The 255077-nt window shown below is 29.6% G+C and overlaps 12 protein-coding genes, 1 long non-coding RNA gene and 3 pseudogenes across 17 annotated transcripts; 8 read left to right on the top strand and 8 right to left on the bottom strand.

The window, feature by feature from the left end:
- Positions 1–353: 353 nt before the first annotated feature.
- Positions 354–22293, top strand: LOC132949471 (pickpocket protein 28-like). Of its 2 annotated transcripts, none has more exons than XM_061020381.1 (10): positions 354–571; positions 14883–15098; positions 15172–15274; positions 16016–16182; positions 16654–16867; positions 20747–21017; positions 21235–21300; positions 21387–21531; positions 21614–21714; positions 22026–22293. In XM_061020381.1, the coding sequence occupies exons 2-10, from the start codon at positions 14902–14904 to the stop codon at positions 22178–22180; spliced, it is 1419 nt and encodes a 472-aa protein (XP_060876364.1). In that variant the 5' UTR covers positions 354–571; positions 14883–14901; the 3' UTR covers positions 22181–22293. The 2 variants fall into 2 exon arrangements, with proteins under 2 accessions (XP_060876364.1, XP_060876363.1); XM_061020380.1 differs by lacking the exon at positions 354–571 and adding an exon at positions 13372–13549.
- LOC132948788 (gamma-interferon-inducible lysosomal thiol reductase-like) lies at positions 7144–10037 on the bottom strand. The gene is made up of 5 exons (XM_061019433.1): positions 9723–10037; positions 9493–9627; positions 9138–9311; positions 7606–7764; positions 7144–7459 (listed from the first exon to the last, which is right to left on the bottom strand). Exons 1-5 carry the CDS (start codon positions 9864–9866, stop codon positions 7367–7369), a joined length of 705 nt encoding a protein of 234 aa, XP_060875416.1. The 5' UTR covers positions 9867–10037; the 3' UTR covers positions 7144–7366.
- Positions 22294–27996: 5703 nt separating the features above from the next.
- Positions 27997–31611, top strand: LOC132948831 (ring canal kelch homolog). Its single transcript, XM_061019490.1, has 10 exons — positions 27997–28032; positions 28091–28319; positions 28386–28561; positions 28637–28733; positions 28845–29001; positions 29071–29192; positions 29253–29549; positions 29628–29768; positions 31087–31342; positions 31433–31611. The coding sequence occupies exons 2-10, from the start codon at positions 28191–28193 to the stop codon at positions 31609–31611; spliced, it is 1554 nt and encodes a 517-aa protein (XP_060875473.1). The 5' UTR covers positions 27997–28032; positions 28091–28190.
- Positions 31612–32302: 691 nt separating this feature from the next.
- Positions 32303–54763, top strand: LOC132949177 (kelch-like protein 2; annotated as a pseudogene).
- Positions 36284–36994, top strand: LOC132949205 (52 kDa repressor of the inhibitor of the protein kinase-like). Its single transcript, XM_061019969.1, has 2 exons — positions 36284–36717; positions 36800–36994. Exons 1-2 carry the CDS (start codon positions 36418–36420, stop codon positions 36911–36913), a joined length of 414 nt encoding a protein of 137 aa, XP_060875952.1. The 5' UTR covers positions 36284–36417; the 3' UTR covers positions 36914–36994.
- Positions 38735–43065, bottom strand: LOC132949206 (uncharacterized). The gene is made up of 3 exons (XR_009665069.1): positions 42260–43065; positions 40102–41458; positions 38735–39224 (listed from the first exon to the last, which is right to left on the bottom strand). It is a non-coding gene; the product is annotated as an uncharacterized LOC132949206 (long non-coding RNA).
- Positions 54764–58519: 3756 nt separating the features above from the next.
- LOC132949091 (uncharacterized) lies at positions 58520–64230 on the top strand. The gene is made up of 6 exons (XM_061019869.1): positions 58520–58580; positions 59516–59562; positions 59772–59954; positions 61986–62085; positions 62672–62821; positions 64155–64230. Exons 1-6 carry the CDS (start codon positions 58550–58552, stop codon positions 64163–64165), a joined length of 522 nt encoding a protein of 173 aa, XP_060875852.1. The 5' UTR covers positions 58520–58549; the 3' UTR covers positions 64166–64230.
- Positions 64231–64340: 110 nt separating this feature from the next.
- Positions 64341–70522, bottom strand: LOC132949089 (TRAF3-interacting protein 1). The gene is made up of 9 exons (XM_061019866.1): positions 70220–70522; positions 69306–69423; positions 68729–68841; positions 67398–67708; positions 67136–67336; positions 66941–67064; positions 66784–66870; positions 65405–65616; positions 64341–65339 (listed from the first exon to the last, which is right to left on the bottom strand). The coding sequence occupies exons 1-9, from the start codon at positions 70352–70354 to the stop codon at positions 65177–65179; spliced, it is 1464 nt and encodes a 487-aa protein (XP_060875849.1). The 5' UTR covers positions 70355–70522; the 3' UTR covers positions 64341–65176.
- A 203-nt stretch (positions 70523–70725) lies between these two features.
- LOC132949090 (uncharacterized) lies at positions 70726–72183 on the bottom strand. Of its 2 annotated transcripts, XM_061019868.1 has the most exons (3): positions 72040–72183; positions 71763–71868; positions 70726–71607 (listed from the first exon to the last, which is right to left on the bottom strand). In XM_061019868.1, exons 2-3 carry the CDS (start codon positions 71786–71788, stop codon positions 70860–70862), a joined length of 774 nt encoding a protein of 257 aa, XP_060875851.1. In that variant the 5' UTR covers positions 71789–71868; positions 72040–72183; the 3' UTR covers positions 70726–70859. The 2 variants fall into 2 exon arrangements, with proteins under 2 accessions (XP_060875851.1, XP_060875850.1); XM_061019867.1 differs by having other exon boundaries at positions 71763–72183.
- A 171-nt stretch (positions 72184–72354) lies between these two features.
- On the top strand, positions 72355–183024 carry LOC132949757 (segmentation protein cap'n'collar-like). Of its 2 annotated transcripts, none has more exons than XM_061020815.1 (15): positions 72355–72709; positions 83528–84013; positions 122764–123003; positions 123205–123283; positions 139216–139355; positions 142997–143113; positions 176173–176566; positions 178244–178371; positions 179035–179134; positions 179207–179450; positions 180453–180562; positions 180676–180816; positions 181070–181362; positions 181472–181645; positions 181735–183024. In XM_061020815.1, exons 2-15 carry the CDS (start codon positions 83546–83548, stop codon positions 181879–181881), a joined length of 2775 nt encoding a protein of 924 aa, XP_060876798.1. In that variant the 5' UTR covers positions 72355–72709; positions 83528–83545; the 3' UTR covers positions 181882–183024. The 2 variants fall into 2 exon arrangements, with proteins under 2 accessions (XP_060876798.1, XP_060876797.1); XM_061020814.1 differs by lacking the exon at positions 72355–72709 and adding an exon at positions 82450–82616.
- A 4284-nt stretch (positions 183025–187308) lies between these two features.
- On the top strand, positions 187309–191888 carry LOC132949178 (uncharacterized; annotated as a pseudogene).
- A 231-nt stretch (positions 191889–192119) lies between these two features.
- LOC132949179 (uncharacterized) lies at positions 192120–193080 on the bottom strand (annotated as a pseudogene).
- Positions 193081–201352: 8272 nt separating this feature from the next.
- On the bottom strand, positions 201353–213486 carry LOC132949410 (uncharacterized). Its single transcript, XM_061020285.1, has 8 exons — positions 213317–213486; positions 211662–211838; positions 209067–209269; positions 204318–204450; positions 203998–204134; positions 203804–203935; positions 201693–201761; positions 201353–201627 (listed from the first exon to the last, which is right to left on the bottom strand). The coding sequence occupies exons 1-8, from the start codon at positions 213396–213398 to the stop codon at positions 201463–201465; spliced, it is 1098 nt and encodes a 365-aa protein (XP_060876268.1). The 5' UTR covers positions 213399–213486; the 3' UTR covers positions 201353–201462.
- A 17698-nt stretch (positions 213487–231184) lies between these two features.
- Positions 231185–232118, bottom strand: LOC132949031 (cuticle protein 7-like). The gene is made up of 2 exons (XM_061019782.1): positions 231990–232118; positions 231185–231749 (listed from the first exon to the last, which is right to left on the bottom strand). The coding sequence occupies exons 1-2, from the start codon at positions 231999–232001 to the stop codon at positions 231348–231350; spliced, it is 414 nt and encodes a 137-aa protein (XP_060875765.1). The 5' UTR covers positions 232002–232118; the 3' UTR covers positions 231185–231347.
- An 8659-nt stretch (positions 232119–240777) lies between these two features.
- LOC132948260 (polycomb group protein Psc-like) lies at positions 240778–246477 on the bottom strand. 2 transcript variants are annotated; one of them, XM_061018664.1, is made up of 6 exons: positions 246180–246477; positions 245953–246111; positions 244962–245114; positions 244729–244889; positions 244477–244668; positions 240778–244413 (listed from the first exon to the last, which is right to left on the bottom strand). In XM_061018664.1, exons 2-6 carry the CDS (start codon positions 246059–246061, stop codon positions 243205–243207), a joined length of 1824 nt encoding a protein of 607 aa, XP_060874647.1. In that variant the 5' UTR covers positions 246062–246111; positions 246180–246477; the 3' UTR covers positions 240778–243204. The 2 variants fall into 2 exon arrangements, with proteins under 2 accessions (XP_060874647.1, XP_060874646.1); XM_061018663.1 differs by having other exon boundaries at positions 240779–244413; positions 245953–246115.
- A 3012-nt stretch (positions 246478–249489) lies between these two features.
- Positions 249490–253204, top strand: LOC132948259 (chondroitin sulfate synthase 2). Its single transcript, XM_061018662.1, has 9 exons — positions 249490–249859; positions 249945–250594; positions 250664–250815; positions 250880–251278; positions 251361–251527; positions 251682–251862; positions 251940–252218; positions 252301–252478; positions 252560–253204. Exons 2-9 carry the CDS (start codon positions 249952–249954, stop codon positions 252901–252903), a joined length of 2343 nt encoding a protein of 780 aa, XP_060874645.1. The 5' UTR covers positions 249490–249859; positions 249945–249951; the 3' UTR covers positions 252904–253204.
- The last annotated feature ends 1873 nt before the right edge of the window (positions 253205–255077 follow it).

Here is a 255077-nt window from a genome sequence, read left to right on the forward strand (position 1 = left end):
GATGATTACGTAAACTGACATTCGAAATAGGGTTTAAAAAACACGTTTGGAAATAGTTAGAAATGTTTGGGCGAATAGAAATCAGAGTATCAGCGATTGCGAACACGCACTCGACTAAAATAATAATCGTGGGCGAATGTGAAATAATCGCATTATATTATATTAAATAAAATATTCACAGTATTAACAAAGTTCTAATAATATAGTTTTCGGACAGATAGTCAAACTGTCACCTATTGTATTATATGAAATATTTTAAATGAGTTATAGACTTCTAACTGGCTCTATGACAAACTCTACAACGAACGTCTTTATAGTTATTTTCCTCGTGTAGATCACTATATCAGCCTTCGATATTTAAAATGTAAAAGGTTAATTATAATCATTATAATCAAGCTTTATTAGAAAATTAAAAGAAAATTAAATTAAATATTTAAAAATAATTAAACTTGTGATATCGAGTTCAGACTGGATAGGTCCAGTGGAGAAATTTCGACGATAGCGGACCGAAAAATATACAAATTATCAAGACTGGGCCAGTTAATGATATTTTTTAGCTCAGCCAAGTTAAGTAGGTATTTGTTCAATTAAATTAAAAGTTAAGTTAATACTTAATATATATTTTTAATACACCAATTAAGTTTAAATTAAGTTAACAAATAGGTATGTATAATTTAAAACCTGTGGGGCTGTATCATTTTAGAATTCTATTCATATTTCACCGCTGGGTTCATTTAAAAATAATTAATATTGTGTGTAAATGTGTTATGTATTGTTTAACACATTTTATAGTTAAAAAAATAAATAACTCAACAGTTTATAACTTATAAAAAAATACTATATTATTTCTACTTACAAGTGGTGAATATTATATTTACTAATATAATAAATATATAATAATATATATGTATATACTACATTTGTATTTTACAACTATAGGTTATTCTAAATATCTATTAAATTTTAATAGCGGCACTAACTGTATGAATTATGGTGTTTATGTATATAATACACAATTTTTTTTTTATATTAACACCAGTATTAGATAGGTAGGTATTTTTGAAATAAAACTATAATATAATGTATAAATCAAAATGGTCACAATTCACGATTATCGTATAATACTAATTCGTAATAATGTAGGTATTAAATATTAATAAATAATAAGTAATAACTAATGAGTATCTACTTAATAATAGTAGACGTATTATGAATTGGGGCTTCGTTGGCTCGTTTCCGTTGATATTTTTATACAGGCGACTAAATTAATATTATGTTACCCCTATATTATTATTAATTACTACCGAATTAATACAACATTAGTTTTTATTTATAAAAATATGTAGGCCATTTTTCGTAAGCCTATCTTTTTTTTCTAATAATATTTTCTATATTTTACGTACTTATAACTTATATAAATGGTATTTGGATAATATGAAAATTCAAAACTAACTTAATTGTGAATATTATAAATAATATAAGTTGATTTTAAGTTAACGTAAGTACAAATGAGTTAAGTTAAAGTCAAGTTAATGAAAACAGCGAACTGGTAAGTTGAGTTGTTAATGAGTTCAAAATAACATAACTTTTAATTTATCAACTCGTTAATGCCCAGCCTTGCGAATTATTACTCACCCTGCTCACAGTAATCATATTATTCTTTTACTAAATTGTACGATTTTCCTAATTCTCTTTTTAAGTGACTTCCACTTGAATTATTCAAAGAACATAATATTCCATCATCAATTCAACCCTCAAAATAGCTATTTTTAATGCGCATTCCTGCTACAGTGTGAATATTATAATTTATCTTGGTGGGTTTTAACTTTTAAGCGCAATCAAGAAATATAAATATACTGATTAGGTTTTAAAGTAATTCGGCGTAGGTACTCGACTTCTCGCCGCGGTGTGACTATTCTTACACATATTATTACTTATAATCAATAAAAATGTTTAGTAATTAAATCAACTCGGTAGTAAATAATGACAATACAATGTACCAACTACCAATACCTATACACTTTTGATGCATCACAAAATCCTATGTCATTTTTACCATATCCTTTACAGTCCCAGCACTGGCATCACCATTGGGGAGTAGATTTCCCCGGTAACATTTAGGCACAAGTTATAATGATAATGTAGGCGGCGAGAGTGCATTCAATAAAAATAATTTAGGCTACATAGTTACGCAGGAACGCGAAAACAAACTGGCGGACACCCTGCACCGGACTGTATGCCTGCCTATATTATTATGATACAATTCTCTGTGATACATATAGGTGTCTATATATCGTAATGATGAGGTCAAGAATTTTTTTAGCAAACAGTTGTTTTATTTAATTATTATATTCTAATCTACATTGTGATCTCCACAGTGATCTCATGAAATCGCCAACAATTCACAATACTCTTGCAGAGCCCGCAATAGTTGCAAAATATAATAATATACTATAGGTATATAAATATATTTTATATATTATGTTATTATCTAACAATAGTGATGTAAGCTTCACGGAAAAAGCGCTTTTTATTTTTCGTTACCGTATAAAGGTACCCATTACCACGGAAACGCATGTGACCGGTGCGTGTACCTATAATATACTATGCGAAGTGATAATTTTATTATTTTGGATAGGTACACACACTTTTTTTCTCAAAAAGTTCTCGGAAATTTTTTTTCACATAGGTACTTAAAAAAATTCATTAAAAACAAAATCTTCAAAAATAAATGACATTTTAAAATATTTTTATCGTTTAAGTTTTTTTTTTTTTTGCAAATGGCAGCATAATATATTATTAGGTACCTATACACGAGAACGGTAGGATATTTTTCTGAGAATTTTTTTTGAATGAGTAATAAGTTATTACCTAGTTATAACTTTATAGCTAGATGTATATTCGTTTAGTGTTGATGGTTAATAATGACAAGGGTAGGTTTCAACTTCTAGAATTATCCTCAGTATACCTACATAAAGTAGAATAACTCAGAAAAGTTAGTGGAATTTTGATTTTATTACTTACCTGTCCATCATTAAAAAAAATAATATGGTTTAACCTCAATACAGTTTCTATATGTCGTAATCAAATTGGGTGAGTATGCTAAAAAAACAACTGTACGCCGGCAACACATATTCAATACCTACATGATAAGTTCTTAAATTATATATTTTTCAAAACCTATATAGCAGTATAACTTCGTGATTATAGGGTGCGTCATAGACATGACATTTAGGTAACCAAAAAACATCCGTAAATTGATATTATAATTTATAATAATATTGATATTTGGTACATGCGGTAATTCATTTTTTAAACAATTAGTTTTGTGCAAGTTTCCTCACCACCTGAGTAAATAATACGACTTCATTCTGAATAATATAAATAATGAATTTCAATGATTTTGATTATTTTGAGTTAGAAATTCATAAAAAGTTTTCTATTTAAATCTAAGATTTGAAATTTTACCACAAGACAAGATTGCTCATAAGTTTGTCTACCTATATCAAAAAATATGTCTACATAAGAAAGTCAAGTTAAGTTTTTATAAGCATTTGAAGTTCATATTTTTACAAAATTGAATATTCACTTGATTTTTCGTGTAGCGATTTTGTTATTTTGCTGTAATTCAAAAACGAATGACTGTAGATACATTTTCTATACACCATACAATTTTGAAAATATTTTTGAGCTGCTTACAGACATTGTCAGTTTTCAATTTTTTCAGTTTTTTTTCTATAAATATCAATAAAATGTTATTTTTTGGGTAAAAATGCGTGAACATTTAATACAAGGCTCCTGATATATTGTTACAATAGCAGTTGAAAAATATTAAAAATACATTGGCACAATTATTTTTTATAAGCGTTTAAAGTTTGAATTTTGACAAAATTTATCAAATTTAAAATTTAATAATTATTTTGTAGTTAAAAATTTATAAAATGTTCAAATTTTATATCTAAGGATTGAAAATTTAAAACAAGGTTCCACGTAAATAGATTATATATAAATTACTTTATTATATCATTGAATTAAAGTTCAATATAATCCATTATACATTGTCCCACTTGTATTTTACTGTACAGCAGAACGACATCCACTTACCTGCTTTTTTAATTTAATAGTTTAAGAATGTACTCAACCACTGGTTTTTAGAATTTTGAAATATAGGTACCTACTTAAATAGTACGTTTTCAAACTCTCGAGATTTCTGCAGACTGAGGTATCTAGATCAGTCATGAATTATTGATGATTACTTTACATTTAAATAAGTATATATGCGTTTTTGTGAAGAATGCGTAAGTATTCACTTAATATACTTATCTACCCGAAAGTCCATAATATTATAGCTTTTATAGTATTATATCTCAAATAATTTCAATCATGCGTATTGCGTATAGTTCATATACTTATAAATTAATTAAGTTGTGTTCTTTATATAAGACGATTTTGTGGTCTTTCCAGTTTCCACAAACATCAAAGTTTGATGATATTAATAACCTTGACAAATGTAACATTATTTAGTTATTTATTAATATACGTCGCATATACCACTTATACGTCAACGATGACCGCATTATTTAGGTGCATCTAACCCTTTTTTAATTTGTTAAATTTTTAAAAACTTCGTCTACTGTTTAAGAGTGTAGGCCAACCGTTAATAATACACAAATGCCTAGGTGCTGTAAAAATGTATAGTTAAAATTGTAGTTGCATGATTATTATTATGTTATGCTTATGTACACGACATGGGTAACACTGAGAATCCAAGGTAAAATGACACAGGATAGTTTAAATATATAATATAATGCCATGACAATAATTATTTGAAAATTTTAAATATTTATCCATCATGCATAAATAAGTCGAGGATATACACCAATAAATAAATTATGTGTTTTCTATTGGTTCCTCATAGTTCATTAAGTACAAACGACGGAACACTCGGCACTCAAACGAACGACGCGCAAGTTTACACAGTTTACACTTACCGATCTCTGTACATATTTCACGTTTCTCTCATAAAACTTCAATATATATTTTAGGCTCTGAGTGGAACGATGAATGTATTGATTTTACAATGATCTGTGTTTTTTTTTTTTTGAATTGTTTTTTGTGTCTGTGTACACGATAAGTAGTAACAACAATACGAGTAATAACCATATAAATATAATATATTTACAAAATATATCCACACTAACTAACCGTTTCCGCTCAGAATCGTTTATCGGGCGGGACCCGTTTCGCCCAGATAGTAGTTTGGGCCAATTTAAAACTAAGTTGGCAATGATTATAAATAACAATATTTTAATATTTGAGTATCAATTAGCGTTATCCAGTAAACACCACGAGAAGGCGTTACTCTTTGTTCTCCAAAGATTTTTGTTTTTTGCAAAAGAAATAAATTTAACAAATTTAAAATTTAGTCCAAAATATTTATAAAAACGTATTATTAAAAAATCAAACTTACCCCATAATAGAAATCTACACATACAATAAAATCGATTTTTATCGGTCAAAATATATTTATTAATACTTATACACTTTACTTTTAAAATTATTACACATATACTTTTGTGTACTTGTCTAGTTGTCTGTAGATCGCGTATAATTAGCACCATATCTTCTTGGCGTTCGCTAAAATATAATATTTGACTGAACTCTGAACTATTAACAACTTAATTTTAAATTGGTCTAAACTGCAGCTCTGGGTGAAACGGGAATCATATAAAAACAAAATTTGGGCGAAACGGGCTACGCCCAGTTTTTCCGTTTTTGTACACATTGGTATCATATCATTGAATTAAAATTTAATACCATCCATTTCATAGTGACTCACTTGTAAGCTACTGTACAGCAAAGCGACATCCACTTATGTCTCACCCACCTTTTTGTTTTTAGTTTTTTTTCTACGAATATCAAAAATATTTTATTTGTTGCGTAAAAAAGCTCGACAATTTAACTACAACTTAATACAAGGCTCCTAATATATTGTTGCAATGGCATTTGAAAAATATTAAAAATCCATAGTCACAGTTCGTATTTATTAGCATTAAATGTTCAAATCTTGACAAAATACGTAAGAAATTATTTTAAGTTAAAAATTCATAAAAAATTTTTTTTTTAAATCTAAGATTTGAAATTTTACTACAAGATTGCTTATAAGTTTGTCTACCTATATCAAAAAAATATGTCTACAAGAAAGTCAAGTTAACTTTTTATGAGTTTTTGAAGTTCATATTTTTACAACATTGGATATTAACTCGATTTAATTTTCTTTACATCACCATACAATTTTGAAAACATTGCGACTCGTTTTGATCTGTTTACGGACAAATTCAAATTTCAATTTTTTAGTTTCTTTTCCTTTCAATATCAATACAATTTTATATGTTCGGGTCAAGAAGTGTGAAAATTTAATACAAGGCGCCTAACCTAACCTGATATATTGTTACAATAGCAGATGAAAATGATTAAAAACACATAGGCACGATTTTTTATAATAATTTAAAGTTAGAATTTTGACAACATTTATCAAATTGAAAATGTACAAATTATTTAGTAGTTAAAAATGTATAAAATGTTTAACTTTTATAGTTAAGGATTGAAAATTTAAAACAAGGCTTCACGTAAATAGGTTATATATAAATTACTTTATTCACAATAATATCATCAAATATACTTGGTAATATCATAGGCTGACTGACCGTTTTCGCTCAGAATCGTTTTTCTTATACAATGATATTTTATCATTGAATTCAAATTTAACACAATCCATTACAGTGACCCGCTTGTAACCTACTGTACAGCAGAGCGACACACACTTGCCTACCTTTTTTATGTATGATTTTTACACTGCTTATTAATAATACAAATGTTTATAGATTTCAGTTCAAATGTTGATAATCTAACGACATATTATTATAAGATTTATAAGTAAATAATTGTAATCATTGTAATAATAATTGTTATCGCGAAAAAATATTTCACTGATTAAAATTATCGAATGTTATAATATAGTAATATTAAAAGTTACGGAACTCAAAATGTATTTTCAAGATAAGGACAAGGTTATTATAACATAATATAATATGATATTATATACATAGTTATAATCATATTTTATTGTAAATGCACATAAAATAATATTATAACGTAAAAATTGTATTTTGAAATGATGATACACCAAATTATAATATACATTTTACAAAGTAGGTAGTAGTACAATGTAAGTATTAATATTTTAACCATAAACTATGAGTTAAAAAAAAAAAGTTAAAATAACGCTTAATATAGTGTTATTTTATTATTTTTTTTTTATACTGGACGGGTATTAAATTGTTTAAAGTAGTTTTTCTTCAATTAGTTAGCACAATCCAACGGGCTTAGGGTGTATATATTTGCATATAACGTTCCGCAAATTATTTTTTGCTTCATCTTGTTCCATTTCGTTGTACACCTGAAATGGAAAACAGTTTTAAGTTATAATTATATTTCGGCTTACGGACACGGTCAAGCACTGTGATTCATAATATTAATAGGTTGATTGTGGTTGACATGTGATTATTGTACAGTGAAACTCTGAAATATGTGTCATAAACTCACCCCGTTAATGACAATAGAAGGAATCTGAGCCGATTGTGGTAAAACAGTCTGTGTTCGATTGCTGTACTGAACCATTAACAAATCGCTAAATTCTCTGTTCATAAAACATTTCTTTATCTTGCCGTAGTAGTCATCGTACAAGCCCATATTTCTCGTACACTGAAATTATTACGAAATTTAGAAAAAACACATTTAATAAAAAACATTGTATAGTCGTAAAAATGTTATTTATATTATTAAAACTGGAATAGGTACATAATATGCTTATACTACGCTGCAAATGACCTTTTTTGTTCTATAATATTATTTCTATAGTAAAAATGCAGCAGGTTATCTATCACGAAGTGTTATTGAATTTAATGGTTTGAACTCTAATACATAATGATTTCATCTACTTAAAAATTGAAATCATTATTGTATTAAACTCTCTATCAATTTTCCAGTTGGACATGTCAAACTCCTCAAGTGGAAATGCTCACGAAAACAATAACAATATCGTATTTTAACGTAATTATATACCAATAATAAATGGATCGTAAAGTACGAATCATAAACGAATAATTTTACCAGAAAAAAACTAAACAGTATAACACATAACTAAATATTTGAAATAAAAATATCAGAAGACTTTTATTGTTCGAAAGATTTTCATTTTAATAGATTCAAAGCTAAGTGAGAAATGTTTTTTCGTTTTATAATAATATGTTTCATTTTCAAGCAGCAATTTGTTTATTGAAACAGTAAATTTCCGTGTTAGCTCGGTGGTTTTCTCGATCACGAGCAAATAATAACTACTGTTATTCTACGAAAAATATAAATTTCAACAAGCAGGGTTATCGTTAAGCCCGACTCATCATTTTTAGAGGCGGGGATATGCTGTCAAATAGATGAAATGGGTTAATTATGCCTAGGTATGTGTGATTTGAATATTATTATTCGAATTTTTTTTTACATTTATTTCTGGTCAAATAGGTAGGTACTTACTAAATTATAGGTACATTTCACTATAAGCGATAATGTTAATCGTAAGACATGTTGATTTTCATGCACTTTATAATATTATTATGTAATTTTATCCATGTTTTTAAAACGCAATATTTTATAATGGTTAATAATATGCAAGCCAGAAGGTTTCATAAATTTGGCAATTTGAATGGTATATACGGTATCTCAACAGTTATAATACCTATATAATACCTAATAGATATAATATACCTATAATTCTAAAAAGTATAACTGTTATTCAAATAATTATTCAATTCCAAAATCCTTGCTTTTTAATTATAGATTATAATATTTAATAAAAAGAGTTCGGTTGAGAAATGCGAAATTTTAATATGAAAATCGTTTTACTGCATGTTTTGGATCGTAACTGGTTTCGACGATTTTCACCAGATGTGGTTATAAGTTTATAACTGCCTATACTTAATATAATAACACATAAATAGGTATGCGTACAAACACTTCACTGACCAACCAAAATAAATAAATATTTCAGTTTGTCATATTAAAAGTGTGAAAGCGATTCTTACTTGATATCCCGAATGCGTTTCAACTTTAGAACTCATGTAACAGACCAAATAATTAGCCAATAATTGCAGTTTGGACGGTAGTACATGAATGCTACATGCTTGCCATTTAGTTTTCATGCATTCAGTTAGTCCGTTTTGACATTTAAAAAACCATCTTCCTTCGAATATTTTTTTCTGTAACGTTCATAATATATTAAATATACATAAATGGATACGTTTTGTGCAATACATATTATTTATAGTTGCAAATATATAAAAACAAAACATGATATATAATTATTACCGCACAATGATCTCTAAAAAGTACTGGGATAATTTTTAAATTAAAATATCAAGTTTATATAAGTACACTCACGTCAGATTTTCCGAAAGGCACGAAATCAAAGTTGACATATTTTTGAAATTTTGACAAGTTTGGTCCTATTTGATTTTGGAACAAGTCTACGGAATCCGAGCACAAGCTTCCGTAGTATATCGACACGGTTATTTTCTGGAAAAAAAATCGCGATAATATCCGTAAATTTGTTTGTCTTCCGAAAACAGCAGTGTAATATCAGTAATGAGTTTATTTATTTTTTCACTCACGGGCACGGAGTTTTGATTGTCGGCGTGAGGCGCGTCGTACAAAGGCTTTGCCAACACTTTTTTGGCGGTAGCTAAATCCATCGAACTAGTCTTAGTAACTATTACCAATAAAAATATGACGGAAAATGCGGTACTAGCGATCATTTCTGAGGACAGCTTATTGCGATTTACGACCTACACAACTATACAGTCGTACTCGGTAAAATTATATTAAATGATTGTAAGTCCGTTTTGGTCGTGCCTATATAACCGCACCACACGTCCCCGTCCGTTTATCCACAATACGCGTGTGTATGGGTACGGGTGCTCGAGACATTGTACTTTATATACTGCAATATTATGCATATTATGATAGTATAATAGACCGTGTGTGTGTGTGTGTGTGTGTGTGTGTGTGTGTGTGTGTGTGTGTGTGTGTGTGTGTGTGTGCGTGTGTGTGTGTAGAACGAAAACATACCTATACTCCCGTAAAATCGGATGTTATTTTATCTCAAATGGTTATATCTATATAGGTATTTAATTAATAAAAACCGTTGTGCGTTAGATTACGCATCCGTCATTATAAAGGCCATAATAATATATCGCCGCTACATATAATATAATATTATATTGGTAATAATATTAACACGATCTCGAAATTAATTGATTCTTTTTCTACGGTTTTCTGTTCGATATGAATCGGATTTAGGACTACAGAAACGCAACCATAGGTACTAGGGTATGCATTTTTTAGAGTGCCTATAATATTAAAATATGTTGTAGTTGTACACTGTGGTATTATGGAGGGGGAGGAGGGATTCCTTTATCCTTTGTCGACCAAATCAATATAAGCCAGAGCGTATGCAGGATATTAGTTTGGTTAGAATCTTACCTAAGGTTAATTACCGCAGATCCACGGGGGGGGGGGGGATTTATCCCCATTTACACTATTTTTTGCTAAACAGTTTATATATAATTGGTCAAAACAAATTATAGAATTAGTTTCAAATTTAGTCTAGGTTTAGAGTATTTAACCAGGTCATCTGTAGAGCCTCTTACCAGGCCCTAATAATAACCGTGGTAATAACCGACGATACAATTATGGCAGACGTTTAGAAATGTTCTTAATAATAAGCCAAAAAAAAAAACCGAAACTATATGATTCTTGATGTTATTGCTATTTTACAATTTATTTTAGATCTATTAAAAATGACTAACAATTAATCTGTGTATCGGCGATTAAGATGGTAAATACATTTTTTTTTGTATACGGAAGACATTTCACCATTTCAGTTGGGGTTAGAAGTTAGAACCCTAGAACCATACCCTGCGTACGCCACTGAATATTGTAAATATTAAACAACTCGTTAATAAATTATTAATATAAATAAATTCATTATTATATTATACTAGTTGATCCCACGCACTTCGAGGCCCGTAAAAATGACAACTGTTAAATAAATTGTGATTGTTCAATTCCTTTTGGGTGTAACTCGCTGCAGTAAGTACAACTCAGCCACCCAGCAGGTAGACAATGTGTGAAAATTCGATTTGATGCATGTTTGTACCTGATCAGCCCGATCAGGGGAAGATCTGAAGCTTGTTTAAGGGGGTGGCGAATAGGAATATTTTTGTGTGATAAATAAAGTGCAATGAAAATGTTATTTCTATATTAATTAAAAATTTACTTATATGAGTTCATATGAGAATCCGAGTTCAGTTTAAATACTCTGAACAAACATTGATTATAACAATTATTATTGTAATTAATATGATTAATTAAAATATATTCTTAGTTACAGTTTATAAATCTGACTTTTCTGAGTAAGTTCACAAAAATATAAAACTTTAAGTTTGGTATAAATGTAGTTCAACATTTTTTTTCAAAATACGTGTTTTTCATGCTTAATTTGATGGTGCTTCCAAATAAAAACGCTCAAACTTAATTTGTAGTTATGGTCAAAAAATGAGTTAATTTCACGATGTAGATAATACTTCCGATCTATGATTAAGACATTTTTAAGTCTTTATTTTATAGCATTTAATGCGGGCACTGGCCGCCAGAGGCGCTAAGGAAGCCGATTGTAGCTTACTTCCCAAGCGACTTTTTGGTATATTTTATTTTGGAAATGTTAGTATTATTATATGCTCAATCTGTTGGTGAAATCTGTATTTTCTACACCGTATTATCTACATCGTGAAAATATTAACTAATTAAATCAATTTTTTAAAAAAAAACTCTAAAGGGGGCGGTAATCACCCCGTCGCCCTCCCCCGTTAATCCGCCCCTGTGCTAAATACTTTTTCTATTAATTAATTCTCCTTTAACCAATAGGCCATAGCAACCATTTATAAACAAACATTTCCATCGTGGGTCTCAAAATCTCTGTTTGAGCACCTCCCCGAGCTCCTATTGGTCGTAACGTGATGTTATAATATAGGCATATAGCCTATAGCCATCCTCGATAAATGAACTTCCAACACAAAAATAATTTTCAGTTCGAACCTGTATAGTTTCTATGATTCGTTCAAACAAACAAAACTCTTCAGCTTTATATATTATATAGGTATAGGGAATAGGCATCATTTTTTACTACCCATACATTTTTTTGAGAAACAATGTCGTTATCACGGTTTTGAAACCCCTAAAAAATACCATATTAGAAAAAAACTATGAAATTGAAATAAATAGCCAAATTACAAATATTAAGTTCGGTATATTTGGTAACTACTAACAGATTGGATTATTTTTAATAAGAGTGCAATAAGTATATTTTATACAGTTAGTACAGTTAAGCTATACACATAATGTAAAGTTTTATTATTTAAAATTTTAAAATTTGAGTTATTATTTTATATTTTTAATGTTTGTGCGCAGAGTCTTACATTACATTAATTATTTTAAAAAAACAGTGAATCTGAAATTATTTATTGAATTAAATTGAATTTGTGTATAGGTACCTACCTAGTTTATATTTATCTATTATATTGAATTGTTTCTAAGTCTATATATATTAGAAAATCTAACTAAACACAAGATTGAAAAAAATTTGTGAAAGCTTGATTTTTAAACTAGGCTCGCGTTATAAAAGGACACCTCATAACCTAATGCCTCCTCTCTCACAATACAGGCAAGTAAATTCTTAAACTGTTAAGACTATATTTTGTGTTATACTGCTAAAGAGAATTTATACTTTATATAGCCTATATTATATAAGTACATACTATTTACAATGTTGTATACCTACAATTTACATTAATGACACATCGCTATATATGTTTAATAATTGTGGCATGTAAAACGTTTTTCGTTGCTGTCTACTGGTACTTTCAGCGGAAAATATGACTTTAAGTACCTACTCGACATTCGAATACTTCCGTTGACCACTCGACTTTAAAAGAATCTCTTTGAATTAAATGCGTGTGACAACTATTTGACCATTGAAGTAATAATAATATTATGTAAATATAAATACGAGTTTTTCAGTAATGATGTTGATATAAAATAAATGAACTATTTTTGTGACATTATTGGTTCTACGTAAATAAATTGACGAGTACCCAATAATTATGAATTGTAGTTTTAAACATCGAATAATACGATGAACACTGTAAAGCACAGTTATAAGACAGTCTTCTAGCTGTTAGGGTGTCTATTTAAAAAAAAAAATGTTCAACAACCATAGGGAAATCGTAATTCAAAGGCACCGCCGTAAGTCTAATACGAAAAGTTCAAAAATTAAATCTTTATTAATACCTAATAGTAATTACTTACGTGAATTTTCGTCGATCACAAGCTTACATGGCATAATGTATTTGGGTGAACCCCGAAGGCCTCTATTGGAAAGGTGAGTATAAATAACCAATAACCAAATTAATGTCAAAAAATTAAGGTTAATCGAAAAAAAATTAAACCATACACACCACCTTCCCAACCCCTTGTCTGGTATTATATCATTTGTACTTAAAATAGTGTAGTTGTAATAGTGTATGTGATAATTATTATTAAAGCATCATCACAAAAAATGTCAAAAATAAATATTATTATTATTGTCTAATGTCTATATACCTAACAATATAATAATATTAATTATTAAATAAATAAAATACACTTTACAGTAAATTATAACATTCATATCATTTTAATGACTTTGGAGCTCAAAAAATTAACCACCACTGAAACCTATTGAGAATATGGCCTATGGGTTGATATGATTTGAAAATTTGAAAATACTTTTGGAATAGTATAGAATACCTAGAAAAGAATAGTATAGAATAGGAATTCATTATGCTTCATCACGCGGTGCTATTAAAATCAAAACTATATCTGTGGTGGACAAATTTTACATAGATTTTTGTAGGAATTATTTAAAATATGGTTCAGGTTTAATAATTATAACAATTTAAAATTGTTGGTAAAAAATAATTATGAATTTATAGTATGTTCATCATATTATTTTATAATATGTTTAGTCAAAATGTTCAAGATTACATTTTCCTGGTAATATTTCTAATGCCAACTGTTTCAGGTTAATATTGCAAGTCACCACATAATATATAATATAGTAGTATAATATAATATAACAAATAACCTATTCCTTGTGCGTTTATGATTAATTTATCTGTATTAATTGTATTTTTAGATATTATATTTAAATACAATCATGTGATTTGCAATAATTATTTTCTTATCACTTTTTAAAAAAAAAAGTTATTTCAACTCGGAATATTATTGTTCAGTATTTATTTTTATTATATAGGTACTTTATTATTATATACTTTATGAGCTAACCTTATAAGTCAAGTTGCACCAATAAGTCAAAACCACGTCCAAACCGAGAAAATAATTAGTATTGTTTTTATTGAAATATAGTGTTATATTACCTAGATACATTTTTTAATATACAATAATTAATCAAGCTCTTGTTGAAAAAACAAATCCTTTAACAAATTAGTTGAATATTGAAAATGAATATTGAGCTACCTAATCGTATCGGAGTCGGATAAAATTGGTTTTTTTTAACAAACAGAGAGATTGAGTAAAAAACTAAGCTTTAATTTGTAGTTTTTATTTATTTATTTTTATAAATATGGGTGGGTTTTTATGAAATTTATATCATTATATTAGTTAACTGTACAGATACAAGATGTAAATGTTTTAAAATGTCGTCAATTCTCTAGGGTTTTTTGGTTTGGTGTTATGTCTTTGGTGATGTCTTTATGTGGCTTGCAAATTTATCAATTATACAGCAATTGGTTGAGTAGTAGAACGATATTGACGTTGGATAACAATAAGTACGGCATATGGGACCTACCGTTTCCGGCAATTACATTCTGTAGTGATATTCAGCTTCAACATATCGACAATAGGACACTTGGAGACGATGTTTTTAATAAGTAATAATAATAATAATAATAATTAAGATAATAATCGCCTTTAACATTGTAAGTGTAACATTTTTGATTTTAGAGAAACCGAAGACGTAATAAATTTATTGTGCAATAAGTTTGAACTTTATAAAAACGTGACATTAAAAATTATTGATTCAAAAAATTGGGAGCACGTGATTAAGGTTAGACAAATTTTAGATTTAATTTATTATTTTTTTATTATTTACTCAGTTTCTATAAAAATATATTAATAGAAACATTTTTTTAAAGATGTTTTAATTTAAATATAGCATTTTGATGTATCAATATTTTCTTGGTGAAATAAACGTTACTCTGTTATAAGTGAAAAATATGTTGTATTGGTAATACTTGAGCTATTTAAAATATATTTGTAATACATTTTTTAAAGTTTTTTTTTTTGGTGTTTTAGGGAAATTTTAATTTTTATTGTAAGTATTAAATTCTTACACACGATTTGAACTTGTCTCTATTTATTAAAAAATATTTATGAAAAATACATAAGTACTATTATGATGCTGAATTTATAGAATTTATTGCAAAAAATAAAATTTTATGAAATATTTTAGAAACGTACATGACTCTTCTATTTGCTTAAAAATATATTTATATGTATTCTACTTATATAGTAATACAACAATCACGTAGTGAAGTATACAAAATAAAATATGTTAAGTAATATTTAATTTATAACAATTTTAACACATACATAATAATTAATATAGAAAATAATCATATTGTAAATGCATTTCTATACCCAAGGCTATATATTATGTGCAGCTATTGTGCGGATTTTAAACACATTAAATTTAAACTGCTACAATTATTGCTAATACAATATCAAACCTATTGTTTTCAAATGAGAAGAGCAGGATAATACTTATGCGTTTTATTTCGATTTCAAGTACCACAAGACTGCCTGTAAACATTTGATTCCAATGTTATTTTGGATTCAAGACGAAATCTACTCGCCTTGTGATTATATCCAACCGATTATAACGTCATACGGTCTGTGTTATTCAATAAATATGATTCCTCACCATCAGTTGTTGCACGATAACTATCTCCAATCGTAAGTATTACAATCGCATACATCCTGCATCCGGCATCGTCATTCCATAACTATATACTTGATTCAGGATAAGTATTCCCAAATTCACGGATGAATACTGAGCCACTGGAAGTGAATAGTGATCTTAGGTAAGGTTAGCCAATACCTATACATATACTAGTATTTGCTCATAGTTTCATAACAATACCATAGAACAAAGATAACTGCCAGTGGCTCGGTAATCAGTATTCATGCATGGATTTGGAGATTCTTATCCCGAATAGAGTATATTATATCAGGGGCTGTATTTATGATCAATGTGTACCGTATTTGTGTTATAACAAAATATTGTTGCCTCCGCCCACTGTGCTCTGGATATGTGCCTGGCCTATCATAATATTATACTTAGGTATAATAGATCGATCGCACACAATCTCATTCCAATATTGAATTCTATGTTGTGTACAATATATTATTGCATGTCCGGTGTAGAACGTCTTTTTTGAACTCGACACAAGCCGATATCATAGCGAAGAAGAACCAAACCACCTGGACGCCTGAAACTGGTTACAGCCGGAACGCTACCCCGTTTGACGTGCCGTGGAGAGTGACCGGCGACACCGTCGACAATGCGGTTCGGTTGATCTTCGATTTGACGAACGAGAATTTAGGAGACCACTGTCCGAAAAGAGAATCCGGACTGACGGTAAACCTATGCCTATCGTTTAGTTGTTTTGATTTAGTGCAATAGTATCTATATTTACTATTATTATATTTTTCCTACGTAATACAATTTATTAATACAGTAATAACGACATACGAGCTTCATAGGCGTGCGCAGGATTTGGTGTCTGTTATAGCACACATTATTAAACAACCCGGGTAAACAATATGTTTACCTGAAGGAAACTTTCTGTAAACTTTCCCTAATTGTTTTAAATGTTATTGCTACACTATGAATTACCTGTGGGCTTCAAGCCTTCAGCACCATCATCAACCTCAAAAACAATAAACGCTAGTGAAGATTTTGAAACTGAAGTGTACATAGAGCAAAGTTACAATAAACAAAATAAGATAAGTAAAAACTCTCATAACAAAAATAAAAAATAAATTATATCATAAAAAATAATAGACTATAAAGAATTAAAGACCAACAAATAGATATTATCTATATTAGTATATCATCATAAATACCTATTAAATTTAAATATTGTATAGTATTTTTACTATAATATTATAGAACAGAGCAACTACAGCTAGGCATTGATTTTTATTATTATTATTATTATTATATATAATTGACTTTTTAGATTCTGAGTGGAACGATGAATGTATTGATTTAACAATGATGTGTGTGTTGTTTTTTTTTTATTTTTGTTTTGTGTCTGTCATCACGGTTTGGGGCAGTAAAACTGCTTCGATTTTCTTCAACAGTATCTTGCTCAATGGGAAAGTGAAAATTTAGTTGGCGCATTCGGGAGTTCAAATTTTAAAATTCCCAATAGTTTTCAAAAGCGCCGGGAAAAGCAACATAAAAATTAAGGAAAAACGGGAATTTTTACGCAAAACCAGTTTTCCACAAGATCGATTTTGGTTTTTGGTGTAACTCTAAAACAAATGAACGTATACACATGAGATTTTCACTGGTCGTTTATATTTGCATTTTTTATACACGATAAAATTTTCAAAATATCTTGATTTGTTTTGAACTGTTGAGGAACATTTTCAGTTTCCAATTTTATTAGTATTTTTTCTATGAATGTCAATAAAACTTTGTTTGTTGAGTAAAAAAACTTGAAAATTTAATACAATGCTCCTACTATATTGTTACAATGACATTTGAAAAATATTAAAAATCCTTAGTCAGAGTTTTTTTTTATAAGCATTTAAAGTTCGAATTTCGATAAAATTTATCAAATTTAAAATTTAATAGTTATTTTTTTTTTTAAATGTATAGAATGTTCAACTTTTATAGCTAAGGATTGAAAATTTAAAAACTAGGTTCCACGTAAATAGGTTATTTATAAATTACTTTATTCACAATAATATCATCAAATATACTTGGTAATATCATAGACTGACTGACCGTTTTCGCTCAGAATCGTTTTTCTTATACAATGATATTATATCATTGAATTCAAATTTAACACCATCCATTTCAGTGACCCACTTGTAACTTACTGTACAGCAGAGCAACACCAACTTGCCCACTTTTTTTAAATTAAATTATAATTTATATTCGATTTATTTTATTTGTATTTTGACTATAATTATTATATCCCACAACAACTGAAGGCATTGATTATTATTATTATATAATTCCCTTTTTTTAAATTAAATTTAGTTTACTGAAGTAGACCCAGGAAGTTTACAGGTCATTAAAATCGAGAGAGTTTACAATCGCCCCTCGTACCGTAGCTTAGTACCGTACATCATTCAATTATATGATAGAGTTAGGGACGGATCCAGGGGGGCCACCCCCACCCCCCAGACATTTTTTTTTATAAATATAAATAGTATAGGTATATTAAATAACAAATTAACAAAATCTAAACTTCTTTTCACATTGTCGCTTTATATTAAATAATCAATAATTTATTTATCACATTCATTACCTATACCTACTATTATGACAACATTTTTAGTAAAGTATCATATTTTATTATAACTGTATTTGTGTTGTAAACAAATTGTTGGCCTCCCCCCCCCCCAGATCTTTGCTCTGGATCCGTGCCTGGATAGTGTACCTAAAACATCGTATTGTGTAACCAATAGTCCATAGCTATATACCAGGGGTGGCTACACTATTTATGTTTAAGATCTATTGAGAATATATTTTTCCTTTGAAGGAAAATATTATTTTATTTTTAAGTCTTTATCACTAATATTAACTATTAATAATAACCATACTTTAATTCTTATATCAATAATACAATATTAAAGTGTAAAGTTATTTAAAAATTAGTGTTTCACATTAGGTTTCTAAATAACCCATTTGGTATTTGTGTATAGGTACTATATAAAAAAAAGGGTTATGGACATCTAATAGATTAGGATAATATAATATGGTTATTATGTTTATATTTGTACGTCGAACTACCCGTGCGAATAAGTCCGTCAGTATAAAACCCAGACTTATCGCATTGATAAATAATTTTATCATTTTCCATTTGATCAACCATCAACGAAAAATGTAAAATATAAAATTAGTGAGGTGTTATGGGATTTATTACGACTCGCGAGGGTATCCTCCCAATTCCCATCACATTCCGACCACTGCTACTAATTCAGTGGCATAATTAACAGCATAGACGTGCGCAGACTTTGTCCGCAGGCGGGGGGGGGGGGGGGGGCTTAAAAATGTCTGAACCAAAGATTCGTGTACTAATGGCTACCGTAAAAGGGGGGTGACGACTTCGGACATGTGGAATGAATTCGGACAACACCATGTTTTTTTAGTTATCTTATAATTTTAGAATACACGTTTAATATAAAAGTTGAAAACTGATACTTTACGTTAATATCTATTATAACATAAAGGTGTCATAGACAATTAGTCATAGTACATGTTATGGAGGTAAATACAAAATACTATATTTTTGTATTTATAAATTACAGAACTACATTGATTACTGTAGCACAACAACAAATAGAAATATTTGATTGTGGTTTTCGGTAACCTATACTCGTTAACTTGTCTGTGTTAATTGGTATATGTGCAAATTGTTAAGTTACTTGATCTCACACTGTAGTGTTAAATCGTCTTAATTATTACCAAACGTGGGGTGACTTCGGACAACACATTAACTATGCCCAGATCATATGTCAACAATGTAGGAGGTCGTCCATACATAAGAATTATAATCTTTATTGTCCGAAGTCAAGCATTGTAATTATAACATCGGTTTTTAATAAAATCTAATAAGTTTACGGGTCACTCCGGACCAAAATTCAACTTTTAAAAAAAGTGTGATCTTTAATGACCTTAATGATTATTCTTCAGCTATATCATCTTTTTTTTACTCATTATAACAGTAGTTAGGTATAATATGTAAAAGTTTAATGTGGATAATTAGAATATTCTGTTTTTTTAGGTTTAAAATATTCGTTATATTTTGTAATTACTATTTTAACTAACCTATGCGTGGTATATAATATTACCTACAAGTTACAACCGTGAAATTACGTAAATATATAAATAAAGTACCTAGTTGATAGATACGCTGTGATAAAAAAAATAGTCCACTAGCTAATATAGTGGATAGTAGAGTATTCTGTGATAATAATAAATCATTTGGTCGGTGATAACTGATTAATTAATAACTTTATTACATTTATTCACACATATCTATACTATGAGATTGAAAATGGCTTCACTTTCTGCATGTAAAATGTAAAAACTGTTCGCTATCCAGTATAAAGAGATATTTATGTATTTATTAAAGAAAAAATCCAGGGGCCGGGGGCCGCCCCCCCCCCCCCCGTAATTAACACGCCTATGATTAACAGGGCTTCATCTCTTTGGTTCCCATAGGTACCTATGAACATATAGATGTCTAATAATAATAATAAAAATAAATTTCAGTTGATTGTGCATAGCCCAGCGGATGTTCCAGTCGGAATCCAACCTACAGCTTACGTTACCGGTAGTAGTATGCTGTCTGTCGCATTGTCACTGAATATTATACGTACTTCACATAAAATCAAAAAGTGGACTCCAAAACTTCGAAATTGTTACTATCAACACGAAAAAAAATTGAAGTTTTTTAAGATCTACACACTTCACAATTGCGAAATGGAGTGTAGAGCCAATAACACGTTTAACGTATGTGGTTGCAATGCTTATTTCCAACCAAGTGAGTACCTATGCAATATGCATTCATATCTATACTATGTTCAACTATTATAGTTTATATATTATATTATAGAAATGGGTAATAAGTAATAAATTAATAACAATTTACCTAACTTCCATATAAAAAAAAAAAAATAAATTTAATTGAAAATGATTATATGATATAATATTGTAATACTTGTAAGCTATGATGTTATAACATTTAAGTTATTTTACAGGAGACCCGGGAGTTTCGGTTTGTGGTACTGAAAGTTTAGAATGTATTAGAGAGTCCTCGACTATCGGTGAATTTTGATTTAATTTTATTACACCTTCAACCTTCTAATAATATAATATTATAGGTAAGTTCATTATAATATGCGTGTTTCAGGTTATTCGATTTTCAAGAAAACACTAAACATGTCAAATAACATCAAAGGTTGTAATTGTTTGCCATCATGTACAAGTATTCAGTATGAGTATGAAACTGTGGAATTTTTTAGGAACTGGACAACAAATTCTACAAAACCGAAACTGTAATAAATAATTAAATAGGTAATCACTGACAATTTAATGAAAACTAATTGTTGTTGTTGTTGTGGTTTTGATTTGACGTAGAGTTCTCACTGAAAAATCAGCCGTAGTATTGATTTACTTCAAACGAAAATCTGTGATCGATATACAAAAAACTCCATTGATGCCTTTCAACGAACTATTAGGTAGGTACAATTATTTTTGAACATAATACTTTTGTTTTCTATTATTTTAATTATTGTTTCCGCGGGTGGCATTTTTCTCCGGGCAAGTCACGGTGTCCGGAGAGAAGTGCCGCCATCCCCCGCTCCCGGGCATGGCAGATACCTACGGATGCCCACTAAAAAATCCTCGAAAAATCTGCCAAACCAAAAACACACGTGTTTAAACTTACAGTACCCTCCCCCACAGTAAAAAAAAACCACCCAATGGCCTAAGTTGCAGCGGGTTAATTAATAAAAAAAAAAAATTATTGTTTGTTAATGATTTTTTTCAGGTAACATAGGCGGCTTGTTCGGATTATTTCTTGGTTGCAGCATAATCAGTTTCTTTGAAATCTTATATTTTTTCGTGATACGATTATATTTTGACCATCGGAATCGTAAAAAGGCCAAATCAAAAATAACGCCGAGTTTTATCATCGAATCATAAAAAAAAGATACTGGAATACTAGTATTAAATATACAACCATATACAATATATTATATTATATACTATATAAACATAATAATATTAGAATATTATAATAGTGTGATTTTTTTTGACGTAAGAAACTCGTTATTATAATTTCAGAAAATATTTTTTACCTAACTTAAAAATTAAATTAAAGAAATACCTACTATTTGTTATCGCATTATTTTTAAGTTTTTTACTTTTTTCAATGAATATATACATTTTTAATTTCAAATTCCTATGTAGAATATTGAACTAATAGTTAGTTAAGTACTTAGGTATTTTAAGTATTTTAAGTTTAGATAAACAGTGTATAGCGAAATTCCCATAAAATGTTATAAAATTGTATTTATGCCTATATAGGCTATATTATTGTAATTTAAAATAGAAAAAAACGTTAAAAGTAAATAATATATAAAAACTTAAAAATATTTTTTTCTAGCAATTTAAAATCATTTACAACATTTATTTAAAAAAAAGTTTAGTTTCCTAAATGTTGAGTGTCTTAAGTTTTAAAAAAATCATCCTGTATAAAGTATAATAGGTTACTATATAAGTATTACCATTTATTTATCTAAAATAAAACTCAACATTATACCCGCACTGCACAATATCCATTAATCTGTTTTATTTTGTTTATTATTACCTACATTTAAAAATCACGGAATTTAATGTTTTTAAAATTTAAATACCTATATGATATTAAAAAGTAAAATAATATATTTTGTTGGTCATAATATCTAAGTATAATTATTTTTTATCAATAATAATTATATATTTATTAAAATAAACTAGAAGTGGAGTAGAGGTACTAACTGTAAATTTGTGTAGAATTTTAAGTTTAAAACCATGGTTTGTATCGAAATTAGAAGCAATCATTATGTGCACAGTCGCGTATCTAGCTTAAATGTATTGATTCTACAATAACGTGCAGTTTTCCATTATTATTTTTTATTTCTGTAAACACAGTTGATTTTAAACTTTGAGGGTAGTTAGGTAGCAATTTTTTTTATACTCTGGAGGTTCAAAAATATAAAGCATCCAGTATTTTTTTAAATAACCAGGGAAAATTTGTCGAATGTTCTGAATTACAACGTGCGTGCGTAATATTACGTAGGTAATATCTATATTTAAAAGTATAAATAATTTAATATTTCAATAATTTATGATATTTATCTTTGAAAATTATGTAATATAGGTATTGTTATAACAAATGCTTAAAATTAGAATGATAGGTAATATTCTAAAATTAGTATAAATGTGCAGTATTATCATTTTTAGTTCAGGAACATACACCAATCTATACTTAATCTATATCAATTAAAAATTATATTACATCAAATCTAAGCATCATACTTATAGCACATGATTCAAAATGATTTTCAAGATAAAAAAATATGATAATATAAAAAATCATTATTTTTAAATAATAAAGGACGATAAGTTTGTGTAGTTAATTAATAATAGTGCACATGTATTATGCATACTTGACGAAAATATGAGTAACTCTAGTAGGTTCGGATAATATTGTATATTATATAGTAGGTAGGTTACTCTATTAAAAATTATAGTTAAATCTACATAATAATGAGTAAAATGTGTAATTTGTATAATACTAATGTATTAAATCGTATTTTAATACATAATAAATAATAATACCTATACAGTATACATTTTGTCTATTTTATGATTTCCTATTCTATTATAGTGAATATTGCTATTTTAATTGAAAAAATATATTATAATTCTTCTTGTTTGAAAAAGTACTATATTAAATTAATATATTAAGTATATGATGCTGTGATGCAGAATGGCAGTACAGTGTACACGGTTTATTTGTCTCCCGTAATTGCGTAATTATTGTGCAACGTTCTTACTGTAATATAGGTACTTACCTGTACACAATATTATACTTAACTATATAGTGAACACTAAAAACTTTTTATATTTATCAACCCGTAGCTCTGTCGTTCTAGGGTTGCAACTTGCCACTTACAAGATATCCAGTATATAGTTCAGCCATAGGACAACAATATTAGCTTAATCGGGACGCCAACTTTTATTTTTTTCGCAAAAACGAAAATAATAATATTCCTTTTTTGGTATACATTTATAACAGACACTATACAAACAGATATTATAATTAAGGCCAACCCTGCATCCTCACCCTAATGTGTTTATTTTTTTGAAAATATACCTATCTCAAAAGTATTTGTATGATAATAATAATATTATATTCTGTAGTATCATTAATATAAAAACTGATGGTCATTGTTAATGAGCAAGCAAGGTCACATACACATTAATACGATACATTTTATTATATTAATATATATCAGCAATATAATATAACTGATTTAGTTTTGTCGACCTGAGTTGTTAATAATAATAGTGATATTTATTCAAATAAATAAATAATAAACGGGCCCAAGGCTCAGTGGTAATTGTTATAATATAAACGATAATATTAGTTTTTTTCAAGTCTATTTATGTTAATATGTGCGCTTAGTGTTGGTAGCAAACATATTTTAAGTTTTTATTGATAAATTAATATAAGAACTGCAAGGTCAATAAAGGGTCAATCAACAAACTCACTGCAGAGTAAGTAATAAGTATTCCATTTTTTTAAATACAATAATATAAACACAATATTTAAAAGATGAAAACATAGAAATCATAAACAATATATGTTTACATAACAATTAAACACTTACTTGTATGGATTTGTTTGCACAAGACAAATCGATTAGAAATAAGAATAATAATAATGACATACTGATTACCGAATGATATTCGGCAAAATTGAGTGTGGGAATTGGGAGTCCTCCTAGAGCTATATCAGAAGATTTCATTTTGAATGAATATTAAAAATTTACCAACAGTCACCGGTGAATGTCAACATTCACAACGATTATCGGTTAGGTTAGGTTAACTATATTATAATTATTATTGTAAATGTTTTTGACCTCCCCAATGCATCACTCGCTCCGCTCGGAATACTCAGCCAACCTCCACGTGGTGTCTCTTGAATAATATTATTCAGCATTTTTAATAGGCTGAAGGGACTCGAACAACCTAACAAATATTGGTCGGACTCAACTCTGATAATCCAAAAATATTTTTGGGACTCAATTCAATATCACCGGCCATACTCATCCTTCAGGCCCTCTAAACATTTTATATTTGAGCCTATAAAGCTGCATATTTTGTTATATTTAATGCTTTTTCGAATACCACACCATAATCGTTAAAAATAGCTGAAAACGAAAGAAACCACACAATTTACAAAAATAAAACAACTGCAGGGACTCCATCCACGATAACTATGAAAATTATTATTATATTAATTTTAGGAATTTTGTTATGACGTAATGATACCCATCATGGCATTCATAAATCTTATTCTTATCTATATTTTATTTTCATGTATGATGCATATATAGTACCACGAACTAAGATATACTTCGTCTACGAAAGTTCCACTAAATTATCGTAAATTATGAGTATTTTCCAAATTCTTTGTATTTACTTTTTACTACTGTAAAGTTTATTAGGTACCTACTATTCCGAATTTCGATCATTTGTTCATGACGCGTTGGTGAGTTTGGTGATTGTATACTCAAAAGTCTACAGGTAAATACTAAATTTATTATTTGTATCTTTGTAAGAATATATTTTTTTTTCTTAAGTCTTGAAAATGTAGGCATAATGTTTTAAATTATAATGTAAGTAGTTTACTAAGTCTTGTAGTTATACTAATACCACGGTTATATAGAGATGACCGTGAATAATACCAACAAACACACTTCACCAAAGTCCGTATAAAAAAACGCTAAGTATAAAAAAAACCATCTATAAAAGTTGTGGTATAATTGTATAGCTAAGTCTTTGAACTATAATAAAACTATATATATAATTTATCAAATTGATGTTAAAACAGTCTGCTAATAATTTAACTTATCTTGGTGATTTTAAATACTTGATTAGTTACAGAATACCTACACAAAATGACATCATAACTTATAGAACTAGTTTTTTTTATACTTATTGTTTTTTTACTCGGAGTTTGGTGGTTTTCGTATACGACATGTTGTATTATTATTAACAATTGAATATTTGGAAACCAACTGATCTGGTTTTTAAAATAATTTGGACTTAAGTATTTGTTAAATTAAAAACATATTTATTTTTGAAATTATATTATTTGTGTTAAAAAATGTTAAAAGAGTAATATTGAAGTACCTAGCTGGTTTTATTTTATTATATTGAACTTAGTTAGATCAGAGAAATTTTTTCGATTTTGTTGCAATTTTCTTATAAAAATTGTAACATGAGTTGCAAATAGTTCAGTTTAAAGCCTCCTATACACTTAATCAACCGGTCCTTCAGGGTCTCAGTCCGTCCCTGGTATGAACAATCAATTATCAATGATAAACGGAAAAAATCCACAGAAAATAAGTACCTAATTTATTTAAGATATTTTATAGTTGTTACTAATTTTGTTAAAACTATTATTATCATTTTTATAAGTTTTTAATGAATGTTTTCATAAAAGATTTAAAAATGTTATATCAGGTTCCTCGTAAATTGTTATTACAAAAATATCTATAGCCATGGTTACGAATTACTACAGTTACAGTCGCAGTTACCAACAGTGGTGTACTTGAGGGGGGACAACAAAGACATCTCTCCTTGAATAAGTTTTTTTTGCCCAATTCATATTTCTCTTCGATAGCTTATATTAGTCTATATAGTAAATACTATAAAATATTTTTTTTAGAATTTCTTCGGTGAATATCAATAAAACAATTATCGCTTAATCAAAAAACTTGAAAATGTTACATAGTTTCCTTATCAGTTATAATAGAAAGTAAAAACATACTGAATATATACACAAATTAGATTTTTGTTTGAAGCATTTAAAGTTCAAGTTTTGACAGATTTCATTAAAATCCCGCAAGTTTGGATATTATTTTATTCTTTAAAATTTATAAAATCTTCAAATTGGAAATTTAAACAAGGTTTATCATAAGTAATTCATACCATATTACCATCAATCACCAAAATCTCTAAAAAATATATATAAACACCGTTTATTTTCATAGATATTTTAAAGTAGATATACCTACAGTTTGGTCGAAATTATAATATATTTAAACAAAGAATAACAATTTAGGTTATTTCGATGTGATTTAAAAATATTATTCGTGGGTACAGGGTATTTGATACATTTAAAGTATATATTATTACTATTATTATTATTATTAGTACATTTTATACACACAATTACATTTTAAAACGCAATTTTTTTGGCAAAAGTTAATTCAACCTTTTGTATTACTTATATTAAAATAAATTGCTCAAATATCGTAAAAAAATACTTAGTAGGATGACAGTTGGAACTCGTTCAGAATCGTTTTTTGTATAGGTACAATGATTTATTATAATCGAATTCAAATTTAACACATCTATCAGAGTGATCCACGTGACATCTAATGCATCTACCGCAACATTTTACTAAAAACAGATTATACATACCAACTCAAAATAATATCATCATAGTAACGATGTACAAAAACTGTTCCAAAATATTTTAGAATCCAACAATTTTTTATCAATTATATTGTGTTTATTTGTTTTGTATTTTTAACAACATAAAAATAATATAATAGTAATAATAAATATAATTATTATAATGTATTTTTTACTGCAAGGCTTGAAATTGAAATGGATTGCAATTTTAAACGCAAGGCTATTTTGAAACCAAGTAATTATAAGTATAAAAAATCGTCTTATGCACAGATATTCAAAGTATTACATTCCTTACACAAGTAAGTGGAAAGTGATTTAAACTGCTAGAAAAAATTAGTAACAAATTTTTGTTTATAGAAATGAGGTGTTTTGTGATATTAAACTAAAAACAGATGATGGCAAAATTATATTAGGTCATAAAGTGGTTTTGGCATCGGCTAGTCCATACTTCTATGCAATGTTTACGAGTTTTTCAGATAGGAATAAAGGTCTTGTTGTTATGAGACAAATAGATTCTACCACCTTACAGCTCTTAGTAGACTTTATTTATTGCGGGAAAATTATGGTCACTGAAAAAAATGTACAGGTAATATTAGATAAGGTTTGATTTTGCTATGGACAACAATTTTATTAAACATGTTTATTTCTCAAGGTTTTGTTACCAGCTGCCAATTTCTTGCTGTTAACAGAAGTAATAGAGGCATGTTATGATTTTTTACAGAAACAACTGCATCCTACAAATTGCCTTGGCATACACTCGATATTTGATTTACATAACCGTACGGAATTATTAACAAGTTCAGAACTATATATTCAACGACACTTTACGTATAAAATATTATTTATCATTATAACGCTATAAGAAAATTTTATTGATTATTGTTATAATACTATGATTCTTAGAGAAGTTGTCGAGGGAGCCGAATTCCTATCCTTATCATCCGAACAAGTAGTTAAGTTGATATCCAATGATAAAATTACAGTTCCATCTGAAGAAAAAGTAGGCAAACTAAAATTGATTATTGTTATATTTTAGTATTCAAGAAGGAAAAATTAAATTACTTTTGTTTATGACCGATTTTATTTATAAGTATATTAATTATTGTCGTAGGTATTTGAATGTGTTATTCGATGGGTAAAACATGAATTGGGTTCCAGAAAATGTATTTTGCCCCAATTAATGGAACATGTACGTTTACCACTAACATCGAAAAATTTCATATTAAAAAAAGTAGCTAAGGAACCTCTTCTTAATAATTGTCCTAAATGTAAGTTTTTTCTATAAATACGAATCTATTGTGAATGAAATCATATTTTCTATATTTATAATTTTTAAGGTAAAGATTACATAATTGAGGCATTAGATTTTCATTTACATAAGTCAAATAAGTCAGATCAGCTTATCGCTGTTCCGCATAACGTCCGTGCTAAACCTCGGCTGTCCGGTGGCTTACATAAAGTATGATTCAGTTATAATTTATTTATCTTTCTAATATATTTAACGATTTAATTATAACAGGTTATTTTAGTTGTCGGTGGATTTGGGAATAAAGCAAATAGTAGTACAGAATGGTATGACCCAAAAATCAACCGATGGCAGTTTGGACCAAAAATGATTACCCGCCGTTGTAGAGGTGGTCTAGCTGTAGTGAAAGATAATTTTGTGTTTGCTATGGGCGGTTCTCCAGAATCATTATATCAGTCTGTTGATGTGCTAGATTTATCTTTAGAATCACCTTGTTGGAAGTCATCTGTTGATATGTTAGTGAACAGAGAAGATTTAGGGGTTGGTGTCATAAATAATTATCTATATGCTGTAAGTGAAATATCATTTTTTAGTTTATTAGTTATTCCTGTTATGAAGGAGGTACATTTAAATTATGTATATCTTAAGGTTGGTGGGTGTAATGAGACTGGTAGTCTAAAAAGTGCAGAAGTGTTTGACTGCAGTAGACAAGAATGGCATATGGTATGTAATATGTCTACTAGACGAGATGATTTTGGTGTCGGAGTACTCAACAATATTTTATATGCGGTAAGCTAATACTTTATTTTGTAATTTAAAATTTGTCATACATTTGTTGTATAAATTGTGAACTGAAAAAAAAATTTCCCCGAGAATGTATCACGAAATATATCCTCAAAATAAAACATTTTGATGAATTAATATTTTGAATTAACAAATACATATTGTGGCCTGGTATGGCGCAGTGTTTGGCTTCAGTCATAAATACGTGTTCAAACCTACCGTATTATATTCCCCAACAGTAACGTCAAGCTAATGACCTCATTGGTCGAAACCTATTAGCGGTGAATAGGCAAAGTCGGGTTTTACTACAAGACTGGGCAAGTTAATGATTTTTTTTTAGTTAAGTTAATATGCACCAATAACAAAATGTTAAAACTTAAAACTTAATTTACCTATAGGTTAACTCAGTTAAGTTAAAAGTTAATACACACTTTTTGTTAACTTTTTATTAAGTTGAAAAAAGTTAATTTGTCTATACAACGCTAGCGTACTTAATTTTTTGTCCAACCCAAAACTAAATTATAGACTATAGTGTTTATACTTTATACAGTATTTCCATATAAGTTAGATTCGAATGATATCACGGTAAATATTTTTTTTGACATGAAAACAAAATAGACTAAAATAGTGAAATATAATAAAACTAAAAACAAAATAAATTTACTAAACTTACTTCTTAAAACGAAAAATTAATTCGTTAATTAAAAAAGAAATGTAGTAAGTTAACAGTTAAGTTAATGAAAAGCCAAAAGTAACTAGTTAAGTTAAAAAGTTAAAATTAAATTAACTTTTTAACTCGTTAATGCTCAGCCTTGGGTTTTAGGATAATAACCGCGGACCTAAAAAGCTAACGGCCTATTTTTCAGTAAGACATAATGTAAGTATATTATTTATTAGTTTATTACCTACTATTAATATTTCATTGTTCAGAGTTCGGGATAGTCAAATATTTTCGGCTATACCTATATTACTAAACCAGCCAAAATTGGGCCAAATGTTACGCGACCCATCTAGGTTCAACTAGGTAACTCGCAGGGTCTATCCGGGCCTCATGGATACCTATTTAAAAGTAAATTAAATTTGGTTTAATGTTCATCTACAACATTAAATATAACTTAATTTTTATAATTTTCATTAGGTAAATAATGATTTTATAGTACTTTATCAACCTAATGTCCAATTTTGAATAGTATAACGTTTAACGTTTCATAAATATGTATTTAATCGCTTTTTTTTATGCTACGTAATAATAATGTATTTCGGAGATATTATTTTCCAGTTCAAGGGATTTACATTCCTCAATTTGTTTTAAAAATGTCTTTAGGTAGGAGGTCATGATTTCTCAGTAAGTCAGAGGTTAAGGTCTGTTGAATGTTATAATCCCAGTATTGATACATGGAGTTCAGTCGCAGATATGCGTGTAAGTCGCAGTGGTGTGGGTGTTGGAGTTTTAGATGGTGTACTGTATGCCGCGGGTGGTCACGATGGATTTAAACTTCTTAGAAGTGTGGAAACATACAGACCAAGTACGGGAGTTTGGACTACTATTGCAGATATGCATTTGTGTCGAAATAATGCAGGTAACTAGGTACTCGTTTATTAATTCTAAAATATTTTATTGAAAAATTTTTTTTAAAATTTATTTAATTTATGTTAAAATTTAAATATAGGAGTAGTTGCATTAGATGGTTTATTGTACGTTGTGGGTGGAGATATCATAACTTCTATTATAGATAGTGTAGAATTTTACAACCCCAACACCAATTCCTGGACTATGGTCACACCTTCAATGAATGTAGCACGAACTCTTGCAGGAGTAGTAACCATTAATAGGCCACCATATTTTTAAACACCATAGAATACTATCCATGGATTCTTTTTTATATACAAATATTTTTTTTATTCAATGATAATATATTTATTGTTATTCTATTATTTTACGGTTTATGAATGTTTTGTTTAATGGTTTTTGTTTTGTATAAATTGATTAAACATTTCATAGGTAAATTAAGTTTAAAATTAATTAAATTGTATACCTATACGTCTTATATAATATACATACAATTGTAAAAGTGTAAGTTACAAAATACATACTTGTTTTTTTTTCATTAGATTTTTTACTTAGGTAACTTAGGTTACTTAGGACTAACATTCAGGAATACATTTCTGAATTAGGTAATGTTTTTATTTTTGCATGTTTTTACTAAAATATAATAGTATATTATTATTACTGTTTTGTTGAATAAATCTAACAACTTTTTTTAGTTAATATGTTTTTATTTTCAAGTTGTTAATGATTGATTTGTAAAAAATTTGAAAATTTAATGCATCAAGCTTATTCATAAGTTGTTATTGCTGGAATATCTATAGATAACCATGGCCTATGGTTACTAGTAGGTATATATAGTAGATATTATAGTTATAGTCCCAGAATGATTTGATTTCTTCCCGTATGTGGGTTACTCGGTTACGCCAGTCAACCGGTCAGCTACACCGGACCCTAACGCCAGAGGATCCTGCATAAATCTCATTCAGGTCGTATGCCATATTATTGTCCTGTGGTCAGGGGTAAGAGGCCTACAGCGTCAGTGCATTCTCGTAGTCTCGTGTACTTATTTATTGTATCCATTTATTATCATATTGAGTTATTATTACACGTTATTATTTGTATTATCATGTGTGGAGGGCCACACACCACCCATATTATCATTGACTGTATTGTTTTATTAGGCAAACTAAAATTGATTATTGTTATATTTTAGTATTCAAGAAGGAAAAATTAAATTACTTTTGTTTATGACCGATTTTATTTATAAGTATATTAATTATTGTTGTAGGTATTTGAAAGCGTTATTCGTTGGGAAAAAAATGAATTAGATTCCAGAAAATTTATTTTGCCCCAATTAATGGAACATGTAGGTACATTTACCATTAACGTCGAAAAATTACATAATAGAAAATGTAGTTAAGGAACCTCTTCTTAATAATTGTCCTAAATGTATGTTTTGTTTTAAATATGTTTCTACCTATTGTAAATTAATTAATATTTTTATGTATTTTAATTTTATGAAAGTAAAGATTACATAATCGAGGCATTACAATTTCATTTACTTAAGTCTCCAGGGGATCTTATCAGCATTCCACAAAACATCCGGACTAAACCTCGACATGCTCGTAGTTCACATTCCAATAATTGCATTGATTTAATAATTATAACAGGTTAGGTATTTTTGTGGTTGGAGGGCAAGGGGCTAAATCAATTGGTAGTACAGAATGGTACGACCCACAAATCAACCGATGGCAGATTGGACCAGAAATGATTACTCGGCGTTGTAGGGCTGGACGGTGTAGCTGTATTAAAAGATAATTTTGTGTTTGCTGTTGGTGGTGGTATTTATAAAACGTCTGTTGATGTACTTGATTTAACTTTAGAATCACCTTATTGGAAACCAACAGCTGACATGTTAGTTAAAAGAACAGAATTAGGAATTGCCATAATAAAGGATTATTTATATGCCGTAGGTTATGTTGAAATAAAACTTATTACTATTTTAGTTATTTCTGTTAATTGTTATGAAGTACCAATAAATTGTAATAAATTCAAGGTTGGCGGGTTTGATGGTACTAGTTGTTTGAATAGTACAGAAGTTTTTGACTGCAAAACTCAAAAATGGCGTATGGTATACAGTATGTCTACTAGAAGATCTGGCTTTGGTGTTGGAGTACTGAATAATGTTTTATATGTGATAAACTAATTTTTATTTTTATTTTACATTTTAAAGGTACCTAATTGGAATGAAACTCCAAAAGAAATAAATTCTGCTAATCAAGAAACAAATACCCCGAAATAAATATTTTGATAAATTAAAATTATAATTTAACAAATTATTTTAAAATATATTATCTATATAACTATATTGTACATTAATAAATATATATATATATTATACTCACTTCAATAATTTAATAAATATAACAAAAATGTTTTCTAAGAGTGACAAACCTATAAGAGCCACAAAACTCAATTTAAATTTTATCTTACAGATTTATACATATTTTAGTAAAATATATTAATAATGTTTAAGATAGGTATTACTTATTAATATTGTTAATGTTTGAAAATTTTGGGAATTTTTTTTTCATATGACCAAGAATTTTTATTTTGTAATTTGTTTTAATTCAATTGTATAGGTAGGAGGTTATGATTCATCATCAAGACTAAGTTTAAACACGGTTGAATGTTATCATCCCAGTATTGAAACATGGACTTCAGTCACAGATTTGTGTGTACGTCACAGTGGTGTGGGTGTTGGAGTTTTAGACGGTGTACTGTATGCAGTAGGTGGTTTTGATGGATTAGAAGTTCGGAGTAGTGTTGAAGCATACATACCTGCAAGTACAAGAGTTTGGACTACTATTGCGGACATGAATTTGTGTCGAAGAAATGCAGGTAACTTCTCGTATATAATAGTTTAAAGTTATTTAATGAAACATTATTTTTATAATAATTCGCAGTGGCGTAGTTACGGGGGGGGGTGTAAGGGGTTTCCACCCCCCCCTACACCAAAAAAAAAAACAAATCTTTTTTATATTGGTTAGAATTTTAAATAATAGATAGGTAAATAATACTAGTACAAATTAACATGTGTAATATTATTATTACTATATATTATATTAATATAGTTATAGAAATTATTCGAGTGTTTACACTTCTGAGTTTTATTTTAAGAAAATCAATTATAAAATCGACGAAAACAGCGATAACGACCTCCATAAAAATGATCTAAATATTAAGACTCTTGAAACCTGTATACCTTCTTCATCTTTTACTTCGGTTGATATAAGAATTAATGACATAACATATTTTGTTAACCATGTATTGTCTCATAGTGAAATTCATACAGTTATAAATAGTATATGGACACCAGATATAACGTTTAATTTTCCTATACATAAAAACTTCGATAAAAATAAAAAAGGGCAAACGAGCAAATTTCAATTCAATTGGTTATTAAGATGGCGATGGTTAGCATACTCAGAAAAAGAAGATGGTGCATTTTGTAGACTTTGTGTTGCTTTTTCAAAATCTGAAGGTGGAATAAATGGCCAGAAACTTGGTGCTTTGGTATTAAACAAATTTGATAATTGGAAACACGCTATAGAAACATTTACTAAACATGATAAACTAAATTATCATATTAAAAGTGTAATAGACACCGATAACTTTTTAAAAATGAGAAATAATCCAAGTATATCCATTGAAAATCAATTAGATACAGCCCGTAGTAAACAAGTAAATGAAAACAGAATAAATATTTTACCTATAATTGAAGTTATTATTTTATGTGGTCGTCAAGAGCTTGCAATACGAGGACATAGAGATTTTGGTAAAATCAATGTAGAAACAATGCAAACTACAAATGAAGGAAACTTTAGGGAACTATTGCGGTATAGAGCTCGTGGTGATCTAAAGCTTAAAACATTTCTCTAAGGTCCAGGTGAACGAAATAAATATATTAGTCCTACTAGCCAAAATGCTATTATTGATTGTTGCAACACGGTAATACTTAATAAAATTGTAGCTAAAATAAATAAAGCAAAGTGTTTCACTGTCCTTGCTGACGAAACCGCCGATGTATCTGGTATAGAGCAAGTGTCTTTATGTGCTAAATATGTTGATATAGATGAATTAGTTGTCAGAGAAGATTTTTTGCAATTTGTTCCTACAAACGATTTAACTGGCAAAGGCTTAGCAACTCTTATTATTGAAAATTTAAAGGCGTTCGGGATAGAACTTAAGTATTTACGTGGACAGGGGTACGATGGGGCTGCAGCTATGTCTGGACAATTTAATGGTGTTAGGTCACATATTTCTCAATTGTATCCGATGGCAACTTATGTTCACTGTACAGCACACACCCTTAACTTGGCAGTATCTAAATCTTGTACAATACAACCAATTAGAAACTGCTTGGGTACGATTGGAAAATCACGAGATTTCTTTGTATACCCCAAACGAAAAAATATACTTTTACAAGCAATCGAAGACTTTAATGGAACAATTAATGCAAAAACATTAAAACGCAACTGTGCTACAAGATGGATCGAACGTTTTCATTCAGTTCACGATTTTATCGAACTTTTGGAATGTGTCGTTGATTCCTTAGACACTATTAGTAGTTGGGCCGATGGTGATACCTCAAGTCAAGCAAATAATTTAAAAAATTCAATCTTACAAGGAGAGTTTATCATATCACTTTTGGTTTTATCGAAAATATTTGCAGTTGGATTGCCACTATCTAAACAATTCCAAAGCGTTGCCATTGATTTAAGAGAAGCTATGATATTAGCTAATGCGACACTGTCTGAATTAAAAACAATTCGAAGTAACATTGATGAATATTTTCATGAAATCTATACAAAAGCATCTGTTCTAGCTCAGGAGTTGTGTTTTTCAATATCATTACCTCGAATTGCACGTAAACAAAAAAACAGAGATTCAGTGAACTATTCAGTGAACACGCCTGAAGAATATTTTAAAATAACAATATTCATACCTTATTTAGAATTGTTTATTAACGAAATTGAATCGAGATTTATTGAACATCAGAAAACATTAAAAGGATTTCAAAACTTATTTCCAAAAACGTCAGAAATGACAACACTTGAAAAAGATGAATTTATTAGTTTGATAGATTTTTATAATGATGATTTGGCAGATAACAATAAAGATATTTTGGTATCTGAGTTAAAACTTTGGCGACGTAAAATACTTGCACTAGATAAACAACCTACAAATGCTATGGATGCTTTAGTTATCTGCAATAACATGTATCCAAATATATACAAATTACTACAAATTTTAGCAACACTACCTGTTTCAACAGCTTCATCCGAAAGATCTTTTTCATCATTAAAGAGAATTAAGACGTACCTAAGGAATACAATGTCAGAGGTATTTATAAAATTGTATAATATAATATATAAGAACTAATTAAATAAAAATAATAAATATGAATGATATTTTACATTTTTAGAAAAGATTAAATGGTTTGGCAATGCTCTCCATTCATCGTTCAATATCAGTAGATGCAAAGGAAGTGTTGGACGAATTATCTATTAACAAACGTCGAGTGGATTTTATTTTATGAATTATTATAATAAACTAATATAAAACTATAAAAACTATTTATAATTAATACAAATTTGAAACAAAATAAAAATAACGTACGTAAAAAACTAATAACTTGTAATTTGTATCATAAATATATTTTAAAACCCCCCCCAGAAAAAAATCGTATCTACGCCACTGATAATTCGATATAGGTGTAGTTGCATTAGATGGTTTATTGTATGTTGTTGGTGGAAGATACTGTATTTCCAATTTGGATTCTGTAGAATTTTACAACCCCATCACCTCCTTACCTGGTCTATGCAAGAAGCGTCTATGCATGTAGCATGATATTTTGAAACAGATGAACAAAGTGGCTTATTAATAGCTACTGCCTATTACTCCTGGATAATTTTGTGCAACATTCATTGACGCTGTAATCATGGTCCAGGTATTGATGGTGGGACTATACAATTCTACAGAATCCAATTTATTAGTTCAGTTTCTTCCACCCACGACACACAAGACACCATACATTGCAACTGCTCCTATATTAAAATTTTAACTTAAATTCAATACATTTAAAAAAAATTGTTTCATAAAATAATTTAGAATTATTATATGAATAATTGTCTGCATTTAGTCGACACAAATGCATGTCTGGAATAGTAGTCCAAATTCCTGTACTAGCAACACTTTTCTTAACTTCAAATCCATTGTGACCACCCACAGCATATGATACACCATCTATTATATTATACATAGATTTAAATATTACTTTAGTATTAATATTAAAAAAAAAAAAAATTATAACAAAAGCAACAAAAAAAACAAAGAATATTATAATATTCACAGTGAACCAACTATTTTATCTGAATCAAGATTTTGAAGAATTTGTGTAATATGTAATTTATTAACTTAGATTAGTTAACCTTCTTGTTATCTTAAGTAAAGTCTACCAGAATTTGACTTTTTAACCATGTTTTTGAAATGTCTTTTGCCAATCAGAATAATCATTAGGACCGTTCTTACAATGTCCGGTAAAGTGTCGGTTAACACTAACCGACTGATAGCAGATTTTATTACCTGCGAAATTCGGACGGTTAAGTGTCGGTTAACTTTAACCGGACATTATAAGAACGGCCTTTAGTTTTTCTTTGTAAGTTGGTAATGATCATTGATAAATATTTTATCATGAAAGTTAGCAGTTAAAGAATTTTTATTCTTATACCGTTATGTTATTAACTATATAATAGTCTTTTAAAATAATGGAACTTAATTTAGCTATTATTTTATTTTACCATCAATATTTTTATATGGTTTCAACTTTCAATCTGTAAGTATTGGCAATACCTTCATTTTTATTAGTTAATACTGAAATGTAATATAGAAGCAATGAATGTAATTATAATGGTATATTTTTAATGGCAGTATTTGGAAAACCAATAATTTCAACGTTAAAAAAGTTTGTTCTTAGTTATTCAGTATATTTATAAATAAATATTTTTAATTTCTATTTAATAATAAATATATTGATTTGTAACTTCCAATTCTACTAATTTTAAAGTAGTATCAAGCTGGAGAGTATAAAACCAATATAAATCATTAACAAATTATTTCTCATGGCTTTTCTTTGCGTTTATCATTTATATATATATACAATATGCATTTACTTTTTAAATCAGAACAAACTTTTTTAATATATGAAGTAGTATGCATTAAGAAGTACCGGAGAAGTAATGCTCACGCGGTTCCTCCTCCGGTCCTCGATTTAACCGAAAAAAAAAAGTATGCATTAAGAACATATATGCATATTAAATAATATAAAAACAATAATTCAGAAAAGTACTTCTGGATAAAATATTAGGTATTATAAAATATCTATAATTAAATAAAATGGGTACACGACACATTGTGCCAACATATTGTTTAAGATCTTGAAAACAAAGAAAAACAAATATTTTGTGTTTTACACTTTTATACATAAAAATATACTATTTTAATACATTTTGAACTTTGTTTATTTTTGTGTTAGTCAATTTAAATTGTACAATTACATTTTAATAAAACATTCAAAAACTTTAAATGAATAGGAAAACAATAAATATATTAACAATTATAAGGTATTATAACTACAGAAAAAAAAATTAAGTATGGTAACACCTTTTAAAACGAAGTGGCTTATTAATGGCTACTGCCTACTACTCCTGGATAATTTTGTGCAACATTCATTGACGCTGTAATCATGGTCCAGGTATTGATGGTGGGACTATACAATTCTACAGAATCCAATTTATTAGTTCAGTTTCTTCCACCCACGACACACAAGACACCAAACATTGCAACTGCTCCTATATTAAAAATTTAACTTAAATTCAATACATTTAAAAAAAATTGTTTCATAAAATAATTTAGAATTATTATATGAATAATTGTCTGCATTTAGTCGACACAAATGCATGTCTGGAATAGTAGTCCAAATTCCTGTACTAGCAACACTTTTCTTAACTTCAAATCCATTGTGACCACCCACAGCATATGATACACCATCTATTATATTATACATAGATTTAAATATTACTTTAGTATACTTGTAAGTTGGTAATGATCATTGATAAATATTTTATCATGAAAGTTAGCAGTTAAAGAATTTTTATTCTTATACTGTTATGTTATTAACCATATAATAGTCTTTTAAAATAATGGAACTTAATTTAGCTATTATTTTATTTTACCATCAATATTTTTATATGGTTTCAACTTTCAATCTGTAAGTATTGGCAATACTTTCATTTTTATAAGTTAATACTTAAGTTTAATATAGAAGCAATGAATGTAATTATATTGGGTATATTTATATTGGCAGTGTTTGGAAAACCAATAATTTCAACGTTAAAAAAGTTTGTTCTTTGTTATTCAGCATGATTTTTAGGTAATTAATTTCTTTTTCAAGTTTAAAGGATCTAATTTCTGTCTGAATTACTCTATTTTCCATGACATTATATGGAGCATCTAAAAGATTCTTTCCAAGCTTAAAATGTGTCTCAATAAAAAAAAAATATATATTTTAATAATAATTATCTAAATAAAGTTTTGTGTATAATTGTAAATTATATATTTTTATAGTATTAGTCTAATAGTCTTTACTTTTGTGAAACAATCAATCACATCATCTGGATCGATTTCAATTTGTCTATGTACCGACTGTGTAAACTCAAAAGAACTAACTTTTTTTTTTAAGTGGTATTGAGGACCAAGAAAGGAGCTGCTGCTTTTAGCATTGTTTCTTCTCCGGCCACCAACGTTTATTGATGCAAACAAAAACAAAACGTTAACGTCACAACAATATGCAACCGGTAGACGCACCCTAAAATATTGATTTATCACATAATATAAGACATTATTCAATACTCCAACTGTTATGACAAGCACAACGACCAGGCACTTCTACTAGTAGACATATAGACATACTTCTAGTAGATATTCCTCTTTCCTATATTTTTATCGAATTAATTCTATCAGGTTATTTTAGCGGTATGTGGACTAAAGCAAATGTTAATAGAGAATGGTATGACTCAAAATCAACCGATAGCAGCATGAACCAGAAATTATCACACGTCATAATAATTTTGTGTTTTCTGTAGCTGCTGGTTGGTGTTTTTAAAGCAACTCTGAAGTCTGTTGGACGTACTAGACTTATCTTCGGAATCTCCTAGCTGGAAAACATATGTTGGCATGTTAATCAAAAGAAAAGATTTAGGAGTTGGTGTAATAAATAATTTTCTATACGTCGTAAGTTGAATGTTGAAACTAAGGTTGGCAGCATTTGTGGTATTAAAAGTACCTAGAATTTATATAGTGCAGAAGTTTTTGACCGCAGTACTGAGGAACGGCGTATGGATACCAGACGCCATTCTTCAGTACCTACCAACTAGCTACGGTCAAAAACTCCTGCACTATTTTAATACAAAGTACTTTTAATACCCCACCAATATCGCCAATCTTAGTTTCAACATATACCTTACGGCGTATAGAATATTTTTTAATATACAAACTTCTAAGTCTTTTCATTTAATTAACATGTCAACATATGATTTCCAACAAGTTGATTCTAAAAATAAATCAAGCACGTCCAAGAGGTTCTTTAAACTTACTACTTCTGATTCTGAGCGGAACGAGGAATTATATATTATAATTTAATATAATATTTTATATTTCAGCATCTTTTTAGATGAAAAACTTAATCTAGTTGGTACTTTTGAGAGGTTTCACAATAGGTTTTAAAAGCGTTGGGGAAAAAAATAAAGGATAACGGAGTTTTATGCAATACCAGTTCTTGACAAAATCGATTAAATTTGTTGATGTAACTAAAAAAATTAATAACCGAAGATACTTAAAATTTTCACTGGATGTATATATTGACATTTTCTTTTACGTTTGCATGCAAAGTCGGGGGCGGCATGAAATTGGCCATCCAGTTTTATTATGCCGATTTTGGTTACACGTTGGTTGCCAAAAGTTGCTAAAAGGTTGCTGAATATTGGCACTAGTTGAGAGTATATGGAAAAGTCTGGGGGCCAACTTCCTGGAAGTAGAACATTTTGTTTTTTATTTGTTTTTATTAATTATTATAAATAAAAAATGTTTGGTTGTTAGGTCAAAATACTTGAAAATGTAATGCAAGGTTGCTCATGAGTTGTTGTTGTTGGAAATTAAAAAAAAAGTTTTGCATTAATCTACAATAATTGTTGATGAGCTTTTAAAGTATAAATTATTTTGACAATGGATTTTCTACCTTAATTCTCATAAACATAATATTTTTATTCTGTTGTAATTCAAAAGCAAATAACCGTTGGTCTTTGAAATTTTCACCAAATATAAAGTCATGTCTTTTTATGATGAATTCAAGTGTTTGAAAAATATTCCAGAAACTTACCGTTCAAAAGTTATGCCAATTCAAAGTCGTCGACATTTCCTACAATGTTATCTACGCTGTACAATGACCCAGCATCATGATTACATTTTTTTTCATGAACATATATTTTGCCAGGTACCCTCCGTAGAATTCTTTTTTTCTTTTGTAATTAGGTAATTTTACTTTAGCAAGGCGCCGATACAAGCGTAATCACTGCAACTTTGAATTTCCATAACTTTTGAATGGACGATCGAGTGACCATGGTGGCAATAAATGTACTTAGACACAATATTGAAGAAAACCGAGGTTCGCCTGAGGTGGTTTTACAGAACAAGTCGAGGGATATTTTCGATTTGCAGAGCGTATCGACGAGTGCCGATACACGCGTAGTCACTGCAACTTTGAATTTCCATAACTTTTGAACAATAAGTGACTTAAAATTCTATTAAAAAAGTCCAAAAAATATCTTACCTTCTGTCGTGTCCACGTAAAAACCACGTTTTCGAAAAAAAAAAAAAATGAAACAAAACGTTGTGTCTAACTGTCTACAACTGTCTATATAGTGTGTAGGTGCCCGGCAAATGCCCTACAGGGTTGCAAACGTGAAAAAAATCGTATATCATTTACAGTGATGCCCGCTTGGCCAGTCGCTCGCTGCGCTGCGCTCGGACAAAAAAAATTCGAAAATATCCCCCGACTAAAACGCCACCACAAGTTGTTGATAACCGTCGTATATCCCACCACTTTTACCATTTTCTCTTATCACTCACGGGCACCCGGGTTTCTAGAAAAGTTGCGTCTAAAGCTGCAGTAATTTCTTGAACGGTTCTAGAACAGTAAAAAAAAAAAATGTGTCCAGTAAAGTAGATTTGTTCCCAAGTGGTAAAATAATATACCAATAGGGCATAGGCAATAACTCATCTGTGGAAAAATAAAAAACTGGTAAATATAGCTACCAGAGACCTATAAAGGGTAAGTCCAAGCTTGGAGGTCCTAACACAACTACAGTATTCCAATATGCTACCTATTAATATACGTACAAATATTAAAATCATATAAAAAAACGAATTGTTTAACACCGTAGGAACGAGTAAAAAATTACAATATTATAATATTAATTCTTCTTAAAGGCTATAATAAATAATAAAAATTAAAAAAATCCTGACTGATAAACCGGCCGTCTCCGCTCAGAATCGTTTTCCTTATACAATGATATTATTATATTAATATATTATATCATTGAATTCAAGTTTAATACAAACCATTATACATTGTCCCACTTGTAACCTACTGTACAGTAGAGCGAAATACACTTACCCGTTTTTTTATATGTATTTATTTTTATAATACAACATAGGCAATTGACCGCTTTATACGTATTATAAATTATCGATTTTTAAATATTTAATTATTACACTGGGTACAACGTTTATTATGATATTAATATTATTATTCGATTCGGGAAAAAAGATTTAGGTAAATGGTAAAATACCGGTAACCGCAGATCAGTGATAGTAGCGGTATTAAAATTAACCTTATTATTCAATTAAGATTCGGCATTAACACAATATTAAAAATCGAAATTTTATTCAATATAATAATTTAACACATACCTAATTTAAATAATAAAATATCTAGATTTAATGTATGATTGAGCTCCGTTGTGCTAAAAAGTAAAATTGAGTGATACAGACCAACCGCTTAAGATTGTGTATATGTATAGGTATTCGGTACGATATAATATATTATGTTATCTACATACACATAGTCAATATTACTAGATTACACAAATAAATAGAATATATATTATATAAGGTGATTCACCGATCATGCTCACAATTATATTCTTTCATTTAACAATGAATTTACTCAAATTAAAATTTTTGGAATTTTTAAATATACTTAAAAACCATATTTAAAAGTCCATTGAAAAAAAGTCCAATCCCTTTTGAATCTTCTGTTATTCTTATATTGATTTATAAACATTTATTAATAAGAACTTAAAAATATGTTTGGTTAATATTTACTAAGCTCGCGTCATAACATAAATGACTGGCACAACATATAGGTACACAATATTAAAATTATCGTGTGTACTGACAGTCAACAGATCAAGTCAATAAAACTTAATCAGTACCTAATATTATTAGTATTATATTATACTTATATATTATTTATATTATAATTATGTGTATGTGTATGTGACCTTGCATGATCATTAACAATGACCTCTGATTATTATATTAGCAACTTACCTATTAATATCATATACTTTTGAGAAATATTTTAAAACAAATGATTATCATTTATATTTTTTCGACGGTAAATAAAATATACAATATATATAGCCTCTTTAACACGGCTTTTCTAAATGTTAATAATTATTAGTACCTACATAGATATAATATTTGAAACGCATTGTTAAATTCAATTTTCATACAATACGATAAAGTTGAGATTAAATCATAAATCACAAATTATTATAACTTTCATGGGTACACAATTGAATATTGCCGTATACAGGGTGATTCGCCAAGTATGCTCACTCGTTTTTTCCATTTATATATTTAATTCTAAATTCGATCGATTAGTTTTTCAGTTACTAATATGTTTATATTGTGGATAATACTATAATGCCCTTAAAATTGGTAAACTAATGAATGTATATAATAACATATTGACAGATAAATATAATAGCAAAACTATGAAACACAGTTTAAAATATTAACAGGTAACACATAGATATAGTCACATAGATATAGTCATATCGAATTGGTAATCTTGGATTATTATAATGTATAGTAGGTAGCAATTATAGGCACTATATTGAGTACATAGATTAATAGTACCTACTTTTGAGTATTTGATATTACGTTTATACTTTATATTATATATCTTGGCATCTTTCTAATGTCGATGTATTTTATCTCCAAAACATATGTGATATGTCGTAATACTCAGTTCAGTAATATTTTGTAAATGTCAACCAATATAAATATTACACACCGTATTCAACAAAATTGTTAAAGTGTTAAAATGTAAGTTAAGTCTCTAGGTAGCACAATTATTTTTGAAGTTGCAACTAAATAGTAAATAATTAAAATCAATTTCAAACAAGTTAAACAAATTATTTACTATTTTTTGGTAGTTTATCCCAAATTTTGGAAAAACTATTGAGAATTTCGGAAAATGACCTCTAGAGAACCTAACCAACCTCAAATAAGCTCAAATTATTCAATCAAAGATTCAGTTTTTATAAATTCACTGTGCCTTAGTAGGTACTCTGAAACTTGAAAATTGAAATTACTTTTCTAATTGTGGTTTTAAAAATTAAGTACCTATTATGTTTTTTTTATTATTTTATATTACATCATATTTTGTTTATAAATATTTTTTAAAAACACTTTTACTGTTACCTAGGTGGTAACTAAAAACATTTACTACATTTTTCGTAATCTTAGTACTATACTTGATAAAATACAATTGAGAATAATTTATATTTCACTGATTCAATGAATTATTACTTATGGTATTGAGAGTTGGGGGTTTGCTTATGATGTTCACTTAACATAACTAAAAGTAACTATAAATTAATTAATTTAATTTCTATTAAAGTTACTAAACTGTGCAAGTATTCTGATATTATGTGTATAATTTTGAAAAGCTATTTAAATAATGTTTATTATTACTTGTATCTAAACATAAAAATATTGTTAATACTAGATTTAGAAAAATATAAATATAAGTATCATTTAAAATATGCCTAGATGTTGTAAATCTTTTGGTCTCAAAAACTTGTTAAATAGGAAATACTGCTGAGGTATCACTGCATTGAACCTCGGAGATTTCAAGACGATACGATCAATATTGAAGTTTTTAGGTTTTCTTGATATATTACGATTTTGAAAAAACCAAATTCTTCAATAAAAGTCCTATCTTTATGAAACCTTCAAGGTTCGAAGCAGAAACGACCTTAGACCAGTTTCCAGTTTCTAAAAGGTTATTAACTCAATTATTAAGGGGGTGAATTACGTGTTCAACATTTGAATTATTCAAAAATGAAATTGGCGGGAAATTTTCTTTTGTTAATTTTTCAAACTTAAGGTCGGTACGCGACTTTTTTGAGAATAGAAATTTGATCTCGAAGGTTGACTGCTTCGATCCTTGAAGGTTTCATAACGATAGCACTTATATTGAATGATTTAGGTTTTCAATAAAATACGAATTTGAAAAACCTATCTAAAAACCTAAATCCTTCAATAAAAGTCCTATCTTAATGAAACCTTCGAGGATCGAAGCAGAAGCGTGCGTAGATCATTTGTCATCTGGTAAAAGTTTTTTTAACTCAAATATTAAGGGGGTAAATTAAGGTTCAAAATTTTGAATTGTTCAAAAAAAAAATTGGCGCGAAATTTTCTTTTGTCAATTATCCAGCCTTAAGGTCGATACGTGATTTTTTTAAGAACAGATATTGGATCTAGAGGGGTCACTGCATTGAACCTCGAAGATTTCAAGACGATACGATCAATATTGTAGGTTTTAGGTTTTCTCAATAAATTACGATTTTGAAAAAACCAAATCCTTCAAAAAAAGTACTATCTTTTTGAAACTTTCGAGGATCGAAGCAGAAACGTCTCTAGACCAGTTACCAGTTTTTAAAAGTTTATTAACTTTACTATTAAGGGAGTAAATGTTGTGATCAAAATTTGAATTTTTAAAAAAAAAAAATTAGCGGGAAATTAGTTTTACCAATTTCTCAAACTTAAATACGAGACGCGGCTTTTTCGAGAACAGAAATTTGATCTAGAGGTGTCACTGCATTGAACCTCAAAGATTTTAAAACGATACGACCCATATTAAAGGAGCTAATCTTTGAAAATGTACATACAGTTTTGTGTTGTTACTTGTTAGCTCAAATATTATAATAGAGTTAATTGACCTATTATTTTATAGGTTTTAATATTTTATTCTTATATGCCTATCGATTTACATTAATAAATAATAAGCAACACGCCTAATAGAATAAGTGTGAAAAAAAAATTCAAAACAATTATTACTTAAAACGTCATACATACGTATACCATAAGGAAACGTTATACGAATAATCACATATTGCGTTTTTCAACTTTTTGCTACTCCGATTACGGGCGAAATAATGGTCGCACGTACTTCAACCATAGAGCCTTTTTAAATCCTCGTACACCAAAAGACAGGAATCTCGAGTTTCGTACTGATGAAACGAAAACCTAAAATCCAAAATACACATAACTACGTAATTTTTTAAGTACAAAAAACACTTGAAAAATCATAACTCCCGAACCAAAAGTGGGATAACCTCGATCTTGGTATCCATCGATACGGCGCAAAGTCTTCTATAACATCCGACTACAAAAAACGGCTCGCCGCTCCCAAAATCTAAGTGACAAGTGTCCGTACCGGAAACCCCGAAAAACGCAAATTTTAAATTTCCGAAACCCCAAAAGACAGAGAAAAACGGCTCCTATAGTCTCGACACTTGACACCGAATTTGATCACCGACCTCCAAACTATACAAATCTCGAGTTTCAGAAACGTCGTACAAAAACTAAATATTTTCCAAAATACAACTAGGAGGGGGGGGGCGACTCCGGGATTACGTTTTAGAAGGGCCTAAACCGAAACGTTTGGGATCTTAAAAGTATAATATTATCTTATGAAAACGTCATTAGCTACAAATTATAGATTTATTGAACTTTAAAAACTATTATATATTTATACGTTAGTTCGCATTTGGTAATTACGCCAGTAACATACAACTTTCTATGTCAGAAGTTTTCCTAGAAGTAGTTACCTATTCATATAATCACATCGATAATAAATCTATTTAGTGTTAAACATGAACAATTGTTTATATAATTGATGAACTCAATCATCAAAGTTTATGACGTATTATACGTCTCGAAAATGATTATAACTAAATATATTTTGTCATAAATTATAATACTGTAATATGACATGTCCTGAAATTTACTAACGCTGGACAATAGGTATAAACGTATTGTGAATTAGTAAATGACAGATATATAATATAATATTAGCCATTAGGTATTCAGAACTATTGTGGTCGTCTGTTTGTGGATGAGATTAATCCCACATAGGAGAACGAGAAATGGTGAAATCTAAAGTTTGTCGATGGAGAATATTATAGAGATTCCATTTAAATGGTCGGTGTAACGAATTTTCCAGTTGTTAAATAGAAAGCTTACAAAAACCATAAAAAAAAACCAAAAAACCATATAAAATTTGCTTTATCAAATAATCATAGATTTTAAATTATGATAATGAATTATTAACATGTGTAACCACTGTTCAGGTTGTAGATAGTTACCACTTCAAATGTCAGCAAACAATAATTGAAGTTATGTTCAATTCAAATTTCAAATGTAAATAATAATTATTCGTTAATATTTTGTTAATTTTTATTTAATTTATTAATTATTTAATTTTTTAAATTTTTTTAAATTTTTTTACCTTTTATACAACTGTATTATTTCTAGGTCAAATGTATCTACAAAGAATTAAAATCATTGCAAATCCAAGTTAAACTTAATATGCCATTTACAAGTTACAACAATCACATTCAAACCTTCATAACTCAAATCATGTATGTTCTGTATAGTATTAAAATTCCTATAATGTATTACTTATTGGTTGTGATACATCTGAAACAACTTAACAGATACATTAAAACGATAATTATTTATCTTACAAAGTTGCAGTCAGATGTGGATTTAATATCTGATATTTTGTAAATGTTTAGGGCCATTATCATAGCTGATGCTTAAAAATAAGTATTGCTTAAGCTATACCTACTTATGACTCAAACGAGATTCATACACGAGACTTTAGCCTAAGAAAAGAAATAGTGTTACTTAAACTAAGGATCGTCGAGACCTACATCAAGTATTGCTTTTAGTTACTATCACAATTTTTTTAGTTTTTAAATTACCAAAATTTACTTAAGCAATACTTATTCCTAAGCATTGACTATGGTCCTTAGTGTTAAATTTTATAGTAATGGTTAATGATGATAGAGTTACTAATTATTCATAATATTAAAAAGTTTACATGTTTACCTATATTGTTATTTTTTATTTTTCTCCATAAGGCATAGATAATAATAAATAATACAAGTATACGCTATAGATTCACAACTATAACACAAGGATGTTTGCTATATTATATATTGGGATAAGCTATGTGTTGGTACTATGAATAATGTTGATTGGTTACTATTTTACTTTCATTGATTTTTTATATGATATTGAGCCATTAAATGAATACAATTTTCAAAATTATTTAATTAATATAGTTGTTTTTTTTTCCAATTTTAGTAAGCAAGATACAGTAACTGGTGTATGCATGTACCCAAGCCATGTAGGAGATTATTCTGTTTGGAAAAACTTCTTCTGAAAAAACTGTTTCCACTAACAGTTCCACATGGCAGTTTACGAGTAATGACCAAAATAGGCATCTAGCTTCAACTTCTGTGTTCACCCTTGAAAGAATGTCATTAAGCTATACCACATAGAGTTGTAAATACCGTTTTCGGATATATGCCGGTGTATTTATTTAAATATAATAATATTATGTTATTCTGTAATCCGTGTCAAGTGCCATACTGTGCCACTGTGGTTAAGGCACAACTAAATAAATTGGGTGCCATGAGTAGGGATTTAAATTCTGCCTTATTAATATTAACACCTTATTAATAATTAATGACATTAAAACGTTGCACCTACCTATACTCAAGGACAAGGCCCTAATATTATATATTATATATATAAAAAATGAAAAATAGATTATAATAGAATATATGTAGATTCTAGATGTCTCGTTCACAAAAATCCACGCTATTTCTGACACTTGATATACAAAAAATTCCTATATTATAAAACTAAATAACAAATTACTCAAAATTATTATGAACTCTGTGTTACAAAGATTCACTAGATGTGTCATGAACAAACTATTTTAAGTTTTTGAGCATTCAAGGTTTAATCATTTGTAACTGGTGGGTAATGGGTAGCTCACGATTTAAGATACTATCTTAAATCGTGGGGTAGCTCCAATATTTGTTTTTTTAAATTTGGATATTGATAACCTGTAGTTATAATAGATAAGTGGTAGTTAGGTTTTTAGCTATTTTAAATTAAGATTTTTGTATTTTTATGTTGGAAATGCTGGTTAGGTAAAACTAAAAATATTTTTATGCGGGAAATTTATGCTTCAAAGGCTGGCATAACCGATCTCCCGAAATTTGATTCTGATGATATCTCGCTGTTGTTAAAATCGGGAAATCTGTCCCGATACGCAACCTGTATATCTTAAATCGTGCCCACCGCCGTAATCGGGGGATATTTTCGAATGGTATTTTCTCCAAAAGTCCGTAATACCATTTACCTAAATCTTTTTTCCCGAATCGAATAATAATATTAATATCATAATAAACGTTGTACCCAGTGTAATAATTAAATATTTAAAAATCGATAATTTATAATACGTATAAAGCGGTCAATTGCCTATGTTGTATTATAAAAATAAATACATATAAAAAAACGGGTAAGTGTATTTCGCTCTACTGTACAGTAGGTTACAAGTGGGACAATGTATAATGGTTTGTATTAAACTTGAATTCAATGATATAATATATTAATATAATAATATCATTGTATAAGGAAAACGATTCTGAGCGGAGACGGCCGGTTTATCAGTCAGGATTTTTTTAATTTTTATTATTTATTATAGCCTTTAAGAAGAATTAATATTATAATATTGTAATTTTTTACTCGTTCCTACGGTGTTAAACAATTCGTTTTTTTATATGATTTTAATATTTGTACGTATATTAATAGGTAGCATATTGGAATACTGTAGTTGTGTTAGGACCTCCAAGCTTGGACTTACCCTTTATAGGTCTCTGGTAGCTATATTTACCAGTTTTTTATTTTTCCACAGATGAGTTATTGCCTATGCCCTATTGGTATATTATTTTACCACTTGGGAACAAATCTACTTTACTGGACACATTTTTTTTTTTTACTGTTCTAGAACCGTTCAAGAAATTACTGCAGCTTTAGACGCAACTTTTCTAGAAACCCGGGTGCCCGTGAGTGATAAGAGAAAATGGTAAAAGTGGTGGGATATACGACGGTTATCAACAACTTGTGGTGGCGTTTTAGTCGGGGGATATTTTCGAATTTTTTTTGTCCGAGCGCAGCGCAGCGAGCGACTGGCCAAGCGGGCATCACTGTAAATGATATACGATTTTTTTCACGTTTGCAACCCTGTAGGGCATTTGCCGGGCACCTACACACTATATAGACAGTTGTAGACAGTTAGACACAACGTTTTGTTTCATTTTTTTTTTTTTTCGAAAACGTGGTTTTTACGTGGACACGACAGAAGGTAAGATATTTTTTGGACTTTTTTAATAGAATTTTAAGTCACTTATTGTTCAAAAGTTATGGAAATTCAAAGTTGCAGTGACTACGCGTGTATCGGCACTCGTCGATACGCTCTGCAAATCGAAAATATCCCTCGACTTGTTCTGTAAAACCACCTCAGGCGAACCTCGGTTTTCTTCAATATTGTGTCTAAGTACATTTATTGCCACCATGGTCACTCGATCGTCCATTCAAAAGTTATGGAAATTCAAAGTTGCAGTGATTACGCTTGTATCGGCGCCTTGCTAAAGTAAAATTACCTAATTACAAAAGAAAAAAAGAATTCTACGGAGGGTACCTGGCAAAATATATGTTCATGAAAAAAAATGTAATCATGATGCTGGGTCATTGTACAGCGTAGATAACATTGTAGGAAATGTCGACGACTTTGAATTGGCATAACTTTTGAACGGTAAGTTTCTGGAATATTTTTCAAACACTTGAATTCATCATAAAAAGACATGACTTTATATTTGGTGAAAATTTCAAAGACCAACGGTTATTTGCTTTTGAATTACAACAGAATAAAAATATTATGTTTATGAGAATTAAGGTAGAAAATCCATTGTCAAAATAATTTATACTTTAAAAGCTCATCAACAATTATTGTAGATTAATGCAAAACTTTTTTTTTAATTTCCAACAACAACAACAACTCATGAGCAACCTTGCATTACATTTTCAAGTATTTTGACCTAACAACCAAACATTTTTTATTTATAATAATTAATAAAAACAAATAAAAAACAAAATGTTCTACTTCCAGGAAGTTGGCCCCCAGACTTTTCCATATACTCTCAACTAGTGCCAATATTCAGCAACCTTTTAGCAACTTTTGGCAACCAACGTGTAACCAAAATCGGCATAATAAAACTGGATGGCCAATTTCATGCCGCCCCCGACTTTGCATGCAAACGTAAAAGAAAATGTCAATATATACATCCAGTGAAAATTTTAAGTATCTTCGGTTATTAATTTTTTTAGTTACATCAACAAATTTAATCGATTTTGTCAAGAACTGGTATTGCATAAAACTCCGTTATCCTTTATTTTTTTCCCCAACGCTTTTAAAACCTATTGTGAAACCTCTCAAAAGTACCAACTAGATTAAGTTTTTCATCTAAAAAGATGCTGAAATATAAAATATTATATTAAATTATAATATATAATTCCTCGTTCCGCTCAGAATCAGAAGTAGTAAGTTTAAAGAACCTCTTGGACGTGCTTGATTTATTTTTAGAATCAACTTGTTGGAAATCATATGTTGACATGTTAATTAAATGAAAAGACTTAGAAGTTTGTATATTAAAAAATATTCTATACGCCGTAAGGTATATGTTGAAACTAAGATTGGCGATATTGGTGGGGTATTAAAAGTACTTTGTATTAAAATAGTGCAGGAGTTTTTGACCGTAGCTAGTTGGTAGGTACTGAAGAATGGCGTCTGGTATCCATACGCCGTTCCTCAGTACTGCGGTCAAAAACTTCTGCACTATATAAATTCTAGGTACTTTTAATACCACAAATGCTGCCAACCTTAGTTTCAACATTCAACTTACGACGTATAGAAAATTATTTATTACACCAACTCCTAAATCTTTTCTTTTGATTAACATGCCAACATATGTTTTCCAGCTAGGAGATTCCGAAGATAAGTCTAGTACGTCCAACAGACTTCAGAGTTGCTTTAAAAACACCAACCAGCAGCTACAGAAAACACAAAATTATTATGACGTGTGATAATTTCTGGTTCATGCTGCTATCGGTTGATTTTGAGTCATACCATTCTCTATTAACATTTGCTTTAGTCCACATACCGCTAAAATAACCTGATAGAATTAATTCGATAAAAATATAGGAAAGAGGAATATCTACTAGAAGTATGTCTATATGTCTACTAGTAGAAGTGCCTGGTCGTTGTGCTTGTCATAACAGTTGGAGTATTGAATAATGTCTTATATTATGTGATAAATCAATATTTTAGGGTGCGTCTACCGGTTGCATATTGTTGTGACGTTAACGTTTTGTTTTTGTTTGCATCAATAAACGTTGGTGGCCGGAGAAGAAACAATGCTAAAAGCAGCAGCTCCTTTCTTGGTCCTCAATACCACTTAAAAAAAAAAGTTAGTTCTTTTGAGTTTACACAGTCGGTACATAGACAAATTGAAATCGATCCAGATGATGTGATTGATTGTTTCACAAAAGTAAAGACTATTAGACTAATACTATAAAAATATATAATTTACAATTATACACAAAACTTTATTTAGATAATTATTATTAAAATATATATTTTTTTTTTATTGAGACACATTTTAAGCTTGGAAAGAATCTTTTAGATGCTCCATATAATGTCATGGAAAATAGAGTAATTCAGACAGAAATTAGATCCTTTAAACTTGAAAAAGAAATTAATTACCTAAAAATCATGCTGAATAACAAAGAACAAACTTTTTTAACGTTGAAATTATTGGTTTTCCAAACACTGCCAATATAAATATACCCAATATAATTACATTCATTGCTTCTATATTAAACTTAAGTATTAACTTATAAAAATGAAAGTATTGCCAATACTTACAGATTGAAAGTTGAAACCATATAAAAATATTGATGGTAAAATAAAATAATAGCTAAATTAAGTTCCATTATTTTAAAAGACTATTATATGGTTAATAACATAACAGTATATGAATAAAAATTCTTTAACTGCTAACTTTCATGATAAAATATTTATCAATGATCATTACCAACTTACAAGTATACTAAAGTAATATTTAAATCTATGTATAATATAATAGATGGTGTATCATATGCTGTGGGTGGTCACAATGGATTTGAAGTTAAGAAAAGTGTTGCTAGTACAGGAATTTGGACTACTATTCCAGACATGCATTTGTGTCGACTAAATGCAGACAATTATTCATATAATAATTCTAAATTATTTTATGAAACAATTTTTTTTAAATGTATTGAATTTAAGTTAAATTTTTAATATAGGAGCAGTTGCAATGTTTGGTGTCTTGTGTGTCGTGGGTGGAAGAAACTGAACTAATAAATTGGATTCTGTAGAATTGTATAGTCCCACCATCAATACCTGGACCATGATTACAGCGTCAATGAATGTTGCACAAAATTATCCAGGAGTAGTAGGCAGTAGCCATTAATAAGCCACTTCGTTTTAAAAGGTGTTACCATACTTAATTTTTTTTTCTGTAGTTATAATACCTTATAATTGTTAATATATTTATTGTTTTCCTATTCATTTAAAGTTTTTGAATGTTTTATTAAAATGTAATTGTACAATTTAAATTGACTAACACAAAAATAAACAAAGTTCAAAATGTATTAAAATAGTATATTTTTATGTATAAAAGTGTAAAACACAAAATATTTGTTTTTCTTTGTTTTCAAGATCTTAAACAATATGTTGGCACAATGTGTCGTGTACCCATTTTATTTAATTATAGATATTTTATAATACCTAATATTTTATCCAGAAGTACTTTTCTGAATTATTGTTTTTATATTATTTAATATGCATATATGTTCTTAATGCATACTTTTTTTTTTCGGTTAAATCGAGGACCGGAGGAGGAACCGCGTGAGCATTACTTCTCCGGAACTTCTTAATGCATACTACTTCATATATTAAACAAGTTTGTTCTGATTTAAAAAGTAAATGCATATTGTATATATATATAAATGATAAACGCAAAGAAAAGCCATGAGAAATAATTTGTTAATGATTTATATTGGTTTTATACTCTCCAGCTTGATACTACTTTAAAATTAGTAGAATTGGAAGTTACAAATCAATTTATTTATTATTAAATAGAAATTAAAAATATTTATTTATAAATATAATTCAATAAATAAAAAAAATGTAACAAAAAAAACACTTGGGGCTCTGGGGCATATGAAAAACAAATTTATATAAAGAAATTAGGTATTTAAAATGCTTTTAGTTATTTTGTTGCAATTCAAAAATTTTTACGTTTATTATTATATTTTATATACACAATGTAATTTTCAAAACATTTAGATTAAATAATATGCAAGTAGTTATGATAATCATTTTATTTTTAAATTTTTAATTAAGAATATTATACAAAAATTGGTACCTATGTCCTCACAATAAAACAAATAGTTGCAACATATAATAAATATTTTATGAGCGGTTCGGTTCCGTAAAAAAGTAATACATAGAATACTTCCTTGGGAAAATTTGGTCCAAACACATGAAAATTCGATCATCGTGATTTTTAATTATTGTAACTTGTTTGAAATAATGAAATCATAATTTGTTAACTTTCTAACTGTAGTTATACAGTATGACAATTATGTTTATTATTAAAAAAAATTGACTTAGGTATTCGATTAGATACCTAGTTTTTTTTTAAATTTTATAGCATTTATTTTTTCTTGTTCAATTACTAGAGGGCAGGGGCGTCCCCAAGTAGGGTTTTCGGGTCCGACCCCCCCTACTACTCTGTCCAGCGAGAGAACGCGATGCTTCTGCTCATCCTCCCGCGTTACCCTGCTATCGAAACCGGTTAATCCATGGCAGGGAGTCACGTTGGGATCCGCAGAAAACCCGATTTTGGTTGGACCGCGGCGTGTTCTCTCGCTTAACAGAGTATTATAAGTGTGTTGATTAAATAAGCTATGCATTCAATATGAAAATGGGTTTGTTCGAAAATTAGGGCTATGTTAGGAGCACCTAGTCAATTAAATAAATTTAAAAAAAGGTAGAAAAGCTGGTACCGCCCTGCTGTATAGTAGGCAGTTGTCGAACATGCCTTTGTAATGGATGTCTTGTATTTGAATTCAATGAAAAATTATTACAGACGAAAACGATTTTGAGCGTAGACGTTGTGTTATCCTATACTTGAATAAACAATTAAATTTAATAGGTAGTTAAAAAAAATTGATGAAATTCAATAATATCTCATGACTAAGCCTATAGGTATATAGCATAACTTTCCGGACAAACTTTTTTTTGTTTGTTATAGGTAGAAAAACTTGTGTGGAATCTTCTATTAAAATATGTAATCTTAGCTATGAAAAGAAAAACGTTTATACATTTTTAACTGAAATGTAATTTACAACATTTTCAAAAATGTTGATGGCTATAAAAAAAATAGCTCAAAAAAAGTCAAAATAGTTTGAATATTTTGTCATATGTGGAAAATACTAATATGTATATTTGGTGAAAATATCAAGTGTATGCTTATTATTTTTTGAGTTACACCAAAAAAATAAAATTAATTTTTTCAAAAATTGGTTTTACATAAAAATAACCATTTTTTTCCACTTTTTTTGTTGTTCCTGACGCTTTCTAAAACTACTACGAATTTTACCTCTCAAAAATACGAACTAGATCCTCTTTTCTATCAAAAAAAGATGCTGATGTCGAAAATCTGAGCATTTTTACTGCCACAAATGTTGATGACAGACAGATTGGTATATATCATTGCGTAAATACAATACATTCTTTCGCTCCGCTCAGAATCTAAAATAGTAAAATGTATCAACTATTATAAAATTATATAGGTATTTATAATAAAGTATATACCATAATACCTTATAGTGGTCAATCAACAATTTGCTATATTCAAAGTTCATCCGAAGAGAATTATCATCAATTAATTGTTGAACATTGTAGGTAGGTCGTAGGTATACGTTATTATTATTACGTATATTTTTATCGAAACCTGGACGGCGCGGCGCAATGCGAGACTATATTGATTGGTGTTGAATGCTAATGAACAAATCGTTGCGCGTATTAATATCCTCAGATTATAAGTTTGTAAATTCGTATAAATTTAATTTACAGCAAAATTTTTGTTTTTGAAATACCTACATTTTAATCGAGATTTTAATGTAAAATGTATTCTAGGTATACAATCACAATTATGATGATTATTGGGCATTTTATAATTTTATATTTGTAAGGACTATGAGCGCTAATACCCCTAACATTTTGGGGGGCTTAGGCCCCTCGAGCCACCGAGTGTCGATTTCCGTTAGTACGCATTAGCCGTATCGCTCCGTTTGTATAATAGTACTGCTCAACGAATAAATATCTACAATAATAATAAAAATAACAAGGGGGGGATGATCCATCATTTGACATAATAATGATGCATAATCTCTCTCCCCCCCTATATAATTACGTCGCTGGTATATGTTTGTACAAAACAATAGTTTTGTAATATTATTTTAGATATTGCATGTAATCAATTTAATGTCAATACAAAACAATACAATATATTATTATAAATTCCTACATATCAGCTTTTATATATTGAACATTAGCCGGATTGACCATTTGGCATTTAATATGTGTTTATTAAAGACAATGGTACCTCAGAAGTGTAGGTTAAAAAACATCGTCTATGATATTACCCATAGTAATATCGGTTTAAAAACAATTACCGGTATTATTGGTAACCACTAAGGCACTACAATAATAGGTACCACTAATGGCCACACACAATTAGGATGGACGAAAAACTTTAAACTGGCCTATCATAATAATATAATATTATATATTATTGTTTATCGAGTACCTACCTACCTATATAATATATTATAATGACCATTAGGTAAATTATAAGCTTGTATAGTGACCACAATATGTACAAGTGTTTAATGTACAACCCGACTACAATACAATACAATACGATACTATTTTTATAATTTTATTATTAAATTGGTGTTAATTTTTTTTCATATGTAAATTGTAAATATAAAATATATTATATTTTTGATTCGTAATTATTATAATATTATAGTATACGTACCTCTGGGTACTTAGATATTATATATTAAAATTTGCAGCGTAGGTATACTTATACTTTTTGAGACATATTCCCTGTTTATAGTAAGTGTAAACTATTTATTTTATTTTATCTAAACCATCCAAAATGATATATCTGAATACCTACATTATACCAATTGAGCACATAAGAAAAACCTAAAAAGCGATATTTAATGTGTTTGATAGATTTTTTTAGTATCCTGGCACTTGGAAGTATTATTTATTTATTTTTGATTGTTTGTCACTGAAGCTTACCTCATAATACCTAGTACCTATATTAACATTTAGATTTTAGACATTAAGTTTATTAATCGCAAATATTGTGCTGCTGTTTGGCTGCGTATTACACCTAGGTACTAAAATATTTTATTGGATTAGAAAACGATAATATATATATATGTACCTACCGATTCAATTAATTTCACTAATTCAGTCATTTCAGTTTACACGATGTCTACAAACGGAAAGTATCTAAATATAAGTAAGTGTAATTTAAAATCTAACATGTTAAGCATTTATTTTACACATATGATGTACTAACCTAACCTAACCTAACCTAACCAAGTACCAATAGGTGTATATTCAAACAAATGTAATCAATTATTAAATATTTAAATTATTTATTTACCAAATAATAATTATGTAATAGGAATATTCTGTAATACCGAATACTATCGTACATGGTACATTATAGGTACCTATGTCCTGACTAGTATTCATGAATATAAATCAAAATTTAAACTTTTAGTTTGAGATCTATTTATTACAGTTACTAGTTAGGTACCTTTGTAAAATATTATTTTTAATGTAATTATTCATGTATAGTTTATACTTCCATATTTATTATATTTTTCAAAACATTCCATTTAGGTTTTAGGTTGTTAAAAAAAACCTGTTGAATTTATACTATAAACCTATTTATGTAGGTACCTAAATCCATCATTATATTATATTATATTTTAGTTATACGTGTAATGTACGCCTATATCGGGCTATATGTGTAATATTATATAGGTACCTACTAGCTGCCCCGCCTGGCGTTGCTCATGCCAAAAATATTATTATTATAGTAGTAACTGTAGAGTGTAGACTGTAACTAGTGCCCACTGGCAACCCTATAAATAACAGATTTTTTCATTTTTTCTTGGACCGAAAAAAATGTATGTGTGAGCTACCTCTTTGCTACATAATATGGGGGTTGTCAGGTTGAAACAGGCTTACAATCTTCTCCACGATATACTCAATTATTTTTAAAAAAACTTAATGACTATCGGATGAGTGGGTCCCGAGATCATTGGCATCAAAGATTCTCATTTTCACATATTTTATAGATATTGTATTGGTATAGACGTACCTCAACGTATATTACTATGGTGTATTGTATACAGTATACCTATTACTTTATTCATTTTTTAGGTATTCAACCGTCGAAACTTCCACGGACTTCTAAAGCCATATTTGAGGTACGTATTAAACATGAACTTAATTGTGTTACATAATAATATATTATGTATATATTTATTTAAATACGTTACAACAATACACGCATGACAAGCCAAAACTAGGTACCTATAGGTACTATAGGCACTGACTTCAGAAAAAAGTTCCATGCACGTCCTTATATTCTTAACGTTTTATTGACATTTGGAATATAATAGCGTGTTTATGATAGTTGCCCAGAGAAAACTTGAGTGATGCTGAACTCTGTGGAAAATCAACTTCCGATAGAACCAAACGCCGTGTGGCCCACGATGCGTGGTTTCCTCTGCCGGTAATCCCTAGGCTTGCAGTAGCTCCGGTACAGGTGGTTCATCAGCCGAATCCGATACAAAAGCACGTCCTAAAGAAGGAAGACGTATGTACCTAAATTACCTATTATAAATAATAATGTATCCAAGTTATAATGCATACGATTTACTACACATATTTTATCTATATTTATACCTATTACATAATACGTTTAATGACCATAGATTAAGAATATAATATTATTACTACGTATATAGGTAGGTACTTGCTTTATATTATAGCTAGTATATAATATTAATATGTTATGTGTAATATTGTACATTGTACTTGCGATGATTGTTTTTTTTGAGAACAATAACATCAAAATATTACATATTTATCACTCGGCTCAGAATCTATAGTAGGTATTAATTTTATATTGTAATAATAATGATATGTTGGCAGTTGGCATGTATTGCAATCGTAATATATAGGTAGGTACCTAATACAGTAATATTGTTTGTTGTGAAATCTGAATTTTGGTGTTTATACTTACCTAGCTACCTACAATGTACCGATTTGTTATAAAAATTAACAAATGTACCCAAGTAATATAATAGTATCAAATATACCTCTACCCCCATTTATCAATATGAGATTTAACTTTTACTCTCCAATCTATGGGATTTTTTAATAAAACAGCTGAGCAGTCTGCGGTGAGACACTGTCTCATTTCACGGTGGCTATTCAATTAATTGATATTATTATTCCAGTAAACCTATTCAGCATTAATATTCAATTTTATTCAGTATTTTTGTAATATTAATATAATATCCCTACATTATACTCAGCTCTGGCCTTAAGTGTTTAAAGTTTATAGGTAGGTACAGGTAAATTGCTATACCTATTATATACGATGATGCAAGAACATTAGGTAAATAGTATAACATTATCAGGGGCGTAGGTATAGATTATTAATGGGGGTTCGACTTAAACTACATTTTTATTTGAAACGGTAAACGTATAAAATACGTGTGTCGCGAGTAAACTCAAAAAAAAAAAAAACGTAGAAGTGACGGCCGTAAAAATGTAACATAAACCCGACGTACCATTATAATCTACAGATGATAAGGAATAATTTTATATCAATATCATAGGAATACAAAAAAACCAAAACACAATGAATACGTAAACGCGGATAGATCATACAATTTATGGATACGATGGTAACGTCAAAAACGTGCTGTGCTGACGTCGGTCACCGTGGCGCAAGATCGCGAACGTCAACTATGTGTGGACATCGGCGATCGGCAGTGAACGTTTTAAAATATTATATAAATGACAAGACAAAAAAAAAATTTCAAATAAATAATTCTGATTGTATATTTTATAATATAATATGAATTATAAAAACTAATAAATTACCTACTTTGGCTAGAAAATAATATTTAGTTACGCGCCAACTGAGGTCTGAGACAGTATTGCAATGCGCAACAGCTCCGGGATAAATGACCTTATGTAAATCGGTGATAAATTCTTAAAAGTTGCTGTTAATAAACTACATTATTAGCAGTATTTCTGGTACGGCCGTATGCGTCGTGGGTATAAATAAGATACGGGGCGTCGTCGGGTACGCAATTTTGTAGTTAATATTTTACAGAATCTATAATAAGGTACCTATTACAATATCGAATATAAGATATCTATAATATTAGATATCTATTTAGATGATCATTATTTTTTGTAACAAACGCGTACTTGTAAAACTGTATTACAAAAATATTGATCTCGCTCTTGATTATAATTTAACAATATATTTATTGTTTTCTTATGTTTAACGTAAAAGTAATTGTTTTTGTTTGTAGTATCTGCATGCAATATTTTCCTGATTATTATTATTATATATTAACCGATTGGGAATTTTTAATGGAGGGGAAGGCTCCCCCCCTTTTTCTACGCTCCTGAACATTATATATTAGTATATTACTATAATAGCTAATATTATGTTTTAGGTATGTAGCTTAATGTGTGGTATAAATATGTATAGTATGTATAATAAAACAAATATTCGAGAAGTGACCAATAAATAATAATAAACTAGATTTAGGTAGCTATATGGTTTTTAATGAGAAATAAATTTTTTTTTTTTAATTTTTAGAGTTTCTCGAATGTAAAGCCCTGCGATGTAAGACAACGAGACATTAACGAGACGGTTGATTTCGATTCAAAAGCCCAACATAGCAAGTCGACAAGTTCTGGTATATAATAGTAGCAATAATACATTAATACGTATTTTAGTATTTAATTAAAAATGATAAAAATTAAAGAAACTGGGGAAGTCTAAAATCGCTCAGTTGTTTTCGATTGTCGAGTGTCTACATACTACCTAGGACCTAAATAGGTACCTATCTACCATGATAAAATAGCATTGTTAATTTATCATGATGGTAGCAGGTAGGTAGCTTGAAAGTATAAATCATAAATGTATATACCTATATATATATTTATTACTATTATTACCTATATATATATATATAAAAGTATAAATGTGTTAAAATTGAATTCAATGATAAATCATATACTTATAGGAGGTAGCCGGTAGGCACCTATGTAATATGGATAAGAAAAAAAATATTTTTAAGTGAGAAATTCTGTAAGCCTCTATTTCTAAGGAGTAAGGACAAAACTGATATAATATTACACATTATACGCGTATGTATGATTATAATACATAATGGCTAATACCTACATAGTATACCAACTGGAAATAATATATCTTGACACAACTTTGTAATTGGTACCTACCAATAATTTTTAAGTGTTTTTGTAATATCTATTTTCTAGGAGTTGATGACAGGGTTAAGGCTAACAAGAGAAAGTTAGGAGACTTAGAGTTTGACGAAAAAAGAACGAAAAAGAAGCAAAAAAAAGGCAATGTTGACAAGTCAAAATATAAAGACGTAAAACAATGGAAAAAAGCACGCCCACGTAAAGGTATATCAAAATATTTGTTCCGAACTTCGCATTTTACATCTCATTCCCCGCAAAAACAATTTTCCCCTTGTGCATGTGTCATCGTCCAAAGTGTAATTCCGAATATTGTATTATCTTTCAAATAAATGATTATTCTTTGCTGAATTTATTGGGGTAAAAAATATCATTGGAATTTCACATTATTTCAATTTGATGTTAAAGGCTAAAACATTCGCTAAATCGAAAATTTATATTTGTGGTTAAGAAAATGATCATCAACATGCACATTGCAAATTTCGGGAATAATTAGACGCTAAATATTGGAATGAAAAAAAAATTTCGAACATAGAATTATTTAACTTTTTTTTTTTGGGAGGGGGGGAACTAGACATTTTGAAACAAATTCTTGATATGCAAACATAGGTAAACCACATTTTGTATTTAGTAATTTTTTGAATCAAGTTTGTATCTCACTAATTTTTAATTCAGAGATAAAATTTATAGATATATAAAATCATTAAAATCACAACTCTGCCTATAATGAATAGTTTTTAAGTATATTATTAATTATTACTATTATTTATTATCTACCAGGGGCGTATTTACGTATTTTATACTTATTTATTACCGAGTATAAACCTCTCTTACTAATTAAAAGTTATGTTTCTATCAAACACATATATTTTGGTTATTTGGTTTTAAATTATGACATAATTTTGAGATGGAAAATATGAGTTATAACTTATAACTTATAACTACAAATAATTTTAATTTTTTTGTTTGTGTTCCAACTAAAAGTTAGTAATTAACTAACTATAAGTAGCTTATCAATATAAATAGTTTGTAAAAATAATCCAAGTTTAATATAAATACATCTAATATCACTTAAAGTTTTTATTTTTGTAATACCATTTTTGAGGATTATTATCCTTATTAGTATGAACATTTTTATAGATACCTAACTCAGAAACTACTCATCAGAATTTTTATTTAGATGCATCAAAATTTTCAAGGAAACCATCCGCTAAATAATTTGAAATAAAAAAGGGGGGTTTTTATTTGAAAAATCGAAGTTTGTAACGCACATTACATAAAGCATATACATTTCATTTAAATTATACTTAGGAAGCTCCTTAGAAACATGCTCCAAAACATATGCAGGCAGTTGATTTAAAAAAAAAAATTAAATATTTAAAATTAAATTTAAGTTAAGGTCAAATATATTGTCAAATATTTGTTATAGGTTTAATAATATGCATAGGTCTTTAAAGCTTTTTTAAAGTATTTATGCCATTGCCAGTATTTCATTATGTACATACCTATATTATGTGAAATATAATATATGTTCTTTTAGGTTTAGCCTAATGTGGACACAAAAAGAAATTTGTTGGCCCAAAGGTATCAACAAACCATACAATCAGGCATTAAGCCATATGACAATATTGTCTCATCAGATTTAAGTTTCAGTTGAAAATCACTGTATGTTTATGCAAATAAAGTAAAAATTGTTAACTAAAATAAAAATGTATATTCTGTATATTTGTACATATTATGCTATTCTGCCGTGCACATTTAGATAAATATATTTTTTTAATTAACAGTGTGGTAGAGCTAAACCGTCAGTACTAAATATTACCATATATTATATGAAAAACAAATTTAAATATCTGACTTAAGAGCTATTGACTAGTTACAGTGACAAGAAAAATACAATTATTTAATCTATTTTTAGTATTATAATAATTCATTTTTATTGAGATAGTGTAAGAAAAAAAATAATTAATATTTTTAAAAAATAATTCTAAATATACAGATACATCAATTCAAAATTGAACGTTCAAGAGAACAGCACACATGTGCGATATCCCAGTGATACGTATCAGACTCAGACCTTGATACTAGTTTGTAGATAATCTTGTTTTGGTACATATCAAATTTGTATTTTTTAGAAACCATTTAATGTGAGATCAAAATATTTCAGTGATTTACTAAGTACAGCAGAACTCCGATTATCCAAATGTCAATCAACTGGACGAGAAAAAAAAGTTTGGTCTTTTAATAACTCGTAAATTGCAATCGTATTTTGTCATTCCTCATATTCGTAATCGTAGATTTCATAAAGAATAGGTATTCTTAGTAAGTCAGTTGTTGTCTAATCTTTCGTACAGTTTAGTCTGTCAATCGTTATAACGTCATATAAATATATAATATGTCAATATCAATCATCCGAATATTTGCTTATATAGAGCACTCTTGACATTTATTAGTCCGGATAATCAGAGTTCTACTGTAGTACATATTTTTTAGCTAGATAATAAATAACAATAAAAATTATAAAATTAATATTCCCTAGTTTCCAAAAAACAATTGATTAAATTAATTTTTTGACATAAACCTTTCTGAAACTAAGTAGTTAATATGAGATTTGTTTTTCATAATGTTTGCTTTACAGTAATCCATCATTTCCAATTCGTCTTTAACTTCAACTGTCAGTTTTTCCAATAACATAACCATTGGCTTAATTTGTTCTTCAACTACCCTGTAAAGTTATATTCAAACAGTTAATAATAAAATAGATTTTAAAGTTTATAATTTATAGTCTACCGCTGTTGTAAACCAAGCTTTTCATTAGTTTTTTCAGTAAAATTTTTCCAGTAGTTCAACTCTCGATTCATCTGATCGATATTTTCTTGCATATTGTTGATAAGTTTACTTAATGGATTTGCAGACTTTGTTATGCCTTGAATGAATTGCCTGATTGTATCCATTTCTTTAGTCAACATCTCTTGATCTTTAACATTTTTTCCTTCCCATTCCTAAAATAAAAAATTTAAGATATATAATAATTTTTCTAATCTTTCATAGCTGGTAATTCACTATAGTTTTGGAGGCGGCTAATATTTAAAAAATATTTTATAGCATACATAGGCTTGCACAGGATTTTGTGTCTAATACAGCACATATTTTTAACTAGCCTGACAGAACAATCAGCTGCTCACATTGCTCAATAATTTTCCTAACTATGGCATAGCCAGAAGGTGCGCGAGGTAATAATTTAATTATAATATGATAGAGTATTAAGGGCATCTACTAATGTGTACCAGGGGCGGACTGGCCCAATGGTCTACTGTCCTAGAGGATAGTCAGCCGCTGTCTGTAAGTGGTACAATTATATCCTATAATACATCAATAAATAAACATAATAGGACTGTACATTTATATGAAACAGAGGTACCATCAAAGTTTAATAGTTACATGGTTCTAGTTTCTATAACGAATAAATCATGAATGACTCTCTTTAATTTTCCATTATATTATGTGGGGAAAAAAAAATATTTTGGTGGCTAAGCCCCGTTTAGCTCAAAACTAGTTACGCCTACTGTCTTTGGTCAAAGCAGGGCCACTGTTAGATGATGGGCGTTTTTTCGTTTGATCAACATTGAACATTCATATTTTAATTTAATTTTAAATTCAATATTTTTTAAATGATTTATTCTATTTGAGCTTTTTAAATAAATTGTCAGGTGCAGCAAAAACACTATTTGCTGTGCCCGTCCGCACGCCACGAATGAACATCAAAGTCGTTCTCTATGCTAGCAAAAATCATCTCACTTTAAACAACATGAAAAATCTAGCTGTGATTTATTTTAAACATCTTCTATCATACACATATGAGTGTGTAATATGTATGTGTTTTAAATTAGCATTTGTGAGCTATAACTTCAAAGAGATAAAAAAGATAGGTAGATGAAAGTTTTACATTTTAACTGATTTTTTTGTAATACTGTACTTATTTTTATTTGCGCTCCAGCATATTTTAATTTAAGTTATTATATATTTATTATTTATAGTAGTGATCAGTTGGTATATTTGAGGTGGTTAATTTTTCTGTTTATACATTTATGGGGGCTTAGTCCCTTCAAGCTCCGCCACCCAATTTTTGTCTATGGTACCAATATAATTCAAATTCTATTTGTACATACTATTTTTGAAGAGTCTGTTTTATTTTTAATATTAAATTCCATTTGTGTTTGAAGTATTTGTGATACAAGATGACCTTGTCCATCTTCCTAAAGATAATATAAATTCAAGTATTATTAGAAAATTAATTAACCATAATTATAAAAATAGTAACGTTACCTGGGTATAAGAATCATAAGTTGACTTATTGTCATTTAATACTTCAATTGTAACAATATTGTCATCAATATCATTTATTTTGTCATTGTTTTTTGAAAAAAAACTGTCTGAATGTTTGGGAATCCTAAAATTGTAACAAATTAAATTTAATAAAACGAGACATATAATCTAATTAATCAATATTTTATTATTTACTCTGTAAATGTATTTGATTGAGGACGACGATTAGGCGCTGGTGGTCTTGAACTTTTTGGCCTTAATGGTTTACTAATATTATGCGTTTCGCTTAATTTCCGTAGTGGATTCTCTTCTGGATTAGTTTTTTCTATTGATTCAGAAGCTTTTTTTTCTGTTTTGGATTTGTTTGCTGATTGTAGTTTATTTTCAATTAGTTCTCTAAATCATATAGTAATATTTTAATAACTATGTAAATATACAGAAAAGGTTTCTAAATTACTCAGTTTTAACAGAACTATCCACAGTATTCTTTATTTCTTCATCAACTGGTTTTACACTGAATTCTCCATTAGATTTTGTTGTTGTATCCATCTCCATACTAACGGGTTCATCGTTTTTAACCACTGACGATTCCACACTATCAGATTTTTGTATTTTTTTTTGGGAATCATGATCAATATTTTCTTTTACTTTTTTTTCTAGTGATTTGGTTTTTTCCAACAGTTTTGACTTATTTTGATTATTAATTTTTGTAGTTTCTGGTTTTTTAGTTTTTGTATTAGGTGAAATTTGTTCTTTAACTTCTTTATTCTATATATAAAAGTATGTTATGGTAATAATTAATATCATATATAATAATAGGCACAACTAGAAGGGGAAGGAGCTAAGAAGAAGATAAGTACCACCGAACGTTTAAGATTCTAGTTTCTGTTTTTTCATTGGTTAGTGATTAATAATCAAATGTCCACAATAGCATAAATCTGAAATTTTTTTGTCTAGTTGCCTCTATGACTATAGGGTATGTTACAGTCACATTTGTTGTCTCTGACTTACTAGTGCATAACATAGCACATGTTCAACACAGTAGATCACATTTATCTCTGTTAGTTTAAAAATGTGAGTAAATTTACCTCTTATAAAATTTAAAGGTAAGATTATTATCTAGGCAATGACATAGGCTTTTTATTATATTTTAATTTTAACACAAGTTATGAGTATTTTAAGATGGAGACAACAAATACCACTGTAACGTCTCCTTAAGAGGATGTCAGTGCATTATTTGTTTTCTCTCTCTAACCCACGCTCAATATATCAAATTTAAGTTTAGCAGTACCAACTCTTTGTTGTTACTTTTTATATTACAGTGAATTCATCTACAATCAAACAAGTTAAGAATGTTACATGTGTCGCTATATTGGCTATTTTACGATGTTTGAATTTTTATGTAAGTTATGAGCATGTAAAATACTACAATTTAAAAATTGTTATAAATTGCATAGAAATTAAAATATTGTAAAAAGCAAATGTAGGGACACAGTTAATGTTCTTAACTTAAAGTTTGGTTCTGCCAAATGTAAATTTGCTATTTTACGCGTGTCAGAGAGATAAATCAATTGGTACACTCAGAGCCGTGTTAAGGGGGGGGCAAAGGGGGCAATTGCCCCCGGGCGCCATAGTTTTGTAAAAGTAAGGGGGCGCCTTTATTTGCGCCTAATATGCTACCTGTGGCCCAAATTGTAGGGAAGGGGCATGAATTGCCCCGGGGCGCTGAATTGCTTGACACCGCTCTGGGTACACTAATATCCTCTTTAATAATAAAATATATTTTACTTTTGTTTCTATTCCAAAAACAATCGCTATAAGCAACTCCAAAGTCTTTGTTACTTCAAGTCCTGCAACAATTTTAGAGGGTCTTGCTGATATTGTTTTATTTGTTGTTGATTCTGGAATTAAAATATTGTTATTTAAAATATAACATTATGTAATTAAGGAAGCAAAGTACCAGTGGCGTATTTAGTATTTTTTGCAGGGGGTGGATTACTTGAATTTTAGCTTACAGATTACGATGTAATAATTATAATATAATAATACACATGTATTTAAAGAGCCATGGGGTGGATTTGTTCTCATATCCTCCCCCGTAAATACGTCACTGCAAAGTACCTATTATATACATATTAGTTATTTGAAAATGCAGTATGGTAATAATTAAAATAAGAGTAGAGTAAATTTTTGTCCCACTATGTTTTCTCATATGGAGAGGTGCTCAGAAGCATTTTTAAAATATTTAGTAGTTATACATTGAATACACAACTACTGTAGTTTTCTACATTTCTGATAAAATATATTCGTTGATTCTTAATTTTAATGAAAATATATTTATTTTAATTCTTTTTATACAACTTACGAATGGCAGTTATAAGCTTTTCTAAAAATTTGATTTTAGATTCTTTTGTAGTAACATTTGTAGATATAATTTCTTCATCAGTGAAAACATCTGTTAAATAACCAGTACTTTGGATAACCTGAAAAGTTAAAATAATCTATTAAAATACTTTAAAATCCTCAACAATGGGTATTACATTATTCAATATTTCCTTAAAATTATATTTTGTTGTTTAGTGCTTTTTGTGCATTGTTCTATTAATAAAGAATACATACTTTGTATATTATGTATTGTTTAATGTAACTCCCTATCACCACCCAAGCAATGTTTAAAGGTAGTAAGTATTAATACATTTTAATAAAATAAATAAAAAAAAATACCTCAAGTTTGAATACCTACCACAAATTTATTACGAAAATAATGATCATAGTATATAACTTGTATTATATAAGTATATTTAAGTATATATAGTATATTACAGTGGCGCCAAGTACAAAATTAAATGTATGGCAAGGACCTCCGACAACCACCTACCCCACCCCCCAAAACCACTAAAAAAATTTTAAACCCTCTCGCAGTCTCACAAACAATTTACCATCTACTTTTCTTTTATTTTTGATCAGATTTCTCTTCTTTTTTCAACCAATACGTATGTAATAATATTAAAATAATAATTAATTACCTGCAACGATAGTACAAAAACAAAAATATAAACAAAATGCAACCTTTTATATTATATTATAATATTATGTATACAATATTAATACTGTTATTACTCTCGATGGGCAATATTACTTAATAATTTGTGATCATATTCCTATTAATTTTCATAATTTTATTCTCCTATAATATTTTGAATATCAGACATTTGTTGAATCAAGTATATAAATGTTGATCGTTTTGTTTTTTGTTACATTTAAATAATTAATACTTACATTCGTTACAATATCATGAAGAAATTTGAATGGTGGTTTATTTAGTAGTTTCTCTGTTAGCTGTGGCTTATTTATATATTTTGATAGAGTTAATTGTACTCGTTTTACAAGTTCTTTATTCACAGAATCAGTCATAACTACTAATAGGTATATATCTATTAAATTGGCAGACTACTGTTCAATTTAGTCACTAGTTTTACATACAATATTCTAACTTATAAACAAAACTACTTTTATATTTATTATTTAAAACCTTTTATTAAACTAAACTTAATTAATAAAAAGTAACTTGAGTTAATAATTTATATTTTAAAATGATTTTACAATGATAATATACTAAAACATTTGATAAGAACATAGTAGTAAGTTTTTTTGATATAACTGTTATGACAGGGGATGTGATAAAATTAAAAATAAAACTACCTATGAAGTGGCAAGTTCATCAAGGTGGATATGTGGATACGTATTTAATAAATTATAAATCCACCTTGGTCTTTGATACGTCTTGATGAGAATCATACTATATAATAAATAATAATCAATGATAGAAGTATAGAACATGAATATAATATATTGATTTTTATATGCAGTATTAGATTCTGTGATTAAAAATGATAAACAATTATTGTTTATTATAAAATTAACATTGCATTTTTATTCTTTCCTTTTTAAATTCTCTTAACATTTTACTGAACATATCTCTTGCAGATTTTTGATTTGAAACAAATGATTCCTTTCTATCAATCTGGTTCTTGTCTTTGTTATTCATTTGACGAATAAATATTTTTACTGTATTTTTCGATTTAACAATAGCATTATCCAAATTCTCATCACATTCATCTTCAAAATTGTCTGTTACCAAAGTTTTTGAAGTACTGTTATGGTCTATACTTTTACGATCATTATTATTACATTTTTTCTTTCTCTTACGTTTTTTCCTAGATTTTTTTGGCATTTCAGTTAAATTATTATTATTTTCTTGTTCTTCATTGAGATAATATTCATGTACTGCAACTAACTCTCCATTTTGCTGGTTGATATTTTCTGATGTATTTATAATACATTTTTGTACCTGATAAGTTAGTTCTTCAGAATGTTTATCAATTACCAATGGTTTATTTATTTTAACGTTATCTGTTAAATTATGTGTCTTTAATGCTTTACAAAAATTCATTAATGAACATGGTTTATAATCCGTGTAAGACGGATCATACTGGTTAGTTATTTCTGAGGTTATTTTCAATTGGTGTGCATCATATTCTTCATTGGTAATAAAGTTGTGATTAAGGGCATATTTTAAATGGTTAAGTCGTAGTTGAATTGCATGGCGATCAATAATACCTTGGTCGTATACATTTTTCCAGTATTCAAAGCTTTTGCCCACAATGCTGTAAATATAATTGAAAATTATAAAACTACAATTTGGATAAAATTCCATAAACGTATTTATAAAAAATATAATACCTATCAATATATGTATGTATTATAAGTACTAAATTACATTATTTAAATATAATATTATAATATATTGTATGTATGCTACCTTTCGCTATGAGCTAATTTGTCCATAGTGATATAACTATAGTTGGTATAAAATTATAACAATTATTTTTAAAAACAGTCTCCATAGTAAATATTAATAGCATACCCTAAGGGCAAAAGGACAAAAAAATAGTTGTGAATTATAAACATTTTAAAATTTAAAACAATTTAAATAATTTAATGAAGATTGCAGAAATAGAATGGCTATGATCTATAATCAATAACAATAATAATAATAACAATAATTATGCCGAATTATGACGAAGATCGGTATTTACCATTTAACATTTTAAAATTAAAATCATAAACCATAATAGTTCTTTTTATTCGTCTGTAACGTAAATTTGTAAAATTTAATTAATTGCAATGTGTAAAAACGAAAATTCTAGGGACTTGCATTTAAACCACATACAGAAATAATAGTGTAGAGCCGCTGAATAATAATATATTATAATATGATAAGATTTGATTATATTATCACAGAATAAAGATTATTCTGTGATAATATTTTGTACAACGGTCTTTATCATTTGATAACCCTTCTCCTTTTCCTTATTTTCTTTTTTTTTTTTTACGAAATTGCATTTTTTGCGTTATCTGTTGTGGTCATTTTTTACTTGGGATCTATTAGGTGTGACGATTTTTTAAATATTTTTTGCGGTATCGAGCTCGTTACCGTTTATCTGCTTGTTTCTCGTAATTCTTTCCCATTACTTTTGCCATTTCGTGTGTTGGACTTAACGTTGACTGTAATCGTGTTGAAACAAAAGATGTTTGTGTGAACTATACGTCTATACCGTTGTAATGGATTTGTTTTCCGCCGAAGTTAACGCTGTTGTTGTTGTGCGTAATCGTCTTCGACGTAGTGCCTCAAATTAAAAGTACTACCTACTCACTTGTTGTCATGAAGCTTTATTTTGTGGGACAATTTTAACTTTCATATCAAAGGTATTGCACAAGATTCATTAATTATACATGTGTAATGTTATTATTAGATTTAATTTAAAACAAAATATTCATCAACTGGTTGAATAATAATAATAATCAAATAGATATTTTATTGATGTTGCATGATACTTTTCTGTAAATAATTTTTAATGTAGGTAGCATATTATTTATAATTGATGATATTATTTTACCAACTAGATACTGATCAGTTAGAACATCAATAATTTTATTGTCTTATTTTTGCAATTAGTTTAAAAATACATATTCTTGAGAAAATATATTACAATTTTTTAGTTGTTTTATTATAGGTCAAGTAGCATTGTTCCACAGACTGAATTGTCATTCCTCTAATACTTGTATAACGCATATTTCATATTTGTTCTTAGTTGGTAATTATTGACTTGCAAAGTTTTAGTTTTCTTTTTTTATTGAATAGGTAAATTGTAAATATCATATATTTCATTAAATAAAAAAACTACATATTTCCTTAAAAATAATTCTCGTGCTATTCATTTTTATAATATCTATATTAAATTTAGTAATATTTGTTATAATCACGAGACATCATAGAAGTTGAAACATACTATTTTAAAATATTATATTTAGTTACTATTTAAAGAATGATTTTTAAGTCCTCAACATATTGATGCTATTTGATCACCGGCGTTCACGCAGTATCAGAATATTAAAGTATTTTTACAGATACCGTTGGTTGCACCTTGCTATTATATCCATACACCATATGGACCGTCATAATTATATTTATTTGTATATGTGAATATTTTCTTGGAGTTGGAATGGTATTTTTGAATGATGATGAAAATTTCACATCTAAAAAAGTATTGAATTAATATATGGAAATATGGAATGACATCGAAAATAGAAAGTGGCTCTGTAGGATAAACAGTAATGCGACTGACGATAGTAAATGTGTTGATGGCTTACAGGGAAAACTAAAATTTTATTTGGTAGGTACCTATCAAACCTATTATGTAGGTATCTACTTCAATTAAGTTGGGTTTTGACTTATATTTTCCATCTAGATGCATTTTATTTAAAGTACATCTAAAAGATAATGTAATTTTACATAGACTTATTAGAAATTATGAAATATCTCAATTCAATAAAATATTAATATTGACTTAGAATATTATTTAATATAAATTCAAATCAATAAATGCGCAAATGACTAGTTTCAATGTGAAAATGTAATTCATTTTTAATTTGTAGCCAACGCTACACATTTCCTGCTTAATAAATACAATGACCTGTTAAATTAGGTTACAGAATACTCAAAACACATTTGTTGTTTTGTTACCATGTTAATATTATTATTTTAGTATTAATTTATCTGAACATTGTACATTTTTGAAAATTTTATTTTATCAACATAGGTATCAATAAATACAACACTGTAGGTATTATCAATAAAATATAAATTCTAATATTCTCAATAATTTAGTAGGTACCTTAGATGCTTAAGAGAATATCTAAATCCTTAGTTTAAATTATAGATACAGGTGTTAAATATTTTTATACTTATTTGCATATTAAAATAAAATTAGATACCTAAAAGTATAAAGTATTTTTATTATTATGAATTAAAAATATTAATAGTAATCAAAAAAGTATGCAATCAATTAAATACTTAATGACTAAAAATTAATTAATTTTACTTTGTTAAATTATAATTTCAGCAGTTAGGTTCCATAGCAGTAACTTTTAAGACAATATTTAAATTGTTTTTATATTTTAGTAGCCTATTAATTTCTGCTATGCATCAACTAGTTTATAGTCTCTTAACTTCCCTAGCTGTAATCTGTATCTACCTATACCTAAATGCATTACTTAATTATTTTATATAATTAAATTTCAGTTTAAAAAAAAAAATTAAGTTTTACCTTTTTTAGTTTTTATATCAATAGATAAATGTGGGGATTCAAACTTAGATAAATATAGGTTTAATAAATATTTATTTTTGTAAATGATTCAATCAAATCAAACAATTGCCCAGGTATCTATTATATGTTAAGTAGGTACTTAAAATAGGTATTTAATTCTGATATATACTGTTCAAAATAAGAAAACATTTGGCAGCTGCTAAAAATTAATCTTAGTTTATGCATTCCACTAAATGCTACTCATAGTTAACTGAATGTTTTCGAGACAACTGACAATAAATGTTACGACACAGTTAGAAATTGGCTATTACGGTGACTCATTTTAGAACAACCTGTTTGTACTAGGGGATTTGATATGGCTTCACAAATCTTTCAAAATATTCTGCCAAGTTACTTTTTTTGGTTTATTTGGAAATACATTTAAGAACTGATATACCTGCATAAAAATATTCAATGTAGGTACGAATAATAGGTATGACCATTCCTCAAAAATCATAAAACATATTTGTTAATTTAATTTGACTGTTTAAATGATTTGTTTAATATAATTGTCTTGAAATAGGTACCCATTATATTATATAATTAAAAAAAAATGAATTAGGTATATTATATTAATAATGCATTTTAGGGTTTTTTTCTGGTAGGTTTGTGAACAGATAAAATAAAATAATAAACCTATTATTTTTAATTTTAATCGTTTTAAGAGTACATCATACACGTAGGCATGTGTTGTCTCCATCTTAGTAATGTAATCATATCAACAGTTCCAATTTTGTGTTGTTAACTAAAATATGTGATTAGTGGACTGTACTCTTATCAAACTTAAATGTAAGGTTTTAACATAAGTTTTTTTTATGATATTTTTTATTTTTAAGTGAGTTATGAGTAGGTATGTACAATATTAATATTTAAAAATACTTATAAACTGTTTAAAAAATAAAATATTGTAAAAAAAAAATGAGGGAGTACAGATAATGGTCTTAACTTGAATTTTAAAACTTAAAACACAAAATTTGATTTACTGAACACAAATTTGGTACCTACCTATATTGTCCATTTATAAGACATGCGGGTGTGTCACCCAGGATATTTTTAAAACAATTCTAATTTGTTTATAAACATAGAACTGAGGAAAAGTCTTTGTTACTAATACATTAGTAGGTTTTTTAATCTGTTTATAACTAATATTACCTAACTATTAACTAGTTTAACTGATATTTACTATAAAATCTTATTATATTCTAGTTGAAGTCGGTAAACAAATTTAATTTGTTTGTAGAAATTATGATTAATTAGGTAATTCAATTTTTTTTAAATCTTAGGAATGATGTAACTGTTTAAAACATGAATATTAATTTTAATTACCTTTATAAATTTATATTATGTTTTTTATTAAGATATTTATTACTTTTTAATAATTTTTATTTGGTAGGTAGCTAAATAATTTTTAAGCTCAGACTAATTTATTCTATCTGAATTTTAATAAATTCCAAACCAAGTAATTTTGATGTTTTATTGAATGAAGACACAATTACCATTGAATACGAGATTAAATAGTAATTTATGTCAATTTTTATTAGTACTCATATACTTGATTTATTTATTCATGTTTAAAACTAACAACTCATTATTAAAAGTACTTTATTTATTATATTAACTGAATCTACTAATATTATTAAATTTAAATATGTTTCCAACTTTTTGTGTATATTATTTTTACCTCAATTTTTATTATCCTCCTACATTTTTAAATAATAATTTTTTTTTTCAAAACTTAACTCGTCACAATAAAACACTCATAATAATAGAACAATCTTATGATAATCAAAGATACAATTTTTGGTTAAATGGATGATCATCTTAACTAGGTACTTAGATTTAAAGATTTGTGTAATAAAAATGTAAAATATTTTTTTTTTAAATAAGTTCTTAGAGTACCATAAGACATGTGTTGCATTTATACTTTATAGCTCAACTGAATATATAAATTCAAAATGCGTGTGGTTGTAGAACCTTAGAGATTTTTTTTACTCATTTTAAAATCTACATAGGAACCAATTTTAAGATTATTAAATTTTTTTTTTAAACCAAGACTAAATGCTATAAGTATAACTGGTTCTAGAAACATGAGAATAAAATAATATTAAGTATATAAATGGGTAAGTATACTTTTTTTTTTGAATATTTTATTATAACACAATTGTCAACCTTTGAATTCTGAAAAAATAACTTATAACTCAAGCTAACTAACTAAATTAGCTAACTAAATTTCTATCAGAAAGAGTGCTTTGTTTTTAACAAAATATAGTATCTTATCTTTTTTAGTGTGATAAAAGTACTGCATAAAAATAATATTTACACATGCCATGATACATTCACCAAAGTTTTAGACGTTGTAGTTAAGTTTAGTAGGTGGTTTTCTTGTATAAGAAATTCAGAGCTTTTACATAATACAAATTAGAAAATTAATATAATGAAACACAAATAAACAAATATTGTAATTTAGACTTTGTTAATATACTATAAGTTACCTAGTGAATTTAATATTTGTGACATTAATTTATTATATTAAATTTTTGAATTGTATTGGACATTATTTTATGTAATTGTTTCTCCTTCCATATTGTAGGTAGATATACACAACCAATATTTCTAAATTGTTGAGTGTTAACATACTTTATTACAATTTACAACAATCTATGTAGACTATGGTCTATGACTTTTAAAAATAATACATACTTAACAATAAAATATTAATATTTATTCCTATGATACAGCATAAAATATTTTATAATAGTTATTTTAAACTTACAAAACCAGGAAGGTATCTGTTGTATAATGGATTTTAAATTAACTTAGTACTCACCATTGATTAGATCACTGTTATGAAAGAGTTAAATTTGATTTCAATTTAACATTTTTGTAATATTTTAAGCAGAGATGGTTGTCAGCCTCTATTTATTTTATAATATTTTATAATTTACCAATTTATATTACTATAAGTTTATGTTAATACAGTTGTACTAAAACTACAAGATATTTGATGAAATATTTTTTAAAAATGTTATCTATATAAATAAAAAAAGGTGCGTTAGTGGATGTCGCTCTGCTATACAGTAGGTTACAAGTGGGTCACTGTAATGGATGATGTTAAATTTGAATTCAATGATATAATATCATTGTATAAGAAAAACGATTCTGAGCGAAAACAGTCAGTCAGCCTATGATGTTACGAAGTATATTTGATGATATTATTGTATATATAATAAAGTAATTTATATATAACCTATTTACATGGAACCTTGTTATAAATTTTCAATCCTTAGCTTTAAAAGTTGAACATTTTGTAAATTTTTAACTACAAAATAATTATTAAATTTTAAATTTGATAAATTTTGTCAAAATTTGAACTTTAAATGCTTATAAAAAAAAATCGTGCTTATATATTTTTAATATTTTTTAACATCTATTGTAATAATATATCAGGAGCCTTGCATTAAATTTTCACGAGTTTTTACCCAACAAATAAAATTTTATTGACAATCATGAAAAAAAAAACTAAAAAAATAAATATTTGAAATGTTTCATAAAAAGCTCAGAAAGAGTCAAATTATTTTCAAAATTGTATGGTGTATAGAAACATTCAGTGAAATTTTCAAGTATCTATAGTCATTCGTTTTTAATTACAACAAAATAAGAAAATCGTTACATGAGAAATCGAGTGAATATCAAATTTTGTAAAAATATGAATTTAAAACGCTCATAAAAATTTAATTTGACTTCTTGTAGACATTTTTTTTTTTTGAGAAAGGTAGACAAACTTATGAGGAATCTCGTATTACATTTTAAAATCTTAGATTTAAAAAGAAAATTTTTCATGAATTTCTAACCCAAAATAATTTGCAAATTTTCGTCATTTTTACGTATTTTGTCAATATTTGAACTTTAGATGCTTAAAAAAAAAAATTGTGACTGGTTTTTTTTTTTTTTTTCATTTGTCTTTGAAACAATATACTAGAGCCTTCTATTAAATTTTTAAGCATTTTTAACCAATAAATAACATTTGATTGATATTTATAGAAAAAAAAACTAAAAAATGGAAACTGAAAATGTCCGTAAACAGCTCAAAATAAGTCAAAATATTTTCAAAATTTTATGGTGTATAGAAAATGCTAATATAAACATTCAGTCAAAATTTCATGTCCCTACGGTCATTTGTTTTAGAGTTACACCAAAAACCAAAATCGATTTTTTTAAAAACAGATTTTGCGTAAAAATTCCCGTTTTTCCTTAATTTTTCTTTTGTTTTTCACGTCGATTTTGAAAACTACTAGGAAATTACTTTTAACCCCCCAAAGTACCAACTAGATTCACTTTTCTATCAGAAAAGATACTGATGAAGAAAATCTAAGCAATCGTGTTTTGCGTAAATACAATTTTCCGCTATTTTTAGTTTTAGTTATTCCCGATTATTTAGAAAAATACGTGGATATTTTTACTCTAGACTAAAATTTTTCATACATATTGTAAGACATTTTATATAAATGATAATAAAAAAAAACTAAAAAAAGGTGGGCAAGTGGATGTCGCTCTGCTGTACTGTAGGTTACAAGTGGGTCACTGTATAATGGATGGTATTAAATTTGAATTCAATGATATATCATTGTATAAGAAAAACGATTCTGAGTGGAGACGATATGTCAGTCTAGGTATAAGACATATTATACACTTATCTATGGTATTAAAAAAAAAATTGACCTATAATAAATTCCAAATTAATCATATCACAATATCCATTAGGTACATATAACGCGTTATACATCAACAACAAACCGTGATACTATCATCATAATATATCGATGAAAATATTACAAATTAGAAGTTTCAAGTGCCCACGAATAATATTATACAATCACAACAAAATAACTAAAATAGTTATTCTAGGTTTTTATGTAATTTCGTCCAAATTTGAACTTAAAATGACTATACAAATAAACTGTGCTTGTGTATTTTTTAGATTTTTTGGTAACCGAATTATCTATTTACATGGAATCTTGTTTTAAATTTTCAATCCTTAGCTATAAAAACTGAACATTTTATAATTTATTAATTACAATGGTTGATAATTTTCGAGATTTTGATAAATTCTGTCCAAATTTGATCTTTAAATGCTTATAAAAAAAAACTGTGCCTATGTATTTTCAATATTTTTCAACTGCTATTGTAAAAATATATCAGGAGTCTTGTATTAAATTTTTACACTTTTTGGCCCAACAGATAAAACTTTATTGATATTTATAGAAAAAAAAACTAAAAAAATTGAAAACTGAAAATGCCCGTAAACAGCTCAAAAAGTGTCAAAATATTTTCAAAATTGTATGGTGTATAGGAAATGCTAATATAAACATTCAGTGAAATTTTCATGTATCTACAGTTATTCGTTTTTGAATTACAAGAAAATAAGGAAATCGGTACATGAGAAATCGAGTGAATATCTAATGTTGTAAAAATATGAATTTAAAACGCTCATAAAAATTTAATTTGACTTTCTTGTAGAAATTTTTTTTTTGATAAAGTTAGACAAACTTATGAGGAATCTTGTATTAGATTTTAAAATCTTAGATTTAAAAAGAAAATTTTTTATGAATTTCTAACTCAAAATAATTTGCAAATTTTCGTGATTTTTCCGTATTTTTTCAAGATTTGAACTTTAAACGTGTATAAAAAAAAACTGTGACTAAGGATTTTTAATTTTTTTCATCTGCCTTTGAAACAATAACCTAGGAGCCTTCTATTAAATTTTCAAGCTTTTTTACCCAACAAATAAAATTTTATTGATATTTATAGAAAAAAAATTTAAAAAAACTGAAAACTGACAATGTCCGTAAACAGTTCAAAAAAAGTCAAATTATTTTCAAAATTGTATTGTGTATAGAAAATGCAAATATAAACAACCAGTGAAAATTTCATGCATCTACGGTCATTTGTTTTAGAGTTACACCAATAACCAAAATCGATTTTGCGTAAAAATTCCCGTTTTTCCTTAATTTTTCTTTTGTTTTTCACATCGCTTTTGAAAACTACTGGGAAATTAAAATTTTGACCTCCCCAATGCACCAACGATATTCACTTTCCCATCGAACAAGATACTGAAGTCGAAAATCGAAGCATTATTTCGACTACTTATCGTGTACACAGACACAAAAATAAAAAAATAAAAAAAAAAATAAAAAAAAAAACACACATCATTGTAAAATCAATACATTCATCGTTTCACTCAGAATCTAAAATATAGACGCATAATACTCTTTTTATTAATATATTATTAAGATTCGACCGGGAAAAATAATGGGGGTTACCAGAAATACAATGTAGTCCACAATAGCATACATCTATTTAGTGCTTTTGATGTGACCTATTGGCTAATAATAGCTCATAAGCAATACATTTTTCCGTAATATGTATCGTCTTTATTATAAGAGTATGTAAAAAATTATAATGAATTAGTTAATATTATAATGGCCAAATTTGATAAACAATTTTTTCAGTAAATATTTCATAAATTAAAAACATAAAATGTATACCTAGTAGGTATTTCACTATAATAATAATGGTTAGACCTCTAAAAAAACGAGGGGCGCTAAATAAGATTTTGCTGGTGCTAAAGAGCGTTTTGCGCTAATGACTATGATAATTTGGGAACCCCCGAGGTCACTTTATTGTTATAATATGTACCTTTACGGTGTACCTACTTATTTTATTTATTATATAAGACTATAAATATAATGTAATATGTTTTATTTTGTACTGATGATACATTTATATTTGCCGTTCCTTACAATGTTAGTATAATCAACAAAGTAGATAAGTGCACAAACATATACAAATATACAATAATATTGATGATATCTTCAAGCAATTACAAATTTTACAATAATTTTAGTTATAAATTTATAGAATATAAATTCTCATTTTGAAAAATTCTATATTTTTCATTTATAGTTATTTTATTTTTACAAATCTCAAAAAGAAAATATAAATTGTTAAAAATATATAGGTTTACATATAATATTATCTATGTATACGGTTTTAGCTTTATTGAAGATTTTTAATATTTATAAATTAAATTGAATTAAACTAATATTTTATCATTTAGTTAAAATAATTATTTTACTATTTTTGTTTTCGTTTTCATTATTAACTGTTATTTGTTAGTTATTTGTCTTAATTTAAATATTTTAAGTACCGTAAAAATAAAAGAACTTTGTTTATACATATTTGCACATTTACTCTTGAGCTTGGATCCTAAATTTCTAATACGTAAAGTGTTTTACAATTATTTATTCATTTAAATAGATATTTTTAAAATATAATATAATTAGTCAAGGTATATTTAAACGAAATATTTGTCTATTTTTAAATTATTTTAGTATATTCGTCATTTATTTCCGCACTACCGTACAAATATTGAACAATGTGATTTTATTTTTAAACAAATTCATAAAATCATAATAAATACAAAATATAATAAATATAATACATTATCATAAATTTGTTGGCACAGTAAGTTATAACAGTTCTTTCAAAGAATTGACAAAATTTCCTATAAATACATTGCCCATGACCCGAAAATTTCCAAATTTTATATTGTTTTGTCTTTTCTAGATCAACGAACTCGCGATCATCACTAAAGTTAAATTTTTCTCACGCAATTAATAACACACACACTTATGGGACTTTTGCCAAAATTGTGTACGTCGTACTCTTAAAATGTACTTTGTTGCAACGGCTAATTTGAAAACAATCGTCGTTAGACTTCTTACCGTTACACTTTCTTTTTGTTCAATAAAAAAAAACTCCTTATTTGTCGGTTTACTATTTTATGTTTGTATATTTTCACAACGTTCCAGCTACTATAGAACACCGATACTTTATAATAGTGTTGTACTATTAAGGTATACAATTTTACGAAGGACATCTGTGTTGTTAAACCTGATTTCAAAATGGTTAGTGTGAATAACTTTTTAAATTAAGTATATTATACATAACACGATTTACATTAAAATGGTTTGTTCTATATTTTTTGATTTTAAGTATTAGGTAATGAAATTGTAAAATTAATTATAATTTTTTTAATTATATTAATTAGGTTATAGGCAATAACTGTTTTATCTGCACACTTAAATTCTTTTACGTCGGAGATAAATTAAATAAAATAAGAATATATTGAGTAATTTTTGCAGCGTATTATATTTTTAAAGAAAACAATTAGTAATTTATTTATTGGCTATTTCTTATGCTTAAAAAATATTTTACTTGTATACCAGAGACAACACGAATTATTTCATATTTTATAAAGTTATTGAATCAGATGACGAAATAATAACTAACTAATAACCCTCAAATATGTCTCACGAGCACGGAGCAATTCCAGCTTCATAAGGAGTGAAACACAACCGGTTGAGTCATTGAAGGTTTATTCAACTTTCAAGGTGCATGAGCATATCATTCTAAATTGCCTTTTATGTTTTCTTTTATTTAATTAATTATATTAATATTTTTCTTTTCTTTTCTTGTAATATTATCAAATAGTTTGGTGGTACCCATATAGCTATGTTAAAATTAATTATTAATTTATCCTTTGAATGTTATCTTTTGTTAAATCATTAAGTTGATGTCACGAAACTAGATATTACATATGTTGTTTACTATGATTTTAAGTAAATATAAATGACCAATTTTATATATATGTATAAGTACACCAATATTTATAGATATATAATTGTGTGTATACTGTATATCTATATAGTATCATGTGTACATATTATATTTATTTTGTAATAATTTGTAAACATTATTTATTTTAGCCTATGTTATATTGTTCCTTTTTAACTTTTTAATTTTAATCTGTTGGCAGAGACACAAAAAAAAAATCATGTTGCGAATTAAAAAAGGCTTTTCGGAGCAATTGCTCCAGATGGCATTGCTGTTGAGTCTTATAGGCTGCGACCGTCTATGGCCAACATTTGGGATATGGCCTTCGGCACCTTCGGCCGAAGTAGAAGTAGGACCTTTTGGTCGATGGGATGACGATAGCTATTCAAACGGCTTTGGTCCATTAACGCAGATTCACCCCAAAAGTGTTGATCGATATTTGGATCGACAATGGCTGTTAAACGAATTACTATCGTTGGGGAGATATGGTGATCGATATCCATCGAATATTGAGGCATATCTACTTAATGTGGACGGCAACGAGAACGGCCAAGACGATCAGCAACAGCCAGGCCCCGGCGGTCATGTTGTTAAAACGGAACCTAAAGAAAATGATGATGAAGACAACGACGACGTGGAAGTATTTGACACAGATATTGTTGAAGATGTTTTCATGTTTGCGCCAGAGGTAAGTTTTTTTATTTGTTCAATATTTATTTGTGAAATGTAAATGTAATGTGCAGTCGGTGCATAGTCTGTATAGGTACATCCAAATTAGGTGTGTAGGTACAGGTACAACTCTTTACCTGTGACTCCTTGTGTTTACATTATATTATTCTTACGCGGTTACGTTTTACTTCTCTCTTTTTATATTTCAGTGTAAGTATATTATGTAATATACCTATATTGTGTACTATATTTGAAAGCAAAATTTAAATCACGGTTATACCTACCTAATATTTATTTCTTTATACTTTATATTTCATGTTTGAATTATACGAGGAATTATACTATTTTTTTTAAAATTCTGATTTTTGAAATTTTGAATATACCTACTTTAAAGCCATATTTTTAGGTACTTAAATATTTTACCATTAAAGGAGTGTCATTTTGCGATACAAATTTTTTTGTTCAAATGTGAACAATAATTTTTCCCTTTTTACAGAAAACTTTTGCACCTGTAGATTTTTTTTAAAAATAGTGATGCTGATGCATCGCTAAATCAAAAATTGAAGAGTTAGTTTCTGTGTTATTAAACATTATGTAGGTACAAAGATTAAATATAAAATATATGTTATATAAATTCAATGTAGTAATTATTACTATGATAACTTTTACAAACATAAAATGCTAATATATTAATATAAATGTCTATGTAACAATTTAGATTGGGTAAGTCGTAGGTATATATAACAGTTTATACATCACCTCAGCGTAAGATTAGTGATATATTATTTATTTTAAATTAAAATCAAAGATCATGATCATTAAACTAAAAAAAAAAAACTGAACTAAGTTTCTACTCGATTAATATAAAAAACATTTTTTTTTTTAAATTTCATAATGTAATATTGTAATTATTATATAAATTATGTATAATTTATGAATACTTATCTTAAAAGTGTATTGAATTTAACAATGAAAATAGGTAATCTAAGCAACCTTGTATTAAATTGGCAAGTCTTTATATACTTAAAACTATAGATTCTATTAAAAGAAATCTAAAAATATGATTGTCATATATAAAAAAATTCTCCGTAATTCATATTCAAAATCTTTGTAAGATAATTTTATTGGTTGTTTTAATTTATACATAATATTATGTGAATCTTTGTGACAAAATTATATAGGTAACTTATTTGACACACAACTGATACATCTGTTTCTGACAGATTAATCAAATGTTTTGTAGTTGGTATTCATTATCTATAACTAAGTTATAACAAAAAATATTCTAAATGTTGAAGATTGAAAAAATATTTTACATGATCGGTTTTAGATATATACCTTAATACCTATTACCTATATACATTATAATTATTTCAAACTGAACCAGTGTAGATTTATAAAATAATTGCATTAGGCATTTTTCTTACTGTTCTTTTCTATTAAGTTTAGAAGAAAAGTTTCTATTATTTCTATTATATGCTCTCAGACAAAACTATTTACTAAAATAAATGGTAAAGCCTATAAGGCTAAAATATTACTTACTATATAGGAGAGGGGCACTTTGTAGAAATTCATTTTCACGAAGGAAGACATTTCTTGGGTGTCACGGCAACCTTCCCCCATGTTTGCGCAAATGCAGGCTACACATATTGCATACACGTGTTATTTACTTAATATAAAAGAATAGGTACAAAAAGTTTTGTTTAAAAACCATACATATTAAATTATAATCTTGCCTATTTTTTTTTTTTAATACGAGTTAAGCGCACGTATCAGTTGTACATAGCAGTTACTTGCATACCTTATATTTTCAGCCTACAGGTGCATTACATATAAATTATAGCTCATATAGCTAGGGTGTGTTAGTAAATTACCTAAAAACAAGGCAAATGCGTTTTAAAAATACGACTAACTAAATATATTTCAAAACTTTAATAAATGCCCTTAAATATGGTTTTTTAACATAAACTAATAAAAATGATTATACAAAAATCCATTTGCATTAAATAATAATAATAATAATATTTTAATATACGCGTAATTTGATGTTCTCACGAACGATTGATGTAAATCGTAAATGATGGGGTAAACTCTACCAGGTCTATATTATAATGTTTATCTGAACAAAATATGTAAACTCTCACGGGTCAACATTATGTTTACCTGAAGGAAATGTGTAAACTATACCGAATTCTTATAAATATTATTGCTGCACTATGAATCGGCTATATTTCTCTCTCGATTTCTCTAGACATCTAGTCTTCATCAATTAATAATTATATTTATTAATGCCCTAACAGATTTTTAAACTGAAGTGTACATAAAAATTCAAAGTTACAATAAACAAAATAAAATAATTTTAATAACCTTTAGCTTTTTTGAAATCTGTATGTTCGTACTATCATAAAAATTAAATTACAATGTTTAGTATTATACCTACTAATATTATAGCTCATAACAGGCAAAGGCGTTGATTTTTATGCGGGAGATCCGGGAGAGTTTACAATATTATGCTCCCATCACGTAGTACCGAAGTAGACCCGTGAGAGATTACATGTTTTCGTCTTGGTAGTACTGGAATTTACCATCGGGAGAATTTACAGATCATTAAAATAAATATATGAAATATACAAAAAATGTAGCCAACTTAAAAAATGACCAAAAAATTCAAAAAAAATACTCTTTAAAAAAAAATAGTTATTAAATTTAAAATTATTTTAATATTTATTTGTTGAGATTGGAATACATATTATGCTGCTTGAATAACATTAAGCCATAATTCGTCGTAGTTATAAAATCTACTACAAAGTCTACTTTTATTTAAAATGTGATAAAATTACCAAAAGATACATTGTACTACTTTAAACATTCATTGTACTAAACAATTGCATTTATTAAGTTACGTGTAACATACTATTAGCCAAGTATTGACCAATCTGTTATTCACATAATAATATAATTTAATGATGTATCTATAAATTCTAAATAATATGTAGCTGTATAATAAATAATTTTCATTATGTTAAAATGTGAAATAATTAAATTATAATGAAAACTATTGTAAATTACTAGACGGTCTTAACTATTGATTGAAATACCGAAAACTATAAGTTAAACATTTTTAATAAATGATATACAAGGAGAATGATCTCATGCTTGGTGAATTGGTGAATTACTTTGTGAATAAATAAATAATTATTTAATATTTTATTAATTAATTGTACAGTAAATTATAGCTCTGAAATTATTTTTATTTATTTTATGAATTAATCCAAATTAATATTGAGTTGGTGATTTATTTCTAGATTTATTTCAACAGATTTAATCTTCCTATCGTCTTCTTGTGCTAAAATTCTCAAACCTATCATGGTAATTCATTTTTTTTATTCTAGACTCCGAGCGGTGTTGATTTTACTGTGATGAGACTTTTTTTTATGTCTGTCATCATCTATTGGAACAGTAAAAATGCTTCGATTTTCTTCAACAGCATCTTTTCTGGTAGGAAAGTGAATCTAGTTGGTACTTTGGACAAAATGTATTTATTATTTTTATTGTAACTTTAAAAAAATTACCGCATAAATATGATTTTTTCGTTGAATTATATTAGCTATGCGTCATAACATTTTCGAAATTTTGCGATTCTTTTTTAAGCTATTTAGGCTTATGAAAATTTCGAGTCTTATTGAATTTGAAAATCTAATACATGGTTCTAATACATAAGTTGTTTAGTTTTAAAAAAAAAAAGTTGAGTGTAAAACCACAAAAATTTTTATGAACGTCTGAAGTTAAAATTTTAACAAAATTCATCAAAATTATGAAAATTTGCAAATTATTTCGGGGTAGAAATTCATAAAATTATCTTTATATATATCCGAGATTTGAAATTTTTATACAAGATTCCTACACTTAACAAAAAAAAAAAAATTAACCGGAAGTTCATCCTTAAATCAACAAATTCTTATACAATGATTTTATTATTATGTTATTATTCAAAAACTAGCTATTAACCGTAAGTATCTATACGTGAAATTTTCATCAAATGTTTATTTTCTACATTTCTATACATTTTACCATTTTCTAAATATTTTGACTAGTTTTCAGTTATTTATAGACATTTAAAATTTGATATTTTTAGTTTTTTTTTCTATTAATTTTTTCGTTGGGCCAAAATGATTATTTTGTAGTTATCAAATTATAAAATGTTCAATTTTAGATTCTGAGCAAAGCGATGAATGTATTGATTCTACAATGATGTGTGTTTTTTTTTTATTTTTTTATTTTTTTTTTTTTGTGTCTGTCATCACCTTTTAGGACAGTAAAAGTGCTTGGATTTTCTTCAATAGTAACTTTTCTGATAGGAAATCTAGTTGGTACTTTGGGGGGTCAAAAGTAAAAATTTCCCAGTAGTTTTCACAAGCGACGTGAAAAACGAAAGAAAAATTAAGGAAAAACGGGAATTTTTACGCAAAATCTGTTTTCGAGAAAATCGATTTTGGTTTTTGGTGTAACTCTAAAACAAATGACCGTAGGGACATGAAATTTTGACTGAATGTTTATATTAGCATTTTCTATACACGATAAAATTTTGAAAATATTTTGACTCTTTTTGAGCTGTTTACGGCCATTGTCAGTTTTCAATTTTTTTAGTTTTTTTTTCTATAAATATCAATAAAATTTTATCTGTTGAGTAAAAAAGCTTGAAAATTTAATAGAAGGCTCCTAGGTTATTGATTCAAAGGCAGATGAAAAAAATTAAAAATCCTTAGTCACAGTTTTTAATTATAAGCATTTAAAGTTCAAATTTTGACAAAATACGGAAAAATCACGAAAAATAGCAAATTATTTTGATGAGAATTCATAAAAATTTTTCTTTTTAAATCTAAGATTTGAAAATGTAATATAAGATTACTCATAAGTTTGTCTACCTTTATCAAAAAAAAAATGTCTAGAAGAAACTTAAATTAAATTTTTATGAGCGTCTGAAATTTATATTTTTACAACATTTGATATTTACTCGATTTCTCATGTAACAATTTTCTTATTTTATTGTAATTAAAAAACGAATGACTGTAGATACTTGAAAATTTCACTGAATGTTTATATTAGCATTTTCTATACACCATAAAATGTTGAAAATATTTTGACTCTTTTTGAGCTGTTTACGGACATTGTCAGTTTTCAATTTGTTTAGTTTTTTTTCTATAAATATCAATAAATTTTTATTTGTTGGGTAAAAAAGCGTGAAAATTTAATATAAGGCTCCTGATATATCGTTCTAATAGCAGTTGAAAAATATTAAAAATACATTGGCACAATTTTTTTTATAAGCATTTAAAGTTCAAATTTTGACAACATTTATCAAATTTATAATTTATTAATTATTTTGTAGTTAAAAATTTATAAATTTTTAACTTTTATGGCTAAGGATTGAAAATTTAAAACAAGGCTCCACGTAAATAGGTTATATATAAATTACTTTATTCACAATAATATCATCAAATATACTTGGTAAAATCATAGGCTGACTGACCGTTTTCGCTCAGAATCGTTTTTCTTATACAATGATATTATACATAGGCGTGCGCACGGGGCGAGCCGGTTGAGCCCCGGCTCGACCGGAATCTTTTAGGGGCATAGTAAAATGATTGTATCTATTTATTATAATAATATGTTTGAAAATTTTACTTGTAGTGAAAATGAAATAAAATAACAATTATTTGTGTGTACCTCTTTATTCATATAACAAAAACATTGTGTACAAAATATTATGTACTATGATTAAATACATTAATAGGTTGGTTATAAATAGTATACATAAACATCGTGTTTATTTAATATTAAGATAAGCCGAGTGCAGACCGTCGGTAGATGCACTGCTCCAAAAAAAAACCTATACAATTATAATAATAATAGTCGCTTTCAAATAGAAGACCGTAAACAAACTGACCTCTCATTTCTCAATAATCTATTCAGTTTGTTAACTCTTTACTGTTGTCACTCAGTCACTGCACACTGGTAATGTGTTTTGTTTTTATACATAGCTGTATTTATATCGTTTTAATTTTAACATTAAAAATATATGTCTAGAAATTAGCACATATAATATGATGTGTACATATTTAACTTGATTATATTTATACATATTATAAATATTACACTTTTTATATTACACAAAATTTACATTTTACAATAACAATGTATGTTAGGTAATGTGTAAAAAAAATAAAAATAGGGGCACTGTCAAAGTATTGGGGCACTAATTCTACCAGGCTCGACCGGACATTGAAGTCTGCGCACGCCTATGATATTATATCATTGAATTCAAATTTAACACCATCCATTACAGTGACCCACTTGTAACCTACTGTACAGCAGAGCGACATCCACTTATCCACCTTTTTTATAGTTAAGGATTGAGAATTCAATCAAGGATTCTCATAATTAGTTCATACTGTAGCCAGAAAATCAGAAAAATATGTGAACAGTTATTTTTTATTACATATTTTAAATTCACATTTTGATAAAATTACATACTATCTAAAACCAAGAATAACGATTTTAGTGATTTTGTTGTAATTTATATTTAGGTATAATTCGTGGGTACTTGAGACTTTTAGTGTACACTTTTAGACAGTATATTGTTTCAGTATACACACAATTACATTTTCAATTGCAATTAATTTAACCTACTATAGCTGTAGTCCTATAATAGTAAAACAAATTACTTTTATCACAATAATCTCATACAATTTATTTAGTAATATTGTAGGCTGAGGGGCTGAGGGGCCTTTGCTCAGAATCGTTTTTCGTATACAATGATTATTGAATTAAAATTTAATACATTCATTACAGCGACTGTCTAATCTCTGGATACCTAATGTACAGCAGAGTGTCACCCACTTTTACCAGCTTTTTAGTATTATATTTTCTTAAATCTTACGATGATTTGTGAAAAGGTTCCGTAATTATGGCAGCGTAAACTAAAATAAAACTAACGTATTAGTGTATTACAGTCCCACCAAAATACGAATTTACATTTATCAAAACAAACTTAGTGAACAGTATAAGAAATAATGTAGTACAACACTTCATAATTTCCAATAAAAATGTGGACGACCAGAAATTAGTTTGCAATTTTATTTTATTTTTGTAAAGTATGTATTCTTTGGTTCACTTTTTACGTTTTAATTAACTATAAAACAATATATATTATTACGTAAAAGAAAAAAATATCTTTAAAAATTGATATCATAATAGACCATAGATGAAGACATCCTCTAAAAGTAATCGTTCTCAATCTTTGAATGATTATTATTATTGCGTTTGAATAGAAATATGTAACGCTATCTTTATTATACTCTCAACAACTAATATGTAGGAATGAGTATGCTCATAGATAGCGCTACCAATATGGTTTTCTAATAATGTTATTCACATCACCATATAGTGTTGTCTCTGTCTTAAACGCCTTTACCTTAATTATTTTTAATATTAAAGTGAATTTATGTATCATACATTTTATTTAAAGGTATATGAATATCAATTAAGTATTTTATATTTTAATTTCACAGCATGTAGTAAGCATATTATTATGTAAGTACACAGACACATTATCTACATTTATTTATATAGAGGCATGGAAACAAAATGTGAAAAAAAAATCCATCCAGTAGGTAACCACTCTGCTGAAAATTAAGGGTCAAAAGTAGTTTCGAACATAATAACATACGCCAAACCAGTTGCCTAAAAAATCGATTTTAGATTCTGAGCAGAGCCATGAATGTATTAATTTTTTTTTTTTGTGTATCATCACTAAAATTAAAATTACTTCGATTTTCTTCAACAGTTTCTTGTTCGATGGAAAAGTGAATCTAGTTGGTGCATTTGGCAGGTAAAAATTCAAAATAACCAATAGTTTTCAAAAGCCTAGGGAAAAATAAAATACAATGTGAGGATAAACTGGAATTTTTACGCAAAATTGGTTTTGGTTTTTGACGGTTTTTGGTGTACCTAACTTTGAAACAAATGGTCGATACATGAAATTTTCACTGAATATTTAAATTAGCATAACGCGATGAGGTGCATTTGACATCTACATAATATAATACATACTTGACTGCTTAAAATAAAAATGATTTTATTTAATATGAATAAAATAGAATTATTATGGTTCCAACATTTTTTCTTAGAGTGTGGATGCAAACATTTATGATATAAAATATACACTTTTGTATGAAAACTAGCCATATATGCACTTATAAGTAAAACATTGGTCAAATATGCAAAATAAAAATAAAAAAAGGTGGATAAGTGGATGTCGCTCTGCTGTACAGTAGGTTACAAGTGAGTCACTGTAATGGATGGTGTTAAATTTGAATTCAATGATATAATATCATTGTATAAGAAAAACGATTCTGAGCGAAAACGGTCAGTCAGCCTATGATATTACCAAGTATATTTGATGATATTATTGTGAATAAAGTAATTTATATATAACCTATTTACGTGAAGCCTTGTTTTAAATTTTCAATCCTTAGCCATAAAAGTTAAACATTTTATACATTTTTAACTACAAAATAATTAATAAATTATAAATTTGATAAATGTTGTCAAAATTTGAACTTTAAATGCTTATAAATAAAAACTGTGACTAGAGATTTTTAATATTTTTCAACTGCTATTAGAACGATATATCAGGAGCCTTATATTCAATTTTCAATTTTTACCCAACAAAAAAATTTTATTGATATTTATAGAAAAAAAAAACTAAAAAAATTGAAAACTGACAATGTCCGTAAACAGCTCAAAAAGAGTCAAAATATTTTCAAAATTTTATGGTGTATAGAAAATGCTAATATAAACATTCAGTCAAAATTTCATGTCCCTACGGTCATTTGTTTTAGAGTTACACCAAAAACCAAAATCGATTTTCTCGAAAACTGATTTTGCGTAAAAATTCCCATTTTTCCTTAATTTTTCTTTTGTTTTTCACGTCGCTTTTGAAGACTACTGGGAAGACTTTTGACCCCCCCCCAAAGTACTAACTAGATTCACTTTCCTATCAGAAAAGTTACTGTTGAAGAGAATCCAAGCACTTTTACTGTCCTAAAAGGTGATGACAGACACAAAAATAAAAAAAAAAAACACACATCATTGTAAAATCAATACATTCATCGTTTCGCTCAGAATCTTAAAAACACACATCATTGTAAAATCAATACATCCATCGCTTCGCTCAGAATCTAATATGCAAAATATCTATTTACCTGTGTTGTAAAAGATTTGTATATTACTTATCTATATAACATTTAAGTATCACAAGATATCCTACAAGTCTCGAGCTCTTCGTATAGGTATTATATTTAGTTGTATGCTATGTTAATTAATTTGAACGAAAAAAAAATGTTAAAGTAAAAAGTGCTATAAGTACACGATGATCATATTTAACATAAAACTCAATTTCAACATATAATGTGGATAATATAAGAGAAAAACTATGTACTTATATAATAATGACTATAATACTTGTTAAAAATATTCCTTTTTTATTTAATTTTTTAAAAGTTTTTTTAACTATATGTATATATACCAATCTCTATATAAATATGAGAAAATAAATTCCATGGGTTGTTTTTTACAAGGTATACTTAAATTAAATAGGGACAACTAGCAGTATAACCAACACTGCACAATTTCAATTCATAAAATGAAGAACATTTTCGAGTAAAATCACCTTTAATATATAAACGATAAAACAAATTTTAAAAATCAGTAACTTGGCCAGACCAAAGAACATAAGTATGAACAATTGTTTAATTTTAGGTACAGTAATTTTTTTACAATACTGTTTTAATATTGCGTCAAAGTTTAATGGTTGTTCCCTTTGACCCGATAACCTATATATTATGAATCCCGAAAAAAAAACCATACCTAGTGATAATATAATCAGAGAATTAACATTATCACAAAATATAATATACAATCTATATGCTGTGTTATCAATATTATAAAAATTATATATAAATTAATTATACTTTCAAATATTATACAATTAATTATATATTTATTTTATCCAATTTCAAATATGGGCAAATAAGTCACTTTTTTCAATTAGTTAAAGTTAAGTTACTTTAATATAAAAAGTAACTAAGTTAGAATATAAGTTAGTTACTAAAATTTACCAAATTTCTAACTTAGTTAGATAGAAGTTAGTTTGGTGAAAAAAGTAACTAAAGTTTAAGTAGAAGTTAGAAATTAGTTTTTTTTAATTTAAAATATAAATTTTAAAAACCATTTTTTCAAATGTAATGCATTATATAAATTAATTATTAAGTAGGTGGGTAATAACTTTCTAACTTAACTTTAATTTTATTTATTCATATATTTTAACCTAACCTATAATAATATTGATAACACAACAGAAAAATGCTGATATTATATTCATATTTTTATTTTTTATATTATGCCTATTTAAATTACTTTAGATTCATTTTTGTTATAACTTTTATTTTATATACGAAGCATTTTAACAATTTTACCAGCATTTTAAGCTTCATAAGTCATAAGTAATAACATCATAGATCATAATGTTAGATTGTATAATATTATATTCTGTGATTACTAGGTATAGTATTGTCTAAATACAATTATTATACTAAAATTATATATATATATTTTTTAAATATTATTTAATAATAACAATACAAATATTTTTATTATTAAGTAACAGTAATAGAATAAAGGAAAAAAGATATACCTCTATTAAAGATATATATAACGATATAATAAGATATTCTGAGTATATTATAATTTTGGTTTTTTTTCCGTATACCTATATTATTTGTCACAAAATGATATCTATATAAAATATGTAGAACCTACCTATATTATTATTTCTGATCATTAAAAACTCTAAATTTAGTCATTTATATAACTTTTATATTTATAAATTATTGGTGACCATATTGAGTAGGTATAATGTATATTGTATATATATAATGTAAGTACCTTATAACTAATAAGTAATGAGTAATGACTCTTATTGAGATTAAATATTTTATCGTAAGTATTTCTTAGTTATTACTTTGGTAATTGTCGTGTATCTTTTTTTTTATACTTAAAATCCTTTGAAATTGGTTACCTTCCTGCAGAATTATTCTAATAATGATATAAAAATTAATTTGAAGTTAACAGTCCACAATGGTTTTTCTATTTCCTATTTGTGACTTATTTCTACTTGAAGTCGGTATATATTTGTTTTAAATTGTATTATAGTTTAACATAATAATATATTATATCCAATACCTACTTAATACTTATATTCAATAACATCAGATAATAAATAATATTACAAGAGATTTTGAATTCGATACCGACGCGTGTAGTGTTGGATTGTTGTCATTAATTCAGCCGCATAAAATAAACATGGGTCAGTCAGATAGTAATACATAGCGGGGGTTATGCTCGGGGTGACATGTCTTTGTGTTTATATACGAATTTGATTTATTGACTTTAGTCGAGGGAAGAATTCTTGTAGATTATAAAAGACCAATCATTAGCGGCTTTTCCCTTAAAAAAATCGACAAATTACCCACAACATACACGGTGAGTTTGTGAGAACCATTATTATATTGTATGTTCTTTCGTGTCCACTTGTCCATAAACCCAAATGGACAACATACCGACATGATAAAAGATAAATAATATCGTCGGGGAATTATTGTTGGAAGAGTTAAGGATCGGTTTACAACTGTGCACTACATAATATACATGAATATCTCAGCAGGTTTTGCAAAATGCTATTAATAATGTGGATTTTGCAATTATTTCTTTTAGTCCGGGATATCTTTTCTCCTTTTTGATCCGAATTTTTCACAAAGGGTTGACCATTAATATTTCTTTCTATTTTTCTGTGTATTATATTTCTTCTCACGAATGTTTAGTGTGAAGCATTTGTATTATTAGACTGTTAAAGTCATATTATATATTATATAATAAACTCGAGAACGTATAGCATGCCATACAGCATATTATACAGCATGTGTATATAACGTGCAAATGTGTATGAGATTAACTCAAATTGGCGTTGAATTGAATCTACAACAGTTTTCTATGTGTGTACAGGTTTCACCAGGCATGCTAATCCAAAATTTTTCCCTTTAATCATTTATTTAAATTATGATTTTTGTAATTTTAAGCAGGTAGGTGGTAATAGGTACACTAAAAGATCATTTTTTTAAATACTCAGATTTTTATTTTTTTTAGTAGGAATGTTCTGTGATTACAACTTCTTTTTTTCAAATGACAACCAACCTTTATTACTGTAAATATTGTTAATCATATTTAATTTTATTTAATTTCTGATAAAAAATATAGATTTTAACCAAAAATCTGGATTTAATAACTTCTAAAGAAAAACTACGTCTTAATGTAATTTAATACCTACATACCTACTCTTTGAACGGTTAAAAAATCCAAGTATTTGAAAATATGGTCTTTAAGTACCTATACTTAAAAAGTCCAAAAAATCATTTTATGTAATTTATATTATTTAATCTTGGATAGTGAGATGCCTATTTATGATACTGCAGTATCACACATATACCATAATAAATTAAAATCTTATTAAGCTGATATGGGGCCCACTTTCCTAATATGATAAAATATAAATATATAAAATAATATAAATATTAAATAAATTGTTATTTTTGTATTATTTATCAACGTATATGTAGAGTATACTCTATTTATGTTTTGTGTATGTAAATAATCACCAGTTATACTGTAATGTTTAAAATATTAAAAATTCATAAATATTTCGTATACATACGCAAATTGGCTTTGTGAATGTTCACATTCACTAGTGATTGTCGACAATGTACTATCTTCGGACGTTCGCAGTAACATATAGGTATACAGATTTTATATAGTTAGCCTACATATTGTGTAGTATTTTTGGCTTGATTCTTTGTTTATTTTTAAATTAAATGACTAGAGCGCATTACATATATTTTGCAATAAGAGTAAACAAGCTTATAAATATATAATGTTTTTAATATTTATAATTTATAAACTTATATACCTACTCATAATATGCCGCGGTACCTATGTAATATTGATTAATTATTATATTTAACATTAGGTATATTATTCAATCGTATTTAAAATTATTTTATTAAATATACAAATTATACGGAAATAACTAAAAAAAATATAGGTCTTATATATTTTAATCCATCATAATACGCATTATCAAGTGGTAGAAAATTGAAAAACGCTATACAAATCTTATTGAATCTTGTATATGCCCTTATTGTACATCTTAATAACTATTTACAAGATCAATTATAAATACTAATGTATATCAATAGACAATAATTTATAGTGGGTATCTAGTACCTACCTAAAAATATATTTTAATATATACGAATCGTATACATAACTCTTTTAAACTATAGAACTTGTATATTTAAAAAACTGTGAACTTACTCTCCTATATCTATAGTAGGTATATAGGTATAATTTCAATTCAATGATAAATATTGTATATAAAAAATTATAATGATTAAAGGCATATCATCTCCGCTCCTATCTGGTGGGTTGAACTAAATTTTGCCAAAAACAACGCGTATTATATTGTTATTAACTTATAATACTCAATAACCGAGTAAGTACCTTAGAATTCTAAGCTGACTATAAGTTCGTGATTTAAATTACCTTAAATTAAGACTAAATATTTTCAAATAATAATTTATGTATAATAGCGAAAAGTTTCAAGTTTCTACAATTAAAATGACTAACATTGTTGAAGGAAAATAGTTTTTGTTTAAGAGGACGTTATACCCGCATGTGTTGTCTCAGTCTTACAAGTGCGTAACATAGCAAATTTTACGCTCAGCAAACCACGTGTAGTATTTAACGCTAATTTAAAAATTAGAGTGAATTGACCTCTTATAAAATCTAAAGGTAAGATTATTATCCAGGCAACCTCATGGGCTTTTTATTATATTTTAATTTTAACGCGAGTTATGAGTATTTTAAAATTGTAAATTGTTTATACATCTAAAAATACTCATAACTCGCTTTAAAATTAAAATATACTAAAAAGCCCATGAGGTTGCCTAGATAATAATCTTACCTTTAGATTATATAAGAGGTCAATTCGCTTTAATTTTTATACTAACGGAGCTACACGTGTTCTGCTGAGCGTAAAATTTGTCATGGTACGCACTTGTAAGACGGAGACAACACTTGCGGGTATAACGTCCTCTTAAACATCAGTATTCGTCAAAATCAAGTCAAAATATTATCTTCAAATGATTATTAAACAAATTGTGCCTTTGTATTTTTGATATTTTAAAATTTCCGTAAGAACAGCTTTTGAGGAATCTTGTATTTATTTTTATTTTTAAGCCTTAGGTATTGAAATTGAAAATTCATAAATTATTGTCTTTAAATATAATATTCAAATGTTTATGATTTTAAAGAGTTTCATCGAAATTTTAACTATAAACGCTTTTAAAAAAATTTTTGATAAATATTTTTGAAATTTATATAAACTGCCATACAAGCACAACTTATAATAGTAACCTTTTGATATATTTTCAAGCTTCTTGACCAAGTTCATTAGATAATATAGGTATTGATGATTACAATTTATCAAAAAATATATTTGTTTTTCAATACTTTTAAAAATTATTGTCAATGATGGGTCATATTTATATATAAGTAGGCAGGTATGTATATAGTACCTATATAACATGTTTATGTATAAAATATAAATCATTAAATGTCATTCTGTATAGTCGTAAATTTCACGCACTAAATACTTTGTTTCGCGTCGTTGATTTATTGTTTCTTCAATTATATTTTGTTGTTTTCATTACCGAGGGTTTAAGAGGTCATTAAATGATTTTAGATTTATATTGATTTCAGGATAAACCACTTGTACCTATTAAATCGGAACAAGTAGATTCACGCAATAAAACAAAAAAATGTATTATCAACACAATATATAACATATCATAAATTATAATATTTTTGATTTTATATATAACCTATTTACGTGGAACCTTGTTTTAAATTTTCAAGTTGAACATTTTATAAATTTTTAACTATACAAAATAATTATTAAATTTTGTCGAAATTCAAACCTTAAATGCTTATAAAAAAAATTGTGCCCATGTATTTTTAATATTTTCCAACTTTTATTGTAACAATATATCAGGAGCCTTGCATTAAATTGTTACGCTTTTTTACCCATCAAATAAAATTGAATTGATATTTATAGAAAAAAAAACTAAAAAAATTAAAAACTGACAATGTCAGTAAATAGCTCAAAAAGAGTCAAATTATTTTCAAAATTGTGTGGTGTATAAAAAAGGCTAATATAAACATTCAGTGAAATTTCGAAATATCTACAGTCATTCGTTTTTTAATTACAACAATAGGTATAAGAAAATCGTTACATGAGAAATCGAGTGAAAATCAAATGTTGTAAAAATATGAATTTCATACGCTCATAAAAATTTTAATTTGGCGTTCTTGTAAACATTTTTTGTTTGATAGAGATAGACAAATTTATGTGGAATCTTGCATTACATTTTTTATGAATTTCCTACTCAAAAAAATTTGGAATTTTTCGTCATTTTTACGTATTTTGTCAATATTTGAACTTATTTGAACTAATTTAGACTATATGGATTTTTCAATATTTTTCATCTGTTTTTGAAACAATATAAAGAGCCTTTTATTAAATTTTCAAGTTTTTGTACCCAATTAACAACATTTTATTGATATTTATAGAATATAAAAAACTAAAAAAAAATGAAACTGAAAATGTCCCTAAACAGCTCAAAATAAGTCAAAATATTTTAAAAATGGCATGGTGTATAGAAAACTCCAATATAAACATTCAGTAAAAATGTCATGTGTCCCTCTCCAATGTTTAAATACACATATATTGAACGATAAATAAATACGTAGGTATAACGCGGTATAGTAACATACATTTTTTGGTAGATTGATGATGACACTGCCACTTGCTGGTATAAGTGTATAACATATGTTTTAAAGGTATAGTACACAGGTGCGTTAATTTAATACGCAGTAATAATAATTTATAGTTTAATTATTATTATAATTTATATTTTAATTATTATTAGAATTTATAATAGTAATAACAAAAAGAGTGGTGTTTTACTGGCGCTCTTCTATATAATATAATTGAATAATAATTAAAAGTATAAAAAAATAAAATTTTAGCAATGTAATATACTATAATATGATGAGCGTTTGTAGGTACCTATACTTGTGGAGCATAATATATTATAATATTGTGTTGAGATTGATGCTGTTTTTTTCTCCGAACGCGCGTATAATATAGTCAATAGTTGAGAGGAGTGCGCTCCGGTGTTTAACAACAGTAATAATTATTGCTGTTAAAAATATTATTATCGAGGCCATCGCCGGCATCGGCGTATAGCGCACAACAATGGAGTCGGCGGGGCCCTACACACACGCGCGCGCGCACTCACACATATAATATATAATGCCTATCTATATGCTGCACCTATATTATATATATATATATACTTAACGTGTATTCTCGGTATATTTTTTTATTTCATTATATCCGATAATCAAATTATTATTAATATAATATACACGCTGCTGCAGCGTATCGATATATTATTATATACCTACATTTATAATTTACGTCTCCCTCGTGCGCGCGCGCAGTGTACCTATATTAAAAATATTATTATAATGAACGTTTAGGCCGCCTCCTTATAGGTATATAATATGCACCCCGTCACCACTGCCCGCCCGGCGGCCACGTCATTTATCAGACGAGTATACAGAATAATATAACAACGTTGAGATGAGACGCTTGGTAATATTATAATATTATATTATCGTGTATATTTTGTGTAATATATTATTTTTGAGCGTCGTCGTCTGCAGGGGGACAACAACATATTATACTGAGATAATATAATATTATTAATTATTATGATGTACATAATTACAATTACGCGGTAGGTACTATATGTATATATTCACATAACATAATATTATATACGTCTTGGTCTTCACACATTAAACGCAATACCTAACTATTTGCTCATGATGTCTCCACTCCCTTTATTTCTCTCTCGTCCACTCCGTTTTGGAATTATTATGATATGGTCGCGGTATACCCTACCATCCGTAATTGGCTCGTGATCGTTTATAGGCACGACGCGGGTCAAAAATAGTTTTCTATAATATAACATAATGTATGTCTTATTGTACTTGAAAATCCGTCATACCCACTTCATATGACTATATATACTCCACTATTCTATCCTAAGCCATTTCCAACCATTGATTCTCTTGCCGTGTTGATGCATGTAGATACTTTTTTTATTTTTTCCCTTCTTAACTGCGCAGTTATAACGCTCCTGCAGTTCTTCTCGCGCATCAATCTCATTTAGTGTCCCTGCAGCAGCAGCTATTACACCTCAAAAAGAAACACTCACTTTTTTACGTTTAATCATATTCCCACCTCGTATATGGTCACTGCAATTGCATACGTCATATGAAATTATGTTCTACTAGCTGAATAATTTATTTTAGTTTTACGGCCAAACCTTACTGCTACTTTTTATACTTAAACATAGCTTAATGTATAAATTCTTTAATTATGTTTTATGTTTTTGCGATTGAATATTTTTAATCTCCTCTTGTGGTGGTGTGTGGAGAAGTGAAGTGCTGTATGGCTTCAAAAAAATGTATATAGTATATTGGTACCACCCATCATATATATAGCCGTGCGCATCACTGGGTATATGCAGGGTACCTACATATAATACCATATACCTCGAGGGCTGGTGGACATAAACATACTTTTTTTAGAGGGAAAAATCCAGGAAAATGAACAAAGTTCAAAATTACACTAATAAAAATATTATGTATACTCGTATATTAGCATGACTCAATAATATTATATGTAACAAGAATTATGAAATTATTTCCTTTTCAATAAATAAGTCTTTATAAAAATATGTTTTTATTTTTAAACATAAAAAAAATGTTGAAAAAACCTATTATTCTCCTTATTATTTACTTTATTGAGTCATAAGTATAGCCTATAAGCAATACGTCTTATTCTTAAGCATCGACTATGAATACGGCCCTAAAAGTTTTTAAGAGAATGTCAGAGCACTGTTTGTTTTTGCCGTTTAACCCGTGAAATATAGACATACTAGGTCAGAGCATGCTCAAAAAATCTAATTTGTAATGCAATATTAGTTTTCTCTCAGACGCTCCCGCACCCAACATATTGAAATTACTCAAAAATAAAAAAAAGTAAAAACGCTTTCATGCAAAATTATTTTTTTTCATGTTTTTGAGTTATCTTAAGAGTGCAATCCACCTATCACAAAAACTACAGAGAATAATATTGTTGAAGGTATATACGTAATATGACATATCGATTACTCTAAATATTGTCTCAAAAATATGTAATTGGTATCCATTTAAAATTTAAATTTTACTCTGAGGTTACTTAAAAGTCATAATAAAAAACGATTTCAAATTCATGCGTTTCTCTATGTTGCGTGCGCGTTGGTCTGAGAGAAAACAAATATTGCACTAAAAATGAACAACGTTATATATGTAGTTACTTGGTATACCGGAATCCTCAAATAATGAAAATACCGGATAACGCGGTAATTGACGGTACATCGAAAATACCGCCAGCCCTAGCGTAGGTATTCTACCATTCTATAATAATTGTTATTATAATTATCATTTAATATTATAACGTGTCGGCGGCGCGCGGGCGGGCGGCTGTCCATAATAACATGCTCAGTAGATGAGGCAGATACCGCCGCTGCCTTCGTATCCCATAGTAATAATAATAATAATAATATATATTAATGTATTATAATATTATCGGCGGACGGTTCGATGACGGTGAAGCGCTTAGGGTGACGTGCGGCGACGTGTACCTACTATAATATTATTATACTACGACGTGTGTTGCAAACGACGCACATGCTCCATAATATATATAATATACAAGACCTTGGCCGTTAATAATAACAACAATAATTATCGACAACCGGTTGTTGTGTGATCCCGCGTGTCGTGTAGGAGGGAGGGGGGAAGCGCCTCGCGACCGCCCATCCGTCGACGCCCAACCGTTCTCCGATTGGATGGTCTCCCCGCCGCCAAATACCGGCTGGACGTGATATATTACTATTATTACATGTGCGACACCGTCCTTACGAGGGTTTTTTTTTCATGATGGGGGGGGGGGGTAATAGTATAATCGCACCCGCATTTTGTGGCTTTCGAGTGTGGATAGAGGGACAGTGTAACGACGACGATATTACAATGGTAATAATAATATATAATATAATTATATTATAGTCGCGCGCGCGTGCACCACAATACTCAATATTATAATATTACCGGCGTTTGCTATCCCAACAACAACAACAACAATATGCATCATGTACACGTTTGTTATTGTCGTCGTCCCCGAGTATTGCGCATGCATATAGCGGAATGGTTTTTCCTCCTCTTTGACGGCATAATCGCACGTCGGTAAAGCACTGCTGCCGCGCACAATAGGTAGGTACCTATATATATACGCGCGCCCGTCAAGTTCCCGACATAATTAACACGCACACTATAGGTAGCCAGGTATGTATTAAAGGTAACGTAAGACACTCATTATTTCAAAAACTATTAACGGTTATGAACTTGTTTTTTGTACATAATATATACCTAGGTAGGTAGTCCATTAGAGGAAACATTATCTAAAACTTTTAGATATTCTTACCATTTTTATTATTATCATTTTTTAAATCCTAACTTTTTTTAATGACTACGTGCATTCTTATTTCCTTATTCAAAATTAAAATATATTTTAGAGTATATCGATGCATATAACCTCGTGGGGTACCTACCCCTAAATGTTGATATATTATTTCGCTCATCTATATACCTTATAAGTTATAACTAATAAACTAAATACCTGTCCAAAACTTGACTTTTATAGTTCGAAATATTGTGTTTAATATTCTGCTTACGAATATGAAATTAAAAATGTTGTCATTCAAAAAGTAAACAACTTATAAAATGATAAAAAGAATAGTAAAAATGTTATTTAGTGACGACTTGAAATTATGTAAATTAAGTATTTTCAAAAACGTTAGTTATATAGTGTTTTCTGAATCAAATAGTGATGCCTTACGTATAATGGATCACCCCATCTATATAGATATATATATTATATGGATACCTATACCTCAAACTATACTATACCAATAATAATTATGATGTGACGGCGACGCGTGACGTGATGTACCTATATATAATATATAGTTACCGCCTATTGTGGTCGTTATATACCGGAAACCTAGCTACAACCCTCGACCCTCGCCCTGTAAGTATTCCGGATGCGTATATATATAATATATATATTATCCACACGAACCATCATCCCCTTGCTGCTGGACACGCACCCGACGCGTATATTTAAAACCAATTATTATTGTTATTAAACATACGATGCATTTATAATCTAATGCATTTGAACTTTCTATGATGTATACGGTATACATACACTGTCTATTAAAAGGGTAAATATATGTGTGTAGGATGCGCTTTTTGTCGACGAATGTGTAATAAAATAATAAACAGTGCTCTGCAGTATAATAAGTTTATGCGTTAAACATTATAAATTTAGAAGTATAATATGATATATGATTATGCATCGAACATTTATTATTAGTTATTACCTATATATTAAAACTTGATTTAAATAATATGCACAGTAAAAATATTTATTTAACGTCTGCATACAGTAGTCGATGAGTATACTATATTATACGGTATATATACGTACAATTATAAATTCAGTATTTACAACTATAGGTAAAGGTAAGTATAATGTTTATTTTTAGACTTTTTGTATAAGACGGATAAAGAATCTTTTTTTTTTAAACACATATACTACGGTAGTATATGATAACTATAAAACTGCGTATTCTACTGCTATTGTCTGTATTAGATATTGAATATAGCTTAAAGAAATCAACTAAAATAATGAATACCTATTAATTTAGTTGATTTTTTAGCATATTATGCTCATATTTAATATAATTTATTCAAAATTCTGAAATTTAGATATATTTATTATTATTGTCAAGATGGTGGTTCTTCATCTTGTTTGACAATACGTCGATGTATTAATTTTATCATACTACATAGTACTCGATTGAAACATATAATATATAATATATGAAAGAACTAAATATGATTGTTAACAAATATACTATTTGCAAATAAATCACATGTCTGATTACAGCAAATATGTTACAGCTTTTTCTTCATTCTTTTTTCAATATTGAATAATAGTATGTACCTACCTATACATTGTTTGAATATAGAGTTTTAATAAAAATTTATTCATACATAATTGTAGGAACTTTTCCTAAATTCTTAAAAAGATGAAAAAGATGTCACAATTCTACAAATATTATGCTAAAAAGCAATTATTTAGGTAGGTTTAATTGGTATTTAACCTATTCTGTGTACCTATATAGTACCTATATTATTAAATACATTTCTATATTATCTGTATACTATTAATCGTCGTTAAATATATGACTTAGCATCAATATTATTTAGGGCCGTTTTATCAATCTCCAGTTAAGAGAATTTAATCTTCGGTTAAGATTAATCCTCAGTTAAAGTAGAAATGTGATTTTATTAATACTTGATTAATATATTAACCGAAGTTTAACTGCAAATTAATTAATCCGAGATATTTCGCCAGTTAAAGAGTTTAACTAGAGTTTAGCTGAAATATTATCAGTAATCTTATTTATTTTGGTATGTGATTACATTTTGTTTGATTTTACTTTTAATTTCAAAGATTTTTTTATTCGTTGACTTGTAGGTATCTTTATAATTGTTATTGTTATCTTTATTATTTGAATGTAAGTAATTAAATTTAATTTAAAAGGTACTTAAGATGACTTATTTATGTAGCAGCAGTAGTAGTGACAGTAGTACTGATGAAGAATTTGAATATTTGGGTTATATGAACCAATGTTTGAACAAATATCGAAGACCGTATTTATTGTCAACAAGAATAGATCATTTAAATAAATGGGACGATCAAGACTTTTTTGCCAGATTCCGTCTAAGTAAAAATACATTTAAGATTGTATTAGAAATGGTTCAACAAGAAGTAACAACTGTTACACAAAGGTAAAATTAAAATAACAGGTATTAACAAAATTTGTGTCTGTCAAAAGTGCTTTGATTTTCTTCAACAGCATTTTTTCTGATAGGAAATAGAATAAGTTTGTACTGTGGGGGTCAAAAGTAAAAAAAAACAAACGAAAAATTAAGGAAAAACCGAAATTTTTATGCCAAATTGGTTTTTGACAAAATCGATTTTGGTTTTTTGTGTAACTCTAAAAAAAATATCGTAGACACATGACTTTTTCACTGAAATTTTATACTCGCATTTCCTATATTTCTAAAACTAAAACAATTTAATTTCCGATGTCTGTAGCCTTAGTGTAATCCTACACGATCAATAATATTGCACAATAATTGATATTCCTCAATATTATTGACAGTCTAGTATATATATTGAAGAAATTCAAACAGGGTTGGATATTTATTGCACAATATACAGTTCGCTGTCGATAAAATTTGTGGAGCGTTCACGTTTGGTTTTTAATAAACTCATAGTTATTAAATATTACTCAAAACTAACAAATGCAAAACGACAACATTGAACATGCAAAATAGAAAACTGTTTTATATTTTTAAAAGTGAAAAGCTGAAAACGTCAAGAAAATGATAATAATTTGTCAGATAATGACATAATGTGGCGTGAAATAAATATATCATGATAACAGATAACAATTCATTGATAGATGTTAGAAACATGTTCATATTACTGATGTGACTAACATCAATTAATGCAGTTTGATAGTTAATTAATCTTCAGTTTGTTATACCCTAGAATAGTTAATCATAGTATAAATATAATTGATAAAATCATTATATTTTTAATCTGCAGTTAGTTTTTATCTGAGACTAGTTAACTAGACATTTAACAGGTGATTGATAAAACGGCCCTTAATAATATTAATTTATAGTTTTCGAGAAAATGATTATTGTTTAGTTCTAGGTACGTATAAAAGAATCATATTAAATAAGTATAATCGGTATAATATTATTGTAAATATTATTATAGTATATTATTTAAATCAAGTTTATTATATATTATTATATTATTCATTTCAAAACGTTAAGTAGGTTTTAATAAATATATTTGTCAATTGCTTGTTAAATAAATCCATTTTGATGTAATTTCTGGAAAGCCAACGCAATTATAAATTTATATTCAATTCTACAAAGCTATATATATATAGCTTTTGAATAAAATATATATGGAAACTATACAAGCAATAGTTATTTTATTATATTATGGGTTTAATATATTGGATCTATTTAAGCATGTTTAAAACTTAGGTATACTTTATAGTTTTTTATATAATATTTCGCTGTAAATATTGTATGGCGTGTGTATAATATTATATAAACTATGCTAGGTCGTCAGCAGCTATAATATGCACGAATGACAGATATATAGGAGTGGATTTGAATACATTATTTTTATTAGCGTTCAAAGTTTTATAGGGTCAATACCGAGCGGTTTCAAACTTTTGTTTTAAAAGTGAAAAGTTTCGGTGCACTTCATACATATAGGTATATACTATATTATATAGGTAATATAGGTACCTCCTATATTATTATATGTATGGAATATGTATGTATACGAATGAATAATGTACGTTAATGTATGTTTTTGTAGGTAGGTAGGTAGGTAACTTTATAATATAGTAAGTTCCACAGATTTCAGATATGCGTATTTTTATATTTGAAAGAGTGTAAAACACATCATTATAATATATAGTTCATATAGGTACTACACATAATATATACCTATATTATGGGGGATGTGTCTATAAAACAAAAAACAATTATCTATATGCTGTATATAAATCCAATTTGTAAAATTTGCGCATAGGTACTTATACTTCGTGTTTATATACATATATTTTAATTATTTTTATATTATACCTATTTTAAAAGCGTTATATCTATTCATTTTATTGAATAAAAATGTCTTAGTTGTATATTATGTTAAAATAAGTTAAATAATATACATTACTATACTTATCGTACATATTATATACCTAGGTACAAATTTAAGCTTCGTAATAATATATCATCGTACCATACTTAATTTATTTAATTGGTAGAATATATATATATATCTATATATTATATATAATTTCTAAGTTTATGTCTTCAGATAATGACAACATAAAATACTAACATTTGTTATTGTCTCTATATTTTTTATTCACTCATTACTCATATTATTATACCAAAACCACTCTTTAGATTTCTTATTTTATTGCCCAACTACTCAAAATAGTTATTAACATCACTAGCTATTTCACAACTAACTATAATATAAGGTATTAATATTTTATTATTTTTTTAAATAGTTAGTTATATAACCCTTTCAAAAGTTATTGGTATATTTGGGCAAATTGAAGTTAATGATAAATTAACCGTATAATGTACCTATAAGTAAAAGAAAAAAAAGAAAAATAATTATAGTATTGAAAATTCCTATTAAAAGGTATCTAATATAGGCTTTTTAAAGGCTACCTAGGTATAAATAATTAAAACCTATTAGTGCATTTATAGATTCGATCCGTTATTGAAGTCTGTAGTTTTGAATATTTTTTCATTCAATTCATTTTCAATCATATTAGGTATACATAATTTCGAAAAATTGAAAAATCCAAACCCTATATTAAAACAATAAATAATTATAGTCACAATCCATAATTTACACGTAATAATACTATTTGTAAATCTTTAAAATCTTTAAAATTAATATATATTTTTAATTACACAATAACTATTCAATATGGTAATATGGTATATATTACCTGCACTTTCATGCATATTTCTAGGTATTTTACTAACTATATATCTGTACACAGCATATTATACCGTTAGCTTCATAATTCATATAATATGTTATATAGTATTATTGTATAATATGTATATTATAATCGTATATTAGTTATAACTTATAATAATATAATTTATATTTTATACTTATATTTGTGGATTTTAGCTATATAAAAACACGCATATATTATCAACCCATAAACAAAATATAAAGGACACCATTATTTTCCCGCTAACACGCGTTGGTTTTTGTTGCTCTTCATGGTGACATATACATACATATACCTACGTATACAATGATGCGGTATATATCGCATATTATAATAATATTATGATGAAACCATTTTCTCAGTTGGCCGTTAAAGTATAGGTACTCGATAGTCGATGTATAGATATATTCGTTTATATACTATGTATGTATATTTGTAAATTAGTTATGCGGCGTAATAATATATATAATAACAACGACAATAACAACAATAATGTAATCTAAATAATTACGGTGTGCGACAAAAATGTCGGTTTTTTTAGTTTTTTTCGAACGAGTGCCAATAAAAAAAACGTTTGCACGTGTGACGGGAAAACAATCAACATCACGCGTATATAACGTGCAACTACGCCGTGTATAACCTATTACTATATTACCTATTATTATATTATTACACTATTTACATAGAGTTCAATAGTACCTATATATAATAGTATATAGGTAGGTACTCGCTATTTACTTATATTTTTTCAGACAAATGTTGTGAATTGTGATGTATCTATACTACGCGTAATATTATGAATATTACATAATATTGTATGTTCTAAAACAATACTAAATTTTTTAAATGTATAAATTAAGTTTTCAATGTTTTTTATAAAATAATTTTTGAACGCAATGTGAGGGAATCAATTCGGTGCGACTTTTAGTAGGAACAAATGTATATCCTACTATAATATTATAAACGCGAAAGTTTGTAAGTATGTTTGTTACTCTTTCACGTAAAAACTACTGAATGGATCTTAATGAAACTTTACAATAATATAGTTTATACATCAGAATAACACATAGGCTACAATTTATAAAAATATATTGTGTGAATTTTTTAATTTTAATTTTAACTTAAAAAAATGTGTAAATTGTATGCCTATGCCATTTTTAGTAAGAAATAGTAGCTGGCTGAAAATAAATAACATTCAAACAATAAATAATTCAAACAATTATTATAATTATTTAGTTTAGCAAAAAAAAAACAACTAATCATAAATGAATGTTTGTGTGTAGATTAGACCTCTAGGAAAAAGATAGGCTAATTTAAAAATGGTTAAATTTGGTTTTTTTTTATTTATCGGATTTTAGTACGGTTAGGTTAGGTTAGGATTTTGTATTAATTGATTATATTAATTCACCATAGGTGGAATACGACAAACTTATGGTATAACTTTGATATTTTAGAGTTAAATCATATACTTACGTACAAACAGCACGGGGTCCGCGATCTACCGCAGGTTGATTGCCTACCTGATAATATAGTGCTGTGAATCAGAATTTTTATTTCGGGAAACGGAAAAGTTTTGAACACCATACACCGAATATTAAATAACGAATTGAACAAAGTTTGAGTCATATAGAGTTGGTATATTTAACGGGCAACGAAGTGCACGGGATCAGCTAGTTTGTATATAGTTTTAAATAATTCACGCGAGCATTTTTATACTGTATATCGTTCCATTCCCCTAGGCAACCTTTCATATTGCCCTAATTGCTCCCTTATTTTACTTAGATATAAAAAGATATTTAGGTAAGTACTATACCTTCACTGATGTTCAGGCGTTTCTAATGTGAAACTCTTACTAAATGTTTTCTATTTTCACCGCCTCATATTGTATTCCTCTCATTCACTTATTGTACTCATTATTGTATATTTGTATAGAATATGAATTTTCATTTTTTTTAAAAAAAGGCGCCGCTTTACTTATATAAGGTACAATAATTTTTTTTTTATATCATTAAATGTGAAAAGGAGTAGGGGATTATTTTTTGTTATCTATAGATTACGTAGGAGCCTCCATACTGCAGCAGTCTCCCCTCGAGTTTAGTTCCCTATTCAATTTGAGCTATATTCGCGATATTTATACATAAATAGGTAGGACGTTAACGTTACTTTATAAAGCACTATTGCACTGTATATTCTGTATATTTATTATACCGCGCACGGAAAATCGCGGCGGTAACAGTAAATAATAAAAGAGACGGAACGGCAAAAAAAACGTCGGTCGCCGCCGTGTCGTCGCGCGTTATCTGTCGTCGTCACACTATTATTACTATTATTATTATTATTATTATTATCTGTCGTGCATTCAGCTTCGGCGGCCGGATTCACGGGCGTTTTTCACGGCCGCCAAAGAAGCGGCGTATTACGGGTTTTTTTTTCACTTGGTGTTGGCAACTCGGCGTGACGGCGGCGAACATACACTATATAACGTATACATTATTATACATGTATATACATTTTGTTATGGTATATATACCACGATAGGCGGGTATCTGAGCGCTCCCAACAACAACGCGCACGCACATTATTTGGCACCGCGCGAGACGATACGCACACACAACAATGGGCGACCGATTTTCCGAACCCGTCACATGATGCACGCGGTGACGTACGAACATCACAACAATCGAGGCGCGCGACGGTTGATCGATCACCGCGGAACCCGCGGTCTGCAGCACGCTGATTGATTAGTGGTGAGGGGGTGTTGGCGGAAGGGTGTGCGGGTGGTGATCGTAAACGTATTTAATAAATACCATAAGACATGCCGGTGTTTAACTCGGTCTAAGTGAGTATGGTGTAACACACCTGCAGCTTCAGGGTGCCTAATGAAGAGAGTCTATGCATAGTTTTTTTTTTAGTCTTCTATGAAGATGCGATAGGTAGTTACGTTTTGTAACACTTGCAGGTACCAACATGATTTCCGGTCTTGCATGGTATGTTTGGTGCGTATTTTTTTTAATGTAGAAAAGTTGTTGAAACCTGAGTTTGAGTGTGTATAGTCGTCAGTCATCACCTGCAGTGTAAATCGAACCCGGGCGTGCTGGATGTTCCAGTCCTCTATAGCGCTTGTCTATACGGTGTTTCTTTTGTATGTAAAAAGTGTCAAATCAAAAATGTCTAATTATCTGCATACTGCAGTCATATCCGGTGAAAATCTATATTAGGGCGCAATCTTTCTGAACCGCAACGCTTCGGTGCTTTTTTTGGTGCATCATGTAAAAAATATAATGTCTACAGTTTTGTTTGAGCGTCTAGTTATCAGTCAACTCCGGTGAAAATCGATGTATGGCTGGTATATTGTATAATATTATAGGCGTGAATGAGCGCGCCTGACGACGTCGACGACGCACTCACATTTGGCACCGCGCGAGACGACGCACTCACACAATAGGCGACCGATTTTCCGAACCCGTCACATGATGGTGACGTACGTACATCACAACAATCGCGGAGCGCGACGGTTGATCGATCACCGCGGATCCCGTGGTCAGGATGGCGGTTGGTTTCTGGTGGGTGGATGGGTTGGTGGAGGGGTGTGGGTGGTGATCATAAACGTATATGTAATATATTATTATTATAAGAATATTATTATCGTACGCGGCTGATTATCGACGGCGTGACTGGTGTTGGAAGTGAGGGGGGGGGGGAGGGGCGGTACAACGCGATCGGTCGTCGTCTGTCCAAATATTTTCACAACGCTTCGACGATTTCTATATACTATTTATTATAACGCTTGGCGGCCGTATACGTCATGTGGTACCTATTTATACAATATATTATATTATTATAATACAACGCATAATATCATCTACGCGCGCCATTGTGTACAATAACATTATTAAGGTTCCCGCGGGCGGCGGCACACGCGGCGATTGTCATGCCGCCGCCGCCCGGCGGAGACGACTACGACGACGATTCCCCTGGGGAATACCGCGCCGCTGCCACGCACATTACTATAATATTATATTTTATAGTAATATATATCGCGTATTGTGTGCGCGCGCCTATCCGTTTACGAAATGGGAAAAACGGTTTTTTCTGTGTGTGCGAGCGCGGAGTCGATTGTGCTGCGTGTTGTATATACTTGTACCTATATTATAATATTACAATATTGTGTTTACGGGTGATGGTTTTTTATTATTATTATTGTAATGTAGCACCTACCTACGTATATATTATAATGTATTATACTATAATATCAACCTATGCGGAAAAAAGTCACTTGTACTAAAAAAAAACGAATCTAAATATAAAAGAAGAAATATAATAAAATATCACCTCGCGTGGCGGAGATAAGCAAAACGAAACGGGTCGGTAAAAAAATCGTAAAAAGAAAAATAAACCCGTCGGCCGATGCGGATTGTTAACGGTGCAACGATCCTATATATGCTTAGGTACCTACCTATTTTTTCCGCACAAAACCAATACTTTCACACGGTGCACATGACGCATATTAAAATATATATTGTTTAGGTATACCTGCTGCTGCGCAGTGTGGTGTATCACACACAATATATACATAGGTAGGTTTATATTATATGTAAAGTGTACACCAGTATTTTATTGGTACCCATGTGTGTGTGTGTGTGTGTGTGTGTGTGTGTGCATACGTATTCTCGCTTGCGTTCAATATTTTGTGTCCAATCATCCGGAAAAGAAACGGGTGCGCGATTGATTTATATACATTATGCGAAAATGCGACTGGGTCCTATCGAAGACACCTATACACCTATATATAATAGGTATGCTAAGAATTCGGTGGAGAAAAACGATTTTTTTTGCACATCTGCACTGTTTTGCCATATAGCGTTGGTGTAAGTACCTATATATTATGCAGTATTTACAGTTTAAAAGTGGGTATACCTATATATTAGTCTATACGTACCGGAATATGGGTATATAATAATCGATAATAATAACCTATGGTGATTCGGATATATATTATTGGACAAAAACCAAACTGATTTCTGGTATACATTTGTGGTACATAATATATTTTATTCCCAAGTCCATCAAGAATATTTTTCATACACAACAGCAATTATATAATATTTTATTATAGGTGTAGGGTCCGTTCAGATTCTGCGTCACATCACGTATAGAGGTATCATCATTATCGCACGCCAACTTCGAGGGTGAAACTTATTTCTATGCACGACTACGATAAGACTAATTATTATTTTATAATTATACATTCGTATACCTATAGATACTAATTGGTAAGACGTTATAGACTCGAAAAAAACGAATCATATATACGCATTAGTTACGCTTCATCAATGCAATTTTACTACGATCAGTCGTGGCACCATTTTCTTTTGAGATGCTCAGGCTCTAGCATAGTTGTAACTAACATATACCTATGCTAACGGATTTTTGAGTGAGGAGTGTCATATAGGGATGATATATATAGACGGATACGACCATGTCTTCCACCGTTTGAATATTATATATATATAGGTATGGAGATCGGAACGCATAGACTATAGGTATAAGATTTGTGATATTATAATAGGGCCAAGTGGCGTTTGTGATTTGAGACGGAAGGTTGTAGGATATTTTTTAAATTGGATTATTTGGCAGAACTCGTTCATTTAGATTCTATAAACCCATACATGGGCTTGATAAGGATTTTGTAAACATTTATAGTTTCCATGACGATATGAATGACGACTAGATGGTTTGCATAATAGATTACGGAGCAAGCGTTTTCTGTTGTTATAAGGTTTATTTTTTCATATACCTGTAATCTGTATAATATGTGGGGACTAGGTAAGAAGTTAATCGAAAAATATTCTTAGATATTTTGTTTTTTTCAGATTAGGTAGATATTTAAGGTTACATATTTTGTACATTTTTCATTTATTTAATTTTGTTTCGTAAGTTTGAAAAGCTAATTCATGGTACCAATCGGCTGGGTTTTTTAAATGTGCAAGTAGGATATCAGGAGAATATCCGAGGAGGATATCATTGCTTTATTGTCAGTGCGACAGCGTAGTTGATTATTTTTTAATTATTTATACTACCTGTAGGAAAACAAACTAATAGTTTGATAAAATATATTTTACTTTTGGAGTTGAAAGCTTTTTATTTAAATTATTTATACTCTTCTAATATATAGTGGTGCAAGTATATATGTATACAAAATTAATTTTGGGAAATTTAGGATAATATTAGTTGTGGTTGCTAATGCATGCTATGCACTCCTATACCTATATTTGTCTATGTTCGACCTTTACATTAATAATAATTATAACACATTTAAATTATTTACATGCCACTATTACCTATTTATGCAATTCTTACAGTTAGGTAGATTAACGTTAATGTACAAAAAAGTATCAGTTCTTACCTATACTTGTAAATAATTGTTACTTTTCCAGACGTCTATTATTGATAGTTTTGAAAGTTATTGATGCACTTGTAAATGTATAAAACATACACCTACCTAATATTATAAATGTATATATATCTATACATAATATTATATATAGTCCATACGATAACATGTACACATTACACATATTATAATATACATATATATATATATATATATACACACTCGATAAGCCATCATAACTGTTGTCGATTGGAAACTAATGGGCTTCTTAATTTTTGTCTATTCATGGTGTATTGATGTCACTACGTTTTATATACAGTTTAATAATTTTGATCTTCAATTGGTTCCCGGAGCTTTGCATTCATCGATGTATAGTATACTCCATTCAATGGTCTTGTGTTTGCCTATCGGAACATTTTCCGGTCTTATAGTTATATATTCAAATCGTATGAACAATAATATTTTAATTAACAATCGCATTTCGCAGTGTTCATGGGTAGGTAATAAGTATGTAATATATATATATTGGTAATTGTATTGTGGCTATATTATTGATTGCTGCAGCTATCTATAATCTACTAAATTTGTAAAAAATATTGAAATTATTTTACTTTATATTTTTTATGAAATAATTTAATTTTATAAAACGATATATGTTGTGTATAAATCATACAAAACATAAAAGAGGCGAATGGCATATAACTAAATAAATAACACGCATGACGAAACTAATTTTTTTATTTGTGACGGAACCTGGATTCCGCCTTTATAAAACAATATCTTTGCCATGTATAATGTCCGTGTTTATAATAAAATTATAATATGATGTAGGTACTAGGTATAGTAGAATTTAATTTACAATATAATTCGTTGAAAACGTAAACTGAATGATTGAACTTAAATTTGTTGGTAGGTGGCATATATGATCCTTATTGTATCAGTACACTTACGTTATTTAGTCATATATTTAGTCATAATTAATACTAGATTTTATTGAATGTTAATACTTTACATTTGCTAATATTAAAATACAGCCCATTTAAATTACACCAATTATTGATATTTGTTAAATCTTCTTGTAAATGTATGCAACCGTGGATTGAATCTATTTTTTATATACTTTAGCATCAACAGAAAACAATAGAATATTTTAGTGTTATATAACCAATTGAATATCATTTATAAATAATAAAAACAAAGTTGGCAAAAGGTGATCACCCCGAGGGACGCTTGAAATAACAGTAATAGGTTTAAAAATTAAGATAATTGTTTAATTTGATGATAATTAAAAATTAAGAATTATTTTACTGCACCAGTTTTCTGTAAAATACAAAAAGACCAAAAATATATCATATAGCCTATCCCCACGCTCCTATAATTGTTTTACTATAGTTTTACTATAAGTAATAATTGTGTTTAACTATAGTAAATAGATATTTAACTATAAATGTTTAACTATAGTTATAAACTTATAGTAAAACTATAACAACAGTGTTGAGTACTTAAAAATAAACTTTTTTAGCTTTCATTTAATAACTTCTTAGTGGTTTATTTTTGATAAAATTACTGTGTCCGCCCCCCAACCTAGACGTACTAAGAATTTTCGTGCTCTGGCCCCTGTTACCTAAGTCTTCCTTTATTATTAACAACTTAATTTTCGACACTAAACATTGATCTAATGTATGGGTTATATAATTGAACAATTTCAACTAGCTAAGACTGCAAATACTTCATTTTATTATATTAAACAGGAACACGATTACAGCCAAGATACAGTGCTTTTCAGTTTGTAGTTATATGATCAGTGTTATCAAAAATATATTAAAAAATAAATAAAATAAATCCGTTTTCTGACAAGATAGCAATGTATATTTATATATGATACAAAATGTCAAAAACGCAAATGCGTGCTTACAGAAATGTGATGTGTCACTAGGATTTGTCGTTCTATAATTTATATATACTTATTACTTACACTATACTTACCTATGTGATGAACTTCAAACCTGTCAATAATATACATATATGTGACTGATGTGTGTAAAAATTATAACAATAATAGTGTAATACTCAACGGGCGAAGACCAGTTTCGTCGGACCAGAAGCGACGAGGCTTACATGTTTACGTTTAGGTACACTCTGCTGTCACCGTATTCCGCGTGTAACAGGTCTGTGTTCAGAATTTTCTTGTTATTCACTAAATGAAATACAACTGTTACTGTAGAAATTTCAATCGTCATATTATAATAACCACATATTTTAATAATCGCATCTGACCAAACGGTGAAGTAGTTGAATATATATATTATATTCATTTATTATATATATTATATTCAACTATTTTGTATATTATGACAACGGGTTTTAACCAAACGGTTTTCACGGAGCACGGTGACAGTCACTGTAACGTATCTATCTACCTATACCTACCAATATACAAAACTTGTTTTTCCGAAATATGTTCGAAATGCACAATAATTTACAAAACGAAAATGGATAGAGAAACGGTCGGCAGCCACCTTTTTCATTTTTGATGTCCAATGGAAGATATACCTGCCCGTTAATTATAATTTACCCGCTCGCGAGTATATAATAAACCATAAATAAGGACTACGGTGCCTCGATCGCGGTACCTATACATTCGGTGACCGTGGTTAAAATTGGTCATTATAGATTAGTATATCTAACCCCTACCTCTACGTGGTATATAATCATTAATCATGGCGAACGGGTAACCGTGATATTTTCCGTCAACGGGCAGTCTGCAGTTTTAAAAGGAAAACCTGTTCGTCGTGCGCCGTGTTGTTCGATTCCCGATCAAACAGTTGTCGTCCGCGTGTATACAGTGAAACCTCTAAATACCGGACAATCTCGGTCACTGACATTTTGTCCACTATTCAGAGATATTAGTTGGAAGAAAGTTTGTATATTATAGTTTGCTCCAAAAAAACGTCGGCTATTTAGTGGTGTCTGTTAGGGGAGGTTTCACTAATATTAATGGTGGTGAAGTTCAGTGTCGCGGTCTTGTACCATGTCATACGAAACTATATTTGTGATCTTTCATCGTTGCTGGTCCGAAGAATCTCGCGTTGCCCGTTTTCTGAAGGATTTTATGAGCTGAGGGATGGGGCATGTTCAAGACGCACATCAGTTACTTATATGTATACAATATGCATATTATTCAAAGGTGCCTTGTAAGAATAGACAGTTATTTATATATACGCTTCAACGACCATTATTGGCGTAATGGAATGAATGATACAAATTTTTTTTACAGTTTTCTATTTTTACTATAGGTATATATATACTCTATATAGGTACATAGTAGGTATCGTGGGTTCAATGCGTTCGTGGTTTTTAAAGTAACGTGGTAGAATTAAAATATTTTTTTCTTTTTCTACCTGCAGTCGCGTAACAAAAAACAATAAAATATTATTTCCAGTTTCGTATCGATTCACAGTTTCATTTTTCTGATACATACGGTATTATAGGAAAAATAGTCCGATGGTAAGAAAAAACGTTGTAACAATTATGTATAAACGCCAAGCTTAAATTAAAGAACCTCAATGTTTATCGAAGTATTACTGGTGACAGGACTTATGCATAATAATCAACGCTTTTTGACGATGGTTTGCGTTATTTCACTGATGCAAGTGATAAGTTTTTTAATATAAAATTGTCCTTAGGTCCAAAGCATACTGTTTTATATTTACATGTGTTATAAGATAAAAAAACACGTATTTTGTAACAGCTGTTTATTGTAATTTTTTTTTTATTGATCACGAAGCCCAGTAATTATGACCATTAGCTGTTTTTTTTGTTTGTAGGTGAGGAATTGTAGGTTGGTAAACACGTGTGTTTTGGTTTGGCAGATTTTTTAATGGGCACCCTTAGGTATCTGCCATGCCCGGGTGGGGGATGGCGGCACTTTTCTCCGGACACCGTGACTTATCTGAAGAAAAATGTAGTGTGTTGGGGATTTTTTTTTTTACCATTTATCGTTTACCGTACATACATATACTTACCTCGATACTGCAGAAGTTGAGCGTCGTATGCGCGTAAATGATAACGTCGTTTATTTAAAACGATGCGTTGATGTTGCTGTATTGTATAATATTATAATATGCAATACCTGATTCGGCGCTGAACGTCGATTGCGTACAATATCAAAGAGGCCGTCAGAAATCTGTTACACGATAAGCCGCGTCATTATCGCTTACTGCTGGCCATGTTACGCATGTTTCTTCAAAATATTATACACTCGTGCGCCGTGTATCGGTTACCGGTAATTCACGCCGTGCCGTGCTGTCGCATGCACTTGTAAAGATTTCGTTTGTGGCTATCGTATCGTTTGAAATCGATTTCACCGCGATATCGGGAACCGCGGCTACAACTTTACTATTCTGCACCGGCGCACAGCGTTCCTGAAATAATAATATTATAATCTTTATAGACAATGTCAGCGTACTATTTGTTTTCTCTTAACTCTGACCCACGTGTAACTTTTCAAATTATTTGCATTCAACAGGACCAACCTTGTGTTGTTAGCTGTTTATAGTATTAGAGTATTAACTGACCACCTATAATATCAAACTTTAAGTTCAGGACATTATCTATTGTGTTCTTAAATTTAATTATTTTTTTAATATTTCCATTTTAAAGTAAGATTATTTTTAAATTGTAATATTTAATGTAGGTACTATGAGTAGGTATCTACTCACAAAAAATTAATATATCGTCAACAAGCCAAAGTAAGAACACATCATATAGGTAGATGATGCGTACTTCACTTGAAGTTTGATTATAGGTCAATTCACTAAACTAAAGCTAACTACTCAAGGTCGGTCTTGCTGTATGAACGCCAATTTTCCTACCTATGTAGTATGTATATTGCGAGTGGGTATAGGATAGATAAAACAAATTGTTACTGACATTCTCTCAAGTTTAAATCGACTTGATTTGAGCCTATACGTCTTTCGTCTTTGTTTCTATTTTTTGTTTCAGTGAGGTTATGACATTATATAATTATTGTTATTATAAAATAACATTTATTAACTTTTCATTGTTGTTTTCGATTACTAATAATTTGCACACTAATAATCCTCTCTTAGCAAAGATTCCGCCTAAACAACTGATTGAAAATAATATTCCTATGTAGGTATGTAATGCTGAAACCTGCAACATAAAGGATCGCCTAAAATTTGATTACAAAGCTATAATATGTCGCAGGATATACATAAATTAATGTTATATTGCACTTATCCATAATATATAATACGTGGTAGGTACCTATGTATATCTACATACAGGTACCTATATACTCCAGTACACGTTTTTCTATAATTGTGAATTTTGTGTCTGTGCTGCTACTAATGGAGGCGATACGAATACTTACCATATTTTATAATATAATATATTATTATTTGTTTGACGGACAAGTGTTTTTTTTGTCAATTTGGTAAAATCTTTTGCATGTATAGTGCTTCAATAGTTAATTTTGTGTATTGCTGCATTAAGACGTTTATTTAATATACCTAGGTATATAATATGACAATGCGCATTTATAAAATCGTTGAAATGAAATATCATTTGTACAGCCATACTATGATAATATGTATAGGTAGTTATCACAGAACTGTCCGCGGTACTGCATATAATTTTTGATGTCCTAATCGATCCCATCGTCTATTCGCACGCACTGACCCCCCGCCCCTGCGTATAAGACACAATAATATCGTGCACGGTGTGATTCTATACAGATACTCGTATAATATAATACACATATATAATAATATATGAGCGAATCATATAAATTATGTCATCGGTGTCATTTGTCCGGGAAGCCGCCGCAGATGTTCTTCCGCGGGTCCGCGTGGGCATATTATACATTATTATTATATATTGTGTATGATAACTTCATTCAACGCGCACTTCTCATTGTGCATTCATCGTGATATATAATAATATATATATATAAATACATACACCGACGTTTTTTTCCGAATATAATATACGATGGCGTCCGAATGACGACGACGCGTATTCGCATATACAGTATGCACGTATATTATATATATATATATACATACAAATAGAATGAATGGGAAAATCACACGGGCGAGACGCTTCTCCTCCTTATATATATATATGTATAATATAACGACGACGCTTTTTTTTCAGTATGTATATATACAGTATATACCGATGTGTGCGGAGACTTGGGCCGCGCTTACGACTGATATGTATATACACGCGCACCACGCCGCACACGTATATACATTATACATATATTCGCTTTGTGCGTGGTCTCCCTCGGGGTTGTACCCTCAGTTTTGGGGGTGAGTTGCAGCGGGTGGGGGGCCCGGTGATTAATGGCGTTGCGACGCAATCACGACCCCGCGCGCCGTCGCCATTAACACAATGCGCGCAGGGATTTTCACCCTCGCGTGCGTGTCTGTCGTCTCGTCTCGTCTCGTCTCGTCGATATATACGCACCGAAAATGGCCGCTACCCCTGCATTATATATACATGTGAACGAACGAACGAGCAGGCGAACTCGCGCGCTGCACTCACACACGCATACACTTACATAATATAGGTACATATGTTATTAATTCAAAAGAAGAAAACAAAAAAAAAAAAATTATAAAAATGATTTTCCAGTTTACAGAATTGTAACTCTACGTCATTGTGCATTCTATTTACACTGCATGGTGTTTCAGCGCTTTCTGTATATGGAAAATATATATGACTAAGCTTTGAGTACGATCTAATGAGTATACAATGTATATATAGGTACCTATTATTTATGTGTGAGTACGGAATTGAAAACCTATTTTCCGTTTTGATACTTGATTTCATTTTAAATTTATCCTGATAAATCCTGATAAATCCTGCGCACAATATTTGCCAACATCCATTTTTCATTATAACAGCAATTTATTACAATTATTATATGAGATTGCTAGTATATATATATATATATCTTTATTAAAAGTCTCTGAGGCGTAAAAACACAGAATTCTGATTCCACTCAAATATGAGATGTTCCTCATAGCTTATATACTTATATCAAGACATCAGGCATATTCGTAGAAACCATTATCGTATTTGGCGCACTTTGCTTGCAGTGTTACATTCTTAATTATATATATAATATATTTATATATACCAACAAATGTAATTTTTACCTATATGAGGGTGTAGCTACTTCTGTTTTAGATTTAATACAATAATATTCATACTCGTATATAATTGTCGAATAATTGTGTCAATTCAAAATATTTTAACCGTTATAATCATTTTCAGGACGCTGAGCTCGTGGAAGCCCTCTGGAAAGTCGATTTGGATTATGGAACGTCAGGTGCCACGACTGAAAGTCGCGGTCCTTCTCCTTATGACAGCACCAGCGTTGGGTCTTTTTTGTTACCGGGTGACGAACCACCGTCGCGCAATTACACTTTCAGCAGTCCCGAGGCTTCGTCCAAAAGCAGATGGTTCCTTCCGCCTAACTCGAGTGACTGGTCAGCGGGCTCCAGTTCGCATACGGTAAAAAATAACGGTGTTTGTTCGTACATTATCTATAGTATATAGTTTATATTACACGGCCACACAAAGTTTATGAGGAAATGTCGATTACTTTTTAATATAATATGCGCACTGTGTATCTATCTATATAATTAGTACCTATATATTATATGATAACATACTATTTTCGCATATGTGATTTGTTTTTATTCAATTTTCTAGAGTGGTTTCGAACGTACCCAAAACTCTGATGGAAATCCCTGGGAGGTCGGTAGTTTGTTGGTGGACCTCAGAACTGCAGGTATGTTACATGATGCGTATTATTAAACAAATATTTTGTAGTCCGATTGTTGTCATATTATCAAGTGTATATAAGTGTTATTTAGCTTCATACGGCTGTCGCAATGTGTATAATATTATATGACTGTGTTCCCCTACCGAGTGGGTGCGCAATAATTGATCAACGAATTGAGCAACGAGCATAATATTAATGAGTATCAGGCGAACGTGTTATTGACACAACGTGTCAAAAAAAAATTGGAAATCTAAATATCGATGCTTCGTGCTTATTGTATAACACAATATAATTTATATCTATATCCACATATTATACATATATAATGAGAGTTTTTTATTTATTGACTGCAAACTTGTAAATGCCTCCTGATTTTTAAATGTTGTATATAGATATATGTATAAGTACTATTATGCTTTACGAAAAGTTTAATATTATATGCTGTAGAGTGTAGATGACCAGAATTTGTATTTATTTAAGTCTCGCATTACATAATCTACTTATTATTTGAATGTTGCTGTAATGTTCATGGAAAACTTGGAATTCTATGAAAATGAATGGTTAATAGATAGTTTGCATGTTGTAGGTATCTGATTTTTTTTTTTAATTGTATGAAGCGAGATCAGCTATAAAATTGTTTTATACTGTGTAAGATTAATATACACACAATTTTATTTTGCCGTAATAAGTATTGTTTTTGTCTTTCTACTTTTTAGATTCTGAGAGGTGAATGTATTGATTTTACAATGATGTGTGTTTTTTATTATTTTTTTAAATTTTAAATTTTTGTGTCTGTAAAACTGCTTCGATTTTCTTCTACAGTATCTTGTTCGATGGGAAAGTGAAACTAATTGGTGCATTCGGGAGGTCAAAATTTAAAATTACCAATAGTTTTCAAAAGCGCCGGGAAAAACAACATAACAATTAAGGAAAAACGGGAATTTTTACGCAAAATCGGTTTTCGACAAAATCGATTTTGGTTTTTGGTGTAACTCTAAAACAAATGAACGTATTTACGTGAAATAATCAATGGTTGTTTATATTTGTATTTTATATAATACATGATACAATTTTCAAAATATTTTGATTTGTTTTGAACTGTTTAGGGACATTTTAAGTTTCCAATTTTTTTTTAGGTTTTTGTTCTATGAATGTCAATAAAACTTTATTTGTTTGGTAAAAAATCTTCAAAATTTAATACATTTTGTATAAGCTTTTAAAGTTCGAATGTTGACAACATTTATCAAATTTAAAATTTAATAATTATTTTGTAGTTAAAAATGTATAAAATGTTCAACTTTTATATATATATAAGGATTGAAAATTTAAAACAAGGTTCCACGTAAATAGGTTATATACTTATATCATATAAATTACTTTAATCACAATAATATTTTTAGTTAATATACTTAGTAATATCATATAGGCTGACTGACTGTCTTCGCTCAGAATCGTTTTTCTTATACAATGATATTATATCATTGAATTTAAATTTAACTCTACCCATTACAGTGATTCACTTGTAACCTACTGTACAACAGAGTAACACACACTTGCCCACCTATTATACTTTTAAATTGTAAACTAATTTTTAGTGATGTTTAATTTATCGATATGCTACAGACAAGAAATTAGATGTTGTATATAGACAAGTATACTATCTGGTATCTACACGTTCTAAAATTCTATTTTATTCAGTTGTTTTGCGTCAATCAGTCCGTACTGTCACGAGTGCATTTTTTGTTTATACTTACATAATTTGGGATTAATATTAATTTTATTTGTTATAAAAATCCCAAAAGTTAAAATTGTTCATTCCGCTGCATTACGTGACACGGTTAAGTACTATTTGGGAAATATATTTTTATTTACGGAAATAATTCAGTATATATAGGTATTATATATAAATGCATATTCAAATATATTTGTTGTATACAACATAATTAGTAAACTCTTTTGCAGTTCTATTTTAATTGCTGTCATATAGGCGTGCGCAAACTTTGGTGGCAGGGTATATGTGGCTGATAAGATATATTCCCTTAAATATAAATGCTCATGCCAATGCCTTATAAGTATTTATTATTAGTTATTATTATTACTGGCTCGTATTATAAAATAAAATGTTTTTCAATACACTTTAGCCTTAAATAGATATATACTTATAGTACCTATGTGTAATAATATATAGTCTACTATTGTCATAAACTTACATCTTAGTTTTTAAATTTAAATTATTTTAAAGCTTTGAATAGTGTTACGTCCTATCTTTCTTTTATAATCGAATTTTTGAATTTTCTCAAATAAATGTTCTACTAATGAGAATAAATTACATATTATTTGTATGTATGTATGTATGTATGTATGTATGTATGTATGTATGTATGTATGTATGCATGTATGTATATATGTATGTATGTATTTAAGTGTACTTAAGTGTATTATTTGATGACTTCTTATATAACAAACTGGCTCATTAGCTCATGACCATTAAGTTTAAATTACTTGAATAAAACTCATATAACCACCTACCATATATTATATTTCTGCAGGTTGTTGTGCAAGTTTATACGAATGTATTTGGTCTTAAATTACATTTTTCAGTATCGTCTTATGGTGGTGGTAACAGTATATTATAATAATATACAAATAGGTATACGTGCTGCAATATACGTCATAAGGTGTTGGATAAATTGCGTTGTTGCGCATTATCGAACTCGTCATTAAATATGTATTATATCACAATTTACCATTTACTACGCGATATCATTGCGATTCGCATCTTTGTGCGTGCGTGCAGTGAATTTTCTTCTCTATATTATATATATATTCCGGCGCTCTGTCTCGCGTACGAACGAAAACGAAATTTGTATTCGTGGTTTTCCAATTCTAAATGAACCTTTGAGAAATCCCCGTCGGTACATATTATTTATGCGCATGGCTATATATACGCCCGATTTATATACACATTATTATTCGGTTGCCGCTCACCCTTGTGTGCGTGATGTATAAATGCGTGTTGTCGGAATTGAATTTTTCCGCTCGTTCTCTGAGGAAAATGCGTGTTACATAATGCATGAATAAAAACGTTTTATGTATTAAGTGACTCTGGCGTTCGATGGGGGGGGGGGGTCGGTGGCGAGTGGTCTGTCGTAGGGGGGAGTGTTCGTAACCCTCGGAAGGAAAATGCGGCGGCGTGTTATGAACGTGTACACTGCCGCTGCCGAAGAGCGTCGTCGCAACGTCATCAATCTTCCGCGTCCGTCCTTTTGTTGTTTACCCGCCGTCGCCGTCTCCGGTCATCCAGGGATGAGTCATTTGTTGGCCATACCCTGGTCCCGGTTCTCTGATATCCGGGCCTTCTCTTACACCACCTAATCCCCCTTCCCCCTTTCCCTCCCACCACATTGCACGGTGGTATCATCCCCTTGTAGTTTAGTTTTTTTCGATTTTTTTTTGCCATTTGGCCTCCCCGGCGTAATGGAGCGACAGCCGCCAATCCGAGAATAAGTGACGCGCGAACTGTATGGGACCCCACGAAAATTTTTCCCCCCTCGAACAAACGATGTATAATAATATATACGTGTCCGATATCGGTTTTTCCAACACACACAAACGCACATGTACACACTATATACATACGTATAATAATATGAGTTCTTAATATAAAATGAAATATAATAATAAATAATATATAATATGTGAGTGCTCGTTGTGCGTATATTTCTCCTCCCTCTTAGATATTATAGTTGCGGTGTGTGTGAGTTGTCATGGTAACGCGCATTGCATTCACACGGATACTCATATATATATATATATACCTATATATGTACCAGGTACCTACGTATGCTACACCTATGGTATAGTTGTATTATAGTATATACATACCGGCTGACATATGTAATATATATATAATATAATATATATTTCGTAGTCGTGTGTGTGTATTATTCTGAATATATATGTACGGCGGCGTACCTTTGATATACATATAATATGTGGATTGTGGGTACGTCTATATAATATATAGGTACACTCATCATTGTCGTATCGTATATGATTTCGATATGGTATGGATCGTGTTTTATTTATTACATATATATAAATTATTTATATGATATGACATTCTTCTATTTAACACTGTATTGCTATGCAGTCGGTATATACTATAAATACCTATACATATATACCATCTTAACGTTAGCCTTTCTCTTCGCGTTCGACATAACAGCCACAACTATAATATACATACATAATATGATAAAATATCAAAATCCACTGATTGGTTAAACGGAATGTATCACGCCCGCACTCCCATCAACATATGACATTAAATGGTGCTTAAAATTTCAAATGGTTTTTTAAATGCATTGAATATTCCTATGTAAGTTCTACTGCTTCCTGTAAACGTTGTTTTTTTTATTAACATGGGTATTCAAAATTGGCTACCTATAAAAATATGTACCTATATGTCTCAAGATCTGATTGTTTCTTGGATTTATAAAAGTGTTTGGTAATAAAAATGTAGGAAATTCATCTTTAAAATAAGTTATATTGATTGTGCAATTTAATGTTCAAGATAATAATGTTTTTATATATAAATCAGTCCCTAAAAAGTTGTTTATTTATTATAATTTTAAATATTACACATAAAAATAATAGCAAAATGCCATAATTCCTATACAAATTTAAATTGGGTTTTTCATATATAGCACCTTTGTATTATTGTGTATAGTATATTAACATTAATATAACTACCTACATGGCCACCTATTTATATTTTATACTTATATACACGTTGCATTCGCCATTCATACCGAATTATTTGAACTCTTTAGAATAAATAATGATAATCTTCACTGTTTTTTTCTTACGACAATGACTAGGAGGTACCTATGTATATTGTATATATATATACATATATATACATACATATATATATATATTTATATATATATTGTAACTGCATAATTTTAAACATGATCGATCATCCTTATAACGAGTCTAAAATGTCACGTCAATTAATACACAGAAACAGGCACAGAAATTCATTCTTTCCCAAACCGATTTTTAACAACTGCAATGTTTTTACAATCGATCAGCTATAAAGAGCGTTAACTATAACTATAACGGCTTTTATTTCCATTAAAACTTTTAAATAATTATAAAATTTAATATGATTTATCATAATTTATACAATTGTACGATTGTAAAAAATATCTTTTCTTAGACAATTATTCAAATTGTAGACAATTTATATAAACTATTATTTTACAATATATAGGTACCTATATGTAGTTTTCATAGATAAAACAGTGCATCTTTGATTAAAATTTGTTTGTTGTACATAAACAAAACCTTGAATCATCTATTGAAACGTATAATACCCTACTAAGCTACAGGCTACAATACTAAACGGATAATCTTTATTCTTTTTACGTTAGGCGTATATTGTTTAATTATTTTGAGAATGTATTATTTGTATACTTTGACAATTTAGTTCTTCACCGATTGCCTTGACCGATTAAAGCTATCTTTTTTTGAGTCGCACTTCACGATCTAACGGTTTTGTCATAGATTTTTTTTATATAGCTGTAATTAATGGGTTAAACCTAGGTTTTAGATCTTATAGTCTTAGTGTATCGTTTGTATGCTCTAAAAACTTCATTAAAATAGCGGTTTTAACATTCTTCATTACCTAATAAAAAATTTAATTTTAAAATTTCTTTAATAGTCGTAATAATCAATGTAGGTATTATATGATATGCATATTTTAAATTTTAAATTATTTATATTCAAATGGTAGGTACCTACTTAATGTAATAAAACTATATATTCGTGAAAAACTTCAGTTTGACTCTATAGTTTGTAAAAATTAATAAAAAAAAACAAGATTTCTTGTTGATCTAACCCTTTTGTATGCATCTGTTACGACGTGTTTCACTCTTATTTATTCGTTATTTTTTAGAGATGTGTATTAGGTAAACAAAGGGATTCTTTTATCATGAAACACTCATTATTTAAAAAATTATTTGTTTTTGAAAATATTTTTTTACATAGTTTCAAGATGTTAAAAAACAACGTTTTTATTTAAAAAAAATCATATTTTTAAATATTTTTTATCCTTTTATTTTTTTAAGTTTTTACTTTTTTGAATGAGAACATAGAGTTTTAATTTCATATTCCTAAGCAAAATATTTTTCTAAGTATTTTGAGACATAAAAATCGAATTTAAGATGAGTATTTTATAAGTTATAAGTATTTAAAGTTCGACAAGCGGTATGTTGTCACCCAAAAAAATAAAAAAACTTAAAAAATTATAAGGATAAAAAATATTTAAAAATATATTTTTTTAATAAAAATGTTGTTTTTTAACAACTTGAAACTATGTAAAAAAATATTTTCAAAAACATAAATACTTTTTGAAATAATGACTGTTTCATGACAAAAGAATCACCCTGTATACCGCATGTACTAGTAACAAAATAAACAAATTAAAGCATGGATTATGTATTTGTTTATAATTTAAATATATAGGTACCTACAGTACATTTAAATACTTAATTTATTTTTTTTTTTTGAAGAAAAGTGGATTGCAAAATGTTACACAGATCTGTATTGATGTTCATCCCCGCATCCAACACTTCCTGTTAAACATACAATATAAAATAACAAAGACTAAAATATTAAATATTTTTTTATCACGCCTGCACCGAAATTTTGGTTTTCGATAGCGGTTGAAGCGTTGGAAAGCGTCCTTTTTCTGTCCAGCTGGTGGTAAAGTGGGAATCCCTAATAGTGCCGGGCGGTAAAGTGGAAATCACCAAAAGCGCTGCGCGCACATTTCACGCGCGTATACCCCTGCACAAATAGACACTGAAATCTATACCTACCACGGTCGTCGGTCTTTAAAAAACATAAACTTTTGGTTACATCTTATAATCATATTATAACCTCTATGCGTGACACGCTTAAAATAAATAAAACCAAATCGTTGCTCTCATAAAATATTGTATAATTATAGTCTAGTTGTTGCATAAATCCCTGCATTACCTTTGCCGTTATCGATGAATGCAGAGGCGTGACAAAAAGTAGTATGTGTGGCTCGTGCGGGAAGGCAATTTCAGTCTTGGGTGAAATGCGCCCTTCGTCTGCGGCTCGTGCCGCACTCGTCACCCGCGACTGAAATTGCTCACTTCCCGCCCTTGCCACACAATATACTATTTAGCATATTTATTACTAGTATACTACTATAGTACCTACAACATTTTTGAAACGATCTTGAATCATACTAGTTCTTATCTGATGGTCACATACGTCTTTTTGTACCTAATGATAACGTTTCAATAGTATACGGTTATAAAGGAACAGTTTCTGCAACTTGCAATAACAATTATAGTAATAATAGAATGTGATCATACACTTCTGTCACTCCAATATGTTACTTAAAATATTTCTATGAAATGTAATATAATATTGTATTACGTCCAATGGGCTTAGATACCTATTTTATACCTACATGCGTATATAATAATATTATGATTTATGACCGAATTAGGTTTATTGCAATGCTGGAGGAATACTTTTAAGGTTCAAAATCTTTGCTAAGTGCTACTAACGGGTGGCTTCTTATTCAAGAAATCTATGTTATGTAACATTTATCTTATATGCTTATTGTGCTTAATTGTATAGATTGTGTATGTGCTTTTGTAAAATAAAAAAAGGTTCAAAATCTGTCACTCTTTCTAATTTTTCAAAATGGCATTAAGTTTTAGACTATTTATTTCCTACTGAAACACTGTTGTGTTAATACAATTTTTTTGTTGGGGGTGGGGGGGAATTTATGTTTTCTATACACGACTACGATATATTATTATTATCATAATATACCGATTATTGTTATTATCGTGTCCTTATAAATCCATTTATACCACGCGTAACGTATATATTTATGCTCATCAGTCGACTCCATCTTTCATATATATAATATATATACATAAATGCGTACATCACGATAAAACCGTTTTCAATAGTTCTGTTGTACTGCACGTACGTACCTATAAAAAACCTCTAAAAAAAAAATATCGCTTTTAATGACACCGCTTTATAATACTTTAATAATAATATAATACGTACACGTAGATATTATATTTATGTACGTATACCTGCTGCAGCCCTCCGATAGCCGCGCGTATACACATAACCACTGGCTGGCTACTACCCATAATATCCATATACCCGCTGGTGGCTGCGTCATGTGTTTCTGGTCGTTATAGGTCGTTTAGATTCTTATAATATACCTGTATAATATTACAATATGTGATGTATATCTAAGGTATATATCTCGCGGTATCGAAATGGCACATACCCGCGATGTTCAATGGATCATATATGTATGTATGTAGTTATACCGCGCGTTTGTTGACCGTGAATAATTTATATTAATATGTATAACATTATGTACATCTGACACATTATCTTGTGCGATAAACATCGCCGTCGTTGTCGTCGTCGAATAGGCGATAATACACATGTCAAACGCGATTTTTCTTTTAAATTTATAACCCCACTAGATTCGACCCAACAGTGGTGGTACGTGTTCAAATAACGCGCGAGTCCCAGTAGCGCATCATAACGGGACATTGTGCAACGTCATTTCACCAGTCTACAATGTCAGACAATATAATAATAATATTCTCTCAAATTCTACACGCTCATTGTTTGTTCGCGTGTTTGTCCTATTTAACAAAGACAAACATCGTATGCAGTAGTGTAGGTTATACGGTTTTAAACATAACGTGCTCAGGGCACATATGTACATTATGTACGCATATCGTCACATATATTATGTGCACGCGGACCCATTTTCGCGCGCGTGCCCATGAGATTAGCGCGGGGTGCACTGAATACGATCCCGCGGACGAAATTTCGAGCTATCGATCTAACTATATCAGCTGTAAAGTGTACCCGTTTGTATCTACCTTTTAAAACTTATGTAATATTTATTATATTATCTCGAGTTTCGGGCCATGTATCGAAATCGATTTTGGCTCGGCTATTAATTTTACAATATAATAATGATAATAATAATAATAATAATAATTATTATTATGATTATTACTGTACCCCCTCCCCTTCATGTGGGAAAGATATCTGGGTGTTATGATAGAGTGTAGGACGTAGGTAGTCGTGCACAAAAGGCGGCTTTATACATCCGAAGCGTTTGCACCGTGAATTAAGCCGATATTATATCTGATGGTGGCTGGGATGACTAGGCGATATTCCGTTTGCTGCATGTTGTTAAGTGTTCGAAAGATTTTCGTTTTATATTTTTTTTCTCTCTACCTGTTGTTGACATGACCGGTCCGCTGGCTGAAATGATGATGAAGGCTCGTCTTAAAACACGCCGACACATATTACACCTATATTCATTGCATCGTTATTTTTCACACAATGTACTTACGATTAAAATTAGTAGGACGTAGGAACGTACAATATGTTTTCTTTGAGGGTATATTTTAAATGCAGGTGCGAAATGGCAATGACAAGTTTTAATCGTATAGAAGAACAAAATATCAATTACGACGATGTTCTTGTCAGTGGCAGCTCTTGGGTTTGATTTAAGTTTTTTTTTTTTTTTGGGGGGGGGGGGGCATTATCATTAGTCTTCACACTTTTTTTGTTGATATTTGATGATAGGTAAGTAATATCGAAATATATTCAAATGCTTCATAATCAGTACCATTTATTCCCCACATGCAGGTGTAACAATTATATGTACCTACCTACGCATAAAAAAATTATTAAATTTAGAGAATCTATCAGACTATACTTTGTTTTTTATTAAACTTCAAGTGTTTTAATTTTAAAAGTAAAAAATTTACACATTATACAAAATAGTACATATGTTAAAAGATAAAAATCTCAAAATATGAACAACTGTACAAACTACAATACAAAATATAATTTTCTATTCTTATTTTTTGTGATTCGATCAATTATCTATATCTATAGAAACGTCCTCTCATGGATATGCACGAGAGCGAGACCAAAACGAGTAGTAAAAATGATAAGTGTCCAGTATCCACATTAAAAAAGTGTTGTTGGACCCCTGACATTGTTTTTAGTTAGGGCCTTGTGTGTACTCAACCATATATCATACAGTTTTCTTCAAAATTTACAATTATAACAACCGTCTTTATTTATGAAGTTCAAACAGATATTATATACATACAAACTAAAAGTATCAAAATTTTAAAAACACCTCGTGATGCAAAAAATGTGGAACAGCAGCGACTAAATGAAGCTTACCTACATTAAAGACTACAAAAATGCTAAAATATGTCGTTATAAATTTGTCAAACAAATATCATACAATTATAAAAAATAAAATTTATTTTTAATTTTTGACATATTTATGAATGCATATTATTTTATCATAATTATTATTTGTTATTATATAGGTATTATAAGACTATATTAATTTTTATTCAACTAATGTATTAGGAAATCTTAATTTTCGACATAATCATGAATTCATATTTTATCATCATAATTATTATTATATAATAATATGTATTATAAGGCTATGTTCATTTTTATTCAATTAATATTGTTATAACAGTTTATTGCCAATTGTTTTATTTTATTATTTTTTCACACAGTTGTAAGTATAATAATGTTATTAAAAAAAAATCAAAATTTTGTATACAATCATATTATTTAATTAACTACAATAATTCTTGAGTTCAGTTGTTATAATTGTAAATTTTAAAGAAAACTGTATAGGTACTGGCCGAAAAGGGAAGGGTACATTTTGCCGAAAGGAGGGCTGCCCAACATTTTAACGTTTTAGAAAGACATTTTCTGATGTTTAATTTTTATGTATTGTTTTATGTATTATTACCTCTACATTTTTAGGTACAGTTATATTATGTACGATCGGTGAATTCCATAGATACACCTATTGCGTATTAAATAATTTGTTTTAATTTTGGGCAGGTTCCTATTTTTTTAAATGTTGACAATACTATTTAATGCAAATTGGAATTGGCCGTTGACAGGAGACTTCCGGTTGATTTCATGTAAAAAGAATAATTATCTTTAATGATGAATAACAATAAATAATATTAATAATAACGAAGGATAGGTGTACCTATAACACCTATAAAACCACCTGGAGACCATCTGCCACTGCAAGTTTAGGTTTTCCTCGTGGGAGCGCCAGCATGTCCTATCCCTATATTATTATACCAATAACATGTTGTTGCCCGATTGGATAATAATTTAGGGCAGATGGTTCTGATAATTGAATGATGGCGGGATATAATAGGGGGCACATTTAATCGGTATTATTTAAGCATACATAATTCAAATAGTACATAATATTATAGGTATATTAGAAGGTATATATTTTAATCTCACATGTTGTATCAAACATAAACCTATAATAAGTTACACAGTTTAGAAATATAATGCACTCTGTTTTAATCGGGCCTGTATTTTATCTTTAATAAACAATTTGGCTACAAATCACCACTTAATAAGCGTGTTGAGATCAGAATAATTAGAGCAATAAGCTAATTCAATGACCGGAAAAGAGTGCTTTCTTTTTTTCTGTACATTTCATTCATAAGTTTTCTCTCTTCTTATAAAATTATAAAGTCACTATCTTATTTTTCATTTTTATAGGTATAATAGTATTACGTACCGATACAGTTCAAAGTGTATTTGCAGCCTCACAACCTTAATTTAAAAATTGATTATTCTTAAACAATTTATGTTTTCTGCTAATAGTTTCGTAGGTATTAATGTTTTAATAGTATTTCTATAAAGGTAGCACTATTTTGTCTATTTAAGACACGAGTTACAGCATATATTATACGAATTTATAGTTTATGTATTATTTAGATGCTGTTGATTAGCAAAGGTACAAATAATAATAAATATTATATTTTTATCAGCTATTGTATATTAATAACACTTACTAATATGATATAAAAGTTGTTTCAAAGAAACAATGATAATTTAAATTATGTTCTAACATGCCAAGTAGGTATATGACCGGAACAAAAAACTAAGTGGGCGACTATATTATTGACGTCATGAATTGTTATAGCAGACAGTATGACATTTAAAATAAAGATATTCTTCTATGTGAATTATCGTACTAGAAATCGCGCGGAAAGATCATTCACCGTTTCTAATTTATCAAACACTTTTTTAGTATTATTTTTTATGGACATTTTAACTCATAGTAATAAATAGTCTATAATATAATATACATTACAATTTATGTTGTATATAGACGTTTTTCAAATACACATTAAAATAATTAGCAAACTTTTATATCTTCTTATAATTAATTATTATTTTTTATACCTCAATTATATAACACCAATAACAATTTTTATCTGAGATATAAAATGAATAAAAATGAATTGTATTTTAGGAGATAATACCCATTGTTGATTATTCGATTATATATACTTGGTTATTTACCAAGCAATTTCACCCTCAGTTCTTCATTTAAGAATTTATTTAAATCTTTGACGATACAAACGTATGTGTTTCAAATAAAATCAACTATTTATAGTAAATTGTTAAATTGTTACAGTACAATATAGTAGATTTTTAAATTGAAATTCGAATAATCGAAAGTAAATACACATTATAGATTCGTAATTTTAAATAATCTGTACAAGTGAATTGCATTAGGGTGTTGCAAATTACATTTTATAGTTTATAATGGTTCAACCAAATATTTGGATTTCCGCTGTACATTTGTGTATTATATGTTTATATAACTCGTATGTTATTGTTTGTTATTTAAATAACAAATATATTAAAGTTTGTTTTTTTTTTTTTTTTTAAAGAATAAAGGCTTCAACAGCGAAGGTTATTAGCCTGTCAATATTTTACATAGTACTGATGTTTCTTAAAATTAGGTATTACATTTAAAAGATAATTATGGCTTTACATTTTTTTAATAATATTAGTAATATTTAAAAATGCAATGATTTTTGAGGTTTAATGTTCGTCGAGAGCTTCTGAAACGTTAGGTGGCGTTTCGGTGCGTGTTAAGGTGTACAGTGTGCATTCCTCCACCATATGTTTGATGGTGAGTATTTGTTTGCATATATGTTGCATCTTGATTGGGACTCTTTGCTAATTAGATATGAGTGTATGAGAAAGGAATCTCCGATTCTGATGCGGGTGATTGCGATGTCTTGACGTCTGTTAAAATGATATTTTTGATTTTATTGGATGCTGGTATTACATTTCATTGGTTTTGCCAAAATGAGAGAATTTTTTTATTAATAGAGTTTATTATGTCATTGGACGGGATGTTATTTAAATTAGAGGTTGAAATATTTTTCGTTGTGAAATCAGCATATTTGTCAGCTCTTTCATTTCCTGTAGTGCCCGTGTGAGAAGAGACCCACATGAATTCTATATTTTTTTTGTTTCGATTAATTTTGTTTGAATGTTTGAGGTTATTTAATTGTTAGTGGATAGGTTTTTAAGAGCTAGTAAGGTGCTAAGGAATTCGCTGATTTTAAGTAAATCATTTGATTCTATAGTGTTTGCTTGTATTACTCCTTCAGAGATGGCGTAGTTTTCGGCCGAGAAAATGCTGGTGATTATCGGACGCTTATGTTGAATGATTATATCGTCTTAAATTACGGCGAAGCCTACTCCGTGTTCAGATTTTGATGCATTGATGTATATTTTTGTGAAGTTGGAGAATGAGTTCTGGATCGTATTTTTAAAAAGAGAGGTGATTATTGTATTATTTGTTTCGTTTTTATTGAAGTCGAGAAGTTCAGTGTTTAGTTTCAGTTCCCATTTATAGGGTGGTATGACTTGGAACGTAACCTTACGACTGAGGTGTGAATATTCATTGATTGTTGTAATTTGTTAAATATTTACCATATCGTGGAAGATTTATTGTGTTCTGTATTTATTGGTGGTGCGATATGGTTATTGAAAATAATATATCTTAGTGTGTCTTGATCTCTTTGGAGTTGTAGCGGGATTTTGTTTTGTTATAGCCTTATTCAAATAACTCAATTAACTTTTATTCTATTCTGTGACTAAAGTGTATAATGTTTCTGTGTACAGTGTACATGTATTTTTCTTATATATAGGTATAATGGTATATATTAAGTATATAATATAATATTGTATATGCACACTCATAGGTAAAATGAATCTATTTATTTATTTACGTTCGTACCTACTTACCGAAGTATAATACTATAATATATATTATGTACAGTAAATATATGTTTATGTATATTATGCGGGTTTTTTAACTACATTTTTGTCATTGTTATTTATACATCATATATATTATATATAGAGACTCGTGAAATTCTATATAAAACGTCGTTACACGTCACTAAACAGTACACATATTTAAACCTGAAAATACGAATCTCCTGTTTCATGCGCATATATATATATATAAATGTAGGTGTACCTATATTATAGTGAATTTTGAGTATCTATTGCATATATATATAGACACACGCTATAATAACACTGTCCTATTATACACCTATAGCTATTCAGCTGCTGCAGCAGAAAACGTATAGATTTTGGCAATGACTAAAAAAAAAATATATATAAATATAACAGAAAAAATCGTGCGATGTTAAAATACACGGGAATGTGTCTCTGAGAAAACGTATTTATATTTTATATGCATGTATACAAATTCACAACGATAATCGGAACTTTCCAATTTAGATTTTCTTATTTTTTCGATTGCCTTGCTGCAGTGCAGTTAGCAGAGATCGGATACGCGTCGTTTTCCCCCGGTGTATAGGTATCTATGCATACATATAAACACAAAACGGGACTTATATACTAGCTGCAGTGTACCTATAATATGCATATAGATATAGATATTATGTATAGTGTATTTATGTATATAATGTAGGTCCTGTGCGAGTGTATATGTTTTAGTCGGAAGTGATGATTTTCTCACGCAGAAAAAGTGTCGTTATACCCAGTTCACCTACAGCCCGAAACCACGCGATAGATGGCAGGTACCTATATCCGCCTGGTATAGGTATATATGTACACACATACTCTCCAGTATACGCTATCAAGGAGGAGACGATGGATGATACTCACGCAACGACGCGTTGTGGTAGTGGTGGTTATTTACACGTACGGAAATCGCTTTGGTGGGGGGATTAATAATAATGAAAACGATAAAATAAAATCGGAAGACCGCCAGTAGTGCAGTGGTGGGTAGTGGTGATTGTGGTGGTGGTGGAGGTCGCGGCGGTGGTGGTGCTGGAGGTGGTGGCGGCGGCGGTGGTGGCGGTGGTCAGGAATGCGGGGTCATGGGAACTGAAGTGACTCGGTGGTACGGCGGTGGCATCGGCGGCCATGTTGGATTGATGGATAATATTATGTCGGAGAGCCTCAATCGTGCGTCTGGACCGGGGGGAACTGTATTTTTTCGGCAGCCCACCGATCAACAGTAGTCACTCGTTCGGTTTTTCGTCATCGTTTTATACGCACCGTTGTTGTCGCCGTGGTGTAGTGGTCGTCATCGTCGCAGTCGCAGTCGTACATCATATTTATTTATTTTTTTTTTATATAAAAAACTTATAACAATACAAAATTTGATTTACCCATATTCGCCGAATATTTTTTTCCCTGCCCATTAGTGCGTCGTACGTCTTTTCGGCCTCAAGGGACCGACCGATGTCGCCGTGGCCTTTATTGTCCCCGATGACTTGGCGCTTTATTTATTCGGTGTAACGTTCAACTTAATTTTACCTGAACACAACCAGGTTAGGGTTGTACGGGACAATCGGTATATGCGTCGCATGTATTTCTTAAAAAAATATTACCGTTCTTTGTCGTGCTCGTATCCGTGTATCAGACTTCAGTGCCGTTATTGTGTTAATCTTTTACAGACGAAAGTCGTTCGAGACGAGCGTCCAGTGACAATGATACCGAAACATCGGATTTGGATGCCGATGACTCTGCCAAAGACAGAAAATATGACCAGTCAAGCAGTAATAATGAATCTCCAAGCTTAACTCCAGGATTTCGTGTGAGTTAATTTTTGTTATTATGTTCTTATTATGTCTTAAACTTGAAGGCATAAAATTCCGTTTACTTAAAGGATTATACCCGTTATATTAGTTTATAATATGTAATTATATTGATACGCGTATTACCAATCAACACAATACCCATTATACGATTTGCTTAAACAACATTATTTGATTTAGTATTTGTTGTAATACATATATTTATATATATCTTACCTATATATATATATTATAATATATACATAATACAAAAACATTATAATTGATTATGATTTAATACAGGATAGTCAGATATTATGCATATAATATACGCTGTGTATTTACATTCAGTTATTAACTATAAATCTGTTATAGCTATATTAATAAATTACATTTTATTTACAACTAATCTATAGGAAGATAAACTATATACTATTAGCATAAACTATTCTGTATTATAATTGTGTGTAGGTACCTATTTTCAAATTTGTCAATTTAAGAGTTTATGAAAATTGTTTAGGTTTTCACGGCCATGTTCTTGTTTTACTTATATTTCTGTATTGGTGTAAATAAATAAATTACAATGTTTTGAGTAAACACATATTCCTGATTAAATATACACGTAGTATTATACAATTTATATATTTTATCAACATGACAATAGTATATTATGTAATTTATGTTATATCCAGTATTTGTTTTAATAAATTATTTATTAACAACATATATATGTTGGCATATACATATAATGTTCCACCGCTCGCTTAGTACCTATTAAATTCTATATATGAAAATTAAATGTTTTAAATATCAGTTATAAACAGTTATATATAATTAGGTATATTGATTTATATTTTATATTACAGTTATAATTATTAACTTAAAATATCTACTTAATTCAAATATTTATGAACTTATTGCCTATTTGCCTTCCAGAACACATTTTCTACATATGTTGATTATTTTTTATATATATTATATATAGCTTTTATAGAAATTAATATTTCAAATAGTTATTGAGAAAATTGTGGAAAACTACTGAAATGTAACTTTTAAGCAATAATATAATATAAATATTTTATTAATATTTCCAATCAAATTGTAAATTAATTTCCTGATTTATATTTTAGTCTAATTTATAGTTTGTTTCACTACTTAAAAGTTGTATCAATGTAATCATTTTTTTTCTTAGTTATTAATATCAATGGTAGAATAGTAAAATTTAGGGTGTAACCGAACACAATCGTGTATAAATTATTGTTGTATAAGTTGTACCTATACTATATGTAATATGTTCATACATTTATTATTTAGCCAGTATTAATTTCCCATACATACACAAATATTATGCTCTTACAGTTATGAGGGAATAAAATTTTATATTTATATTTTATAAGGAACTAATTTTAAGTTTGAAAATTATTCTATCAACTTTAAAATAAACATAATATAGAATTTGGTTCGTTCTATTATTTTTTTTATACGATTATTCGTCATTGCATTCAAAATAGTAATTAAAATACACACAACCAACACATTTGCACAGTCTCTGCAGTATCCTGTTTTTGAAAATTTAATACTTTACCCATAGATTAATTGCATACCAATATATATTTCTAACTATTTTTATATATTACCTATCCAAAAATCATAAATGGAACTCGTTTTTTGGGATTTTAAATATTAAATGTCTTCAAAAGATGCATCTATATTTTAATGTTATATAGTTGACAATTTGCCAGATCTTCAACGAGTTTTCCATTATATAGGCAACCAAAAATTGATATTTCATAGATTATTTAAAACAAAAATATGTGATTCTACAATCTACATATTATATACTTTCAAATTTGTGTCTCAGTTAAAATACATACTTTTTTTTAAAAATAAAATGTGTTACTTTGATGACTTATATATAGGGCTAATTTCGTGTATTCTATTTTATAAAGCTTATTATACTTTCTAATTATTTTCAGTATTAAATATTATGACCTTTATACATTCTAAGATATAAGCAATATAAACCGATATAAGAATCGTATCTTAAATCCAATGATTTATCATTGACCATTGTGTTTTTCTAATACCTCTATGGCTCTATGTTGTACAGATGGGTAGACTACGTGCCACACATCAAATAATATATATTCTGCAAAATTGATTATAAGTATAGGGTACCCTATTTATAAATTTTGATATTATAGTATTTATGTATACCTGCATAGTGCATACTATTTTAAATATTTGATTACAATAATTATCATTATAATCTATACTGAAACTTCTATGATTTGTTTTTATTAATAATCGTGTGAATTAAATTGTTAATAATAATATGGATTTTATTAAAGTGATTGTAATTATTTTCTCAACAATAATACAAATATGATTAAAGATAACTGTTTTTAATTATAATGATTCACCTATATATTTATAATTTTTGATAAACAAATGTATGATTTGTTAAAACACATGATTAATTAATTTAATTAAACCTTATAGAAACTTATATCAGTGATAAACTTTTTTTTGTATTTTTTTTATCTGTCATCACGTTTTGATGTATTCCTATTTTCTCAGTATTGAGGACGTTTTTAGAAAATTTGATTTAGTTTATACGTTGAGTAATGAGTGGTCTAAAATAAGAAAATTACTGCAGTACATTTCTTAATAATTGAGAAAAACTTAGACCTATTTCATAAAAAAACGGGCCTAACAAAAAACAGCGGTTAAGCGAAAATATTTACGCAACATCAGTTTTTGACAAATTCGATTTTTTATTATAAACGTTTGAAGTTCAAATGTTAACAAATTTCCTCAAAATAACGAAATATTACGAATTCATTATATTTTCAATTTTCACACCTAATGCTTGATAATGTAATACAATGTTGTATAACATGTTCTTACCAAAATTAAAAAATATTAAAAATATATATGCACATTTTTTTTATAAGTATTTTAAGATCAAATTTTGACAAAATTATGTATCATAGAATGCAGATTTTAATTTTAATTTTAGAAGTAGGTTCCTACTTATTAAACAGGTAATAAATAAATGTTTAAAGGTGGATACTTTGTATGGTATATTATATCAAAGATTTCGTGTGTATACATCACTATACAATAGATAGTGAATTTGATTAAATTTTGTTATTGGTTTCTTTATATCTGACACAACTAGAACAATTTAATTTTATTGTTAATTGTTATTTTTCATATTATTATTCATGATTATTTATGATAAATACATTCATGCAATTTAAAATTAAATTTTCATTTTTACTTTGGTATAGTTAGGTACAAGTTTTTTGTGTAGCGTATATGCAATGTGAACTAGACTACACTAAAGTAATACAATACCACGGTACATTAGTGGAAAAATCGAATTGTAGAATGGGTGGCATGTTTTCTCTATGGGATTCATAGTGGATTTATGTAGCGTGATAGAGAGTTGATCAGAGAAAGATAGAGTATAGAAAAAAGTCCGTAACCAATTCTCGATTTCCTGTACACATCGATCATCCTATATTATATTATATTTGTGTGTAATATTGTCAGGTGTATATATTATTATGCTTTTATTTGGTTACATTGTTGTTATTTTTCGTGTATTCTATTTATTACTATTATCATTATTATTTTTTTTATTCTACTATAGGTGAAAGAATCTCCGTATTACGAACCATCGTTTGAGTTTGACTTTGATGAACTCGAATCTTTTGCAGACATGATGCAGTGTTATCTTCAACCACCGCCACCTTCCAGGCATTTCCAAGTAAGTTAAATATTGTAATTTAATCTTAATTCTACGTTGTAAATATAATATTATTTTTATAAACCACATTATCATTATATTTAAAAATAAAAACAATACAAGATACAGATTTCTAAGTTACTGTAGCTGTGTAACCTGCAGACTTTGCCCGGGAAAAAAATGAAATACAATGCTATATAGATATAGCTGTACCTATATTAGTTTTAGTGTTGCTCAGTTCACAGGAAAATCGGCATCGGTTTACCTCGCTCTGTAGTACTACTTTAGCCGAAGTGTGATTGGATATTTTGATATATCATCTGGTATTTTTTGGAACTTGGCTCAAACTAGACTCTAAACTTTCATGGTATCTCTAATAACAATTTGAATTTTTATTAAAATGGAACCAGTAGTTTTTATGTATATAAACATACATTTATGTATATATACCTGTAGTAGATTATATAAAACTATAAAAGACCCTTATATTCATGTAACTCTATATATTATAAACAAACAGGTTTGTGAGCCAAAACTAAATTTAACTATATTAATATATATTAATAGTATAGGGGTTGTAATATCTGATTAAATGAATACCTATAATTTCATTGATATTTTTATGTGAAATTATAATTAAAAATAATTATTAAATTATATAAAAAGTAGTATTGGTTTTAGATTTGGTATTGTTCCACTAAACTGAAAACCGATTCATTATTTATACCACATCTATACCTACCTATTCGTTTAACAGTGTGAGTGAAATAAATGATATAAGATATTATCTATTAATTAATAATTATAATATAAATCCTAGATACATAAGTATAGCAGGTATAATATTACTCTATTATATATTATGCCATCATGATGGTATTTGTATTATTTAAACTTTAAATGTGTCAGATATACTTTTATTGATTATAATTTATAGTATCTAGTTATATTATTTAATTAACGAGTACAATCAATAACGGATACAGAAGTGATCTATGGTAGAGGTGGTGATTTTTAAAATTATAAATTTATAAAAATATGTTCGATACTGAGAGTTGATCATAGGGATATACCTCAATTTTGTAATAAATATATACAAATTCTAAATCAAAATTCGAATTTTATTACTTTCTGACTTATTACAATTTATATTCGTAGGATTATAATCCTTAAAGACGGTTGCACAACATTATAAAATATTGATGATTATAATAGATATAATTTTCAAATCATCATAGCCCCCATATATCTTCCAAACCTGTCATCACGGATCTATAAATTATCCTTAATCGGGCTTAATGTACTCCAAGTTAATTAACTTTAAAACTACTAGTTAGAATTTCGATTTATATCCATTCGAAGTTTTCAAAATGTCATTATCCTTACAGTTTCACGAAAAAAGTTTAAATCTTATTTGATAAACATAAGTTGGTATCGTCACAGGATACTGCTCAGATAGTAGATACCCGTGATGGAAATATCGCAATAATCGGGTATAGAGCGCATCTCTATTTTATCGCGCACACTGTTTTCGTCTCTTCGTCCGTTGCGAACGAGTGATTATGGTGCCTAATATATATCTGTATATTTACAATACACATAGTGACTTAGTGAAGAACGAAAGGTAAATCAACAAGTTTTCATTTTTATTAATTTATTTAAATCAAATAATTTCAATTTTATTAAATAAGTACCTATACTTAAAACAGTGTTATTACTTATTAGCCACTTTGCACTACATAATATTTACCTAAAACATATTTTTATACTTATATTATTATAAAAGTGTACCTACGTCTAAGAAATTCGGCTTTTCCGGAATCTGCTTCGGGTTGGCGATAGTACGAAAACCGACAATCAGGGCCGACTCGGAGCTGCGTCTACGCAAACGTTTTGGCTATAGAATTTAGTATAGATAGGTACCTTTATTATATATATATATATATATATATACACATTAGAGCGTGACGACTGCTGTGCAGTCGTTGCGCGCGTGAGGCTGTATAATATTAATACGCACGCCTCTCCGTTACGCCTTCTTTTTATTATTATTTTTTTTACACCGTGCACAAAATTACAGTCGAGCATGTGTGTATATGTATTTATTCGACCTATTTCGGTTATTTTTTCTTAGGTTCTTCGACTTTGAGTCCCGTTTTTTTATATTAATATATTATAATATTATGGGCGCTTGATATGTATGGATTATATGAACGCCACCGACGATCTTCGGACTTCGACCACAGCAGTGGCGGCGGGATGTCTCAGTTGTCTTGATCAACGCACGCGCATACAATATTATTTTAATCTGCGCAAACATCTATCGACGATTATATTATTATTTTTACGGTGTTGTTTTATTATTTTCTTTCAACAATCGTACGTTCCCGGTCATATTACATATATATATAATACGCGCATAGTATACACATTCACGCCCCGTACAACGAGATAATGATAACGTGCCGCGCGCGCTCGATGTGGTGTTTGTAGGAAGTGTAATATAATAATAATAATTATAATGATAATAATAATAATAATATAATATTGCAGGACGTCTATTGTGTTTCGCGAATAGAGAAAGTACCGCTATGTGCAGCGCGCATTGATATACGCGTATATAGAAAGTAACGTTTTTATTTTTTAATATATATGTATATTTCGCTTTTTGTTTACGAGTCGAGCGTGCTTGCTTATTGGCGGCAACAGCGACTCTGCGCGAACCAACGTCGTCGCCCCGTCGCCAAAACAGTCGCCGGCGGTCCAAGTTTCTATATTATACACCGCGCATAATATTATATTGTTATAAATTATAATATTGTGTGTGTGTGTGTGTGTGTGTGTATTTATTATGTATACACCGTTGGCCAATAATGATCAATAGCGCCTTATGATGTATAATAACATAATAACATAATAATAATATTATATATCTTATACTGTAATACGAACTATAGTATAATATTATGTTGTATAGTTACCCCCGCGTGTTATTATTTTTGCTCCGTAAGCCCGTTATCGATTATGTATAATTTGACTACATATTACGGATCCGAGGCCCATGTATACTATAGCGTCTTTGAGCATTGGTTGTGTGATGCAATTATATATATATATTATTATGATTATAAATTATGATGCAGACATCTAGATCAAAAATTTCGAATCCTTGAACGACCTACACCACGACGATCACACAATGTACCTATATTTACCGCTGTTTTATTACCTATTATTGTCATTGTTATTATCTACCATCGTAATTTGTACGTGTTGCAGTGTGTTCAAACACTCTTAATAGTTAATCTCACAACAGCGAAGGATATTAATATTAAAGCTTATTATTTTTGGGGAATCAGGATTGTAATGGGAATTATTGGGGAATAGATGGGTTCCGCCAGTACGGGTACCTACTTAATAAACATATCCAAATTGAAACCAAATGTTTAGTTTTTATATTTTTAAGCAGTATATTAAGTGTGATTCTGAGCGAAGCGATGAATGTATTGATTTTACAATGATGTGTGTTTCTTTTTATTTTTATTATTTTTATTTTTGTGTCTGTCATCACCTTTTAGGAAAATAAAAATGCTTGGATTTTCTTCAACACTAACTTTTCTGATAGGAAAGTAAATCTAGTTGGTACTTTGGGAGGTCAAAAGTAAAAAAGTAAGTGAAAAACAAAAGAAAAATTAAGGAAAAATGGGAATTTTTACGCAAAATCTGTTTTCGAGAAAATCGATTTTGGTTTTTGGTGTAACTCTAAAACAAATGACCGTAGGTACATGACATTTTTATTGAATGTTTATATTAGCATCTTCTATACACCATAACATTTTCCAAATATTTTAACTTATTTTGAGCTGTTTATACGAACATTTTCAGTATATTTTATTTTTAGTTTTTTTTTCTATAAATATCATTAAAATTTTTTTTGTTGATTAAAAAAGCTTGAAAATTTAATAGAAGGCTCCCAGGTTATTGTTTCAAAGGCAGATGAAAAAATTAAAAATCCTTAGTCACAATTTTTTTTTATAAGCATCTAAAGTTCAAATATTGACAAAATACGTAGAAATGACGAAAATTTACAAATTATTTTGAATTAGAAATTCATAAAAAATTTTCTCTTTAAATCTAAGATTTGAAAATGTAATTCAAGATTCCTCATAAATTTGTCTACCTCAATAAAAAAAAATGTCTACAAGAAAGTCAAATTAAATTTTTATGAGCGTTTGGAATATTTTTACAACATTTGATATTCACTCGATTTCTCATGTAACGATTATTTTGTTATAATTAAAATACGAATGACTGTAGATACTTGAAATTTTCACGGAATGTTTATATTAGTAATTTCTATACACGATAAAATTTTGAAAATAATTTGACTCTTTTTGAGCTGTTTACGGACATTGTCAGTTTTCAATTTTTTTAGTTTTTTTACTATAAATATCAATAAAATTTTATATGTTGGGTAAAAAAGCGTGAAAATTCAATATAAGGCTCCTGATATATCGTTCTAATAGCAGTTAACAAATATTGAAAATACATCAACACAATTTTTTTTTATAAACATTTAAAGTTCAAATTTTGACAACAATTATCAAATTTAAAATTAAATAATTAAAAAAATTATAAAATGAATAAAATGCTCAACTTTTATAGCTAAGGGTTGAAAATTTAAAACAAGGTTCCACGTAAATAGGTTATATATAAATTACTTTATTCACAATAACATCATCAAATATACTTGGTAATATCATAGGCTGACTGACAGTTTTCGCTCAGAATCGTTTTTCTTATACAATAATATTATATCAATGAATTCAAATTTAACACCATCCATCACAGTGACCTACTTGTAACCTACTGTACAGCAGAGCGAAATCCACTTACCCACCTTTTTTTATTTTTATTTGTGTGTGTGCCCTTATTTATGAACTTTCTAATTTTTATTTTCTCACCCGCTCAATTTTTTCATTACCATACGAAAGGTATGTGGGTTAAATTTGGTGATGATTAATTACCCCCTTCAGGTGCCGCAAGAGGGTTGAATATTGATAAATAGGGTAGCTTTTATTCTGGTTTTATTCATTATATATTGCATTTAGCATAAAATTGTATAAAACCTAAATTGTAGATTCAGATACGTTCTATAAAAAACGTTCTGACAAAATTTCTCGTAAATCTATTATTTTCTGTGAAAATTAGAATAAAATAAAAATTATTACCTTTTTCTGAAAAAAATCAAAAATTTCAATATTTTTTCTATATGATTGCTTTTACGATAACATACTTACAAATCTTCAAAGATGAAATAAAATAAAATTGTTTAAAACTAATCTACTAAAGCTAATTTTACAATTATTGTTTTACGTTAAGAAACTAATCTTTAAGTATACAAAATGTTAACTTAATCTTAAAAAAAAAAATCGTTTAGTTACACAAGTACATATTGAATATTGATGTCATTAAAAATAAATAGGTTCAATGGAGTAATACAATGTGAAAATTAGATTTTATTATATGCGTCATTATATGTTTATTTTCAATTTTATAACAGGTTTTTTAAGAAAACCCAACATTTTTTTATGAATCTCCGATTTTATTGAGCGTACGATTAGTAAATCCTGACATACCTTGTAAATAATTTAGCTTTACCTAGTGATTGTACTTTATTGGTTATTGTGTATTGACAAATACGTTTATTAATTCATATTGTTTCTGGAACATTTTTTTAAGCTTCGTAGAATTTTGTTAGGCAATATAGACATTTGGGAATATATATATATTTTTGGGGTACCTATGGGTATTTTTGGGTACAATCCAAGTGCAACCTAATCACTTGAATCCCTGGCATGTGACTCCTATAAGTATATATGGATAAATAATAATAACGTACCTGTCCTATAATAAATGTGTAATAAATGTGTAACTATTTGTTAAGCTAATGGTGAATAGCAATATATTATTCAACTATAAACAAATTATTCGGATTAATTAATATTATATCGTGTTTCGGTCTTTCAGATAGATAGTACCTACATAAATTGCGCACTCTAGTGATCTATAATGTTATAAAATATGAACTGCCAGTTTTATTATAAATGATTCATAATAAATCCTAACGTTCATCTTATATCGTATTATGTATGTAATAGGCTCTAAATAATTTATTATAGTGACACACTTCATTAATTATCCACTTCCACAGACTATGAATTTAAACTCATATATAGGCATGTTCAGTAAAAGATGTTTGTTGTATAGCAATTAAATATCGTTTAGTATTTAAACAGACGTACAACCTAAATACTAATATTAAATATGTTTACTTGTGTTAAAAAAATGTAGGTCCGCAGTTTAAAATATATAATCTTCAGCGTATACTACGTGAGTTTATAATAATTCAATTTAAATCTATATTTTTTACCTACGTTTTTTAAATTTATTATGTAAAAAATAAATAGAAATATGCTGCGAAAACCGTTTGAAGTCCGTTAAACGTTATAATTACCTAAATAATAGTAGCGATAAGACGTACTTTATAACGATAATCGAAAATATTGGCAATTGTATTCGATTTATATATTAATTAATTATACCTAAACCATATAGGTACATACTTTGCTTGTCAGTTGTCGTTGTGGTTTTGTCAATCATTAATTTAATTTGTTAGTGAGGGGTTTACTCTGATTAGGGCAACAAGGTCGTCTTTCTCCAAGGTCTTCCATAGCGTAGAATTAAAAGCTTCTGTTAATTATTTTCCAAACTGTTTTTTTCGCCGCCGCCGCTATGTATCCCACATGCAATATCGTTGACCGCCGGAAATGTGTCAATGTAAACGGGCTTTCCTTGCGTATAAGTTAGTATATTATTATAATATTATAATGTGTTAGTATGTGCGATAAAAGATTGATTGTTTTGCGGGAGCCATCGTATGGAGGTAATTATTGAACTACAGATTATAATATGTATGTATGTATGTATATATAATGTATATGTTATTGTTAGGCTGGGCTGTCGAAATGATGTCACCGAAACATCCATCATTGAACTAATTATGGTTTTCGAGGTTTCAGATTGCGTGTACAATAGGTGGTGTGTGTGTGTGTGTGTTTGTTGTAGTAGAAGAGGTGAAGTAGAGAAAAAACTGCTTACAGTAAAATGAACAACAACCGGAGAGGATAAAAAAACAAATATACCATTCCTACTGCATCATAGCCTCTTAATTATCGCGCGTGGTCTTGACGTGAAGCCAAAGTTAGTTACATTGTATATTGTATATGTATAAAATATATCTATTTAATATATTAATGTGTGTGTGTTTTTTTCTAATACTAAACACGGCCATTAAGCCGACACCTACCGATTTGTGTGCCGAATTTCGCCGTTGAAAACTAATGATAATTGACACACATTTGTCTACCGGCGGTGTGAAATGGTTTATAAACGCTCTGCACAACAGTTTTCGGATGATTTATTGCGCATGGTTTATGTAACGTCTTCGTTTTGCTTCTACTTTGCGCCTATAAGTACATATCAGTATATTATATACCTACGTTTTAAAATTATAATAATATATATAAATGTATATACTGTGTATACCTACGTCGTACGATATTCTTATATATTTTTGGCATTCAACGCACACGGGTCATCAGAGCTTTTTCAAGAAATAAACTAAAAGAATATTTTTGTTTGTATATCTCGCGCGCGTTTGCGCTCATTGAATTCTTATTTTGCGTAGGATTTCGTTTTCTTTTTTCAGTGTGCAGTGTGCCGAGCATGTCCGTAGGTGTCTTTGGACCGATTCACATACGCACACACACACACATGCACACATATTTACACATATTTATGTACACAAGTACACCTCATGTGGCGTTTAAGTCACCGCCGCAACTATACGACCTGTTGATGGTATATTATATGCGTTGTGGTGTTGTCGCGACAATATTTTGGTCTTTTGTATTTTTTTGTCCTGTATATTATAATAACGACCACGAAAAAATAATAAACGATGTGATGATGCACGCGTATACCTACACACGTGTGTTTGGATTTAACCTACCTGTGATGTACTCATTGTGTAGTATATTATAGTACGTTATATATTTACCATAAAGTTAAGTTCATAATAGTTATAATTGATTGGATAATGCGGTATTATAAATTATAATAACGTTGTAGTGTAGGTATAGTATATATATATACTATTAATATTTATTTATTATTCCCTCGGATATCTGTACCATTCGGCCTCTTCAGCAAATACAATTTTGATATATTTTAATACTTTAATATAATTTTGCAAGTTCCTTTTTTAAAATTCAATTGGTTGTGTACCTATTGCAGGATTTCGGTACACCTTTTGTAACATTACATGTTTTGTTTAGTTTGAAATTATTAGCGTATTAAGATTTTATTATTAGTAATTTTATATTAATATTATATAGGTACCTTACGCTGATAAATATTAAGACACTAATATAAATGTAATTTTATTTTACTTTTATTCTATTTTTGTTGAGATTTTTCAGTTTAAACTTTTCAGTTTATAAGAGCGAATTGAGCTCCTATAAAATTTAAAGGTAAGACTATTATCTCGACAATGATATAGGCTTTTTATTATATTTTCATTTTAAAGCTAGTTTTTTGTATTTTAAATTTGTAAACTGTTCGTACATCTTAAAATACTCATAACTCGCTTTAAAATTAAAATATAATAAAAAGCCTATGTCATTGTCTAGATAATAATCTTACCTTTAAATTGTATAAGAGGTGAATTCGCTCTAATTTTTAAAGTAACAGAGATAAATGTGTTTTGCTGAGCGTAAAATTAGCTATGTTACGCACTTGTAAGACAGAGACAACAAATATCACTGTAACGTCCCCTTAAAATAATTATTTTTAAATTAATATTAATTTAATCTGTAGGTACAGCATTTTACAGACATCTGTGAGGGTATTAAGGGGACATTTCAGTGACATTTGTTGTCTCCGTCTTACAAGTTGAGTTAAGCAAATTTAAGTTAGGCTAGGTTTAGAAAATTTTACGCTCAGCAAAACACGTTCATCTCCGTTAGTTTAAAAATTAGAGCGAATTGACCTCTTATACAATTTTATTCAAAGGTAAGATTATTATCTAGACAATGACATAGGCTTTTTATTATATTTTAATTTTAATGCGAGTTATGAGTGTTTTAAGATGTACGAACAGTTTACAATTTTAAAATACACATAATTCACTTTAATGCTGTTATATTATGCCACTGTGCCTTTGTATAAAAATATTGTATACAGCACGGTTCTAGCACCAGATACATGATATATCTTAATCCTAGTATTGCTCGTCATCAGTATAATATATAGCAGTGCTGTATAATTAAAAAGTATTTCTTTATTTCATTTAATAATTTTATCAATATAAATCCATGATCGTATTATATGTATACCTAGTAAATATATTCAACCCTATAATCTTATTCACTCTGGATCTCCTCCCCTCGCCAGGCATTTTGTAGCACTTTAAAAGTTGTATTTTACAAAGTCTTTTTTCAAATAAATCCTAAATTAGGTATTATTATAAAAAAATATCATAAATGTTTCTATTATGATGTATTCCAATGAGTTATATTACAGAAAACTAAAATGTTTTCTTATTATTTTTGATTTTACAATGATGTGTGTACATTGACACAATTTTTTTTTTTATAAGCATTTAAAGTTTGAATTTCGACAAAATGTATCAAATTTAAAATTTAATAATTATTTTGTAGTTAAAAATTTATAAAATGTTCAACTTTTATAACTAAGGATTAAAAATTTAAAACAAGGTTCCACGTAAATAGGTTATATATAAATTACTTTATTCACAATAATATCATCAAATATACTTCGTATAATATCATAGGCTGACTGACCGTTTTCGGTCAGAATCGTTTTTCTTATACAATGATATTATATCATTGAATTCAAATTTAACACCATCCATTACAGTGATCCACTTGTAACTTACTATACAGCAGAGCGACATCCACTTACCCACCTTTTTTACACTTATGTTTAATAAATGTATAACAAATATTCAAATATATATGAAAAAAAAATGTTATTTGTAGAAAATAATTGTTAATAGGTATAGGTACTATATTTTTTTTTATATAAACCAACCATACACAATTCAAATTTCTATTTTAGTATATATATATACATATACTAAAAACCACGCAATTAGAAAGTTATTTATAATATTATGAGTGGGAGGAAATATTAAAAAAATAAATGAACTGTAAAAATATTCAGTCATTTAGGAAATTGAGAGAAAATTTTATTTTCTAAACTTCTTAAAAATAATCTATTTAGTATATAAAATATGGTAAGTAGGTATATATAATATTGTTAGTATAACCGTGTTACTTTTAATTTTGAAATACAGTTCTATAACTAATATAATCCAGTTTTAAATTTAAAAATCCCCCGTACATAACAAATCACACCCTCCACACCGATCTCCATCGAAAAACCGTCCAAGAGGAAGCAAAATACTTCTATAAGCGTTTTCATAATCGTCTCATAACCCACATAAATCCTTTAATCCGTGAATTAGCATCAAACGAAATTTCTGGTTATCCTCATCGACGACTAAAAAGAAAATGGTGCAGAGATCTCCTAAACAACTAAAAAATTAGGAAAAAGGAAAAATAAAATGTTTGGTGGCTTTAGTCACAAAACATGTTCAGAAGTCAACCATCAGCCGATTTAACCAATTCCCGGATAGGTGACCACCCGAGTTCTATAGTGCGTTTCATAGCAATTGCGTTTCGACGCTAACGCGCTTCGTGGTGGTTTTGTCTCAAACCAGGGGTTTTCAAACTAGGATCGAAAAAATGTGTAAAATATTCGTTATCAATTTTAAATTTTCCGCGCATTATTACGGGTTAGTTTTACTAACCCTAATGAAAAAACACCACGATAGGCACGTTAGCGTTGAGTCGCATATCTTTGAAACACACTATATAGTGACAAATCCTTGCCACATATGCACACGTGTCCTCACCAACCGTACCTTCCCCATAGTTAAATAATCTGCTAAAAACAACGACCCAATAGCCTGTTTCCGCAAGTTAATAAAAAAAAATAAAAATAGACAATGTTTAATTAATGTACATAGTGTCTTATTAAATGTGTAGGTGTGAACGTTTTCTTCACATTTTTACTAGGTATATTATATTTCTAAATTGATTTAAAAACTGTGTACATAATAGTATGTATAGTAAAATAGATTAGATAATAGGTACCTAACCTATAGGTTCCATATATGGAAAAGTTATTACGCTGGTCGAAACACTTAGGCCCATTTTATCAATCATCAGTTAAATGAATTTAAACTTGAGTTAATATTAATCTTAAGTTAAACTAAAATTTTGATTTTATGATCTCTTGGTTAAATCTTAACTGTACCTTAATCAAAGTTTTAACTAACTGACAATTTATGGTCAGTTAAGGAATTTAATCTGTGATTAAGTTCAATGTTATTAGGTTGCTATATTTTGTAGGGCTATTATAATACAATTTTTTGACATATCATAAAAATATTCTTTAAATAGGTGATTATTTAAATGTAATTGCCAATTTAATTTATAATGCCTATCAATTTGACAGCATTACATATATCGTAGGTAGGTACTTAAAATTCATCCTAGATGGCTGATTTAAGTAGTAGCAGTAGCAGTGACAGCAGCACTGATGAAGAGTTTGAGTTTTTGGGTTATATAAACCAAAACTTTAATAAAGTTTGAAGACCATATTTATTGTCAACTAGAATAGACCATTTAAATAAATGGGACGACCAGGATTTTTTTGCCAGATTCCGTTTGACTAAAAATACTTTTAAAATTGTATTAGAAATTGTTCAACAAGAAGTTACAACTGTTACACAAAGGTAAAATAAAAATAAAACTCATCAGTAATTATAATTAGATATTGATACTTATATAAAGTAGGTACGTATAGGTAGTCCATTTTTAAAACCAAAATACATTTTGAGTAACAATTGTATATTGAATTCTACAAACAAATTATAATAACTGGAATGTGGGTAGGCAGGTAATTTTAAGGGAGTTACAAAATTATACTAGATAGTAGATTCCAAAACCCATTTACACCTTATAGATAGTTTGATATTTCTTGAAAAGCAATGAGGAAGAAAGGGTATGTAATTATGTAAACATTAGCTTTAAAAAAACTTTTAAGTGCTAAAATCAAGACATTATTATAATATGTTACTGCTTATAATTTACATTACACATTTGAGTAGACAATTAGATCATTTATAACACATTTATACAAAGTATAAATATCAATAGCCCATCATTATGTTAGTCTATTTATAATTCAAATTTTATATTTTTACTATCTATACAGAAATCGTGCTGTCACAGCAGAACAACAACTTTTATTAACACTAAGATTTTATGCTTCAGACGCATATTTAATAAATGTTGGTGAATTATTTGGAAAACATTACTCAACTGCATCAAATATAATTAAAAAAATGAATATCGCTTTAGCAAGGCTCAGACCACAGTTTATTAAAATTTAATGAACTCTGTAAACATCAATGTAATAAATGAAAACGTAAACAATCATACAAATGATAGAACAAGATCAACTATGATTCTGAGACACTTTGGTGGAATGTGTTAAGTGTGATCAAATTTAATTCTGAGACCTTCCTGGTGGAATGTCAAGTCAAGTACCTATATTCATCACACAATTAAAAACACCAGCATATGTTAACAATGTTAATATTGAGTAAAACAATATGAAGTCTTTTGTTTCATTTTTAGTAGTATATAACATAAAAAAATTAACAAAATTATAACACTGCTACACTACGTAATAAGTATTTTATATTGAAAATATTGACAAATTAAATTTTTCACCAAGAAGTAATGATTACTTTTACACATTAATCAATAATCATGTGCAAAAATCTGTAAGATTCAAATGATAACAGACAATAATTTACTAATATGGAGTTAGGCACATTCTTCTATTAACGAGTTACTAACTTCAATTGGTAGTAAATAAATCTTCGGTTTATAAAACCCAGATCACTTAAACTCGGGATAAATTTGATTGATAAAATCAAAATTATTTTAATCTTCGGTTAATTAAAAACCAAGATTAGTTAAACCACTATTTAACTATTGATTGATAAAATGGCCCTTATAGTGAGGGGTCGCTCGACTTCAACAACGGTTATAAAAAATTTCATCCGGTGAAACATACGCCTACGTTAATTTATTTAGGTACTTTGAGTTTTAACCATTACAATTTATCGAACTCTAATGTATGAATTGTATAGTTATTCTAAAAATAAATGTTGTAAACCTTATAAGTTATAGTCCAAACAATTTAAACGAATGCAATATTATGTATTATTATATTTAAGTGTACATTATATTGGTAATACCATTTATATACATTATTATTAAGATTTAAGGAGTAACGTTTTAAATATTATTAGGTACCTAGTTATAATTTATAATGCTCACACAAATGGCCCGTGTGCTTAATTAAAACAATTAGATAATAGATGTGTACCTAATATATGGGTATTGGAAGAAGAAAATATATTAAATTACAATACCGTATTACTTTATTGTACAAATTTATGAATGTTTCATCTATCACATAATATACCGATGAGTAAGCTAATGTATAGTTGGGTAAACTATACATTAAATAATAATTTTAATAATATTAATAATAAGCTGATAAAACAATAATGAGTAAACTTCCTATAATAATAAACAAAAAGCAAACACTTACATAAAATTTTTTTAACGTGTTATCGCTACCCGAAGGTAAACTGTTCACACAATACTATTTCCCCCTGCACAATACTGCGAGGGTTTGCACTTGTATTTTTAACTGAAATAACATTACGTTCAAAATAAATTCTGTGCGTTCCAAGTGTAAGGAGATTCTCAGTGTTGCGTGTAAAAATATGGTTTATTAATGCCTTACATTAGATGATTTTGGTATTTGACATTATATTTATAAATAGGGCACGTAAGCATAAAATAGATACAATGTACAATATGTTAATGAGTGACGTGTAATTGCGATGGTTATAAAATTAGTATTGTCAAGGAACTAGAAGGTTTTGTCCATAGAAATGATTTAAACAAACCTTGAACAATTTGGACTCGCGTTTATAATTTTTAACGTAAATGTATTTAATCTTAAGAAATAACTGTTGTCCAGTAGGTAGATATTATTATAAGTAATAGGAGAAAAAAATTATTACTTTTGATAATGGTTATAGCATATTAATAATATATTGTATTTTATACCTAAAAACTCAAATATATTTATTTAAAAAGTTATAATAACTATAGATAGTAGATTGTTTTTAAATAATGTTTTAGTATATTTCCTCTACGATTCAGATATACCCACAAAGGGAAGGGAATCATTATATATTATTATATGGAGGAATTATTTCCTAATTAGGTTGTATGGTTGTCGTATATTTGTTTATATATAAATATATATTAATCATTCATAAGGAAGAGCCGCGGTGTGGTTTATTGCAAAGTATGAATAAAACAATGATATACACAATGATATATGACATCTGCTGTGAAGGAAAATATTGTTCCTAGGTACAAAGTAAATTAATGCAAACATATTTTATAATGTGTAAAATGTTTTAAAACTAGGCCTGTATTTCCTTGAACGTAAAATAATGTTAATACAAACCATTGTTCAATGTTGTATAAATATATTTTTGAAACATAATATCTTATTTAATCAGGTAGAATCGAGACACAATTTAGCCGCATATTATTATACGACTTCGGTATAATTATACACTTATACTTATATTCTTATATATTTAATTAAGTATTCAAAACAGTTATTGTTTTTAGTTGTATTTTTTTATAAGATAGGTGTAGACTCTATTATATTATAGGTATTACATACTGTATATGCCTAGATATGTTTGCTTATACGTGGTAAATTATGTTTTTATGTCTATAATATTCGGTCAGCTCTATCAATCAATGTTTTCTCCTTTTACACCTTTTACTGCCGTTTTTAATTTTAATTTTTTATTATGTGTACCTTTTTCGTTTATTGTTGCAGCTGATTCTAGTAGGTACTAACTTGTGTCACTTTCAGTGATTTTGTTTGTGTAAATAAGTGTTTCATATAGTTTTGCATAAAACGAAATAATCAATTGTTTTATTTTAAACAAAATGTGTATAAGTAACAATAATAATTTAAGAGTAAACTTTGATAGGAACTATAGTCTATAATAATGTTTAAATAAATAATTAAATAATTGTTTTTTTATTGTTGATTCAAATGAGTTTTAAATATATGAATACATATACATATTTGGTGTAGTGGTGTACATGTATCTTATATTAAGTACCTATTTATAGTTATATCATATAGTATATTGTATAATAGTAAAGACGGTAGCCAATCTTTGAATAATAAAAAAAAATCGAATGTAAAAGACTCGTTTAGTGATTATTGCATATATTATAGTTGAAAATGCACTGGTGCATTGTCGGTTATATACATGCAATAACTTATGTTTTCGATAAAAATAAAGTAGGTAAGTTAGTATATGTATATAAAAGTATAGGCATCATTAATATTATTATTATTATTAAATATTTCCTTGTCGGCGGTGGCTATTAGGTTATACATATTATATTCATACCATTGTAGTGGAGACGTGGTACGCATAAATATGCATAAACATAGTATATATAATATATATACCATATATACATACATATTCGTACCGGGTAATACAAGATAATATTACTATGTAAGTGCGTTTATAGCATATTTTATTAATTTTCAACCATGAAAGTAGATTTACGGCCAATAAGAAGAGACACAGTAGCGGCGAAACGGGCGTTAATGACAAGGCCCCGGTGGACTTTTACGATACGATAATGACCAACCTAAAACTATTGCGACCGCACACTTTATTGGCAATTTTGCCCCTCTTGGCAACGGTAGTTAGCCACCGGCGCGCGTTTCATTGTCGGTAGACGCACCAATTTTACGACTGTGTGGCTGTGTGGGGCAACTCCGACACACCACGTGCGGGTAAATTATGTATAATAATATAATATGTTATTATATTATTATATTATGTAGGTACCTCGCCGCAATGACTTATATATTATTACTGTCCTGTAACGCGCGGTAGGTAGGTAGGTATGTAACAGCTAAAATGTATGTTCCGTTCCAATCAAATAAATTCGGTTGTTATTATGATTTTTTTTTGCTCCTTAAAATAATGATCACTTAAACTTTGTATAATTTTATTGTATGTATTATAATATTGAGTGAAACAATGCATCGGGTTATTTAATATTAATTTCGGTGTCAAATTGGCGTGTGATGATATAATTGTATTAAAATTATCAATGTTATAGAAAAACGGACCATTTCAAATAAATGGTTGATGAAGTTTTGGACAAGAGTTATCTAATTTAAAATGGTTAAGACTTATCGGCTTAATATCATATAGTTAGGTAAATATTACGCGGTGTTACAATATTCACATATCTGCTTGCCGCTTGGTTATACATATATTTTTCATTGCTTTTTTATTTTGTATATTTTATGAATTTATTATTTAGCTATTATTTATTTATTTTGTTTTTTAATATACCAATACCATTATAGTTGCTCGGTTATATACTAGGTATAATCGTGAATAAATATAATATTTTAAAATTAATTGTGATTTCAATATTATTATACATTATTGCCAACAACAAATAACATTATTGTAACGTCAAAATTATTAATGATATATGCCGTATGGTCACATTGTTACCTCTTTATAATTATTTATCCATTTATTTTATTGATATAAGTGTGTAGTAACTACAAGTAAAGAAGGAATAATTTAATAATGTAATTTGAAATCTTGTAGAAAAACATAGATAGGTACATATATTATACATTTATAATACATACTGTTATACGTCAACAGCTAATTGAAATTATTAAATATTAATTTTTATACGTGGTGACGGTCATCTATTATATAATTTGCGTATAAACTGATTGTACTTCAATTCAATCAATTATGATATTATATTCTATATATTTATAATAGCATACAAGTTCTATGACACCTAAAAAATGTATTGTTGCACCTATTGGCTTAAGCTTGAAAAATAAAAATATATATTATTTCAAACGTTCTATTGATAGTGTAAGTGGGTCCGTTGAAATATTTGTCGTCGTTGTCTTGCGGAGGAGCCGAGTCTTTTAAAGCGTATTTCGAGCTAGTGTGGTGCAGTGTAGGTATATAGTCGACAGTCGTTGACTCGTTAACGACGTGGGAACGCGATTGTATTGTATACCCATCCTTATATATATATATATATAGGTATATAATGGAATTCGATAAAATAACATTTAAGAAAAATATAAGATGATAATAATAATAATAATAATAATAATAATAATAATAATAATATTCGTTGTTCGCATTTGTGTGGTGGTGTAGTGTTGACTGGTGCGATGTGGCGGGAGAAGAAGTGTCGTACAAAAATAAATGTCAAGTGCGCGTCACCGGAATAACATACCATGTATATTGTATATGTATAATATATAAGTATCTGCTATACCTATATGTAATGACTTATGGCTGCATATACATGTATTATTTACATACCTACTACATTACACAGTATACACACATACACATACACACACACACACACACAAACACACACACACACACACACACACACACACACACTCGCGCGCATGCTGTACTGCTGTGTGATGTGTACTAACTATATAACTACGAGTGAGGTGGTCGTTAAGAGAAAAAACAAATTGAAAATAATAATAAAAATAATAATAAAAAAAAAAAAAATAGTTATTTTTTATTGTAATAAAACTCCCGCATTTGTGCCCCACTTCTGCAGCCCGTTGTACCTACTCCACCGCCCTGTCGCGTCCCGCGTCAACCCCCCGCGCATTGTGGTGTGTATGGTGTCTAGCGCAGGATGCAGTCGGTGGCGGTTGTCGTCTCGGTCGGCCGGTCGGTGCGCGCACGGGGGCGGGTCCGTGCACCGTAAAATGCTGGATTGGTCGGCCGGCCCCCGCCGAACAACAATCGACAACCGGCTATATAATAATATCATATATATATATATAAACTCATGCACCTAAGGCGCGCACGTTTTAAAAACAGCCCTTGCCGATTATATTATTATCGTCGTCGCGCGTCGCCCGTATACACGTATATATATTATGGGTGTATAGGTGTGTGTACGCACCATGTATATATAATAATAATAGTAATATGTTGTAAGAGAGAAAGAGACAGACGGACGGACGGAGACGTGGCGACCGACCTTTTCATCGTTGATTAATGATCAATCGCATCGGGTTTTCGAACGAGTGGCGTGTCTGTGTGCTGCGCGCCGCAAAAAAAAAAAAAATGAAAAAAGAAGGCAAAATCCTTTCCTTTTACTCGTGTCGCCCCGACGACGGCGACCTTTGATCCCCCGCGCTCACTGTCCCAATGATTTATTATTATGCTGCGCACACGCACACACGCGTATCACACACGACACTAAACATAATACAACACGAAAACGGCGTGGCGTCGGCATGTCCAACAACACTAATAGTGTATAATATAATATATACGGTCCACATAACGCGTGTATTGTGTCGTCGTACGCGGCGGACGATCCCGCGAGACATGCGAAAAAAAATTGTTAACCCACCATACGCGTCTTTTTCACGTACACCTATACCGCGCACCCCACAGTAAATTCGTGCTTGGACGATAATATAATATAATGTTCGCGCGCATTTAAGATCAGAGACATATATCTATATAATATGTCTCATGTGCATCACCTGCAGTTATTTCTTCTCTACCTATATAATATATAGATACATAGCATAATATAATAGTATATTATTAATTATCCATCTTAATAGTACTAGCGCGTACACGTGCAGTATTATAATATATTAATGTGTAGTACCTATATATATATAGATTCTATTACTCCACATCTCTATATAATAAAAACCAAATTGAAATTATGGTTCTTATAGGTTAATGTATTATATTTACAAATTTGCAGAAGATGAGAGTATTTTCGATGGTATATATCCTACTTTTTTTATAAAATGTGGTCATCCGACAAAGAAGTTACATATATAGTACTATATATAACACTGTTATACATTTTCTGATAATATTGTATCGTCTATTGTAGTGATTTTGCTGCGCAGTGAAATTTATCTCGCTATATATACTGCTGTTTTTTGTACAAGATATATAGACGTAGATAGTACTATACCTATAATAAGTATTTAGTATATAATAACACATAGGCATATTCTGTATTGTATTTGTCATTACATCAATTGAATAATATACGTTATTGCGTGTACCTATGGTACCTTTATATGTCATATATATTACATTTGTTGCAAGTATATATTGAATAGTATATAATATGTTTATTGCGTTGTAAGTAAACATATAATACCTACATATTATATACCTAAATACGTTACAATCATACCTTTGCCCAAATTGTAATTAGATGTACACTTTATAGGAATTGTTGGATAGCTTATATGCCTAACATAATTATAATAGTCCAATCTTTATTATATGGTTAGAATTGTAGATATGATTAATAAATACGTACTGCTAATAAACGATTTCTATTTCCATTTCCATCATATTATACGAAGATTATTGTTATAAAATCCCTATATATTGAAATTTCTTGCTACAGTCAATTCATTATACAATTTAAAAAAATTAGCTTGGTCGTTTTTTTATTACTTTTAAGTTTATGACTTGCCAAACGAATACGTCGTAATAGCATCAAATGCATCATTATTGGCTCGTGCATTTCGGTAGAATGATATTAAGTCAAATAGACACAAATGCACTTACTTATACATAGCTGGTACATATTGCAGCATATTGGCATATCCGCAACAATATTTCGTCATATATTATCCAGTTGAAATTTTGCGTAGGCATTATATGTTATACATGCAAGATCGGTACATTTTGGTACCGAGAAAAATTTATTTGACCGGAGAACAAATTTCTATAGATTCATATATAATATGAGCTTTATACTTCAGCAATACAATTGGATTTTATTTTTACGGAATCACTACTGAATATTTCTACTCTCAATTTTATGTTCACCTTTTATGCGCACCATTATATGCTATTGCAGTATTCCTTCTTCTATACTTTGGATAAAAATGTATACATGATATCATAATATTGATTTCTCAAAAAAAAAATTGTTTTTGTAAAACTTTGCACAGCAACGATTAGTTGCATATACCTGCAAGAACGGTAGGTATATTAAAGCCTTTAGGTACAATTGATATTATATGGTCGATGGTGGAATAACATATATTAGTATAATATACCATAATAATTATGGTGGCAAAAATCCGTTCAGATCCAATCCTGCCGTTCTCCACGGCTTCACATCGCATACAAATAATCTTGCATACACATTTTTTTTTTGTTATATCATAGATTTACAACTGTATAGATCCACGTTTTTTGAGCGACTTTCGCGCAGTTTTAATTGCTAACTATTCCGAGAACAATAATATTATATCTGTTGTCGTCGTCGTCGTCGTCGGCGGCGTCGTTATTGTGCACATTTCTACCTATGTAAGGTACCTATATATTATACACGCATGCACGCAATAAAGCCCAATTCGTTTATTGCACAACGGCGATAAAGCGCGGCGGCGGCGATTACCCGGAACTTTTTTTTTTGTTTTCATGCGCGTGCGGTCGGTGGGAGCGCAAAGAGAAACGGAGTCGGTCCGTCGGTCCGTCCGATGCGGGCGGCGGCGGATGCTGTAGCCGCCGCTGTCGTCGCAACCTTCGCCGCCGACCACAACCAGCCCGGGAGATGGACAGTTCGTGACGAGGTGTCCGGTAGCTCGGAAGATATTTTACACATATTTTTCGTTCGTTCCACCTTCGCGCAACGTCGTATTATACAGCGCGCGCGTTCATACCTATAATTTAATATTATATTTATCGTATAATCGCTACCATATACACACCGTCATCCGTTTTTTCGTCGATATTTTATTTTTAGCATTTTTCACCATACGTTTCGTGTATATATTTTTAATAATTATTGCATGTTATATCTGAACATTTATTCGTATTTATAACATAACGTATAATATATGTACATTATTGTATTGCGCGGATTAACATGTTAATCCGTGCGAAATGATATCCGAAAATGTGTGCCGGTTCGAAGAGGTGCAGCCATTATCGTTTTGCAAGAGATTTGATTTGGCCGATTGCAGTTCTCAGGTTAGCACGCACCATCATGTTGTAATATATATTTATATATATTATGTATCTATATACGCATATGATTTCGTTTTTAAGACATTTAAATGAATGAATACGCCGTATACCATATATACAGCAATGATGGTATGACGGGTACGTTAGTTGAAGTCTCTCAAAATGACCGTTTTATTCTGATGATACTCCGTTTCTTACTAATATAAAGATTTTTTTTTTTAATTTAACTGTTCTGAATTCAATATTTTAAAAAGTATTGATTTGAAAATGTCGATACTAATGATTTATATAGGTACCAAAATAAGTTAAAAATAAATAAAGAAAAATAATGAATTTGAACATATCATGAGAGCATAAACACGACAACAAAGTAAATACTTTTATAAAAATATGTAAATCACACTGATTATTAGTTGCTTGATAAGCACCTGACTCATAATATATGCAAGTATATAAATATATATTATATATATATATAATACTATGTAAGTAACAGATATACTTTTTAAAACTTTCAATGGACAATCGCGTCGTTAACTATTAAACCTGGCTTTTAAATACCTAGGTAATTGTTTTGGGATTATTTAGACAGGATATTTTAGAATAGTTGTATAATTGAATATAGTTATGTATTAAATATTTTAATTTAAACGATTTTAGAAATCCAATCATATAAATACGATAAATACAAAAAAAATTATAAACAATTATTATTTATTACTATAATATAATTTTAATTCTGTGTCGCAATCTATATTATAAACCTTTTTGAAGTAAACTATTTTTTTTATATATTTATGACATGCGTAGGTATCTATAAGTATACATAGAATTATGTTGTACAAATATCGTGTCTACATAATACTTGGATATTGAAGTTGTAAGTATTATATAGATATAGTAGCGTTACAAACATTTATTATAGCTATAATAGTTTATTATGCAGTCATAAAATCTTAAAAATTAACTCATTATTGTAATGTTATCTGGTATTAAAACATACGTTTTATAATTATGAACAACATTTTTAGAAACGTAGATTTTAATCACCATCTTGGCGTATTGAGCATAATTTTCGCAACAATTTATCGTGATTATATTGGTTTAGTTCCTTATTTGTCCTATGTAGAGGTAGGATAGCGCAAGTACGTGGACCGAAAAAATCATATTATATTCACCTCAGTGATTTTTAATCATTATCACCGTGAATCAAGGAACTTGTGACACACAGACACAAGCAACTTTGCATCACGTGATTCTAGGGTTTATTTTAAGAGGTAGTGTAGATTTTTTACATACCATATAATATATACTATTATTTTTTATAATAACATATACTATAGCTTACAATAATATATCTTTATCAACTGTTGATATATCTATACCTATACCTTTTTTTTTTTTTTGTTATAAAACAAGAATATATACAATCTGTAATAATCTATACATTGGGAAATATGGGGGATACAAGTATACAAGACGGGACGGCGTTATAGAAGGGGGGGTCCAATGACCCTACTTCAAAATAACTATATATTATTATAGCGTTTTAATAGACAAATCATATAAGAATATAGGATGATTGGCTGTTAAATTTAAAAGTTCTGTATATTTATGTTTTGAAAAAGTCGGTATTATCGTAGTATTACATATTAAATATTTAATCATGTAATCAAATGTTTTGAACGAGAAAACCGCGGTTTCGTATACTTAAAATCCGAATAAATGTATACCAAAACAACAGTTAGATTAACGAATGTCGAAAGCCGTGTGTGATTATTATATTATTTTTATTATTATTATCATTATTATTATCATTGTTGCTATAAGGGACACGGGGCACACTGTTAACGTGTCTCGGTCATTAAACGAGGGAGGCGTTATGCAGTAAAATACTTGCACGAGCGTCGTCGTCGTAGAAGTGTGTTCGCGGTGCGTCCTATATGCGTTTTATACAACACCGTGCGCGGTTAAGTCATATTATTATACATCGGGTAACCTTAAATTACACGTAATACTATGCTGCGGGCGGGCGCGCGCGTGTGTGTGTGTACGTGTGTGTACGTTCGTGTGTGTATACAACGCGCGTCTATTAAAGTAATTAGGCTTTGCGCGAACCCACCGGCCGCAGGTTTTTTACATCTTTCTCTCTCTCGCTTCTTTACTTTTTTAATTTATAGTCGGCCGTCCTTCAAACGGCCGCCGACCTGCCTGCCCGCGTTTATTTGATCTACACAATTTTCCAAATTATATACGCCCCCTAATAAGTCTCACAATCAAATTCAAATAAGGCGCCGCCGCTCTATTTGTCAACGTGCACTACCGGGTTGGGGTGCTCTCACACGTCAAACACTCACCGCGCATGCAGCGTGTGTGTGCGGAGAATTTCCCATGATAATAATGTAATATAATTATGTATTATTACTACATGCACGTAATATTCAAATTGTCTCGCCTAAAAAAAAGTCAGAACTATTGCATACATGTATACGATATTATGAATTACGATACACCCAAACCATCCTTAATACTATTATATGTATATATACGACATACGTATACATCGATAACTGTAAGTAAACATGTGTGTTCTCGAACAATAACGACGGCCTTCAAACGTAATTATTATACCAATTACACAATTTGAACGCCCATAATAATATAATAATTATTTTTAGTAATAAGTGACAACAATCAACCACTTTATAAGTTCGTATAGTGTCTATTTTGAGATTGATGTCCCATATAGTCGGTCAAAAATCACATATACTATCTAATTTAATCTTTGTTGGTTATTAGAAGTTAAGTACTTACTTTTACAAGTTACAGTAACTATTTGTATAAATTATGTTACTTTCAAAGTTATTTTAGTTAGTGATCATTGAGGCGTTTGCAAATCGGCAAACAACGAGTATGCTATACGATCGTTTCTCAGATTTAAAATTGTATAGTATAATAAGAAGGTTGAAATATTGATTACAAAATAAATGCTTAGAAATAACGAATAAGTATCGTTTTTTTTTTCAAATTTCATAAAGTGCGTGTAACTGGCAAAATGGGTATAGAGAGAGTAATATAGACTCCTATGGGCAGTATTGGGGAATAACACAACATTAATTACTAGTTAACTCTAACGAAATAACTTTTTAAGGAATTCGATGTTAGTTTCATTACATTTTATTGTAAGTTATTATATATGTAATTTAAGATACTTAAATTTAGTAAAATTACTAAATTAATCGTTAATTATTTTTTTTTTTAAATAGGTAGGTACATTTTAAAAACCAATAATAATGATATATGTAAATATATCATATAAGTGCGATTTTCTAGCGGTTACATTTTAGTAAGAACTATTTGACAAAAAAATTGTATTTTTAATAAGACCGCAGTACCTAGTTATTTGTAAAATGCATTGGTATTTAAAATAAATTTAAAAATTGAGAATTAAATGGTGTTCAACTACCATATTGTCTTCTATTTGGTTCTTATGATTAAACATTTTATACAATTTCATAGTTTTGATTACCATTCCTTCGTTAATACTTCGACAACAAAATTAAGATCCAGTTATATTTGTGAAAACAAAAATAAAAATAACTTTAATTGTATTGAACAACTTTATCAATGCAACCACGAATGCCATCGTATGGATTCGAGACCAGCTTGATCTGAATTTATAAAACTATATTATTATGACAATCTTTATTATTACTATTATTAATCTTTATTATTCATTATTATTATTGTTAATGTTGTAGTTATCATTGTTATTGCTTACTAATTATTTATCACTTATTTATTGTTTCTAAATATATAATAATATATAATAATATATATTTACAGTGGCGTGACAAAGTGAAATATTTTATCGAATTTTGAATTCATTTTTTTACCACCCCTTGACTCTTACGCAGTACACATGTGACATGTATACCATGTACAATATATGCACAGCAAAAATGTGTCTTTATTTTGAATACTGTAATTGAATTATTAATTACTATTTAAAATTACACCTAGTATTTTATGGTCATGTTATAATTCTTATTAAATGATTATTCAGACCCATACAGTACTCATCCACCCTTCCCTTCAAAATCATAGTCAACACGCCACCGTATATATCACGTTACATATGTATGTACTATGTATATTGTATAGTTTATAATCATTAGTTATGAATAAATAAATAAATTGTATTGATGTTACTTTGTTAACAAGTAGTTAATTAAAACTAATGTGACTTGACCAAATAAAACAAAAATAACCTAAGAATAATCTAATGACAATTTTGAAAGTTAATTTAATTTCCAAAAAAGTAACTTCCCCAAAACTGCCTGCGAGTTTGTGTGATCTGTTTAATTCTAGCATTAAAATACATTGGGTATAAAAAAAAACCAAAAAAGTGAAATTAAGTTCTATAGTTATACTATATTTGTTACTATGTGATACTTAAAATTGTTATTTACTTATTATACATCTATACGTCCAAAAAAAGCAAGCTGGTACTGAATCTTCAATTGATTGTCAGATTGTGTTTGCTAATATTGTCGGCGGATAATAATCATTGTGGTATATCATAAATTATATTTAAAAAAATAATATTATACCTAATAGTTATAACTAATAATTACCCTATAACGTGATACATTGTAATACGAAATAAATATAGATACTTTAAAGACTTTAACGTGTTTTATCGGTGAATAAAAATATTCACTTCGTATATGTATATATTGTATACATGCGTCCTGCAGTTAACATCTACTTACTATTAAAAATATATTATTAATTTTAGTGTAAAAAGTAAATAATATGGTGGCTAATATGAAGTTTGACTGAAGCTTTGCTTGGTTGGTTCGTGTCCGCCATTACAAATATTTCTAAACATATGCGAATATTAGGCAGACGGGATTCTCTCTTTGCTCCGTTAATAAAGGAAATATAATAAACATTAAACTGCGCCGCGCCGGTGTGAAGCGTGAACCCTATAAAAAAAACCTTCGTGCATAATTTAGCGAACACGTGAACTACCTACGGTATTGTTACACTGTCTGTTAACAATATTTTTTATTTTTTTTTTACGATCACCGATTGACATTACCTCGCATGTTGCGTATATAGTCTTCGGTGGGTGCCGACCAAAGCAGCCCGCCGCCACCGTCGCTACACCGGCAAAACCACGCGCATCATATTATATTAATATAATATTATGTACGTATTATACGTACACATGCTTGCTACATTGGGAACCAATGATGGTCAGAAGGTCTGAAAGGTAAAGGCATTCATATAAATGCCACCGAGATTATGATTTATTCGCCTGATGTTGTCGGGTGCCTCGTAGAAATTATATGGGCCTCTCTCGCATTCAATAATGTTCCTGTCCGACAATATAATAATGACCGCAGCAGCCGCGCGTAATAATAATTATAATGATAAAGTTACCTGTTTATTATTATGATAGCTGGTGGAGCGGTCGGCGATTACGGTGGGGCGGGGATGACAACGACGACTGAGATGTACCGGCAGTATTTATACTATAAGTCTTTACGCGGTCCCACGAATAATCCCAGGAAAGAAAAAAATAACATGACGTATTAACACGATGACACACTTTACGCGTAAAAAGGATTTAATTGCGATTTTTCCCCTGCGGAGTATAGTGAGCTTATATTTTAAAGAATTTCGGTACCTACCTACCTACCTACCTACCTACCTACCTACCAGCTCTTAAATATAGAGGGAAATGACTACGACGACGATGTGTGTGTATACGCGTCCTTAAAAATGTTAATGCGCCATTATTTACCTAAGGTCGTCGAAAAATTACGATCGACCTTGGTCCGTCGTCGAGAGGCAGACATCAATCAACAAACTCTCGCGCTCGCGATGCCCCTCGTATATACCATAGCAAAACATACACGCTCACTTACGCACACACATTCACAAATATACCTGCACATATACTGACGGACGTATACCGAATACGCGGTAGTAGGTTTATAATATATATATATATTGCTGCGCGGGTGAGAAATATAAATATATATAATATATGTATACATAAAATAATATAATAATATACGTGTCCTGTTCGCCGCCGCACCATCGCGTACCTATAAATACATACGATGAGAAAACGGACTGTTCACACTTCACACAAACTATTAACCGCCGCCGTAGCATCCGAGCTCACGTGAAAACTTAATTAGCGTCCTACACGGGCCGCGCGCGATTTATTTAAGATAATATACCATAACGCGCTAATGACGCGCGCAACAGTCGGCGGAGGTAATGGGCTCCGGAGAAAAATAATACACACACACACACATAATTTATACAACAAACAAATTATGCTCTCCGGCCAACAGATCTTTGGGACCGCAGTTTTTCTCCTCTCCTCTCCTCTCCCGCTGTTAATAAGGACTTTTTTCTTACCAAAACGGTGTGTAAAATATTATATTATTACCGAGTGCCGCGAGTGAGTGCGGCAAGACTATATGCGCAGCGACGACCGACGCCACCAAATTGTTATTATTATTATTATTATTATTATCGTTGTAAGACTTGACAAATTGCCGAGCGACGGGTTTCACATTGTTCTTAGACCGCGTCCACTAACGTACACACATTATAATAATAATAGTATAATATGACGTATTAGTCCGTATCGGACAGCTGCTCCGCCGGCTATTTGCGAAACTCTCACGCGACATAACCGTGGCGAGCTTTCTCCCCTGGGGTGAGGAAAATCGAGTCGTCGCCTACGCTATAGCCCGATGGTCACTCTGCACCCGCCTTTGTGTGCAGGGGAGAGAGATGATATATACGTGATAACATACTGCATGTTATATATTATATTAATATAGGTAGGTACGTTAAAGTAAAAAAAAATGTCTGCGCATAGAGGTTATTTTTTTTTAGTTACAAATGTACATCTATTGCTCGACGTATACATATAGGTACTTTATATATATATATATGAACATATTATAGTGTGCGTGTGTGTGCGCGTATATGGTCGCTCCCGTCAAGTGGGCACGAAATTATTTAAGAATTCTATTCAAACGACTTGACGCGTCGTCGTCCACTCTGACGAATAATAAATAATAATATTGTATACGTATACGTGTGCGTCTGCAGTGTCCGGGTGATGAGGGAGGGAAAGGCAAAAAACGTCAGTCACACATTAACGGCGTGCGGAGGCGGAGGACACGTACATGGTAGCTGCAGGAAGAGCTGTTGTGTAGTTGTAGAGAGACCGCAGTCGGACGGGCAAAGATAAATATTTACTCAAATATACATGCTCAGACGGCGGCCAACAGGTAGACTTTTGTACAATAATATATAATATATAATGTGCACTCTGGCAAATGTGTTGACTCCGCGCGTGATAATTATTATCATAACCACTCGAGACGACGAAATTCACCTCTGGACGGTAAAATAATAATCCCGCGTATTGAAACGTACCTACGCATATATATAATATATTAAATATACAACTAGGTATATATATATATATGTATATAATATTATTCCATTATATAAACACGAGCGACTACCTACCACAAAATAGTAGCATACCTATACTATAATAATATAACATATATATATACACATATATATGGAGCCTGGAAGTGCGTTTTTATTATTATATTTTTATTTTTGGAATTTCGGGTCGAGTGCAGGCGTGTACATATATATATATATATATATTTATATATAATATAGTCTCATCCCTCATCGGACTCGGGGGCTCCGTCCTCTTATATAATAATACATAATAATAATATATACACACATACTCTACACACGCACTTATAATAAAAGGCCTACCGTTTTGAATTCGGACGGCGGTTATAGTGACATACCTAGTGTTATTGTGTTATATTTTTCTCTCCTTCTCATAATAATAATATAATCACGCAATCAGCATTTCGGAATCGAGGGAAATGAAATATGTGCATTTCGCCGTCATTGTTGTCGTGGCCCGCCACCGCCGTGGCAGGTCCATACGTCATTTGGATGACCGTCGTCGCGCCATATCTTGGGGGTATGGCAGCTACCTGCTCGCTGCAGATATAATATTTTGAAAATATTAAATATATATAGGGAGTGACGAACAAAAGCCCGCAGACGAGCGCGTTTATTCGAGTGGTTCATCCGCCGCAACAACCCCTTCGAATCATTATGATTTTACAATACATAAGAGTTAGTTATAAGAAAAAATGATTTAGCTCTTGTAAATTAAACCTATACCAATTATTTCAATTATAAGTATTAATGCATATTTTACTAAACTTTAGAGGACCATAATTAATAAACTAGCAAACAAAAATTGATGATTTGACAATCAACATTTTCAGAAAAAAAAGCTTTACCAGAATTCATAAAAAATATAGTAGTTAACATTTGAAAAAATAAAGTTGATTTTGCTATAGGTATACCTGCGTGTTTAAAAATTTTGAAATTGTTATAAAAAAATGTCCTGTAAATATAAAGAAACACGTCTTTTTCGTTTTAACGAAATTCTATGTCATCGATTCACAAACGTTAAAAAAACCCGCGTACAATGACATAAGATACACCCTGTGTGATATTAAATGTCTGTTACCTATATTATCTTAAAAATTACTATGTGATAAAATGATTGAGAACTTTATAAAAAAACTTTCATTGTCTATAAAATTGTATATACCAATTATGTAGGTATACCAATTGTCAATTTCTGTATCATAAGTTTTAATTTATAATAATATAATAGGTATGTACTTAAAGTGATTATGAAATTAATGTCTATATTCATTCCATATTGGATGTCTGAAAATTGTCTATAACATGAGTTACTCCCAAGCGTACCTAAATGTAAATCCGTTTAACAATTAACTTATAACGTAATAAAAATATGGTATATAATATATTATTTGTGATATTTTTAATCTGTTCGTAGTTTACACCTATAAACATTTAATAGCTCTAGGTACAAGTGCGATAACTAATTTATATTAATCACATAAGGAAGGAACGGATTTCTATGTCGATAAAAATATAGCCGATCAAAATGTAGTAAATATTTTTATTGCTCATATTGTTTTCCTCGTACTCATAGTTGGCCAATTCAGGGTTTCTCAAAACAATAACATGAATATCTGCAATGCAGTTGTATAAATATAAGCAAACAGTATTTTTAATAACTAACAATAAACTTAAACAATACCTAACTTATGTTATTTCCTCGTAAAATATAATATTTTAAATTTAAATGTATTTATATTTAAATATGGGATGAATCCAATTACATGATAGGTATATTATGGAGTTCGAATACATAGAATAACATACATTTAACATTTATGAAAAATAGTGGTACGGTCGTACTGTTGTTAATTACACAAAAAAACGTAAGGTGATCGTGTAGGTCAGTTTCATAATTCTATAATAATAATATGGTGATTGCAGGTAAAATAATTATACGATTGATAAAAGAAACACTGGAAATTGAATGAAAAAAGGTTTCAGATACTGAAAGTTGGGACCCTAGAGTTGACTGTACCTAGATAGCATTTTCCAAGGGCATACATTTTACCATTAATATAAGCGTTAAATATGAGTAAAAATAATAACATTACATTTCTGTGTTTTCTTACAACATAATATAGTATTGTGTCATATTATATAATATGATTCGAGATACAAAGATAAATTATTATATTCTTTAATGAAATAATATAATAAACTATAATATAATGAACTTATAATATTGGGGTGTTCGCTAATTATTATCTGATGTACCAATAATAATATTATTCAGTTATATACAATAGATAGATAGGCGTATACTATCTTAATAATTCAGAGTTCAAATCTCGGATAATTTAGAAATTCATCATATTGTGTGTTACTTATGAGTTATGATAATATGATAACATAATATATAAGTATAATGACTATTGATTTCTTTTGTTTTATAACCTAAGTTAATATCAATCATACGAAAACGTGAAAGTTTAATTATTGCCAATGCCCAATATAGTTATATTGTATCGTGTAACGGGTTTGCCATCTACGTGTAACATATATTTAAACAATACAACATTTTTGTTCTGTTACGTACAAAAACGCAAAATAAATTGTAATTATTATTTTTGTTTGAATTATTATTGTATAATAGATTAAAAAAAAATGTCATCCTATTTGAGACAAAAAACAACAATTTCCTGAATAGAAAATACACTCGATTGGTACAATTTAAGTTTAATATACTCGCTCAAGTAAATTTTATTTTGATATTAAATACAAACATTAGGAATCAAAATTATTATCATCAAATGATAAATAACCAAAAATGAAAATTTGATATTGGCCTCATTAAATTTGACTTGTTAAAATTTACGTTATTTAAACGATAAATACATGTTTAAAAAAACATGTGATCATTATGGTCATTACAATTCTAAAAGTATCTTTGAAGAATGTAGAATGTACGTAAAACAAAGAGAGGATCTCAATATAAGTCACCAAATTGGAGCAAGCCTAGGTCCAAATTGAAACCGACACTATTGAATTATTTAAAACAACTAAATTACTCAAGCTACTTTAACCAACATTTGCTATGTACAAAATATAAAAATAACTAATTTAAAACTGCTTTTATAATATCTTTTTTTTCTCTATTCTCTGTTCTCCATTATAAATGTAATGTATTTATGTTTATAATTATACGCTAATGACCATAGTAGTCGAAGCAGAAATTGTACAATTCTAATAGTTATAAAATATCTGTCAGTACAATATTATTAGTACATAAAATGGGTATTGCCGTATGAGTAGAGTAAATGAATATAATATATAATATTATTGTTACAGGGTGTTCTAAAATTCTTCATTTGATTTCAAAAATCATATATAAATATATTTATTGTAAACATTTGTGAAATTACAAGTTACGATAAGCTTTATAAATTATAAATTACATTACATTTTCATTTCTATGTTTAGAAATGTTCAATGCGTGCACGTGACCCACTCCACTAAACCCTTTTATTTGCACGGCAAATACCTAAATGATATTCAAATTCCTCATAAACCTGTTGAATCATGTCAACCGTAATCAAGTTTTATATGGCATCTACTAATAGTAGTAATAATGCAACGTTTGAGCTTATAAAGATTTCGGAGAGGGGGGAGACATATACACATAGATAACACATTGTATTTTATATACCTATCACAAATAAATAAAAGGGTGTTAACCGTAAGGTTAGAAAAGCCTTCTACTGATTGGTTTGCAATTTAACTACAACTCAGCGCAATTCACTAACATTCAAAATACTAAGAGTATCCCTTTTCAGGTGAATGACGATTTCCATGTTGGTCCCGGCTCTATTAATTTTTGGTTTCTAAACATAAGTTTTGAATACCTTAGAATATATATTCCACACATAGTACTTACATAGTCATACGATAGTTTTCAACTAAAAAATAAATTATTATTGATCAAATACATGAAACTTTCTATTATTTAAAAAAAGTTTTGTATATTTTGTTTTAAAATATTTTTAATTACCTAGGTACAGATATTACATAATAATAAATTATATGATAACGTATGAGCTATTTAGTAATTAATTACGAAACTTTATCGCTTCAGGGCAGGATGGGCTACACGAGAACTGGCAACAGTGGAATGGACCAACGAGGCTGGCAGGAGTTGGCTACGTGCAGTCCAATGCTGGCGTTTCCTGTCGAAGGACAGCATCACCATCAGTCCCACTATGGTCAGCATCCGTCCAGCGTGCCCAGTTACCCGCCCGGGCCCGGCATGTATCACCATCCACATCACCATCAACACAATCACCACCATCACCAACACAACAACCACAACAACACGGGAAACGTGCTGTTGCAGAACGTAAGCCTGTGCGCGCCTCCGCCGCTGCCACCTCCGCCACCATCGACGTCCATTGACATGGGCGGAGGCCACGCGACCACGTCGTCCTCATCGTCGTCCCTATCACACTATCATCACCACTCTTCGTCGATCGGTAAGTTATCCACTTATAATCATACGTTTTACCCTATACCTCAATATCACTCCCAACCTTGTTATGTTTCAATATTATCTATATAAATAGATAGGTACTAAATACTCGCTAGCACATTACGAAAACAAATTTCACTGCGTTATCGCTGCAAACTGTTGAATACTGTGTGTGTAGAAATTTAAAATAATATTTCTATGTTTGTTGTGTTATCATATGATATTGAGTTCGCCCCCTCCCCTGGTAATCCGTCGTGTAGAATAGTTGTATTACAACAAAAAATATATTAAAATGTGAAAAAAATTATACCCAGACAAACAGATTTTATAGACCATGATTTTTACAAATTTTTACTGATTGTAAAGTTTTGTTTGATGACTTCGTAATTTTCATAGGTGGAGCATATAATAACCTTATGGTTAAATATTTTATTTTATATCAGTACAATTATTTCACAGGACGAAAAAATTGCGCGAACTCATCGTAACGTTTTCCTTTTTTCTCATGATCGCTCTTGTGTATTATAGTAAAAGCCGCGGCACAAACCCCGTGGGACCACGCCAATGTACGAGGCGCTAGTGTTGTAATGCTTAGGGGCGGAAAAATGGTAAGTCCGCCCCTGCGTTCAACATACAGTCCAATAGTCCGTATTTTATTTTTATTATTACAAACTGAAGTAGTTGAACTTTTAAATTTATTGTTAAGTATTTCTTTATTAATTTGTTAGACAATTACACAGCAAACCTTAATATCTATATATATAAAAATAAGTGTACATTATGAATAAATTTTATAACACAAGATCCACCAAACCGATTTCGATAAAAATTCCAGGACATATTAAAATTAATATGAAGATGGTTCCTGTGAAGTTTGTACGCTGTGGGATAAGTGGTTCCGGAGTTATGGCCTCTTAAGTGCACACCTGGTGACATGGCCAAAAATTACAACATATATACAATTATTTTTATCTATATATATAACCCATAGCAACCATTAAAAAACAAAAATTTCTATCGTAAATCTCAAAATTCCTGTTTGAGCACCTACCGGGGGTGATCACTTCCCTTTTTAAATTAGCCTATGACACTCACAAAGAATGTGGCTTTGTGAAAGAATTTTCGAAATCGGTTCAGTAGTTTCGGAGTTTATCCCGAACATACAAACAAACGCTATCATTTTATATATTAGTATAGATAAAAATGAATGTTTGTGTGTGGATTAGACCTATGGGAAGAAGATGGGCTAATTTAAAAAGTGTTAAATTTGTTTTTTTTTTATTCATCGGATTTTAGTACGGTTGCGTTAGGCTTTTGTATTAATTGATTATATTAATCCTCCGTAGGTGGAATTAAGTAAAAATGACAAACTTGGTACAATTTTGATACTTTAGAGTTAAATCATACACTTACGTACAAACACCACGGGGTCCGCGATCTACCGCAGATAGATTGCCTACCTGATAATATACGGCTGCGAATCAGAATTTTTATTCCGGGCAACAGAAAAGTTAAGATACATTTTTAACACCATACACCAAATATTAAATAACGAATTGAACAAAGTTTGAGTCATATAGAATTGGTACATTTAACGGGCAACGAAGTGCCAGCGGGATCAGCTATAGTTGTTTAATAAAAATATAAATAATATACGACGTCTGTTTTTGTTATGCTGCAGGTGTGTCAACCAATTGCAATCTCAGCTCTGCCGTCGCCACATCGCTTCACTTGCCCGGCAGCTCATCCGAACAGCCGGCTGCGTTCAAGACGGAACCACATCAACACGAAATGATGTTTCCCTATCAGGTAATGATCGCTATGAATCGTTCACAAAGCGTACTATTTGGATTGGGTATACGACATACGCGTTACCGTCAAAGCCTCCGATCATTAGTCAAAGTTAGGTTTTGCTATTTTATATTAGTTAGATATAATTTTTGAAATATTCTTTTAATTTTGACCCCACAAAATCCAAACCGGATCAAATTTTCTACCAAAAAAGCAGAAACCATCGACAATATTGAAAATTGAAGCATTTTTTTTTGCTTTAAATATAATTTTTCAGATACACACTCTTTTTCTTTATTGATATATATACACAATCTGTTCGTAATAGGTACAATAAGAGTATTAGATAAAATAAAATAAATTACATGAATACTTAATAAAATAAGCCACCCTGCAGTGATGACACTTTTAAAGGTACACACATTAAAAAAAAATAAATTTATCATTGTGCTCAGAAAAAAAAACAAATCTAATACATTATTAATAAGTAAGACACAACCTAACCTAAAGACAAAGTCTATTTATCTATCCCACTCACAAATAGGTACGTCATTGATATAATATAGTAAAATAAATTAAATAGATACAATGCAGCTTTAACAGCTTAGTGGTCGTGGATCTAGACGGTAATATTCGTTTATAATGTAGTATATTATTATCTTCCATTTTTCGTACATATAGAATCACAATAACGAAATGGCCCCTTCATCGGACGGACTTTTGTCGTCAATATTGAACGATGACGACTTGCAGCTCATGGATCCGGCGATGGGTGCTGACGGTAAGAATGCAAAAATCCAGTAAATAAATTCAGTATGTAATTTTTGGGGTTTCCTCCTTGTCCCATGTATAGGTGGCATGTACCCGGTTCGGATGATGGAAACCGCCAGCAGCTCAGTGCCGTGCAACAACAACACGATGAACACCGCGACCATGGTACAAAATGGTAATGCGGGCGGCGGAGACTCGGACAGCGCCGTCAGTTCGATGGGCTCGGAACGCGTGCCTTCACTATCGTCGGACACGGAATGGATGGAAACCAACTCGGATAGCGGACACAACGACGGATATCCGTCGCAATCCCTTCAAGAATATGGGTATGTCCTGCCATCAGGTTATCTTGTTACAAATGACGATGATTTGATACATTCGTCATTTTATTGTATTTTATAATACCTATATATTATACAGAGTGTAACAAAAAGTGTAACTAACTATGCAACTAACACTTATTACAATATAGTTTTTACTCAAGTAATATTGGTAGTAATGTTATGTAATTACTTGAGATAAGATGTTGAAAATTTATTTTTGACTTATAATTCAAACCCTTTTACTTAATTACTTTAATTTTAAAATCAATATTTTAACACTTTGATAAAAAAATCAACTACCTAATAGATACTAAGTATAGAGTTAATCATGTAGTAACTATAAAAATTAAATTTTAGGAATGTTTAGGAATTAAAGCTTAGGTTTAATAAAACTAGTTCGATAACAGTTGATTGGAGGAGAACAATTACCTGAAATAGGGTATTTCAAACTCTTTTGCCGGTGGTATAAAATATAAAATGTATGAACATAGATCATTGTGCCTCCCTTAAATACGTTTATGTTTATGTCCTTACTGATAGTTTGTTAGAGCTCACTGTAGGTTACTAGGTACCGGTTACCCGTTATAGGTACTAGGTATAGTATTATATTTTCAGATATTCTAACAGTTTTTTCTTCAAACTTATTTGACGAACACATAGGACTCTAACGTTCGTAGGAAATTTGAACTACATCACATTTCAAGCGTCGATTCTAAGGAAAAAAAACCATACTAATTAAAACCTTAAACGTGGGGAAAAACGTAGAGTAATCGATGAATAGTGTATCAATATATTAAAGTGCTATAACTTTCGCGCTATATATACTTATCTAACAATATAACATACTAGCTGTATATTAACATAGGTAGGTAATACATTATGTTATATAGACGCAAGTACGCAACATTTCTGTAAATAATATATAATATATATATATATATTTATTGTATGTGAAATTGTACTTGATTAGTGAATATTATTACAATTATTATTGTTTGGCTTCAGAAAAATGAGGTGGTTGGACAATTACCTGTATTCCGGAAGTCGTGGTCATTCAGCTGCTCCGCAAAAGAAATACCAGTTGTACGGGAGACGCCTAACAGATCCCGTATCAGGTAAATATTATAAAATAATAATTATTTAAATAACAATGTTGAAATGAGTACAAATGCAACGGTTAAATAATTTTTTATCTCGTGATTTTATTTTGTTACCTGTACATTTTTAGGGACCCCGAACACCACTGAAACGGCTAGGTCAAATCACATGGGTCTCGTGCCCGATTCCTTGAATCTGCCGTACGATATGTCTGTCAGAGAAGGCATCCCATTGCCCAGTTCTTCACAGTTCAACAGACACAATATGGCCGGTACGCAATTTGAATGTGTTATTATTGCCCATACTAATTTATGCATAATATATTGCATTGCTCCAGAATATAAAATTCGACATTAAATTATTTTAGTCAATATAAAGGAGGTTATTAAAAATAATACTATTGTAAAAATGTTAAATTACTTCTGTATACCTATCGGTTTGATCTTTATATTTCAACGATATATCGTTGTTTATCATACTGCATAATATTACTTACTATCGATTTTGGTCTAAATCTTAATAAGGTTGTTCACGTGTGATGACGCCCGAAAACCAAGTAGCCCTCAACCATACGTATGCACTGCCTGTCGAAGGTCCCAGGATACCGCGTAACAAGCTCAAAAGCAGCAGTAAAAGGAGTGAGGATGAACAGCTGACAAGAGACGAGAAGAGGGCCAGAAATCTGAATATTCCCATCACCGTAGATGACATAATCAATCTGCCCATGGACGAATTTAACGAGAGGCTGTCCAAATACGACCTATCCGAAAGTCAACTGACATTAATCAGAGACATTAGGCGTCGTGGAAAAAACAAGGTCTGTTTGTGCCGTATAATTATTAACATTAATTATTATATATTATTTTAATATGGGTACACTTGTCGTTTTGGAGACACATTTTCTTAAAAATATTTTATTTTTTTAGGTTGCTGCTCAAAATTGCCGGAAACGCAAGCTGGACCAAATCCTCAGCTTGGCCGACGAGGTGAAACAAATGAAAGACCGAAAGTTCAATCTGTTACAAGAACGTGAATATCTAATGACCGAGCGAATGAGAGTGAAAACCAAATATGATCTACTTTATAACCATATTTTTGGAGTGAGTTGCATGTTTGATAAACATATTTATAGAAGGATAAAATTGTTAATATAGACATAAATTTTAATTACAATTATTTGTTTGTTTAGAGTTTAAGAGATCCTGATGGAAATCCCTACTCTCCGTACACTCATACGTTGCGTGAGCAGCCCGACGGCAGTGTCAGTATTGTACCCAGAAATAATGGTACCCAAACCGACCGGAATCCTCGGTCCAAGCAACACAAGGACAAGTAATCTTGGGAATTACTTGATGTCCGGTTATATTTTTATACCAAAATGCTGTGATAAATACTGTGGGTGGTAGTCAAATCACCTCGAAATTATCAGGGAGCCGTGTGTACTTAATAATTTTGCTCAAACATAATATTATACACCTTTTTTACATTTTAATCCTAAAGACATCAGATTAAATAGATACTCCTTGATAAAAACTTTATTAAATTATTTTTAAAATAAGCTATTATTATGTTTTATTAAAAAAAAAAATATATAAAAATCATAAAAATAATTAACGAATCATAATCTTTTTTTCCTTTTTTTTTTTTTTGTTTTGTATATTTGCAAACTATTTTTTACTTGACTTGTGTTAAAATATTATACTGAACAAATATTTTGCTCAGTCATATAAGAAAAATTTCTCATATTTATATATTACGTTTTTTCTTTTTTCTTAATAAAACTTTGTCATTTCTTGAATATGGAAACGGATGGTATTGGTTGAATTTTGCAAATTCATTATAATTTATTAATAACTTGGTGAATTTCTATAATTTATTGTAAACTATTTTTTTTTCTCTAACCACGATGTGTTGAAAATAAGATAATATATCGTAGTTTTTGGTTTATTAATATTGTATGTAAATTAAAATATATATTGTAATATTAGAGAATAATTGATAAGGTGGATAAATTGTATAACATTTGAATATCTTTGGTTATAATTTGTATTTGTGGTGACAATTAGGTTGGTGTCTATATTTTATCATATAGGTATACTGTAATATTATTTATTTTGTAACTGAGAAAAAAAATGTATAATTTTTTGTATATTATTACTTGTATTACGTACAATTTAGTATAATTAACATTTTTAATAATATTTTCTTTTTGCCTAATCTGAACGACTTATTGTTGATTACTATATTAATACCTACTTGTCACAATATTTGACTATCTTACATAACAATACAATATGCGTTGGTATGTATTTTCACCTATATATTGATATGTTCAATATTGATTAGGAAGATGCGCAAAATATGACTAAATGCATTTTAGATTAAGCCATGTTTTATTTAATATCAAATTATATAAGTTTTTTGGTGTTAAAAATTAATTTTTATTAATTCATCATTTAATTAAACAATTATTTCTAATCGTTGACCTATACACCTCCCACATTTCCGCTTTACCAAACCGAAACAATTATTGCACGGTTGAGACAAAAAACAAAATATTTTGAAATTAATACATCATGCCTAGAAAAAACCAATATAAATATTTGGTGGAAAATGTAAGTCTACAAATATTCATTTTGAAAGAAAACCAAAAAAATGTTGTCAAAAATTGGTTTGTGTAGAAATTAACGATCATTAATTGTATTCTTTTCCCTGATTATCTTTAAAAATACTGTGAATTTCTCATTTTGGATGCCCTAAGGTGTAACTAGATCCGATTTTTATAAATTTATTATGATTTTAGGTGATTCAAGTTCAAATGTTGACGACATTGGAAATCTCATTTCAATTTTCAATAACAATTTATTTTATCAAATAATTTTATAAATACATACCTACCTACCTCTCAAAAAAAACTAATATCACAGGTATACCCTGGCACCCCAAGGTCAAAATGTGGACCTGAAAATTGTTTGGTATTATGTTATTTACTATGGAAGAATTTGCAACCATAAAAAAAATGTTGTACCCAAACCGTTGCGCTGAAAAATCGGGTGCCAGTGTAACATTACACCAGCAATCCGAACATTAAATAATTCAAATTTTGACTTGAAAACTGTTTGGTATTAAATTATTTATTATGTAAATATTTGTAACCACAAAATATAAAAATTTGTAACCAAACCGGTGCCCTGAAAAACCTCGTTCACAGTTCCGTTGGCCAAAGTAACGTTACCCCAGAACCTTAAGCATTAAATAATTAAAATTTTTGCTTTAAATCTGTCTAGTATTATGTTATTTATTATGCAACAATTTGTAACCATAAAAATAACCTATCTTGTCCACAGTGCCATATTTTATGTGAGTAGTGCATCTTTATTAATAATATGAATAATAATGTCAAGGCGACATATCCTTACAGTTAGTGGTTGTAGTAATAATTATAATAATAATAATTTCAGTGTTGACAACTACAACAGTAACCAAACCGGTGCCCTGAAAAATCGGTTGCCAGGGTAACATTACACCAGCATTACAAACATTAAATAATTCAAATTTTGACTTGAAAACTGTTTGGTATTATGTTATTTATTATGTAACGATTTGTAACCACAAAAAATAATTTTGTAACCAACCCAGTGCCCAAAAAACCACGTCAAAAGTACCGGGTGCCAAGGTAACGCATTGTGTAAAAAAAATTATATAACTTCTAGTTATTTTAAGTTCAATTTGGACCAAACTACATATTAAACGCAAGAATCTATAATAATGTTGTAATTTAAAAATATTTTTTGTTAATTAAAACATTACATTGTTGGTACTTAAAACTTTTAGAGTAGGTATATTTATGTAGAAGTTAATACAGTGTTGTATAACTCCAAGTTGGTTGAGGGTGACTAACAAACATTAACGAACACAACAATGTCAAGTATTAAAGAATTCTGTATTACTGTAACCATAGACCTATAATAAAACTGTATAAACTAATGGACAGCGCATAGAGAGAGATGTCAGGCGTACGATATAGAATAAAAGAGAAAAGAGAACGTGGGGGGAAATACAGTATTAGTTTCCATAAACGTATGATTACCCCCTTTATGTTCTTTCTCTCTTCGTTCTTTTTTCTTTCTTTCTCTTATATGATTCCCGTGCATTGATGGCAGGGCGGAGTGGAATCCGCTGTCCATTAGTTTATAGGTCTATGACTGTAACAACTTAACCTACTCGGTGCAATCACGATCACAGTTCACTGTTTACTCACTACTGAATGGACTGTGTTATTGTGACACAACAATAGTAACAACTTAATACAAAACAATAAATTATAGCACCGATAGTAAATATAAATATAATAATAGCAAATCTGATGATAATAGATAATACAAATAATCCCACATTTATTATAATTCATACAAACAATAACATTTTCAAATGTAATTTTTTCAATAAAAATGAATTTAACATACTGTATAGTACTATTTTTATAATGCCGAATAAAAAAATAAATCACTGGTAATTTAAAATTCTCAATAGTTTTTAAAAGCGCCGGTGTCTCAGGTTTCTAATATCTTTAAACGTTTTTACTTCGGGGGGTAAAATCATTCTAGGATAACTTTACTGCTGGTAAAATTAACCTAGTATATTTTTACCAGAGCTAAAACAAACCTAGGATATTTATAACCTCGGTAAAAAAAAACTAGGTTATATAAACCCCCTGGTTAACGCACCGTCTCTGCTCAGAAGCATTCTTCGTATCCAATGTTTTATAATTGAATTCAAATATAACTAATCCATTTCAATGACATACTCAACAACTACTGTATAGCAAGGTGGACGGACAGGAAAACTAAAAAAAAAAAAACACATCATTGTAAAACCAATACATTCTTTCGCTCCACTCAGAATCTAAAAGTAACACATTTTTAACTATTTAAAAAATTAAACAATCTTAAATATTTAATGTGTATAATTAATATTTAAAAATTCAATAAAATGTTCTATATACATTTTACGATTAATAATTCAAAAATAGTTTGCCACAGTAACTTGACATTTGCTATTTACTATACAATTTTTTTAGGTTTTTTTTTCATAGTTGTATATAAGTATCTATTTGTTTAGCTTAGTCAAAAAGTATGACAATTTAATACAAGATTCAACTCAAGTACAAAACATACTCGTTAAAGTAATTTAAAAATATACAAAACATGTACACATTTTTAGATTCTGAGCGGAGCGAGGAAGCTATTGGTTTTACAATGGTGTTTATTTAATTTTTTTTTTTTATCCTGTATATAAAATGTCTACCAAAAGGAGTGCTTCGATGTCCACATATAGGTACCTAGTAGTTTATCTTTCAGAAATTTGGATCAAGATGGTACTTCAGAGAGTTCATTTTTCGATTTTCTCAATAGTTATTTAATTCCACGGGAAAAACCACTGACAAATTACAAAAAACCTCTAAAAATAGGATTTTCATTTCTAACGCTTTATTTATCACCATAGAAACAAATAAAAAATGATAATATTAAAATATTAATTCGACTTACAGGATATAATAAATAATAACGATATAAAATATTCAGACTAACAAACCGTCTCCGCTCAGAATCACTTTTCTTATACAATGATATTATATGCAATATGCATTATTAATTTTGTTTTAAAAACAAAATAGTAAAAGAAATGAAAAATCCCTGGCGTCATATTCATGATAATTACTCTATAAGTTTATCAACCAAGGAAAAAGTAGTGACGAAGGAACTTCAAAAAAAAGGTGGGCAAGTGGGGTGTCGCTCCGCTGTACAGAAGGTTACTTGTGGGTCACTGTAATGGATGGTGTTCAATTTGAATTCAATGATATTATATCATTGTATAAGAAAAACGATTCTGAGCGAAAACGGTCAGTCAGCCTATGATATTACTAAGTATATTTGATGATATTATTGTAAATTAAGTAATTTATATACATATAACCTATTTACGTGGAACCTTGTTTTAAATTTTCAATCCTTAGCTATAAAAGTTGAAAATTTTATAAATTTATAACTACAAAATAATTATTAAATTTTGTCAAAATTCGAACTTTAAATCGTTATAAAAAAAATTGAGCCTATGTAATTTTAATATTTTTCAACTGCTATTGTAACAATATATCAGGAACCTTGCATTAAATGTGTACGATTTTTACGAAACAAATAAAATTTTATTGAAATTTATAGAAAAAAAAACAAAAAAAATTGAAAACTGACAATGTCCGCAAACCGCTCAAAAAGAGTTATGTGTATTTTAAGATGTTCAAACAATTTACAATTTACTCGCGTTAAAATTAAAATATTATAAAAAGCCAATGAGGTTGCTAGATAATAATCTTACCTTTAGATTTTATAAAAGGTCATCGGTCAAATTTTTAAATTAACGGAGCTACACGTATTCTGCTGAGCGTAAAATTTGCTATGTTACGCCATTGTAAAGGCGGGTTCCCACGGCGCATGGCTCGGCGAGTCACGAGTCAAATGCGCTGGCTTGGTAAACTACACGCGCCGTGGGAACGCTCTAGCTCGGCTAGGCTCGTGTCTATCCGAAAATTGTCGGTCCGATGTGTCCGCGCCAAAGTAAACGAGCCGCGCATTTAAACAGTGTTCCCACAGGCATGCAGTTTGGTGAGCCTAGCTACTGTGGTGAATTTTTATTTTATTTAAATTTTATATGCTTTTCAATATACATATTAAATTGAACTGATAAGAAATAAATTATAAAAAAAATGGAATGGACCAATGAGGAGGTTCTAGAGTTTTTAGGACTATACGAAGCACATCCGGCAATTTGGAATCCACGCCATAGAGATCATAAAAACAGGAATATAGTTCACGATGCTTGGAAAGACATAGAAAACAAACTAAGGTAGGTAGCAAACTATTTTTTATTTTTATTAAAATAAAATATTTGTTTTTAATTACTTATATTTGTATTTTTGTAATGATTTAAGTGTCAAAACTGATATAACAGAAATGAAAAAAAAAAAGACTCACTGTTGGCTACTTATAGAAAACTTTTAAACAAAGTCAGAGTAAGTATGGGTACTGGTAGTGGTACTAATGATGTCTTCAAACCAGATTGGTTTGCCTATAACGCAATGGTATTCCTACATGATGTTTACGAGGCGAAAAAAACAATTTCAACAGAGGTAACTATTTTATTTTGTTTTTTTTTTAATTGATTGTAATGTTTTAATTTAAATTTAATTATAAAATTAATTATATAATTATACCAAATTGTTTGATCTATATAATATTATACAATTACGCTGTATTCACTTTAGCTGTCCATAAGAATCAATATATTACATATTATGTATATATAATATGTATTATAGGCTATAGGTACTGTCTCAATGATGTTTTTGTTCAGGGTAGGTATTCACATTTTACCAAAATAACCATGTTTATACGTTATACGTAATATTAATAACTATTAATTATACGACTTACAAAAATACGCTGTACGAAAATAAATATAAATAACATGAAAGAAACAAATACTCGTATAGTATATAAATTTATATTAGTTTTATAAATTAATTTGGTTTGGTTCTAAAAATGGAAACATCTAATATTAAACATCTATATTTTAATAATAATTTTATTTAAACTCGTTCTTGCCATGCCACTTTTCCACTTGTCACAAAATATTCAGAGAACTGGTCTCTAACCATTTGTGCGTCGAGACCGGATCTTCTTGGTACTCTTTGTAATGGGAACATGGAACCTAAATCATTTTGTTCAGACCTCCAAGAGCCTGGAACTAAAATTCCATAATTATTTCCCAATACGAACTTTTCCTGGAAATAATTAAATTCTATCAGCTTGTATAATATTATACCCAAAAATACCTACTATTTTCATTCTTATTTTTTCAAAATGTACAATTTTCAAAAGCAAAAATCCACTAATTTTGCACATATAAGTATTAAGTATTATAAAACAAAAAAAAATGGGCCAAATCCGTTTATAATATTATAAAAATTATTTATACCATGTAATATATTTGTATATCTTACCTTGGCTTTTTGTCGACTTCGTGAAACACGACCTTTTTTTAAAGCACCACACTTGTTTTTTAATGAAAAAGACAGAGCAAAGTATCAAAATAACGAATCGCGATATACAAGAAACACGAACTTTTTTAAAAGCACCAAACTTACAGTTTTTTAAGTAAACAGACAGAGAACAGTGTCACAACAACGAACAACTGTAAGAAAGTAGAAACACGACCTTTTGTAAGAGCACCGAACTTGTTTTTGAAGGAAATGGATAGATCCGTGTTAAAATAACGATTCACGATATGGAAATAATAACTTAGTTGTTAATAAAAAAATCTTGTACGTTCTTATTACCATGTTGTATTATTGATAAACGAATCGATAACATTTTTTTTTAATATAATGCATAATATTCAGGGTATTTATAAATATGATTTTTTACCCAATCTTACAAAAAACGTAGTATCAACCACAACGTTTATTAATATAATAAGCGTTATATATTATGCACTTCCAAAATCATAATATTAATGATAATCGTTTTTTAACATAACAATACGTTTATAAATAACATATTATTCAATTCAATAAACATGTACATTGGATTAAAAAATATACTTTTACAAAGTATTGATACCGTTAATTAAAAGGATAATAAATTCGTTGGTTTAACTATTTCATTTATTGAAGTAATAAACCATTTATTTATTGTTTTAATATAATCAATTATTATTTTAATAATTATATTGTGTACAACTTATGAAAAAAAATTAATTGTGTCCACAAACGCAAGTTTATGATATTAACCACAATTATTGTTAATCAATAAACAATAATTTGTTGAAAGAATAAAAAAATTCGTTGTGTCAATAAAAATGATCAATAAATGGCGTTTATTCATATTATGAACATTTTTTTTTTCAGTGTGTGTATAATGAACTTGAAGATTTGCTTCTTCTTAAGAAATTATGTAACAATACACAAGTCATTGTAATTTCTTGTACTTTTTCCGGCTCTAGAAGTATTGGTCCTCTAAATATGCGAAAAACTGATGCCATAATTCCAAATACATTTTCAACTACTCGGCGTGCTCGAGAAAGCCGGTAGTTGAAAATTCTTTTGGCGTTTCCTTTTTCGTGTACTCCCGAGTATGGTTTCAATATATTTGTGCTTAGAGCAAAAGCTTCATCCGTCAGAAACACATACGGTAGCGACACATTCGTATTAGGGAGTATTTCGTCGTATGGCAATATCAATTCATCCGTATCCAATTTTTTAAAAAACGTTGTATTTCGTAATACGCCACCATCGCTGATTCTTCCTTGATAGCCGATATCCACAAAAGTAAAATCATAATTAGCGTTCACTACAGCCATGAGCATGAGCACAATGCTAAAAGTCCCCTTATAATTGTAGTATTCCGTTCCACTATTGACAGGGCTTTGGATAACTACATGTTTTCCGTCAATAGCCCCGAGACAGTTGGGGAAATTCCATTTTTCATTAAAGTCTAATGCTATATTTTTCCAACCACTCGAATTTTTTGACAACTAAAAAAAAACAAAAATTATATATTTTTCACTACGTTGTGTTTTGTATTTTAAATATTATCATTTTATGTATATTTTATAAAAATATATATGAGATCTTTTAAATAGCTACTGGTTAAAAATGATTTTTAATTATTTTAATTATATTTTATAAATTATTAACTACAAAATAGTTATTAAATTTTAAATATGCGTATGCATTTTTAATATTTTTCCACTACTATGTAAGAATGGATTAGGAGCCTTGTATTAAATTTTCAAGCTTTTATACCCAACAAATAACATTTTATTGACATTTATAGGAAAAAAAAATTATAATATTAGTGACTGATTAAGTCCGTAAACAGTTCAAAACAAATAAAATTTCTGAAAATTTTATCATGTATAGAAAATGCTAATATAAACAACCAGTGAAAATTTCATGTTTTTATGGTCATTTTTTTTAGAGTTACACCAAAAACTAAAATCGATTTTTGTTAAAAACCGATTTTGCGTAAAATTCCCGTTTTTCTTAATTTTTATTTTGCTTTTGAAAACTATTGGGAATTTTTAATTTCCCCCCCCCCAAAAAAAAAAAAAAAATTAACAAGTAGATTCACTTTCTCATCGAACAAAATATTGAAGTTGAAAATTGAAGCATTATTTCAACTACATATCGTGTACACAGACACAAATAAAAAAACACACACATAATTGTAAAATTAATACATTCATCTCTCTGCTCAGAATCTAAAAATTTAGTTTTCAAATTAATGAGTTATTTCAAATAATTTCAACATTTAAAAAAATTATGAAAAATAAACCTTAGATAATTAATGTTTTTACAATCAAAAGTTTTTTTAAAATTAAATTTACAAAAATTCCAGTCCAAAATCATGGAAATTATTTTTTAGTTATTAAATGTTGTTAAATGAATAATTGTAGAGGAAATTATATATATTAAAACTACCTAAGAATAACAATTTTAGTTATTTTGTTTTAATTTAAAAATATTATTTGTGGATAATGTTATTATATTATACACATTATTTCAAATACAATGTTTTCGGCAAAAATTAATTCAACCCACTGTATAACTAATAGTAAATACTAAATAATATTTATTATTTTTAGCAATTGGAAAATTCGTCAGATGGTAGTGAAATTATGAGTGGTCAATTTCACGACAGTTCTGAAATGGATGTACCTCAGAATCCGGACAACAATTTCAAAAGCCCATCTGTTAAGGTAACAAAGAAAAGAAAAGCTGACGATAAGGTAGAACAAATTGAAAACAGGATGGACGAAGCATTTACGTTTTTAAAACAAATTTCGCAAACTCCGGCCAAAAGTAAGTGTTCACTTTTTACCGACCTGTTATGCGTCAAATTACAAGCACTTAGTGAACAAAAACAAGATATTGCAATGATGGAGATTGATAATATTATGTTTCGTCTCAAACATTCTGCTGATCACATAGTACAGCCACCATCGTATTATCAATATCCAAGTACCAGTTTCCCGACATATTCGCCATATTTACTCAATGATAATTATTCAACCGCATCATCATCATCATCATCTGCATCTCTTCAGCCACAACCATCGCCCAACTACATATCATCTATGCCATCTACGTATTATGATTTATCTCAAAACCAGAATTCCTCTGAGTACTCAACCTCCATGTCATCTCCACATTTTCAGCAATTCCAAAATCCATCACCAACACCATCACAACATAGCAATGTAGGAGAAAAAAGTTTGGATTAAGGTACCAAAAGCATATACGTGTATTGTACAACATTTTTTTTTATAATATACAAGGTGTTATATTATGAAAATACTTTATATGTTATTGTTCATACATTTTATACTGCTTATATTCATTTTAAATATAATTATGTTACACTTTGTTTTCAGTTTTAAATTTGATTTTGTTATATATATATTTTTTTTATATTATTTTTTTTAAAAGGTTTTATACTTATATAAAATTTATTTTTAATTTAAACATAAATACTTTACCGTTATTTCAGATTTTAACTCCTGATTTAAAGCTTTGCAAACATCTTGCACACATCTGGAAACAGTTTGAACGGAAAACTTAAAAAAATATGATAAGCTCTTGAAGCTGTCTCCCGAGGCTAAAAATCTTAGGGTAACGGCCAGCCTTTCTTGCACAGGAATACACTTCCTCATATTTGTATCCATTTTTGATATTATCGGCCCAATTTTTTGAAGAAGGTATTCAAAATCTGTGGCAGACATCCTACAAAAGTTTTGGAATTTATTTGACGGTCCTTGTCTCAAATCCTCTAACAAGTTTGTGGCATTGTATCTAAAATATAATTGTATTTGAATTATTCTTATTTACTATCGAAAAAATAACTATAAGTTAAAGCACTCGCTTATAATGTATAATATGTAATTATTTAATATTATAAATACTTAGTTATTTAAAGTTAAAAAAATGTGCTTTTATAAAAGTTCTAAAATTATCTTCATAAATAAATAATATATTATATTAAATTAAAAAACTAAACACTGATATAAATAAATAAAATAGGTGCTTATTTACTTATATTTAAATATTAAAAAAAATATTTGAATAAAAAAAACTTAAAATTAATTATTATTTTACTTTAGTTTTACCTAGTACGGCTTTTGTATATTTCATGCATCCAGTATCTTCTTTCCTTGGATTTTCTTTTTTCTTTTTTCTTTTTTCTTTAATTTTTCTTTTAAATACTCGCCACTTAACATGACAAAATACGCTGCTGCGCAAGCAGCAACTTGCGTCTTGTCTAGAGCACTAGTCATTTTGAACTGAGAAATTTGGCGGCTTAATTTTGGGCTTAAAAAAAAGGGAGGGAGCTCTGATCGGCTCGGATAAGCTCGTGGCTCGCCAAGTCACGCGCCGTGGGAATGCTGTAGAAATTGTAGGCTCGTGATATGCCGAGCACATAATATGTAGGCTCGGTACAAAAACCGCGCTGCGCGAAGTTCGCCGAGCCACGCGCCGTGGGAACCCGCCTTAAGACGCAGACAACACATGCGGGTACGTCCTCTTAAGGTAGATAAAGTAGATACTTTAAGAGGACGTGTCACGGAAAAAAATCACTTGAAAAATTCCTTTAAAAACATGTTTGCGCGTTCCAATAATATGGGTTACTGAGTGGTTTGATCATAAAAGTCCTAAAAATAACTTTTGAAAAATTAAAAAAAGTGTATTATTTTCATGATATATTTCATGATGTTTTAAAGATATCAAAAATCGGGCTTCTTACGGAACCAGATAAAAATCTCCTCTACAATTTTGTTCATCGGTGTTTTTACAATAAAACCACTCGGTAACCCATATTCTTGGAACGCGCAAAGTATGTTTTATAAGAAAACCGCAGAAAATTACGCTCGTCAAATGCTGCCACCCGTAAGCAGTGGCAGCGTTCGATACTAGGTTCATACCATCACCCCGCGCGCGATAACGGCAGTAGTATATTATGTTGTATAATTTAATATTTACGACTTTTATGGTTTCCAATCTCTTATTATAATTTTAAATAAACCATACAAGTCGTAAATATTAAATAATACAACATTTGTGTCAAAATATCATTAATAAGGTTAAAATAATGATATAACATAATATTAATAAATTAGATAATTTTTATCGCAGTGGAATTCCCCGATTATTATTCTGATACCAGAATTGTTACGACTTACGATACGATAAGTGAATCAGTCGTGTAATCGCCTTGCGTGCGTACGAGTCGCATATATTTTTACATATTAGATTCTAATATATAAAAATCTCATGTCACGGTGTAAGTGGACGAACTCCTCCTTAACGGCTTGATTGATTCGGATAAAATTTTTTTTGCAGTACATTTGGTAGGTACGAGAATAGGTTGTAAAATATTTTTCACCCTCCTAGCCCCACCCGGGGAGTTGCTCAAAAGGGGATTTTGAGATTCGCTGTGTTAATGTAAATACTCTGCAAAATCACAATGTGATATTAGCAATGTAAATTTATAACAAAAAAAAATCACGATTTTAATTGAAAATGTTGACGATTGAAATGACGAAAAGTTTTTACAAAATCCTTCGTATCGTATGATAAAATTTGGTTTTCTTAATCATGTATGAACATAAAATGTAATATGTACGAGACACGAGTCAATGGAAGGGGTCCGGACCCCATGGACTGTTCAATTTGGGCGGTGAAGGGTAGAAGGTACCGACTACCGAGGCAATTGCGATCCGGCACCCCGTCATCCGACCATCATATAGTTTCCAGTCCTCTATATATTAGTCTGTGAGGGAAAGCCGCAGCTGATAAGAAGTGGTTAATGATAAGAAGAGCTTACTGATAAGAAAGCGTTTTTACTGTTAATTATGAGGTCAGATGAACTCATGGGGGAATGGCAGACCAGATATGAGACATCTGCTAAGGGCAGCTGGACCCAGTTCGTGATGCCCTCAGTACGTGCGAGGTACAGTCTCCCGTTGGTCCTGGACCACTACACCGTCCAGTTCCTCACAGACCACGGGGACTTCCATGCTAAGCTACATAATTTCAAGCTCGTCGACGACCCAATCTGCGCATGCGACAGGATGCCAGAGACGGTCAAACACGTATTAAGACATTGCCCGAGGACGAGACTGGCAAGAATCAAACTTAAAAAAGTCTTCGAAGAGGAAGGCGTACCTTGCAGGTCACCTTCAGAAGGGGCATTCCTTACATCGAAGAGTACATACGAGGCTCTAAACGTGTTCGCAAGAGAAGCGCTCACACAAAGAAGCGACCGATAACAATAAAGTAACATCAGAACACAAGACTTAATTTGGTCAGGACGCCGCCACCATCACTGACGAAAGGCACAGACTAGGGGTGCCTCGAATGAGCACGAATGGCGTAAGCGGCAGAAACAGGGGGCACGCTCGAGCGCGTCCTGGCCCGGGTCGCGCTCATACGTCTGGGACGGACAGTTTGGCCCTGCTGCGGGGGCCGTGCAGAATTCCGCATCAGTATTCTCTGCCTGTCGTACGAGCCGACTAAAAGGGATCAGGCCAGGCGGTGCCGGCACCTGGGGCGCGGACGCACCAAAACTTTCGGGGACTAGGGCGTTGCGAGGTTCTGATTGCGACCTCGAGAAGAGCGCGTCGGTTAGGTTAGTAAAGTATGACTTTAAGCCACTGAACATTAAAATAATTCGATCAATAGCAGGTGATAATGATAGCCATTTTGTTTTTGTATGTGCTAAAATATCCCCATACTGAACATTTGTGAATTCACAAAATTCTTTTAATTTTTCCACGCGAACAGTGTAAATATGAAAATAACCAAAAATTGTAACTGTTATGGCTTCAACGTTTATAGGTAAACTATCCGAGGCGCATTGTATAGCGTTACGTAATATGTGGTCACAGCAGGCTAATCCAAGTATTTTTTTTATTTAATTCTGTTGGAATTATAAACAAAACATTCTATATAATGTAGTGTATAAGTAATATATTCACACTGTAGTTCAGCAGACACTGACTATACATTTTTATAATACTACAGCATACATTATGTCTATTGTGTAGTGTAGCCGGGTATACATATAGTTAGTCGTTGATTTATATTAAGCCTCGTAACACTATTGTACATCGTATCATTATACTTATTACTATCTATATCTATACTATTATATAAAGAGGAGTTGTTAGTTACCGTTGTTGAAGGTAATCTCTGGAACTACTGAACCGATTTCGAAAATTCTATTATTTTACCCCTCCCCCCCCCCCCCCATCAGTAATCTTGTCTACTCCGCTGGTTTAGCTCATTACTTGTTAACTACATTCTTTATTATTTATTAAAAAATTAGGATATTAACATAGCCCATAGGTGCTTAGCCTCAAAAACTATACTCACCTATTGAACAAAATAATTTCATTTGGTTTTTATTATTTGCACATTGCAACAATAATTCTCTTTTTTTTCTTGGTGGTTTGTCGAGCCGGATTTATATTTGCGTTTATTATTCATTATATTTTGTCGATCTTATTATTCTTAATTTTCACAAAATATCACAAACGTAAAACAAGGTTTCAACCACAAGACCCACAGCCAACGCGCACGATGAAAACTGTCGACTAATATTTTCAAATGGATACGATAATCTATAACAAAAATACAATTATTATACAAGAGGTCATGTTATACATACATTGTATTAAATATTATATAGTTATTAAATACAGTTAAATACCCAATCATTTCCGACAAATTTGTTCTTCGTATTGGCGTATCGCCCTTATCGGGATAGGACGTACAGTGTTCGCAATCTGTCGGATATTTTGGTCTTCGATTAACGATAACAATTTAAAACACTATGTTGAAGATCCGTAAGCAAATTGTTGACCTATTATATCGTTAAAAATAATCAGACATTCAGACCCCATTTCTAAAAATGCATAACACAAGTACAGAAAGTTCATTTTTTTAAATTTGAAGACAAAGTTGGTTACTATATGGCAGTGTTTCTCAGCCGGTGTGTCGCTGAGCAAGTCCAAATGTGTCGCGCGAAGTACTAAAATTAAATGACAAAATGTCTAAACATTATTAACACTATTAATTATTTTCAAAAATTCATAGGTATTTGATATAATTTCCATGATGAATAAAAATAGATTATCAGCTATCGTCGTAAAATAAATTTTCTTATTATCGTTGGGTTATTATTACTATCGTAATTTTGAATGATTAATCGCGTTCGAATCGCCTATATTGTGTAATCCTCTTAATTGATAAATGTTGGTTTTTCGATATTTTCGTTTATTTTTAAACAGTGAATACGTATAGAATATTTATCCTGAAAACAATGGATTAAATCCAAATTTTATGTTTTCTTAAACACTCATTATTAACACAATAACGGTTACACTCGTGACAAAAAAATTTTTTACATGTAAAGTTTTGTATGTGATATTTTTCGTTACACAGCCTACACTTTTGCCCCGGTCCATTTTTACAGACGTGCTTCTTTTTATTGTTATACCCCGTATCGCATAACTCGCAGTAGTATACACGTTCTCTTTGTTGGCGTGCATATTGACGATGTCACCATCAGTGAAATTTGTAATTTTTTTAATATTTTCAATCATATTTTGTAATGCTTCCTCCAATAACGTATTTAAACTAACTATATCTAAATCCCCCGACATAGGTTTTAATGTGATATTATAATCAATCATATAAGCATTATACTTTTTTATAAATTTAGTTTTCTTATTGTTAATTTTCAACAAGTCAGACTCTAAGATGAGCGTTTCAACGTTGTATGCTAGTGTTGCATTTTTTGTTCCGGCCGTTGTGTCCATGTGTATACGCTTACCTAAAAAAAATATGCACTCATATAAAAATATACACTAATATAAAAATACTAAATAAATACTTTGATTAGAAGGTCCAGCTGGTATATTCTCAACGAAAATATCGGGGGCTACTTCAATCATATTCTTATGCTTACCTAGAAAAAAAAATGTTGTTATATAAATATAAATATAAATAGTTTATCATACTTTTTTCGAAATTATCCATCACTTTAGTGCAATATTCGTCGTCGTCTTCAAACATTATATCATCTAATAAAAAAAAAATTAATTTTTGACACTACATATAGGTAATTTTCGTACTTGTTTCATTATTTTCGACATTAGCGCACAATTCGTCGTCTTCAAACGTTACATTTAGGAAAATAATAATAATATTAATAAAATATACACCACGAACACTACTACGTAAATGTTTACAAATAATTGTCTAAGCTCCTTAAAAATGATGCAGGGTGAACAACTACGTATTACCTAAGCTCCTTAAAAATGATACAGAGTGAAAACTACGTTTTGCCTAAACACAACTCCTTAAAAATGATCAAAGGGGTACAATATATTTTTAAATTATAGCCATGTACTTACCATGATTTTTTTTCATATGTTTTCGTAGATAACCATGCATATTTTTCGTGTGTCTTTTAAGACTATCATTTCGAACAAATAAAACACCACAAACCGAACATTTGAATTTTTTTTTTTCATGACTCTTTAAATGCCTAGTTAAATTATCTTTCTGAGAGAAAACGGATAAACACTCGTTGCATTTAAACATTGCTAAACATATAACGTCTGAATGGTAGTTTACAAGTTGGCAGACTGACTTGTCCTGAGTCTCTAGTGATTATTATTATAAAAAAGACTCTCTTACCCTGGAAGGGGTAAACATCCCTGGTAGGGGTTGACACATGTAATCAAATGACCGTATCGTCCTTGGTCTGCACTGAGTATTACAAAAGACTCCGGGTAGAGGGTGTTTACCGATTCTACTCACTTGTCTGATGCGATCATTTTTTAAGACGAACAATATTATGTGGGTCAGTACGACTGTAACACGTTATACGGTTGTGTGTTAAAATGTTTGGTTTGGGTGGTTGAGGTCATTCAGCGGTGACCTTACATGTTAGGGACAAATGTATGTGTGTGTATGTTTTTGTTTGCGTTATATTATCATACACGTATCACATTACACACGAATATATTTTTTAAATAATTTCTTTCTGACGTATTACGTACACATATAAATTGTAAATAATTATTAATAGATTATGATAACTGCTCACAGCAATCTGATAACTGATAACGCGTGATAGGGTTGTGCAATGTGGTCTGCCGGGGTGGTGGGGGGTGCCGGAGGTGGACAGCCGAACACTATACACGAATATTTTTTAAATAATTACTTTCTGACGTACACATATTAATTATATTATAATTGTAATTGTAACTATAAAATAATTAATTAAGATTCTTGTTTTTAGCAATGTTAAGGTGAATGACGACATTTGGTGAATGTTGACATTCACCGGTGAAAGTTGACATTCACTGCTGTTTTTGGTGAATGTCAACATTTTGAATGAATATTAAAAATTTGCCAACAGTCACCGGTGAATGTCAACATTCGCAACGATTATCGGTGAGTGTTGACATTCACAATTGAAGTTTGGTGAATGTTAGACATTTTTAGTTAGAATTGGAGTATAGACGTTATCGTTTCATACGTTAAGATAGTAAATGTTTATAGATATGATATTGTTCACACAATATTTAATCGAACGGTGTTTAATGATCTATATAATATTATCATAGACATTTAGGTATTTAACGTTACGGTATGTGTCTGTCTGCCTGTACCCACTACCTATCTCTCTCTCTCACACACACTAAGCTTTTGCTTAATCGCATAATTGGCGATACGTCAGTCATCGTACCTAATTTAGTAGTGATGAAAAATACGTTTATATCGACCAGTGTCGACGTATTTCATTTACCTTGCTTACACGAACGAAAAGGTAGACTGTTGTGACTGATTGAATTTGTGATACGTTCGAGATATCTACTAATTGTTCACGTGTATAATGGAGAACATACGAGAAGTTTTTTACGAAAAATTTAACGCTATATTAAGTACAAAAAGAGAAGACAACAATTTTTATTTGAGTACTGAAAAATATAACAAATGTGTTGAAGACGTTCTCAAGTTTAAGGGGAAAGTCTAACCTAACTGATGGTTAATTAATTTGTAAAAATTATTTTATCACTAGGTATTCATCTTTTTTTACAACATATTAACATTCACCAAAAACAAATGGTGCATGTCAACATTCACCAGTGAATGTCTACATCTAAGAAGAAATTGACATTCACCAGAAATTTCGGTGAATGTGACATTCACCGGTGAATGTCGACATTCACCAAATGTCGTCATTCACCTTAACAGCAACACAATATTGTTTGTTTGTTTGTGGAAGGGAACTCCTGGTGAATTAAAATTGTTACCATTATATATTTAAGATTTATTTTTGATGGGGGTCATCTAGACCTCCACGCGCTTGTTTAAGAGTTAAATTTAAAATATTTTTATTTGGTGAATATTTTATTTTGCAAAAAATAAATATAGACCCGAGTGGGGCATTCCAACACAAACACAGACAGGGGGGCACAGGGAAAATCCGTTATATAATGATATAACATATTAATAAATTAGATTATTACTATCGTAGTAGAATTCCCCTAATTGTTTCGATACGATAAGTGAGTCAGTCGTGTAATCACCTTGCGTGCGTTACGAGTCGCATATATTTTTACATATTAGATTCTAATATACAAAAATATCGTGTCACGGTGTTAGTGTACGAACTCCTCCGTAACGGCTCGACCGATTCAGATAAAATTTTTTTTGTACATTTGGTAGGTACGAGAAAGGTTGTTAAGTATTTTTCGCTCTCTTAGCCCCACTCGGGGAGTTGCTCAAATGGGGATTTTGAGATTTGCTGTGTTAATGTAAATACTGTACAAAATCACAATGTGATACTGCATTGTAAATTTATAACCAAAAAAAATCACGATTTTAGTTGAAAATCGTATCGTATGATAAAATTAGGTTTTCATAATCATGTATAAACACAAAATTTAACATGTACAAGACATGAGTCAATGGGAGGGGTCTGGACCCCAGGGTCTGTTAAATTTGGCCAGTAAAGGGTAGAATAGGTACCGACTACCGAGGCAATTGCAATCCGGCACCTCATTTAACTCGCCCATCATTTAGTTTCCAATCCTCTATATATTAGTCTGTGAGGGATGGCCACAACTGATAAGAAGTGGTTAATGATAAGAAGTGATTATTAATGAGAAGGCGTCTTCACTGTTAAGGACGAGGTACTGATTAGCATTGTTACTGATGAGGATGAGGATGACGATGAAGATGGCGATGTGGATGATGATGAGGTTTGAGGACGGAAGAGGCTTCAGAAATGTCTTTTTTATCCTATTATTAAAATAATATAATTTAAATTTCTTAATCAATTATTATAATATAATAATAATATAAATTATTATAATTGAATTAACTTATAACAACAATTGTCTTTGAAATGCCACAATATTTTTACACTAATCTAGATATGATATGTAAGTACCTATTATTTGTTACTTAATCATCGTTACCATCGCGGTGTAGGTTTTCCAGATAAGTCAATATTTTTTCGCTGAAACTAGTTACGACCACTATAAGACTATGTGATTGACACAGATTGTATACTTTTAATAAGAATAAAAAATTCAAGTAGGTACTTACAGTTAATAGTTTTTGGATTACAACAAAATTAAAAAATCGATCTTAGCATCAAGTAATCAAGTAATCAGAAAAAGACACAATTTATTAATTTATAGTATATTTGTGCCTAATTACAGCTTTCGACAATAACAATATTAAGTATTAACTATAGTATTTATTAGACTAAATAGGCTAATTATATGCTTTGCAAGTTACTGGATTAGTTGCATTATTATATCCATCCAATAACATATAAAACGTTATGTACTTATTATCACATCCACATTTATTATCACGATCGACTAAATCTATATCTCTTCCTATGAATCCTTTTGAATATTTTTTGGCAAACTTACCCTATAAAATATATAAACAAATTTAAATAACTTTTATGATAGGTATTATAGACTACAAAGTATTACTTTTTCATGCAATATGTCCAGGTTATCGCCACACCATTTTCCTTTGTAACTGTCGTAGTTTTCACAAAACTGTAAACATTTATAAAAACAATTTAAATAATATGAAGTCTATAAATAAAATTGATAGTTTTAAATATAAGAATTCAACTAATGTAAAAAAAATTACATACTAAAAATGTATACTCAATCACAAACTATCTAAATCATTGAATGGGTAGGTATATTTTATATATACAGAAATTGCTGCTAAGACATTTTTAAATCTGGCGCTGGAAAAATTGTGTTTAGTTCCGAGCCCGTTAAATTACTAAATTTACACGGGGGATAAGGGATTGTGAGATACTCAAACTCGTCTTTTAAACATCACCACATTTAAACAAAAACACCAAAGCAACAAGACTTTTTACAAACCCTTATCAAGAAACCTTATCACCGACGTCATACTTATGACACTTATTATCACCTCCTCATACTTTTTAATTATTACCAACTCTAGACGTGCGACACCTATAAGCCTATAATATAAAAAATCAGACCTCCGTAAACTATACTCACCATTTGCGAATTACACAGGCAGCTAGTAATTGAATAAGATGTAAATATATTTATAAAATTAGACTTCAAATTATAATCATAGATTCATCAAGTGGTTGCAGAATAGTCCCATTAATTGCATATTTAAAATGAATTAGGGATTTAAGATGTGTAAAAGCCATATGACTATAAAAATCATATCTACTGTCCATTGAGACATCGAGTCAAGGCTGTAACAGAAAAAACTCCCTGGACCCCCCCCCCCCCCCTAGGTATAGCCTTGAATTGAGTTACTCATACTATTATACACAAAATACACATTTATATTTTATATAATGATGACCAGTCAGTGTAGTAGATTTTAAGAAAGACATTTAAAGAAATGAGAGAGAGAAGGTGTGGTTAGTCAATCTGACCATTTAATAATTTGGATAAAAAAGTAAGGTTAGAAGCACGCCTACGATCAGCTAGTGAATCTAGTTTGAGATACTCGCGTACTGGTAAATAATTATGAGAAGGACATTCAGTACATGACTGGCATATTTTAAAAATTTATTTTGAACTCGCTCAAGCAATATTGCGTTTTGAGCAGTATTAGGATCCCAAATGACAAAGCCGTATTCAAGGATAGGCCTAACAAGCGATCATTACAGTTCGTTAAGAGGAGAAGCTAATTTAAACTCCGTTGTTAATTGTTATGCGCATAAAACCTAAGATTTTAAGTAATTTGCAGCCGACACGCTCAATGTGTAAATTTGGGCTAAGCGTAGTGCAGAGAAGAAAACCAAGATCAGTGACAGATTTATCAAATGATTGCAATATAGCCCCATTAATTGCATATTTAAAATTAATTGGGGATTTAAGATGTGCAAAAGTCGCATGATGACATTTAGCAATATTGAAATCCAATCCTAGATTGTTGGCCCATGCAACAATAGCATTCAGTTCATCTTGTAGGATAAGAAACTCGTTTACAGAGTCGATACGATAGAACACTTTTACATCATCCACAAACGCTAGGAGCCGTGCTTGCTTTAATGAATGGTTAATACTATTTAAAAATATAGAAAACAGTAGTGGGGAGAGGTGGCCACCTTGAGGGACACCAGATAAAATGGGGAGTATATCAGAAGAGACTCCATGAATTTTAACAAATTGTTTCCTGCCATCAATAAAAGAACTAAACCACGATAAAAGTGGTTCACCGAAACCAATTGCTTGCAAGACATATTGCAATATATGGTGATCTACACGGTTAAAAGCTTTGCATAAGTCATTGAAGATGACATTAACTTGCGAATGAGCTTTAAAAGCTTCAAATATATAATTAAAAAAGACTGCATGACAAGTAGTTGTCGAACGACCAAACCGGAAACCATGCTGTTCCTCCATTAACAATCTGTTGAAGCTTGGTTGAATATTATTAAGTTCGAATAATTTGGAAATGTGGGGAAGAATAGAGATTGGCCTGTAGTTGGAGACTAGAGATTTCAAAATCGGTACACACCGATAAACACTATAATACGATCTCTATAATTATTTTAAATGATGAATATTTTAAATTTAAATGTTTATACCTTGCCATACGATAATTCACAATGCTTAAAATTTAGTGTTTCTTCAGTTTTCGGTATAGGGCTTATTAAAAATTCAAAATAAACTTTTTCTCTTGCAATGGTGGATTGGCTTAAAGCAGTTGCAAATTTATTCTGAAAATAACGTAATATTTTTAAAATTAATTTTTGACTTATGTGTTTGATACTTATCTTACTAATGTCATAACGTCTGGATCTGTTGAACCAAGGGGAGTAACTCCATTATTTAAGAATTTATCAGTACAGTTATTGAAAGTAGCAAATTCAATTACATAGAAATCCATGACGTCATTTATCATACAAAAATCAAACCCTAATACGCAAAATATAACATATAATAATAGATTTATATTTTATTGGTTGTATGATAAAGATTAAAGATATAACTGTTATATCTCAAAAATAACATAAATTATAAATTAAAACATAATAATGGTGCTACTATAGATATAACCAATCTTACTTTTACTAATTTTATTTTAATTTATCCACTTACAAGTTGAATTGAGCTCCTTATTTACACTTTGTATAAAAGTTCTAGCACTCAAATAAAACCCAATTTCCAAATTTGGATTTTTAGTTTTAATAGCTGTTACATAGGCGGTAAATTTCTCGTAAAAGTCACCTTTCTAAAGATGAATTAATTATTATCAAATAAGTATGAAATCATAATACATAATTACGAAATTGTAAAATTATTTTTTTAAATGTAAATTTATCAATGTGTGTATTAATTATTTATTTTTAATGACAGTAAATAAGTACATTATAGTTATTTTGTAAATTATTACATTTGTTCCTAAGTATATATGTTACAGCTAAATTGTTGAATTCCGTTATTTTATGAAATAACTAGGTAGTTCATGAATTATCTACGAATGTTAGTTTAAGTATAAAATAATACATGAAAATTGTACTTTAACTAGTTATTTCATAGAATATCTAGTTATTCTATACAATTTCAGTTTGATATCCGTTAAAGTATAAAATACATTAAAATTTAAAATATATATTATAATATTTTATTTTACTGAATTAATTATAATTATTATTAATTTATTTGTACATGTAAGGCTATTATGGCATTTAGAGTTACACAATACCTCTTTTTTTCTAAAAACACATCGCTTTGTGTCACATTTTTTGGTAAAAGTGCACTTTAAAAAACCCTGACCAGTTCCCAGTGACTGCGCAGTTGCCCCAGATCTTAATGTAATACTCTCATTTGGAACAGCTTCTACAGCTAACAAATTTTCTGAACATACTGTGAACTGGGATCGAGAGTATAGTTGTTTTAACACTCCTGTAATTATAATGTGTAGGTAGCTATCAAATAAATAAAAAATAAAAATAACTTATATTATTTAAATTTATCTTGCCATATATTTATATACACTTTTTGGTTTTAATAAACGGTTTTTAACACTAATACAAAACTTATCTTTCATTAAATCGAATTCATTCATTGTGAACAATATTACTAATACTTAAAATAATAGTGTAGAGACAGACGAACCAACAGCGAACACGTGTGACTGTAAAACTATTACTAAACTTTAAACCTGTATAATACATGTACCAAATACCAACAATTAAAATCTTATAATAACACGATAAACGTATATTGCGGTCGCCGACAAAAAGGACGTCAATCTTATCTGATTTAATATGTTATATTAAATTGTTGAAAATGTTGAAAATGTAAGAACTATATTTATTTATCATAATATTTTGTTATTTACAATTTGACATATTAACAAAGTGATGCCAGGGAATGCATAAAATAACTAGGTAGTTAAAGCATAAATTACATACATTACCTACAAGATTTAGTTATTTTATAAATTACCTAGTTATTTCATAAGCTAACTGATTCAACACTTTCACTGTAACATATAATATATATATATATTTATGAATAATAGAATTACAAGGTAAAAGGACGAAATCACAATACAATTTTTGGAACAGGTCCAACGTGTGAATTACCAACTCATTGTTGCACGTACTGTTAACCTAGACTTAGATACTGAGAAAACTGAAATATAAATAATTAAAATATTTACGGCCAATACAAACACCTTTTTATAAAATAAAAATTGATAACATAATTTCTACATCTGACAGGTATATTTAATTCATGTATCAGGGAAGGGAATTTCCCAAAGCAATGGTGGTGAGATCAGTTAATACTCTTCTGATTAGGCAAGAAGTCTAAAAGGATTCCTTCTTCGTGCAGACCACTGTGTCAGCCGATTAATGTTGGGGAAATAATGGACAGTATTAGTATTAGTATTATTATTTATATGTTAAATAGACATATAAAATACATTTGGAGCATTTCTGGACAGACAGTTTTTCAGTTTGTCAGTGATGTTTGCTGAGCAGCTTAAGTAGTTGGACCAAAAACAATATAGAACAATGTTGGAATCAGAAACAAATTAGCTAGCTTTCAGTAGTTGTCTGATGATGAACTAACCCAGGAGGAAATATATATAAGACAGTGTCGAGAAGTAGAACTGAACAATCTAAAACATTTATTGTAAGCCGAAGTCTGAAATTAAGAAGTAGAGCTTATTTCACTTATTGTAAGTCAATGTCACATTGTGACCGCTGATGTCGATAAAAAATGATATGGTACAAGATGTAGTAAATCAAATCCAATTCCTTTTCGTGTTTGCGATAAAAAAAAAAAAACATTAATTCCTCTTATATCATAGACACAGATCGCAGGAGACTAAGTGGGCTTAAGCACCACCACCCCCCCCCCCTCCCAACATATAAACTGTTTTTTTTATTGGAGCCCCCCTTTTCACCTTGATGTTAAAAATGTTAGCCCTCCTCAAACATTTTAATGGATTTGGGCCTATGATATTATTTCATATCGATTAATCATAATTTCACTTAGGTACCCATTAAATAGTTTGGGTAATATTTTCTGTCGTTATTGGTAGGACACCTATGTTTTAAGAATAGTAGGTAAGTACCTGGGTACACCTGTATCGCCTTCCATCTGACCCTTTAAAAATCACTTACCCAAATGCATTATGATAAATTTCCCAAACCCATTGCTTTTTTGCAAAATAGATCAAATGAAAACTCAGATATATTTTATTATTATTGTAACTAGGGCTCGGATGATATTGCACTAAGAATGTTATGAAATTGATTGCATTATTGCTATGAAAAAAACCCAAAATTGCACTTAAAAATTGCAATAAAAAAATTGTTTTTTCCCAAAAATATAAAAAAAAATACAAAAAAATTATTAAGTCATATTATAAATGTATAATGTAATTTTATTAATAATTATTATATAGGTTTAAACGGTATTTACCTTAAACATTATTGCACTGTACTATAAACGTTTTCTTCAGATTCCAAAAAAGTTTTAAAAAAATACGAAATAATCTGTAGTTGAAGAATTAACGAAATACAGTGCGATACTAAATCATAATATTACATGCATTTTCCCCAACTATTATGCAACAATCAAGTCGTTAGTCTTATCTTGTTATTGACTGCAAGCCTAAAAACACTTCCCGTAGTCCGTAGCCATATTATAGCGTAATGACTAATGACCTATATCAATCTATATCAACAAATCAAATGGTTTTTCCAGTTACTGCCGACGACGTCGGTCAACCAGTCGTCACAAAAGTGAAATCACAAAAAAAATACATACAATTATATTAAAAATGACGACAATCAACAAAATTGTAATAAAATTGAATAAAGGTCAAAAATTGCGAAATGTTTCACTTAAAACTTTTAGATATTACTTTGTACTTGTTTGAAACAAATTTATAATCTACTTAGCAACGAATCCGAACAATAAAAAAAAAATTGCAAATGCAACAACAACCTAGCCCTAATTCTAACTAATTAGTCAGGGAAATATTGTTGAACATTACGAAAATCGATTTAATAATAGTTAATAGATTAGATATAATAATAGATATTAAAATAGATTTAATAATAGTTCACGTAAAACTATCAATAATCTATATATGCTAAGGAAGGCAATTCCGGTCAAAAAAGGTCACCTACCTAAATGTGGGAGGTGATTCGAGTGTCACCAAGGGGCGTCACCGTTTTCGGCCAAAATGTACCATTCCCTTTTCGGCCAGTGTCACTTTTCGGCCAAAACTTACCGTTCCCTTTTCGGCCAAAACATACTGTTCCATTTACAACTATAACAACTGAACTTAACAATTTTTTTATTTAATTAAACATATTCATAAACTAATATTTTATTATCATAATTATTATTTTTTATTATTTAATTGATCTTCAGTCCGGCAACTAAGGCCATTAGCTGTTTTTGTTTTGTAGATTTTTATGTCGGTTGGGGGAGGAACACCGTTGGTGTTAGTTTTGGCAGAATTTTTGATTTGGGCACCTGTAGGTTAGGTTATCTGCCATGTCCGGGTGGGGGATGGCGGCACTAGTTCTCCGGGCACCGTGACTTTCTGAAGAAAAATGCCGCTCATGACCGATGATCGAACCCGGGTCGGCTGCGTCGCTTAGTCCGCTCGGCCACTCTGTCCCCCATAATTATTATTATATACCTTCTTATTACCTATATGTATTATATGCATTTATAATAATTTTTATTCGATCAATGTATTATGTAAGTAATAACATTGATTGTAAATACTAATATATTATAATCAATTGTAATAATAATATGTTATAACAATTTATTGCCAATTGTTTTATTTTTTTCAGTTTTTTTACAGTTGTAGGTAATAATGTTTAAAAAAAATCACATTTTTTGATACAATCATATTTAATTAAATATGAAAATTGGTAAGTTCAGTTGATATAATTGTAAATTAAAAATTTTAAAGACAACTGTAGTAACTGGCCGAAAAGGGAACGGTAAGTTTTGGCCGAAAAGTGACACTGGCCGAAAAGGGAAGGGTATACATTCAAGCAGAAAAGGGGGCCGCCCTCACCAAGTACCTATAAGTTAGTGCGCTTGAAAAGTCTACGGCAACAAAATGAAAAATATTTTTTTTGCATATTTATTTGTGCCATATTAATAAACTCACTCACCCCTCTCATTGAGTTTAGTCTAAATGACTACTGAATCCTAAATACTAAATCAAATATTTTTTTAAAAATATATCAGTTTTCTCATTGGTAATAAAGTCTGTGATTCTAATAAATTCTAATAAATCTATTATAAATTTACATTTAGTAGGTATACTTATATATAATTGTCTATAATATACTGTACTTTAGATAAAACAGGATTTTCCATTCCATCCAAAATCAACCCCTTTACAGCATATTTACCAACAAATTCTTGTACTTTTTGTGCTTCTAATTGGAAATCTCCGATAAAGAGTGCGTTTGACCAATCTTCTAAAGTTCGATGTTTATAAAATAAGTACACATTGTGAGTATCATGCTCAAAATCTACAAGTGATTTTAAGTTATCTGTAAAAAAAATATACTTTTAATTACCTTGGATCATAATTTGATTGTTTATTTTTCTATTAGTTTACCGTTGGAACAAGTTACACTTATTTTTGCTTAAAACTAATGACACTATATTACTGTGTTTTATACTATCTAATTATTCTAATTATATTACATCATGAAATTATATATATATATATTTAAATGATGAATAACGATTAAAGTTGTTATATTGTTTTACTTCAAAAATATATTTATGATGATTTGAAACTTTTACTTATAAATTATAATATTAAATTGTATATTGGTACCCAATGCCTTTTCAAAACATTCTGACTCAGTTTACACCATAATTTCCTATTTCATTCCACGGTTTGTTTGTGGGTCCTGTCAATTTTTTGTAAATTATACAACCTTTATATGAAGCTGTATGTGCACCAGAGTATTGTGCACATCTAGCGGGGAGGGGGATGGAGCTACGATGTTTGGTGCACTTCAGTTAAGTGATCATCTTCGCATTTAACACACGTGGGTTGTTGACTGCAGTAGTTGCGCGAATGGTTAGAAGCTTGACATGTGTACCATTGGGGCGGACTATTGCATTTTGCATGTGATTATTCAATTACCACTGCCGTGGTGGTGTCAAGCAGAGTTTTAATCTCGAGGATTTCTTTGTTGTTTTTTTTTAAATCCAGTTCTATGTGGAACAGTTGTAAAGGGCGATGGTTCTTTTTGATATTTACTACGCGCGTGCCGAGTGTGCTAGTTCGGCGACGGTGTCTGAAAAATCTGTTGTGATTGTAGAGTGACGGACATTTCTGAGTACTACCTTGTACTGGCATCTGCAGTGCGGCCGGAAGGAGTGAAATTTTGCATCAGTTTCGATTAAGTAATCAATGATCATATTGTATTTTTTATGCGGTTTTTGGGCCGCACTATAACAAATTACGGTGTAGACTTAAATTAAATATTATTCGTACCAGCTTTGAGTGATATTAGTTTATTGTTGAATATTGAGAAATTGGTGACGTTATTTATGTAGATTGCCTGAATTCGAGTAGGCTTATGCGTGTTACGTCAGTTTGAGGTTGCTCATAGTCGACTGAGTTATTGTTAGTTAGAAATACCTTGGTTTCGATCTCACTGTCTGCATTGGTTAGTTTCACGTATCAATTTGGTGACGTAAATGACTTGATTTTTTTTCCTTTTGTTGTGAAGTGCTAGAGAGCGAGGACAGATGCGTTTTGGTTTTTTTGATGGTGATGATCGAGGCGGCGCCATATAAGGCCTACTCGATGCGTGGTGCAACCTTAACGTAGTTAATTACGTAGGTAATATGCGAAATGGTTTGCGTGATTATTTCGACGTTGGAGATGACGGAGCGTAATTAGCACATGTGTGCCCGTGGTGGTAGTTGAGCGGGACGTAACAAATCACTAACATTTCAAGTAATTACGATTACGACTACGAGTTACGACAGCTTGTTTTCAATCAATTTATATAAAGCAAAGGAGCGGCTGTAGACAATTATAGCGCTATATATAGCGCAACACGTTTTATAAATTATGCTCTGGACAATAATAAAAAAGCTCTGGCGATTTTCGTAGATTTGGCCAAAGTATTTGTGTAAGCAATAATACAATATGGACTATTAATTTGGGGAGGTCTCTCAGATATTGCACTGAAACCATTGTTAATACATCAAAGACAAATTTATAGTTCGTATATGTTTACATAAATCCACTCTCGAAGGTTCAACTTTTACTAATTTCAAATTATTTAATGTATTACCAGTAGATCTACTATTCAAAAAAATTGCTATCTTATGGGTAGTAAATAACTCCAATAACTGGTTTAATCTAAATAAAAGAGAAACAGTAGCTTATGATGCAAAAGTTAGTTATTTAAAAAAATCATTTGGTCAAAAATTCGTGGACTACCTTGGTCCAACCTATTTTAATTCTATGCCTAGAATTACAAAAAAAAACATTGTAAAATTTTTAATGCCAAAACATTAGTTGTAAAATGGTTGTTTATGTCTTTAAATCAATGATTATTTATATCTGTAAATGAAAACTCTGTTATCTGTTTTCTTTTTTTTTCTCTTAAAAACCTAATCTATAAGAAATAATTTAATGTATTGTATTGTTTATAATAAGTATGTAATCACCTAAAAATTATCATGGTCGTCTTATACTATGAATATTCTTAGTTTAAATCATCACTTATTACAATTAAATAATAAAAATACAACTGAATTACTTAAAAGGTAACTTAGACTACAAATGTACCGCTACAAAACTAGATAATCAAAATTTTATTTTTAGTATACCTAATTTATTATAAAAATTATAATGTGATATAAATAAAACTAGGTACCTACTAATATTAATAATAAATTTGTTATTACCTAAATCTTCTGGAATCCATCTATACACGATTTCATAATCTGTATTACATATAACTCCATCAAAAATAAAAGATTTGCACTCTTTTGGAAGTTTTTTTATCTTCACTACATCCTTGTGACATACATCATCATTGCTATCAAAATTACCTGAATACCTACATGATGAATCACCAAGATCTAAAAATAAAATAAAAATATTTAGTTTTATACTTTTATACAAACGAAATCAAGCTGGGAAAAATCGACTATAATAATTTCAGCTATTCATACCAACAATTTGAAAATAAGGAAATAATAAATTTATAGAATTAGAGGTTGCACATTGACCTATACCACAGATTTCTATAGTACACTATATTTAGATCAAGCTAATTAGGTAATAATCAGTTCAGTTTCAACACTCGTAGGTGAAGGTTGTGTATTTATCTTATTAATCCTATAATCTTATCTTCATATTATTATGTCATGCGTTAGTTGTAAAATGTTTATTTTCTATACTTGATAACATTTTCAAAATATTTTGACGCGTGTTTTGAGGTGTTAGTGAAAATTTTTCATTTTCAAATTTTTCTATAGGTAAATGTCAATTAAATTTTATTTTTTAGGTCAAAAAACTTGAAAATTTAATACAAGGCTCCTCAAAAATTGTGACAATATATCTTTTTAAAAATATTAAAAATTCATAATCCAAATTTTTTATAAACAACAATATTATGGTGAAATGATACACATTAAACATTCAAGTTTTTTATACGTGATGATCATCGTTATTAGTTATATAGGAACCTTTTGGGTATTTAAATAATAGATTTGTTAGCAATTTAATAATGCAATTGTGTACATATAAAAACACATTTAGGAAAAATAAATAATTACTATATATTGTGTTTTTTATAATAATTATTTTTTTTATTATTATTTATTTATTATTATTCCCATAATCATTATTCATTGTGCCAATTATTTTCATTAGCCTTGTGATTTATATTGGTATACCTTAGTGTGGTCAGATTGAATTAAAAGAAATCTGGGACAATAAATTTTAACTTGACCTAATCGTCCTATCTAACCATAACTACTTAATATTTTTATCGTAACATTTTTTATTAATTTTTTTTTTTTCTTGATCTTGAGCCCGGCAGCTGAGGCCATTAGCTATTTTTAGTTTTTACTGTAGGTTATTAAGTCGGTAGGGGGAGGAATACGTATGTGTTTAGTTTGGCAGAATTTTTGAGTGGGCACCCGCAGGTGTCTGCCATGCCCGGATGGGGGATGGCGACACTTGTTCTCCGGACACCGTGACTTGTCCGAAGAAAAATGCCGCCCATGGTCTAGGAATCGAACTCGGGTCGACTGCGTCGCAGCCGACGCCTTAGTCCGCTCGGCCACTCCGTCCCCCTTATTAAAATTATAGAAATAGAAAACATACTTTTATTCTCAACAAAAAATAATTTTAAATACAGTTTACATCTTCAGCTGTCAGAAATCCTTCAAATTTATACATTTTATAATATGTGAAACGTATAAGCTTTAGACGTACCTATCTATCAAAAAAATTACTAATCAAAAAAAAAGTCAAAAAGAAATGACTTAAATATAGACATTTTGCCAGATCGAAATATTAGAAATATAATTTTGGTTATTTTTATATTTACCACCAATTGCTGCAGTTAGGTTGACCAAAATTAATAGATGTAATAAAACAATACAAATTTTAACCACAACTAAACTATTCATTTTATTGTTTAAATGTAAACTACAATATTATGGTGAAATGAAACACAATAAACATTCAAGTTGTTTATACGTGATGATCATCGTTATTAGTTATATAGGAACCTTTTGGGTATTTAAATAATAGATTTGTTAGCAATTTAATAATGCAATTGTGTACATATAAAAACACATTTAGGAAAAATAAATAATGACTATATATTTTGTTGTGTTATAATATTTTTTTTGATGTATCATTTATTTATTATTATTCCCATAATCATTATTCATTGTGTCGCTTATTGTCACTAGCCTTGTGGTTATACTGGTATACCTTAGTGTGGTGAGATTAATTAAAATAAATCCGAAACAATAAATTTTAACTTGACCTAATCATCCTATCTAATCATAACTACTTAACATTTTTGTCTTAACATTTTTTATTAAAATTATAGAAATAGAAAACATACTTTTATTTTCAACAAAAACTAATACTAAATACAGTTTACACATTTGTGTACTTTATAGTTGCATATAGATAACATTTTTAGTAGAAACACACACTGCCATGATTTTGTGCTCCATACTCATATATTTATAAGCTTGGTCTCGTCCGCTGCGTAGTCGCAGGAGCCGCCTGTGATTGTCTGCGATTGGTTATTACACGATGACAGCTGAAGATAAAGCTTAAAAATTTTACCTATTATGTTTACTAGCCACCTTCTTTTCCGTTTCTCATTATCGAATTGATCCAAATTGATATAAATCCGTTATCACTATCTGGTATTTTCCACATAAATCGATATGTTTTTGATCAGTACATATCTTTGTAATATTTTTCATTTTTTTCCCCCAGTAAATCATATTTTGTGTTGTACTCCTTTCACGAAAAATATGTTACAAGTTTATATTCAGCCCCTATAATCCTAGTAGGTCCTACATTTTCGTAATATAATCCCTTGCCATTTCCATAAGGCGTATATTTAAAGTGTTCTGATGTATTTATTTCGTCAGATTTGACTAGACAACCAATCATCATCACCAATCTAAAAGTATAAAATTATATTTATATTAAACTAACTACCTTATTTATTATTATCTTATATATATTTTTTTAAAAACCACCTATCATAATCTAGTATATCCCTTGGATCGTATAAAAGTTTCATATAATTTTTTAGTCGTTTACATAATGTATCTACTGACGTCACTGAATCTGATGACAAATCGTACATGATTTTAGTAATAATTTCTATAATTTTAGTTATTTCGAGAATTTGTGAAAGGTTCTTCAATGATTTTATTTGCAGTATTGATATGACCTACAAAACACCTCGGTGTGTTTTCCGGCCCTATAGTATATGTTTCATGTAATTCTTGTTGGAGTGCCATTTCAAGTTCCAAAATGAATTCCCTTTGTCTGTCCCTAAAATTAAAATTTATCTATATTTTTTTTTATTATTATTTTTTTTTTTTGTTTTGTTTTAAAGAATATTTAGAAAATATGTTTAATTCTTATGAAGTGCTATTAATGAATAGCATCTTCTTCAAGCCATGTCCAATGCCCTAAAATTGTATTGCCCCTCCATTGTGCTTATTGTAATTATATTTTTATACAGATTGTACAAATAAAAAAACAAATATGACGAATGTTTAATTCTACATTGTTTGTGTTACGTTTCCTATTTAGTTTTATTCTTAAAATTAAATTAATAATTTACATGTTAATTAAGTATATATATATTTACTATACATTTTTTTAATCGGCTTGTACATCATTATAATATTTTTAGATTCTGAGCGAAGTGATGAATGTATTGATTTTACAATGATTTGTGTTTTTTTTTTTTTTTTTTCATTTTTTTTTCATTTTTTTATTTTTGTGTCTATCATCACCTTTTAGGACAGTAAAAGAGCTTGGATTTCCTTCAACAGTAACTTTTCTAATAGGAAAGTAAATCTATTTGGTACTTTGGGGGTCAAAAGTAAAAATTTCCCAGTAGTTTTCAAAAGCGACGTGAAAAACAAAAGAAAAATTAAGGAAAAACGGGAATTTTTACGCAAAATCTGTTTTTGAGAAAATCGATTTTGGTTTTTGGTGTAACTCTAAAACAAATGACCGTAGGGACATGAAATTTTGACTGAATGTTTATATTAGCATTTTCTATACACCATAAAATTAATTTGAAAATATTTTGACTCTTTTTGAGCTGTTTACGGACATTGTCAGTCTTCAATTTTTTTAGTTTTTTTTTTCTATAAATATCAATAAAATTTTATCTGTTGAGTAAAAAAGCTTGAAAATTTAATAAAAGGCTCCTAAGTTATTGTTTCAAAGGCAGATGAAAAAAATTAAAAATCCTTAGTCACAGTTTTTATTTATAAGCATTTAAAGTTCAAATTTTGACAAAATACGGAAAAATCACGAAAATTAGATTTTATTTAATGTGCGTGATGCATAACAAATTGGCAAATCTTTACCTATTTCACCTTGAGATAATATGGCTCCGAGCGCCTTGTTGCTCGCGTCCGTAATTAATAAGAAGGTCTTTGTAAAATCAGGATATTTAAGTATTGGTTCGGAGCATAACGCTGTTTTCAAAGTATCGAATGATTTGTGACACTCGTTACTCCATACGAATTTAGTGTCCTTTTTTAAAAGATTAGTTAATGGTTTTGCTGTACAAAAAATGAATGAACTTCCTGTAATAACCGCTTAATCCTAAAAACGACTTTATGTTTTTTACTGTTGTTGGTTCTGGGAATTCTACTACTGAATTTCATTTACGCTCATCTGGTTTTATCCCGTCTTTCGTAATGACATGACCTAGGTATATACATTCTCTTTTTAAGAAATTCCACTCGTCTGGTTGTAATTTCAAATTGCTAGTTCTATTAGTTTTTCGTTATGATCATACAAATTTTTCCCGTATACGATTATGTCGTCTAAATATACTGAGCATTTAATTCCTATTAACCCTGCTAAAGCTGAATTCATAACTCTTTAGAAAGTCCCGGGACTCGTCTTCATTCCCTGAATCATTCGTTTAAAATGCTAGTGACCTTGGTTAGTCGAAAAGGCTGTTAACTCCCGTGAGCCATTGTCCATCTTGACTTGATAAAAGCCATTCGAAAAGTCTAAAACACTGAATAACTGGCTGTTTTATAGCTGATCTAGTATTTTTGTAATATTTGGCAAAGGGCGAAATTCATTTATGGTAACCTCATTAAGTGCCCTAAAATCTACCACTACTCTGAATTTTTGTTTACCTGAATTATCCATTTTCTTTTGTACTAATAGCAAAGGGGAATTCCAGGGACTCAATAATTCCATTTTCTTCCATTTTTTTAATTTGCGAGTTTATTTTGTCTTGTTGTGCGTGAGGTAATCTATAAGGTCTACGATATATGGGTGGTTGGTCTTGCTTTGATTTAATAGAGTGTGTACCCGCGTTTGTAAAAGTTAAAATATCTCCTTCCATGTGAAATATATTATTGTATCGTTCACATATCTCATAAATATATTGTTTTTCAGTTTCGTCCATGTGTTCAGTTACTATTATTTGTTTTAGTAGTGCTATACGTTCATTGTGATTGTTTTTTGTTTCAACTGTATATCTTTTGTATTCAGTATTGTAAAGTATTTTGTTTAAATCGGTTTTAGTTATAGTCTTTATTTCTTCTGATATATTCATCATGCTAACTATTGCCCTACCGTTGTTAACGATGGATACTGTATTACTACAAAACAGATCCTTTACTAATTGTTGTTTGTGTATTAGAATATTTTTATTTTCAACTAATGGGTCGGCAATCAATATTCCTATAATAGTTTCAGTTCGTGGTTTTAATTTGATAGAACTAGTTTCTTCTACGATCTCCTTAATTACTGCTGGTGAATGGGAGGTCGTCTGGATAATCAACTTGTTATTCGCTACGTCTACTATTACATTATTAGTTGAGAGAAATTCGTTTCCTAGAATACCGTCCTTTGAAATTCTGCACTGATATTTTTTTCGTTTAATTCTATCGGTATTATTAATTTCCCTATGGTTTGAATGAGGTCCTCGTTTATTCCACGTAAATTTATTTTTTGTGTTTCGTCTACTTCTAAATCTTCGCGCAAGCAATTTATTTTGAGTATGTTTACCTGACTACCTTCACGCATCCCCACCACATTCCTTTCAAGGTTGCTTACCGTCGGTATTTGTCGAACGACGTTGTTATAATATACAGAGCGGTTACTGATGTAATCTTGTTTATTACATGTTTTATGGTAGTTTTAATAATGAAAAAGTAATAATCAAAATAAATTATACTTATTTCATAAAAATAACTCTTAACATTTGTGGTTAATTACTTGAGCCGCTGTATACAGTAAGCGGAAGCCATATGGTGGGGAAAAATTGGCCTCGTGACGTCGGAGCTAATTCATTTCGATGCGCATGGCGGTCGCACTCTCTCGTGGAATGGAGTATAGAATTCAGAATTTGAATTTATGCCTAAAAATGCACAATAACCGACAAAAAATCTGGATATGGCCTTGACTGAGAATATGTTTACAAGAAAATATTGAATTGTATAAACTAGTTTAAAAGACTAAAAAATGTAGTAAAATAATATAAATTAATTTTGCGTATCTAATGTGTATATTCCATTTTTAATAATTAGGAATCGCTGTAATAATTCGGAAACTATTTTTAATTTTGTAAGTAGCCCAGGTATTTTTTGTATATTTGAAATTTATTTTTATTCGTTTAATTGCGTCAGAAAAATGTGAATGTTTGTTATAGTTATTATCTAACACATAAACACCAAAAGTTTACTATACTCTATTCCACAAGAGAATAGACCTATTCCGCGTCACCCTTGTTATAAACTAGCAATTGGATTAATTGCTTAGCTTATAAGTTGCAGGTAGCAAGACCGTTGGTAGTGGATTTCTTAGGTAGGTTGATAAATAATTAGACTTTGTTGTTAATTATGTGTGCTCGGCCATCTGATCGTAGATCGTCACCCCCTTTCTTATTGTATGTGAATCTCCTCGTGTATGACTAATCATTGATTACTTTCTTAACATGTTTAGGTGAAGTTGTTCATCCCCATTAGAATGCGATCTCAAGGTTGCCTTGCTTTCTTGTTGTATACATACAGCGTATTTTAATTAGATTTATGACAATGATTTAAATTACATATTATTCTTTATCTAATCTTTTATGTTGTCTAATATACCTTAAGGCGAAACGATCACAATAATATAGTATGTATATTATTGGGTTCGTTACACCCAGCAGGTATCGAAACCGGTTCGCTCAGGTTGTCACAGTAGAAACAATATGCGTAGGGCCATGGCCCGTTCTCTCGTGGAATACCAAACAGAGACATAGAGTATAGAAGTACCGATTATGAACTGAACTTTATTGATGCTCCAGAAAGCACACATAATCATAGTTATAATTTACTATACGTAGTCACGTAAATAAAATACGATACATGCTCACGCAACTAGTCATTTGAATCAGTGTTGCTTTCCCGCCCAATGAGCTCAACCTTCGGTCTGCAATTTCGAGTTCTGGGCTTCGAACATTCGAGTATTGATTAAGAGAATGTCAGCGCACTATTTGTTTTCTTTCTCTCCCATGTGAAACATAGTTAATTTACGTTTAGCAGAAGCAACCATTATTAAAAGTTATTACTTTTAATATTTGAGTGAATTCACCTATTATCAAACTTAAAGTTATAATCATTATCTGTGTCCCTACGTTTGCTGTTTAATGCTATTTTAATTTTTTTAATAAATTATGAGCGTGGAGCAAGTAATTATTACAATTTAAAAACGCTTTTAAAATGTGTAAAAATTAAAACATCGTAAAATAGTCAGGTAAGGGCACAGGTAATATTCTGAGCTTAAAGTTTGATAATGGGTGGATTCACTCTAATATTAAAAGTAACAACACGGGTTGGTTCTGCTAAACATAAACTTGGTATGTTTTGCGGGGGTCAGAGAGAGAAAACAAATGGCGTGCCGATATCTTCTTATAGTATACAGTTCAATTATTGTATTCCTACATAACTTACGTACACGCGTGCTGCCGCTAAAATTAGCGTACATGCTGACTTTACATTGGGTACCTGTATTCTGTCTGGCGGGAGAATCCGACTCGCTCAAGCATTCAAATGAACGTGGTCTGATGCACTACCTCGAGGCGTAAATTCTCTCACCACACGGTACCTTAAGAGGACGCCGCAACCACATATGTTGTGTCCGTCTTACAAGTGCGTAACATAGCAAATTGAACGCTCGGAAGAATACGTGTAACTCCGTTAGTTTAAAAATTAGAGTGAATTGATCTCTTATAAAATGTATAGGTAAGATTATTGTCTAAGCAATCTCATGGACTTTTTATTATATTTTAATTTCAAAGCGAGTTATGAGTACCAATTTTAAAATTGTAAATTGTTTGTACACCTTAATATACTCATATAGTGTGAATACCATATGGAGTTCAACAGACAGCATTCGCGCTGGTAATGTGTTGGGAATGCGGCAATGTGCAGGATTAGTTTTGGTTACCTAGTTACCTAGTTACGTTCTCTCGACGGACCGAGTATAACAGACTGTGGCCACATGACGTCTATATAATATATGATACATCAACTGTCGGTCTGGGTTAATCAATAGTCAACCTCATACTCAGTCAACGGTAACCTGATGTTCATCATCTTCAGTGCGGTGCGTCCATCCAGGTTTTTATTTTAGTGATTAATGGAATGTAAAAAAAATATCCTGATAATAACTATGTTTTATAAAATACCTAAGCAAAAATTTCCGACTATATAAAATATACCTACCCAACCTGAGATTTACAATTTCTATGAATAAGTACAATTTTGGGTGCGCAATTTACTTAAACCAATTTTTAGGGGTTTATTATCTCAACAGCAGTCCTCAAGCTTCAAATAATTATTTTTAGAATTTGGTTGAATCCATGTAGTTTATTAAATACTTTCAATATTGGATTTTAACAATTTATTTAATTAAAATATTTTGTATACATTTTTACAATATTGTGAAAATTCTGGTTATAAATATCGATGGTGTGCCGATAATCAACAAACATTTTTGATAAGGTAATATACTTTGTAGTGTTTGATATGATGAAAAAATTGTATTTAAAATTTTTATTTATTTCATAGGGTGTGTTTGCCAAACAATATGCAAACGGGTTCATAGCAAGATAAATAGATTTAGTCAATCGTGATCTAAAACGCAAATGTGATGATGATAAGTATGTGATGTTTCATATGGTATATTTGTAGGATTTAAAGGACTGAAAATATTGACTTGCGATCAAATAGATGGCAGCTGAATAGTTTTAATAATTATTATTAGCTATTTAATTATTCACTTAATAAAAAAAATGTACAAAATTAAAAAGTTGTTTCAAAATATTAAAATTATAATATTTTTATATTTCTTCATAATTTATGTTAAGCCAAGTTAACTAATGTTATATTTTGTGTACCTATTAACAATATTGTCCATCCTAGATAAATTTCTGTGGGCAATTTCGGACCAAATATTAGAAAATTGTTTTCAAAACATCAGTTGAGAATACAACCTATTCCAGCATATTATCTACATCTGAATCAGTTGTTAACAGTGTAAAAATACACCCCGCATAGGGGAACACATCAGTTACGCAAATGCTAACGTGGTGTCCATGTTTCTTAGGAGCTGCTCCTATACTACCTAAGTTATGAATAGAAAGTTGATCATAGAGGTTACCATTGTAGAAAATTATAAACAACTACCCTAGAGAAATCACGCATCTAGAGGATAGAGAAAATTGGAAAATCAAATAAACATGGAAAACGGAAAAACAGAGAGATTAAAATAGCCAAGCCCGGATTAAGGGGGGGGGGGGACAGAAGGACCACTACATGGTGATAATAAAATAATCACTAGTATGTTTGATACGATCCAAGGATTTCAGGTAAAATTAAGAATATTAAAGTGTGATACAATAAACAAAAATTTCAAAAGTTTTCCTAACCTTAAAAAATTTATTTCAAAATTGGAAATTTTCAAAAAACGCGTTACTCAGTTTATAGAATTTGAAGAAACCATGAAAACTATTTTTTATCCAGACACATTCTCATTTCTAACTTAAAAGTGTTTGAATGGTTGCATTTGGATGATTTTGAAAGCTTGTCGATTTTCAGTCGAGTACCATACGGAAAGAAAAATGTGTTATACTCAGAAATGAATTAGAAGAGATTCGGCGTGATGGGGCAATAGACAAATTTATCATAAACATAGGAAACAAGATTTTGAAAGTGTGGAATGCAATTCTACAAGATTATTCCAGTTTAAAAATAGAAGCTTTGGCTGTTTTGTATATTTTTTTTCAACTTATTCATGTAAGTCACTATTTTCAGAAATTAATTTTATAAAATATGATTTAAGAAACCGACTAACTAATGAATGCAGTGCCACATGTACTTTATTAAAAGTTACTAATTATAAACCAAATATCAAAGAATTGGCATCAAGTATTTAAAAAAAAAAAAGGTAGATAAGTGTATGTCGCTCTGCTGTACAGTAGGTTACAAGTGAGTCACTGTAATGGATGGTGTTAAATTTGAATTCAATGATATAATATCATTGTATAAGAAAAACGATTCTGAGCGAAAACGGTCAGTCAGCCTATGATATTACCAAGTATATTTGATGATATCATTGTGAATAAAGTAATTTATATATAACCTATTTACGTGGAGCCTTGTTTTAAATTTTAATTCTTAGCCATAAAAGTTAAACATTTTATACATTTTTAACTACAAAATAATTAATAAATTATAAATTTGATAAATGTTGTCAAAATTTGAACGTAAAAAAAAACACATCATTGTAAAATCAATACATTCAGAATCTAAAATGTACAAAAAAAACAAAAGAGATTGATTCATATTTTGCTACTAAATTCTCAAAATACAAAAATCTACTTCAAATTGTTATTAAAAATGCACGTAGGTATACTACACTATCAAAATGAAATCATACAAGCAAATTCAAATACTAAATCTACATGGCGTATTATAAATGAATCTATTGATAATGATAATAAACCTAAGATTCCGATTGCCTCGCTTGATGATAAAGTAGTTGAAGACAAATTTGAAATTTGTAATATTCTAAATGATTATTTTACCAATGTTGGTGAGAATATATTAAAAAATATTTTTAAAAAAAGTTATCATAAATTAGATTGGAAATATTTAAATAACAATTGTCACGTATAGATGAATCATTATTTCTAAATCCTTAATTTTTCTTTTGTTTTTCACGTCGCTTTTGAAAACTACTAAGAAATTTTTACTTTTGACCACCTAAAGTATCAACTAGATTCACTTTCCTATCAGAAAAGTTACTGTTGAAGAAAATCCAAGCACTTTTACTGTCCTAAAAGATGATGACAGACACAAAAATTTAAAAAAAATTTAAAAATTTAAAAAAAACACATCATTGTAAAATCAATACATTCATCGCTTCGCTCAGAATCTAAAACACATTAAGAAAATAAATAATATTAACAAAGTAATGTTTTATAATATTATGTTCCTATAAACTTACCTTTTTTATATTAATACAATTATTATACAATGCAATTTCGATAATTTTTTTTTAACAATATTGAATATAATATATATATATATATATATTATATATATGTATATACAATGTATATGTAATATTCTTCGTGGTAAGCTCGAAAAAAAGGTAAGTTTTGGCACGTAGCGTTTAATTTTAATTTTAATAATTTACCACCTTTATTATAGGCTATATTGCTATAATACATATCGATGTATACGGTTTATTAACCGGTGTTTTAAAGCTTTTGGTTTCGGTTCCGGTTACGATGTTAAAATATGAAAAAACTATGTTTTAACAGGTTTTTCAGAAAACTGGTTAAACCAGTTTCGATTCCCGCTATTTTTTATAGTTGCTTAAAATGTTTAAATATAACACGGTCTAAACAGCAAGTTAGTACAAAATAATATGCTAAATATTTACAAAACAAATTTGTGTAATATATTTAATTGTATTTTGTGATAAATAACTTTCCAAAATTATATCTATTCGTATATTATATAGTATAATTAAAAAATGATATGACCAACTATATTCAATCCATGGCAAGTTGTTGGTTCTATACCTAGCATTCCTTTTTCAGTTTTATTTGCAAGCAGAGTGATTCGTGGTTACCTATTTCCCTACTTTTGTCATTAACTAGCCAACTTTGAACAAAAGCACGGTATAAATACGTTTAATTTAAGTAAGTACCTAATATTTTATCTTTTAAATGTATAAAATAATTTTAAATAAAAACAAACAAATAAATATTCATCGATATAATTAAGATCATACTTAATTTAGTTGATGTATTTATAACAAAGTATTTAGTTAAACAAATTAAAAATCACGCAATCACTCACCATGTGGATCAATATAGAAATACCATTATTGTTTTATAAAAAATAACAATATTTTAATATTTTCAAAAATATTGTGCTGCTAGTATACGATATATATTATTGTATATATAATATAAACCACAAGGCAAGTGACAATGAACAAAACAATAAATTATGGAATTAATTATTAGAATAATAAATAGTCATTGTTTATAATTCCCAATCTATATTTATGACATTTATGTACACAACTGCGAGCGATTGTCAAATTTGTTATTCAAATACCAAAAAGGCAGGTACCTTATATATCACTAATAACGACCTGCCTTTTTGTTCTTTGAATAATAATTTCACAATCGCTGGCAGTTGTGTACACAAATACACATTAGGAATTATAAATAATGACTATTTGTAGAAAAATGTATGTTCCTGCGAACGGCTTTGTAAAGTATTTTTTGTCAAAAGGGGCTTAAAGGGCCCATATGAAATTTCAGCCCCGGGGCCCAATAGGTTCTTAATCCAGCCTTGTGTATTAGTAATTAGTATTAGTATAACTGTATAAGTATTCATATTGTAGTGATCCCTCATCATCGTTTATTACATTTAAGTTCTACGCCGTGCAGACGATTGGTATTGGTGATGTTGACCCGGTCGTGACGAAGGAGAGGTTAAAAGAGTCAAGAGAGTCATTTTCGAGGTTCGCGAATCGATGCAAGTTTGGGCGTTGTTATTATTTGATACCTGGCGATAATCTAATCGTAATGGTATATGATGCTCATTATAATAATATAGAAAAAAAGACTCCGTTGGTTTACAATATTTTAAATTATTATTATTATAGGAGACTTAAGTTCAAATTATTATGAAGCTTTGGCCACCCAATTATAGTTTACATAGTTACATATTTTTGTTAGTTTTTAGTGTTATTAAAATATAATTTATCTAATATTTTTTTTTAAAATAAATCTTTATTTCTATAAACTAGTTAAAAATAAATAATAATTCTAATTGAAACAACCATTTTTTTAAAGAAAAAAATTTAAATAATGAACAATTACAACGAGGTCGCCAAACGTACTGATTAATTCAGTGATTTCAGTCACATTATACGGTGCATAAAACTATATCGACAACACCGATAACGATTGTTAATGTTGATTATTATTATTATAATATATTAATGGAAACACACGAACAGGGATAAAAATAGACAGGAGAAATTAAATTTACTATTTTTATTTTTATTTGGCTTTATTTTGACAGTGCCCGATGGTTTATTGAAATCTACTGGGGTAGAACAATATGCTCTTTCATATAATACCATAGAATTAATTACTGCTATAGCAGTACTGACATTTTTTCGACGGTTTTCGTATTACTGCTATAACAGTAATATTTGAAAGTGTCCCCCGACATCAATTTTTGAAATTACTGCTATAGCAGTACTGTCCACCAACGTGTTAATTAACAGTATTTAAAACGAATTTTATGTTACTTCGGTTTTTAAATGGAAAGAGCTTATTTTGACACCTAAAACTGCGTTATACTATATTTTATTTAAATACCGATATTTACGTTGATAGAAAAAAATTTGGAAAAGTTACTTTTTTCGAACTTAGGTTTGGGCGACATACTTGTTGATGGCTTTTTTAATACAAATTTTACTTTTTTTGGAATTTTGTAGTGGAAGGACTTCCGAACGAAATTTAAAACTAAGCTACTACTCTGTTCAAAATAAGACCGGACCTCGGCGGCCGAGTTGTGCGCATGGGCGTGGCTTATTTCTGCGGCTCGGCCTGACACGTGATCTATGGTGGGGGAGGTGCCTGACCGTCGCGAACGAAAACTGGTCGCCGCCGAGGTCCGGTCTTATTTTGAACAGAGTATAGATAGTTTACGGCACCGTCGAGTAACAATTCCGCCCAAAAAAATGTTCAAAAATGTTTCTTCTAACTAGGAAAGTGATTGAAAACAGTTTTTAAAACGACGATAAACATGTACATTTGGTCAATAATACAAGATAGACATTGGCTCAAATAGGGGGGGGGGGCTTGGGGGACTTAGTCCCCCCAAATGTCGGTCAAGTCCCCCCAGTTCAAAATCTAGTAATTTTTATATTCTGTGATACTAAACAATATGGCTATGGAGAGGGGGGCTTGAGTCCCCCCAAAAAATGTAGTCAATTTGCGCCTATGAAGATAGATAATAATATTGCAGGACCACGTACCCAGATGCTCAAATGACTCAATAGTCAATATACATACACTTGTGAACGCATTAGTTTATTTTGAGTGGCGGTAATATATAGACGTGTTTACTGCCGTGGAAGATGTGTCTTGAGACATTTTACTAAGATATTGGTTGTTGTGTATGTTTAGTTAAGTCTTAATATAGGTATGATGATTTGATTTGAATGTAATCCATTCTACTATCGATGAGTATAGGTTGTACGAAACGTTAACAGCTGATATCACGGTGCGCTAGTGGTTTTTTTGTATAGTAGCTGGTATGCCGTAGCAGCTGTAACATGAGCATTGAGCACTGTAGTGATCGCCGTGAAGGACACGTTGAACACTAATACAATAATTATTTAACGACGTCGCACGTTCGTTGTTGTCTTGAGTCGTTGTTGTTGAGAAAGATAGGTAAATAATTATAAACACTCTTTAGACTTTTTAAATATGACAATAATAATATAACACTTTATTATTACAAGTTTCAAATACGAAATAACTATAAGCACTGTCGTAAGCTTGATAGACCTACTCTGACTGTCTTCTAACTTCTAATGGTATAGGCGCTCTACCCGTATTTATGCGGGTTCTAACAATGACGTATTGGTGGCGTGGTATCTATATTTTAATATTACTTCCCTGTAGTAATGTCGAATTGCATTATTATGGGACTAGGTAAAACAACTTGTTGTTTTCACCTCTGATCCACGCTTCCCGTTATTTAGGCACATTTTACATTGCATATTACTACCTACGTCCTACATTACCCATTATAAATTATACTAAATGTATAATTTATTCTACGTGATATTGTTTAATATCATATTATAGCTGTGGGTATTAATACATCCCTAATATTGTTGAATCGCACTATTTTGTGACTCGGTAAAACAACTTGTTGTGCTTATATTAATACCTATATTTTCACTCATAAATTATACTCTATACTATATGTATAATTTATTATTTTACTTATTTTATTTAAAATAATATAATAGCTTTTGGGTTTACAACAGCACCCAGCATCACCAGTATAGAGCATTATTTGTGTTGTTTTGTAAATACAGTGTGTACCTATATGAAACGTGCACCGCATATTCGTAAATGTATAATATTTATGTATTTTGTATTTATAACGTCATCTCACAGTTCACACCCACCGTATTAAGGCCATATCGTAATTAATTATCAAGTGTTTTTACTTAAATATACTTTGGAAATATTTTATAGTGCTTCAAGATGATATAGGTAATAAAGTAAAGAACGATGGAGTTGACCCCATTCACATCCCTGGATAGCGCTGCACCATATTTCACTCGCTCCCTTGTAGGCATTCCTTCTCAATCATGATGTCTTCAAACATATTAGTGAAGAATTCGTCAAACAACTTTGGTTCAGAATATTAGTAATAGTGCCTATAAGTAACTGGAAATGGACTTAATAATGTGAACAGCGATGTTAAACATGGATATTGGATGTATATATACAATATACTTATATTATGTTAATTGTGAGTGTGTAACGAGACCCAATCAACACTATTGCAAGCACCTAAATGGTACAAGTATTGTAAAATAAGACGTCGAAGTATGACTTGGTGCGTGTTTAGTTACTCAAGTCGAACGTATCAAAGAGTCTCTTATTATAGCTGTGTCATTTCACTATGTTTTCTTTCATTGAAATGTACCTTTATTATGTACGAATTATTGTGTTTGGTTCTTTTAGAACTCGATTTCGAATATACGAGATAACGGCGGTCCATTGCAATGTTCACAACAGTACCAGTCGTAGAACGGAAATACGACGCTAAATAATTTCAAATTTGTGTAAGTGTTTTTTAAGTGTTCAAGAGCAAACAATATCTAAGTCACTATAAGTGCAAATAACTTTTATCCCTCCTAGAAAACTGTCTAGGGACGCCCCTGCTGTCCGGATTAATGAGGTTTTACTGTAATATCAATATATATATATATCATTATTCATTAATTATAGTTAAAATTATAATATCTCAATAACGTTTTTACACAAGTATATATAATATATATTATATACTCGACTACTTTTAATAAATTATTGTTATGTTCTTTTTAAATTATGTAACATACGTCTATGTAACAAATTTATTTGAATTATATTCACTTACAATAAAGCAGATGAACTCCGCATCGTTGATGACATGTTGATCGTGACAGTACTGCAACGTTGTTTTGTATTTGGTTCTCTTTCGGAGTGGTTGGCGAGGAAAAATAATCAAGACTTCCTTGTCAACGGCTTTTGATGGTTGCCTCCTCTTGAAAATCTACTTTTATTATTTATTATTTTTATATAATCGTAATGTCAAAGACATTATATGTCATAATTTAATAGCCCAATCCTAGGTTGAAAACTTAAAAACACTAACAAATTTGCAACAAAATATGGTATTTTTGATAATTACCTAGGCACGATATTTCGGTAATTACCGAAAATACCATATAACCGGTAATACCGCGGTTGATACCAGTAATAAACAAATACCGGATACCGGTATCAACATTTGAAATACCGCTGATTAATTTAGCATTAATTTTTATGGAATCGAACAAAGTGCCGGTGCTGACGCCAAATTTGGAACCTCCCCCAAGGGCAGCAGGGGTCCTAGCAAAATCCCAAAACACCCTAGCAATGTCTAGTTAACTCGGCTGAACAAATAGATATGATTTTGTTTTTATTCGTACAATGTGTCGGTGCGCTCACAAAGATGGCACCGGCATGTTTGTTTGTGGATTTACGAAGGTCAGGGGCCCTAGCAAAATCTAGCAAATCCCTAGCAAATTGTTGGTACTAGTTGCATAGTCATAAGTCATAACTCATAGCATAATGTACCGGTGCCAACTTGACGGACATCCACCGAACACCTGTTAAGAACCACTGCTCTGCAACCACCAGTCACGGCAACCGATTCCCCGCGGCCCGCATGATGACATCAACGGGATGAGGTAGCGAAGAAGCCGTGAAGACATTACTCTGGATATTATAATCAACACTCAAATCTAGTCTAGGTATATAAGACACAACAATTGTTTCTATCTACCGAGCTATGTTGTAGTAATGTGAAAATAGGATGTGCGTGCTAACGTAATTATTTATTTTTACTTATACATGATTTACTATTTATATATATTGCGTACACACTCTAAATTACTGCCTAATTATCATATGTACACATACGTAAGCATATATATATATATATAAGGATTTAATTATATAATAAAGGTCCTAAGCCATATAGCCAGGAGTGGGCAAAATACTCTTGAAACTGTATTTAAATACTAAATACTATTAATACATCAATTTTCATCGAATAAATAGAAGATATAAAATACAATCGATTTCAATAAGTAAATACAAAATAAATATACTAAATAAAAAAAACATTTGAAAAAAAAAATGTATTATATTTAAAATGTTTATTATTATTAATTAGCTAAAATCAATCGACGGTTACCCTTCAACAATTTAAAATACAAATTTTACAAAATTATGGTCTGAAAGTTTTGGTCTAGTCGGAGCATGAATGAAGCTGATCGCTAAAAACGCTAAATATAATATAATTTAAAAAGGGCTGAAAAGGGAAGCATTGCTTAAAAAGGAAGCATTGCTTCCACAGCGTGTTACACCTAAAAGGAGTTGAACAATCACAAACACCTAGCAATAGCACAGCCGTGTCATCTAGTACTTAATAAATATAACTGATGTTCTCTTGTCTGTTTAACGTGTGTTTTTCACCGCATGTTCAATATATACCTAACCGTTAAACAGTAAAACTTACCTAGTATTTATAACATCTTATTCATTCATATTGCGTCGCCTACGTAGTACAGGCCCCATACTATATCGAGGACACGCACGCAGAACGAACCGTGTCAAACTTATATACATTATACATGCATGAGGCATACACACATAATAGCTATACAAAAATAGTAACTACACATGTAGCTGACTTGCTGGCTTGCTTCGGTCGATTTTGTCGTATAGAATATTTAGGTTTAGGCGTTTAGTGTAGAAATTACAAACGATATAGGTACCTATATAGTATATATATTAACATTTGACCGAGTTATATTATTGCTCTTGTATAGAGTAATGTAGTAATAATGTAAAAATAAGAAATTAATACCCTCAGCTTATTGTAATTGAAGTCACAACCCGGATGATTCCCAACACTCGAAGAACGTTATCAGTTTCAGTAATGTATTTTTTTCCAAATCCCAAATACATTCTAACTTAGGTAACCAACATATTTGTTTTAATTAGTAATCACTGCCCTCGACTACCTCATCGAACTATTCAAACTATATAATGAGCAACACTATAATGTTGCTGGTTGACCTCTTTTCAGTTAATTCTAGGTACTCTGCAAATAACGGTCAAATCATATATCTATCAATTCGATATCCAAATAGGACATCCATGCGCATAATATGTTGTATAGGTATCAGCATGCAGTGTAATAATTAAAGACCGGATTTATATGTTTTTACATATCGTTACTGGGTCTATGCAGTCTTATGAGAGTAAATAATGTGGATGATTTGTTCAATTCTGAATGCATAGAAAAAAGTTTTTTTTGCATATTTGAGAATATTTTATGGGTTAGAGAATATTTAACTCATTTAGCATATTTTGGAATATTTCGTTAATTGTGAGAAAAAATTAGTATTTATTTTTAATTTTAATATTACGGTACCCAGAAAAAATTTTTTTAAACATTTACAATTTTTTATTTTATAATTTCCAACTCTTACTAAAGTGCAATAATATTCCATTAGAATACGAAACTTTAAATACCTAATAATTAACTCACTATTATAAAATTGAAAAAAAAAAATTTTAAATGCATATTAAAGTAAATATAATGATGTTTATTGATTATTTTTGCATATTTTTGCTTTTTTTTGTATACTTTGCATATTTTAGCATATTTTTTAAATTTTTCAGAGAATATAATGAGAATATTTTAAGGTTTTTTCGAGAATATTAGCATCATATTTAAGGTATTTTAAGAGAATATAAATCCGGTCTTTAGTAATAATAAAATACAACATATTGTCGTCTTTTATATTATAAGAACGGCGGATGTTTTATTCAATAAAAAAAAAACGTACACGACACGCACATAGCAATTAATCCGTAGCGTGACTATAGCTGTCGTCTGTTTGGTAACGCATTTCCCTTTGTATAATCGGCGTCCTTTTTTTTTTTTTTAATTTTAATTTCAGTAAAACTTGTCGTACGACGAATGATCGTACGGATGGAGTGACTCGTTATGTTGCCGATGGTAGTCCGTTGTGTGTGCAGAGTAGTCGCCTTGGTAATGGGGTGCGTCGATCCTCTTGACAACGGCGTTGAAACCGTGTTCGTGGTCGGCGGTGTACTCGACCACGCGGGTGGAACCGTCGGGTTCCACGAGACGGTACGATCCTCTGACGTTACCGTGACCGTCGCTCAACTCGTGCTGGCTCTTGATGTCGTGCGTGTGAAGATCTTTCACACCGTACTCGAAATGATATGGCTTGGGTGCAGCGCGGTCGTAGTGACGGCCGGCGTCGTAACTGTTGTGCGCAATGGGCGGGTAAGCAAGGGCCAAGTGCCCGAACAAAGCGGCAAACACCATCAACTGGAATGTTCAACGTTACGTTTTTATATCAATCTGACAATATATATCATCATAATGTAGGTACGTACCTACGAGTGTATTACTGTGAGATAATAAAATACAACGTTCGTAAAGGCAATCTTTTTTTCTACTACATAATATAATATATTAACTATTTTAATACCAAAATCATACGTTTGTTCAAGCTTCGTTATTTTCAACAAAAATTAGTAAATAATAAGTGACACGATATAATCTTACCTTTGTAGCCATTTTGAATGTGTTTCGTCCTGTAGGTATACTTATACACTTTTACAAACGTGAGGTTTTCACAAAAAAAAAAAAAAAACAATGAGTACACTGATGATTATTGTAACAATGTTTTAGGTATTTATACTGTGGAACAGTAGCAGTCCCTACTTTATATCATATAATTAGATTGTCCAGATAAATTAACTAAGAAATGGATCGAGTTGCATCAACTCATTAAAAAAATAATTATAATTATACACAAAATACCCATCTTCATATTTATTAGTGCTAATATTATTACGTAATTAATTATATTTCTAATAAAAAATGTTCCGAAAAATGAGTGCATACATGTTACACATAATATTATTATGTATTACAATATCATATAGGTATGTTACGATTTATAGTATATTATAATATATAACATTCATATACGAACCATAATTTGTTGGTATTTTGGTTGAGTTAAAATAATGTTTGCGAAATTAAAATCTATATCCTATATAATATTTTACAATCCTATTGTAATACAATATTATAAATGTATAAATAATTGTAACATTTTTATTTTTTAGAAATAACTGATTATGATAAGTTTTATAATAAAGTATAGACTAAACCCTTTTTTGTTTATTTTTTTAAATCCTTCCGGAAGCAGTACAATTAAGTAATCAAATAATTGTGTTAAGTTAAAATGTCTAAGTCAGAGTAAGACACTTTACGAAATTCTAGTCCTTTTATAGTGAGAATTGTCCCATCGTTATAAGTTTCCTCCGTGGTCGAATGGTTGACAAGCACTCCCTTAGTCCCTCATGTCGTCTTCCAAGTTCTATTCCAAACTATTTATTAAGAATTCAAGATAATCCTCGATAAGAGAATTATTTATTCATAATCATTACATTTCGCGGCACACCTATGGACCTATGGTGTTGAAAGTGATAAAATAAATATATGGTGAAAATGTCATTTATCTGCAGTTGGTCGTTTTTATTAAATTTCAACAAAATAAGAAAATCGCTACTTGAGAAATCGAGTGAATATCCATTATTGTAAAAATATGAACTTCAAACGGTCATAAAATTTAATTTGAGTTAATTGTAGACATTTTTTTTTTTATGATAAAGGTATAGATAAGCTTATGAGGTTTATGAGTTTATGAATTTTCAATATTTGCCAAAAGTCATTGAAAAAATTTTTTAAGAGTCTTGTATTAAATTTTCAAGCTTATTTACCCAACAAAAAAATTTTTATTGGCATTCATAGAAAAAAAAGTGGGTAAGTGGATGTCGCTCTGCATTACAGTAGGTTACATTGTTACAAGTGGGTCAATGTATAAAATGGATTGTATTAAATTTGAATTCAATGATAATATGATATAATATCACTGTATAAGACAAACGATTCTGGGTGGGGACGGTTTGTCAGTCTGGATTTTAGATTCTGAGTGGAACGATGAATGTATTGATTTTACAATGATGTGTTTTTTTATTTATTTATTATTTTTGTGTCTGTGATACACAATTAGTAGTCGAAATAATGCTTCGATTTTCAACTTCAGTATCTTGTTCGATGGGAAAGTGAATCTAGTTGGTACTTTTGTAAAATTTAAAATTCCCAATAGTTTTCAAAAGCACCCGGAAAAACAAAATAAAAATTAAGGAAAAACTGGAATTTTTACGCAAAATCGGTTTTTGATAAAATCGATTTTGGTTTTTGGTGTATAACTCTAAAACAAATGAACGTATATACATGAAAATTTCACTAAATGTTTATATTAGAATTTTATATACACGATAAAATTTTTAAAATAATTTGACTCTTTTTGAGCTGTTTACGGACATTGTCAGTTTTCATTTTTTTTAGTTTTTTTTTCTAAAAATATCAATAAAATTGTATTTGTTGGGTAAAAAAGAGTGAAAATATTGTAATACAAGGCTCCTGAAATATTGTTACAATAGCAGTTGAAAAATATTAAAAATACATGGGCGCAATTTTTTTTGTAAGCATTAAAGTTCAAATTTAAAATTTAATAATTATTTTGTAGTTAAAAATGTATAAAATGTTAAACATTTATAGCTAAGAATTGAAAATTTAAAACAAGGCTCCACGTAAATATAGGTTATATATATTAATTACTTTATTCACAATAATATCATCAAATATACTTGGTAATATCATAGGCTTTTGTTGGAAGTATTTTTACGATAGTTCAGTTTTTAAGTGAGTTAGGAGCATTTTTAATTTATATTTATTATACACGCTAAAACTTACTTAAAAACTGAATTATCCGAAAAAAAACTTCCGACAAAACACGGATAATGTTTTTACCATCAAGTTTCATAATAGGTCGATTCACTCTAACTTTTAAGCTGACGGCATACAACTTGAATTTCTGAGCGTAAATTTGGTATAAACATACGTAACGATACGCGTTTGTTTTGGTATTTCCCCCCCCCCCCCCCCACACACACACACTGAAGCTGTGGCGGTTACGGCAAAACGAGTCCGGACACAATTTTACCGCCACCGCTGCAGTGTGTGGCGCGTTTGTAAGACGGAGACAACACATGTGTGGCGTCCTCTTAAATGATTCAATCAATCAAATTTCATATTATATGTAATTAAAATTAATTTTATCTCTTTCCTTTGCCTTTGTTAATTCATTATATACCTAGTACCTACTTACCTATTATTTATTCTAAACGGAAACTTTGTTTATAATATATTATTATTAGTATTATTTAACTTTTGTGTACGCCATACCTATTATTATGTTATATACCTACTTATATAAGTTATACAGCTGACTATTACCAGGAAAAAAATTGTGATTGTTCAACTCCTTTTAGGTGTAACTTGCTGTGGAAGGAAGCTGTGGCTTTTTAAGTGTAAATCATATTATATTTTAATTTATAGCCATCCCATCGTCCGGAAAATGTATCGGAAAAAAATATCAATTAATACAAAATATTTATTTTTCTTACTCTATTTTGTACATCTATTATTTTTTAACGATGGTACCGTAGTATAATTTTGTAAAACACTAAGATTTGAAACGGGTAAATATACAGAAAAATTACCACTATATACACATTAATTCCTAACCATTTATATACAAAAAAAAAGTTTAAAATTCCACCGTAGGGATATAAATTTTACTAGTCAGATTGCGCTCGCTCGAACAATTAAAATTGGAAATATCCCTCAATTTGCTATGTAAAACCACCTTCGTCTCGAGGTAATGACTCATAGGCGTGTTCAAACTTTAGTGGCCGAGGGGGCACAGCAAATTTTTAAATTGTGAAACCTATTTTATTTTTTAGAAATGAAAAAACATTCATTTTTTATGTTACAAAATTCACAATGATAGGAGTATTTTTTAATTATGATCAAAAAGTATAGGTAACCATTGTCAAAACAATAAAAATACTTTTTTCCCATCCATTATACAAGGTAAACAACATACAAATTGTAAAACTATTAACTAATCAGTAGGTAATATATTATATTTTGAGTATCAGACAAAATTTAAATTATTTTAACAAGTCGTAAAATATCTAAAAACATTTTTGAAATTATAACCGGTAATTGGATAATATCAACTGATAAAACTATAATATGATGAACATAATATTATAATATGATAATATAATCACTAGTTAATAAATGCGTAACTAAAAAAAATTATAATTAATCAAAATCTATAGGTACTGCAGGTACACACCGCACGACTTTTTTTTTTATCCTGTCATTTTTTTTTTTTTTGGAGGCACAGTCTGCCGGAGGGCCAGTGCCCACCCGGCCCCTCCCGTAAACACGCCTATGTAATGACTAACATTAAAAATGGCTATAACAATAAAATTATCCACGAAATTCTGATTGTATGTTTGTGAGAGTTGTGATTTACGTCATAATTATGTCTATTATTATCATTATATATAATTTATATATTATATAGCTGATCCCGTGCACTTCGTTACCCGTTAAATGTACAAACTGTATATGAATCAAACTTTGTTCAATGCGTTATTTAAAATTAAGTTTATGATGTTCTAGATTTATCTTAACTTTTCTGTTACCCGGAATAAAAATTCTGATTCGCAGAAGTATATATTATCAGGTAGGCAATCTACCTGCGGTAGATCGCGGACCCCGTGCTGTTTGCACGTAAGTGTATGATTTAACTCTAGAGTACCAAAGTTATACCAAGTTTGTCGTTTTTACTTAATTCCACCTACGGTGGATTAATATAATCAATTAATACAAAATCCTAACCAAACCTAACCGTACTAAAATCCGATATTAAAAAAACCAAATTTAACCATTTTTAAATTAGCCTATCTTCTTCCCAGAGGTCTAATCTACACACAAAAATTCATATATATATATATATATATATATATTGACAAAAAATAATAATACAAATCAACAAACATGTCCGATTAACCAATAGCAACCAATATAATATAATACACTATTATTATTTTTATTTTTTTCTGGACAACCCTTATCACTTAGGGGTATGAAAAATAGATAGTAGCCGATTCTCTGACCTACTGAATATGTATATAAAATTTCATAGAAATCGGTCAAATCGTTTCGGAGGAGTCTGGTAACTAACATTGTGACACGAGAATTTTATATATTACATAAATGTACGTAAGGGGGATGGAGTGGCCGAGCGGATTAAGGCGTCGGTTGTGACGCACACCGGCGCTGGTTCAAACCTCGGTTCACGGGCGGCATTTTTCTTCGAACTCACGGTGTCCGGAGAACAAGTGTCGCCATCCCCCACCCGGGCATGGCTGATATCCACGGGTGCCCACTTGAAAATCTGCCAAAACTACAGTGTTTATCAACCAACAGTATCCTCCCCTGCAAACAAACAGCTAATAGCCATAGTTGCCGGGCTCAATGATCATTATCAATATAAAAAAAAAAAAATGTATGTAATATAAATAAATATAGTATGTATATAATGTATATGCAACATAATTTTATAATAACGCGCGTCCGAACTACTGGTAGTACCGAAATACGACGTGCAAATGAACGAACGTTCGCATTCCGGGTGACCGACGATCGTGTAACACCGTGCTTGTAAGAACGTACAGGAGGTACCAGGACAAGGCAACGGAGAGATAACGTTTGTAAAATAAGTATGTGTATTGGTTAAAGTCAACGCCCCCCCTCCCCCCACCATTTCAACTATTTTTTTGGCTAAATATTTAGCGTGCACTAGGTCAATTTTAATACTACATAGGGGGTGGGGCTGTAGAAACGTTTCTACAGCCCTTCCTCATCTGAATTTTAACCTTTAGTGACGCGCGCGGGGTAATTATTTACCCCAGTCTATTTTTAAATTGCTTTCAAATATTCGTTGGTTTTTCCTCACTCATGCGGGTCATGCTATCTTATAGTCACTATCATACAACCATAAAAACGTAACAATCTGGATTTAATTACAATCAGTACGTGAGTAATCGTTGACTAAATTGGTTGTGTTTGTAGTTCGGTAAAAATTTACCCCGCGCGCGCTTATTTTTATTAAATTATAGTCGTTTTTTGTAAGTATGGACGAATTAGAACACCGTCGTATTGCATGCCTATTGGATGACATAAGTGACGAGGAATTGTGGGGTGGTACATCTTCCACTGACGAATGTTCACCCGATGAACATTTTGATGTATTAGAAACTTCGAACACCGAACAATCAGGAGAATCGACCGATGATGAGATTCACAATGATATTCAACAAACACTATCAGCAGATTGCGAATCTTATCATGAATCTGACGATGAAATTCCACTGAGTATGCGTGTAGGGTGTTTTTATGGAAAAGATGGGACAAAATGGAATCGTCGTAAGCCAAATCTGAGAACAAAAAATCCAAGTTACAATAAGATAACTGAAAAACCAGGTGTGACTAATTTGGCAAAAAATGCAAAAACTGAAATTGACGCGTGGTATATTTTTTTTACGGGTCCTATGATTGAACATATAGTGTTCTGTACAAATATATATATCGATAAAATTAAGTCAAATTTTACCAGAGAAAGAGATGTAGCTCATACAACCACACTGGAAATAAAAGGTTTACTTGGTTGCTTGTACATGATTGGTAAGTAATAATAATTTATATTATAGTTTTATAGTTATAATAATTATAAATTTGTATACGTTACACATCTTGTAATACATTATTATATGATACTGCCCTGCTAAGAAAAGTTCCGTAAAAACCAATAATATATAAGTTTTGAGTAAAATTCAGTTTCGTATTTTTCATTTTTTTATACCTATATAATATTATATTATTATTATATAGAATTTTATTGTGTAACTATTTTCTGTTGCACGGCGGTGTATACGTTGGCCATTAGTAGTTTTTTATTCAATGCTAAACATCGGTGGACTAAACGCACAAATTATTTTCCAAGAAAATACTTCAATAAGAAAAACAAGACTTGTATTTTTGAAGACATTAGCTCGTCAACTAATGCAAGAACAAATGGAATATCGTTTGACACTGGATTGTTTGCCAAAACAAATAAAATTAAGACTAAATGAATACTGCAACATAACAAGACCTAACGTGGGGGAAATACAACGTGTACGAGCTTCTGGAAGATGTACTTTTTGTGACCGCTCAAAAGATCGTAAGGCTACAAAAGTATGTACTAATTGCGCAAGGCTCATTTGCAGAGACCATATAATAGAGACTTGCCCTGACTGCTTTGAGGCTTCATAGTTTTAATAATTTTAAATTTTAAGGAAATAAAAATTATGTATTTGTAAACAAAGATTATTAAATATTTTTTTTTTTTATTAAAATTTGTAAAACACGCATGAAATTAATTAATATATACTTAATTAATTTAATAAGAAAGTTATTTTATAAATTGTAATTTAAAATCTGCAATAAATAGTCTATAATAACTGAATAATGTAAAGAAAAAAGTGTTTTTATATTAACGGAAAATAATTACCCCACGCGCGCAACTATATGGTCTGATACCGCGCGCGTCACTAAAGGTTAAGGACTTATTTCTGTCTCAATATTTAGCGTGCAATTGGCGTGACCCATTTCGAAACTCTGCATTTAAGTCACTAAGTACGAGGGGCGTTACCATTTTTTTGCTATTTTTCCAGCCTCCCCAAACAACAAAAAAACTGAATTTAAATACAAAAATAATTGAATTTGAATAAAAAATATTTAATAAATCTTAAATAATATTTCAAATTCAAATTCAATTTTTTTTATTTAATAGCGATTCTGATTGGAGCGGTTTGTCAGTGTCGATATTTTATATTATATTTATATTGTTAATACTTATAATTCATATGATAGCCGGTAAGTTGAATTAATAAATAAATTAACTTTTTAGAATTAACAAAATAACTAAAACCGTTATTCTTGGTTATTTATGTAATTTTGTCCAAAATAACTACTTTTTAAAAAAAAAACTGTGTTTTTATATTTTTTGGTTATAGAATAACCTACTTACGTGGAACCTTGTTTTAAATTTTCAATCCTTTGAACATTTTATACATTTTTAAATTTTAACTTGAGAATCTTGTAAAGAGTAGGTATTAAATACTAATTTTGTTGCTTAACACATTTTAAACCAAGACAATTAATTACATGTTCTTATAGCTCAAAAAAAATTAAAAAAAATTAAATTTTAAAAGAAACCCAGTTCATTATTTACTAAATGTTGATTAAATTAAACTACACGAAATTAGTTTGATTTAATACCTACATTAAAGGACGCCACACACTGCAGCGGTGGCGGTAAAATTGTGTCCGGGGACTAATTTTGCCGTAACCGCTACTGCCACCCACCGCTGCAGTGTGTTATAACTTAAAACCACTTAGGTACCTCTTAAATCTAACATAATTATATTATAAGTTATAATATTCAATGGACACAAGTTATAGGAATAAAATTAATTTTTTTTTAATAAGTGGATAGACTAATATAATTTTTATAAATAGCAATCCTACAAACCAATTAACAAAAGAAAAATCTGCCCAGACAATCATTACTAACATCAAATCCATATTTTTTTCAATAGACAGCATGTAACAAATATTATTGTTTTGTACTCTGTACAACATCTCGTAATGTTATAATTTATATATATACGTCTTTAAATTAAATATAAGTAAAAATAAGAAAACTGGTTGTTTTGATATTTAGGCATGTAACCTTAAGTTACTAACTAGTCACCTTCATATTTCAATTATTCATTGTTTAACTTTCAAACATTGTTTTTTGTTGGATAAAATAAATAAGTAAGGAATGAACAAAAATAATTCAAATAGAATATACAAAACACTGATTTTATTGAATATTTAATAAAAAGAACCAGAAAAATATTTTATTTATAAAACTCATTACACCTCTTCAATCCTTAACAATTAAATACTATAATTGTGGCGTATAAATTATTTAAAAAAAATTACATAGTATAACAATTCAATAATTGTACAAAAAATAAATAAATTAAAATTCATAAAATATAAATGTTTACATTAAATTTACTTGAGATGACTTGTTACTTAAAACTTATATATAAGTAATGTTCATGTTTTGGGTCTGATTTTGTAAATTAAATCATCATTAAAATTCAGATGTCAAAAATTTTTACAAAAATGAAACCACTTTTAAATGTTTTAATTTTTTTTTAACATAAGGATATACTATTTATTTGAGACATTTTATACATTCTAGTTATTTTAAATAGAGTATTAAAAATATATTATTTGGTATTTCTAATTATTAATAAAAATTATTCAATAACATTAAATTTAAATTGTAATTTATACACAACATTGAGGTTTATTTATCTTATATATTTAAACACCACCTTTATATTTTACAAAGTCAATCTTTAGAAAAAAAATACAGAATTAACAACAATATCATAAAAAGTGGTCCATCAATAATTAAGAATACTATAATGTAGTGTACATATAATGGTTTTTCTTTTTAATGCGATCAACAAATAGCAAAATCTTTTATAAAAATATAAATTTAAAATAAATTGTATATATTATAAAAATACAAATTTAAAGTAAATTATATATTATATTATAAATAAAATACTAAATGTTATATACTTAATAATATGTGCACTGTACTAACTAATGGCGACAAGAGTTAAACTATTTTAAAGTATAATATATATATACATTTTAGAATTGTAAGATTTAATAGTTTTTGGTATCAAATGTTCAATAAATTAGTTATCAAAATTAAATTTTAAATGTGTTTAACAATATAGCTTATAAGGAGTTAGTGAAATTATAAAATTTTGTAGATATAGAAAAAAAGTGAATGATTGTGAAATTGTCATCAAAATATGTTGCAAATTACTTTTTATTCACCCTTTTGTAATTTGTATGATATTAATATTTGTACAAATGAAGCCAATAATAGTAATAAAAAACTTCATGAGTGCAAACTTCAAGATTCATGAAAAACAACATTCTACCAAGCTTACCATCGGAGCATATTCCAAATTGTTTCACAATTTACAACATTAGGTACTCTAGGGCAAACAATAACCGATTGTATTCATACATTTATTATCATGCTTGTAAACAGCGTTCAGTAAAAAATATTGGGGTAGACCAGTCACACAATATATATGTATGACAGATCTAACAATGATAAAATGTCTATATGTCACCTAGGAATTCAGCATGGGCAAGAGCAGTTCAATCTTATCCTGAATAGAGTATATATTACTTCCATAAATTTAATAATATAATCAAGATATTAGTAAGAGGAATAAAAATTATTTTGAATTAGTCGCATGGACATAGTAAGCACAGTGCATTTTTACCCTGTATATTTTCACATATATTTTAAAATATTGAGCTGCAAGATTCTAATATATTTATATCACTTAGTTACGTGAGCATAGAGGTTTAAATAATTAAATACTGAAGGCACTTCATATACAAAATTTGTTATTTTTTTTTTTTAACAAAATATACACCTTAATCTAGGACTAGAATTTGAGAGTAATAATGAATAAGATTTCGAAACACGCGAAACATTAATATTTGGCTATATATAAATATTGAAGCCATCTAATGACATCTAATTCATAGGCTTCTTGTTTAAGAGAACGTAACACGGGGGAGGAGGGGGGGGCAAGTAAGTAACATAGCAAATTTGTGCTCAGCAGATCAGGTTTAGCTTCGTTAGTATAAAAATTTGAGTGAATCAACCTATTATGAAACTTATTGGTAAGAAGAATATTATCTGTGCTGATGTGTTTTTTTTACTATAGTTAATTTTTTAAACAAGTTTTTCGTATGTAATATAGCGTATCATAAATAGTGTTTGCTATGTTACACACTTGTAAGATAGAGATAACAAATGCCCGTGTTACGTCCTTTTAAGTAGGGTGACCATTTTTAGAAAAGTGAAAAACTAAATATATTTTCTTTTACCCTATGTTTCCACTTATTATGTGACCTTTAATTTTTATTGGGAGACAAACAGTTTAAACAATATTTTTAATCAAAAAATTATTAGATGTATTTATGTTATAGAAGTAGTATCAGATTGTGGATAACTATAATTGCCATATGTTGAAACCTTATTTATGTAAATAATGTGGAGGGTAAATGAAGGTTAGCTTTGGCATATTTAAATGTCTCGAGGCACAAGTAAAATTGAATTGACTTATCTAAAGTAAAACGATCAAAACATTATAATTACTCTAAATAACTGAAAACACATGGTATAAAAACAGTTAGTACATGTTTCAAAAGAAGTTTTTCAGACACAAGTATCAAAAACTAGTCTATCACATTTCCAACAAAATTATCAACTATGTCATTAAGTGATATAATCACAAATAAATTTGCATATTGTGTTTCAGATAATGTTGTCATTGATATATGATACCATTAATCATACAAGCAAATGGTAGAAAAACAATCATATCACATTGAAATCTTGTTATCTTAAAACTCAAAGTAAAAAAAATATCTTTAGAAACACCATGCCAAGTGTATACAGGGTGTAAAAAAGATTAAATCAAACACATTAACCTTTCATTAGGAATTATGTTGATATAAAAATTTCAAAAAATCTTAAAGTATTTGCAATCCTCTACTAGACTTACCATAATTTAAAGATTTTAGTAGTAAAAGGTTTCAATTTTTTAGTTTGAGTTATCAAAAAGTCATTGTTTTAAGTTTTTCCCTTTTCTTTTTCTTTTTCTTTCTCAACTTCCATTTTCTCTTCACCTTTATTATTATTAGTACACTCGTCTTTATCGTTACCTTTGTCATTGGTTTTATCTTCTGTCTGTTCAGATTTTTCTCCATTTTTATTGGCAGGTAATTTTAGTATGTCGGGTGATTGAGCTACAGTTACAGAAGTCTTCTTAGCCTGACATTGTCTGTGATGAGTGTATAGGGGGTTGAAAAGTACACTGACCGACGGTGGTAAAGAATTGTGATAAGCTGATGATGGTGGACATAGCTCAGACATGGCTTTAAGAAAATCATTTGTATCTCCTGGATCTCCATTTGAATTATTTGGAAATGTTCCATACATGAATGGATTCAATGGGTTTGTAAATGGATTATGATTGGTCGGTCGAACAGGTAGTAGAGCCAAAGAATGAGCTAATGTATTTTTTTTAGGAACAGGTTTTTTGGGTTTCTTAGCTGGAGAAGAAGGCAAAATTGGACATAATGTTTGAGGATTTATTTTCATTAAAGGCACTTCAGCTAATCTCTTCAAACTGTCTTCAGCTTTATCTTCATCTTTTTTATCATCTCTTGATTTGAAAAATTTTTGACACTTTTTACCAACTCCATTTATTTCTTTCTTTTTGGCTAAAACTGAAGTTTTTGATATGCTTGGATTCCAGTGTTTTGTTGGAGATGTTAACGTTTTATATTTAGTTCCTTGTTTTTTAATTTTTTCAACAATAGTGTCTATTTTTGGTTTGGTTTTTTTTATCTTTGACCCAGGATATACCTTTAAAGTTTTTATTTTATCATCGTCTTTGTCTTCTTTTATATCCCCAGGTTTAGATGGATTTTCATTTTTAACTATATCAGTTGGTTCTATAGTGACATTAGCTTGTATAGTTTCTCTACTCTGGTGAATATTTGTAACTTTCATGATACCATTTTCACTTATTTCCAATTGTACTTCTTTGGAATCGGGAATTTTTTCAACGACCAGTAGGTTTTCATCTATTTTTGGGAGTTCTTCAATGCGTATTTCTGTGTTGACTACATTTTGAAGCAAATCATTTTGTTTTTCTTCAGACTTTTCATCATCTTTTTTAGACTCAAGTATACTTTCTTCTTTTGCTGCGTCATCATTTAATAGAGGTTCAATAACAATTTTAAGAATTCGATAAGTCATTGTAAGTGGATCTTTCTAAAATTAAAAATATTATATAGTAAAAATATATTTCTATTATTAATTAAGTTAAATATTTACCCTTTTCCAATCAAACATGTAAACAACATCCATTAAGGTTAAGTGATCATCTAGTAAATAATTTTGGTAGAAAAACTCTACATGATGATCAGTTGGTATTAATTCATATTTAATGTAAACTAATTTTTTCAAATTTATAACTGTTAATGATGCTGGACACCATAGATATCGTTTATGTTTTTCTTGTATATTCTGTGAAAAAAAAACATTTATTTCAGTAATTCTTTGAGACAAATTTGAATATATTTTTACTTTTTTGTCAATTTTATCGCATTCATAATAAAGACATATACTGATTGCATCACTGGCAGCAAATATATGATAGTCATCAGGTACAACACCACGGCTCATTGGGTCCCTGGGTAAATACACTTTGTTTCGATTGTAAAAGTCTCTTCTCATTACCATTTCCTCTATTAAAATAATAATACAATTTTAAATTAGTTTAATATAAATGTTTTAGTTGGTAAAATGTTGTTACTCACTTTGAAATAAATGTGGGACAAGTTTGTAAACAATATTTTGCAGGGTGTGGTCTGGCCGGATATTGGATAAAGGTTTTGATTTGTGGACTAATACATCGCATATTGGACAATATTTGTTGCGTTCGAGATACTTGACAATACAACTTCGACAAACTAAAAAAAATATATCATAAATTTAACATATGCAAAATTAAATAATGCAGTGAAAACCATTCATAAGAGATTTAGATAAAAAAGTGCATATAATAAGAAAAAAAAATTTTAAATACTTATTATAGAGAAAACAACTAGAATCAACCATACCTAGGTATAATATATAATAATGAAAATTCAACAGGTATATGTAAAAGGTTTATAGTACAGTAGAACCTCAAAGGACCAAAAAAAAAATTGACATCAAAACTTTGAGTTACCGAGGTAATTAAAAATAATATGTGAATAAACCGGGATTGAAAAAAAAATTTGATACACAGAAAACGAGATACTGGAGTTCGAGATACCGAGGTTCCATTGTATAATCATAAAATGTCAAGTAGTAAATAATGTAACGATGTCACCATATAATTTAATTTCTATTTATTTGTTAAGAAGATAAGGGGCACTGAACCAGAGGCGGACTGGGAATAAAAATTGGCCAGCGGGAAACAGAAAATTCGGCCCAACTTAATAAAACATTTACAAGTTATCGGGCAAAATATTTGACAAGCCCAGGCAGGGATTGCTCACCGGCCATCCTAGCCAGTTCGCCCCTGCGCCGAACATGTTCGTTGGAGCCATAAACATATTGGAATTGTAATTTGTTATTCTAAGGTCACTCGATATGATCCTAATGTACTTTTCAACAGGGAATGAATACAAATGGGTGAATGTTGATAATGACTAACAAGTAGTAACTAATCACGTACATAATAACAAAACAAATGTGCATCGTGCATCGCTGACACAGTATAATTTCAACTATTGGCAATATCTGGACGTTTAAATTACTTACAGGAGTGCAGACATTCGATAACCGTCGTGGCGTCCACGAAGTATCCACCGCACAGAACGCATAGTAGATGTGGATTTAGGTCGGTGACCTTCGGCTTACAGGACTGCATGTTGTCGTCGCTGTGCTCGTCATAGCGCCGTCAGTGCGACGCATTCGCGTCTACCTGGACAACAACGGAAACACGGGTTAGACGTGGTAATTGCGTTTGCACCGCTTACAAAACTTACCCGGGATCGACGACGCCATCGTGGTCAGATTATTTCCAAGTTCAAACTCTACTTCTGCTTTGTGGGTCAACGGCGGGACCCTGATAAGTCGCGGGTTTTCTCGGATAACGAGTCGACGAGACTCCCGGGTTTCCAGGCAATCTGTTTTCAAAACAATCAGGTCCGCGAACCGAAACTGCGGCGGATTCGAACGTTTGAACGTTTGAAACGAAAACAGAAAAAACGGAAGCGAACACTGCGAAAGCTCCGTCCGCAACGCAGACGCGGATAAACACTGCGGTCTGCTAAACGAAAACAACAAAAACAAGTTGTCCGTTGACAAGGCGTTAACAGCAACGACCTGGCGCGTTTGTTCCATGAGAAATTTTTTCTCTTCTCCCAAGCGGAACATATCGGTATTTACTATTTAATATTTATCATGGACATTCGTAAATTCGTAATGATGCGACGGCGGTCGGTGGATCGGTAAGCGCTTTTCCTGGATTTGTCTTCCATCATGGACTCGTCAATTATTATGTATATCTTTTCGTCGAAGCCATTTGATATTACGATTACGTGTAGAATGTAGATCTATTTGGCTTCCGCCGCGCCTCGACGTTTTTTCTCTCATGATTCGGACTCGATTGACGATCATTACTGGAACGTTTGAGGTTAGTTTTTCTGATGAAACGATCAGAGAACCCGAGAGAGGCCGAGAAGAAGTGAGAACGGCAACGAATTGCCGTGGTCTGTGGACTGTTGGTCAGATACACAGATATTGATGCGAAACTGCGAGGCACTGCATGTTTGTACTCTGTATGCATTATGCCCGTTTACGATAAAGTAGTTAATTGTTTAGTGATGATGATGCCAGTCATACTCAGGATTATGAGTTATGACTAAATATTTTAATGGTATGTTCTCAACTCGGATGTAACATCGTACAGTCGTCACAGGCATATTTTTATTATTATTACCATGTTTAATTCTGACGTGAACCTGTCTATCGGCTACCAGTGTTTTGCAACGGATAAGTAACAACACTAAAAACTAGACAGCGTGACGTAAAAGGTAAAACATGCACAGAACCAAGTTGAGAACCTACCGGTGTATTTAGCCGTGTATAAGGTAGTATGTACTGTAGGTACCTTGTGGCTGTACTTATAAAGTTATAGTATAACCATTGGTTAAGTAAGCCGTTTACTTTAATCAATGGTATAACCTCGGACACATAAATATATGAACTGCGCGTCTCACACCAACTAGGTATAATATGGTGCCAAGAACTAATCATAGATAATTAGTATATAAAAGACCCAATGTTGTCAAAAACTAGAAAGAGATTTAATACCTATCACTGGTGTAATATGATGGTAAATCGGGGGAAAAAATTCACCATGGCAAAAATATGATAATATCCACTGAAAAAACTTTAAATATAAATTAATATTTTGTTAATATTACTTTTAATTGTTGACGTTTTTTTTTGGTATAATAATATATAAATGTAATAAATATAAGTTTAAAAAAATATACTCACTAGTAAAAAATGTATTATGACAACTATAACTTATCCATCTTTCTAATCAAACAAAGTATAACATAATATTATAATTGTTGTTTTTCGAGCTAATTAACTGTATAGGTAATCGACGAAATATTTAATAAATATAAAATTGTACGATTTATTGTATTGCACTCGTATTGACTTTTATTTCCGTGACCTTTTTTTTTCCGTGGTGTATTTATTTTTTTGGGCTTTTTTCCGTTATAACTTTTGGGGGTTGTTTTTCGATAACCACCTAAAGTGTGTGCTACCTTTTTCTAAAAATAGTATTATTTTTGTTAAACTATTCTCTCTCTTGCTATAGTTATGGGTATACCCGATGCAGGGTCGGCCCACGCCCAATGTGGTAGCAAAATAGTTAGCCTCCTAGGACGGAACTGACCGAACTGAACATAATAAATAAGATCATGGAGGAATTTATATTAGGATTAATTACAAATTGTAATTGTACTTCTGTCTCAAAAGTTCAATCAAGATTTTTTTCCATATTAGTATAGACAAATAAAATATATGTCTATGATATAAGATTATTGAACCGAATTACCGAACTAAACACCTGAAGTCCGATTCAATCAAAATTTGAACCATTCATTAAAATCTAAAAAAAATGTTCTAATATCGAAAGATTCACCACAGTTCTCTATTTATGTTTTATGTGCGTAAAATAATATAATGATATTTCTTAATTACATTTTTTTAACACTCGAGCTTTTTGGAAAACAATCGAAATAAAGTAATTACCTACCAACTACCAAGCTAAGGCGGTTTCTTAATTTTTGATATAAATTCTAAAGTGAGGTATAGTCGTATGGATCAATAATAATTTTTGGACCTTAATAATGTCTAGCGACTATAGCTGTAAACTATACACGTAGGTTGTAGGTACACGTAGGTAAATACATTTTTTTTTTTATTAATATTGTAAAACTATAGATCCCTTCACATAGTATCTGAAATAATAATTTTCTGTAAATCTAATTAAGACATAAAATAGGTATTATTTTTTATTTCGAGAGTCGGATACTTGGTATAATATATAGAGATATCTGTGCTTCGGCCTCAAATATGTTATTCTGTGATTAATTGATGATATTATTATATTACGATTTACGAATAATAACGTCGGCACTCAGTATTTTTGTCTAATGTCATTGCCGGCTCACTCCATGTCGGCGGTTTTCGTCGACTCGTGACAATGACTCCGGCTGGTTAAGGTCCCCGCTCACATTTCACCGCGGCGGTAAAACCAAGACAATAGAATTTAACGCCACCGCTGCAGTGTGTGGGGACCTTAAGGGGCACTTAGGAGTTAGGGCCTAGCTGAGTGCAGACAGCAATGGTTGCGGCATAGACAAAAGTAAAAAGATTAAACAATGTAAAACACCGTTACTTATAATACTTATGAGTTATGACTAAAATAAATTTCTACGGGTAATGTGATTGCAATGCTGCTGAGTACTGACTAAGTTATATTTCAAATAACCTAAATCCTGCTCGATGTCAAGTTCAAGTGTCGAATACAAAGCGGTACCTACCTATAATATAAACTCAAGCGAGTGTTGTGCATTATTCGATTCAAAGTCGCAATTGATTACTTGCATTTTGATTTTGTAATGCAACAGTGTGTTGGTAAATATGTAACGAATAACGATGATCTACAGGTGCAACTTAACCTTAGATCGCGAGATTGGTAGTTCGGATGTTTTGTTATTAATAATAATTGTTCGTGCCAATATTTTTCTATATTAAACTCAAAAAATAAGATATTTGTGCATGCATAGCCCATAGGTGGTTTGTGGTTTGTGGTTTGTCCTTTATTCGACTGCACTACACAATATCTAAGATCTAACGAACTGTGTTATTACTTATTGATATTTGATATTACATGTACGCCATTAATTAATTTTCTGTTTTTTTTTTTTTAAATAATAACATTCTAAGTCCGTTGACAATTTAGATTTTGGTATATTTTGTTTATAAAAATAGGGACTAACATTTTAATTTTTATCAATATTATCATAGTAAAATAAAAATAAATATGGCCTAGATAAAATGGTGTACCTGAAGAGATAAGCCCAAAAACCAACAATTAAATTTATTTTTTTCAATGTTTTATCTCGTTTTTAATCTGTAGGTAAATAAATTCACTATCCACTGTCTGTTATATTTAACTTTGTCATTAAATTATTATTTAAATGCATTAATAATTATATTTTTAGAACCAATATGCTGTGTTCATCAGCACGTTTGCGTCAAAACTTTTATTTAATAATTGGTGTCACAATTGGGCTACTTTTTAGCCTTATTGTTGGCCCATTATTAGAAACTGGTTGTCTATTTTCAATATCGACTATTGACAGTGATTCAAACTCAATTATTTTTAATGATGAATATGAACCTCATATAAATTTGGCCGGCAAACCACAGCGAGCACAAAAAATTCCACAAACTTTGTTACGTCCGAGATATTACTCAACAGAGCTTGGAATTCGAGAGAAACTATTTGTTGGAATTTTGGCCAATCAAGCATCTGTAGATGGTCTGGCGGTTGCTGTCAACAAGACTGTTACACATTGGGTGGACAAGACAATTTTTTTCGTTGATGCGGCAGGTGGACATAAGCTAAATGTAACACTAATGAAAATACCCGGTATAGTTGGTTTCACTGACAGTAGAAATGTATTGAAACCATTTCATATGGTAAAATATATTGCTGACAACTACTTGGACGAATATGAGTTTTTCATGTTGATTAAGGATAGTACATACTTGAATGCGAACAAGCTCATGAACTTGGTTAAAAGAGTTAGTGTCAGTGAAGATGTGTATGCTAGTGGAACTGTAATTGGTACCAACTATTGTTCATTAGGTAAGAAATTAGTAACATAAAATGTATTCAACAAATATTATAATTGTATATTAAATAAAAACATTTCAGACGCTGGAATACTTTTAAGCAACTCCGTTATTCGTAAAATGATTCCAAATGTTGATTGGTGTGTACGTAATGCTTTCTCTACTTCAGATGATGATAATTTTGGTCGATGTGTACTACATTCAGTTAATCTTCCGTGTCAGACATCTATTCAAGTGACTAATATTAAAATTATTAATTTCAAAATACACAGTTTAAAAGTTTAATTTGTTTATTTAGGGGCAATCTATAAGCAGCTATCATCTGTGGGAAGCTAAAGATCTTATTAATTTACTCAACCAACCACAACAACAAGAAAGTTTTAATCGTGCTTTGACTGTTTATCCAATGCCAAATGCTGAAACAATGTATAAGACTCATTTAGCATTTTGTAAAATGAATTTAGAAAAATCGAACATGGAAATTGATGCATTGAGACGTTCTATTGTGGCTGAGTCAAGTTTAGAGCCACCGAGTTTTAGAAAGGTATCTTGGCCAATTGGAAGTCAGTCTGGAAGTACTCCATCTACTCGTTTTGATGTATTGAAATGGGAACATTTTACTGAAACACATTTATATTTGGACTCTAGAATAAGCAATATAAGACCATTAAATGAAGCTGAAAATGCTGATATACATGTAAGGAATTAATGACTACTATGCAGTTAAAAAAAAAATGAAATCAACTAACATTTTTAACATAAAATTATTATTTTTGCAGAACGTGTTAAATACTAGCATTGAATATTTGGAATCAAAATATTCAAACAGTTTGAAATTTGATCGTTTGGTTAATGGTTACAAACGATTTGATCCTTCAAGAGGATTAGATTATATTTTAGATTTGACTTTCAAAGATATTGTTGGAAATAGATTAATACAAAAAAGGTAAGACATATGACGTATTACCTAGTAAAAATGTAATCATCATTATTTTAAACAATTAATTGTCTTTTTTAGTATATCAAGCCAAGAGACAATACCTACAGTTAATTAATTAATAAATATTTTTAACAGCCATTATATTTAATTGATTTTTCAGAGTTGAAGTCAGCAAGTTGCTTGGTAAAGTTGAAATGTTATCAGTTCCTTATGTAACTGAAAATACTCGTGTGCATATTCTTTTACCTGTGCGTACAAATGAAAGAGAGGACGCCTTTCGCTTTCTACGGCAATATAAACAAGTTTGTATTGATAAAAAGGAAAAGACAATGCTCATGTTGGTTAGTGTGATATTTAATAAACAACTTAACTTAGACAAACTACATAATGTTTATTAATCATGCTTTTGAATGTTTAGGTTTTGTTGTACGATGCAAATGCCCCAGGCAAAGGTGCGGTTGATGATGTATTTAAACAGTTAAAAGATGAGGCAACATCGTTGAGTAACGCACACAAAAAAGATGGCACTAAAGTTGCATGGTTATCAGTCAAAATACCAAATACAAAATTGTTAGCTCTAAGAGATGCATTATTGGATTTCGCGATCATCGATTTAGCAATCAGAAAGTTTCCTCCGGATGCTCTAATGATGTTAGCTAGACCGAAAATGGAAATTCGTCAAGACTATTTGAATAGAGTGAGTACTGTATTGAGGAATAATCATGTTCCTATAAGAAAATAATTTTTATCTTAAAATTATTGTATAATATAATTTTTAGGTAAGAATGAATACTATAATGGAATGGCAGATATTTAGTGCTTTGCCATTTTCTGAATATGATCCTAATCTCATGACATATCCAAGGCAAGCAACTCTAGATGTAAACAAGTATTATGGCCATTTTGATCCGTTTGACTATGATCATTTATCATTTTACGCAAAAGACTATGTTGTCAGTGAGTATAATAATGTATTTAAGTTTCTATAAAGTTCTATAATATGAAAGCAGTAATTAACTTATTGATTACAATATTTAGCCAGGAAACGTGCAGAATCATTAATTCCTATAATTCGAGCTGACCGCGATATACATAATTTGGTCACAGAATCAACCAGTCATTCTTTGAAAGTAGTAAATATGACTAACCCATCCGTTTATTCTATGTTTGTGGCGTATAGTGAGTGTCATATATTCAGAGCAGTAGAATCTGGTTTACGTTTGCGTCATAAACAGAGACATTGTGAATTATATGAAGGGAAAATTGTAGATCATACAAGTGCTGCTTTGTATGGCAACTGTGTAAGATCTAGAAATCGAAATTCTGGTTCCAAAGGACAATTGGCGAGACTGGTATTGGAGTATCAGAACCAATTAAAGTGATTGAGTAAATATATACACATAGTAGTAAATATGTGATGAGGGTTTATTTTACTGGCACAACCAAATTTCTAAGACTAAATTTAACTATTAATTCTATATGCCAAAAAGTTATATTTATATTATTTATTAATGAAAACACTCAGTTTTATTTTAATTTATTTTAATTACTAATTAGTAATTATTTAGAATAAGGAATTACTTGATATTGATCATAATATTAATATAAATAATTTATATTTTGTACTGTTTACTATTTTAACTGTGAATTATTAAAATAATTTATATTTTGTGTTAAAGAGTTGTTACTGTTTAAATTTAAACCTTTGAATCATATAAGTTATAACTAGAGCAGAGGACTTGTAGCATTTGCATATTAGTTTTGCACAGTCACATAGCAGAGTAAGAAACAAATAAGTTTCATGCTTTCACAAAGCTAGTTTTGAAATTTTATTTTGCATATAAATGCATATTTTGAGTCCTATTTTGTTTTTAGGGCATATTTTATACTTTTTACCACACCGACATTTTTATTTCAAACAATATAGTCAAAATGTTTGGATAAAAATATAAAAATGTTTGTCGTATAATATTATTGAATGTCCGTGGGCACACATTTTTCATAGAAGCGCTTGAGAATCACCGATAAGCCATGCAAACTTACGACCAAATGATTGCCAAGGTCTCATTTTCCCCCTCTACGGGTTTTCCGAAGATGTTTGTCGTCAGAGTGCCATTGGTTGTTGGATGGGTATGTGCAAAACCGTACCGATTCTGGTCGGACTATGATTGAGTATAGGTACTTTTTTGAAACTATGTACTAGGTAGTTTTCGGACTTTAAAATTAGAATTGATAAATTTATAAAATACAATTCAATGATGGATTTAAAAAGGTTCAAAATTATAACTTTCTAATCTTACTGATTTATATTTTATAATATAAATTATAATTTTAGCTCAAATTGGGTTGAACAATCTATTAAAGTAATTTCTTCTGTATTTTTAATATTTTTACAATTTTCCGGGAAACTAAAGTTAAATATAATACTATTAGAGTAGAATTTCAAATCCATAGAGAAACGTTTGGACCACTTTTCAATGAAACTGCGCACACACATGTGGCCCCTCCATGGGGCATGGTTGGGTATTTTTTACTTTATGTATAGATAGATGTAAAAAATTTATAAAATTTAAAAAACATTTTGACATGTTTTTTCTTAACCCCTGCCATTAAAAATATCTGTGTACCACTGATATATGTAAGACGGTGACAGTAAACAGTGGTCACTGTAACGTCCACTTAAGTGGATTGTATATTATGCCAGTGTGTGCAAGTTATGTTAAACTAATAAACTATTTAGCTTCCTATATTATGCGTTTCGACTTTTCAAATGCATCCGTGCCGGGAGAAAATTTTTTTAAATTAGGTTAGGTTGGGTATTTTATTATTAAGCTGCTTACCTATAACCTCTCATAGCGGAAGTGCTATCTTAGAGATATTCAAGTGGTGATTGCACAAATATTTTGAGATTCGAGATAGCCGTTGAAAATGTTTAAATTTTGAACACCATTACAGTATTGCACATTTGCACCGAATATTAAATCACGATTTGAACAAAGTTTAAATCATCATACATCGGTAGTGCATATTATACAAAATATTATTAGGAATAGGATCCCGCTTGCACACTTATTTTCAGCATATCGGAGACAACGTTGTATGTCATCGACATTATCTGAAATAGATATTGACATTTAATTATTGTGTTCAAGTAATATTTCGTAACTATTATAATGTTTATTTACTTAATTATTTTGTGTTGTTAACTTTAATGTTATATAATGAAATATAAATCTTTTTTGTTAAAATATAACGTATTTTAGTATTTTACCATCTGTACAAAAAACAAAAACAAATAGGTTCACAGAGAGAAAAATATTTTTAAAAATGACTGAAAAGGGAAAGTATTTAGTGATATTATAGGGCCTTTTTAAGTATAAAACTGATATAACTCAGGTACTAAAATCAGTAGGCTTTGGGGAACTGCTGATATCTTGGTTCAGATCTTACCTTTCCAATAAAATACAATTTATTAAGTAAAAATTAACGGCGTTTGCAGCTTTGAACCAGTAAATATAATGTCAGATGTCCCTCAAGGTGGGCATTTGTCTCCAGG

The sequence above is a fragment of the Metopolophium dirhodum genome, chromosome 7 (genome assembly GCF_019925205.1).
Source record: "Metopolophium dirhodum isolate CAU chromosome 7, ASM1992520v1, whole genome shotgun sequence".
NCBI lineage: Eukaryota > Metazoa > Arthropoda > Insecta > Hemiptera > Aphididae > Metopolophium > Metopolophium dirhodum.

Excerpts from the sequence above, each read along its gene's own strand:
- LOC132948788 (XM_061019433.1), bottom strand. The coding sequence starts at position 9,866 with ATGATCGCTAGTACCGCATTTTCCGTCATATTTTTATTGGTAATAGTT. Across the intron at positions 7,765-9,137 it reads AAACGCATTCGGGATATCAA|TGTACGAGAAATATGGGCTT; the intron begins GTAAGAATCGCT and ends TAATAATTTCAG. Across the intron at positions 7,460-7,605 it reads CTTCTATTGTCATTAACGGG|GTGTACAACGAAATGGAACA; the intron begins GTGAGTTTATGA and ends TTTCCATTTCAG.
- LOC132949471 (XM_061020380.1), top strand. The coding sequence starts at position 13,512 with ATGTATTTGGGTGAACCCCGAAGGCCTCTATTGGAAAG. Across the intron at positions 13,550-14,882 it reads CGAAGGCCTCTATTGGAAAG|GGTTTTTTGGTTTGGTGTTA; the intron begins GTGAGTATAAAT and ends TCAATTCTCTAG. Across the intron at positions 15,275-16,015 it reads ATTGGGAGCACGTGATTAAG|TACCACAAGACTGCCTGTAA; the intron begins GTTAGACAAATT and ends TTCGATTTCAAG.
- LOC132948831 (XM_061019490.1), top strand. The coding sequence starts at position 28,191 with ATGTTTACGAGTTTTTCAGATAGGAATAAAGGTCTTGTTGTTATGAGA. Across the intron at positions 28,320-28,385 it reads TCACTGAAAAAAATGTACAG|GTTTTGTTACCAGCTGCCAA; the intron begins GTAATATTAGAT and ends TTATTTCTCAAG. Across the intron at positions 29,550-29,627 it reads TAAATAATTATCTATATGCT|GTTGGTGGGTGTAATGAGAC; the intron begins GTAAGTGAAATA and ends GTATATCTTAAG.
- LOC132949205 (XM_061019969.1), top strand. The coding sequence starts at position 36,418 with ATGACAACACTTGAAAAAGATGAATTTATTAGTTTGATAGATTTTTAT. Across the intron at positions 36,718-36,799 it reads TAAGGAATACAATGTCAGAG|AAAAGATTAAATGGTTTGGC; the intron begins GTATTTATAAAA and ends TTACATTTTTAG.
- LOC132949091 (XM_061019869.1), top strand. The coding sequence starts at position 58,550 with ATGTCTACAAACGGAAAGTATCTAAATATAA. Across the intron at positions 58,581-59,515 it reads CGGAAAGTATCTAAATATAA|GTATTCAACCGTCGAAACTT; the intron begins GTAAGTGTAATT and ends TTCATTTTTTAG. Across the intron at positions 62,086-62,671 it reads TAGCAAGTCGACAAGTTCTG|GAGTTGATGACAGGGTTAAG; the intron begins GTATATAATAGT and ends TCTATTTTCTAG.
- LOC132949089 (XM_061019866.1), bottom strand. The coding sequence starts at position 70,354 with ATGACTGATTCTGTGAATAAAGAACTTGTAAAACGAGTACAATTAACT. Across the intron at positions 67,065-67,135 it reads CAATCAAATACATTTACAGA|GATTCCCAAACATTCAGACA; the intron begins GTAAATAATAAA and ends TTACAATTTTAG. Across the intron at positions 65,617-66,783 it reads AAACAGACTCTTCAAAAATA|GAATGGGAAGGAAAAAATGT; the intron begins GTATGTACAAAT and ends TTTTTATTTTAG.
- LOC132949090 (XM_061019868.1), bottom strand. The coding sequence starts at position 71,788 with ATGGACAAATTAGCTCATAGCGAAAG. Across the intron at positions 71,608-71,762 it reads AAATTAGCTCATAGCGAAAG|CATTGTGGGCAAAAGCTTTG; the intron begins GTAGCATACATA and ends TTATATTTACAG.
- LOC132949757 (XM_061020814.1), top strand. Across the intron at positions 84,014-122,763 it reads TTTTCATGTTTGCGCCAGAG|GACGCTGAGCTCGTGGAAGC; the intron begins GTAAGTTTTTTT and ends AATCATTTTCAG. Across the intron at positions 179,451-180,452 it reads CAATCCCTTCAAGAATATGG|AAAAATGAGGTGGTTGGACA; the intron begins GTATGTCCTGCC and ends GTTTGGCTTCAG.
- LOC132949410 (XM_061020285.1), bottom strand. The coding sequence starts at position 213,398 with ATGAATAGTTTAGTTGTGGTTAAAATTTGTATTGTTTTATTACATCTA. Across the intron at positions 211,839-213,316 it reads CCTAACTGCAGCAATTGGTG|ATCTTGGTGATTCATCATGT; the intron begins GTAAATATAAAA and ends TTTTATTTTTAG. Across the intron at positions 203,936-203,997 it reads ATCCAGACGTTATGACATTA|AATAAATTTGCAACTGCTTT; the intron begins GTAAGATAAGTA and ends CGTTATTTTCAG.
- LOC132948260 (XM_061018664.1), bottom strand. The coding sequence starts at position 246,061 with ATGCAGTCCTGTAAGCCGAAGGTCACCGACCTAAATCCACATCTACTA. Across the intron at positions 244,669-244,728 it reads GCGATAAAATTGACAAAAAA|AATATACAAGAAAAACATAA; the intron begins GTAAAAATATAT and ends TTTTTTTCACAG. Across the intron at positions 244,414-244,476 it reads ACATGTTTGATTGGAAAAGG|AAAGATCCACTTACAATGAC; the intron begins GTAAATATTTAA and ends TTTTAATTTTAG.
- LOC132948259 (XM_061018662.1), top strand. The coding sequence starts at position 249,952 with ATGCTGTGTTCATCAGCACGTTTGCGTCAAAACTTTTATTTAATAATT. Across the intron at positions 251,279-251,360 it reads CTGAAAATGCTGATATACAT|AACGTGTTAAATACTAGCAT; the intron begins GTAAGGAATTAA and ends TTATTTTTGCAG. Across the intron at positions 251,863-251,939 it reads AAAAGACAATGCTCATGTTG|GTTTTGTTGTACGATGCAAA; the intron begins GTTAGTGTGATA and ends TTGAATGTTTAG.